A 288,358-nucleotide genomic window follows, 5' to 3' on the forward strand; every position below is an offset into this window, starting at 1 on the left:
TCATGAAAGATTTGGGTGTCTGGTAGGTCTTCCCTGGGTGCACAAGGACTGATGCGTTGCACACATCCGTCTGTTTGGAATACATAGAAGACTAGTTACCATGATAAGACACAAGTAACAAACAAAATAACATCTACAGAAAATCCAAGGGAGAAGTCACAGTAGTGGACAGTGGACACACATTTGATTTGATTGACAGTGTGTGGAAGTTCTCTTTGGGGAGTGCAGTACAGAAACACCACCACTTCAATGTGAATAATCCTTGGAGTGAATCTTGGAGTGTACATTGACAATAAACTAGACTGGGCTAAGAACTCTGATGCACTCTACAAGAAGGGGCAAAGCCGTCTCAACTTTCTGAGACGGCTGAGGTCCTTCAACGTCTGCCGGACCATGCTGAGGATGTTCTATGAGTCGGTGGTGGCCAGTGCCTTCCTGTATGCTATTGTGTGCTGGGGCAGCAGGCTGAAGGCAGCGGATGCCAACAGACTCAACAAAGTGATCCGTAAGGCCAGGGACATTGTGGGGCTGGATCTGGGCTCTCTGACTGCGGTGTCAGAGAAGAGAACGTTGTCCAGGCTACGCTCCATCATGAGCAATGACTCGCACCCACTCCACGGCGTGCTAGTCAAACATAGGAGTACGTTCAGTGAGAGACTGATTCCACCTAGATGCAATACGGAGAGGCACAGGAAATCATTCCTGCCTGTGGCCATTGGTCTATTTAATGCCTCTCTTAAAAGAGCACCTCGGAGACGCTCAGTCTCCCTGAGACTGAGCCAGCCGATAGGCTAACTGTGCCTGGCTGAGCCACGTGTAACGTATAGGGCAAGCCGACTTAATATAAGTCCAGGGTGCAATAATGATAATTGGCACGGAATGTATACTTACTCTACGTATTTTGCTTACTTAGACATATTCTACTTATTTTTGCTTCTATCGCATTTACTACTGTTATTCTATGCTATGTTGTGTTCTTATTCTGCTTATTTTGCTTAATATCGCATTTACTACTGTTTATTTTATGCTATGTGTGTTCTGTGAGCGAGTCTTTCTGATTCTGATTCTGAATCCTGCTTGAGCATCAGTGTGTCCCAACCACACCGAGGATCAAAGAACAATCCTTCCAAAATACAAGATCTCCACTTTGGAGGAGGGTGGTGGGTTAGGGATGGCTCTGGCCTGGCCATACAAGACAATGTGTGCCCAGGTCCCAAGGTGGTGGAGCCACTGTGAGAGTCTGACTCAGGCACAGTTCATTAATAACACAATAAACATCTGTGAAGGGAAGTACTCACATAGCATTAGCGGGTACTATCTCTGCGTAGGGCTAAAGGCACAAGCGTTTTCCTGTTCCGACCTTTTTTTAACCTTCTCCAAAAGGCCTGTCTCTTTATATTTCCAGTGCTTCTTGCGTTGCCTTTTTGTTCCCAGCATCCATATTGTCACAGCTCCTTTCATTTCTACATATTTATTTATTTATGGAGGCCGGCAGGTGGATTTTCCTTCATCTTTTATCCCTCCGTCTGTTTGCGGTTATGGCACTGACAGTGCCCTCGGGCTGTGCTTCCTCTTTCTGTTCCATACAAGCTGTTTACATATCGATCGGCTTGCTTGGATATACCCAGAAGTTTGCATGCATTCCCTGTGACCTTTTCGTGACCTTTTGAACTAATAATCTGCATGTTTTGTATGCTGTTCGTCTTTTATTTATTGTATTGACTTTTTTTTTCTATTTGTCAAAAGGAGAGCTGAATTTGCATTTTTCCATATTCTGTTTGATTCTCTTTGAAGAAAGACGGATGAAAACAGAGGATGGGGAGGGGGAGGGGGTGATTAGCAGTCTTCACAAAGCCACTGCAGGCATTATGGATTGGAGCCTGGCAACGTCTCTCTGTACACATATAATGTCTTGGTCTATTTTCAATAATGAAGACTACTTAACAGCCAACGCCCAGTTCAGGTCATATCACAGTGCACGCCCCCTTTCTTTGAGGTTGTATAACCCATTCATTGTTAGGCTCGCCCCCTTTCTCTGATGCCGTCTCCTCACCCATTCACAGTTTACCACACATGTGGCAATAACCAATCAGCCCAAGCTATTCCTTTCCAGCTGATCCCAATCAGCGTAGTATATCAGGGTCCATGTTTTACTCTGTTTGCTATGTGCTGTGTATGTGCAATGTGTCATTCTCAGTTGCTGATCATCATCGCTGAAGCAGTTGTTTTCGCCCCACCTCCTCCCCTGACCACCACCATCGGTGATGACTCCTGATTGAATAATTCCCTATGGGGGATTTCCTATCCTATTCTTCACTGATGACGCCCTCTCATTATCTCAGGAGAGCGTCGTCATATCATGGAGTCATACGCCAAAATTAATTTGTTGTATCATTAAAGCTTGTTAAACTTTCTACTAGTCTCTCATGATTGAAATGTAGTTAGGTCACATCTACATCTGATCATTTGTGTGTAAAAGACACTTAAATGTATGACGGCCATGACGTTAAGTGAAAACAATCACCAGCATCATCAACAATCACCAGCATGCTCACCTAATCCATTGACACATTTTAAGTGTAGCTGCCTTCATTTGTGACAGGAAATAAGGCATCCAAGTGTTGCCATTAATCCTGCAATCTGATGTGATTATGGCAGATCTCAAATGTGTCAACATTGCACACCATGATTGGTTCATATGGCAGTTAAGCATGCATGCACACTAAAATGCTTAGAAGAAAAGGGCACATTATTTCACTGTTTGGGAGTGCTCAAAGGTGCAGTCATTTTTGGGAAGATATTATGCAGAACATCTCCCAGATGGTGGGTAAGGAGGTTGTTATGTATTTTGGGTATACATCCATTGCAATTACCGTATAATTCTAAGCAGTCAATGCTGGTAGATTTGGGACTTCTTCAGGCCAGGAGAATGATCGCTCTCTTTTGGAGGAATATGCAAGTGCCCTCTGAGCTTGTGCTTGAAGGAGATTGCAACCTGTCTTGCTTTAGAGAGACTGACGTTTATTGTGAGAGGAAAGGGAAAACAAATCATCAACATATGGAAACCTTTCTTAGAATTCTTAGAAAATGAGAATATCCAACTACCATGAATGTCATGATTGGCTTCTGCTGCCTTTTGTCATTTGTTTATTTGTGTTTCCTTTCTTTTCATGTTATGTGGCCTTCACTGTCTACTTGTTTGATTATCTTTTCGATGTGTGAAAAATTCCAATAAAATATTGTAAAGAAGAAGAAGAAAAAAAGCATGCGTGCACAGAAATGTATGAGCGGTGCTAATATGTGTGACTTGACTTTGCACACTGCGTGGAGGCAGAAGCTAATTGGAGGCAGAGCCGACGATGCTCCTGGTTGTAATTGAATTTAGGTTTGGATCAATGCAACTAGGCCTTGTGTCATCAAGTGAACTCAATTCACAAACTCAGAGTTACTCTAGTTTGTTGCTACGTAATGAAATTTTGATGGTGACCGTGGCACTGGGCGCCCGCGGTGTGGAATCGCTGAGTAACACTGCTGCAGCCGATGACTCCAGCCTTGTCTTGGGGCTGAGCTCCACCATCCGGCCTTGAAACCCACAGAATTGGAATGGGAAATAATTCATGATAGAGCATGTAAAGTCAGCTCATAAATCCAACAGCGAAACACAGTGATGTACAACATAGGCTTAAGGGAACAAACCAGTGATTGAAAGGGTTTTATTGCACTCAAAAAACTCTGTTGCCTGCAGGTGTGCACTGGAAGAGAGGGGGGGGGGGGGGGCGGCGGGTGCATGTGGCTAAATTGTCAGTCCCACTGTCCAGATTAAAACCCATCCCATAACTTGTCCAACCAGGGTTATGAACCATAAACTATGTTATGTACCATAAACTATGCGCAGTAGGCTGGCACAGACTGTCCTTCAACCATAGGACCCGCGTATGTCTGCAAAGCATCCGGCCTGCTCAATTGCCCTTAAACAAGAAGCTGAGCATCTCTGAGGGTGCTGATCTGGATCTGACCCTGAAGTGTGACTTCGGTGGAAGAGAAGCCAAACAGGAAGTTTAATTGTAAAAGATCAATAACGCATCATCACTGATAATAGTATACCACTAGTAAGTTGTAGGTTAATAGCAGTTGGAGCGATCTAAAATAACTACATTTAATAGCTTGCGAGAACAATCCATTGCACTTTGAAAATCAGGCCATATTCAGTCTCCGGTATTTACGTAATGAGGAGGAGGAGGAGAAAACAATGAGACAGCATCCAAGTTAAAGTGAGCCTAGTTGACAGCGTGGCCTCCTGTTCCCAGTGAGGACAGCAGCCGGATTGATTCATCTGACTTGAGAGTCTGGCCATTTATCTCGGTCAGTCATATCTGATCTATGGCTGTCAAGTGGAGACGGGCTCCTCAGACAAATAAACTGCTCAGAGAGCGAGAGACGCCTCTACTGGGTTTCTACTACGCCAGAGCATTTCCCTATCTAGCCCAGCATGTGTGTCTACAGAAATGGCCAGTTTTCTAACAATATGATGCAATGAAAAAAATAAGACTGCTGTGTCTGTGTCTTTCATCCGCAAGACATCAGCAATTATGCACACTTTGCTTGTCCCCTGCCTTGCTGCTTGCTATACTGCTGCTGTCTTGACACAAAAGCAAGCATGCATCTTTGTCTGACTTGTCTCTGTCTTGAATGATAGAGTGCTGGATGCAAATCTGTAGAGTGATGCACATGGTCTGTTCATGATGTACTGTAAGGTCCTGAACCATATCTGTCAACGTGCACAGGGTTACTATCTTAGCTGGCGTCTTTCTTTACCAATGCCCCTGAGAAGTCTTGTGTGGTTGCAGACCGAATTTCAGCCCACGAAGACCGACCTCCATACTCCATATTCTCATATCTGATCAGCCCGTGACGTCAGTTATGATGTATGACGTCAGTTATGACGTCAGCCATCATCACCAGTTTCATCCTAGTATATATAGTAGTTGCCATGCTATTTGTTGAATAAAGCCGCTGGCTAAATCTTACCAACTGGTCTCTTGTGATTGAAATAAGGCACATACTACAATCTTAATGTTACGCTTTGCAGTGTTCAAAGTCAACACTAAGATTTGTGCTTGATTGTGCTCGACCAATCTGGGGATATTCCATTGGTTTTGCACAATGCTAAACATTTGTGCACCTATGGCCATTTGCAGCCACCAACTCTCCAAACATGTAAAGCATAACAATTTGTAGTCGTCGTAAAACAATTTCAGCAGTTCAGTTGTACAAATTAAGTACAAATAGTAAGACAATAGTGGATGAAAAAAAAAACTGCTCCATATTATACAGCTGGAGCAGAATGCTGTTGGTCCAATCATTATATTCTCCATGGAAAAACAAAACTAAAACTAAAATTATATATTGGGAAAAAAAGGAATAGTTCACTAAAAAAAGGGGGAAACAGAAAAAAAAGTGTTCTTCCCTTGGCACAGGCACTCAACACTGTCGCTCCAATTTAGAAAGCTGTGAGTTGATCCTTTTGACCGTGTCTTTGGCTACCTGGGCCATTTCTAAGCCACTGATGAGAATCCTCGAGGGGCCCTCATTAAGCCGTTGCTCCAATTAAGCTGCGCTCATCTTCCCGCAGCACAATCCCTCTGTACCACAGCACACACATCCTCCAACAGTGGATTACTCTCGTCAGTGGATTACTCTCATCAGTGGGTGGGTGGAAAACAACGTCGTTGGTAAGTCAGAGGAAGAGGTTAGCATTAATTGTGTTAGCTGTCGGCAGCCACTCCTCAATTGTCTGCTAGTGATGATGATGGATGCATTTGAGTTGAAAGGAGAAGATTTTAAACAATACTAAAGTTGTAGTCGGCACAAATGTGTTAATCTCTAAGGGTGATCACACAAATATTAGGGATCAGTCCAGTACAAATCTATGGCTTAGCAACCGGAAACCAATACTAAACTTTGATGTAGTGAGATAAATACAACTGGCTTAAAAAAAAATCCTGACATACATTCTTCGCTCCTCTGTCACAGTTGAATCATTTGTGATGAATCAAATTGCAGTAAGAATGGGCATGGCTGTATGATGTGTTGTCTTCACATCTCATTCACTTGAACTGAATTCAGGCAGGTAATATCCTTCCCTTGGTTCCCTAAACTCTACATTCTACACACTGCATTTAAAATGATACATTCAGGTAAGCCCATTGGCAACACAACAGCAATTTCAAAGGGTTTTTAAGGCGAGGTTTTCACTCTGACAAGAATCATTATAATAAAATAAAATAATTGTGATCCTGCAGAACAAAGGGGTATTCTTAGAAAGGTTCCCCAGTATAAATTTCAGTGGAACTAACTCATCTTTGATCGATGCTGAGCACCGCAGTTTAAAGAAGGCAAGGACCTGAATCTCTGAGGCTCTGAGGGAAGCGTCCTGGCCTAAAAATGACAGCACCCTTCAGCAATAAACTCGGCAATATGAATTCATAATTCCTGTTCATATGTTTTGTCAGGTATTTTATATTTCGTATAATTCCAAACTCTGCCACTCATGAATGGCTTTTATTGGTAAACCTGCTAAACAGTATGTTACAGTTATGTATGTCGGAACTGACATATGCATGCGTGTAAATATATACAGTATATACATAATTAGACCCCTGCCACAAAAAATAAATGTTTTTCTTCTTGTTCCTTCAGTTGAATGTTTGTTTGTTTATTTATTTATTTGCCTTTATTTATACACGGAAATGCCCTTGAGAGTGAACTCTCATTTTGAGCTTCATTGTGCAGAATGAGTCTGTGCAGAGTTTGATACGAGAAAGCTGTTTTCACATTCATCTGCTCAAAGTGGAAAGTTTCTCTGTGCTCACTGAAAAGGCCATTTCCTAAAAGCATTTGGAGCCAATCCCTGTCCAGTATTCAGCAGTTAAATTTTAATAATCAACAATATTGCATACTTATAGATTCTGGGATTTCTAATGAGGGAGAAGGAGTGGCGCAGTCGGTAGCGCTGTCGCCTCACAGTCAGAAGGTCCTGAGTTCGATTCTCGCCTGGGACACTGTGGGCGCTGTGGTTGTGTTCCGCCCCCATATCTTCAGTGCCTACTGCCCAGGTGGGTTATCTCGTTGTAAGGGCCTTTCTCTCTGTGTGGAGTTTGCATGTTCTCCCCGTGCTCCCCCAGGGGCTTCCTCCGTATATAACCCCCCACTAAAAAAAACATGCAGAAGATCAGATCGTCATCGTCATCCGACCAGTGACGACAACATCCGAAGTTGGTCCCCGGGCGCTGTACGAGAAAGCGACCACTGCTCCTGGCCTGCCCCCCGGAGGAAAGGACATGCCTGGATGGGTTAAATGCAGAGGACACTTTTCACCGGCCACCGTCAGCATGAGTGTGTTGTGGCCGCATGCATGTATTGTGGTGTTCGTGTGACAATAAAAGACGGGCTTGTCCGTTACGAGAGTTACGAGAGGTGGAGGCATTTCAAGGATTTTTAACAAGATCATTTAACTTTTTTGTTGAAAAACCATAATCAGACACACATTATTTAATACACATCTTAAAACATGACTTCATGGGGTCTTTAACTCATTGAGTGCCAGCCACTTTTGGAGAACGGACGCTCCCAGTGCCAGAGTTTCAGAGCGTTTTCAGTGATTTCTCGAGGCCCACAGAATATTGTGTGATATTACTATGTAAACACCGAACACGCACAAAGAACGAGGAGACTCTCTTCTATCATCTGCAAAAAAAAGTTTATTGATCCCATTTTCCGTTCTTTAGTTATGAGCCGGAGAAGATAGCTTGATTTAACCAAAAACAGCAATTTTTTTCTAGAAGCTGAGATAATGAGCCTTTTGTGAAATTAAACATTTCAAGCACATCATTGACTCTGAAGCTAATATTTTCTGATATAATGACACCTCAAAAATAATTTCCTTCAATAAAAGAGTGAAAACAAAGGAATTTTGTTTGGCCAAATAATATTTTTTAGCTGCAACCAGCAGCGCTGGCCCCTGCGTGCGCAGACCCTACACCTTCTTGCTGGTCTTGATTTACTGCTGGTGGGCATCAGATAGCCTATTCTAGCTTGTTTGCTCTCTATGCATCGAGCCTGCTGCTGCCTGGGTCTGTGTGTACTGTCAATGGTTGTATGCTGTAGTGCCCTGCGTGCCCCACCCCCCTCCTCCTCCTCCTCCGTGGTGGGAGGAGTGTCTCTGCTGCGGTTTGCTCTGAGTTTGATCTGCACTGAAAAGTCCGCTGCATCCCCCCGCTTTTTTACAGCGTGTCCCCGGCTCCCAGCTGAGAATAATGTAACTTTTCAGAAAGACGCTGGTGTCGCCGTGTCGGCAACTAAATCATATGGATGGGCTATCGCAGCGGACACGGATGGGGCTCAATTGTGGCAGCAGATGACTGCTGTTCACAGGCACAGCTAACGTTATGCTTCAAGCATATCGATGCGATTTCCGTTTCCTCATGACTTCTTCTCTCTTTTCTCCTGGCCTTTGTCTAATCTGGAGAGCACTGTCGCCACCTAAGGGTTCTGTAAAATAGGTTAGACACATTCAATAGCTCCCATATTGTAAGAGGCGATGTAAGAGGCTTAGATCGACATCCCCCCGTCAAAAAACGCAATTGACGAACATGTTCGTCCTTGGCACTCTACGTTACTAAACGAAATGACGAACATGTTCGTCCATGGCAAAGCACTATACAGTACATCCATTTTGGAAAATTATGCTACAATATTTTAAAATGCAAGCAATTTAATCACACATTTAAGTTACTCATAACCTACATACTCATACATACATATTCCTACATACTCATAACCTTGAAGGCATACCTGCTCTTTATGCTGATGTAATTCTGTCAGAATTTACATTCACCCAGCGAGCATTTTTCGGTTGAAAAGACGTTTAAAAAACGTTTAGGGTCAACGTTGAAAAAACGTGCAAGGAAGGTTTGAAAGTGAAAGTTTTTTCACCCACTATTTGCAGACGTTTATTGAACGTTCAGATTTAGACCATATTTCACCAGGATCTTAAATATAAAATTAATCAGCGCACACGGGATTCGAACCCCGCTTTCCCACATTCAAGCCAGTCCACTCTACGCGCTGAGCTATAGACTTTCTTATACTCTATAGAGAGCTGGGCACATATATACGCTATCTCGCACACAACTTGTAGACTACATGATTGTCGACGATCGGGAGGCAAGTTATTTTATGTGATGTGTACGAGACTATTATATTAATGTAACAGACTAAAATTATGTTGTGTGTGTGTGTTGTCTATAGGCTGTAGCCTATGGCTTCAGAGGTTAACTTCATTTAACACCAGAGACTGAGGAGGTACACAGAGCCTCGTATACAGTCTGTTACAATAACATACTAGCGTGCCCAGAGCACCTCGTTCCGCACTTGGTGCAGACCGGTGCAGACTTGCTTTGGTCTAGTCTAGTCAGTCACATGCGCGTTGCTGCAGGAACTGAATTCATTATTTTATAGTATTGCGCTAAACTAGGCTATTACCCATAGTTGTGTCCTGGAAGCTTTTTGCTGGCACCACATAGCCTATATAGTCCCATATTTATGATATTTCATGTGACATAAAATGCGTTGAAATGTAGTTTTCGTATAGACCAGATTTCAACTCTCAGTTACACAATAAAATGGACAAATGCCAATTCACACACTATCAATATTGCCTCTATTCCAAGCTACAACAAATGTTTTAACAATATGATGAACCAAATTGTGTTTTCTTACACGTTGACGTTGTAACCGCATTTTAGCCGGTTGAAAAGAGGGTGAAATTAGGTCTTAGACGTTCAAACCCAATATCACCCAGATTTAAACTAAAAATCAACGTTGAAAAAACGTTTTGTGCTCGCTGGGCATGTTTTGGTTTAGCTTTTACAATTTTGGAATGAAATGCTTCATATGTAGATATGTGTGGCAAGTAAGTGTACCACCAAGCAATTTCCCTTTCTATTATATCACAACATTTTATACTCATTTAAGTTCATTTCCCATGGCTGTCCTTGGAGCAGGTTGGTGCACATATGCATGGGCTTAGCTGCAAAACACTTCCAATCATGGGAGTTGGAAAGCCTCATTAGTGTTTTGCTTGCACCTGTGTTTACCCTGCCTTTTCGACACAAAATGAAATGAATGAAAAGGGTCTATTGAACCAGCAATCTTTCAATTTCCAGGCAGCCTTCCTAACAACCTACTGATTGCTCAATGAAAGACATGCAGTGGATTTCAATTATGGCCAAGAGTTAGATCTCAAGATATACCCTTTGCCAGGAAAACGAGTTAAGCATAGTTCAAGTTGAGTGGCTTCGCTCTTGTTAAGTACTTTTCACGGCTTATTGTTTGCTGTGCCGTTGTGCTCACTATCCGGAAACAACAACAAAACCAAATACACATCAGAAGCAACTTGCATGCTGATGAAATATTTGCATATTATGCCTGCTCCTCCAGCACTTTGTCAACACAGATGTGTAAATAAAATACAATAAGTAAAAAAAAAGGGGGGGGGGGGGATGAACGTGTAAGCTCTTCAATTGCTAGCCTGTTATCTTCCACTGCTGAGCGAAATGACGAGTTAATGAGCCATTCTCTGGCAACCGTTTAGGCAGAAAAATGATCAAGTTGGCCAGGCAGTGAAGGGAGGGACTGCAGTGAAGGGAGGGACTGTGCAGTGAAGGGAGGGACTGTGCAGTGAAGGGAGGGACTGTGCAGTGAAATGAGGGACTGTGCAGTGAAGGGAGGGACTGTGCAGTGAAATGAGGGACTGTGCAGTGAAGGGAGGGACTGTGCAGTGAAGGGAGGGACTGTGCAGTGAAGGGAGGGGCTGTGCAGTGAAGGGAGGGGACTGTGCAGTGAAGGGAGGGACTGTGAAGGGAGAGACTGTGCAGTGAAGGGAGGGGACTGTGCAGTGAAGGGAGGGGCTGTGCAGTGAAGGGAGGGACTGTGCAGTGTGCATTATGTCTGACGGGTCTTTTCTGCGGTGCCTATGTTCTTCCTTGGACTGACATTTCTTTAAGGAGGTTTATCTTGGATGTGACTCTACATGTCTGCTCACTTGTGTTTCTCTTGTTTTCTTTCAGACCCTGGAGGAAGTGACCTGTGAATAGAGTCATACTGGGGATTTTGTAAAGGACCTCCTTGCTTCAATACCAGTGTGGACGTGTGATATTGGGAAGCCCAGCAGGTATGTAAACTCAATACTCATTCATATCTGCTTGTTATTGTTGGTGCTGCATGTTATTTTATTTTTTCTGTTTTTTACAGCGTTCTCGGGCAAAAGAAAATAAGAATACACATAAATGGCCAACCATTATTAAAGTCACAATACATAACGGATACATCATGAACCCAACACACACACACACACACACACACACACACACACACACACACACACACACACACACACACACACACACACACACACGGAGTGGGGAGTATGAAGTGCATCTATCATTTATCAATAATAATAATTTTAAAAAGTTTCCAGCATTGATGCTCCAAATTCTGATTAATAGGAGGAAAAATGAAATGAAACAGCCCTTCATGTCAAAATGAAGAACGATTTCTCAACTTTGAGGTTTCCAAGGGGCAGTTATCTGACATCAACATGATGACATACAAGTTATATAACAGCATTTCAATCATAAGAGACCAGTGGGTAAAATTTGAAAAGCGAGCTTTATTCACAAATGGCATGGCAACTAATTCTTTGTCATGGCAACTAATTATTTGGCGTAATGACTCCATGGTAAGATGCCTCTCTTCTTGTGGTGAGAGAGGAGGGCATCTGCTCAGACTAGGATAGAGAATCCCTCCCCGTAGGGAATTCTTCAGGAGTCAAGACGTTGGTGGTGGACTGGGGAGGTGGCTGGTGCGAAACACAGCTTCAGAGGATACGATCAGCCCAGGTACAGCGACCACTGAGGTGAATGATCAGGGAGGGAGAGGATGATGACGCGCTGACCATGGTTATATACAGTATATACTGCCACGTCATAGGCTCAGCAGTGACGTCATTACCGACGTCATATTGACATATTGACAGGGGCTGATTGGCTATTGAGGATGGGGTGATGAGTCAGGAGACACACGTCATAACGGACGTCACACTTGCCTTACACTTGACTTATGCTGAGAGCTGATGCCTATATTGTGATATGAGGTAACATGACTGGTCCTCATCTTGAAACGAGGTCGAGACCAACATTTACTTACTTTTAACATGTTCACAATCCTCAGAATAGACTAAAGTTAGGTTTTCAGGATTGCATAACCTTAAATGTATCAACGTGTGGTAAATTGTAAAAGTCCATGGAAACCAAGAATAATTAAATGTCGTCAAGTATATATAAAGTGATGTTTCGAAATCATAAGTAAGCAGCATTCTCTGCTCTAATCTCCATTGAGACTGTGGGGGCGTTTCATGCAGAAATACTGCATGCCAGTAAAACCAGACTCCGGAGTCTGCATGCCAGTAAAACCAGGCTCCGGAGTCTGCATGCCAGTAAAACCAGGCTCCGGAGTCTGCATGCCAGTAAAACCAGGCTCCGGAGTCTGCATGCCAGTAAAACCAGACTCCGGACCTGCATGCCAGTAAAACCAGGCTCCGGAGTCTGCATGCCAGTAAAACCAGGCTCCGGAGTCAATAAACTTCATCAGATTCATCAGAGAGAGAGAGTTAGCTGGATTGCACTGTTTGCATCTAGATTGTTTTCGTGTAAATCAGTGGTTATCAACCTTTTTACACCAAGTACCACCTCAGAAAGTACCAGGATATGAAAGTATGAGAGCGATGGAGACCTGCGTACCACCATTGATACCCGTACCACAGGTTGAGAACCACTGGCGTAAATGTTATACTGTCGTCGTGTGTTTGTAGTATTTGGTAAGTTAGTGATTTTTAGAGCGTTTAGATTCACGATATGACCGGAGGAAGCTCTCTCCATGGTTGGTTATCTGTGTTGTCTTCCCCAGTCCAGCAGCAGTCAGCCTGTGAGGGCTTGTGACTTTCCCCCACATTCAAAGCACTTCATACTCTAAAATGCTTGCGTTTACTTCAGGGTCCCGTGAGCTGCAATCCTCCTGGCGTACAGAAACCTAACGTTATAATGCTACTAGGCCTGCCTGTGCAAAATTGCTTGACAGTAAAGAAAATCCCATGCTGGAATTAAACAGACACATGTTTTCAGAACTTACCACTCAGTCAGCCCAACATCCTCGCTAACTTTTTTACAAGCCACGGGCTTGGCAAAGCCACCAGGAGCCACACGACCTGCTGCAGGGCAGATAGCTAACGTTAGTACTGTAAGCTCCATGGCAGGCAGCCCCTGAGCTCGCCCAATGACAGCACATGTGCGAGCATGGTCTCAGGCTGGGGAGGGAGGAGGTGTCGGTTGAGCTGGCTTCAAAGAAATCTTTTCTCTCAGCTCTCAAGCTCTGCTTTTAAATAGAGATAGGGCAGTGCATTGTGACATCACTGACGAATGACGATGCCATCAGTGATGAGGGCACAGAGGTTTTGTAACAACAAACAACTGAGAGCTTCTTTATGGTTGATTAATCCATATATGTGATCAGATTTGAACATAATAAGCCCTAAGCACCGCCCACTCCAACCACACCCTCAGAAAACAGTAAAAACAGCAAAATGGCAATATTGAGGATTTGGATTGAAGCTAATATACAACTTTTAGATGCTTACAATTAAGAGGAAGAAAGCTTCTGTCACTCTGAGATCCATGCAAGTTTCTTTTTACCGAAGTGCCAATAGGCTTTCGTTCCCAAGACCTTCATCAGGGCAAAGATGCTTACAATTCGTTTTTTGTGAATGTTGGTCGCCAGGGTCTTTAAATAATAGAAATTTTAAGTTGACTGTTTATGCTCGTGTTAACGCTACCTAATATCTGCAAATACAGTATCATCGAGACAACATTACTAGCTGTTGCATGGGAAAGATTATTTTATGTTTTGGCAAAGAAAGCCTCACAGGCATCCATGTTTCTTCGTTGCTCCAGGCTGGTCCTCCGGAAGGCACTGGGACTGTAATTACAACCTGCCAGCTGGGAATTTCCCTCGTGGCATGACATCACTATTCAGACATGGTGCATGCTTCTATAGAGCGAGGACTGGACTATAATACACTGCAATAAGTGTGAAATAATAGATGATACATGACAGATTCCTCTCACCTGTCAGACCGCATCACCAGGCCATCTTTACCGAATCACAGGAAGTGGGAAAGGAGGAAAAGCCTTTGGTGGTGCTGATCTTTGGGAGTTTTCTCTTCCTGGAAATCACAAACATCAGCCTTCAGCCTTTACATATATTTATGTCAAAATAGCCTTACTGGTCACAGTGTGGAAGCTTACTGAATTGTAATTCAAAGAAAAGCCACGTTACATAAAGACATTATTCCGTCATAAATATTTATGAACCAATGTAGACATCTGCTGCAAGTATGGAACATAACTAGCTATAAGCTATAAGTCATAACAGGGTGTTTTATGGTAATTATGTAGATTTGTATGATTTAAGACAGGAGTTGGAATTAATTGGATTCATTTGATTGGCATAATGAGTGATGGGTTGGCACAAACAAAGGGTGAACCCGGTGAACTTGGGAATCCAACCTTACAAATAGCATTTTGTTTACAGCAGGACTTTGTGCTGCCCTTGGTGGTTTTGCCGAGATATGCTTAGGCAAGTAGCTTTGAACAATTGCCTTCAACAAACAGGTTCGTCATGACGTGCTTTACAAACAACATACCGTAAATACAGATAAAACAGGTTCGTCATGACGTGCTTTACAAACAACATAAATACAGATAAAACAGGTTTGTCATGACGTGCTTTTACAAACAACAGAATAAATACAGATAAAGGCAACCGATCAAAACAATAGCGAATAAGCACATCTCAAATTTGGAGATACGGCCTGCTTTATGGCCTGTCTTGTCTGCGGGGGAGGGTTTATCTTGGCAATCATATTTTGTGAAGAGAAAACCATTTACTTTACTTTACTGCATTCTCTGTCCTCGCCATCCCTCCCCGCTGCTTTGAGGCATCGTGGTGGCATTTTCCTCCCAAAGGGCAGCGATGACACAGAATGCCTCACAGGGTGTCAGAGACGCATCCCGCCAAAGGCCACAGCGCTGCGTGTTGTTTGCATGTTCCTGACCGAGCCTAATGGGCCGGGTTAACTTCTCCCACTATTTGCCTTTCTTGTCACGTTTTCAATATATGCAACCCGGGGAGGATGCGGCGGGAAAAGACCGGGACCGGTTTGGAAATTAATGTGATCGCGTCGGGGAAGGGACCGACGCCGAACGACGTGGAAAGAAAATGTGTGTGTCTCCGAAGCCCCCTTGCTGCCGTGAGGCATAACACAATTAGACTTTAGATTGTTTTTTCGTCTCCCTCTGCCCATCTGATTTCTGCTCTTGCCGGGCTATTCTCTTTCATCTGCTTTATTCCTGCGTATTGTCATAATGTAGCAGACCCTGAGTGCTCTCACAGATCACTGCTGCAGCTTATCAGTGAAGTGGTGCCGCTTCAAATTGGGTCCCTTAATTTAGTCTCACTACATTCATTCTCAGGGAAAAAAGGCGGTGGTGGTGGAAAGGAAAGATAAACATACTTTAGGTAGAAACAATCTGGCTGTATAAGGACATGGAAGTCTAATGCACACTCTTTCCTGTGGGGGAAGAAAGTGTTTGCCGGACCTGATTGTTGAAGGTGGCCGTTAGCCTTGGTATTTTGGTAGACTGATAAACAGAGGGCAAGTGGGCATAGGTTAAAAGCAGAGCCATGTACTTGAATTTTTTTTTTTTTTTTTTTTATCAAATACATATTCATTAATACAATTACATATTTGTACATTATCAGCTTGCATTCAAAAGTAGCGCGAGACCCCTTCCTGGCTGTTCATTGGCTAATGAGTCACGCATTTTGGTCCTCCGCTGACGCCACTCTCTCTCTAAAGGACACTAGTTAAAAGTACGGCCCGAAGATATTGGATTTTTGGGGGTGATGTCGATACTGATATTAAGGAGTAAAAAATAATCTGGAAAACTCAGTCGGACCCATCTTAATGCGGTCTTTTTCTAGTCTTGACTGTTACGGAAAAATCAAACATGTTTATGATCTCCAGTCTTTAGACGGCTCAACAAAGCCATTTATAATGTTACACTGTCAACTGCCAAAAGCAGGTGCTGACATGGGCACCTGTAGTGACAGGTGACAAGGAGGCACTACAGACAGAGCAGTAAACGCAACGATGCCGGCGAGGAAGTGCAAGTCCCGTTTCCACTGGACCGTTTAACCGGAGGAGGAACTGGTGGAGCGGTGGTGAGAATGAGAGTTGTCTCTCTCTTTCTCTTTCTCTCTCTCTCTCTCTCTCTCTCTCTCTCTCTCTCTCTCTCTCTCTCTGATGTGTTGTGTATGTGTGGTTTGCTTTATGTCGATGCTGGAGGAGGGGGATGTTTTAGATTCATTCACACTCACCATCATCATAGTCTATTATCAGTGTTTGTGAGCCTGTATAATCCTTCACATGCGCTACTACTACGAAATCTGTGAAAATCCCTGCTGAGTTATCTTTTGTATGTGTGACGCGCCATGATTCAGACGCACAATCTCAAAATGTGAACAGCCCAAGGACTAAAAACTCATGACTCGAGACAAATTGTTGAGAGTGCATGAAATCGAATGTCCTCTAATGGCAGGCATTAGTTGCCTAAACTTAGTTGAGCTGAAATCAAATCAAATCGTCCACACGCCATGTCCCGCCTCTCGACCGTGTTCCAGTCGAAGCAATGCTTGTTTCCACTGGTCGGATACGTCATCACACAGACCCCCAGATGTCATTTCATGATACGTCATCATCACAGACCCCCAGATGTCATTTCATGATACGTCATCACACAGACCCCCAGATGTCATTTCATGATACGTCATCACACAGACCCCCAGATGTCATTTCATGATACGTCATCACACAGACCCCCAGATGTCATTTCATGATACGTCATCACACAGACCCCCAGATGTCATTTCATGATACGTCATCACACAGACCCCCAGATGTCATTTCATGCCGTCTTTAACTTCCTCATGTGACGGCTGCGTCAAGATGGCATGTCCAATTCTACTTTTGTCATATAAGCCTTTGATGGTGGAGAACCATCATATTTAGATTATTTTGTGTCCATAACACAAACGTTGTGTGCTCATTTCACAAATGTTTTTGAAACGGTGTTGTACCAATGGGAAGGCACACAGAATCAGAATCAGAATGACTTTATTGCCAAAATGTATGAAGTCTTGTTGACATTGGTGCATGCAGAGACTCGGGGCAAGAAGGTATTGTTTTGTAACTGTTTATTACTGGACCAAGGTGAATTAGAGGATTATGTTTACCTGCAGTCTGGTCTTTCACTTTAGGACAGGTTCCATTTTCTGACCTGTTGTGATTAGATGCTAATGTCTCGTGGACAAACCCAGAGCAGCTGTCTGCAAATTTGCATATCAAATTGTTTTTGGGCATTACTCACGGCCGTGAGATTTGAACAGTATTCAGCTGTGGCCGCACTTTATTGGAACCCGCATAAAGGCATGATTAAGCCATTAAGGCCACATCTGCCATCTTAATTCCTTTTTAATTTGCCAAGAACTCTGCTGTACATCATGTGACATTTTCATTAAGCGAGGCCTGTGAAAATGATGAGCACGAGCGTGCAGAGGGCCACTCCTCACATCACGATGGAGAATAGCAACCAGAGGTCCACATTGCCGACGCCAAACCGACGACACACCCCAGAAATCACACTGACCTCCCTCATATCTATTATTTATATTATTATTATTATTATTATCTTTATTATAATCTGTGTCACCCCTTGCACAGGGAAAGAGGCAGTGACTAGTTCAATTCATTTACAGTAACCGACCCTCTGTCCAAGTTGACTATCGTGTTGTGACACCTCTGAAATCTTGCACTATTTTATGGAATACTTTGACTTTACAGCTCTGATCTTATGACATCAATGTATTTAAATCTATTTAAAAGTGTTGTTGTTTTTTGGTCCTACTGTACTGTAAATCCCTCTTGAGATTTTCCTTTTTTTATGCTGCCTTTGGCATAAACACCGGGACTGGAAATAGAACTCAGTGACTCTCAGATAGACAGAGAATGCCAACTTGAAACACAGGAGCACAGACAGAAACTACTGTATAGATGCTACTGGTAAATATGTACGCTTTAGTACTACTGAGCTGAATGACTTTTGGCTTGCATGGCTATTTCCTGAGCTTATCTTATACATTGCAATGGCAGGTATCTTTATTTACTGTACAGAGATGATGGATACAAGAGAGGAACTAAATCTATAATGATTTCAACTGAACATCTGTAGGGTTTAATGCCGTAGACATCGGAATATCAGCATGTCATTGTTTTCCTTTTCAAATTAAGATTAAAGGGAAACACCGTGAATATTAATTTAACATACGGCAGCAGGTGTTTAATGGCAAAATGAGCTAGCCACTATAAAATACAAAAGAAAAAAATCAGCAAATCCGGCATGAGAGTCACATTCACATCGAGAATGTTAACTATTACGCTAACTATAAGTATGTAAAGATTTAAATCATTCAGTCTGTCAGTCTGCATTCCCACTATAACTAAAAAGATACAGAACAATAACTATATTCTTTGTAACATCTCAGAGCCATTTGTTGGACATATAGACAACATAAAAAGCACATCAAGAGTTACTATTAAGTAAATTGTTCAGCGGAAGTTCTTTTAAGACATTTTACTTTGCAAAGAGCTCCTTCTTAGTCACAGCTCAAAATAGCAACGTGAAAATTGACCACATTAGTCTTCACTGGACAGTTGCTGGTTTGAATCACCACGATTGCTGGTAAATGTGTGCACAGGCAAAGGGAATGAATACCACTCTCCCCTTCCTTCAACCTCCTCTCTCCAGGTCCCACAGCGCCCCGGTGTCTGCAGTGGAGCTGTTTAATGATTGTACTGCAGCTCCCCCAGTACATACTGTATGGATGTGCGTGACTGAATGACTGTAAGGCAGGCATATACCAGGCATACATTTTCTCTACATAAATAATGTTTGAAAAACATCTACATATAGGAGGACTGGTTTCAGTACTCTTATTTTAACATTGTAAAGATTATGGGCCAGATATACAGCTATGCTATTTACCATTTGAAGTTGAAATATTTGCCCCCGCCGCCCCACCCCCCATAGTGTTCATAAGTGTGTATGTACTGTATGTGCACATTGTGCAGCTGAGCAACTGCACAGTGTCTTTGCACGCCCAGTATTGCCTTAGCACATGATTGTCCCCGTGTTGTCAGTGACATTCAACTCAATCCTGTCAAATTGTCTGATAAAATGGTCCATTTTCTGCAACTCGAATGATGGAAATATCAAAGCGATTAAACATGTCAAATGTTGCAAAGCGTTCTGCACACGTCCTTGTCAAAGCACAGCTTTAAGGGCATAGCGAGTGGGTCGTGGCAGACAAGCAAAAGAGGGTAAGGAGTGTTTGTGGTGATGTGCCAGTGGAGCTGTCTGCTCTGTCTAATGTTGCAAAGCCAAGGCAGAGAGCAGCAGGCAGGGCTGCTCTCTGCGTGGTGCTGAGTTCTCCTCAGGACACGACCATGGACAGCTCCCCAGGAAACCCACCTTAGTTAGCTCATGTATTCATACGGTTGTATTCTGTTAACTCTACAGTAGTAGTAGTAGTAGTAACTCTACATCTTGGTAGGAAAATTACAGATGATTGTAATAGTGATTATAATCATGACAGCAAATAAGCTGTGGTAAAGCACCATATTGATAGGAAAAGCAAGTGACCCTCCCCCCATGGGGATATTATCAATATTTGCATTTTGTGAAGACCTGTATCTTCTTCATCTTGCATGTAGCTATGTCAGATTATGAGAATTCCAAGTGACATGTATTGTTGTTGCTGTTCTTCCTCATCTCCCCTTTCCTCTTGGCTTGAGGTTATTTTTAGAAGAAGAGCTTTCTGAGTGGCAGCTTAAGGAATCACACTACTGTACATTTTCCCCACAACAGCTTCACATGTTTTTGCTTCAGTTGTCTGCACATCAACGTGGTCATCCTTCTTCACACAGCTAGAACCTCACTGCATTACATGGATTTTTATCACCACAATGCTCTTGGACATATATATATATATATATAATTAGTTTTATTTTTTTTCACTACAGATTAATAATAATCTGTAGTGAACATTGTTGGGTAGATTTTGTTTATCAAAGATGCTAACACAGTTGGCTACCTAAAATAACCACGGCAGCAACGTCAGATACAGTAGGTCAGACCACCGGGTTTAACTGGTGCGTTTTAGCCTTTGCGAGTACTTTGTGAGTACTTTTTGTCTTATTTGCACAGGTTTAGCGTCTGCAAAAGACACGCAATCCTCTCGTGAATTCACCCCATAGAGTGCTACAACAATGATACAGTGCATCAAAACGTTTCAAAAAAAGTTTTGCTTTGGGGTGATTCCTGAATGAAACAGAAGTCCAAGACAAAGAAAAGGCTCATCTAGCCACAGAGGGTTTGTCGCTCAGCTGTCTGCAAGTCAACATGATCCTTGCTTTTCATTTAGCCAGAACCTCATGATAGACTTACTGTACTGTGTGATGCTGTCTAGTGTAGAGGGGATTTTAATGGAGCTTCTAGGCATTACATGACATGCTCTGTCAAAATGCTCTTAGACAACCATTCAAAAAGCCTTGTCTCTGGGTTCCAGGATAGTTTTTGGGGGGTGAAAGCTGTTTAAATTATTTAGATAGGATACACTTTAGTTGCACTGAACATTTTCTTGCACACACAGTATCTGAGTGGGCCAGTACCATCCTCACATAAAGATGTTCTTCTTAATAGGTCACAAAATATTCTTCGTATCAGGTCACAACACATTTCTGAAATACAGCTTGTAAATCCCTTTTCTTTCAAGGAATGGGAGTAGGATACTTTCTTTTTAAGATTATTTGTTTTGCGGCATTTTACCTTTATTGATAGGACAGTAGATAGACAGGGAGGGTGGGGAGAGAGTGAGGGGATGGCATGCAGCACAGAACCACGGGTCGGATTCGAACCCAGGTCGGCCACGCGAGGGAGTAAGCCTTAGTGGTACGCGTTCTACCAGGTCAGCCGGAGTAGGCTGACCTGGTAGGAGACTTGAGGAAGAGCCTCCAAACAAAACATTTGATCCTTTATAACATTTAGAACCCAAACTCACACATACATGTTCATGTTCATCATGTTTGCAAGCTGCATGACATCATTTGTACGTTATAGATTGAGCATATTTGGTAATATCACTTTAACACGTCACTCCATAGATATTAACAATCCCCAAAAAAGAACTTTGTCAAATAATCCACAACAATGCAGGTATATACAAAACCACAATCAAAATCACATAAATGTTAATGCAAAGTCAAAACTTGCTACATATTAAATCAGAACACAGTAGTTTGTTAGCAGACCAGCATGATCTGATGCCAAGCTACCGTAAGTCTATCTTCCTTTTGAAACTGCATCATGTTAAACCCCCAATGGGCAGTCAGAGCCAAAGAAAAATGTTTTGGACTAGGCTTCAAAATAGCATCTTTCTCCTCCCTTACCTCTTGCATTTTTCATCCAACTTCAGGCTAACATTACTTAGCCTCAATAGCCTGAACAACTGTGGTTTGTTTAGTAGCTCATTTTGGTATTAGGAGGACCTCATGTGAAACATTCATCTGAGTTCTGTGGAGTTCCCAGTTCACATGTGGACCTAATGCTCTTCTGCAGGCTTCTTGTTGATTCATGTTGAGACCATTTAGTGAATAAACTATTTAGCGCCTATAATGATGTTCGCACATTATCAGCCCACACATAAAACAGTGAAGTGGGAGCTTACATTCATGTCAAATAGAAATATGTGACGATTACTCCTCGCTGTGCGTTCATGTTTGTGAATGCAGAAAATGGTGGATGTGAGTTTCCATCATGCCTTGACTCTTACTGTAACACCTCAAGGCATAGCCCTCGCATCAGCACCAGCCCATCCCATCCTCTTCATTTTCACTCCAGAGGGTTGTTCTCACACCTGCCAAGCATTTTGATAAATGTGATTCATAACACGCAATATATTTCTTTCCCCCTCTCTCTGCCCATGTTGCGTGTACCAGTGGTTTCCCTGTGCTCTTCACCTGCCCTTATTTCTATTACAGGGAACAGAGTGCATTATGGCCGCTATTACCTGGTACTCAGAGTGTCCAGTGTACCATGTACAAGAGACCTTTTGTGACCTGTCTGTTAATTTAAAAATATAGGTTGCCTCTCTCCGTAAATACTTTACTGAGCATGAGTTCCTTGTTCGAAGTATTCTGCCATGGTTTCCTGGGTGAAAATGGCATTGCAGCTGGTGATTGCACTTAAACGAGTGCTAGTGATCACCAAGCGGCACTAATAGCTCAGCATAGTTCATGTTAGAGCAGCAGATGGTCTGTCCAAGCCATAATATCTGCTTTTATAAGGCTATTGTCTGTCACGTCTCTAGACTAACTAATTAAATCTCCACTAATTCAAGTATGGGAATTTATTGGTAGCAAGAAAGAAAAAAAGTGCACAGTTAAAATAGAATTATATTGTGTAGAATAGATTTATGAATACCACATTATGGGTGAGTGCCAGTTCTTTTTCCACAGCTAATATATAATACTATAACTATATACTATAATATAGTATTCGGCAGACAAATCAGAATTCATTCCACTGCCAAGTTGAATAAATGTACAGGAATGTGTCTTTCTGACATTGGTGGAGAGACACATTGGCTGGCGTTTCACAGTACATAGCAACACACCGAAGGTGCAGTACAAGCTCAAAAGGACCTCATATTCAGTGCAAAGGGACAGTGTAAAGGCACTGACAGGGTTGTTATATATGTTTTTTGACATTAACTCATGGCTTATGATAATCAGCAACCAGTGCATTTACCTTCTGGAACACTATGATCAAGTGGCAGCTTTACCAGTGTAGTGCATGAGCCTCCACCCCCTGCTGTGCCCTTTTAACCAGGGGTTCATGGGAGCACTGTGGTAGACACATACAGAGGATGAGACAGCCCCCCCCCTCATAAAGAGACACATGCAGAGGATGAGACAGCCCCCCCTCATAAAGACACACCATGCAGAGGATGAGACAGCCCCCCTCATAAAGACACACCATGCAGAGGATGAGACAGCCCCCCCTCATAAAGACACACCATGCAGAGGATGAGACAGCCCCCCCTCATAAAGACACACCATGCAGAGGATGAGACAGCCCCCCTCATAAAGACACACCATGCAGAGGATGAGACAGCCCCCCTCATAAAGACACACCATGCAGAGGATGAGACAGCCCCCCTCATAAAGACACACCATGCAGAGGATGAGACAGCCCCCCTCATAAAGAGACACCATGCAGAGGATGAGACAGCCCCCCTCATAAAGACACACCATGCAGAGGATGAGACACCCCCCCTCATAAAGAGACACATGCAGAGGATGAGACAGCCCCCCTCATAAAGACACACCATGCAGAGGATGAGACAGCCCCCCCTCATAAAGAGACACATGCAGAGGATGAGACAGCCCCCCTCATAAAGAGACACATGCAGAGGATGAGAGAGCCCCCCCTCATAAAGACACACCATACAGAGGATGAGAGAGCCCCCCCTCATAAAGACACACCATACAGAGGATGAGACAGCCCCCCTCATAAAGACACACCATACAGAGGATGAGACAGCCCCCCCTCATAAAGACACACCATGCAGAGGATGAGACAGCCCCCCTCATAAACACAGACCATGCAGAGGATGAGACAGCCCCCCTCATAAAGACACACCATTCAATCTCTTCGTATTGGGGCTCTTCTGAGCGTCCCTTTAGCGAGAGCTTATATCTTAAACTGTCCGCTCAATAACTCAATTCTACTCTTATCTCGGCCACAAGGAAGAGATTTAGAGTGAGGTGGGAGAGTAGCTTTCTCCCGTTCGCTGTGAGATATATCCCACAGGCCGAACTGTAAAGAAATATGGAGGACCCCTATCAATGATTTCTTTGAGAGATTACAATAGAGACGGGTGTTAATAACATGGCACAGCATGCGACAATGGATGGTTTATTGATAGGTGCTTCAGAGGCATTGGAAACACAAGGTGGTGTGGTGACAAATTATTGCACAGATAGGACTACACGGAGAGCTTATAAATGGAAGAGATGGGTCTATTTGCTGCATTGATTTTTTTGTATACTTTAGCCATAAATACAAGCCTGCCCTAGTTCCACCAATTGCAGGAATAAATGGAGGTAGGTAGGGGACTATCCACCTTATTTCTAGCTGCCATGATGCCTGATGTGAAATATGGGCGCTTCTTCCGGTGTCATCCTCCCAGGCCCCTCCCACCGTTACGTTGTTGACACGGACACAACATCTGCCCGTCTGTAAACCATGTTTCAAAGCTGCAGGCAGGCGAACCACGAACGGAGCAAATCACATCCAGCTTGGCCAAAAATCTTGCCGATAAATATCCCGAGTTGTTCAAAGAGCAACAGAAATAGCGGATGTGATAGATAACATTATTACATTCCCTCAAATGAGTCGTCAAACGAGTGTTGTGACAAGCAACTTTTTTTCCAGCATCTGAGTTTTGAGGAAATGCGCCAGCTGCAACAATCAGTCACGTTCTAGATCGGACCTTGCACCCATAATTATTTTACAGCGGGGCATTAAAAAATAAGGTGAATACATCGCTGCTATAGCTAAATATTGTGATTTTTCTACACAACGCAGTGCTACATGTAGCCCAATTCAGACATAAAAAAGATGCACTACGAGATGCGATGAGATATACACACACACACATATATATATAGTTTATATTGTTGTTATAATTGTTATTATTATTAATAATAATAATTTATTTATTTATTTGGGGGAAGTAAATCACTGGTCAGCCAAACCAAATATCACGTTTCTCTTTCCTTTTTTCCTTTTTGGTATACATGTAGACGGTAAAGCCAAAACAACTACAACGAATAAATAAATTAATTGTGTGATAGTCCAATGTTGACTTATTAGGCGCTTATGAGGCAGAATAAAAAAAAACATAATCAATCATCATATACAAATTCTATAAAAAACACATATTTCAATTCTGTATAAAGAAATATCTTCTTCGTACTTCGATCATTTCAAATCAAGAGAATCCTCCTCATATGAGGACACAAAGCAGCACCTCAGCAACGGGGCTCCTCTTGTTTAGGTTTTCCTGGGAAAAAAGAACTTGTTTACACTAATCCATGCCGACACCAGATATACAGTACTGTGCTCCGGTTTTCCTCAGTTCTTTTTTCATTTGAAGTTTTTCTCTGTCCTGTCCTGCTTCTCAATTTATTCCCGCCAGATATTTATTTATTTCCTCATTTGCTTTGTATTTATATGTCTAGGACTTGTATGAGACACATTATTTGCATTAATGGCTGCGCGGAATACAAATTGAAGTCCATTTTCTGGCTGGTTTGTTTGGTTTGGTTTGTTTATTTGTTCACTGCCCTTTATTTCTCATGACATCTTTTGACACCCTATTTGACATTATTTGGCCAACTTGTTTGTTGTCAGACCGAGTTTGTTCGACTCTATTTTTGTCTGCCTTTGTATTTGTCTTCTTGTTTACACAGACCAAACATGTATTTTAGGGGTGGGGGAAAAAAATCGATTCACCTAAGTATCGCGATTTTTAATGTCACGATTTTTTGGATCGATCTTTTATTCCAGAATCGATAAAAAAAAAAAAGAATTGGGTGCTTGCAGTCAGGCCACTCACTGAACAGCAGGCCAGGCGCCGCCTACTGGTTTACTAGTGGTTTTATTACTTTATTAGTTAGTGTGAAGTAATAATTACACTTCAGGGTTAAAGTGGGTGCATCTCATTGTAAAATTGGACTTCAAACGGCCCAAATCTGGCTTCAAACGGCCCAAATTGGGCTTCAAACGGCCCAAATTTCATGCGCGTCGGCCCATGGCCCTGGCCTGCTTGGTATCTAATGCCCGGCCTGAATTATGATCCCAGTCCGCCCCTGTTTTTAACTATATCGCCCAGCCCTACTCATGATATATAATATACAGTCTCTAGTGTATGATTCAACTTTTCCCATGTTCTAATCTAGTGTAAAAAAGCAAACAAACTGAAAAAAGAAAAGAAAAAAATAAACAAAAATCGCAATAAATTGTAATATCGAATCGCAATAATCGTAGAATCGCAATACTTAAGAATTGCAATATAAATCGAATCGGCACCCAAGAATCGTGATAGTATCGAATCGGGAGATAAGTGAATCGCCACAGCCCTAATGTATTTGTTCTCTCTTGTTTGCTTTTGGTCTCTAGTGTGAGGAGGTAGTGCTGCTGTTCCTGAAAAGACCACACCAGAAACACGAGCTGTGTGCATCACGCACGTGTTCACCGGGTAGTCGTTTCTATACAACTCCAATGAGAGGCAGAGATTTCATGATGGAATAGACTCATAGCTCATGTACTGTTCTAGTTAGATTTTACATTATATCTGCAGCCATCTGGTGATTCATTATTGTGTCTTTTGTATTTATTTAGATTGAAACAAAACTTGGTTCTCTAGAGTTGACTTAAGGGAATTTCTTTTTTATCTTTTGGATGATTTGGACTGTTCGCTACACTTTAAGGAGTAAAGTATTGCAGCTCTAAAACGATTATCTTCTCTTCTTCATGATGGTTCTATCCAAGATATATCATTACTGCGCATGTGAAACAGTCTAAATATGCATTAATGTCATTTCACCAGCTGAGATATTCTCCCCAACTGGGGATACATTATGTTGTCACTAACGATATGAAAAAACAAAATTATTTGTATGTAGAAAATAACTAGTGCTCACAGTGGGTCCTCAGGCACCCTGAGGACCTATAACGGATGGCGACTTGCCTTGGCAGTAAAAACAGAGATGCCTCGTCGTCCTCTTGTGAACCAACCAAGGGGTCGTGTCTGTATACATCACCTCCTCATGGGGGACGGGGGATCCATTGCCATCACATGAAGGCAGAAATGCCAGGCCTCTTTAGTAATAACAGCAAGCACTGAGGACACAGCACCTGTCCACTTGTTTGTGGTGAGCGTTGGGGTAATGTTGTGGCACACAGGACCTGTCCACTTGTTTGTGGTGAGCGTTGGGGTAATGTTGTGGCACACAGGACCTGTCCACTTGTTTGTGGTGAGCGTTGTGATAATGTTGTGGTCTATGGTTGTGGCACACAGGACCTGTCCACTTGTTTGTGGTGAGCAGTTGCAGAGGACATGGCTGTTGGGTGTTTTGAGATGTACAGTAATGATCCCTGCCATCGCCTCTCACCCTCCTCTGGTCGGTTAAGGGGACATTTTATTTTATTTTATTATAATCCCCATTAGCTGATGCAGAAACATCAGCTACTCCTCATGGGCTCCACAAGAGAAGGGGCCAAGTCCAATCTAGCATATTGGATGACCAGTGCTGGGAAGCGCTAATCTAATGGTGGCAGACAGAAGCTTGTGACTCGAGGGTTGCTGGTTCAAATACCATCTGGGAGAATGCTGGAAGGGAAGTAGACTGGCTCTGCACTCCCTCAACATACTGTCGTTGCAGAGTTGTGTGACACACTGAAGCGGGAGTTATCCCCCAGTTGTTCCAGTGGAGCTGCTCTGTGGTCAACTGTGAAAGACTGTGGTTGTACTGCATGCCACTCCCAGGTGTGACTGTGTCTGGCAGTGGAAAAGTGCATGCATGCATGCTCAGCAAATCGTTCCTCTGTAATTAAAGGAAAGAATCCTCAAGGTCACAGACGTGTTAGACTGAATAGCACAAAGGGACATTTGATACAGCTCTGTCCAGCCATTGCCTTAGCCTGACTGATTCACAGAAAGCAAGCTAGCCAACACATTCTCACTCCCAACACGTCAAAACTGATGTTTGGTCAGGACAGGACAACTTTGCCGTCACTTTATAGCGGGTGGGGGTACCTCTTTCCCACCCAGACCGGCGTGAACACCGAATCGGCCTGGTAGCAAGTGTGGCTGCCGGACCGGTTTGGTCCGGTGCCGTGTCGCGGGAGCCATGGCTCGACTCACCAGGTAAGTTTAGGCAACAACAACAACTTGGTTGGGGTTATGGTTGGGGTTATGGTTGGAACCAGCTCTCTTGTGATGAGAAATGTACAAGTCAGGAACGCTACAGGTCTGCCAATCTCATCCCCTCTCACCTAGTGCGACTTTGAGCTAGCCTACTAAAACCTCAGATTGTCGCATAATGTTCAAGACACCACCGCCGCCGGTGCCATGGCACGAGTCCGATACCTCACGAGTCCGACACCTCACGAGTCCGAAAAAAGAGGCTAACTTCCCCCAGACCCTAACCCAAAACCTAACCTCTCCCACCCCCACGTCTAAACCTAACCTCCCCCAGACCCTAACCCAAAACCTAACCTCTCCCACCCCCACGCCTAAACCTAACCTCCCCCAGATCCTAACCCAAAACCATGAGGTGTCGGACTCGTGAGGTATCGGACTCGTGAGGTATCGGACTAGGGGGCAGTCCCCCCGCCGGCACCTCGCCCGCAACATCGATGTCTTGAGAAGATAGGGTACTGTCATCACATGACTAACGGTCACGTGACTCATGAATAGTGACTAGCCATCGCCTCGCCCACACTGTTTATTTCTGACAGGAGGGGGGTACCTTTCTCTTCGGCAAGTGGCAGCAAGGGTTCCTGACCGAACGGCAGTATTTGATGGGTTGGGAGTGAGAAGAACAGGTTGAGCTAGCAAAGCAACATGTCCGGGCTAACTGTCCAGGTACGTTTTAGCTAGCTGTAGTAATCTAGCTGTAGCTGTAGGCTAGCTGTAGAAGAAATGGCACAACTTACAAGAGATGGCTGGATCGTGTGTGGTCAAGGATTCTGCAATCCCTCAGTCACTTGTAGTTACCTATAGCCTATAGCTAATATCTATATTGATCCAAGTTGCATTTGGCCTTCTCTGCCATTATGTAGATATCATCTGTTCAAGCTACAGTATACAGTAGCTGATAGGCATATATACAGTGAAGGGTGGAGATATATATGCAGTGAAGGTGGGGGTGTAGATATGCAGTGATGGAGGTATAAATATGCAGTGAAGATGGAAGTATAGATACAGTATGCATGCAGTGAAGGTGGAGGTATATTTAAGATTCTAGCTGGCTGTTCTCAACACAGCCCTGCAACTCAACATGACCTTTGAACCTGAAAAACCTTTGAAAATCCACTAATTGGAACCGAAACACCAGAGAAACCAATATGAATATGAATTGAATGTTTGTATATTGTTCGTTGTAAATATTCAAACTGTCCAATGATGATTTTAACACCAACAGGCAGCAGGTAACCAACAGACAGAGAGACAGAGAGAGAGACAGAGAGAAAAAGAGGATAATTAGCATGTGGAAGGCCTGTGGAAGGTAAGCCGAACGTAGGTAGAGCTGAAGCTTGAAAGCAGGCACAAGCTGAACTGACGCCTAACCGTTCACACAAGAAGCCTTCTGTTTTCCTCTCAGCGCCTCCTTGGCATGCCTTGAACTCGCCCACAACTCCCATTGACTTCATGCCTGGCTTGACATACAGGGCCCGCAATTAGAGCCCGCCACCCGCCAATGGCGGACAGATTTTAGGTTTGGCGAGTTAGAGTGAGAGGTCTGTCACACCAACAATACACCAACAATATCAAATAGGAAAAAGAAGAGATAAAGAAAAAAGAAAAGAACAGAACACAATTTAACTTGCTCTAGGTTTCATATTTATTTGATAAGGATTAAAAAGCTGTCAGTTATGATTCAGCCGCCTCTGTGGTGCCACAAGGTAGGTTGATGCTTACTGGCCTCGGCATTCAGAGGAAGCGAAGTAGTGAGTCCAATTTCACAAATTTCACAGATACTATATATATTAAGCTTTTCAAAAATAATTTGCATTTGATGGAACAGAGACTGCCCACAAAACATCAAGTAGGCCTGACTTTGCTTTGGTTCTGACTGGGAAGTTCTGAAGAACCTTCAAGATGAGGACTACAGTCATTGCAACATGATGGAGAACAAGGCTTTGCGGATTGAGCTGACATTGCGGTCGTCTCCGGAGAACACAGCAGACCTACATATTTCAATCAAAATCTGTCCAAACGGAAACTCTAATAGGAGACAAACTGACAGTAATTAAAATGTACATCAGAACTTCTTGTTGAAAAATACACCACAGGCTTCTCTTCCATCTGTTAATTACACTAGGAGTGGCTGGTTAAGTGAGTGCCTTGGCAATATGCTCAATTCAAATACATTAAGCGCTTCCATGATGAGATTTAGATTTGTGTTCGTCAAGCCACATTTTATCCAATTTTGTTTAAGTAGGGTATCCTAGGCTCCTAAACCCTAGGCTCGCCCGCTGCGCGGCCTCGCCTCACCTGCCGACTGATGTGATTCATAGTAGATGGGGTGACTGATGACATCATTGTCACTGATGATCATCAGTGCCTATGACATCATCACTGATGTCATAAGATGATTTTTGGTCAATAATGATGTCACTGGTGACATCGGGGACAAAAATTTTAACAGATATTGCCCACTGAAACAGAGCCCACTTGTTCCATTTTATATAATAAGGACGCATTGCCCTATTGACAATTCCATAAATGGCTTTTCTATAGGCTTACTGTATTAGTTAAAACATATTTCTGTGATTATTGGTAATTAGTTTTATTGTTGTATTATTTTCTGCGTATATGTGTGTGCATGTACATTTATATTGACCAGCAAAGGGGTAATATTTAAGAAATACAAAACTAACCTTTTGTTCTTTGTTCTTAAACTTGTCTTCAACAAGCATTATGTTCTTCTGCCCAGTTTTGTTTTCCCCCTTTGTCTTGGTCTACTCTACATGGTAATATAGTACAAAAAAAAGTGGTTAACTTCCCCCAGAGGACAACACAGTTTGTGAATAATTTGTTGAAGCACAAAGCAGTTGGAATAATGACTGCTGACGATGAAAAGAAGTTAATTGTGGTAACATTTTATTTTTCCTTTGCTGTTTTTCCAAAATGCACTGACAAAACATCATAGGTGTTTTTGCACTCGGTTATCTTGTGACAAAGCCCCCAATGGATATGAAATGTTCTGTTGCCTTCCTAAAAGAAAAAGAAAAAAGTTAAACCAAAACTACATACCATTTTCTCCATATTTGGGGCAGCAGCACCCCCGAGGCGAGAGAAGCAGGCTCATGATCGGGAGGGAGGTGCGTTTATTCCACAGAGCGGTATGGATAATTTGCATTAGGGGTGAAATTGGTGTGCGGAGAGTTTCTAACTTTGCTCTTCTTATAAGTGCCGTTAAAGTGCCCTTGAGCAAGAGCCTCTTCCCTGCTGCTGCTCTAGTGAGGCTGACAGTACAAGATGTGAGTGAGGTGATGTGACAGATCAGCTAGAGAGAGATGGTGTAGGCAGGGAGGTGTGTGTGTGTGTGTGTGTGTGTGTGTGTGTGTGTGTGTGTGTGTGTGTGTGTGTGTGTGTGTGTGTGTGTGTGTGTGTGTGTGTGTGTGTGTGTGTGTGTGTGCGTGCGTGCGTGCGTGCGTGCGCGCGCGTCACACATGCAAACTTCTCTGTCCCCCTACAGGCCAATTCTACAAAATGCATATTTCTCAGTCAACTTTGCCTGGTTTAACTGGGTGTAAGAAGATGTTTTATATCTCCAATGTCAAAACATGCCATCAATAATAATGTGATCCCATTATTCTCATAGATAAAATGTGCCCCGTAAAAAATAAAATAATGTGGCAATATCCTGCTCCACAGGAACAACATCTTCAGTCTGGATTTATGATCTGATGTATTTTATATTAATTACCTCATCTTGACAACTCATTTGTGAGCATGAAGATGGATATTTAAAAGTCGCCTTCATCATAGTGCCAGTGCTGAGTCAAAGCTTCTAGTACAACTTGTCATTACAGTTTTTATGATGATTACTTCCCAATTGCTAAAATCTGAAATGACATAGCCATGGCAGTTTATGGTTTATTACAAAAAAGTAAAAGCAAAGTAAAAAGTAAAGCAATCAGATTGCATTGCTGCGTTGAAGCAATCCAGACGATTGTGTTTCTGATGCAGTTGGAATTGCATTTTAAAAGTAGTCTTCCCAATCCTTTTGCTAATTACTTAACACTTCGATTGTATGTCATCATATTTGGTGAAATCACTCAATCATACATTATATAGAATACGCAACAAAGCTTAATTTAAGAAGAGTGGAAACGAGGCTATCAGATTCACATACACCAAAGAATCAAGAGGTTAGAGAAGCGTGCTTGTGACCAGAAGATCACCAGTTTGAATCCTGAACTTTGACTGGGACAATCTGGGAAAGGTAAGCGAAAATGAAGTTTTCTCCCCTATCTCAACTTCAACAACAAGGCACTTACTGCAACCACCAACGTTTGTTGTCCTGCTGTGAATGTGAATGTAACAGGACATTGCAGAATGAAAGTAAAAAAAAAAATATATATATATATATATATATATATATATATATATATATATATATATATATATATATATATATATATATATATCAGCAGAGGGGAAGGGTGGAATCTAATTCTAAAAAGCCCATTTCTAATCTAATCTAATCTAATTTCTTGAGAACTGTTCGTCCGATCTACTTCACACTTGGCGGGTGTATTGCTGCTGGGGTCCCAAGGATGTGCACTGTCGGATTTGGTACAATTTGGATGCGCAACTACACTTAGAGCAGCGGGGCAGACAGCGCCCCATGCAGCAGTGGGACGAACGTGTACTGCACTACTTTATCTCAATCTAGAAATATCATAAAGCAGCTTCTTTTCTCGACTATCTTCTCTTTCCCATACCTGTTGTGTTGGTTGTGTTAGTTTGAATAACAAACCTTGAAGGAACGCGCCTTTGAATTGCAAAGTGTTCGGTTGTGGTAATTAAGGTCAGAACACCGTGGAGTGCTCTGTCTCGGTGTCTGCAAATCAATTCAGATGAATCTGCTCAGCTTACACAAGCATTCATTATCAGCTTTAGGCTGAAGCCACTGGTCCTTTTTCCCCACGAAGAATACAATGACTTTTGATTGCAGTGATTCACTCTGAAAATTAGTGGTGTCTCTCTTCATGCGAGGGACTTGCTTCCACCAACAAAAGCATGTTGGTGCACTTTCATCTGGCCGTCCCCTCTGCTAAGTGGCATCGCCCACACACTACCATATTCAGCGAGAAAGGATTTGATCACTGTTGCCAAGCAGTCAAGTCAACACACAAGTGTGGAAATGTACTGCAAGGAGTGGGAGAGCTCTGTGAGCTCGTTAAGTCTGATTCTGATGTCTGGATCAGGCCTACGGTATCCAAACAGAACCAGTGTCACATTCTGATGTCTGCATCAGGCCTACAGTATGCAAACAGAACCAGAACCTTCTGCTGTCTGCATCAGGCCTACAGCATGCAAACAGAACCAGAACCTTCTGATGTCTGCATCAGGCCTACAGCATGCAAACAGAACCAGTGTCACATTCTGATGTCTGCATCAGGCCTACAGTATGCAAACAGAACCAGAACCTTCTGATGTCTACATCAGGCCTACAGCATGCAAACAGAACCAGTGTCACATTCTGATGTCTACATCAGGCCTACAGTACGCAAACAGAACCAGTGTCACATTCTGATGTCTACATCAGGCCTACAGTATGCAAACAGAACCAGAACCTTCTGATGTTTGCATCAGGCATACAGTATGCAAACAGAACCAGAACCTTCTGATGTCTGCATCAGGCCTACAGCATGCAAACAGAACCAGTGTCACATTCTGATGTCTACATCAGGCCTACAGTATGCAAACAGAACCAGAACCTTCTGATGTCTGCATCAGGCCTACATTATGCAAACAGAACCAGAACCTTCTGATGTTTGCATCAGGCCTACAGTATGCAAACAGAACCAGTGTCACATTCTGATGTCTGCACCAGGCCTACAGTATGCAAACAGAACCAGTGTCACATTCTGATGTCTACATCAGGCCTACAGTATGCAAACAGAACCAGTGTCACATTCTGATGTCTACATCAGGCCTACAGTATGCAAACAGAACCAGAACCTTCTGATGTTTGCATCAGGCATACAGTATGCAAACAGAACCAGAACCTTCTGATGTCTGCATCAGGCCTACAGTATGCAAACAGAACCAGAACCTTCTGATGTTTGCATCAGGCCTACAGTATGCAAACATAACCAGTGTCACATTCTGATGTCTACATCAGGCCTACAGTATGCAAACAGAACCAGAACCTTCTGATGTCTGCATCAGGCCTACAGTATGCAAACAGAACCAGAACCTTCTGATGTCTGCATCAGGCCTACAGTATGCAAACAGAACCAGAACCTTCTGATGTCTGCATCAGGCCTACAGTATGCAAACAGAACCAGAACCTTCTGATGTCTGCATCAGGCCTACAGTATGCAAACAGAACCAGTGTACACTTGTATCATTTTATATGTTTCAACGTGTTCATTAATTATGCTTTGTCCCTCCCAAATAAACGAATAAAGTAAAGTAAAGTAAAGTCACATTCTAGCTAAAGGCCGTTTCACACTGGTGCGGATCTCCGTGCGAATAATCGGCACAGACATTCGCAAAAAAATGTTTTAATTAGTTGTAATTGAAGCTTGCACACCGCGGCCGAACATTCGTGCGGCATTTTATTTTTCCGGATAGACATTGACGGCCGCGGATTTCCGCCTGCGGAAAATACGTTTGACCAATGAAATCCTTTGTTTACAGCTGATGTCATACCTCCACTACTCTTGCCGAACCTCATCAATTTGGTTTCTCAACATCCAATTTTATACAAACACCATGACGATCAACACCGAAATTAAGGACAATAGATCTTCAGATCGCCCAGCAGCTGGGATTCACTGAAGATGGTAATGTTGCTGAAACAAATTCCTACTTGCTAACATTGTAAACCACTGTTGTAAATGGATGGAGCTAATGTTAGCCACTTGTATCCAAGTGCTAACTAGCAGTTTAGCATCAAATTTGGAGTCCGCTGCTCCTGCCTCCATTTCACTGAAATGGACGGCAATTTCACTGCCTCCAGTTGCTTTTCGTGGCTCGTCTCGCTGCTGTGTCTGTCTGTCTGTGTCTGACGTTAGCCGACTGGTAACTAGCTTGCGCAAGTAGGCGGTGCCGTCCTACTAGACTGGTTACACTGAACACTGTTTTTCCGCTGTGGAAAATGAATGTGGGACTGCGAATAATTCGCACCGGACCTGTGTGTATAGGTTGCAATGCGGAAAATTCGCACAGAATTTCGTACCACATTCCGCCTCTGCATTCGCACCGCATCTGTGTGAAACGGCCTTAAGAGGGAAATGCAGTGAGCCAGTGTGATGATGCAATACGAGGATCTTGAGCTCTCCCCAACAAATGCCTTGGCATGTCTCGCTATCTAATTTGCATAAATACAATAGATAGGTCATGCCTATTGTTCATGCTCAGAAATCTTATTCCCCCCCCTATCAAGAATCTATCAGATCAATCAGTGAGGGGTGAGAGGCTTCACTGCTTTATACCCGTGTGCCATCCATCTTTGTCAAGCTTACAGCAATAATTGTTCATGTAAAACATAAATGTTAAAGAAAGTAAAAGCTCTTTTTTTGTCTGTACCTTTTTGTCTGGGGCCCCAAGGTATCAGGCCGTCCACTAGACGGGGCTCACCTGACAGGAAGCGGCTTCATTCATGTTTGCATGGCTTCCCTTGGGAGGCTTCTTCTAGAAGACAGTATAGGCTTGTGGAGAGGAACTCACATACCACCCCAACTCTCTGCTGAGAGGAACTGCAGCCAAAAACCAAATGACTAGAGACCACTTAGATGCAATTTCATGTCCAGAAAGAAGAAATCCAAAGTTGGCCTGACTGGTGTGCCACAGTCATTTATGTGCATCCTAATACAAACAGATCCACCAATGCCAGAATCCTCCTGCTGCATCACCAGCGCTGTGAAGCCACCTGCACAGGAATCGCTTACATTTCACTTTGCATTCGTACACTGTGACTTCAACTGCAGTGGGCAAGATGTTCACATTAAAAATAAAAAAAATAAAATCCATCTTATTAGCCTAAATCACAAAGTGGGACTAAAGTGCTTCCCCCCTAATTGAGACCCTGTAGATTTGCCTTACTTGCTCAAATGAAATTCTGGTGGTATGTACAGTACAGTACAGTACAGTACAGTACAGTACTGTGCACTGGTGGGAAATCTTCTCTGCCCACAGGAAGTATCAAATCGAAGCTAGAGGGCGAAATAGAAGAAAAGAAGAATGAGCGAGCACTCCATCCAAAGAAAGATGGATCTATCAACACTTTTGCTTCTCTCACCGCATTGATATTGTCATGGTGGGCTTTAGCTTGATTTACTTTTAGCCCATATTAACAGAATTATTCTCACTCAGTTCAATCTAGGGTTTTGACTATTTTTCTATATTCCACTTTTGAATGAATGAATGAGTTATTGTTAGCATTTGAATGGCCACCAGCATAGCCCCCCACCTGTTCTCACTGTGCTCTGGTGCGGCGTCTCTGCGGTGGGTGTGCCGCCTGGCACTGCTGTCACCCCGCTGTCGTAGCGCGCCCCTCGCTTGGCAGGCTCTGTCGTCTCCCTGCGCGCTGCTCACTCGGCACGTCCGATCACAGGGATAGCCCGCGCTGTGGCTGCGCCCAAGCTCTTCTCCGGCGTGCAGAGCCCCATGAAGACAGGAGCATGACGAACAAGCCATGTTTGTACACTAATAAACAGTCACTGGGTTGCGGTTAGTCCCGGTCAGAAACAGCCTCTTTCCTTCTGAGATTTCAATCCAAACTTGTCCCAAAAACATGCCCATTCTGGCTTAAGGATGTTCAGGGTCCATGCTGCTTTCTCTGGCAGCTCCACATGGCTCTCAGCTCGTCTCAAAAGCTCTTTCAATGCTCTGTGCCTCCTAGGCTTGCGAACACCTGAACAGCGTTCGTCTTGAGATTGGTGATTAGGCCCGCCCACCTAACCAGTCAACCAAGACATTTATTCACATTGCATTCAAATCCCGGGCTGGTTTGACAGCTAAAATAACCCAATGAGAGCTCATACACTGGCATTTCATCTACTCACGGATGATGGATCGCAGGAGAATTCCGTTTTTTTACAACCTGGACCTACTTTAATTATGATTTGTAACTCACCCGGATGTGCTTTCAACTTGCCCTGTTCAGAGACACATCCTGTCCAGAGACACATCCTGTTCAGAGACACATCCTGTTCAGAGACACATCCTGTTCAGAGACACATCCTGTCCAGAGACACATCCTGTCCAGAGACACATCCTGTTCAGAGACACATCCGGGGACTTGCAGGGCGACTTGAGCGCTCAATATGTAGCTGTAGTTTGTAATCCATATGACGTTATTCCCAGCTCAAATAAATAGTTGGAAACCCTCATTAGTGTTTTGCTTGCACCTGTGTTTACCCTGCCTTTTCGACACAAAATGGCCCCCGTGATATGGGTCGTGATGTCATCAGTGAGTGATGTCATCAGTGATGTGAAGTTTCCTTCGTCCTGGACCCCGCCCTCTCATTTGATCCCCATGTCGTATTTAAAGCTGGAACTAAGGTCCAGGTCGTAAAAAAACTGAATTCTCCTTTAACAATATCCTTTTCAAGCAACCAGTAATAAAGAGTGCAAGGATCAAAACAATGTGCCCAGGTCATAACACATAACACATAACACATAATCAATTAGAATGGTCATGCATGCATGGCAGAAGCTCTAGGTCTAGGAAGTTCAAAGAAACAGGAGTCAAGAAGGAATATATATTCTGTATAAGGAATATACATGTTCTTCTACTGCAGACATGAAAGTTCTGTTCTGTCACATGCATGAGTCGCTCAGGGAATTGATAAAGTATCTGTCTGCCTGTCTGTCTGTCTGTCTGTCTATCGATCTGTAGATATTCTCTCTCTCTCTCTCTCTCTCTCTCTCTCTCTCTCTCTCTCATACAATATGTACACAAACTTCAACCATACAGTGCATGCAAGGTCTCAGTGGTTTAAATAAATTAGATAGAAAGCAGTTGCAGGTAGACAGATTTAATCTGTTGGCTGCTGGAGATTAATGGCAGTCAGTGCAATTAACCAGCCCTAATTGGCATTTAGTTAATTGCAATTGGAATCAGCAACAAGGGGCTTTAATGCTGCTGAAAGCACCCTCCATCAGCTGAGCTATGACTCGGTTGTCTTGAATTGTATGGCAGGGTACGGCAATGTAGAGTGTGACTTGAAACTAAATATAAGGATGTCGAACATCGATGTTAATGCACTGCGGTCTGCCCACCACATGAAAAGCATTTGACTGCTGTGTTGGTGGGGGGTGGGGGGGGACTTAACTGCAGTTTTTGGTGCTTTTCATGAGCTAGGCTTGGGCCGATTTTCGACAAAATCGGATATCGCAATATTTGTCGAATATCGCGATATCCGAATATTTGTACTCGGTGTGTGTGTCTTTTTGTCCGGAGTTGCAAGGCACACTGGCATGTGTCATGTGTGGGGGAAAAACTGGTATATTTTACACCTTCACACTCACATAGAGTGACATCACTGACACAAGAAATGGTCTCAAGCCAGGGAAACTCTGATTGAGCGTGCAAAGCAAAAGGCATTAGTTGGCATGGGTTTGGTCACACCCCCAAAAAAGTGCACCAATGGTGCAGGATGCTCAAACGAGCGCGCACATTTTTAGTAATAATAATTTCAAAAAAGAAAAAGAAAGACCCACCCCCCCCCACCCCACACACACACACACACACACACACACACTATCGTGTATCGCGATATTTGGGTGAGACTATATCGCAATATTACAATTTTGGCTATCACCCAAGCTTACCATGAGCCACCCGCCGGAACATTGTGAATAGCGATATGATATGTCATGGCGCATCGTCTCCAGAGTCTCCTCTCTAGAAATAAGCACATGAAACACGCAAAATTTAATTCTACTAAAATGGCATTATAGTCCTCTCATTTAACAACACTTGGTGCAACAGAGAAAGTAGAGTCCCTACTCAAAATGTAATTCACTCCAACGTTCATGTAATTATCTAGACAAAACTGATCTTCTATTAAAGAGAGAATACGTGTGACTGAAATGGATTTAATAGCTTTAAAGTGACTTCATCTGCTCAGTCTGTTTCATACGAGCGCCCCGGCACTGTAGGTGTCCTCCAGTAACTCCAGATATTTTAGAAGGAGTATCGAGCTGATGCTCAGGGATCAATTAGCCAAATCAACTTGCCACAGCCTTGATGGAAAAGGATTAGTCATTTGCTTTTGGCATTGTTATTTTGGGATTATTATCTCTTTTTTTGGTGCACGGTAATATGTAGTGTAGCTTATATCACACTTCATCAACTGGATCAATAGGAGGAGACCCGTGGGAGGCCTATTAAGCCATTTCTTGACACGGTTGTACAGCAGTGACAAGTGTTCACCTCCAGTGTCAGCAACAACAAATTGCAACGTTCAGTTGACAGACAGGTCTAACAGTGATGATAGATGGCCGAGCAAATTATTCCACTCTGATGTTAAATCTTCGGATGATTGGTGATTCTCTTATCTTACAGAAACAATTTAAAATGGTAGTCTAGGAGGAGTTGGGAGGCTGCATTAATAATAATATCTTTTTTTTTAAAGCGAGCACAGGCAAGAGGATTTGAAGTCTGGGGTCTTGTGCGGGGCCGGAAGGTCGTATGCGGTTCGTCTGATGTGCTTTCTTAATTACCCTTATTGAATTCATTATTTATTTGCTCTGGTGAACCTGCTTAACCTGGCTGGCCTTCAGCAAAAAAAAAAAAAAAGATTTAGGAGGCAACTGGGGAGTCGGCAGGGAGGACGTACAAGTTCACCTCACCTCTTTGAAAAGTCATCAAGTAGAATTAATCAAATGTCGAGATGGGACTTGGAGATATAAAACAATTCTTATCAACGTGATTAAAATGCTAAACAATTTTTGAGAGCTTGCTCAGATAGATTCACAATTACAATAATTGCTGAAAGCGATATTCAAATTAATTAATATTACATAATGAATATGTAAAGGTATTGTATTCCCAGTTCATTTTTTTTTTACTGATGTGATATGAGTATCCAATCACCTCTCTCCTCTCTCTGACATGGATGACACCAAATCAATGTACCAGCTATGTCAGTAGATATGTGCTCATTGAGCTGCTGTCTTGACATTTCTGTCATGCAGCAAGTTGGAACATGCCAAAATAGCTCATCACACAATGATGCAATCATTCATGGAAGAGAAATTATCTTGTTTTGGCAAAATCAATTTATTTGTTTATTAATATTTATTATTCCCAATCTCTTATATTTGTATCCATTTCAATGGGTGGAAATGCTTTTCCAACTCATACTAAAATAATGGGTAACACTTTATAATGAGGTTGTCCTAATTAATGTCAAATTTCTAAACATGCAGAACTTCAAGAAAAGTGAAACAATCTTTCTGTTTGAGCAAAATGTGATATATTTACCAAACAAATTAAAAGATGAAGGCTAACATGCTTTGCCATGAACACATAATTACAGAAAATATAGAACATGCTTTGCCATGAACACATAATTACAGAAAATATAGAACTGCACTTACCAGTCTGGTAAACAATAATGTAATGATTAAAGCAGCTACTACGAGCAAGATTTTCGCTTGTTATTAAACAGTATAATTACAATATTGATGCATCACATCTTACCTATAATAGTAGACGAGACCAACGCAGAGTAGTCTCGCTTGAACCCCGAGTGAATCGGCCAGTGTTAGTCTGTCTGTGGCCAGGGCAGATCAGGAAGTGAAATTAAATGGTTTGCAGCAGCCACTTGGGCCATAACCACAAAATAACTTCCAAAAAACGCGTTAGAATATAACGAGAGCTGTTCGCGAGAGTAGCAAGCCCCTGCATGGCGTTCTCCTTGTTTATGGTCTGTTGCTAGGCAGAGCGAAACGGCGGAAGGCATGCAGCTGCCGTGAACTGTTTCGTTTCACTTCCGGGTTTATCCGGTCCGCCGGTACACAGATAGAGAGAGAGAGCCCCCTGGTGACGCGAGGTTAGACAGTCACAGACTCTCTAGCTGTTTTCCCACATGCGCCTTTTACCGCTAAATGACCGGAACGCGGTCTAATGCCTTCATGTGTGAAAGTTGTTGTTCCGGTATAAGCGCGACCCCGTCGTCGCGGACATTTCACCAGTTTTGAGCCAGTCAGAAGAGCGGTATGCGCGATAAGGCACACAAGTGTAGAACGGGTCCAGTCATTTGCCGCGACACCGGTCCTTGGGCGAGGTGTACACACGTTGCTTAACGTTCACTTCCAGCGTGCATCATCTAATCATTCGCGCACATCAAAGTAAACTACTTCCATATTTCGCTTCGTGCATTTGCTTTCTCTACATACATACAAGCGTTGGGCAGCTTGCAAGCCTCTGCCATTCTCGCTGTGTCTGTCCTGTGTGGCTGCTGCGAAGTGCGGAGGACTGAGTGAAGGACTGGCCTCTCTCGAGCAGAGAGGGGAGGGGGTAAATCGGCTGTGTTTATTACGCTGGCTTGACGCTGCTCTTAAGTCAAACGAGTCAGCAATATTATCAAAAGAGTGGACGCCGGCTCCATGTTTGTTTTTGTTTTTTTCTGACTGGCCTCAGTGGCCTGCAGCACAGTTTATACGTCATGACCCCAGGCCACTCTCCTCCGCCCCCCGCCCGCTCCGCCCCACCCTCCCCCCAACATACCGGCTATTTGACGATTAGATTCCCACATGCGAGCGCTCAGGTGTGAAGGGAAATTCCGGGAAATGTCCGATATTGACTTACAGGTAATTTTCCGGTACGCATGTGGAAAAACGGCTTATAAGCATCAAGAGAGCAATCTCCGATTCACACGGCTTTGGTCTCAGCTACTATTATAGGTAAGATGTGATGCATCAATATTGTAATTATACTGTTTAATAACAATCGAAAATCTTGCTCGTAGCTGCTTTAAAGCCTTATTAAAAGTATTTTTACTGCCCCATAGCATAAAATGTGTTGACCATAATATATCTGCAGATTTCTGGCTTTAAAAACTCATGTTCTCTATCCATACTCTATTGTGTAACAAAAACAAAAAAATAAATACTAAAACTTTATGCATACACTTTGGAGAAAAATGACCACTAAATGGCGATGTTATAGTAGGATATTACAGAGAGAAAAAAATGCTTTCAAAATGAGTTAAACCCTGAACATGGAGCACCATGTCAGCTCCACTCTATTGGGCAGATGTCTGTTTACTGGAAGTCCTTGAAGGGCTGTACCTTTGAGTTTGCTATAGCTACTGGAACACGTCTCATGGTCACATTTGCCTTCCGTTGCCATGGTGTTGCAGGCAGAACTCACTAGATAGTGACGATCATTACTGCACACCTTTAGCACCAAGCTACAGTATCTCCTGGCAAAATACATGGAGGCAGAGTGAGTGAAACAGCACACACCAACTGCTGTGTCTGTCTCAAAGATTGATGGAGCCAAGCGTTTTCTGGCCTTTGTGAAAAAAGCAAAAAGAGAGAAAAATATATATATAATTGATTGGATTTATATGGTGCTTTTCAAGGCACCCAGAGTGCTTTACATATCTGTGTGTGTGTGTGTGTGGGGGGGGGGGGGGGGGGGGGTATCAACCCATCCACCACCAGTGTTGGGCAAGTTACTCAGGAAGTGTAATTAGTTACTTATTACTGATTACTCATTTAAAAAGTAATACAATTACTTTACTTATTACTTGGTTTCAAAAGTAATTTGTTACATTACTCGTTACTTTACTATATTACTTTCGCTATGCCAGTTCAGAAAAAATGACATACAACCTGGTTAACCGCTCCTTTTACGACTGAATCCACTTTATTGGAACAATACTTAACTTTACAGCAGGAGTCAACATTCAGTCAAACTGCATACTTTTTTATTTATTTGCCTACCTAGTACAAAAAAAAGTATTTCCTTCTGGCAACGCAGAAGCCTCACATAGCCAGACCTTTATATCTCCAGCGCTGTGCCAGTGCTGGAGAATGTAATGCAGTAACTTGAAGTTACTTGGATGGATTAGTAACTGTAATATAATTACTTTTTGAAAATTGTAGTCCCTTACTAGTTACTGGTAAAAGTAATAAATTACAGTAACTAAGTTACTGCCCAACACTGTCCACCACTGACATGTAGCACCCATCTGGGTGATGCACAGCACCCAGTTTGCGGCAGAACGCTCACCACACATCAGCTATCACAGTGGAGAGTTGAGGACTGAGCCAAGGATGAATATGTGGTCATGATGGAGGGAAGGCCTGTGTGGTGATTTAGCCAGGGCAAGAGTAGGGTTACACCCCTACTCTTGTGACGAGTGCCTGGGGCATTGGGGATGTGGATATTCTTCATGAGACTGTGTGTGTGTGAGAGGGAAGAGCACCTCCTACTGGTCCTCCAACATGTAACGCAGGAGCCGCGGTGCCGGTAAAAAAGAAAAAAAAAGCTATATCCTATATCCAAATGCCTTAAAGTGGCTTATTGAGATTATTTATTTATTGTGTTGGTCCTGCTCCTTCATATGCTTTGTGAATGATTCATGAGTTACTTCACACAGTGAAAATGAGTGAAACAGTGCACCATGCCTCGGCAGCTTAACCAAATATTGCATAACCCCTTTTCCTAACCTTTACAAGTCATGTTTGCTCATAAAAGATTTATGAAGCATCCTGAACAGAACATAAGATTCTAAAGTTTGTTGAACATTGTCATCTAATTTATAGGAAATACTTTTGATCTGTGTACATCATTCATTTAAAGACAAATTGAAAAATAGGGCAGGGGAAAAAACATCCTTTATATTGTGTGGTAAGGACTTTTCAGTCCATTTCACATGACTGACTATGATTCTGTGGCAAATCAAAGGAGTTTCCCGTGAAATTCAGGGAAATGCATTCAGATCAAACTGAATTATGAAGCAGCCGCATCACATTGGGGTCAGTGATGGATCCCTTTGATTTTTTTCTTCTCCTCCTCCATTCTTCCTAGCAGCTGTGTGTCCAAATACAGTAAGTGAGGACTGATTTGAAATCCAAATTCAGTTAAAGGAGTGCAGAAAAATCATGGTAATTTGATCCAGGCTGTTATGTTATGATTACAGAGGAAATCTGTGTGTGTGTGTGTGTGTGTGTGTGTGTGTGTGTGTGTGTGTGTGTGTGTGTGTGTGTGTGTGTGTGTGTGTGTGTGTGTGTGTGTGTGTGTGTGTGTGTGTGCGCGCGTACTCACTGCATCATGAGTGCATCATGATAAATTAGATGATGATGATGGAAGATGGTAAAAGGTGATAAAAGATGGTAAAAGGGAGCAAAAATAATACTGCGGCGCGCACACATGTACAGTACCTACGCGCCGCGTGACGTACGTCATAACAACAACAACACATCGTTGTCTCTCAACAGGGCTTGCTTCTCCTTCGGTACGTACAGTACTGCCTCGCTCGTCTCATCTGCAGAATGAAATGTTCAACAGTTTGCTGCCTCATCTGCTGCTCATACTGGGCACATTCTTGTAAAATATTTATCTGATAGTAACACCAAAGTAAAGCCAGAAATCCCAATATCGCAGGTGGTGTTGCTCCATAGTTTGTGTTTTACGGATTCACTTGTTCAGTCAGCCCTCAGTCAGGCAAGAATCCTGCTGAAGAGGAGAGATTTCCCTTCTATATTCTCTGTCCAAGAGACAAGTGACTGTTTCGACCACGTGACATTGTTTAGAAAGTTTGGTGCACTTGACAAATTGCTGTGTGAAAGTGAACCGGACCAAGTGAAAAATGCAACAATGTTGCAACTTCACCCCCCCGAATTGCACCGAGTCCACCAGCTTATATGTGAACGCGACCTCAGATTTTGGATATCGTAATATTCTGATATGGCATAAGTGTTGTATTTCCTGGTTTTAAAGGCTGCAGTACAGTAAAGTGATGTAATCTTCTGAACTTACCAGACTGTTCTAGCTGTTCTATTAGTTGCATTTACCCACTAAAGTTGCGTTCAGTTGAGCATATCCAGGGAGCATAGCCAGGGAGAAAAATCAATGGGCATCAAAGCGACAGAGCGATAGGGCGAAAATTTGCTCGTCGCCCGAGATTAAATATCCCAACTCGAGCGAAATTTTGCTGGCAACTGTCGCTTGCTGCTCAACTGTGATTGGCTGCCGTAACCCCATAGTATTTATTCATTCTTGCATCGGGGGAAAATGTAGTTGTGTTGTTTGCGTTTTCATCCTATCTAACGTTAGAGCTGTGTGCTGTCTGTTGTCTGTCTGTGTGCTCTCTCGTTTCTCAAGCTCGCTGCACCCCGCCCACATCTATCAGCGGGCCATCAACATCCGGACCGACACAGGTGCTGCCAATTGTGCACAAATAGTCTCTCCCTCTCTCCGAACTCTGAGTATGAACACCTCGGCCTGAGCGCGGAGTGCGCTCCTGTTTTGCGGAGCTCCGCCTTGCGCTGCCTTCCTGGAGAATGTCGCTTCCCGACCGACCTCGGAATTGTGCCTGTTGACGAGCGATTTAAACACAGCGACAGAGCGATTCCAAAGGGTTGAATCGAGCGACAGGGAGAAAAATAAATATCTCGTTGTGAACAAAGCTTTAGTCATTATAGCGGCCACATTACTGATGATTATGTCTCAGAAATCTCATTGTGTAAATACTGTATTTTGTGAAAGCACCAATAGTCATCCCTATACAATACAATATTGTCACAATATTGATAGAGGTATTTGGTCAAGTACAGTCTTGTTTGTGCTTGTGACATCTCGCATGTGGCTTTGACTTACAACTGAACATTTAGTCCACTTTGTAGAAAATACAGAGATATACAGAGATATCGCCATTCAGCCAAAAAATACCGCTGTGATTATTTTTGTCCGTATCGCCCAGCCCTAGCAAGTGTACTGCCAGTCCAAACAAACATCTTCACAAACAAATCTCACCACTAGGCAGAGGATGCTGCTTAGCTTTAGAAATACTGTTCAAGGGGGCATGGTGGCTCAGTGGTAGAGCTGTCGCCTCACAGCTAGAAGGTCCTGGGTTCGATTCTCACCTGGGACGCTGTGAGCGCTGAAGGAATGCGTGGAGTTTGCATGTTCTCCCCATGCCCCCTGGGGGTTTCCTTCATATAGGAACCCCTCACCAAAACATGCAATATCCTGGTTGCTAATGTGGTGCCTCCTCTGGTCGTTAGGGGCGCCTGTTTGGAGGGAGGGGAACTGGTTGGAATAGCGTGAACCTCCCACGTGCTATGTCCTACCGGTGAAGCTTCCCCTGTCAGGTGAAAAGAAGCGGCTGGCTAACTGCCCATGTCTCGGAGGAAGCATGGAGCCAGTTGTAGCTCTCCCCAGATCGGCAGAGGGTGGAGCAGCAACCAGGATAAATAAATTAAATTAGCACTAAGGGGGATAAAAATGGGATTAAAAAAATTGTGAAAAAAATATTTAAAAAATAAATACTGTTCATCTGAAAATGCAAATTACACACGGCGCTTTGTCTTTTATGTGGCAATGACACAAGATGAAAGGGGAAACACGAAAGGCTCATTTCACAGATTAAATATACCATAACCCGCTACGAGATTTACTGTACACTTATTAAAAGTAGCGCATAACTCCACGGGTGTTACTCAGGCAAGCATGTAGGTCATCTCCTGCTATGTGTATTGGAGGAGGTTCAACACTATCACTGCAACAGCCAGAAACATTTAGATGAATGTGTGATAGGATAGTTCACCAATCAGTCACTATGCCTCTCTTAGTGGATGTAGAATATGATTTTTCTTATAGTATCTGTTTATATTAAAGTTGGAGATGTTTTAAGAACACATGTAACGCCACAAAGGCTCTTAGGAACCTCGAGCCAAGCGTTTACTACCAATAATTACATGCATGTCAAGACCAGGGTGGACATTTCGTCATTTTAGGGGCAAGGCCATCTGGCCTTCGGTATCGCAATATTTTTTAGGGCATGCCAGGGCACAGAGGCCATTGCTCTATTGACATCATGAAGAGTGATTTTCCTGAAATGTGTGTTAAAATGAGCCAAAGACACATCCTTAGGCTACATTAAACTGAGACCACTGATGCTTTTAACACAACTGACAGTAGCAGGCTGCTAGCAGGGCACTGCCAAGGTGGCCTTAAGGCCCAATTATACTCTAGGTTAAAGATGGAGACGGACAGAGCCTTCTGTCCGTACTCTGCGTTCATTTCGTGCGTTTTCTGTCCGCCATCTGAAAGCTTACGGATACGCATGAAACGGAGCAAAACCACACACACACTCATACATTTGACTATCTACTGCCCACTGGTGGATGTATTGCTTAACATGATACCAACGTGAAAGACGCATGGAAGGATGTGTGGGCAGTGACGATAATAACATTTGAAACGGACGCATCTATTTACGTATGAAAATGCAGTATAAATGAGCCATTAGGGCTCTCAGGGCATCACGGCCAGAGGGAGGGGCAACAGAGGTTGCTGTGTAATTCCCACCCTGGCCGAGAAGCTTCTGATATCCAAAACATTCACCAAAATGCGCTGCTCTCATGATAATTCATTGGAAATGTTAGGTATTTATAAATGCCATTTGAAAACAGTATTTATATCAGTTGATAGTTAGATCTCGATGCTGGGTTTGTGTATGATTAAAATGGTTTTCAAATGTTAAAATGGTAGGGGGGGGGGACTATAATCATTCCTCTACCACTCCCATTGTCCACAGATAATTATGGCTCTTTATAATTGCAATCAAAATAAAAACAGCACAGTTGTAGGGAAGGCATGTTGTGCTTGGTCTTTTTCCCTCCTAGCGTTCAGCAAAAGGGAGCTCCTGCTGCGCCTGGCAGGAGGTCTGGAACAATCAGGGCTTGTGACCTGACCTGTACTAGAAGAAACAACCCGAGAGCACATCCATAACAACTCTTTTGGCATTTGAGGATGCGGAACAACAGCGTTACTCGAACACCAGTCACCAATCAAATCGACCTATTTTTCAAATAATCAGGAAAGTGTGGCTTTAAAACATACAGTATAAGCTCAGCTTTCCACACTGTTTGCCTAGAACTCAGTGTGAAAGCCATTAAAAGGGGGGGGGGGCGGGGGATAGGTACTTCTACGTTCAATTAGCTGAGAGGCACTGTGTCACTATTCATTTGTTATGATGATGATGTATATTTGCATGAGTAATGAGAGAGAAGTACAACAGGTGAGGCACTCCCTCCCTGCTGCGGATGAGAGAGAAGTACAACAGGTGAGGCACTCCCTCTCTGCTGCGGATGAGAGAGAAGTACAACAGGTGAGGCACTCCCTCTCTGCTGCGGATGATAAAGTTGCAGCTCGACATTTCTGATTACAAACCATTAAATGCCAATGGAGGCAATCCACAGTCAATTGCATCCATTATTACATTAGAGCATGAATTGGTGCTGCACTCAAACAGGCCTGCAGAAGTAGAATTGCCTTAGCCCGAGGGCATTAACACTAGGCTACACATATAAAGCATATCAACATATACAACGTTGATCATTTGAACTCATCCATACCCAGGGATGTGAACAATGGCAGAAATGCTAATAAACAGCTTAAATGGGGGGGGGGGGGGAGGTCAGATTGATTGACCAATTGGGGAGGTGTGATGTGTGTGTTGGACTTTTATTGTGAAGTGTGTGTTGGAATTCTATTGTGAAGGGCTGTGTGAAGCGTGTGTTGGACTTTTATTGTGAAGTGTGTGTTGGAATTCTATTGTGAAGGGCTGTGTGAAGCGTGTGTTGGACTTGTATTGTGTGTGTTGGACTTTTATTGTGAAGGGCTGTGTGAAGTGTGTGTTGGAATTTTTATCTGAAGGGCTGTGTGAAGTGTGTGTGTTGGAATTTGATTGTGTGTGTTGGACTTTTATTGTGAAGGGCTGTGTGAAGTGTGGGTTGGATTTTTATTGTGTGTTGGGCTTTTATTGTGAACGGCTGTGTGAAGTGTGTTGGACTTTTATTGTGAAGTGTGTGTTGGGCTTTTTTTCTGAATAATGATGAGTGATGTCATCAGTGATGATGTCATCAGTAATGATGTCATCAGAAATGCTGGAAAAATACTCATGCCTAAATATGGGAAGATGGAAACCTGGCTTTGTCACTTCCTGTCTATTCCAACTAGAAATTGAGCGTGCCTCGCGTGCTCCCTGTAGCATCCCTCGCTGGCTCAGCAGCTGAACTGGCAGGGCTCATTTGTACCGTACCTAGTTGTTTCCCTTGAGGTCTCGCCCGCTTCACGGGCTTGCAGACGCCGTACTATTATAATAAGTAGGATGCTAATGCTCATGTGCAGTCGATCGACCAATCGGTTCTGGAGCTAAATGGATTCGGACAGAAGGATGGACACAGTTTCCTTCATTCTATAGTTGGACTAGAAGTGAGCAATAGGCTACAGTTGTATAAGTTAATGCAGCATTCTGAGATAGCACTGCTCTGTTGCGGCTGCCAGGCATGTGTTTACGTGTTACATCTATGCAATCTTCCTCTTTGTTACTTTGTACATGTTGCATCATTGTTTCCTTTAGAACCCCATTGTGGGGGAATTTAATAAGGGATGTTATTTGAACTCTGGAGAAAGCCTCAAGGCAGAAAGATGAGCCAAGTAGGGAGATTAATTAACGGGAGAAGGCGCAGTTATTTTCCAGTATTTTTTCCCTTTGTTTTTTCGTTAAAATGTTTGTGATGCTCACACTACAAAAAAGAAAACACGTTACCGATCATTATTACTCATCAAGGTAATAGCTTGGCTCTGCAAGACAATAGAACAATAGAACAATGGAAACAGCAACAGAAAAGAGTACAATCATGCACACATTGAACTCCAATCATGCATCTGTTATTGAATTGACATTTTGATTCAGTGTCGCTATAGTCTGCTTAGTGTTACAGTATTTTTGGGTTTGACCGAGCTGTGACAAATGCAACATGCTAAGTCCTGTAACATTATTTTAGTTTACTCATAAGAAATTCAATCAATCATTCAAAATGTGTCAAAATGTCAAATGGCTTCAGAAAATGGATAAAAAACAGCAACACAATTTTGGCCTCAAAGGGTGCCTGAAAGGAGCAGCAAGTGTGGGACATTACAATGCGTGTTTATATCAATATGATTCAAATGCCTTGCACAGTGGCATCAATTGTAAAACCCTTGTATTGTAGCACAATACAAAAGTGTCCCTTAATCAACTGGCTGTAAGATTGTTCCTCCCTCAGATGCTGAAAAGAGATCACATTTAGAATTCTCCAAACAATTTCTATATTGCCAGTGGAGCAATGGCACAACAATCATCCACTGTTGCATGCAATGCAATGTATGAAGGTGCAAAAATGAGCTATCTACAATACAAAGTGTGAACATTCTACAAGAAATGTAATTTATGGCCATTTTACCCTGCATACAAAATATTGCCAAGGTCAGCAGCAGACTGCTTTGGTGAATGGTGAATATTATGTATTATCCTCATATGTTATATTAGAAGTGCCTTGAATGCATAAATTTTTCAAATAAATGAGTTGACCTCGAGTGAGAACCTTATTATTGAACCCCTAACCCAGCACCAGTAGTGTTAGTAGTGTTAGTAGCATGCTCGCTCTACAATGGGCCAGTTAAGTGCCAGGCATTAACCCTGTTGCAAGCAATTGAGGTACAAATTGTGGATAGAGGTCAAGGTTCATTTCCTACATGGGGTCAACCATGCTAAGAATGTTAATGTAGCCACTTGTGCTGCTGTAAGGTCCTCTGAATGGAAGCATTCATTAAACGGCATATGTTGCTCCTCACAGTCTCAGAGCGCTGTAGCACTTTCCCAGCCAACATGCAGAACATTGTTGCCACCTTATGCTTTACCAACCGCTAAACGGATCACTTTCTGTTAAATCAGGTGAAAACATTTAACGATAGTTATCCAATTTAAACAGGAGTGTGTCCAGATGTTAGCACCCAGATGCACTGGCATATCCTTTTAGCAGCAGGCTAAAAGGCATACGCATAGCAGCCACATTAGCAAGAGAGATGGCGACATCTTTGCTTCTTACAATAATAAAAACTATGAAATATTGACCAAATATACGAGGGATCAGCCGAGCAGCATTTTGGTAAACAAACCGCGTCACTGGGTGGCAACGGCAATGGAACCCTATGGAGCCCAAGTGGCGCGAGGCGTGAGTGTCTGACTCTAGCCAGTTAACTCTGTTTACATTATAAAAACTGCGACAGTTCACACAACTTTAACACGACATGCATATATTATACATCAAACTCTTGAGCTACTTCTGCTCTCACTCAGAATGTCAAAATATAAGCGATGTGATGTATAGTTTTTGAGATATTAACGTTTGTTTGGCACAACTCATACTATTAACTGCCGCGGGGTTCCGCATTTCTGGGTGGCAAGTGACGTCACGCTGATTCGTCCTATTAGGCATTGGACAACAACAAATTTTGATATGTTGCAAATTGTGCAAAAATGTGACAATACATGTAGTGGCGCATTTTTGTTTTTTGTTTTTGTTGACACATTTCATTCTGCTGTAGTGATCACAAATACACTCAATCACTCAATCACTTGCACATCACAATTTCATAAACTCCATCCAAATTATATTATTTGCTCTTTATAATGGCATTTTCAAATGGTTTACATTCTAGCAAACCAGCACCATTGATAGAAACATTTGTGGCTCAGAAATAAACATAAATTATGCAGTCGGACTTTGTCGTTGTCATTGAACGTTTATCTATTGCATCGTGTCGTGGTTGTATTGACTCGTGAACCACAAATTGTGTATCGAACATCGAATCGCATCTCTACAAAGAATATTATGTAATCCCAAATACAAACACTATACAGTCTCTCCATCTCTACAATTACATGTAATCCCAAATACAAACACTATACAGTCTCTCCATCTCTACAATTACATGTAATCCCAAATAACAAACACTATACAGTCTCTCCATCTCTACAATTACATGTAATCCCAAATACAAACACTATACAGTCTCTCCATCTCTACAATTACATGTAATCCCAAATATACAAACACTATACAGTCTCTCCATCTCTACAATTACAGTACATGTAATCCCAAATACAAACACTATACAGTCTCTCCATCTCTACAATTACATGTAATCCCAAATACAAACACTATACTGTCTCTCCATCTCTACAATTACATGTAATCCCAAATACAAACACTATACAGTCTCTCCATCTCTACAATTACATGTAATCCCAAATACAAACACTATACTGTCTCTCCATCTCTACAATTACATGTAATCCCAAATACAAACACTATACAGTCTCTCCATCTCTACAATTACATGTAATCCCAAATACAAACACTATACAGTCTCTCCATCTCTACAATTACATGTAATCCCAAATACAAACACTATACAGTCTCTCCATCTCTACAATTACATGTAATCCCAAATACAAACACTATACAGTCTCTCCATCTCTACAATTACATGTAATCCCAAATAAAAACACTATACTGTACAGTCTCTCCATCTCTACAATTACATGTAATCCCAAATAACAAACACTATACAGTCTCTCCATCTCTACAATTACATGTAATCCCAAATAACAAACACTATACAGTCTCTCCATCTCTACAATTACATGTAATCCCAAATAACAAACACTATACAGTCTCTCCATCTCTACAATTACATGTAATCCCAAATACAAACACTATACAGTCTCTCTATCTCTACAATTTTTTTTTTTTTTTTTTTTTACAGTCTCTCCATCTCTACAATTACATGTAATCCCAAATACAAACACTATACAGTCTCTCCATCTCTACAATTACATGTAATCCCAAATACAAACACTATACAGTCTCTCCATCTCTACAATTACATGTAATCCCAAATAACAAACACTATACAGTCTCTCCATCTCTACAATTACATGTAATCCCAAATAACAAACACTATACAGTCTCTCCATCTCTACAATTACATGTAATCCCAAATAACAAACACTATACAGTCTCTCCATCTCTACAATTACATGTAATCCCAAATAACAAACACTATACAGTCTCTCCATCTCTACAATTACATGTAATCCCAAATAACAAACACTATACAGTCTCTCCATCTCTACAATTACATGTAATCCCAAATAACAAACACTATACAGTATCTCCATCTCTACAATTACATGTAATCCCAAATACAAACACTATACTATACAGTCTCTCCATCTCTACAATTACATGTAATCCCAAATAACAAACACTATACTGTACAGTCTCTCCATCTCTACAATTACATGTAATCCCAAATAACAAACACTATACAGTCTCTCCATCTCTACAATTACATGTAATCCCAAATAACAAACACTATACAGTCTCTCCATCTCTACAATTACATGTAATCCCAAATAACAAACACTATACAGTCTCTCCATCTCTACAATTACATGTAATCCCAAATAACAAACACTATACAGTCTCTCCATCTCTACAATTACATGTAATCCCAAATAACAAACACTATACAGTCTCTCCATCTCTACAATTACATGTAATCCCAAATAACAAACACTATACAGTCTCTCCATCTCTACAATTACATGTAATCCCAAATACAAACACTATACTATACAGTCTCTCCATCTCTACAATTACATGTAATCCCAAATACAAACACTATACAGTCTCTGCCCTCGAGGACTTGGAAACTTGCTCCACTTACTGGAACTGCAGGAGAGATAATGGAATAAGCTGTAGGTGTCAAATATTTGTGATTAATCTCGCTGGGGCAGCAGGTAAGCCTCGGGGGTTAGCAGAATGGGCCCATAATTGGAAGGTTACAGGTTCGATCCCTAATATAGCCGATGTGTCCGTCCCTGCTGTAAAAATGTCCTTGAGCGAACGACTGAACCCCCCCCCCCCCCCCCCTCCACTGTCTCCACGGTAGAGAGCTGCGCGGGCCTGAAATCTCGGCCCGAGCCCTCCCCGGCCCGTGACATGCAGGCCCGTGCCCGACCCGGCCCGGATGAGTCATGAAATTAATTGGCCCGAGCCCGTTGCGAGGCCCGACATCAATATCACGATATGACGACACATCTCTCTCTCCCTCTCTGTGCATGCTGCCGCGCTGCTGAACTCGTTGGTACAAAACGTTGCTAGACTGTGTTGCCTATGAAGACAAACACTGCAGCTTTCTCTCTGTCTCTCTCTCCCCCTCTCACACACGCTACCGTGGCCTATCAACATCCACACATGTCTCGAGAAAGAGAACGTTAGATCGTTTAATTGCCAACAGCAACAATGCCCACAAACTGAAACATTATGTCACTCAAGCATATCGAAATTAAAACAGCAGACTTACCGTTTATAGCTGCATTGAATAACGTCACATTAGTGTCCTCACAATGTATGGTAGATGGGTTCATTTTGAACAGGTTGAAATGAGCTTTCCCTACTGCAGTGGGGACTGTTTAACTCTCCCCTCGCAAACTTTGTTTTATGTCCATCGATCTTATTTCTCTCTCACGACACGGACACGGACACACGCGGCTTGTTTTGTTGTTGTTTTTTACGCTGACGGAGTGGCAGACTACGTCACGGTGAGGGTGTGTGTGTGTGTGTGGCTGTGGCTAGGCGAGTGTCTGTGCAGTGTGCGCTCCTCCTCTTTGTGTGACTGCTCTGCTGTGTAAAATCAAGCGAGTAATACAACGTTATTTTATTTAATTATTGAAAAACGGCCCGACCCCGGCCCGGCCCGGACCTATTAATTAAAAAAAAAGAAAAAACGAGCCCGGCCTTGGCCCGTATTGGCAGGCCCGAGGGGCCCGCGAGGGTACCCTCGGGTTTGCAGCACTCTACTCCACGGGTACTGCTGCTGTCAGACTGCACGCTCTGAACGCATACATTTGTGTCTTGGAGGGAAGAAACACATTTTAATTACACTGCGTCTAGCGCGGTGATTGAAGCTCTCTGAATTGAAGCCACACAAAAAACACAACCACAACAACAACAGCTACACCTTTTCTATGCATTCCCAAACACGCTATGCTACAATAAAGACAAGAGGGAGGAGAATGGCTCCATGCCTTCGGACAAAATGGTCTTAAATTGGCTTTATGTGCAGTAACACACGGTTATGGCCATTCTCGTAGACTCCAGAGTGGATGAATGAATGAACAAGCAGACACAGTTGTTTAGGTGAAACGGGAGAATGGGAGTGTAGGATTTTAAAATGGACGAGCGACGCAGCCATTGTTTCAAGGTCAAACGCTATTTTCGCAGGCTGAATAGTCAATGTATTCCGTGCATTCACAGCTATATTCTGTATGCATATGTTGTGAATGTGGGTACAGTGGTGGCAATAATACGATAACCATATCCCATTCTCATCGCCTTGCGCTTCCTGTTGAAGTCAAGGCTTCTATTTGTCAAATGCCTCTCCCGGTTGACACGGTAATAACACATTTGACGACATTGCACTTCTTGTTGATGTGTTCTTTGATTGTCTTTCTGTGCTCACATTTGAATATCAGCAATTTCCTCTGAAAGCAGAAACAATCTATTTGTAGTTTGCGATGACCCCCCCTTCCCCCCCCACTGGCCACACACTGCGCAATCTTTCTTAAACACACGCACACACGCACACACACACACACACACACACACACACACACACACACACACACACACACACACACACACGTTTTTCATTGTTGATTCCATTTTACGTTTTTGTTTTTCTTCCCAACTCCTCAGATTCCCAGGGTTCCCTTGAAAAAGAGGTTTCGATTTCAACGGGACTCAGCTGGTTAAATAAAGGATAAATACAATAAACTAAAGAAAGATTCCTTGCCAGCTTTATCTTGTCAAATCTCTAGCGCTCAGTCTGCAGGGAATCCAAGTGATCACAGGTCGAGTCGCTGTCTCACATCCCACGACATGACGCAGAGATGCAGGCGCTGTGGAAATGAGGATTTAAATAATGTTGAAATAGAATTATACTTGAAACCTCTTTGATGCTCTACTGGGACAGAAAATGTACAGTGTGGGTACTGTAGAACGTGTCAGAAAACAAATCATGGCTTCATCAGCCTTTTTTCTGCACAGTGGTTTGGTTCATATGCATTCATTAATTATTATACAATGAAAATATAGGCCTTCATCCATACATTCTGTGATGATTAATTCATGCCACCATTCTCTGAAATATGTGACTTCCCATGTGTGAAAGTTTTCATCCTGCCAAATGCAAAGGCGCTGTTAGCAGAACATGTTTCATACAAAAGTATGTACAGAAGTATTGTTCCAAAATTAGATATGACACAAAAATAAATATGACGTCTAGTCTTCAAAATGATTGATGGCTAAAAAATGAGAGCAAATGGTGGTACTTCTCTGGTGTCTGAAGATATTTTGGTGATTTTAGCCCTTTGGCTCTGAGCACTTTGCAGGCTGGCTCGTGTGTATTTTTAGAGACGCTGGCTGATAAACTTCATTACAATGTCAGCATTTTAAGTACGCTCTCATCAGAGACAAATTAAGTCATGTTTTGCCCATTAACATTGGAGTGAGCCTGATGGATTGATGAGTGTGCCAGCATGTACCCTATGTAAAAAAAAAAAAGTCTGCCTCCAACCTGCCATCTGGCGGGAAAATGAAATGAGAGCCAAAAGACGTTTGAAGTGTGAGGCCATTTATACTGCGCGGAAAGGGTGGGGGGTTGTGGGGTGGGGGATGTGGGCGTGTTTGAGGCTTCACAAAAGAATCCTCAGAACTGCATGTGGCGTGGAGAGAGAGAGAGAGAGAGAGAGAGAGAGAGATCAGAACTGCATGTGGCAGGGAGAGAGAGAGGGGGGTGTTGGTGGTGGTGATGGGGGGCAGATAGAAAGACAAAACAGGGGGAGCTGCGGGGGAGGGCATTTTCATTCCGGCAAACAAATGTCGGCTGTGAACTTGGACGAGAACGATTCATTTGAATCATAAATGAGGAGCGGGAACTCTCTCAGGGGAGCGGGTTTATTCCGAGGATTCCGCTCAGCTCTTGAACGAGGTTGAAGGAGCGCAAGAACGAGGAGATGACTGATCTCCAAGAGTCGACAACGTCCTTATTGAGACATTGCGTTTTTCACGGAGAGGGATGGATGAGTGAGAGACTGAGTGCAGCACAAGCTCTGGAGTCAAACTCTCTTCTCTGGTGCCCTTGCCCCCCCCCCCCCCCCCCCCGGAGCTCTATCCAGAGGTAGAAGTGTGCAGCTGGAGAGGCTGCTGATCTGAAGCATGCAGACTTCCATTACACAGAGAGAGAGAGAGAGGGGGATCTGATGGCAAAATAGCATACAAATAAAGGGAGAGGAGACAGAGGGCATGAGGTAGGGGCCTCTCTTGTGGTCAATGGGAGGTGAGAAAGTTGGGGTTGAACACTGGGTTGGAGGTTGTTTTTAAAAATGAATACAGTGCACCAATAATTGATAATAACATATTTTGGGGGGTTTGTGAATCTATAGCATTCTAGGTTGCCTACAGCGGCAACCTAGAAATTGTACCGTAGAATCTTTGCCTAGAATGTGATGTGGGGAAACTCGAAGTGAATGCTAATATCACTGATGCACTGAGGCAACTTCCTATCACATGGGTTGACATGGAAATAACGTATTGAATATTGATGTCACCACCAGTTAATTCTTGTGACGCAACAAAGTACAATAAGAGCAAATCTAATTCATGTTTGGATGCATTTGAGATTATTTTTCACTATTGTTTATTATTATTATGCACAATGCTACACTGGACTACTACCATTCATATTCACACTATACTTAGTGCTCATTACTAATAACACCTGGGCTGTTCAGTTTGCGTGAAAACAAGAAAATATAGTTATAATCCAGAGTTGTTCTTATTTATTTATTTCTCTCATTTCGAAAGGCAAATGTGTTTGCAATGTGTTCTGAATGTTAATGCCATGATTCAGCCCCTCAATAAAATATGTATAAGGCGATCATGCATATTGTGCATACTGTGGATAATCTGCTGCTGCTTTGGACAATGCAGTGTGTCAACAAATGCAGTCTCAATATGGTGTTTTGAATACACATTTATTAAATATGCAAAGTAAACATCGTGTACGTGACTCAGTGCCGATGTCAGGGAAACACAATCTGCCATTTTTCATTTTGTTTTATTTATTTTTTCATTTTAGACATTTAGCCGATGCTCTGTTGTTTGAGTTGATTGAGTGCAACAAAGAATGCTTCCCAGATCACCAACATTACAAACGGCCAACAGTTGGAAGTTTACCGTAAGGGTAAAAGTATCAGGGTCATGTAACATGGAAAACGTTAGGGTTGTGCTACAACCCAGGTTTTACGAGTGAGAACGAGAGCTCTCACTAGTGCCTTAAACGCTGCAACGCAGCCCTATGGAAGACTGTTATTTTGCTCCAAAATTACTTTTCATTAAAACCTGACCACCCACCCGTAGGTGGCGTGGTACCCCCTGGGACTGACACGGATCCACGTGACTACGTCACGTCCTGCCAGTCCAGGGAAATCACTCTAATTTCTTCCAGCCCGCTGAGATCCGACGCACCCCGTGACGCATCGACACAGCAAGGCTGGGTAGTGAGAGCTCTCGTTCTCACTCGTAAAACCTGGGTTGTAGCACAACCCTAACGTTTTACTTCGTTTCGAACTCAAGCTCTCACTAGTGCCTCCATTCAACCGACCTTGCTGCCGGGGAGCACCCCACAGGGCGACCCGAACGGCACCGGTGAACCACGGCCATATGGCAACGTTTATGCCTAACCGTCTGACATTAGAGTGGCAACGATACTACTTTCTTGCCACCGACAGCACCGCGTGCGCGAACTGCGCACCGGACACGTCGAGACTGTAGTACCTGACAAAAGTGTGATGAGAGGACCATGAGGCCGCGGCACACATGTCCTCCACCGACACACCGCGCAACAACGCAGAGGATGTCGCAACACCTTGCGTAGAAAGCGCCTTGATACCCTCCTGGGGAACCTTGCCCACGGCAGAGTATGCCAACGCGATCGCCTCCACTATCCAGTGTGATAAGCGATCCTTGGAAAGGGGCCCGCCCTGGGCCCTTTGCCCAAAGCAAACCAACAGCTGATCTGTAATGCGTAAAGAACGCGTCCTGGCCACATAGGCCGAGAGCGCCCTTACGGGGCACAGCATGAGCAAACGTCTCTCCTCGCCCGTCTCTAACTGAACGGCGGGGGACAGAATGCTGATAAGTCTATGACCATAGACCTAAAGCTGACATCAATAATCTTAGGTTGGTAAGCCGGGTTAGGTCGCAACGTAACCCTGCGCCCATCATTACCACACAGGCCTGCTGCCCCGAGAGGGCAATCAGGTCACCAACTCTCTTTCCTGACGACAAGGCCAGCAGCAGCGCGGTCTCTAAAGACAGAACCCTTAAATCGGCGGAGTCCAAGGGCTCAAACGGATGACCCGTTAGCCCGTCCAGCACCGTAACCAGGTCCGATTTGGGGGGGAAAACGCACCGCGACGGCGGGCGCAGTTTACGCGCCCCCTTCATGAGGTGCAAGACCAAAGGGTACGCCCCCACGGGGCTCCCTTCAATTCCCCTATGGCAAGCAGAATCGCGGCTACGTACACCTTAAACGACTGCGGGGACTGACCCGCGTCAAGCAGGCTCTGAAGGAGACGGAGAACTGGTCGCACACTGCAGTTCACTGGATCCACGCCCTTACTTGCTGCATAGTGCATCCCACATTATCAGGCAAACCCTGGGCTAGCAACTGGTCCGGTTCAGGAGCCAGACCGCTAGCTTCCACCTGCCTGGGGAGGGGTGGAACACCTCCCCCTCCGCCTGGGATAGGAGATCGGCCTGTACCGGCAATGCCCAGGGCGGATCTTGCGCCAGGGAGACCAGGTCCACAAACCCTGTCTGCCTGTGCCAAACAGACTAAAACGAGCCGGAGGCGCTGTTCCCTCACCCTGTCCAACACATGACGGATCAGGGGGGGTCGGGGGAAACGCATAGAGCCCCTCCCTCGGCCACGCGTGCGCTTTTAGCGCGTCATGACCTAACGGGGGCTGTCCTCCTGGATCGAGAACCACAGTGGGCAGTGTGTCGCGCGCCGCGATGCGAGAGATCGACGCAGGCGCGACCAACCCTGGCCCAAACCTGTTCCATCACCCGAGGGTGGAGGCACCACTCCGTATAACGGGGATTGCCTCGAGACAGCAGGCCGGTCGTAACTCCGCCGTCCCGGCAGATAGAACGCTGACACTGAAAGGAGACGGGGATACACCCACAGGTGAATCCCCGCTATGGTTCAGCGCCCCCGACCGCACACCGCCCTGTTTGTTCAGGTGGGCGATCGCTGCCCTATTGTCCGAGCGAATCAGCACATGGTGCCCATGTGTGAGCCGCTGGAAGTGTTACCTCCGCATGCCGGGGGGACTGCGGAGGCAACGTTCTCTTTCGAGTCTGGCCGCACGCGGACTTGTCCGGCAGTGCGGTTTGTACCGAAGTAACCCCTCCCCCCCCCCCTGCCGTGCGCCTTTCGCAGGCTGGGGGGACTGCGGAGGTAACGTTCTCTCTCGAGACGCACGTGGACTTGTCCGACAGTGCGGCCCCCAGGCGAGCTCCCGACCAGCAATGAGCTGTTGGCGCCATTGATGGTGGGCTGTCCTAGGAGCCTCTAGCCGAGGCCAGGCCGTAGCCATGGACCAAGGCGAGCCTTGATGCTGGGTATGAGACCCTGGGCGAGCTCCCGACCGAACTCGGGCCATGGGCACCGAGGACGGTGGGTCCAAAGCTACAAGCCGCAGGCTGGACCTAAGCCCAGCCTTGGTGAGCCAACCGGTGGGCTTGCCTGCTGCCAACCGAGGCCAGGCCGTGGCCATGGACCAAGGTGCGCTGTGCCCCCAGCCAGGCTCCCTGCACTTGCAGGGGGCGCCCCAACAAGGGAGTGCGACCCATGGAGAGCTCCCAACCACCCCGGGCCTTGGGCACCAAGGGCGGTGGGCTTGTCCTTAGAGCTACAAGCCAAAGGCTGGCAATGAGCCCAGACCTTGGCGAGCTGTACGCCCTGCTGGACGCGTAGCGCCAGCAAGGAGCAGTATGTCTATTGTAGCGGAGGTATCTCGCGCCCAATGTACTTAGCACACAGGTACTAACTGCACGGGTGCACGCCAGTTATCTGCAAAATGCTATCGTTCTGTGCTAAACAGTACTAATATTGCTATCTGCACCTATGCAAGGCACGCTAGCTTTAACACTTCTTTGAGAGCGGACCTTGGTCAGCTCTAAAGAGCTTAGCTGCGGACAAAACCGAAGGTTCAAGGCGCCTGTGCAGCGTGCTCGTGCCCAAGGCCGAACACGCACTTAACGTGCCGATTCATACTCGGCCAAGTAGTTTTACACACGGCCCATCCCCTCCCTGACCTTCCCTGCTCAGTAGCAAGAGGAAGCAGAAAGCTAACCACTAATAGCAAGCTCCCGCAGGGCGCACCCTATTAGCGGGAGTACTGCTTAAGCAAGCTAGCGAGAAGCACAGGCTAGACAGTAAGCAACCCGGAGGCTAGCGAACGTGCGCGTGCAATGGTAACGTAAGCGGCAATAGCCCATCCCGAAGGGGGGGCACCAATACCCACAACCTGTTAACCCGAGAGAACAGACGTGGAAGCCACTAGCTAAGCTAGCATAAGCACTGAAACAAGCGTGCGCTAACACAAGCCTGCGTACAGGCCGGTGTAGCGCGTCTCTACCCTGAGTAACACGGGGAAGCAAGCGTGACCGCAAGCAAAGGCCAGCGGCCCGTGAAGCTAGTCAATCAGAAGAAACTCCTCAAAGGGAGTTGCAATCTAGTAGATGCTAATTGCACGAGGCAAGCAACACTTAGCAGGCAAGCAAGCTGGCTAAAGGCCCAATTATACTCAACGTTAAAGACGGAGACGGACAGTGTCCGTACTCTGCGTTCATTTCGTCCGTTTTCTGTCCGTCATCTGAAAGCTTACAGATACGCATGAAACGGAGGAAATCACACACAAACTCATGCATTTGACTCTCTACTGTGGTGGATGTATTACTTAACATGATACCAACGTGAAAGACGCATGGAAGCATGTGGACAGTGACGATTACACCGTTTGAAACGGACGCTCTTAGTTACGGATGAAAAAGGAGCTACACTACATTTATGTAGGTCACAGCTGCATGCACACATCAAATTAATTGTGCTGGTCGTAACCGGCCAGCGTAGCCTCACAGCTAATACAGCACCTAGCTGTTTACAAGGTAGTCCAGGCTAGCTGCACTGAGCAAACTAGCTAACTATCTAACGCGCGCGCTTTAAAGCCGGCGCCTAAAGTACCTAGCACACGAAAACTACCCGCACGGGTGCCAAGGTAGCTATCTGCAACAACTGGGCTACTTAGCCTCTTTGTTCCTGTGCTACGTGGTACAAGCTATTTGCACGTATGCAAAGCTTAACAGTTTGAGCGCGGACCTAAATCGGCCCTCAAACGAAAACGCTGCCCCAGCCAGGGGAGCGAAGCAAAGTTACACCGCGGCAGCAATAACCACTATACGGCGATAGCAGTAGAGCTACACGGCGATAGCAATAAACAGTTAACTAAGGAAGATACTCTTAGCTTTAGATGACTTGTTCCGACGCCGCAGGGTGAAGGGTACAGGGTCGGTCTCCGAAGCCTGCTTTATCCCGTCCACGCGACCCTCTTGAGGTGGGCAAGTAAGCCGGGACGAGCCTAGTATCTAAAGCTATATAATATAACTCCTTGTTAACCGTCGGAGCTTTCACAACACGTCTTCTACAGCGGGTGGAAGAAAGCGGAAGTGATTTCCCTGGACTGGCAGGACGTGACGTAGTCACGTGGATCCGTGTCAGTCCCAGGGGGTACCACGCCACCTACGGGTGGGTGGTCAGGTTTTAATGAAAAGTAATTTTGGAGCAAAATAACAGTCTTCCATAGGGCTGCGTTGCAGCGTTTAAGGCACTAGTGAGAGCTTGAGTTCGAAACGAAGTAAAACAACATTCCTGTATTCCAACAATAACCTTGTATGATAGCGCTTGACAAAGAACTAAAAGCCACGAGGAAAATATATTTGTATTTTAATAGACAAGACCGACAGGTTTCCATAGTGATCAGTGGAAGAGGAAGAAATGAGAGAAGGCAATGTGAATGTGGCGTAAAAAGGGAGAGATGAGATGAGTTTCTAGGTTGCGGCAGAAGAGAGAGTGGGGGCTTTTCTATTTGACTTCCACAAAACTGAGTGAGTTGAAACCGAACTGACATCTTGGTGTGAAATGGTTGGCAATCCATATGTTCCAGAGTCCTTAACAGCACACACACCACAACCCTATGGAAGCAGCGCTTTCACCAGGAGAACAGTTTGTCACTCCCTCACCACAGTCAAGTATGAACTATAATGCTGTTATAGCCATACTATCTAATTGTACCCGCTGCAAACCAATTTCATAGATGGACTATCCACGACGAGCGGTGGAATGCTCCCTGTTGTGTTCCAGTTACTCAAGTTGCATTATGAGCCACCCAACCCCATGGATCACCGGCCGTTTACGCCGCGGTGCGAGCGTGAGCGCTGGGTGACGTGATCGATGGCGAATAGTAGCATAATAACGAGGCGGAGGCGACACGGACACGGCGTTCTGGTGAACGAATATAAGCCCCTTAAGAGATGCATCTCTGCTCAAGCAGAAGTGCACTAGGCTTAATTGGTTCAGTTCATCATGGCCGAAAAGCTTTAATTGAGTGACACGTTGAAAGATGGATGGCTCCGTTTGCCCTGAAAAGAATGACGTGGTGGTGTCTGTGGTGAATGGTGATTGTGTGTGTGTGTGTGTGTGTGTGTGTGTGTGTGTGTGTAGGTGGATATTTGCACATCAAATTGAGAGAGAGTGGGGGATAAAGACCTCGCAAGAGAGAAAGATTATGGTAATGTAGCCCATGAGAGCAACAAAGGAAATGTTAGCGTGCCTATACGGTAGCTGTAGTACGCATGCAAACTGTCTGCCTTTGAAAAGCTATATACCAGAGACATGAAAATAAGAGAATATGGCTGCCGGAGACGTTATGTGGGTGTTAAGCATCCAGAAAGATAGTGTTAATGTGAAGCGCTGCATCCCACACATACTGCAGTGGTGGCGGGATGAGCAGCGAGCTAGCTAATGTAAGTGGTTCTCTCTTGTGTAATAAGCCCTAAGTGTATCGTGATTTCCATCTGCCACAAAGTTCCTCATATCAGCATTTAGCATTGAAATCATCATCCGATCATTTAGTCACACTATCAAAACATCACCTTTGCATTCATCCCAATGTTAAATAAGGAGGCAGTGCTGTATTTAGAAGGCTTACTGTAGTTGTAACTGTGTTTCATCAGAGAGCGGTGGAAATAACACACGTCACTCAGTGTTGCTATTTAAGTCTATGGAAAACAAACCGCTCACCTTTGATCATACTCTCTTTTTTGTTCCAGCTCGTTTAGTTTTCAGAATTGAAATGGCAAATAATTGTGGTATTTAAAATGGCTTCTTTAATCATTTCAATTAATTTGTTTTGGTGATAGTAAAGGGATAATTATGTTTTGCCACTTCATACGTGAGACCCATATCAGGGCGAATGTTGAGCAGAAAGGTTAGCTTCTATCCATTTACCAGCTATTACTCTAATGATGATATGTCTTCCCGCATGACACAGCTTTGTGTCTTTCTATCTATTTGCAGTCAAATGCCTAATTTAGAAGGCTCAAAGAGACGAGAAGCTTTGGCAGCTGGCTTAAGTGGACTTTCGACAATTTCATGAATGACAAAGCGGAACAAAAATCATCATATATATCGTCCGGATTGCAAAGAGATAACAATTTGTTTGTTTGGTGCATAACTTTGTCTCTTCTTTTATGCTGCTACATGTATAGTTACTGACAGTAACCGAATGCTTTCGATCTGAACAGCATCGTTTTGAACGGCAAGTCATTCATCCTATAGCTGCCTGCTGTCTTTGAGTCACGCTTGCCAGATGCTACCAATGAAGGTAGATGACCAGTTACCAGGGACAGGTACAAGCCAAATTACATTCATTATATATTGTCTGGATTGCAAAAAACAAAGAATTTGTTTTGGTTGGTGCACAACTGTGTCTCTTCTTCTACGTGTCTGCCGCTATATAGTTACTGGCAGCAACCAAATTAATTACAAGACAACTATTAGACTACAACAGTATGTACGACTGACTGAGTCTTATGTGAGTGTTTGTCCTGCGGCACCATTCCTAGAGTACAAAGCGAGTCAGGTTTACATGTCGAGGTCAGTGTTGCTCAGTGGCCAGCAGGAGAACACTAGAGGCAGAACATAGACGGCAGCCATGGCAATAAATACCTTTGAACCTTTGTAGAGAAGTAAAGCACCTTTGCGTTCGTCTCCTTTCAAACAGGCTCTTGACTCCAGTGGCACCTCTTATGTCAGCACATTTAAAATGACTTCCTGAAGTGTAAAATAACGACACTATCCGTTTCCCCACTCTGCTTCTCCAAAAGAAGAATGTGGTGCCGTGCCCGTATGTGTCACAAACAAATCAAAATCAATAAAGTCAAGGGCCATGTGTGCATATTAACACTGCAGTGCTACAGTAAGTGAATACATTTGAATTTCAAGTGATTCATGCTTAAACAATAATAACATATAGGGCAACAACAACGCAATGGTAAAAAAAAAGTTTGCTGCAGATTTACAAATCCCTTCATTTCAGGTTCATGATTTCATTGGTGACATTGGTGCCGTCAGGGAATTGGTCCCTGATGAGAGAGTAGTCTGGCTGGCAGCACTGCAAGGACAATCATACAAATAAATAATACATATTATTCATTTGATCCTCTATCCAGTTGTAAAACTCTCATTAAACCAGGCGAAACACCTGCAAATGGATTGATGGAGGTCCAGTACATTTCACTTGCTGTATTTAACAAATCCTGACAGAAGGTCACTCCATGTTTCAAGATCATGTCACTTGATGTAATCAAATCACACGTCTTGGTTGCCTGACATCACACCACTTGGTTGCCTGACATCACACGTCTTGGTTGCTGGACATCACTGGCTTTCCCAGCGAGCTCCACTTATAGCCCGCGGCATGAGATGATAGATGTGAATGTGACCCGCGAGGTGAGAGGAGCAGACAAGGGACCAGACAAGGCTCTGACACTGAGCACAAACTGACCCCTATGGCAGAAGCTCTGTACACTAGCCTAACACTGCAGACATACCACAGCTACAGTATGTTTCAAAAAGCCCAGATGGGAACTTCTGAAGGAGCTGAAGATCCGCATCGCCAGACACATTGTGTAGTGTCTCAACTCAGCGTGCAGCTAGCAACTTGTTTGTTTTTACAGTGATACAAATAAAACGATCATAGGATGTGGGTGGGTACAAAGCAAGTGCAGTGGTTTGGTTTCCTCTTATAGCATGTTTGTTGTATGTTTCACATGCATGCAATGCATTTGATGCTAGAATTAACATGGCGTATGTAATTACAGTACATGATACAGACAGTATCAAACAGACACCTGCTCTGCTCAGCTCGGCAGAACAAACGCCCAGGTGCTCTCTCTCCCTCACTCTATCTCTTGCACTCTCTCTCACCCCCTTTCTGTTGTGTGCGTGTGCACGCGCGCGCGTGTGTGTGTGTGTGAGAGAGAGAGAGAGAGAGCGAGAGAGAAACAGTGTGCGTGTGCATGTCTGTGTGCTAGAGCTGTCCCAGCGGTGCCTTGCACCGGTTTTGCCTACAAGCTAGCGACCTATTTTCCTCTCTGTTGAACGAAGTAGACATTTGAACAAAGGGAGAGAGAGAGAGAGAGAGAGGCAGAGAGCGATGGGGAAGGAGGGGCGGCGCAGATCAGTTCCTCTGCTTTATTCAGACCTGTGGATTAATTACCCCAGTACCTAAACCTGATCCCGTGCTGTGAGCGAGACACTTCGGCATCACCCTGATCAATAATGCATTTTTCTGTCTCTCCATTTAATTTGCTCGCGGGCCCCACACGCTGGCATCGCCATCTCCCTGCAAGAGTGCAGGGGACACCTGATACCCAGAGTGCAACACTCCCCCCCCCCCCCCCCCCCCATGCCATGCTCCATGACACACCCCCTCCCCTCTCTGCTGCCGGGCTGACAAATTGACGCACTCTTAATGTGGCGAATGGAGAAAAAAAATCTCCTCAACCCTCCAGAGTAGCGTAATAAGATCCATGACATGTTGGATTAGCTCACAGGTTTGTAACACATTTGTTCCTGTTTTTGGTGCAAGTTGCGACGCTCGCTCTCTGCGCTCCTCGCGGGACGTGCGCTCGGGACGGCAGTTTAGGGACAGGTTAGGGTTAAGGAGAAGGAAGGATGTAATGTGGCAGCTGCTACACTGGAGAGTGGTACCTGCTACACTGGAGAGTGGTACCTGCTACACTGGAGAGTGGTACCTGCTACACTGGAGAGTGGTACCGTAGCATCGTTAGCATCGTGCACCGCCGGTGAACAACATAGAAGGTCAAAGTAACGGGGGCGAGAGAGGTAGGTCATCTGATCGTGTGTGATTTATCTGCTGTGTGTTTGTGTGTGTTTGCTGTTGCATTGAAAGGAGAGCCGTGGCGTCGGGGACCTTATACTCTGGCTTTGTAGAGTCTGTGGTTTTCGAGAGTGGCCTAATTGAGTAGCAACTCTCTCATGTTGACCAGTCTGGACTTAGTGACCTCTGGACTTAGTGACCTGCGCTGCCAGGCACTCTTGCACTTCCAATATGCTCTCTTGAGTCTGGCAGCATATTAGAAGCTTTAACTCTATTTAACAGTAACACTGAAGCCTGAATGGTACAGCATGGAGGAGATACAACTAGAATAGTTCTGCTATTTTTTCTCACTGTGAATTCATTGTCATTTTCAAAATTAAATAAGTGTTAAAATCCTGGCTTAAAATGTTCAGCATGTCACCATGTCATAGAGACGGCGTCACACTAAGTTGCCCAGAAAATCATGTAAGAGTTTAAAAATAATCATTTGAACGTCCAGCATTTTGATCGAGCCAGGATCCAAAAAGTGACAACAAGTCTCGATGCACACAAATTGGATTTAGCTCACATTGCGATCAGATCTTAAAAGAAGGTATGGAAGCGGTCACACTCACATTGTCAACTGAGTTCTTCATAGTCTGGATGCAATGCAGGCACAATGGGCGTACAAGCAAAGTAAGAAGACGGAGAGCAGGAAAAGGTAATGTACTGTAGGCACAACTTTAAATACATAGCCGTAGAAGATTCATAACAGTCATTTTCATGCAGTGATATGACCCCAAATACTTTGATATTCAGAATCAGATCACAAAAACCACAGACAAGTGTAACCAAAGACTTTGCTTTGTAGCCAAGATCTACGTATATAAGCTTTGGCGCTCTACTGGCTTGCTATTGGGTTACTGCTTTTTGATTCGTTATAGATGTGTGTGTAGTGTGTGAAAGATTTTAACATGGAACTGTATTATGTAATTTAAATTCTCTTCAAATATAATATTATATAGAATAAAATGAATAAAAAATTACATGAAATTAAATTAAATTAGAATCACAAATGGCCATGATACAACGTGCCAAGGAGGCACAGTGGGAGACATACAGTAGAGTACTGTATACCAAATGATGTGTGGTAATGGATTCAGTGTGAGCCTCTCCGTCGTATGACAGGTATCAGTATAGTGACGGGGGCGAGCCGACTGAAGCAGTTGGTACCTTACTTGGAGTCGGTTGTGGGGAATCGGTGATGGGTGGGTGAGCTGTTCATGACATGCACTGTTAGAATCTCCTCTCGACTATAGATAATGAATGAGACTTCAGCTGTCAGTGCACTGTTCAGCAAAAAAAAACTGGCTGGTTTGCAGCATTAACAAATGGCGAAACAATGTATAATCCATGAGCATGTCATGATGGTTGTGGTAATCCCCAAATAGTTGGCCCGAACACCATTTGACAGTGAACTACTATGCTGTAGTCCAGCTGTAGCTAGAGTCATGTATGTTTGCAGTGTCCCTTGGCACTGTGAGGCCTATTGTCCTTGTGCCATGTGTGCCAGTATACAATTAGGGGAGACCAGGGAATGTTGTGACACTTTTTACTCATTGGCGTATTCAGCAGTGCCTTAACCTGAGATATTCTGCTAGCTAGATTAAGGTCTTCTCCTAGCCTGATATTCAGACTGAATTCCCATTTTGTTTCCACTTATTCAGCCAGAGATTGCCTCCTTTCCCCCCTAAAATAACATAATCACAAAGATAGTATGTTGGTTACTGTATGCTAATCTTCTCTGAAAAATGTTGTTTTTACATTTTGAATAATTTACTGGAAGTAAATGAAAAACCACTTGACAACTTGTGACGCGAAGATTTTCATTCTTTAATCTCAGGTTTGTTATAGTGTGTTTTGACTCAGTCTCAGCAAAGAGTAACCTTTTGTGTAATGGGACTTTTGGCTCTAAAATATTTAATTTCAGAACTAGAGCCACAGAGACGACTTACAACAATTACAATTTGTCATCTGACACTTTTATCCAAAGAGAGGCACATATGAGATTTAATACAACACAAGGTGCCACAAAGCTCCATTTTGATCCAACAGGACATGGTTACTACAAGGCAATGCAAAGAGGCAATGCATAGAGTGCATAGAATCAACAGGGTGCATATAGGCAGATATAGAGATGATGATTTATTAAATTATTTCTTTATTTGAGGGGGTCACACAGTCCATTAGGTGAGAAGATATGCGCTAAAGAGCTGGGTCTTTAGCCTTTTCTTAAAGATTGAGGGGGACTCTGCAGGTCGAATGGGTAACTCGTTCCACCACCGAGAAACCACAGAAGAGAGGAATCTGACTAAAGACTAGTAGGGCCTTGTTGTGGCGGCAGCACCAGGTGCTGCTCCTTGCCGGAGCGTAGGGGGCAGTAGGGAGCGTAGACCTGAATGAAGGAGTTCAGGTAGGTTGGAGTCGTTTTGGCTGCTGCTTTGTAAGCGAGCATCAAGGACTTGAACTTGATGCGGTCAGCACATGGGAGCCAGTGGAGGGATAGGAAACAGGAGAGTGACATGTTGGTTGAACACCAGATGCACCGTCACATTCTGGATCATCTGCAGCAGAGGTTTGAGCCTACATGCCAGTCAGGAGTTGCAGTAGTCAAGGTGTGATATTACAATCACCTGTAGGAGTTGTGCTGCATGTTCAGACAGGTATAGGGTCTGGCCTTCCTTATGTTGTACAGAGCAAATCGGCATGACCGAGAAACAGAAGCCACAAAGCTCCTTATAGGAAGGCTTTGCCGATTTTCAACCCGCTTTGTATCATTATAATCTCGGTAATATATGGACACTGCTTACCTTCTCTAGATGTTTTCAGCACAGAGAAATATCCGTTTGTCCGCCTGCAGACACTCCGCCCCAGCCAGCTGCTATCGGTCATTCGCGCTCGCTAAGGCTCTCGATGCGATTCTCCGTGGATGTGCAACATCTGTTCACTTGCACGTCCAGAATGGCGCGTAACGTAACGTAACGTAACGCGTCATTCTGACACAGAAGTGCCTGGAATAAAGTGCAGAGCTCTCGGTGCAGGAAAACATGAAGACAAGGTAAAGGCTTCCTTTAAAGGTTAGCTGGTCATCAGTCATGACACCCAAGTTCCTGCAGACATTGCAGGAATGAGCTGAGTGGAATGGAGCTGGATACTGATCTGTTGCTGTACAGAGGGACTGGCTGGGATGACAGGTTAAGCAGAAGGTCTAGCGTTCCTTCATCCATGCTGTATGCCATGTCGTGCGCATGTGACAACTTGCCTCGATCCCCGACGACGTGAGTTGTAAATTATGTCTCTGCACCGCTGCTACTACGACACGCTCATTGTGCTGCACGTTTATTGCCCTTTTTATGTGAATCTGATTTGCCAGTGCTCACATGTGCCTCTATAGAGATCCAGACTGACATCATTTAGTGCACACTCAGGAGAATGCAGAGCCAATTAATCAGCTTCTGGCAATGTGGTGAACGAAATCAACTCCTCTCTACACTTTACCTAGACTCACTTTGATATCCCATCTCACTTAAGTTCAACGGAATTTGATTTTAATCTTTTATTATGTTTCACTCTGCTATCCTAAGACAGCAGCTTAAAATTAATTGCTTATTACATGAACATTAACCTTATGACACCATTTGCTGTTGAATAATACCAGAGTGGGCGAGAAGGGAAATTAAATGGAAGCAAGTGTTTATGCTTCCACTCTCTGCATCCTGGCTTATTGTTAATGCACAGCCTGCAAACTCACTCTCTCCATCCGGTCTTATTGTTAATGCACAGCCTGCAAACTCACTCTCTGCATCATATTGTTAGTGCTGCACAACCTCCCTTTAAACCTACAAACGGGTTTAAAGTGTGTATTATTACTCTAGCCCACATTGGTGTGATTGTGTGTGTTATTCACTCAGTGTAGTGGTCTTCAACTGGGGCTCCGTGACCCCTAGGGGGTCCGCAGAGGTACTGCTTGGTAATGCCTGTTGATCAGTTAAAATGTTCCACATACAGAATGTACTGTGTTTTAAATGCAGAGATTGGATTAGCAGCATCACAGTGAGTTGAGGTATCTATAATGTTATAGCTATGTATTGCTATTTTGTGTGGTTCACAAATATGTCACTTTGTACTCAGGTTGCAGTAAATTCAAGACAAGGTGGTTAAGCCTCATCAGTTATTGCCAGTTTGCCAATTACAGACGCACCCTGTATGTTTGGGTAAGGTTGCCCTTGTGGTTAGTGGTCTTGGCTTGTTATCTGTAATATTCATTGCAACCTCTTTTCACTTCTTATCTTGGATAGAAAGTGAAGTTATTACAACAAAGAGCTGTGTTTTTCTTGTGTAGACGAACAGTAATGAACTGATTGGATTGTGAGATTGAGGCAACAAGGGGCATGTTTCTGTACTGGGTAGAACATTACAGTATTGTCTTCTGGAATCAACTTAGTGGACTCTCAAAAATAAAAAGAGGTAGTTGTCTACATAATGCTGTATAATGTGGGAAAATCGTAAAAAAATCTAATATTGAATCTGAAGACACTGGGGCATATGCCCAAGTGCAAATCTTTGCTAGTTTCTAGCTCTCAAACTCTCCCTTTTTTGTTATTTTAATGACCACTGGGTCACTGAAACACATTTTGATGTACTGACCCAGTGGTCATTAAAAGGAAAAGAAAGGCAGATTTTGAGTGCTAGAAACTAGCAAAGATTGGCCCTTGCACTTGCACTTGGGCATAAGATATGGCCCAGTGTTTAGGCCTCAATATTGTCCAAAGGTTCCCATGTAGTGTAGTGACATGATAGCACAATACAGGATGTAGAGTACTCACTGATATAAATGTACATGACAGTATAGTACAGTTTGCAGGCATAGTAATATCATAGTACTTACTGTTAGGACTGTGCATGGTTTGGACAGTGTTGTCTTAAATTCTGGGAATGACCCCTTTTTATTTCCAGTGTTGAGAATAGAATTTTATGGTGACAGAAAACAAGCAAATTAGCAAAGATTCACTAAGCATCAATAATATCCAAACTTCTGAGGCTTTGATGTAATTGACCATCATTGCATGGCGGTGATGTGTATCCAATTAGCAGAAATGCCTATTGGTGATCCATCCAATCTGTGGCTAATCCCCTTGGCCAACATGTGGCAATGGGCTTATCAGCCTGGATACATATTGTGACTGGTGATTAGGCCCTGGAAGTGACACAAATGTGTCAATAGAGTTCACATTCAGGGAATTGTCTAATCAGATTATCTATCACTTGTCAAGCCCAGTTCATACATGGAAGATACGGCCTTGAAATCATACAGTAGATGTCTGATATGAGCTATTCAAACAGTGTAACTCCACAAATAGGTCTTTACAAGTATTTGCAGTTGTGGATTGGAATGCAAATTAAAAAGGTTACATTAGTTTAGCTAAATGGAAATGTACAAACATACCTCAAAAACTATTGTCAGAGGAGAAGAAGAAGCATTATCTTTTGGAGCTCACAAAATACTGTGTGCTTATGTATGCCCCTCTACTGATCCCGTTGCACTAATTGAATATCTGTACAATTTCCATATTGCTCAGTGAGTTGAAGAGGAGGTCACTCAACATGACGTTTTGGCATGAATAATTAGGGTTAATAAAAAAAAAGGGGCAATGATCTAATGAGTGGCTTGTAAGTAAAATGGCACCAACAACTGATGGTAAAGATCATTGCACATATTGATATAACATACTGACATAACATAACAGCCATAAGTGCTGGTGTAAATAAAGCCAATACAGTTTTATTGGCCACACATAAACACCACACATGCTGCATCATGTAAAAAACTAGCGGGTGTATCACAGAGTAGATATTTGCAAAAATGACAGAGAGAGAGAGAGAGGAGGACACTGTGCCAACTCCTCTAATGCTTTGTGGCACATTTTGTTTTCACAACAGTCTGAATGATCTGGCTTCTTACACTGTTCATACTTGGAATGTTATCGTATTTTACGTGCACTAATTGTAGGTCGCTCTGGATAAGAGTAAGACTGCAAATTACCACTATTACTGTGATTACCACTGCTGACCACTAGAGTTACCACTATTACTGTGATTACCACGACTGTTGTTACCAGAGTTACCACTTAACTGGTCAGCACTAGGGGTGTCAAAAATAATCGATTATAAGATGCATCGCGATGTGGACGTGCACGATTCTGCATCGATTCACAAATGTCAAAAATCGATTGTTACATTTTTTTTATTTTTTTTTAAATAATCGAATAAAATATAATGGAAGTACATGCAGTTGTTTATTTGGATCATAATACAATGCAATTCCAAATGCACTTCATTTTAAAAGTAGCCACACAGTGAGAAAAAAGAAAGTGAGAAAAAATAAATCATGTATTGGGGAAAAAAGTGATGCATTACATTACATTACATTACGTCATTTGGCAGACGCTTTTATCCAAAGCGACTTACAATAACACATTTTTTGTCAGCAATAGAGCAATCAACTATGGAGCACAGTCTATGACAACTACAACTTCTGAAGGAACAGTGGTACAAGTTTAGGTTAGTGGTACAAGGTTGGTTAGTGTTTTTTTTTTTTTTTTTTTAAGAAAGAGAGAGAACGAAGTTAGATCAAGAAGGGCCCAGATGGAGCCTGAAAAGGTGTGTCTTTAGTCTTTTCCGAAAGATCGGCAGTGATTCAGCTGTCCTGACCGAAGGTGGAAGCTCGTTCCACCATTGAGGTGCCAGGGACGAGAAGAGTCGAGATCGGGATGAGCGACTTTTGAGCCCCCGTAGCGAAGGAGGGGCGAGGCGACCTGCACTGGTGGAGGAGCGAAGGGAGCGCTGAGAGGTTTGGAACCTGACCATGGATTGCAGGTACCGGGGAGCTGACTGGTGTACTGCCCTGTAGGCCAGTACCAGTGTCTTGAATTTGATGCGGGCCGGGATGGGAAGCCAGTGGAGCTCCTGGAAGAGGGGAGTGACGTGAGAGAATTTGGGTTGGTTGAATATCAGACGGGCTGCAGCATTCTGAATGAGCTGAAGCGGTCGGATGTCGGTGGCAGGTAGGCCGGCCAGGAGCACGTTGCAGTAGTCCAGGCGGGAGGAGACAAGAGACTGGACCAGGAGTTGAGTCGCTTCTCTTGTGAGAAAGGGACGGATGCATCGATTGAAGATGCATCAATGCATCGATAATCGTAATCAAATCGAATCGTAGCCCTCTGAATCGTAATCGAATCGTGAGGCCAGTGAAGATTCACAGCCCTAGTCAGCACCATGGACAGCAACGGCGTCAGACAGCCTGATCTCTAAATCCAACTTCCCTTGTGTAATGTGACGACATGCCCAGTAAGATAATGCAACACAAACAGTACAAATCAATCTTTCTAGCACTTGGCCTGCTGCCCACTATTCTATGGAAATCACAAATAATACATCTCATAAGACGTATATAGGCCTACAGATGCAACCACCCGATCTGACTGTTGTCACCCCATTCAATCGGCGTTATCAGCGTCTTATTACCCCATTCATATCGGCCAGTAGGGCCCTACTTACCTGCTAGTAGGCGCAGAAGGTCGTTATCAGCCTTCAGCCATAGGTTTACGTTTTACGTTTTAACGCTTTTTGTTGCTTAATTCTAACCCTTACCCTAACCCTAAGTTGTTTTATTTGCCTAAATATAAAGCTTTTGATAACAGCCATTGAAACCTACAAGCAGGTTTATCGAACCTACTGAATCTATGGGTGACAACAGTCCGATTAATGCAACAGACTCCAGTAGGCTAAATATCACTGCAAGTCTTCATTGAATACTCAATTCTGATTTGCCAGTGAACCCCCTGAGGTCTGTTATTTCTGAATCATATTCTGTTGTTTCACATCTAATCATACCGCAGTCAAAAGCCACAGGCGATTTCTAATCAAATGAAATGCCAAAAAGACACGACTCCTTGGTTACTGCAGACAAACACTCGGCTGAGGTTAGAAACTTTGAAAGATTTTTCGAATACTTCTTTTTCAATATGACTTTGTATATTTACTTTTTATTTGGAGCACACAAAACTTTAGATGTATGCATGGTCAGAGGCTCAATTGTAATCTTACCGAATTTGTGAACACTGCAGTGGTTAAAGTCGTATAGACCCCATGGATGCGACAGATGTTTGCAGTGCTGCTGGACTTTTGGTTGTTTGTTAGAAGCTTGTAAATAACTTTACATGTAGCTTCCAAATGAAATCATCAAATCAATATTCCGTGTAAAAATAACAATGTCTCTTGTAAGCAGCCTCAGCTTCACATAAGGCTCCTAATTCACCCTGTCGTGGATAATACACAATGTTCCCTCACTACATCTGTTTCCACATGTGCTTTCTCCACTGCACTAGTGTGGCGTACTGTATCCATACTAATAGATTACAGTATGTATTTCCATTATGTTTGTTCACTATGGGGAAAACGTGCTGATACATTATGTATCTAATACCAAGCAATGCACAGGGTCAACGGTTACAACCCCCATTTTTAAATATCCAGCTGGCTTAAACAAATGGAACGGAAGTGGAATCTCTCTCTAGTGTTGTTTTCAATGAAGCTGTCATAAAATACACCATCTAGCTTATGTCAAACAGGAACATAAAATACACCATGTAGCTGATGTTAAACAGGAATAATGCTGTTAACCTTGGTTAACGTATGCATACCCATTTCCTTCGCGTCTCCCCTATAGTCTCCTCCAGTTCCTCAGAAAAAGACCTATAAATATTGCTGTTCCTGCTGCAGCTTGTGCTGTGGGCTGCTGTGCTTTGACATACTATTGTTTCAAAGGGAAGGTAGAAACCCAGGAAAGAGATGAAGTACAACAGTGCACTCAGTAGACTGCGACGGGAAGCGCGACGGGAAACACCAGCTAATGGGAGAACAGAGTTGGACACAACACCGGTTAACATCGACTTCCCTCAAAGGCAAAACATGCGTTTACGCTCGTCTTTCAGGTTGTTTTGTTGCCACTTTCACGCAGATGTGCACATCAAGGTATAAGACAAGTGTGACTTCTAGGGATTCGAGCAAACATTACAGCAGTTGTCGTTTCAAACTTGCAATAATGTCAGCCAGCCTAAGAAATGCCTTTGTTAAAGGGAAACGCCACTATTAGGTACATTCCGAACCACATAGACAACACACGGGCGAGGATAAACTCCAGGCATAGTTGATGACGTAAGTGCACTATGTTCTGTTTCCGAGCGCGGAAGAAATGTTGTAATGTGAAAGCTGACCAGCAGGGGAGGGGGGGGGGGGCAATCGTTCCCGGGTGCGGAACGGAACGAAAGCAATCGTTCCCAGTGAGAAAGCACCCTTAGAAGTATCTCTTAATTTGTGTGTTTATGTGATATCATTATCAAAATATATTTACAGCCGTTGATCAAAGTTAGCACCATTGTTTTTGTTGTTGTGTCTCGCCCATCTGGCTCCAAGCCTTCACCATGCACAAGGGTTAAATAATATTCAGAATAACTTAAGTAATAATGGTGGATGCTTGACATGTGACCTTTGTATCAAACTGCACTGCTGTGCACATACTGTACTGTAGATTTTTTTTGCAGAGTATACAATATAGTTTACAGCCATTGAGGTGTTGTGAATAAGGAGGTAGCTATCTGAAGTTTGACACTTAATGAAGCAGACTACTGGGGCATTGCTTTGAATGCAGAAGGAGGCGTTGGTGTCCTGGGCTGTTGATAGTTACACGCCCACACTGTCATCAAATTTCCTTGGCTGGAAGTGTGTGCTGTAGAAAGCGTTATTTGTGTTGCCTGAAAAGCCCGTACTTTGGTAAAAGGGTCATCTAAAGCTAATCTATTTGCTATTAGGTTGATGAAGCATTGAGGAGCAATCGGAACACATCCATGTGCACAAGTGGATTTTAGTTTTCTGTCATCCAGCTCAAACGGTTGATTGAAATGCTGTCCCACTTTGCTTTTGGTGTATGAGCTTATAACTGTTACAGCAACACAGGCTGGGACCATACGTCTCTATAAACACACATAGATTGAGGCGATGTCTCGTCATAGATGCTGGGTTAGGTGGCTCAGCCTGGCTGGGGGCGTGGTCAGGGTGGGGTAAATCCCCCGTTCTATCCATTCAGCAAAGTTAGAATTTAGCTGTTAGCCCAGCCCAGGCAGACACGATCGGGGATTTAACCACTGCAGTAAATGCACATCTGAGCAGACGTCTTGTGTTCTGCTCTAGAATCCCCAAACCTGTAGTTTAGAGCCACAGCACCGTCCTTTGGTGAGTCAGCCCAGATATATGGGCGGTTTTACCCCACTCGCGCGCCAGCCGTATAACATTTTGTGGGCGTTGCCACACATCCCGACTGTCTCTATACGGGTCACCCACGTACTTGCCTTGCAGTGCACGGCTAACTGGCTAGTGTTGCAGCCAGACTCTCTTTATGTTAGTTCCCATTACAGGGTTATCGTCTCTCCCACCCCCCCCCCTCCCCATTCCCAGCCAGTCTGTTGACAGCGGAGACAGGCAAGTATGTAAAAGTGGCCGACATCATGCAGGCTTATAAAACCTCAAGTCGATTTAGTTTTAGCTTCAGATGGGAATCTACAAGCATGAGATGAGATGAGTGCAGTCTGCGCCTGCCTCTGCCAGTGTTTTTCAATGACACTCACAACTAGCCTGTAAAATACCAACAGTCGTATATTTATACCATATTCTTCTGCTATTTTTATGTGTGATGCTGTGTGCTGTGGTCTCGCAGACAAAGCGAACTGCTTCCGTGCTTGCTTTATAACCAGAAGCTGTTCTCAGCCAGATGTGGGGACATAAACCCAGGGGCCAGGGCCGCTCTGGGAGACAGTAATGTACTCTTGTGATTCAATATCTAAACAGAGCACGTTGAATAGAGAAGTGTGGCTTCTTTGGATCTTGCCGCATTCTCTCGTTCCTCTTTTGTGACCTTCCCTTCCGCTTAGGGACTGCACTGATCCCGGATCAGGCATTATGAGCAAGATGAATACAGGAAAGAGATAGTGGTGTAATGTGTTGCTGCCATTTACGGCCACTGCATCGCATTGGAGGTGGCTGTAGATGGTATAGCACTCAGTAGTTTATACCACAGTGCCGTATTGGCAAACTGACAGAGTCAGGTCTTTGTGGTGTCAACTTTATGATATTTCAAACTATAGCAGCACAAAGAAATGCTGGTTAAAGGTTAGCAGTGAATATTTCAGTGAACACTATTTTCTTTTCTTCAAGCAAGATAATAATGCTTAAATGACAAGGAGCCAGACTCAGCTTAAAGGTCAGGGATTGATTAGTCTTGCCTTCCCAAAAATTCCATGCATCTTTTCTGTTGTATTTAATGGTTAAAACATGAACCAATCTAACATTCTGGCCTCGGTGAAATGACTGTACTTGTGTTCAGGCAGATTTAACCACATTTAAGCAATGCATCGATCATTGTAGAAAGTAATTTGACAGATCAATGTGTTATGTACAGTAACCTAGTAGCTAATAAATATTGCATGCTTAGAATCAGTTAGGACATAAATAGGTTATAACGTAAATACCATGAGCTTTAGTTTTTTTTTGTATCAGGACTCAAATGTCGATTTAGATGTGTGAGCTGGCCCACCCTAAGTAGATGCATTACATGCCTAGTACCATACACTATGAGGGACTGCAGTGCTGATTGTATTGATGAGAACAGGAAAGCTAGCACTTGAAAAGCACAGAGCGGGTCAGTCCCCCCTCGCATGGGGTTTATTGGTGGAGACATATTCTACGACTTATTCCGTGCCTTAACAAGCCTGACAGTCAAGAGATTGATCTCTGCAAGGCATGTAATGTGTGGTTTGATTAGGCTACTTCTCACACATTGGTGCTGAAATAATCTCCATATGTATGGTGGATACCGTGCACACTGCACACTGGATACCGTGCACACTGCGCGCTGGATACCGTGCACACTGCGCACTGGATACCCTGCACACTGCGCACTGATGGATACCCTGCACACTGCGCACTGATGGATACCGTGCACACTGCGCGCTGGATACCGTGCACACTGCGCGCTGGAGACCGTGCACACTGTGCGCTGGAGACCGTGCACACTGTGCGCTGGATACCGTGCACACTGCGCGCTGGATACCGTGCACACTGCGCGCTGGATACCGTGCACACTGCGCGCTGGATACCGTGCACACTGCGCGCTGGATACCGTGCACACTGTGCACACTGCGTGCTGGATACTGTGCACACTGCGCGCTGGATACCGTGCACACTGCGCGCTGGATACCGTGCACACTGCGCGCTGGATACCGTGCACACTGTGCGCTGGATACCGTGCACACTGCGCGCTGGATACCGTGCACACTGTGCGCTGGATACCGTGCACACCGTGCACACTGCACGCTGGATACTGTGCACACTGTGTGCTGGATACCGTGCACACCGTGCACACTGCGCGCTGGATACCGTGCCCACTGTGCGCTGATGGATACCGTGCACACCGTGCACACTGCGCGCTGGATACCGTGCCCGCCTTGCGCTGATGGATACCGTGCACACTGCGCGCTGGATATCGTGCACACCGTGCACACTGCGCGCTGGATACCGTGCACACTGTGTGCTGATGGATACCGTGCACACTGTGTGCTGATGGATACCGTGCACACTGCGCGCTAGATACCGTGCCCACTGTGCGCTGATGGATACCGTGCACACTGCGCGCTGATGGATACCGTGCACACTGCGCGCTGGATACCGTGCACACTGTGCGCTGATGGATACCGTGCACACTGCGCGCTGGATACCGTGCACACTGCGCACTGATGGATACCGTGCACACTGCGCGCTGGATACCGTGCACACTGCGCGCTAGATACCGTGCCCACTGTGCGCTGATGGATACCGTGCACACCGTGCACACTGTGCGCTGATGGATACCGTGCACACCGTGCACACCGTGCACACTGCGCGCTAGATACCGTGCCCACTGTGCGCTGATGGATACCGTGCACACTGCACACTGGATATCGTGCACACCATGCACACTGCGCACTGTGTACCGTGCACACTGTGCACTGATGGATACCGTGCACACTGCGCGCTGATGGATACCGTGCACACTGCGCGCTGGATACTGTACACACTAGGGATGTTCATCAATTATCGAAAATCGATAATCGATCGTTAAGGATTGGAATCGATCCTGTGGCATTTGGATCGATTTTTTAATTATTAAAAAAAAAAAAAAAAAAAAAAAAAAAAAAAAATTGACTAGGTTTGGGTGGAATTCGTTCCTCCTCGCCGCGTGATTTCTAACCCCACATAGGATAAGCAATAACCACGCCCTGTGGCCCCGGGATTGGCCAGGAGCATTGAAGCTTGGGACTAAAGCACCTGGGGGTTTTCATCTTTTAAAATAAAGATGTTTAAAAAACTATTGTTACATTTTCAGTGCTGTACCTTTTCTCTGGTTAAGAATTGAGCTTGAAATTAACGATATGATACATTATAATATATGAGCTATGAACGTGAACACAACACCGTTTATATTATTGCATGTTTTTGTAGATTGTGTACATTGTGTAGATTACAATTATTATGCTTATTATTATTATTACTATGCTAAGGAAGGTAGGTGACCATAATTAATTTCAATGTCCGCTCTTGAAATCGCTGTCCTTCTCAAGAGCTATTCAGTTGGTTCATGAAATCGCTGGGCTGCGTGCCCTCCAGTGTTGCTCCTGGCCAATCCCGGCGCCACAGGGCGTGGTTATTGCTTATCCTATGTGGGGTTAGAAATCACGCCTCCTCGCCCCACTCCATTGCACAGCCGACTAACGTGAGGTGGAGCTTCATATAGTCTCTAGTTTTCTGGCTGGGCATGGGCCTTTGTGCCAACAAAACTGTTTTAAACATGAGAAATTCACACCGGCATGCGCCGGGGACAGCAGTGTTGAAGAGGAGACACATTGAAATAAAGAGTTCATTGAGGAGAACACGTTGTCTTTCGTATTTTCTGCCATAGGCATTCATTTTGTTAAAAAAAAAAAAAAAAAAAAAAAAAAAAAAAAAAAAATGACAATATTGAAAATTTTCTAAGTATTAATAAAATCGATAATCGATAATTGATCGTTAATTCTCACCGATTATCGATTTTGGAAAATTTTCAAAATGAACATCCCTAGTACACACTGTGTACCGTGCACTGCGTACCATGCACACTGTGCGCTGTTTTCAGAAACCTGCCACCATCAACTTCCCACTTGACAATGACCAAGGGCAGCGTGGGTTGCACACAGAATCTCTCTCTCTCTCTCTCTCTCTCTCTCTCTCTGTCTCTCTGTTTCTCTCTCTCTCTCTCTCTCTCTCTCTCTCTGTCTCTGTTTCTCTCTCTCTCTCTCTCTCTCTCTCTCACACACACACACAAGCGCACACCAAAAAAGTGTCTATTAATTTGGTCATTAATATTAGACACGGCTGTACCTTTGTGAATGTTCTGTGCAAGGACAGATGTCTCTGCAAATGAGCGCCCGGTAGAATGCTAATAGCAATTGGTGTTACAGGACAGATTTAATCATGAGTATCATCATTAAGCAAAAAATCCTCTGTCTTTACATTTGGAGAATTAATTGCTTACTCAGTCTCTTGCCCGATCCTCCCCTGTTTCTGTGAGTGAAATAGGAAGAGCAGTGAGTGTGTGTTTGTTTCCATGTGGTCAGATATCCCCGCCATGCAGACGTGATGATGATGATGGACTCCATCATTGATGGAGTGACAGTCGGGGAGCAAGTTTTTTTATTTTTATTTTAGATGTGGTGTGACATTGTCTGGCATTGACAAGAACTCGACTTTGCGGTTGTTTTGTTTCTTGCTGGTGGAAGAACACATGGCGGGGGAACAGCTGTCACTGCCATGTTTGTCTTTTGACTGGACAGTTAGTCCGTGCGTCGCTAACGATGTGTTCCTCATGACACAATTAAAGACTGGGAGAGCTCGGAGCTGTACAAATATGAAATGTTTTAAATGTGACTTTTAATCCTGACTGCTAAATGCTTCTAAATGTGAGCAATTGTTGAATTTCCCATGCGATATAAATAGCGTATGCACATGGTACATGCTGCCAGTCACATCAGATTGATGGCTGCTTTGTAACAGTTTCCAACGAGCTTCAATAACAAGCCTGAAGAGATGGCATTTTGTGGGTGGAAATGAGCTAAAATGATAATAATGGCACTGGGGGGGGAGGGGAGTGTCCGGAGGTAAACATAAACCAAATGAAGCATCTCTATTGATTGTCACTTCCTTGGTTTCAGCTATATGGGAACGAGGGGGGAAGGGGGGGGGGCTGACACGGCTCATTGTTCACCATGAGCTAATAAAGAGCTTTACTGGCGCCATTATGCATTCTCTGCGGCTAGTGACAGACCCACAACACGCCTTAAAGATGGAGGCCATTTCCCATGCAAACAATAACGGATGGAGGACACTCGCTCGCTGAATTGCCTCAGCGAGACATAAACCTGTATGTGATATTATTTCAAATAGCTGGGATGCCATTACATACTGTATCTCTGGATTCAATAGTGCTGCTAACAGGACCTGGCTGCCACCGGTGCATATTTATGCCTTGATAGGGAGCATACTTATTGAGGCTGAAGAGCATTGCAAATTCTGTATAAAAGCGCTTTTGAAGAAAAATATTGTTGACGCTTCCCCCCCGCAATATTTTATTTTCAATTCTTTTTTAACAATACAGAACAGGCTCAGATACCGGAAAAGAAAAGAAACAACAATAAAAACAAAACAATGGATACATATATATTAGACATCCGATATTACAACCTGGTGCTACTAACCAGTAACCACACAAAGTGTTTATGTGCTTGTAAGGAACATGTATGCATTGGAATCCCACGCAATGGGCCCACGAGATACCAGCCAGGCGAGTCATATTGTTGACGCTTTTGAAGCAAAGAAATGGGTTTAAAACAAAATATGGCATCTTAAATGCTAACATAACAGATTGAAACCAACTCTCAAGTTCTAAATGTGTAGAATACAGTATGAATCTATAGATCTATTATTATACTTCTTAAAGGATAGGCTCTTTTGACTTGTTTGAACTAGGCCTCCTTTGTACATCAGTGTGCTTGCTGCCAGCTTTTATGATCTCCATCTGAACTCGGGGTCAGAAGCGAGCACGGTCTCCGAGGGGCACAGAGCTGGGGTTTGATGTGTTGAGCTAAGCGTGAGGAGGTCAGTGGGCGAGCACAATAGCTGCCCTGTCCTTCCTGGTTTACTGAGTCATCAAAAGCCCCTCTTCCTCTCAAGGCCTCGCAGTTCACTCTGCACCTCCCTGGCTCTCTCCCAGAGCAGAGGATGACCCCTACAGGTAAACCCTTGACCTTTCTGTTCCTGCCCTGTGTAGATAATTACCACTTTGCTGCCTCTCAATCATAACGTCTGGGCCTGGACAAATGATAGCCTTGCGCATTGGCATGAAATGAAGGAGTATGCAGAAGGAAGATGCTTCTGTCGGGCGCTGACAGTGTCAGGCGCTGACAGGGTGAGTCCTGTGGCCGAAAAGCCACAGGTTCCATCTCCACCACAGCCAATGTGTCCCCCAATTGTACTTGGCTTGACCTAGCACTTCTGGTTTCCTCCTCTAAAAGTCAACGGGATTTTTGCATAGGGATTTGGTTTATATGCCTGAAATAAGGTGATTTTTTAAAGCGTGAATGTAATTTTTTTTTAATGGTGATTTTCAGAAAAAGCTTCAGATAAGAGTGGCCCTCATTTGTGAAGATTATCTTGCCGAACACGAAGTTCACCATTTCATAAACTTCTGTTCACTACAGACCTTATTTCAGGCATTTAAACAAAATCCCCATACAAAAATCCCATTGACTTTTAGCTGAAGGAACCAGGAAGTGCAGGGACTTCTGGGTTGGCCTACAAAAATACGTCATCCATGCGGTACTCTATTCCATGCTAGGGTGCCCCGGTCGTCGCTCCAGCCCCTCTGCCGATCTGAGGAGAGTTGTTGACGATCACCTGCCTCCTCCCATACGTGCAGTCGCCAGGTGCTTCTTTCCACCAGACAGCGAGGAGGAAAGGCTCCTTGCTGGCTACCGGCAAGAGCGTGTGGAAGGATCACACGATTGCCCCCCAGTTCCCCTCCCTGCTGAACAGGTGCCCGACTGACCAGAGGAGGCACTAGTGCGCCGACTAGCACACATGCCCTTAAACCGGCTTCCCACCTGCAGACATGGAAAATTGTGCCTGCATGGACGCCCAACTAAGCCGGAGGTAACGGGGGACTTGAACCTGCGACCCTCGTGTCGGTATAAGCAGGGAATCTACCGCTGCCCCATGCCAAAGTGCCCTTGAGGAAGACGGTGAACCCTTACCTGCTCACCCGCTGCAAGACTCTGGGAATAAGTGAACGGTCTGAAATGTAAATTTGTAGCTCACTTCTGGTTGTTTCTGAGAGCAGAAAGTGACCCTTGCAGATAAAACCTTGACCTCTCTCCGCTCCGTCCCCTCTGTACATAATTACCCCTTCGCTTCCTCTCAATCATAAAGTCTTATTAGCGTGGAGGAAGGGAAAAAATGAGCTTGACCGTTGCCACAGAATCAAGGATTTCATGCCCTCTACTTCGTCATTGCCACGTCCATATATCCTCACTTTACCAAGTGATCCTCAACAGCGGGGTTTGGATCGTTAGCTTGAGGATGAAGGATTAATTACAGGATTGTCTTATAGCCATTTCGAGCCCTATTAGGAGAGGAGGCTGCCCACTAGTTCTCTCCTTTGTTGCTAGTGGGTTTTTCCAAGCGGTTTCTTGTCACCAAACACATGAGAGACGTTGCTTTACATGATTGCAGTGAGTAAAACATGGCTAAAGCACGAGGAGAGGCAAGGCAACACACTTCCCTACGTACGCCGCATTCACACACAGCACTGTTCAGTCCTGGAAACGATCCCTTATTGGCTAGCAGCCCGATACACCTGCTAGAGATAACACTGTTTCCCCAGCTTCACTCCTCACTTTTCTGCCTCCGTCAGCAGCATGGTCTGGCTAGCTCCTGCATTAGCAGCGTTGGAGATAGTGTCAAAACCCTCCCAGTGTAGCAGCAGACCTCTTTAAAAACCCATGAGAGAAAACAAGACTACACTGTAGTGGATTGTTTGACGAAATGACACATGTAAAAGATCCCTTTGTTCGCTATTAGCGGGGAAATTAACGGGTTGCATCATCAAACAGAAAACATCAATTAGACCAATTAAGAGGAGAAAAACAAACATGGCAGAAAAAAGATCTGTTGGTTCCCGCCTTCCATGAGTTGATCTATTTGATTTACGATGAGCTTATTGTTGTTGTTTCTCCAGAAACCGTTTGAGAAGTATTCTCTCTAGTCTTTGATGCCGGACGGGGGAGATGGAAAGAGAGACATAACGTTATAGCTCTTTTTTTCCCCCTCCTCTCCACCCCACGCACAATTTCAGAACGCTTAAGCGATTCTCAATCGCAGCATGCCGCCGCGGCCTGCCACCGCATGCCGCGGCCTGCCACCGCCATGACAGATGCTCCAAAATTGAATATAGATTTCAGTGAGCGAGGCAGGTGTGCCCTGATGAATCTCAATTTGCCGCTGTCCATATTTCAGAGCCGCCACTATGGATAGCTCAAGGGGAAGGCAGTGAGAGCACTACGGCTACACCTGCCAAACTGTCAGTTGGCCGGTGTCGGATGATGATCTCCACTTCATAAAGGCCTGTATTTATCCTGCCCGCCCTACATCGTTCTCTAGCCAAAATGTGCATTACTCAGGGGCAGCAAGAAATCAACATTGAAGAGACACGCTTCACATCACAGCAAGAAGAAGAAGAAGAAGCTCATATAATGACAATTGCTCAGCAGTGGAAGACGGTATAAATAGTGTTAGCTTGAGGGTGGAAGAATGTAGAGAGCTTCCCAGAGGGGGGGTGGAGGTGCCGTGACTACTGTGTACCTGCAGCTTTATTTATAGCCAGGTTTCAAGTACTTATATAAAATGACAGGAGGTGCCATTGTTTTGCAAAGAGAGTCCTCCTCCTCCTGTGGACTGTTACGAAGAAGTTCTGCCTTTCAAAATGATGACCAACTGAGCGTTTACATGGAGTGCGTGTGCTAGAAGCTTGACTAGCCTGCGGTGATGAGCTGCAGTGATGTTAAAGCTCGGTGTGAATATTAGAGACAGCTGTTTATTGTTTCACAACAGCAGCAATAATAATGATATGTGAAAATGGTACAGCGCAGGTGCAGCACTAACTCTTAAAGAGTGATTTTGCACCAGATTGAGGGTTTTAATTCGGATATATAAAATGTAAGCTGTTTAGAATGGATCTGCTTTTGAATGAATGAATTTCAAGTAGTTTATTTTATTTCATGTTCCATGTTTGTTTTTTGTTTTTTGAAGGAGAAGGTTGTATGTTCAATTTGCACAAAGTCAATCACAGACAGACTATTGCCAACATTTCACTCAGGCAGAGCTCCATGCATCACGACGACTATTCAGCTCAAAGGAGGGAAAACAAGTGAATCATGTGTACATTCAGATTATAGCGAATGTATATTGTGCAGTAATTCCAAGCCTCGGGGGAAACATTATCCAAGCAAATTCATTATGTTTCATAATTATCTGAGCGGCACACACTGTACTGTCTCTCTCTCTCTCTCTCTCTAGATTGTACATGGTCTGGACTAGTGCCATGCCCCCATGGCATCCTGGCAACTTGCCCTTCAGATCTGCATGTGTGGAGGAAAGTGCCTCCATCCACGTTTTGAGAAACACAACGAAAGAGAGAAAGAGACACATTGTAGCGTTCCTCCTCCGCTCTGTACTGTACCACTTCTCTATCTTACATTATCATTCGAGAAACACTGGGATATTTGTTGCAACTAATATCTGAGCACGATGGCTTTGAACAGAGTTGTCCTCACGACCCGCTTGTAATGTTGATGATGTAGGAATTGAAGCTAGTCTCTCATTATGAGAGGCACTTTCATCAAATGTAAATGTAATAGACAGAGCCAGAGAGAGAGAGATAGAGAGAGAGAGAGATAGAGCCACAGAGAGAGAGTTATGCAGCAGAAAACTAAATATAATATCTATAGTGTAGCACAAAAAGAGCACCACTGTTCTTTTTTGCTGATAGCAGCGTGCCTTCTCTTTTATATCTGGAATTGTACATGGCAGTCTCACCCATTAAGATTATTTTTTTTATACCTTTTTGCAAACGCTTTGGAGTAAATTACATGATGCCACCAGGGGGTAGCGTGGAGACAGCAGTGCTTTCTCATATCATTAGGGCAGACATGGTACATGTGTCTGTGTGTGCTGCTGCTGCTCATTAAGGCGAGGTATGGGCCAGTGAGCCGGCTAAGGGGAAAAGATAGGTAGCGTGTGCGGTGCAGCTTCCTGCACCGCAAACGCACAGCCCCTCGCTCTCCTCGCTCTCTCCCTCTCAGGAGTTATGCCGATCGGCCCCTCGCTCGCCCCTCGCTCTCTCCCTCTCAGGAGTTATGCCGATCGGCCCCTCGCTCGCCCCTCGCTCTCCCCCTCTCAGGAGTTATGCCGACGCCCTCGCAGCCAAGGCCAGTCAAAATGGCTCCGCTTTGACGAGAAGGCCCTTAAGGAGCCGACTCTCAAAAACAAGCGCACATAGACGCAAATACAGCATTCATGTTTGTGTCTGTGTGTATGTGTGTGTGTGTGTGTGTGTGTGTGTGCGTGTGTGTGTATGTATGTGCATATCACATATCACACACAGACACGCACACGCACACACACACACACACACACACGTGCACACACATTCAACATCTTTATTACAGCAAATTGTAATTCTATGAAGAAAAATGAAGTATGTTTCTATAATGAATACTGAAATTGCCAATAACTGCGCATACATACATGAACACTCATACAGTACATACATACATGCACGCGCACACACATACTGTATATACACACACACACACACACACACACACACACACACACACACACAGCATCGTGATTACCAGCAATTGTATTTCTGTGGATGAAGATGAACAGCAACATTCTGATAATTGCATTCTCAGATGTGTTGATGAATTTGTCATAAAAATGACATTAAGATGACAGATCGGCGAAGACAGATAATGTGTTTGACGTTTAAGTGTTTCTTAACATCACACGTGTATTATATTATTTCATCTTACAGTGGAGCCTATACGACAGCCTACGCTTTTCTTTATTGTCCAAGAAGTACTTTCTCAAGCTAATTGTTGATTTAAACTGAGATTAATACAAAAAGTCATTATAATAACGATCAAATGTCTGTTGGCACTGGCTGTTAGTACAGGAAGTATGGCCCATGCCCCACCTTAATTGCATATTAGCAAATGAAAGGCTACGCAAAGATAGAGCAGTGGACTTGGCTTGATGAATCTTCCTCTATAAAATAGATCATAATATAAAAGGCACTTCAGTGGCAGCAGCATGTGAAGCCTTTGTGGGAGAGGGAGTGATAGATGTCATTTCATGGCTCATATTAACTTCTGTTTCACACCCTCAGTTCCCCTCCCCTGGCTTTTTTCTACCTTCACTGGAGCAAACCAACTTCTTAACGGGCATAATCATGTGATTAATTGGTTACTTGTCATTGGGCTTGCTGAGTTTTACACTGTATTTAAAAGCAATCAAATGCTAAAGGAACATGTAAAAGATGACCAGCTGTGCAAACTAATTGGTTCTACTTTATTAGCTGGCTATCATTAGTTGAAAGCATAGGCATGCAGAGAGGGGAGTTATTTTAGTCTTTTTTTTTTTTACTCATTTTTGTGCTAAACGGTGAACTGAAATCAAACTATTTTACAGCATGCAATAATAACATAATTGTTTTCTGTAGGACTGTTTTGTTTCCTGTTATTGTTTCATTCTATGGAACCTAATTTCTAGTTTTAATTTGTGGTGAAATTCTTTATGACACTGAAGTGGGAACAAAGCGTCAGGGAGTCTCAGTTCCCTAGTGCTTTCCAAATAGATATAGTCCAATGAAACATTCAAATAAATTCAATTCAATTCATTCACAGTGTCAAGTTCATTCAGAGATATGGGTTTTGGATCTCACTGGAAGTGGCTCACTATGTAGATTTCTTAATATTAAAAACGGAGTATCATTCTGATGATGACTTCACTCTCGAATATCACCATAAAGGGACATGATCACATTTCAAATTTAATGGGATTTAAAAGCTGTACTATTGATGAAGAAAATTACACATTACAAAGGACCTAATAACAGTATCAAAACCCCGTCAAATGGAACGTTTCACTGTGGACCTTAAGAGACGCTCGTGACCCTTTGATATGATCATCTGTCCTCGTTTGTACTTCCAGCCTTCCAACCAAGAGTTCATTCTTCGCTCCCCAAGGAGGAATGCCGCTGCTGAAGGAAACTTTTAATCGCTTCTAGCTTTCAGCTGATGCTTGATCAGTGGAATGAAACATCTCCCCCTACCCACCACCACCACCACCACCACCCCTCTCCTCCCATCCATCCCCACCATTCTCCACAGCACACAATAAAGTACCAATTATCTGTGTTTGGGCCTTGGCAGTTAGGAAACAAATGCTGATGAAGCTCTGATGTCTATAACAGCATCCAGATGCTCTTGTGTATTACGACACTTTATGGGCACATAATTAAGCGCAGACACTATTGTCTTGATTGGGATGCGTCTTGATTCCAGGTGGCAAATAGTGTGCTAATGCATCCATACGAATCAAGGCCAAGCTAGCTGCAGACAAGGGAGTCTGGAGCCACTTTGCAGAAAAAATAACAGATTCTCAATAAAACGGTACAGAATGTCGTATGCAAGAATGTACTTGTTGTAGAATGGAAGTTCACCACTCCTCATCCGCTATATAATAATTATAACAGCTTATATAAACCAAATTGAATGAAAACCAAGAGTCCAGGAAGTGTCTTATAAAAGTATATTTAAAGCCATAACATTCTCCACATCAGTACTCTATTGCAGTCAGAATCAGAATAATTGTATTTGTACAATAAATGTGCATTTGTCTTGGTTTGTGCAGAGACAGGAAACACTGTCATCCGGGTACACTGCACATAGAGTACAGTACTGTAAAGGCAGAGGACAGAGAGTAGCAGACAGGGGCACGGTGGCTCTGGTTAGCACTGATGCCTCACGGCAAGAAGGTCCCGGGTTCGAACCCCGGTCGGCCCGTCCAAGGTGGAGTGGAGTTTGCATGTTTCTGCCGGGTGATCCGGTTTCCTCCCGCCGTCAAAGACATGTAACGGGTTAACACTCTTGAGTTAAAATGGCGGCGCGCACGGATGCAGCAGCATTGGCTCTCCCTGGAGTGACCATTTTGTGGTACAACTGTTCAATGACAATAAAGGCATTCTTCTTCTTCCATAATGTCATATTATCAAAGAAGGAGCACATTTTGCTGTGTCCCTTTGGTATCTGATGTTTCCATAATGAGGAATACAGTATTAGGAAAGCTAGATCATTATTCATTTGTTTAATCTGGAAGGAGTATGACCCGGGCGTTTGGCTCATCAAGGGCAGACCAGAAAGGGGATTATGAATTCAGCAAAATCACCCTTTCGCAGCCCATCAATATTCCGAGGCCATTGTGGAAAACCTGAGTTCAGGCTTAACGAGGGGATCCAACGGATAAAGGATCAAAAAACAGGACAGCTATTGTCCTTGAACTCTTAATGGCGTACTAATAGCCCAGAGTGTCAGGAGTGATTTGAACAAGATTGGCCTGAACCAAACTTTTTTTTCTTTCTTTAATGTCTCTGTCTTTGGACTTGGAGGAGATAACTCTCCCTCTTCCCTCCCCCTCTCTCTCTCTCTCTCTCTCTCACTCACTCTCATCACCGCATTAACAACTCAGGCACGCCTTTCGCATAATCACCATCCTCTGTGTTTCCCCCTGCAGTCTGGATGAGGGGACTCATTATAGCAGAGAGGAGCAGACAGGGGCCAGTGTGCATTACTGAGGTCACACTGTTTGCTAGGGACAGCAAAAGGATCAGAAACTTTTGATAAAGATTTTTTTTTTTTTTTTTTTACCATGGACTCAGGACTCTACTGAGACTGCAGGCGTTGCTTACTGTAGGTGTAAAAATAGAAGCGGTGGATAGCATTGTTACATATGGTTTGAATATAGTTGAGTTTTTTTGGTGATGTGCTGTCACAGTTGCTTCTATCGATTCCTTGTCTCTCCCATCTAAGAGTCTGAATTATTTTGGAGCATTGTGTGTTTTCAAGATGTGTTTGAAAATGGTGGTCTTTGTGTATTGATTCCCATTGTGGTTTATAAGCTTAACTGTGATTTCTCCCTCTTCCTTCTCTTCCCTTCTCTTCTCTTCTCTTCCTCTCCTTCTCTCCAAGCAGATAAAAGGCTGAGAAGGGGGGACAACCACAGACGAAGAAAAGACCAGGCCATGGCTGAGGGGATGATTGCTTCTCAAAGTGGTAAGGAGCAGAACTGTCTCTTATCTGTTTTGTTCTCAACACTGCTGTTGTTCATTTTGGATTATTTCACTCCCTGCGCGTCACTCCATGGTGTCTTGAGGGTTTATTTATGGCAGGGAGAAATGGACAGCTAACACGACCACAGAAAATCCTCCCATGTGGTCTCTGTTGGGTCAGGCAGACACGACTCACACAACCATGTGAGCCTTTTTATATCTCTCTCTCTCTCTCTCTCTCTCCCTCTCCCTCTCTCTCTCTCTCTGCAGCGTGATCGCTGCAGATGGTGAAATACATGGTTAAAAAAAACCTAATTATATGTTCACTTAATTGGCCAGACTCTTCCTAATCGAGGGCACTTATTAAACTGATTAATAGTTATCACTTTATCGCTTAAGCTGATGGAATTGGCTTTAAAGGGTTTTGTTATCTGTATTACCCAGAGGCCTGCGTTTTGGCTCTGTATGACACCGGACGGGTTCAGCATGCAGAGTTGACCAGCTGTAGGCTGTGCTCCTCATTATTGGCTTGTTGCAGAACCTCGTCTGACCACTGACACACAAATCATTGTTGGTGAGTGATGCCTCGCCCTCTCCTCGTATCAATGCAGGCCAGGAATAGCAGGAGGTGTCATCTCAATATCCACATTGTTATCCTGTATTGTCTCTGTAGCACAAAGAGCATCGACTGGGATCTACGATGCCCTCATGAAGCCTTCGCAACCTCTACACGAAGCACATATGATTCACGAATTATTTATGAATATATGCATTGCAAAGTGCAGCAAGTTAAGTACTGTGTATGTGTATGTATTTTCATTACGTTCAGTTGCAGAGAGAGAGTTGGGAGTTGTAGTCACATAATTATTATTTAATAAGTTGTGTTTGACCACAGCTATGCCATTTTACGTGCAATCGCGCTGAATCTTTCAGGAGCACCAACCCTGCGGGTGACCTAACTCAGCCACATTTTTTAATTGGGTAATTAGGGCCGACTAATGGCCCATTTCCACCGCTGGTATCAACGCGGCCCCGCCCAGCTCGTCTCGCTTTTTTGTCTCATTCCACCGATCAAAAACGGGGACAGTCCGGGTTGAGTTGGGGTTGAGTCGTGCTACTTTTCGTACCTGCCTCGTCGGGGTTCTATTCTGTGGACCCGGTACCATACGGTGACGTGAAAACATTGTAGACGACTGATTGGTCAGGCAGAATCGTGTTTACTCTGTCTATCCTACTGACTGTCAATGCAATGCTGCATACCAGTTTAGTGGAGCTTACCTTCTCTTCTGTTATGCTTTTCCATCAGTATTTTGTGTTGCTGCCTTCGCCTCTGGTGAAATAAAATCGTGGCGGTGGTTTCAATTGTCCAAAAGTCCGCTGCTCAGAAAGCGCTTGTAGTTGAGTGCTGCGTCGGCTCCGCTAGGCCGCAGGCGGGGCTCTGGTGAAGCCGCGGTCTTGCCTGGTGAGAGGCTGCCGGGGTAGAGGCTTCACTCTAGCGCAACCCCCGTCCCTCGCGCAGCGCATGTGAGTTTTGACTAACAACAAAGTGATATCCATTCTCCTGGCCGATTGTCACATTCGCCCATGTACACTGTAGGTCATTTAGAGGCACCAGTATTTCATAAACAGTTTAAAAGTTCTGTGTATGGATTTAATTGTAACGTTATATGTTATAGCCTACTTCGGAATATGGGCGGAGGGCAGATATGCGGTCGCTATGATGACCAGGGGTGGGCGGGGGCAGATGACCAGCGGTGGAAGCAAAACGTCCATCGGGTTGAAACAAGTAGAGCCGAGTGGTGACAGGGCTGTAAAATGTGGTGGAAATGAGCCATAAATGGGCAAAATGGCTAATGGCCAAAATGACTCAGCACAGGTTCAGCACCATGGAGAGCTCCAGAGTGAAGGAGCACAGAGGACTATGAATACCCTATATATAGAGAGAGCCAAAGTGAACGTCACTTCCTGCTTTTCTCCCTGTACCAGCGTGTTGGTTTGTGATGCTGCGCAGGCCGATACCCTGCATGGGTATTCCACTAGTGTGGTTAAGCTTTACATTTGACTTTTTGTTGTTTGTGTTTATGTTTATTACAGATTGCAAATTCTTAATCTGACATTCAGATTAGCAATCATTTGACTTTTTGTGCCCTAAGTAAGTTATATCACCTGTCAATGATATACCGCACAGTTTTGATTTCTGCTTTTTATTTAATATTCATCAAGCCCCTTTTGGACCCGGTGACTCATCAGGTATGAATATTGAGAGACCAAGAGAGCTGACTTATAGCACTGTTATATCAGTGCAGTGCACTGATGGCTTTGACTTATAGCACTGCTATATCAGTGCAGTGCACTGATGGCTTTGACTTATAGCACTGTTATATCAGTGCAGTGCACTGATGGCTTTGGGACTGCATGAAACCACCCACTTGTTGGTTCCCTGAAACAGCCTGACCAGGTGAATCTGGGTGAAAGCTCCGAACACTTTCAACTCTTAACTCCTCTTCAAACATGAACGCTACGAAGAGGAGAAGACATTAAGGATGGATTTTGAGCAGTGTTGGGCAAGTTACTTTCAAAATGTAATATACTACAAACAGTATTACTAGTTACTTTCATTTGAATGTAATAAGTTACTTTACAATATTAGTGTCTGTGTAGAGTAACTCATTACTTATTACACTACTTTTGCATTACTTTCACCAAAATAACTGCAGTAGCAAAATGACATCACCGCCCCAGAACCATCCGGAAAAGTTATTTAAACTGTCTTGAAGTCAGTGTAAACGATCCAAAATTCTAAATCTTATCATTTTCCTTTGTTATTGTCATCTATAGTGGTTATTTGCATAAAAACACACAATTTGATTAGAACATGATTGTATCTTTATTTAAATATGTGCTTTGATAAAATAAAATAAATTTGTAACTTGTGTTACTTGACAAAGTAACTGGTACAATATTACTGAAATCCTATTGGTAATAAGTTATATTACTGAGTTACTGCTAAAAGTAATATATTACATGTAATATGTTACTTTTGTAATGAGTTACCCCCAACACTGATTTTGAGACATTGATATCAATGAGACAGATTGTGCAAAGGGGAGTGCAGCGTGAGGTTGCTCTTAATATTTTGTGCGCTCAGTGTGTGATGTAAATGAATAACTGTGCTGATGACAGCACTATATTAAACATATAGCATCGTAGAAGTCCCACTTTTTCCTACAGGCCTGCAAATTACACTTCAAAAGTAGACAAATGGAGTCTTCACACTAGATATAGCTGCCATGAACTTGTCTGAAGAAGCACCTGTGCAGAAAACGTTACACGTGGTGGTATAGCTATTAGCTACCAATAACTACAGAGAGAGCACGCACAAGAGCACGCACAAATCGCTTGAGGGACAGTTTCTTCTCACAGGCCACGAGACTCCTTAACATATACAAATAGTGTAGTAGCCGTACTGTACCGCACTGCAGCTGCTACCATCACGTACGACTAATGTTCAATAGTATGTTAATTAGGTATATGCTATTTGCACCTAACAGAATGTTATTATGTTTAATTATGTTTAAAGTATGTTCATGCCATTTGCACATATGTGCAGTGAATACGCCACTGTCTGTGGCGTGTCTTACTGCTTTATTGCTTGTTGCCTCTTGTTTTTATTTATTTATTTTTTAATTTTTTGCACTATGTTGTAACGGAGTCTACAGCACAAGAATTTCACACGTGATACTTGTACTACGGAGTGACAATAAAAATCTTGAATCTTGAATCTTGAAATGTTCATGGGAGCTATAGTGTGAGGACTTCTACTTTGGACTTGTCCCTCTGCCCAGCACCTAGTAGGCTATTCATCATTTTGGATGTGCGTGCTTTTCTCTATTTTGCTGTAAATTACATTTCTCCACATCAGAAGCCATTTATGTGCCATAAAATACTGACTAGATTCCACAATGCAACATTCAAGACACATACATTATGTTACGTTCAAGACATACGTTATAACCCGGAGAAAAGATGCTGCATACAGTAGATGCATGAAGGACTAATATGTCACATGTAATCTGATTATAACTCCAGCGGTGACGTCTGTACTGTGCATCATCCTCCTGTTACGTTAAACAAGACGGAGCGATCCAGACGCTTCAGGCGTGTTTGTTCAGCACAGAGCCATCGTCTCCTCCTCAGCCAACACAAGTTTTCATGCAACAAAGGATCATCCTGACAAGAGTTTTCATTTACAAGTCAAACTCCAGTTGACTTCACCTGCAAGTAATCAACCTTTCGTGAGTATGTGTCTGTGAGTGTGTGTGCTGTGTGTGTGTGTGTGTGTGTGTGCGTGTGCGTGTGCGTGTGTGTGTGTGTGTGTGTGTGTGTGTGTGTGTGTGTGCGTGTGCGTGTGTGCGTGTACACGTGCGCTTGCGCGTGCGTGTGTGTGTGTGTCTGCATCTGTGTGCCGCCAGAGAGAAAGAGATAGAAAAGCAACAGAGGTGATGTTGTGTGACTGTGAAGAGACGGGAGGCTGCAGACAGATAGTGTCGTTCCCTCGGTATCGTCGTTAAAATCTTAATCTCCTGGCCCCTCATGGGAGGAGCCAGCCGAGCGTGGGGCTGTGTTTTGCATCTAAATCAACACGTCGTGCAGCTTCTCCAGAGAAGACTTTATTGAGACAAAGTTTGCTGTGTCTGTTCATTTCACACCTGTGCCTACTACCGGATGCACAGGCTCCTCATCCTGCTGCTGTTGTTTATACAAGTCACGTTCAATTCAATTGCCCCATAAACTCTTAACATCTCTCATAATAATGATAATAATAAAAAAGCTATATCCCTGCCTACCAACACGAGGTCGCAAGTTTGAGCGCCCGTGTTGCCTCCGGCTTGCTCCGGCATCCATATACAGGCACAATTGGTCTGTGGGTGGGTTTAAGCTATGTTTCCTAGTCGCTGCAATAGTGCCTCCTCTGGACGCTCGGGGTGCCTGTTCAGGGGGGAGTGGAACTGGGGGGAATAGGAAGCACGTGCTAGTCTATAATTCTCCCCAGATCAGCAGAGGGGGTGGATTAACGACGGGGACAGCAGGGGGAAATGGCCAAGTACAACTGGGGAGGTTTGAGTGGGTTGCGTTATGAAAAACAAAGGGGTTTGTCAGTGCAAACGATGATCAATATGTTCTATTCTTATAGTCAATCACTGACAAAGTGGCGTAATTGTTGATGAGTGACTGCTGCTCTGCACGCAACTGTAAATGAAGTTGATATTGATCGCTGGACTAACATTGCAATAGGGCAATCATTTCTTGCTCGATACTTCTGTTCATCATGTATTCAAAATGTGTGGTAAGAAAAAAAAAGCCCTCCGTTAAATCAATATGTCTCACAGCAACACTCTCATGACCAGTAGCTGTTATTTGGCAAGAGGGAATTCTGCTGGGTATTTGGCAGTATACTGGTGAGGATGGTAGAAAATCAACTGTTGTTTGTATTACTGGAGTGATGAGACTCTACTTTTGCTGTATAGGGAACTATCAGATAGCGCTTTGTCCACACCCTGAAAACAAGATTGGCATTTTCTCGGTTCTCTGTGATCCATGTTGAAAAGAGTACACACCATTGATTGATTGATTGGGCAAAGTGTGAAAGTGTTAAACAAAGTGTTAAACAGATCATGGTTATTAGGGCTCTGAGGTACTTTGCTCTCACAATTCACACAGAAATATAAATGTGAGGACTGAGTGCATAATGGTTCTTAAAGAACTGTGGTTCCTTTTGTTTCTTTGTGGAACCAGAAATTCTATGGCATCACTCCAATGATTTTCAGTTCCAGTTCGCACCTATATTTTTCTGTGTGTAGTCAGAGGCATCGTGCTAAAATACTCTGATCGCCACTCAGTGATTGCTGTAGGAGAACAAACGCCAATACAAACAAACAGTTGTATAGTTGTTAACTCTATTGCAGTGCATCAGTCTGATAGGATAGTATAATGTACTATGAATGGATAGAAGTAGTATTTTGTTATCTTGAAGGCTGGGAGACATGGTGCCCCTGACTAAGGTTGTACTGGCCAACTCCCAGGTCTGTCTGTAACCCTCTCACCCCTCTGCTACTACCTCAGGCAGATTCTATAAATGAGAACGTGTTTAGACAAACTTACCTGCTTCAATAAGGGGTTGAAAGGGATATTTGCTGTTAAATGTTTGCAGCTGGTGGATATGGTTATGATTTTTTTTCCCCTGTTGGAATTGCAAGGCATCCAAGGTCACATGGTCAAAAACGATCATAATACCAATCTGCTGTGTATTCTTTCAGAAACCGGGGAAGGGGGAAAAAAACGCCAGAATGGCTGCGTTCACACATAGCATTTTTTGATGTGGAAAAACGCTGCCTGGAGCGCTTTTTAGAAGCCGATCACGGCAATGTCACACACAAAAAACACGCCGGCTGCAGCGCTTTTCGGGGGCGAGCGCCTTTTGTGCGCCTCGCGGCCGCTTCCCGTTTCTTTTGATGAGCAGAGGCCGCTGGCGGTTGTGAACGCAGCCTAACAACCCACAGACAGGAAAAGAGGCTTCTAGTAAGCATATGGCGCAGTGACATCTAGTGATTGTGATTGGGATTAATTAACATTATACATCAGCTGAGGTGGTTTCTCAGCACGCTTTCAGGCAATTAGCTAAATGTTGTTTTCACTCGAGCATTCCCAATGTTCCACCTTCTTCTTGCGTCATTCCCTCGGGCCCGTACAGTAATGTCTGTATTTGTCAATTGCACCAAATGTTCAGTATTCTCTCAGCGCACAGAGAGAGAGAGAGAGAGAGAGAGAGAGAGAGAGAGATCAGGGTTGGAGTGGAGAAACCACCTGGGCTTTGGTGCAATTAGGTGCGCTGTCTCTCCCTCCTCTCTCAGCGGGGAACGCCGTCTGCTTCCACGCCGCTTCCCCATCACCTCCCCTCTCAGTCGGGGGGCCTGAGTAGCAGGCGAGGCGCGTTGCATCTACCCAGGGGTACCCCAGGGGTGTGAGCCCCTCAGACCTCTCACCTGTCACACTCCATTCCGCATAAAGAGGCACAAAAATGTGACGGAGCTTTTAATTACAGTAAAGGCGTGGATGGATTTATCGCGGGAGACTTCCGGGTGCTGACACTTGCGGATAGCCGGAGAGGCGACAGCGTTTTGTTCTCACCTTAAATAGTATGTCTATACTAGGTCTATGGTTCCCTAAACATGTCTATTTTATGATATTATCTGGCTGCACACTTTTCTCAAGGGAAAAATAATCTCCCTAAAAGGCTCTGACAGTAGAGGGAGCCGTAGTGGGAAACGCAGTAGGCTCACAGACTGGAGAGCAAGGCTTGCTCAGTGCATATAGAAGACAGTAGGCTCACAGACTAGAGAGCAAGGCTTGCTCAGTGCATAATATAGAAGATTGGGATAAACCAGCGCGGCTGCTCAATTCATTGCAGCTGAAGTTATGATGCACTATGGACATTAAATATGAGGTTTTCTGTTCGCTATTCTTTTGAATGCAGTCCCTTTCCTGCAGCTCGAATCTCTGAGTGCTACAATCAGTGTAATTCAGTGAAGGTTGCCGGGGAGATAATGTGGGGGTGCACAGTGTGAAGTCGACAGAGGAGGGAATAAACATGTGTTATGTCCAGGAACTTGCCAGACTTCTTTGATGTCAGAGCGATCGCAGTAGAAATGTCGGAAATTGTTTGGTGCTCTCTGAGGAGATACTGTATCTAACAGATAAAATGTATCTAACCGATAAAATGTATTTCATCCTGAGGTGGACAGTATACAGTAATAGACGACTCAAGTGCACTTTATTTTTTAATGTTTCCATTGTCAATAGCTACAACACTGTTTATGGACTAGAAAACACTCACATCTGTCATATTATAGCACATATTGTTTCTGCTCTACCCTATCAGTCATTATTCTTGTAATAGACTCACATCTCCAAGTCTATTGATTCATCATCATCATTCTCTCAACCCTTCCTCTCCCAAACGTAGCATATGAAGTCTCGCAATTGCCCCGGCAAATGACACCGCAAACAATTCAGGCGATTGATAATAGCATAGTTGTTGTTAACCATTCGATGATGGTCTATTGATGGATTTCAAATGCAAATGTCATTGATGACTTACCGCTATTTTCAACAGTAATAGGCGGTGCTTTGACAAAATGTAAGATGTGTGTACATTTCCCCTCAGCAGTAAAAAGAACAAGAAAAACACAGTTGAAAAGAAGCAAATTACATACAGAGCATGATAATATAATATCCAAAGAATTATAATACACCCACACCTCCAGAATGTGTCTACAAATCTGTTAATCTATTCTGAATGAAGATAGATTTTGAACAGCATCAGTGGTGTTTGCTCATGTAGCCTACTAGTTAATATTTTGTCTGCTGTGTGTGATTACTTGTAATAATATTAATGTTGTATTAATGTAATATTAATTAATGTGGTTACATGTTGCAATATTACTACCGTAAATTCCGGACTATAAGCCGCACCTTTTTTCCCGTTTTTTGGGCTTTTTTGGCCCCTGCGGCTTATATAACGGTGCGGCTTATCTATGGATTAAAAAAAAAAAAAAAAATCTCTCTTTTTTAGCACTCTTTCTAACTATAAATCCACTTCTGTTTTAATTTCCTCTCTTGCCCTCTTTTCACCACACTGTATGACACTGTATGACACTGTGTGCACTGTAAAAAACAACACAGGTGGTGTTGTGTTATGTTGTTTTGTTGAAATGTTAATAAATGGGAGCTTCCTCAAACAGCCATCTCTTTCCCGACAATCCCCTCTGTGCATGAACCCTTACATATGGTAATTAAACATTAAAACACAATAAAAAAAATAAAAAAAAATACCATTAAAACACCCGCGGCTTATAGTCCGGTGCGGCTTATATAAGAAAAAAATAGTCAACTTTGCAGGTGCGGCTTATACACCGGTGCGGCTTATAGTCCGGAATTTACGGTACTTAAGACAGCTGCTGCAAAGGCAGAACATACTTTTTCAGGTATACCCTATCAGAATAATGTTACTTAGTAAAATAGTGTGCAGAAATGTATTATAACATTTGGTGCCAAGCCATATTGATTCATTTAACAATACATATTGATACATCGTGCTAAGGACAACAGGTCCTCACAAACAGTGCAAAGGGACAGCATGACATAGACCATACATTGCATATCACGTCTTCGATTTTAATGCACTGTATTATTTACCAATTCTAGCACATACTAGTCAGAATATTGATTAGGTACAGGATGGACAAACCCCATCTTTATTTGTCACAATGCGCCAAAGCATGCACATCTGCATTTTTTACACACACACACACACACACACACACACACACACACACACACACACACACACACACACACACACACACACACACACACACACACTTTAGAGGCACCGTGAAATTTGTCCTCTGCATTTTTCCCTCGTCCACCTCCATGGTCAGGCCAGGAGCTCTGGGCATCTGCAGTGAAGCGCCCGGGGACCAACTTCTTCCAAGCGCTGCTGGTCAGATGACGATCTTCTTGCATATTTTTAGTGGGGGTCCATATTGATGTTATATATTCAAGAAACCCCAGGGGAGCCTGGGGAGATCATGCAAACTCCACACAGAAAGACCATTTTCACAAGATAGCCCACCTGAGCACCAGGGACCGAGGGAGACATAGTACCCCCAGTGCCAACAGCGTCCCAGGTGAGAATCGAACCCAGCACCTTCTTTCTGTGAGGCAAGAGTGCAAGGCAAGAACGTTACCACTGCACCCCCATGCCGCCACCTTTTACATCCACTTTATAAAAATAAATAAATATATAAATAAATAACATACCGTAAATTTCGGACTATAAGCCGCGGCTTTTTCCCCGTTTTTTGGCCCTGCGGCTTATATAACGGTACGGCTTATCTATGGATTTTTTCGGGGGGGGAAAAAAAAAACTGAATTCTCTCTTTTTTAGCACTCTTTCTAACTATAAATCCACTTCCGTTTTAATTTCCTCTCTTGCCCTCTTTTCACCACACCGCGGACACTGTGTGCACTGTAAAAAAAAACACAGGTGGTGTTGTGTTATGTTGTTTTGTTGAAATGTTAATAAATGGGAGCTTCCTCAAACAGCCATCTCTTTCCCGACAATCCCCTCTGTGCATGAACCCTTACATATGGTAATTAAACATTAAAACACAAAAAAAAAAAAAAAAAACATTAAAACACCTGCGGCTTATAGTCCGGTGCGGCTTATATATGTAACAAACAGGCAATTTTGCTGCTGCGGCTTATACTCCGGTGCGGCTTATAGTGCGGAAATTACGGTACATACATACATACATAACACATACATACATACTGTACATTCCCTGCGTCTCATCAATAAATGTCTCTGAAACATAGATAATCCAGTCTTTACATGTATTAATAATTTGTCAACCAAAATTAAAACTAAAGTATCCTCAGAAACGATGTAATTTTCATATAAAACTCTTAATTTATTATTGTTTGGTATGCCTGACCTTCCATTATCCACTGACGCTGTCCTCAAAACACTATTATGGGCTGATTATGGAAACGCCAGCAGTGATCAGAATTTTTGTCCGTGATTAGAAAATATTCACCCCTTTTGTTACTGTCAAGAATGATCAAGAAGAGAAGGTTGGCTAAGTGAGTGAACGTGTCTGGGAGGGAGTGCCATCATCGTCACCTCTGTAACACAGCAACCCCCTCGTCTCCAGGAGGACGTATTAACGTGCCGGCGTGCTGTCATCCCCGGTGCCCTATAGAGCAGATGGGCCCTGTTCAGGTTTGTTACAGAAACAGATGCGTGAGGGGATTTTAAATGTCAGCCTCACTATCACTAATTCCATAATTAAGAATGAGCTAACAGAACGACATTTACTGTAGTAAGGGCTGCTGATTGGAGAGAGACTGTCCCCTATCAAGACGGTCACAGGTTAAATCCCCACAACTTATGGGTGTACCTTTCCCATCTCTGTTTATATTCCTAAAACTACAGATGGAGGGTCAATCGACTATTATGCACACACAGTGTCGACGAGTGGTTTTGGTCGTCGACTAGTGAGTCGACTAGTCTGTGAAACCAGCTGTCTACCGTAAATGTGTTCATCATTACATTCTGTTCAGTTGAAGCGAATGTCGAAATTCATATTCATGTGAAATTCAACTGCTTGTTGAGCGGTTGAGGTGAGGTCAGAGGTATTGTTCGGTGGCCTTAGTTCAGATTTCACCAATATAAAAAAAAGTTTGTGGCAACATGTCACATCAATAGTTAATTCTCCCAGCGCTGAGAACCAGACCCTTTTTACAAATGTGAAAAAATAAATGGTCTGTTATAAAGGTTAAAGAAGTGCATGGTTGCATATATGGACAGTGTCGGTGCAGGGACATGGGAGCTCTCGCCCCTTAACGGACTCCTCACCTCGACAATTGTGGAAACCTAATCAGTGGCATTGTGCCAGGAGAAGCGTGTGACGCTGGCACGGCATCAGAGGAAGATGGTGACGCAGGTGGCCTCGCCTAAATGAGCCGTTTGTGTTTTTGGAGAGAGTGAACGTAAACCACACTATTCACATTTCACACATTTGGCGTGACTCGTGTAAGATCAGTGACCGAAACGTCACAAATAAATCCTCTTTATTGCAAGTTGGCAGTGTGCGGGACTCTTTTCACTATTTTAGTGACTCTTTTCTGACACAGGCTATCAAGACAGTTGGTGTGACGGGTGGTGACGAGGACCCGCATCTCCAGCGTGACCCGTGTGCCACGAAAGCAGTAGAGCACATCATTATTATCACCAGCATCACAACAAGCCCTTTTATCAACCTTGTGACATTCAGTCCAATTGCTTAACACCTTGAGTTTGTAGCTATTCATTGGGCCACACAACTTATGAGCCCATAATTAAAGTGCATTGCAAATATGGAGAAGCTTTTTTGGCAAACTACAGTAGGCGACTTTGATACTAAAGCAACAGATACATGATTAAGGCCTGGATGTTCCTTTGGGGTGTGATTATTAGATTATTCGATTATTATCTGTGACATCTGTGGATTGATATGTAATTTTCAATATGTGGCTTCCGTAGAGGTGCGCACATTCTCATGTCTCATATCAGGTTTTTATTGTCTGGAAAGTGCTGTACACCTGCCTGTTGCCTGGTATCCAGCCCCATATGAATCACAGTTATCAACCAATCACAGTTGTCAACACTCATTGGGACTGGTTGCCATGCTACTGTAGGGGTACACATCTTTCAAGCCACATGTATGCCTGTGCAGTGTTTACAAAATGAGGCTTAGAACAATATTAGCTCAGGCTAATGACAAGGAGGTTTGACTGTGCAGTCATCTAAATGTGAAAAAAATCAGACTATTCATTTTTACTCGTCTTATAACATCACTGAATTGACTTCCATCCACGCCACGGCATCATTTCATTGGACCCTTGTTTCTCGTTCCTCGTTATTTATATATTTAAACATTATTTTTGCACATTAATTCTCCGCCAGTGGACCTTTATGGCCGAGGTTGCCGGGAGATCTGTGATGTAAGAGCAAACTGATATACATGAAGGGAGGTTGATAAGGATCTGGCACGGAGCACTAACCTTTGAAGATAACAGAGAGGTGAGCGAGCAAACGAGGGCAGGTGTTTATTAGATGTTCCTGTTCAAAGCGTCGTCCCCTCACATACAATTATCGCAGACTGTAATAACAGAGTGCATTGTGGGAAATCAAAGGGTACACGCCTTGTGGCTTTCTTCCCCTTGTGTTTGTTTGTTGTTTTCAGTATAGGACATGCAAGGCTTCTAATTAAGGCTTGGAAAAGGGAAGGCAAGGGGGGGGCATCTTAGCCGGCCAACTGTGAATGGCTATCACAAACTCCTCTACCATGTTTAATTTATATGCACTCTATTATTTATGGATGCCGTGATCTGTGTGTGTGTGTATGGAGCTCTGTGCATACTTCGGGTCTGCGCAGTGTTTCGGGACGGAGAAAGAAAGGAGAGAGATAGAGTGAGAAGCAGAGTGTTGAGTGCAGAGAGGCAGCTGAAACGAAAGAGGGTCAATCTATGTGGTCTGGATCTATGTGGTCCGACTGGCAGCTATCTCGCTCTCCGTTTCCTCTTCTGTCTTCATTGTACTCACTCACACACATACAGTACTGCGCAGATGCCGGCTATCTCTTACAGAAAGACGCGCACGCACGCACGCATGCACGCACGCACGCGCGCACACGCACACACACGCACGCACACGCACGCACACACACACACACACACACACACACACACACTCTTATTCACACGGACATTGTATTACTATGATGTAGGGCTGCAACTAACGATTATTTTCATTAGATTAGTTGTTTGGCCTATAAAATGTAAGATGACGCCCTCAAAAATCTTGTTTTGTCTACAACAAAGATAATATCAGTTTACTGTCATACAGGAGTAAAGAAATGAGAAAATATTCACATTTAAGAAGCTGGAATCAAAGATTTTTTACCTTTTCTCTTCAAATTGTACTCAAAATGATTAATCGATTATCAAAATAGTTGTCGATTAATTTTCTGTCGATCGACTAATCGATTAATCGTTGCAACTCTACATACATACTGTAGGTCAGAGGTTTTCCAAGTGGGAGGCAGGCCCAACATTGTACCCCAACATTTTATTACTATGATGATGATGATGATTATTATTATTACTGAAGAATGTGCAGAGTTTTTTCTTCGATTATTATTACTAGAAGTCTCACAAATTGTGCAATGTTAGTTGTTGTGTCATGGTTCAAACAATGCTGCTGCTATCATTCCATTCTTAATCGCATAGTCATCGACTGTGGTAACGCAGTGAAGACTTTTTTGTTGTTGCTCAGGTTGGACTACAGTATGCCACTTGGGTTGGAAGGGGCTGGTAGCAATCCAAATGCAACTATGGAAATGCAAACAGGGCTGATAGTTTTGCTTTAATTAAATATTGGCTTGAAAAGATTGAGAGAAGATCACATATTAGATTTTTACTAAATGTTGACTTTTACAAGGGGTGAAAAGTGAAGGTTCAAAAAGACAATTTTGCCCCTCCTCATTTCCAAGTGGAGGTGCATCTGCTGAATTTGCCTAATGACGTAGGTGCCAGTGCAGTGCATACAGTAGGTAGATCCACACAGACACACAACCAGTTACTCTCTATTTCCCTCTCACTGTTTCTCTCCATAAACACTCATGCTGGATACTACAACCACCAAGAGTGCATCCCAGACGCAGTGCACTATATATATCAGCAACAGCAGATGACGATGAGGGCTGAGAAGGTGGAGAGCGAGCGGTAATAATACCCGTGACACCACTGTCGACCATGGCAGACGACCGTGCTTATGTTCCCTTCACTGCAACCTTTAATGTGTAGCCATGCGGCTCTAACCCGCTGAATATCATGCACTCAGCCACGCAGCCAACTGGAGGCTAAATCCACACCCCAAAAAAAAAGGCTTGGATCAGCAGGTGTGACTGGGAAGGATAGCTCAGATTTGAAGAGGGAGGAATGCAGGGCAAATAAATATTTCATGGAATATCTTAGTGCAGCACAGTTGAAAAGGTGTGGGGATATCAGCTCAATAGTATAAGGGCTCTGGCTATATACAGGTAGGGTTATGGTGAGAAGGTCACACAAGGTCAAACTGCAAGGGCACTTGCTACTGATGTGGATCGGGTGTGGAGGGAATACATGTTGAAATGACCAGGGTGTTGGCTTAGAGTACATTCCGTCTCTGGCTTTAGTCTAAGAAGAGGAGGGAATAGACGTTTACAGTAGATGGCAAGGATACTGCTATATACTGGGAAGTCCCAGGAGGGAATAGTTGAAATGGCAGGGCTACTGGCTATTGGGGATGTCAGAAACAGTATTTATTTTATTCACTAATATACCGTGCTGGTAGGGTATAGGCCGGAAGGGAACACAATATCAAATTGAAAAGGTATATGCTTTTATGGTCGAGAGGGGGAGGGAATGCACAACAGTAAGGGTAGTGCAAGCTATAGGGTCTGTATTAATACTATTCCCATGATGTCACATGTGTGTCATTTGATTGTAATTACCTGTTAATTTGTTACAATCACCTGTTATCTTCCTGCCAAGATGGCCGTGTGGTGATGGAACAGAATACTAGAGTATGAATAGTGGAGTAAGGTAGGGCTTTATGTCATACTCATTTCTACTACAGTGGCAGCCGGAAGTCCTTTTGTTGTTGTTGTGATGTCACGCTGATTCATCTATTGGGTGGGTCCAATATAGTCTGGAAAGCGAGCTACCTAGCTAAATGGCTGTGTCTAATGGAGCGTTATTATGGATAGCACCACATTTCTTGGCAAAACCCAACCTACTCTGCCTGTGATTAGCTTAGCCTGATATTCTTACACTAACCTTAACCAGTCATCACTCGTCATGCCCAAACCCAATCAAAGTCAGAGTATAGACCAAATCAGCGGGGATGTTTACATTTACTTCCGGGTACCCCTGGGTCCACACATTATAATGGCGGTGAACGGCACAAACTGACGTGTTGAAGACAAAAACAGACAAAGAAGACAAAAATGGTTCGTCCGTGTTGTGTTGTTGTTTAATATCATTCATAACAACACTTTCACTAACGTTAGTGGAGACCAGACTAGCTTATTTACCTGTTGGACCAGACCAGAGTAGACTTGACGCTAAATTAAATTAACGTGGCGTCGGTAGTTCTGTCTGTAACGTTAACGAGTCTGCTCTCGCCGAGAAGAGCCTGGTGACGCGAGGTTACGAGTCTGCAAAAAAACAGTGAGTTTGACAGTCAAACAAACGTTATTAGCTAGCTAACACTACATAAAACAAACACAGAAGAAAGGCTAGATACGTCGGACAAGCATGTTTACCAACCGTTTAACCATTTAAATTGAAAGTAGTCGGCCGAAAACAACGAGAGGGTTTGACAGCATTTATTTGACAACACGCACATTTAAACCTGCCGCCTTCCCCAAGTGGTACCCGGAAGTAAATTTGTTTACATGGTGACGTCACGGTGATTTGGTCTATATGGGGCTCTTCTTGTCAAGAAATGTGGTGCTATCCATAATAACACTCCAAGTAGATGCTGCCATTTAGCTAGCTAGCTCGCTAGCATAATTTCCGAGATTGACACAAATCAATGATGCTAAACAAACCGAGAATTTGTTCTAATATCTTACATCCATCAAACGACACACAAGCAACGATATAGCTTTTGATAGAGTGAGGCAACGCAAAGTGAGGCAGCTGCTTGCTCCGGATATACAGTGAGGCAGCTGACAGCGTCAATTTCTACACTGACAACACCATGACAAGCATTAGTCTCGGCCCCCAGACAATTGGAGATCTCCGCCTACCAACGGTCTGGGACCTTCTCGTCAAAAATAGTAGTTTTAACGGCGCGAGGACCCGCGAGAACAGGCGCTAACAGACTGGCGCCTCTTTGTCGTTACCGGAAATAACGCTCTTCCCCATTATCCTCCGCAGTGAAACAAACTGGAGGAGATACAGCAAATCACTTTGTAACACTTAGAGCCTTTTAAAACATTGAACATGGATGTCCCGAGCAACGTTACATTATTTTATTCCGTTTTATTCGTTTACAAGCACAAGACTTGTGCATGTCTCCGCCCCTTCTGCATAAAAGGGCCACCCTAAAGATCTGGATTGGTTCTGCAATGTTTGTTTTGTTTAATACTCTCAAGTTATTTCCACCTCGTTTTAACACCGAAAGCTGTGTGAAAGTTCTGAGTCTGAGAACCGAGTGTAGAAAAACATGAACATTGTAGCTCTGAATGGTCGTCTATACGAATGATATCACATGACGGTGGCGTCAGCTGCCTTTGTAGACCCACCTGCAGGAGAGACATTCATGCTACAATGAGCCAGTGTTGGTGAATAAAACATTGGCTGGCTGGAAATACTGATAGGCAACTGGCCAATGTGGTAACCTTAGGAAATGAAACAAACAAGCCTTTGTGATGGAGGAAATTAAAGTGATAGGAGCAGTACAGTATCTACAAGCTTACAGCACTGGAACAAGCTGATTGAGAGGAAGGCAGTTTCCTCACCAGGGTACTGGACCATGACATTCGGACTTCCATATTCTGTGGGCACTGTCCAAATCTCTCTCTCTCTCTCACACACACACATGCACGCACGCACGCGCGCGCACACACGCACGCACGCACACACACACACACACACACACACACACACACACACACACACACACACACACACACACACACACACACACACACGGTGGGAGAAAGCACTTAAGTGTCTTTGCTCCAGTGGAGCTGCTCGCTAGCCAACAAGAAGACAGTGGTTGTACTGGACAGCTCCAGTACTAGGTGAGGATGTGTGTCACTGTGTGCGTCTTGTTTAAAAAAAAAACACATTCTTTTTTTTTGATTGATTGATTGATTGATTGATTAAGCACCCAGTCACAAGGAATTGGTCTCTGACATTCGGAGACATGTTCGCTTTTCACCAGAGTACATGGTCAGAGAGAAGTGGTACCTCTGGGTCAGGGGTTCAGCACTGTGCTCAAGGACACTGATAAAGATGGACAAATTGGCAATTGCAGGGATCAAACGTGTGACCTTCCAGCTGAAGAGCAAACCACTAAGCTATCCTTCTCTCTCTCTCTCTCGGTAAAGAGCGGTACATTGTACTATTGCATCCTTACCGAAGGAGGTGTAACCTCTCTCTCTCTTCAAGCAGCCTATTTTACTTTGTGTTGGATCCTCTTTTTCTTGAGACGGCAGTTAGTCCCCGGCCACTTACAGGGAAATATACGACGCAGGTAGCTCATAAGCCGACATTTTATGTGCGCAATTGGGAGTCGGAACGGCCAAGAGTGATGGGGCTCGGTGAGGGAGTGGACTTCATTTTAACGGCTGACTGAAGGTGAACCTGAGCCGCCGTGCGGGCCGGACGGGCACAGCGCCGCTGCAGCATAAGAACACACAGCAAGTTCAGCAGCTCCGAGGGGGTCATTACCCTTAGGAGATGGAATACCAACGCTGCCAGGCCCAGGCTATTATCAGTTGTTGGTACAGGTGATTATAGTTTACTCTGCCATAAAAATCATATAGTGCACTCATCCTGAATGACATTTAGTGCCTGTGCTGTATTTACAGATAGCATGTTTATTTTGAAGAGGCATTTCCCATGTATATTTAATCAGATGTATCATCTAAACCCTAATTGGAATGTTTCGGCGGGGAAATGAACTCATCTTGAACTCATGGACTCAATCTTTTGACGTTCATCTCCTGCGAAAATCGCTGCGCAACTCTACAGCAACATCTGCTTACATAATGAACAACTTCATTTTAAAAGGAAAGAAAGTGCATTTTAATGTCAGTTTCCTCAAAATGTCTAAACTGTTATCCTTATGCTTCTCCTAAATATATCAATGGAAATATTTTCTCTCCGTAGCCTGAGTTTTGAGAGAAACATCTGCTATACAGAGATTTTCTTCGAATTTGGGCACTTGAGAGCAAACAAAAAAGCGTACAGTATGCATGTGGTTCCTTGTCCTTTAGAGACAGACCACAGTGTGTTGTCAGCAGGAATGCAGAGTGGTAGTTTCCCGGGTTTATAAATGGACATTGACTATTGTCAGGCTGTGTGTAAACTGTTTGACCCAGCTGACAAAATACTGCTGAACACCTTTGTGTCTGTTTGCCTTTGTCTTGAAGCCTGCTGTTGAATGCCATGTGATGGATGAACAAAATCCCCTTTATCCCCTTCAATACCTGCAGCTCTGTCTTCCAAATCACTTTGTATTCCGAGGGACACACCTGAAAAGCCCAAATAAGAGGAAGAAAGAAATAATACAGCTTCTCAGATCACAGAGGCAGACCATCCTGATGAATGTCAAAGGGAGTGACTTACTGGTTACACTTGAAATTGGAACCCTGGGCCGTAAAGAGCCTATATTGCGGTTCATATCTCCCCTCCAAAGCAAATGAAGAAGTATGCAGCTGGTCCAACGCAGCCAGAGGGAGCGTTTTGATCAGAACGTCAGTCAAGGATATTCAAGCTAGTGAGCACTCCAAAATAAACAATAACTCCAAAATAAACAATAACTCTTGTCGCCTTGAGACAAGCGTTGTTTTCCATCTCCTCTATACTGTAGGTTTTGTTGGGGCTGAGGCGAGGGAAGCGTCCCCATCTTGTGTCATATAATAGAATTGGCTTACAGTATGAACGGCTTATTAGTTACAATTATATCAATCTTCAGACGTGAACCAAGCTGATGAGGCCGCAAAACAAACAAAAAAAACACATCACTTAATTAACGGATTGGCCGAAAACCCAGGAAAGGATATTGTCAGTAGAGAGTGGGTGTTGCAATACACAACCAGCTGTAGTTCCACATAATGAACAAAAATAAATCTGATAGGCCTATCATGATCAAAACTATTGGGCTTGATACTCTAGGCTACCGTGGTTCTCAAACTTTTTCTCAAACATTTGTATTGTAGAATTATGTATTTTTTTCCCTGTCCCATAAATCATCCTGCGACCCCCCAAAAATATTTTGTGACCTTGGGGGGAGAGGGGGTAGTGGGGGGGGTGTGGTCCTGACCCCCAGTTTGAGAACCACTGGGCTATGGGACGATGGCACCACACAATCAATCACACGTAAAGTGAATTCCATTGCAAGGGATTTTGACAGTGACAGTCCCCCGAGACACACTCCATCCATCTTGCCTTCTGGGCTCAATCACATGTCTCTGGCCTTATGAAGCCAATACAGATCAGATGAGTACAGTTTGCCAGCACAGTGGGACTTTCCCTTTAGTGCACAATGTAGTGACGGACATTTCGAAAAATGTCAATTACTCTCAAAATATCCTCAAAATAATAGACAGACAGACAGACAGACAGACAGACAGACACAGATGGATGGATAGATAGATAGATAGATAGATAGATAGATAGATAGATAGATAGATAGATAGATAGATAGATAGAGAGAGAGAGTTCATTTTACTTGTATGAAGACAAAGCCTGAGTATTGGATGTTGTGCTTTCTTCAGATGGGCACACTGCATGCATGCATCACAGCCATACTTGAGCTGGAGCCAGATGGATGTATGTACCTGTAGGTCCATTCGTTCCCTGTAGAGGGGGTGTAATCAGGAGTGAAATCCATATGAACAATACTTTCCAGCTGGCAACCTACAAAGAAAAAAGGAAAAGGACGCTGCCCTGGGAGTAAACAGGAACAAATGTGGCATTTGGAAAATAGGCATTAAATAAGAAAAGGCAAACCATGCTGGGATGCAGAGGGGTGTGAAGAAATTGGCCATTTGTCAGTTTGGATAAGGTCACTGTGTAACTTGCAAACGGCATGTTAATTGGACTTGAGTTGGGATGTTATATAGCTAAAAAGAGAAGCCGTGGAACTTCTAATGATGATCCACGCTTATTATCTCATTTCTAAGCTAATGAATATCATCGCCAGACACCCGCATCATAATTAAGACAGTGAGCACTGCAGACGGCAGGTGTCAAAGGGCAAATAGCCTCCCCCAGATTACCGCTTTGAGAATTGTCCCTTGTTTAAATAAATAATGTTGATTTTTGGTGAGGTGGACATGAGTTAATCACAGTGTTATATTACCGAAGGTGGTTTCATGCACTAAGTCAGTGTGCATGGGCGAGCACTGTGTTTATGGTCTACTCTATGGCTGAAATGCCAATGTTGTGGCATCTTCAGGATCCCACGGCTCACCAGACATGCGCTAGGCATGGCTGTATCTTTCATAATTAAGTTTGCAATGCTTGGATGAATGCATTTGAGATAGACTCTAATTGTTTTCACACACACTGATTTCATTCATACTGAGGAAGAAATGTGGTGATTACTTGACAGCAAGAGGGGGGGGGGGGGATCTTAGAAATTAGTTACAATTCAATTCATGCATACCACATTACGGATTCAAGGCAGTTCAGAGAAAGTGACCACAGTGCTCATTGCCTCATCCATATCTTGTGTATGACACAATATTGTCATAATTACTTTCACATTCATGTAGGAGTGTCATAATGAGATGTGTCAGAGAAAGCAGAATAGACTTTTCTTTTTTTGGGGGGGGGGGGGGGGATCAAACATCCCCCCAGCTGCACAATGACGAGGACTAATTATGACTGTGGAGGAATGCTTACCTGCTGTGCGTGACCCTCCTGGCAAGCTACAGTATGCATGAAAGACTCTTACATTGCTTGGAACTATCTTGGAGTCTCAGCAAAAACAGACTCATTTAAAAGAATCCTTGAGACTTTGTCTGCTGAATTATTGCCAACTAGTGTAGAAAATGTCCAAATCTCCTTTTCAACAACACACCATCCGCTAATATATATATATATATATATATATATATATATATATATATATATATATATATATATATATATATATATATATATATATATATATATATATATACTAGGGGTGCACAGATCAATCGGCACGCAATCTGTATATATGTATGTAAATATGTATATAGTGTATATATATATATATATATATATTTTTTTTTTATCGATCTCTGGACATATGAATCGATATCAAAGGATTAAAATAAAAATCGATTAAAAATCGGAGAATCGATTTTTTTAAGCCAGCCCTATCACTAATCAGGCTTTCCAACGATATAAAATACAATACCAATTGGTATTATTAAAGGGGAGAAATAATCGACCGAAATAAAGTTTCCAAACTTTTTTTGAGGAGTTTATATATCGGTGATCGGTGATCGGTCGATGATCGGTTGGGCAGATATTTCCCATAGGCGATCGGTGATCGGTGGCAAAAAAACGTGATCGGTGCACCCCTAATATATACAGTATATATGTAGTGGGGAGAACCTATCAAATGACTTTGTTCCTTTACTTCCGCACTGCAGCAGCACTCTGATAGACGGTGAACACAGATCAAGTGGTGATGAAGAGCACTCTTTATTAGTACGACACATTGTGATTGTGACAGCACAGATCATTAGATCACTCACTGTGACAGCACAGATCATTAGATCACTCACTGCCGTAACCTTGTGCCAAGGGTCAGCGGAAATAAAACCTGACCTGCAGTGAGCGTGTGTGTGTGCATCACATAGTGGTGTGTTGAGCTGTAGGCATACTACTGATACTTACTTACAGTACTTACTTACTTACTTATACTACTACTGATAAGATAGTATAATTAAAGATGGCACTAGTTGCGGTTGAGCCATATTCTTTTAATTCTGAATGAAATCATTATGATCGAAGATTCCCTCGCAAGTGTTTATTCTGATTTAGGTTCTGACGCATTCTTATTCTGATTGGGGTACTATTCTGATTATTAGTGGAATAAAAGTGGTCAATTGAAGCTAGTGACTAAGCTCAGAATGAGAATTGAAATCAAAAACTTTAACAGTTGGTTGCTGGGAATTTGTCTTGGTGTTACATAAACAGCAACAACAGCTACAGCAACCACGACAAAGTAGGACAAACTAGAGAGAGACCATCCTGCGATGGGATGACACCAGCCGCCATGCCCGCGACTGCAAATTAATGTGTGGCAGGGGCGTAAAGGCACGCGCGCGCGTGTGTGTGTGTGTGCGTACATGCACGCACGTGGGTGTGTGTATAAAAATGTGAACCTAACCTCTCTCAGATCCACCTGTATACTGTACCTGTCATTAACATGCATGAGTGAATCTGGAGTGTATCCAGGTGTAGCTTATTTTTATAAAACACGCTGTCCAGATCACTATTCATACAGTACATGGCCGTGATGAATGAACAGCATCTACAACACCCATTTCACATTCTGCTTTGTGCAGCACTTTTTGACGGTCCCTTGCTTACTCATGTACTGTATCATTAGAGCGGGAAACACACGGGTCTTAACAACATATCTTAAAGGGATACTCCACTTTTTCGGGAGTTTAGCTCATTTGCCACATCCCCCCGCCCCCCACATAACCAAGATACACCATGCATTACCGGCACTGTCCACTCAGTTTACAGTGAGCTACAGTCTTAAAGTTAGTTACTATCGCCATAGAATGGAGGGTAATGGTACAGCTGTTAAAAATCTGCCAAAACACACATATCACGGTGCCAAAATACATGTTGTGCTTCGGGTATTCACCACACGATGAAATGTTTATCCAAAATGCACATAATCAGTCTTTTTGGAAGGAAAAGAGGTAGCTGGCACTACTTTCCAAACATGGCCGCCGACCTCTTTTCCTTCCAAAAAGACTGATTATGTGCATTTTGGATTAATATTTCATCGTGTGGTGAGTACCCGAAGCACAACATGTGTATTTTGACACCGTGAGATGTGTTTTGGCAGATTTTTTAACAGCTGTACCATTACCAAACTCCCGAAAAGTATCCCTTTAACAACATATCAATGACACGCACACCACTCTACTGTATGGGCGGAGACACGCTTATAAAGGTGGGGTATAAAAAGGAGCCGCCACATCTTTAACATTCATTTTGGAGCCGCTTGACTCATCAGGCATAAATAAGGAAAAAGAAAATGGTGTGCCTGGGACAAAGTGATGACTGCAGTGCTTTTCACTGAGATCCGGTTCAGGAGGGAAAGAAGGAGCTGCTATTCTACAGCACATCTGCCTCGTCCACCCACCTTACTACATTCACCAGCAGCACCGTGCACACTCAAGTAGCTGCATTCAGCAAACCAGGGTGTAGTGCAGTCACGGTGAGCACAAGTCAAGCAAAACTAAAAGGGGATATATACATTGATCAAACCACAGCAGTGTGAACGGCGCCAGACAGACGGCTACCTTCAGTGACTTTTTCTGTCAGAACATTTTCTTCCTGCTTATGAACGAGTTGTGTTTACTTCCATTCCATTTCAGGCAATCGTTGTCATTTTTCACCGCTGTTATCTTGTCACGGCGCCTCAGAAACAGATTTTGGAGGACAGGTGCCGTCTGCATAGTCAAGTTGTGTCTGTCTGTGACTTGTGCTATCCTCGATTTCCAAAACCTAAAAAAGGCAAAAGTAGGTTCCTATCAGTCACATAACGCGCCGTCACGTCAACGGATTTATTGCGCTCTCTCACTCACATCTCATTGACACATATATATCTCCCAGGGTCGTTTGTAGCTATGACACCAAATCATAAGAGCAATAAAAAATAAAGACACGCAGTCTCGATGTCTTCTCTATCTATGAGACAACACGGACGCAGAACATGCTGGTGTTGAGGGGAAGATCACCTGGCCGGTCACGTGTCGGGGGAAGATCACGTCGTGGACACGCACGACGTTACTCGTCCATTTCACCAAACCCAAAAATGATGAATTGTCCCCGCTTCTTTTCATGACTCGGCCAGTCTCCCTCTTCTTATTATTAATTCACTCGTCAATCTCCTGAAGTCTGCAGCTGTCAAACCCCAGCGTCTATTTCACACTGTCACTTTGGTGCAGCATTCCTGGCCGCACCCATGTAGCCCTCAGGGACTTAAGAACTAGTGACAGTCACTACAGAGGGGGAGCAATAGCGGCGGTGCCAGGCAGCATCCTCCCCATGGCACCCTTATCTTTCAACTTGTCTTTTCCCACTTCTTCTTTTAATTAGATCGGAAATCCTGTGTGCCGTCGGGAAAGGAGTCGCAGGCCTCGGCCAGTGTCTCGCGTGCCCTTTGTGCAGACCTCTTACTTTGACGCTCAGAGGCTGCCAGCTTCCTGACAACACGCCCCCTCATTCCCCTGCTGGGGGCGCTTGACTTGATCCTACTGTTTTCAGGTCAGCGTCATGCAAACGTGTTGGCACAGACACTGTTTGGAGGTGACTGCATGTTGGCACAGACACTGTTTGGAGGTGACTGCATGGCTAAAATGGCTTTATGAAGTAACATGTGACTGCATGGCTAAAATGGCTAACCTTTGGTTGACTTAGCTAACAAAGGTTATGATTCACATCATGTCAACCCCCACCAAAAAAGACGATGACCTAACCTTGTCAGCTTTTCTGTGTCGGATGACACAGGGAAATTGTAAGCTAGCGATTGATGATGGTTCATTTCTCTTGTTCTACAAATGAGTTTTCCCCTTTTCTTGCCCGCCTACTCAGCGATAAACACTCTGATTAAGCGCGGACATTAAGACTCATTAGAGAGCGTGAGTAAGTTGAAACTCGGGGATCTCCGTGAGCGAGCGAAGCACTTAGGACACATCACTTTGGGCATGGAAGTGGCTGTCATGAAGGATCCTGTCCAGATCAGTGGCTTTTCTCCCTGCTGAAGGTTTAACAGATGGCAGATGTACTCAGAGCTTCTCGGGGCATTAAGGCTGTACCATAAAGGAGCCTCACAGACTGTGAACTCAGCAGCATCTCGAGCTTCCTTATGGCTTGTTCTTCAAGTGTCTAAGTTTGGATGCAGTTGCACCAGGTTTTTAGGTAAAAAACATTCACATTTGCATGCAATGAATCGAGCTTCAGCGCGAAGAAATAAACAATGCGGTGTCGTACCCTGAATAAATCATTTTGATTTATGAGGACTCTCGAGCGTTTGGTTCTTAAAACACAGTAGAAGCGATGTTCAAACTGTGGTTTTCTACACTAATCAATCTTCAAGTGATCACCCTGACTCTTATCCCTTTACCAAGCAGTTGTCCATCATGCATGGAAATTGTACAGAAACAGGAACATTTGGTACATCTATGGTTGCTTTGACCCTCGCTTGCAGTTTGTGGTCATGTCGCCGCTCAAGGAATTCATTTGTATTCTACAGTTGCACTTGTAAATCATTCTAGATAAGAGCCTTGGAGGGATGTCAAAAAGGTCAATATAAAATGATTGTTAAAGGAACACTCCGCCCATTTTCAACCAGCTTTGTATCATTAGAAGATCAGTAGTATATCAGAAAACTGTAAACGGTTTTGAAGTCTGTCATTTAATTTGACAGTTATTGAGTGTTAAAGTGTGGACCAGTGACATCACTGGTCCACACTAACTCAAATTAATAACTCATTAACTCAAATCAACTCTCAAACTGTAAATGGTTTTGAAGTCATTCATCTAGTTTGACAGTTATTGAGAGTTGATTTGAGTTAATGAGTTATTCATTTGAGTTAGTGTGGACCAGTGATGTCACTGGTCCACACTTTCACACTCAATAACTGTCAAATTAAATGACAGACTTCAAAACAGTTTACAGTTTTCTGATATACTACTGATGTTCTAATGATACAAAGCTGGTTGAAAATGGGCAGAGTGTTCCTTTAAGGACTCACTCACGTGGCGAATGATTGTCCTACAGTAGGCTATGTGAGCGTGGTTCATCACTATGCAGATGAACCCAGCTTTAGTTAAACGAACAACACACCATGAACTTCCTATCAAAAGAGCAGGCCAGCGATAACACCATCTACAACAGCCAAACATGTCATTGTATTTGTTCTACATCTCTCGCTGGATCACAAATGGTAAATGGTAAATGGCCTGCATTTATATAGCGCTTTTATCCAAAGCGCTTTACAATCAGTAGGTAGTCTACATTCACCCATTCATACACCGATGGCGGCAGGCTGCCACGCAGGGTGCCTACACACCATCGGGAGCAATGAGGGTTAAGTGTCTTGCCCAAGGACACAACGACAGCAGCTGGGAGGGAGCAGGGATCGAACCGCCAACCCTTGCGTCATTGGCCGACCCGCTCTACCTCCTGAGCTAAAGCCGCCCCACAAACTCATAGGATTATCTAGAGCCAGCGGTTCCCAACCTTTTCCGACTCATTACTCACTTGAAAATCTCAAAAATTCTCTGCGGCCCACATCAGAGTGTAAACACATCAGAGCGTAAACACATCCGAGCGTAAACACATCCGAGCGTAAACACATCCGAGCGTAAACACATCCGAGCGTAAACACATCCGAGCGTAAACACATCCGAGCGTAAACACATTCGAGCGTAAACACATCCGAGCGTAAACACATCCGAGCGTAAACACATCCGAGCGTAAACACATCCGAGCGTAAACACATCCGAGCGTAAACACATCCGAGCGTAAACACATCCGAGCGCAAACACATCCGAGCGTAAACACATCCGAGCGTAAACACATCCGAGCGTAAACACATCCGAGCGTAAACACATTTGAGTGTAAACACATCCGAGCGTAAACACATCCGAGCGTAAACACATCCGAGCGTAAACACATCTGAGCGTAAACACATCCGAGCGTAAACACATCCGAGCGTAAACACATCCGAGCGTAAACAGTACGGAGGCCAAATAATGTGTTCTCAGAGCACTTTTTATGTTAACAATAAAAGGAGCTGTCCACATAACTAGGCTTAACACATAATTGATTACAAATTAAATAACAGTATCATTCCAGAATGGAGGAATGGATTATCATAGATAATAATAATTACATCGCAATGGTTTGCAAAGGATTTTGCGGCCCACTTGCAATACCTTCTTGGCCCACTAGTGGGGGCTGGCCCACAGGTTGGGAATGGCTAGACATTCTTTGGTTAGAAGGCAATTTGATGCTGTGTAAAACCGAAATTAAAAGCAGCATTTCACCACATCTAGTCAAACTCAGCTTCTCTTCCTTCTCTCTGTGTTTAATAAGAAGAGGAAGATAAATAATAATGACACCGCACTTTTAAGACACCTTGACCCACCCCTGTTCCCTTTAACATTACGCTAGCTCTGATCACATCAGATTGGGATCTTATAATAACTAGATGCACCTTTTTTTCATCTTGTAAATTTGATCGTGTCGGCCTGAAATCTAAAAACCAAAATGACCTTTCATTTGATGAGAGAATTCAATCGGACATTTTTGCCCAATGAAGCCGCAGTGTTTATCTGCTTTTACATCGTAATGACGGATCATGTTGGCGACACGCCAAAGCACCTTTGCTGGAATTTCATTTCGTTTGAATACATTCGGGGCCGTTCACGCTCAGAAGCAATTAGGCCCCCGCGTGAAAAGCAATAACAAATAGAAAGAGGCTTTTAAGATAAGTGGCCGGACAGCCTGGGAAATTCTAACCGCGCCGCGGTGCTGAATGGCAATGGAGGAGCGCCATACTTCCACGTCTAAGCGATGATTAATATCTTGATAATGCAGCCCTACCTGCTCTGCGCGCCCAGATATTCTGCTGACAGCGGGGGAAGACGCGTGTGCCAGTTAAAGTACTTTGAACGAAGCCGGTGACAAAGCAATATTTTATTTTATTTATCTTACTTCTCCCCGCTATTCATTGCTGCTATTCATTACTCCGGTGACAGCCGGAGCCATGCTGTACAGTGATATGTGGGAAAATGAGTTGTGAAGTGCACGGGAATGTTCCCCCGCCGGGCTCTTTCCATTCATCGTCAGGAGAAAATCCCATCACACTGGAAGTTAGAAAAAGGAAGAGTATAAAAAAATATGTTTCATGGCCCGAGCTGTATTGATTTGTGGACGGGACTACTGTAAACTCTAATTAAGATGATGAACGATACAACGGTAATTATTTGTGCACCGACCGTTTTCCCTTGTCTTGGCAAGCCACTCGGTTGACAAATGACATTTCAAGTGCATTAAGCATTTCAGCAAACAAATAAATTCTGCAGGGATCCACCATATCGTACGTAGTGGGTAGGTTGCTTTATTCAATCAGCATTAATTTTCATAGAGAGACAAGCTCACGGAAAAGCAAATAGCAGATAATTGTACAACATAGTTGCATCAACGCCTGCGTGTTCTGAGCACAACTGATGACCTTGTCTTTGCCGAAATCACGCTTAATGTCAGTTGTTACCACGGGTCACAAATGGCATCCTGAGTGTTAGCTGTATTTGTGTTGTTGCAAATAAGGAAAGACTATATCACTGGAGCTGAACATGGAGGCAGTAATGAGCGAAAATCAAGTCTGGATTTAAATGACTTGCCATGGCGTATAGCTGAAGCAAGCACATTTGCTAAAAAGCCGGATAGCAAACAGCTTGAGATAAATTAACTTGTTCTGTTGTTTTGAAGGAAACATCCATTTCTCCCGGCTGCTGTTTGTTTTGTTATGCTGTGCAGTTGATTAAATTCTGACCTTCATCACTCTGTCATTAAATACTGATTTTAGTGGGAAAATACTCAAAGTTTCAGCGTTAATAGACAATCTCTTTCTTGTCAGTCGGATGAGGAAACATCACAAACTCGCCTGCCCCGATAACTCTAAATACATTTGCATAAATTTCTGAAACGGCCTTATTTCCTCGCTGTGAATGATTGACCTGTGAGTGAAACCCGACCTCTGTCAGAGATGAAACAATGTTCCACAGATGTGGCTCTTTGCTCCTCGTGACAAAGAGGACACGATAATGAGTTCTGGGGGAGAGAGGCTTTTTTTTTTTGGCACATTGTCGACTGAAATCCCTTCCTGTGAAAATGAGGTCTTCTTGGCAGCACATGTCAGCTGTTTCCGACTGGATCTACCGAGGAAGGAGGAAAACGAGAACGCAAATGAGGAGCGAAGCCGAGCTCGACTTGACCTCGTGCTGTGTCATTGCGGCCCGCTCGTTGTTTATCTTTGTGTATTGGACAGGATTGAGCGCATTGTTTACAGGATTATCATGGCATCCGCACGGACTAGCTATGAATGCAAACTGTGATAATGTTTCTGTCCAGCCAAAATGGACGTGTAAAACCCCCGAACAGATTACCACTGACTGCCTTTGACGAGGGCTGCTGGCCCACACACCACGCTGGGAAGACAAGAGGCACAAAGCTAGCAACACAGCGAGCAAAGACGGGCGTCCCCGCCATGATTATTTTATTATAAAAAATACTTTCAATTAGTCTTAGAAATATGGAGGCGAGCATTGCAGCTGCTGTAGCCACATCAGACAGCCAGCCAGTCTCGTCTTTACACAACATGCTGTGAGAAAAACATACATGTCACAAACGATTGACAGACCCATTATATTCAGTAGTGTACATGGAATAGTTTCTGCTCTATTTTACAAAATAGTGACTGGTTAGAAATAATTGTGTGGCTGGATGAGAGATAGTCCGTTAGGGAAGGAGGAATGCTGCCAGATGTCACGCGCAGATCATAAAGTGAGAAAGAGAAAGCATGGTTAGTCTGCTGCAGCATGTGTGTTTGTGACATGTATCAGTGGAACGGTTGCCAGCGGTTGTGTTGTGCGGTGAGTAAACCTCACTCCAAGGCTCCTTGCTAGTGTCTGCCTCCTATGCCAGAGGTTCCCGGTTCGATCCCCATCTGCGGCGGGGAGGCCTACACAACGCAGTGTGTAGGCCTCCCCGCCTACACAGGCCTCAGGGCCTACACAACGCAGTGTCACACAGTATGTGTGTGTCTATGGTTTCAAACGTGAGCGTGCTTTAGAGCGAGCACAGACAAGAGAGAGAGAGAGAGAGAGAGAGAGAAATGGTGTTTTGCTGAGGACAAAGACAGAGACCTTCCTCACACGGCTTGTTGAAGCTGCAGAAGATGAGTCAGAGAGCAGCCGCCTAACAGAGCCCTTGTTGTTCAGAGTCCAGTCCAGTTTCATCCTGCCAGCCTCGCTCAGGGCAAGAGAGGGGGTGGAAGTGCTGTGCCGGAAGTCCTCTCCATGTCTTCCTCTTGACATTTTCCTCTCCATTGAGTCAGCTGAAGGTTCCACAAGGATGATTTCCAATCTCAAGATGAAATGAAACCATCAGTTTTAACTGAATTATCACCTTAATGATGATTGGGGGGGGGGGGGTCCATTTGATGTATTTGACAAATTGTGCTGCTACAGGGTTTCTTCTCTCAATAATAAATCCACACAATAGCCATTAGATTATTAGAAGCCACACTGATACTGAGTGCATACAAGGATCATCATCTTGGCTTAAATACACAAGTATAGGACAGCAGTTATTGCAATAAGGGACATGGAGGAGTCAAACATGGATCCCTAGTGAAGATGTCGATACTGGGCTAAGTAATGCTTGGATAACAACAGCATCATCTGTTTAGCCTCGAGCTTAAGCTGTTATTGAAGCGTGAACAGCGTCAGCGAAGCAGGAGGGGAATGTAATTGAGTATTTCTACTCAAGTACTAATACAGCATTCACTTTGGGAAACGTTATGCTTTTCCTCCAGTACATTTCAATCCAAATATCAAAATGTTTTCCAGCACATAAAAAATGTGCACCATTGCGCCAGCGGCATAAAGAGTAATCATTCAGGCCAGTGCAGAGCTGACCGAGTTGTGCTCTCAACTCCAACCGAGACTTGAAGAACAGCCAAAGTGTATACCAACCCATCACCCCTGCACACACCACAGGCACATTCTCAAACAGAAAATACCAACCCATCACCGCTGTACACACCACATGCACATTCTCAAACAGAAAGCCCCCCCAAATATTCAGAGTCAGATGCAGCCACACGGTAGCCTGGTAAACCGCCCGTCACGTGAACTCACATTTCATTTGGTTCTCCGTGACGGTCTGGACCCGCACAGGCAGTTAAGATGATTGGTCGAGCCATGCCGGCCCGACGCATCAGCGGCAGCCGTAGGCGGGCTCAGGCTCGTCTGGGCAAGTAGTGGGTACATGGTCTTTGTAGTTATTTTCACTCGTCAACATGGCTGCCGCCGCGGAAGTAACAGGCAGTCTGAATGAAATTGAATGTAACGTTCCCAATTCTATGTATTAAATTCTAAAAAACGACCCTCAACATTTGGGAAGGCTAAGCCACACAACTAGTTCGTTATAATCTAACTAAATGCTTCGAAGGTGACTTTACGACCGTGAGGACTCAATCAATGAATACCACGGAGATCATCCACAGGCACCTTCGGCGATCTGATTGGTTGAAGTTAACACCCACCAGCGGTGATAGACAGATGGGTCATCCAATCACCTGCCAAGTAGCTTGGAAAAAGTGCCCGCCTCCGTCAGCGGGTCTGGTTACTTCATTCCCAGATCGACTGGTTTAGTGGTGGAGATGTGGAGCTATACCGTCCATCTGGCAGCGTCAGGTTAGCCACATGGCACTTTCCACCACAATTCATGCCCTGGTCCAGCGTGCCCCTCCACACAGTGTCAAATCCTTCTCTCTGATTGATTGATTTCATTTGTTACCTGTGCTGCCCGTGAAATACTACAGTACAACGTCAGACACAGACAGCTGCATAGAAACATCTGCACCATTCAAACTGGCCAGTATTTTACCAATAAAAGTGATTGGTTTAAATGAACTGTGTTTATTGATGGAATTCAATTCATAACTTCTGGGCTCCTTGTGAATAAATCCTAGCAGTAGCAGTGAATCTGATTTAAAGTGCTTGTTTTGAAGACCTCGTGAAATGGTTACTTACTGGCTTTGATACATTTTACGATGAAGCATAACATTGGGGCAGGACATAAGTGAGGCATCATTCAAAAGTCTACAGATCATCTACAGCAGTGTGCTGGGACTCGGGCCCAGTATTGTGTTGTGTCTGTAAGGTATCGTTATCCGTATTGATATGCTGAGATATACATGTACTGAAACACTTAGGAGAGATGAGAGCAAGTGACTGAAGCTCTCCGATGCGTTCTATAGTCTATAGTTCTATAGTTTATATATATCTTTTTATGAGCAACAGCAAAATCAAAGTTGAGCGATGATGGAATGTTGGTGACTTTCATAAACTGTTGTACTATAGGGTAGGGTAGAGCCACTGCTCCTTTGGAAGGAGCCAGTTGAGGTGGTTCGGGCATCTGGTAAGGATGCCACCTGGTCGCCTCCCTATTGAGGTGTTCCAGGCATGTCCAGCTGGGAGGAGACCACGGGGAAGACCGAGGGCTATAGGTGGAGAGAATATCTCCACCTAAAAGCTGAAAAGCAATTGAAGATGGATGGAGGGAGGGAGGGAGGGAGGGAGGGATGGATGGATGAATAAATACAGTGCACACACACATACACACACCTAATATGCTTATTATATAGAGTTGGATGTCTATACATTCGTATGGCTACCACATGTAGAGTGACTGTGAGGTACAGTAGGAGCAAGGCTTCTCAGTGCCAGTGTGTGTCACAGATTGGAGGCAGTTAATATTTCAGTGAGCTGCGTTTGGCGACAGACCAGGAGTCGGGTCAGGTTAACAGCGCCGTTGCGTGCCAGTGCCCAAGAGTCTTCAATATTTGATTGTCTTTTTCTACTTCTGCTTCCTCCTCTTTTGCTGCACTTGCATGACTCCTTATGTCCGTACTTAAAACACTTCCCTATGGGAAACAGCGTTAGTCTTATATGTTGATGTTGTTCACTCTTGCTTTTAGATATATTGTGCTGGAAATGTTACGTTATCACAGAGGGCACAGCATCCACGAAGGCCATTGTAACCCTTATCACTAATTTAACTACAAGAAAAAACTTGAACATGAAATGAATAAGTCATATTATGACCTACATTGTGTGACGTTATTACCGTACTTGTGTTATTCCACGGGCCTTATGCGATTGTTTTAAAAGTTGCACTAGGCTAATTCACACATTGTCCGCTTCAAATGGCGCTGAGAATTAACTGTTTGGAAAATGTAAACTTCAAGACCCAGACGTCATGTAACATGATGTCAGTAGTGCTCATGTTTACCAACCTGGGGCCATATCTTATGCCCAGTGCAAGTGCAAGGGAAAGGGCAAGCGTTATCTTTGCTAGTTTCTAGCACTCAAAATCATTTTTTTTTCTTTTAATGACCACTGGGTCAGTACATCAAAGACCACTGGGTCAGTACATCAAAGACCACTGGGTCAGTACATCAAAGACCACTGGGTCAGTACATCAAAGACCACCAGTGACCCAGTGGTCATTAAAAGGCGGGAAAAGGGAGATTTTGAGTGCTAGAAACTAGCAAAGATAATGATTTATCTTGCCCTTGCACTGCTGTGGACAGTAAGAATGCCAAAGGGGCAAGAGAGGTGCTAAGAGAGGTGAGCCCAGCTGTCTCTGGACAGAGCACTCACTCTGCTGTTTAGGAGACCGCTGGAATTTTGCTCATACATTTCGATTTATCGCTTTCTGTGGGATAAGTTGTGTACTCGACATGGGGAGAAAAAAAGACGAGTAATAACGACCTGGCTTCAACAAGGAGGGAAGAGACATCGTGGGTGGCAATTCTCCTGGGATGAGTGTTGTGTGGCAAGCCAATTGCATATTAATTTGAATCTACATTCAACTAAGATATATAATATATTGCCAGGCAGCTGCAGCTGCCGGCCTGAATCTGGCTCTGTCTGAAGCTGACTGACTGGCTCACAACCCTGAGGACAAATTACATCATCCGTGATGTCATCGGTAACACACATGCTGCTTGGCATATACTAGGTTTCGCCTAGTCTTTTTTTTTTTTTGCATGGTTATTTTTGCAGATATTAATGTTTCTGGTGGGCAAAAAATCATGTGTGCCTCCTTTGACTTCATGCCTCCTTTGACATGCATCGGTCATGTAACGCCATGTGCATAGCAGTACCCTGTTCTACACGGCTCGGTCTGTAGTCTCTTAGAACAGACGAGTTGGCTTCCGCAATTTTCAAATGCTTCCGCCATACCGTCTGTACTTCGTGGGGGAGAATCATGCACTAACCGGAATGGGAAGTAGAAAGGCGGGTTTTCCGCTCATTAGTCCAATCAGAATGGCAGAAAGGCGGGTCTTCCGCTCATTAGTCCAATCAGAATCCAATATGCCGCATTTTTCGTGGACACACGTGTCGTGATTGGTCGGATTCCGTCGAACTTCTTTCCTGTCTGAAGGTTTTTTTCCCAACTTCCTTGTGCATGTTCTGGGGGTGTAACGTACAGACTGTGTATAGCTGCATTCGCCGGATGTAGATGAGACAGTCTGTTTTAAGAGACTACTCGGTCTGTGGCCACGCCGTAAAAATCCACGGGATCTCAATTAAGCGTGATTTAAGTGCAACTGGGTGCTTCATTATAAGTGCAACTCTGTAAGATGCTTTTCAAGAAAGGTATAATTGACTATAAATTATACTTTGAAACCATTAACTTATACATCAAAAGTGTAATGGAATTATCCATCACAGTAATTATAATTATAGTCTAGTGTTCATCATGATATTATTTGGTCCCAGTATAGAGTGTAGTTACAAATAACAGGTTTAACTTAGATTTTATACAGATCCTCATTGGCCGCCACCAAAGTTACAGCTGTTCTTCCCGGGGCACACATAAACACAGTATAATCACTATTCAAACGCAACATACTGTATTACCCTATGAATCCAAATGAAATTAACAATAATTACAACATGATGGCACTATGAAAAGAGACACAGATTAAAAGGAAATAAATAATAGTGCCAAGTGCCCTTTTTTTGTCAAAGAGAAGCAATATGAAACATGAAATCAAGTAGTTGTGTATAGCTTAGGTTAGTTTGTTACACACTTGATGCCCTTATGAGTGAATAAATAATATACAGTACACAAATAGGTAAGGACTGTTTAAAGTCTCAAGAACCGTGTTCTGTCAAGCACGGATGGTACTTTCTGTCATTCTCTCCACCCTGTAACATTAGCAGGAGATCAGCTGAAGTGGTACTAACCCATAGTGACTCTCCACCCTGTAACATTAGCAGGAGATCAGCAGAAGTGGTAATAACCCATAGTGACTCTCCACCCTGTAACATTAGCAGGAGATCAGCAGAAGTGGTAATAACCCATAGTGACTCTCCACCCTGTAACATTAGCAGGAGATCAGCAGAAGTGGTAATAACCCATAGTGACTCTCCACCCTGTAACATTAGCAGGAGATCAGCAGAAGTGGTAATAACCCATAGTGAATCTCCACCCTGTAACATTAGCAGGAGATCAGCTGAAGTGGTACTAACCCATAGTGACTCTCCACCCTGTAACATTAGCAGGAGATCAGCTGAAGTGGTACTAACCCATAGTGACTCTCTACCCTGTAACATTAGCAGCAGATCAGCTGAAGTGGTAATAACCCATAGTGACTCTCCACCCTGTAACATTAGCAGGAGATCAGCTGAAGTGGTACTAACCCATAGTGACTCTCCACCCTGTAACATTAGCAGCAGATCAGCTGAAGTGGTAATAACCCATAGTGACTCTCCACCCTGTAACATTAGCAGCAGATCAGCTGAAGTGGTAATAACCCATAGTGACTCTCCACCCTGTAACATTAGCAGGAGATCAGCTGAAGTGGTAATAACCCATAGTGACTCTCCACCCTGTAACATTAGCAGCAGATCAGCTGAAGTGGTAATAACCCCTCTCCACCCTGTAACAGCAGCGGATCAGCTGAAGTGGTAATAACCCATAGTGACAGTTTAGATCATTTGGCTGACCTTTACAGCCGTGCAGACAGAGCGCTAAATGTGGAGACAAATAACGCTCGTTTTCCAAAGGCTAGCTCTCAATTAGCTCCCAGCAGCCCCTGCAGGCCTGCACAGGATGCTGGAACCACCATTTCATAGCATTTGTATAGTCTGTGGAGAATGAAGCCCCAGGGCCACAGGCTAAAACAAAGATTTAGGTTCTAGAATTCTGACATTTTAACATATTAATGACAGAACAGAAACTGAATTGCTTCGATTTCACGGTGCAAGCCCTGAATCCCTGAGCTGCTATTCCCACATGTTCAGGTGGTCTACTTTATGTCACAGGTATATTATATGCTTTAACCCCAACTAGCAGTCTTCCATACTAAATGAAATTAATGAATCCGTGCGTGCCTACTGGGAATTTATTAAACACTGCTGATTTAATGGCATGTCCACTAATGGCAATAATAGGCTTCTGTTGACTCCCATTTGTCAAGAGCTGCCATAAGGTTAGCCATCACAGGGGGCATGATGGGTTTCATTGAAAATCTATCAAAAACAGCAGCAAATATCACATTTCATCATAGGCAGCATCATAGAGCTAGCCTACTGCACTTGCTTGCTTGTGGCATACCTTTCCTTGGTGTTGTTATGATGCCATGCAATCACTAATAAATAGATATGACCTGTTCTGTTTGTTTCTACAGTGCAGCCATCATCGCTACTTCGGAAGGCATTCTGCTCTGTCGTTGCCATTTTACTGGCATTTTGGGTCGAGTTCAGTGAGCTGATCTACCAATCTGCAATTACGTAATACGGTACTATACTAGTGTCAAGCCTGTAGTCAGCTCTGCAAATAAGAAGTAATGCATGAATGTCAGAGCATAGATATTATATTACTATAGAGGGGTCACTGCAGACTCCGCCAATTCTAATGGTAGCAGCAAGTCTCCTAAATGGGCATGGTCAACCATTGACTCAGACCTGCCTCAAGTCTCCTAAGTGGGCGTGTCCGTGGAAAACCATGGGCAAAACCCACGTGACAAAAAAGACAGGAAGTGAGTTGAAGTTGGGCCGTCTTGCTTGAATCCCATCGTCTTTGGTCAGAGTTAAATCCCGGCTCTGCTGTCCTGGTCTAAAATGGCGGCATGGCAGTGATTTATGTGGTGCTGCCTGACTTTGAACCACTAGATCATTTAACACTTTTGGTGCGTCTAAGATGTCCAACAAGCCAGTAATTGATGAAGGGAAGTACAGTAATAACTACGATTTATCTTGCATGATTTTGAAAAATCTCACACTGGTTTGAGTGGCTCTAGTTAGGAATAGTCATAGAGGAACATTTTTAAAACTGCAATATTTCAGTTCCAAAGTACAAAACCGCTTTCAATTGGCTCCACTTTGGCCTTTCTTTGTTAACCGAGACAGAAATCGGTATTAGATTTGTAATATTGTGGATATTGTGGGTCTGGTCACGACTGCAACATTTCAATAGATCAGATGAAACTTTAAAGGAACACGGCAACATTTTGGGAGATTCGCCTATTTTCCATATTCCCGATAGTATGACGAGAAGATGGATACCCTTCTCTTCTCTGTGCGTGCATTAGAAAGCACGATGTGCCCCTCCTGCTAGTTAGCTTAGCATAATGACTGGTTGTCAAGGGAATGTTAGCCTACTCCTGTTAAGTCACCAAAAATACACATTCCAACAGCGCCAAAATGCTCTGTACTCTTATGTACATGTTACTCTTGCATTAACCACGTTATGAAATAATAATGTCAAATTATGAGACATTGTAATTTATGAAGAAAAATACATAGCCGGAGCTTCCGCTTTTCTTCAGGAAAGTACTTCTGGTATCTGGTATGTATTTGCTTTGTAAATTACAGCTCATAACGTGGTGAATGCACGAGTCACAACATGTACAGAGTACATGAAAGCGATTTGGCGCTGTTGGAATGTGTATTTTATTTTTGGTGACTTAAAGGGGTAGGCTAACATTCCCTTGACTACCAGTCATTATGCTAAGCTAACTAGCAGGATTGGTGTGCCACACACTTAATGCACGCACAGCGAAGGACATCTATCTTCTTGTCTCTGGGGAATATGGCAAATCTGGCGAATCTCCCAAAATGTTGCCGTGCTCCTTTAATGATCCCAATGGGAAAAGTGGATAATTTCCCATTTATAAAACTTAGCTTCAAAGAATGACGCTGTCATTTCAGAGGCTATCCATTAACTATCTCCACTGCTGCTGGTGATGATATTTTGAGAAGTAGGATATTTCATTGTTGCTATGGGTATCTCCACTTTAAGATACATGGGTACTGTATCTCCACTAACGTGTAAGACAGAAAGACAACATGGCATCCTTAAGCCTAGTGGCATGGAACATGTTTATCAGTGGGCTGTCTGATCAAACTCCCATCAATTCTCTCCAAAGAGCCATTTATGCCGGGCCTTCTTTGTTGTCCTATCAGAGCGATGTCACACAGTAAATTGTTTGTCTCCCAGGACGCAGTCATGGTGGCAGGAGATGAAGAAGAAGAAGAAGAAGAAAGTGACAAGAGTGTTGCCCTAAATTGCTATCGACCCGGTTTGTTTGAGGCGTGTTCTCCCGGAGGTTAAGAGTTTAGAAGGAGCCAGGGCTGAAGTTCAAAGGAAGGAACTGTCACCCCATCTTCATTCAAAGCGTTGTCAGTCAAACCCCTTGTCCCTGCCCAATTATCCAGTTAGTGGGGATTGATAACATCCTAAGGATTCTGGGTAAATTGTTGAACAGCTGTCAAATCAGTGTCACCCAGTGTAGGAAATGTAAAAACTATTTTTGGGGCAACTTTTGCCCACTGCCCACTATAAAAAAAATGGGGGCATTTACAAAAGTTTAGGGGCACTTAAAAAAAAGTAATCTGTGCATAAAGTTGCTAAAGTATAGTGTGAACAACAGTGCTGTTTGTGTGAGTGTGCTCTTCATCGTCGTCGTTGTCTTCTTCTTTTGTTTTGATTGGCGGTTGGCAACTGAAATTGAATGAAAATAAAGTGATTCCAATCTTGGGGGCAATTTTTGCCCCTCCATAAAAAGTTTTCTGGGGGCATTCTGAGATTTCTTGGGACCCCCGCCCCTCTTACAGTTTAATTTCTCCTTCTGGGCTCATTTCCTCGATTACACTTCTATTTATTGTTCTGATTTGGACCCTTGAAATGAAAGCTCACTTAACTGATAAAAACAGTCAGTACCAGCTCAAAACTAGATTTGAAACCATGATCAACTGTTCCACTAATGTAAGCAATTTGGTTTGGAATAAAAGTTTACAACTATTGATTCTCAAACAACCTACAGTAGATCCCCCTTCTGTAAACATTGATACAAAATCACCTGTCGTAAAAAGTTATTGACTGGAGGAAGGAGTGAGCTAACTGCTCCCTGCACTAAATGGACAGTGCCAAATAGCATATGATGAATTATGGCTTCTGATCGATGAGGATGTCTGATATTTTCAAACTAAATGGGATCAGTGGGACAGTGGAAGGCAATGCCACTTTGATTTATATACCGTATTATTTCATAACATTCCCTGAACAGCCGTTTCTGTCGGTCTGAAGTGGTGGGGAAGTTATTCAAATCAGCAAAGAATTCAATAGTACCAGAATTTTTGCTTTAAAATGAAGCCAATATTGATGTAATAAACTGTGAGGGAGTGCGTGTGTTGAGTTTGCCGGCTTTACCTCTTTGGGTCAGGAATCCTTCTGCATCGTGAAAGATTGCATGAAGGAGGTACAGTACAGTAAGCTACATCTCCTCTCTTCTGTACTACTGACTAGGCATTACTGTAGTTCAACATACAGTATAACTGCTACATCTCCTCTCTTCTGTACTACTGACCAGGCATTACTGTAGTTCAACATACAGTATAACTGCTACATCTCCTCTCTTCTGTACTACTGACCAGGCATGACTGTAGTTCAACATACAGTATAAGTGCTACATCTCCTCTCTTCTGTACTACTGACTAGGCATTACTGTAGTTCAACATACAGTATAACTGCTACATCTCCTCTCTTCTGTACTACTGACCAGGCATTACTGTAGTTCAACATACAGTATAACTGCTACATCTCCTCTCTTCTGTACTACTGACCAGGCATGACTGTAGTTCAACATACAGTATAACTGCTACATCTCCTCTCTTCTGTACTACTGACTAGGCATTACTGTAGTTCAACATACAGTATAACTGCTACATCTCCTCTCTTCTGTACTACTGACTAGGCATTACTGTAGTTCAACATACAGTATAACTGCTACATCTCCTCTCTTCTGTACTACTGACCAGGCATGACTGTAGTTCAACATACAGTATAACTGCTACATCTCCTCTCTTCTGTACTACTGACCAGGCATGACTGTAGTTCAACATACAGTATAACTGCTACATCTCCTCTCTTCTGTACTACTGACCAGGCATGACTGTAGTTCAACATACAGTATAACTGCTACATCTCCTCTCTTCTGTACTACTGACCAGGCATGACTGTAGTTCAACATACAGTATAACTGCTACATCTCCTCTCTTCTGTACTACTGACCAGGCATTACTGTAGTTCAACATACAGTATAACTGCTACATCTCCTCTCTTCTGTACTACTGACCAGGCATTACTGTAGTTCAACATACAGTATAACTGCTACATCTCCTCTCTTCTGTACTACTGACCAGGCATTACTGTAGTTCAACATACAGTATAACTGCTACATCTCCTCTCTTCTGTACTGACTAGGCATGACTGTAGTTCAACATACAGTATAACTGCTACATCTCCTCTCTTCTGTACTGACCAGGCATGACTGTAGTTCAACATACAGTATAACTGCTACATCTCCTCTTCTGTACTACTGACCAGGCATTACTGTAGTTCAACATACAGTATAACTGCTACATCTCCTCTCTCCTGTACTACTGACTAGGCATTACTGTAGTTCAACATACAGTTTAACTGCTACATCTCCTCTCTCCTGTACTACTGACCAGGCATTACTGTAGTTCAACATACAGTTTAACTGCTACATCTCCTCTCTTCTGTACTACTGACCAGGCATTACTGTAGTTCAACATACAGTATAACTGCTACATCTCCTCTCTTCTGTACTGACTAGGCATGACTGTAGTTCAACATACAGTATAACTGCTACATCTCCTCTCTCCTGTACTACTGACCAGGCATTAATGTAGTTCAACATACAGTATAACTGCTACATCTCCTCTCTTCTGTACTGACTAGGCATGACTGTAGTTCAACATACAGTATAACTGCTACATCTCCTCTCTTCTGTACTACTGACCAGGCATGACTGTAGTTCAACATACAGTTTAACTGCTACATCTCCTCTCTCCTGTACTACTGACCAGGCATTACTGTAGTTCAACATACAGTTTAACTGCTACATCTCCTCTCTCCTGTACTGACTAGGCATGACTGTAGTTCAACATACAGTATAACTGCTACATCTCCTCTCTTCTGTACTGACTAGGCATGACTGTAGTTCAACATACAGTTTAACTGCTACATCTCCTCTCTCCTGTACTGACTAGGCATGACTGTAGTTCAACATACAGTATAACTGCTACATCTCCTCTCTCCTGTACTACTGGCCAGGCATGACTGTAGTTCAACATACAGTATAACTGCTACATCTCCTCTCTTCTGTACTGACTAGGCATGACTGTAGTTCAACATACAGTATAACTGCTACATCTCCTCTCTTCTGTACTACTGACTAGGCATGACTGTAGTTCAACATACAGTATAACTTAGAGGTCGACCGATTAATCGGCCGGCCGATTAATTGGGGCCGATTATTGGCATTTTTAATTAATCGGCATCGGCCTGCAAATTTTTTTTTTTTTTTTTTTTTTTTTTTTTTTTGGCAGGCCAGGCCACCGGGCATTTGCCCGACGTGCCCGATTATGCAGTCCGCCACTGAATGCGAGTCTTCTCATGAGCCTACTGTAACGTTACGTTTCCTCAGTCACCACCATCTTCTGCAAACACACTTCTCCCATCAAATGACAGCAAATCTAAACAGTTACATTATTATTATTATTATTATTGTTAATGTATAGAACAGTGCATGAATGAGTTCTCTGACATACTGCTCTCTCGCTATAAGCCTACCAGTCACTACTGAAATCTATACCGCATAACCCAATGTATTTTTCTATTTAATAAAAAGAATAATCAGAAACATGTTACTGTAATGGCTAAGATAACATCTTATATTAGATGTAGGCCTACAGTATAATGTTATATTCGATTTTCAATGTGCATGAATGGATAATGGAAATCTAGGCTACTAGATTTCTTTAAAAAAAAATACCAACAGAAGAATATTGCACATTTTTTGGGGGCGCTACCCACACGTTTAGCTGTGTGTTTCTCATTCCACGAATGCACAATCCTTACAAGTTGTACCCCGTTGTAAAGGTGACTAATCAGGCTTTCCAACTATATAAAATACAATACCAATTAGTATTATTAAAGGGGAGAAATAATCGAGCAAAATAACGTTTCCAAACTTTTTTTGAGGAGTTTATTTTAATCGTATTTTATCGAATGAAAAAAATAATAATAATCGGCATTATATATCGGCCATCGGCCGCCCTGCTCTCTAAAGATCGGCATCGGCATCGGCCATTGAAAAAGCAATATCGGTCGACCTCTAACTGCTACATCTCCTCTCTTCTGTACTACTGACCAGGCATGACTGTAGTTCAACATACAGTATAACTGCTACATCTCCTCTCTTCTGTACTACTGACCAGGCATGACTGTAGTTCAACATACAGTATAACTGCTACATCTCCTCTCTTCTGTACTAGTGACCAGGCATGACTGTAGTTCAACATACAGTTTAACTGCTACATCTCCTCTCTTCTGTACTGACTAGGCATTACTGTAGTTCAACATACAGTATAACTGCTACATCTCCTCTCTTCTGTACTGACTAGGCATTACTGTAGTTCAACATACAGTATAACTGCTACATCTCCTCTCTTCTGTACTACTGACCAGGCATGACTGTAGTTCAACATACAGTATAACTGCTACATCTCCTCTCTTCTGTACTGACCAGGCATGACTGTAGTTCAACATACAGTATAACTGCTACATCTCCTCTCTTCTGTACTACTGACCAGGCATGACTGTAGTTCAACAACTGCTACATCTCCTCTCTTCTGTACTACTGACCAGGCATGACTGTAGTTCATCATACAGTTTAACTGCTACATCTTCTGTACTGACTAGGCATGACTGTAGTTCAACATACAGTATAACTGCTACATCTCCTCTCTTCTGTACTGACTAGACATTACTGTAGTTCTACATCTCCTCTCTTCTGTACTGACTAGACATTACTGTAGTTCAACATACAGTATAACTGCAAAAATGTATTTTTTTTACTTGGGAGGAACAGAAGTTGATTGATCCCACGGGGCCTTCACTCACCTCTTTATATTTTTGACTTCAATTTTGATGTATGTTTCATGTATTCATGTATGTTTGACTTCAAAATGAAAACAACAAAATACAAAATGTTATGACCCACAATGGCACGTAAAAATCCATGTTTAGTTGGCAATATAATATCACTTTCTAAGAGGTCACAACATAAATGTGCAAAGAGATAAAGAAAAGTTTAAAAAGACATCAGAATGGTCACCTGCATGAATGGGATGAGCTCATTTTAAAATGAGCTCAACAGACATGGCAGTGCACGTCTTCCATCAGAACAGCGGGAGAGAAAGCCAGGAACAGCTGCTGTCATATTCTGGAAGGCAAACTTTATACTCCCTCTCCTTTCACTCTGTCATCTTCTCTCTATCCCCCTTCATCTGTCTGTCTGTCTGTCTGTCTGTCTGTCTGTCTGTCTGTGTCTCTGTCTGTCTGTCTGTCTCTATCTCTCTCTACCCCCCTTCATCTGTCTGTATCTCTCTCTGTCTCTATCTCTCTCTATCCCCCTTCATCTGTCTGTCTGTATCTCTCTCTCTCTCTCTGTCTCTATCTCTTTCTACCCCCTTCATCTGTCTGTCTCTATCTCTCTCTATCCCCCTTCATCTGTCTGTCTGTATCTCTCTCTATCCCCCTTCATCTGTCTGTCTGTATCTCTCTCTATCCCCCTTCATCTGTCTGTCTGTATCTCTCTCTATCCCCCTTCATCTGTCTGTCTCTATCTCTCTCTATCCCCCTTCATCTGTCTGTCTGTCTGTCTGTATCTCTCTCTCTCTGTCTCTATCTCTCTCTACCCCCCTTCATCTGTCTGTCTGTATCTCTCTATCTGTCTCTATCTCTCTCTACCCCCCTTCATCTGTATGTCTGTCTGTCTGTCTGTCTGTCTGTCTGTCTGTCTGTCTGTCTGTCTGTCTGTATATCTCTCCCTGTCTCTATCTCTCTCTATCCCCCTTCATCTGTCTATCTGTCTGTATCTCTCTCTGTCTGTCTGTCTGTATCTCTCTCTATCTCCCTTCATCTGTCTGTCTGTCTGTCTGTCTGTCTGTCTGTCTGTCTGTCTGTATATCTCTCTATCCCCCTTCATCTGTCTATCTGTCTGCCTGTCTCTCTCTCTCACACACTCTCTATCTGTCTCTATCTCTGTCTATTTGTCTGCCTGTCTGTCTGTCTGTCTCTCTCTCTCTCTCTCTCTCTCTCTCTCTCTCACACACACACACACACACACACACACACACACACTCTCTCTCTGTCTCTCTCTCTGTCTTCCACTGCATCAATAACGTTTGAAGAATCACAAATATTGTATTGCCACGCCTGTGAATGGATTCCATCAACCTGAGGAGATTTGCATGTCTTAAACTAGGCGAGCAGAATGCATTATGCAACATTGCCAATGCATTCTGCATAAGTACAGCATTTGAGGACAAACTCAAGAATCTAACATTTCACGGCTTCCCATGGGCATTCGCCTCCAAACAGAGGCAACCTGCTGTTCCATGTTGACATTTTAGACTTGAAGCTGAAAATGATTGGCATTATTTTCAAGCTACTTCTTATTAATGGTGTATGTAATCACATGAGGTTTTGAAAGATGACACATTGCAAGTTATCGCTCACAAAACCATTATACCCTCTCAGTCACTCGCCAGGAAATCAGACTCGCTTTGCCAAAAACGTTGCGTGCAGCGATAACAGGGCAGACTTGTTTTGGTTGCTATGGCAGCGGGGCTCCGTCTCCACCTGGTGGCTCTAGCTAAGCTCTCGGAGCCCCATTATGTGGGAGCCGGCGTGCTGTGTTGTGCGGAGGAGTCAGACTGCTCATTGGAGAATACTGATCAGGTTGTGCACTCTTGTCAGGGCCAGTAAGTGCTAACCTAACCTCACTCGTCACAGAGGAGAAAGTGCTCAGAGGATAGGCTTTTTTAGTGGTAACCTGAAGTGCCTGCCCGGTTAAATGTAGCACGGTGCTGCTCTTACTATCCGTCCTGGTAGCGTTTTGAATTGAAGGAGCTGATGTGGGAGGTAATTTCCTGTGCGAATTGTGAAACAGCTGCTTCTGATTAGTGTTCAGCATGAGTTTATTTGAAGGAAATTGTATATTCTGCAAGGAGAAACACTTGAAGAGAGAGAAAAGAAAAAAAACAACAATATGGTTAGGATGTGAAAATAAAAAAAATAAACTTCAGGGCATTTTCAGATTTTGTCTGCTCAGCTATTGGATGGATATGTACTGTATGGGTCACAAGATGCCAAGACACAAAGATGCATATTTGAAGAGCAAAGTGAATATAGCCCATCATAAATCACAGGCTTTGCTGGTGCACTATAAGAGAAGGCAGATTAATAGCCGTATAATGAATAAGGGCTTTCGTATGAATACAAAGAGACATATCCAAACACCGGCAGGACCCAGCAGATAAATCACCTCAGGCACTGACTCTATCAGACACCCATGAAATTGATTTAATTGCAACTGGTGTTAATGACAAAAAGCCAGTGCTTGCCACCTTCCATCGCCATGCGTCTTCATCACTCGTGCTCTGGTCAGATCAAAAGACTGGGTCATTACAGAGTCCCAGGGCCTGGACATTACAGAGTCCCAGGGCCTGGTCATTACAGAGTCCCAGGGCCTGGTCATTACAGAGTCCCAGGGCCTGGTCATTACAGAGTCCCAGGGCCTGGTCATTACAGAGTCCCAGGGCCTGGTCATTACAGAGTCCCAGGGCCTGGTCATTACAGAGTCCCCAGGGCCTGGTCATTACAGAGTCCCAGGGCCTGGTCATTACAGAGTCCCAGGGCCTGGTCATTACAGAGTCTCAGGGCCTGGTCATTACAGAGTCCCAGGGCCTGGTCATTACAGAGTCTCAGGGCCTGGACATTACAGAATCCCCAGGGCCTGGACATTACAGAGTCCCAGGGCCTGGTCATTACAGAGTCCCAGGGCCTGGTCATTACAGAGTCCCAGGGCCTGGTCATTACAGAGTCCCAGGGCCTGGTCATTACAGAGTCCCAGGGCCTGGTCATTACAGAGTCTCAGGGCCTGGTCATTACAGAGTCCCAGGGCCTGGTCATTACAGAGTCCCAGGGCCTGGTCATTACAGAGTCCCAGGGCCTGGTCATTACAGAGTCCCAGGGCCTGGACATTACAGAGTCCCCAGGGCCTGGTCATTACAGAATCCCAGGGCCTGGGCATTACAGAATCCCCAGGGCCTGGACATTACAGAATCCCCAGGGCCTGGACATTACAGAGTCCCAGGGCCTGGTCATTACAGAGTCCCAGGGCCTGGTCATTACAGAGTCCCAGGGCCTGGTCATTACAGAGTCCCAGGGCCTGGACATTACAGAGTCCCAGGGCCTGGTCATTACAGAGTCCCAGGGCCTGGACATTACAGAGTCCCAGGGCCTGGTGGTCATTACAGAGTCCCAGGGCCTGGACATTACAGAGTCCCAGGGCCTGGTCATTACAGAGTCCCAGGGCCTGGTCATTACAGAGTCCCAGGGCCTGGACATTACAGAGTCCCAGGGCCTGGTCATTACAGAGTCCCCAGGGCCTGGTCATTACAGAGTCCCAGGGCCTGGTAATTACAGAGTCCCAGGGCCTGGACATTACAGAGTCCCAGGGCCTGGTCATTACAGAGTCCCAGGGCCTGGTCATTACAGAGTCCCAGGGCCTGGACATTACAGAGTCCCAGGGCCTGGACATTACAGAGTCCCAGGGCCTGGACACTTCTTTAATCACCAGTCCTGGAGCCTCTTATGGGCCAGCAGGCTGTCTCTCCATGTCCCCCGCTGGGACGTGACACTCTGCATCAGCAGCAGGCAGGGCAACTTTTGAACCATCTCGAGTCGACTGACCACCTTACGAGAAATCCGTTCACTCGTTCCCAAAAGCGCAGGACAATTATTGGTGCGACTGCGAGCAGTACGACTCTCATTCATTCACTTCCTGTCTTTCCCTCGGTCTCTCTCTCTCTCACTCCTGTTTCCTCCATTAATAACCTGTTCTCTCGCCCGCCTCCTCCTTCCCTGGTTCTCTACTCCCTCTCTCTTTCACCCCACCATCTCTCTCTATCTCTCCCTCTCTGTTGCTCCCATCCCAAACTGCCAACCTTCTACACTTAAGTAAATAGCACAGAATGCCTTTCTCCTCCTTGACTTGATGAAACAGCATATGCTTTGTAATGACACTGATTTGTTGATGCCATTATCATTTTGTGTCTTCTTTTTATTTGGTAGCACAGCACTTTGAGTTTACTGCAGGCTACAGTGTATCAAGGACGGACATTCGTGTGTGTGTGAGGACACAGCCGGAAAGTGAGTCTCATGCAAACAGAATGTTCTGCTCTCAACAAGTCACATTGTAACATTGTAACATTGTATTGGGAATCCTTCATAAGAATGTGAAGTGTGTCTGTGTGTGTCTTTTAACTGGGTCATTAGGGCTGATTAATTGCCCTAATTACCTAATGATGTGATATCACTCGAGCAATGATGACATATTCTGGTGACATCATCACTGATGACATCATCATTGAGTACCATATCAGTGATTTATGATGAATTTGGGAGAAACACCAGGCTAGGGAAACAGTGGATGGATAAATCCAGAGGGAGGCAGTAATGCAACATAAATGATACCAACTGCCATAAAACACCACAGAAGAAGAAGAAGAATGATGAATTTGGGTGTGTCCACACCAGGAGGGTCTAACTCCTGGGGGTGGGGTGGGGGTGTTTAACTCCCACGGGTCCACTAGTAATATAAGACCTCAGAGAAGTGGAGGGGGTGGGGGGGGGAGCATATCGTTTGTGGTTTCCGCCAAATGGCTGACAATCTCGTGATGACGTCAAACGCCATCTGACATATTGTGGAAACAATGATCTATAACCCATTTCTCCTGGATATGGAGCCAAAGTGTTGAGACAGAAACAACAGCAATTCATCAAAAGAGCTTCAGAAGGCATTCAGTCGCAGAATTGGCTACTTCAAATGATTTTAAACAAACACGATTTGCAAATACTTTATGAGCCACGTCTGTGCATGTGACATGGATCCAGACAGCATGCATAGATAAAGAGTATTGACTGGGTGTGTGGAGCGGCCATCTATATTGTGTGTCAGCTAGCACTGATAACCTGCAACATGAGAACTTGCACCATGCGTGTTATATGTACTGTGAACCTCTATGGTTTGCAGTGTCTCTTCACCAATGTCACTAAGACTGCATCTTCTCTTTTGCGGTGAATGAAGCCATTTTGTTTGATTAGACACATGCAGTGTATATATTTACACTGTGGCACCTGAGCCCAGAACGATTTCCCAGCAGAAATACTGTTTTTAACCTCAGTTCTTAATTGACCTTGACTTGGAAGTTCTATAGAACAGATAAGTGGTTCATATACATGTAGTTCTGGTGTCACTCGTGCTTTTATTAAAGATGCATCAATTTGTTTCACTTTGAGACTTTTAAGAGCAGTTTCTTCACCTATTGTTTGCTTAATTGGCTCTATCATGCTCAAAATAGCATTCATATTTCATAGTAGATATGACCCAGTCTAGGGGTTTGGACCATAACATAAACTTAGACAAAGACAACAATGAAAAGGCACGTGTGATTTATTGGTCACACATAAAAGGCGACAAAAGGTGATGCTGGCTCACTATACTATACAGCTAAAGCTGTGTTCACACCAAGATATTTATTTTTTGCTCTGTCGCTTGATTCAACCCTTTGGAATCGCTCTGTTTAAATCGCTCATCAACAGGCACACGATTTGACGGACATGTGGGGGCTATAACGTTACGCAATGTCATGATATTTGTCCACTACGAGCCACCGTCATTGTTTACAAGCTAAAGCCTATCAGCGTGCTCCTAATGCGAGCTCCATACCGGTAGGACAGACTTCACTTCATGTCAGCTGTCAGCCTGTCAATGAGCTGTCAATGCGGTTTGTTGCCACACAATAAACCAGAGGTTTGTTCCAAGCCGGTGTGATCCTTGACTCGCTCTCACACGGCAGCCAATCAGCGTTGAACAGCGAGCGACTGATGCCAGCGTATTTTCGCTCGAGTTGGGATATTTCATCTCGAGCGACGAGCTAATTTTCTCCCTATCGCTCTGTCTCTGCCGCTCGGACGCCCAGCGATTTTTCTCCCAGGCGAATATACGCTCAATCGCTCGTTTGCATTGACTTTCTATGTAAACTCGACGCCAGTGAAAAACTTTAATAGGTCGGTGTGAACGCACCTTAACAGTAACAAGCTAATCTAGAGCCTGGGTAGGCCGAAGCCAAGGCTGGAGCAGGCACTGTCATAAAATCTAATGCATTAAGTAGAGCCCAGCAACACAACAACCAACACAAAAACAAAGAGCATTATCACCAAAACGGTTTGCTAACAAAAAAGTCTTTAGGAGTGCAATATGGGAGGATGAGAGGAGCAGCAGCATGGATCAGCCACTGGCTGCCTCTGATTTCCCGACTTCAGTCTGCAGCATATGAAGAAGACCGTGCCAATCAGCAACAGCCACAGCAGTTCTCAATCTCCAATCTTCTCGCCAAGCCAACCAATCCAGACAGGAGATGCCTCTGTAGGAAGACAGTCAAAGAGAAACTACAAAGACCACAGTTCCCCCACAGTTCCCACACTGGACTACAATTTCCAAAAATGGCGACGATTAGCAAAACTCTACAACACAATAAAAGAAACGCCGCCAGCCGTAACAGTAGAATATTCAGAATAATGATGAAAACAGCACAGTATGCGTATGTGTGCGCAGTGTGACAGCCTCTCGCATTTATAATTCAGATTTTGTGGGATTATAGAAGGGCAAGGGGGAGAAAAAAACTTTGAGAACTTTATTTTTAATTATTCATGTGGATGAAATTATTCCTTTCATAATATTGTCACTCTCTGGAGAAACGTCATCCAAATTTAATAGCGGAGCGAGAGATAACCATTTGGTTTAATTCCATAACTGACTAAGCGTTTAGAATCCAAGATGTGCTCTTCTCAGGTATCCCCCTGTGTTTGCATTGGCCATGAGGGCTCATTTCTATTTTGTTTTCATGCATTTTTCCTGTGTTTTTCATCTTGTTATTATTGTTGTTATTTGGGGGGGTGCAGTGGTAAGCGCTGTCGTCTCACAGCTCGAAGGTCCTGGGTTCGATTCCCACCTGGGACGCTGTGAACGCTGAAGGAATGCGTGCCCGTCCGCATGTCCTCGAGTGCCCACCGCCCGAGTGGGGTCGTCAAAAGGGCCTTTCTGTGTGGAGTTTGCATGTTTCTTCCCGTGCCTCCTGGGGGTTTCCTTCATATAGGAACCCCTTCACCAAAACATGCAATATCCTGGTTGCCGATGTGGTGCCTCCTCTGGTCGTGAAGGGCGCCTGTTCGGAGGGAGGGGAACTCGTTGGAATAGCGTGATCCTCCCACGTGCTATGTCCTACCGGTGAAGCTTCCCCTGTCAGGTGAAAAGAAGCGGCTGGCCATGTCTCGGAGGAAGCATGGAGCCAGTTTTCGGCTCTCCCCAGATTGGCAGAGGGTGGAGCAGCAACCAGGATAAATATAAATTAGCACTAATGGGGGATAAAAATGGGATAAAAAAATCAGGGGGGGGGATTATTGTTGTTATTTTCAGTAGTATTCAGTTGAATTTCAGTATATTGGTTTAATGTGTGGTAACCTAATGTTAGGTCGGTATCACCTGTACCGTTTTTTTGATTACATTTTCTTTTTATTCCTGTTTTGCACTTCAGTACTTCAAGTGTTTTATCAATATACTAATAAAAATAAACGAATAAAAATAAAAGCAGTAAGAAAAATAACAACAATAACAATAACATTAATAATAATGTATTGGTATTAATTTGATGATATTAAAGCCCCAATCAGTAAGATTTTTGACATTTTTTACTGTAATATAACTGATTTTTAGTCACAGGACATGGTAGATTGACTTTTAATAGGGAGACCCTCGTCTTTATTTATCCCACACCGCCCTCCATTGGCCAGCACTGGGACTAAGCAGTTTGTCTGTCACGTCCCGTAGCAAGAAAAAAGAAAAAAAGAAAAGCATGCGCGCATGCGCTGTACAGCGGAAGCGCTGTGTTCATGAAAACGAGGAAGTAACTCGATTCGGATTTGTTACGTGGTGAGTACCCGATGTCACAACATGTACATAGAGCTTCTGGCGCTGTGTTTTGTTGACTTTGAACGGCGATATCGTTATCGATACTAATGCACGCAGAGGGCGCAGTGGAAAACTTACTGAATGGGGCTTTAAGATGATAGTATTGAATTATTATCACTAGTCATCATTATCATTATCTTAGATATCTTAGGCCTCTCAGCGTGTGTAAACAATGGTAGGAAAAGAGCCTTGATATATTCTTCCTTTTTTTTTTTTTCTAAATTTTTCCCCGATTTTTTTTATCCCATTTTATCCCCCATTAGTGCTCACTTGATTTCCCAATCCTGGTTGCTACTCCATCCTCTGCCGATCTGGGGAGAGCCGAGACTGGCTCCAGATATATTCTTCCTTGACAGGTAACTTGACAGCAGACTTTCACGGTAATCAGGGGCTGAATCTGCTTACTCATCTTCCTCAGCAGACACCTATTGTCTCTCTTTGAAAGATGAATCTGCTTACTCATCTTCCTCAGCAGACACCTATTGTCTCTCTTTGAAAGATGGCCACTGCTCAGATCAAAAAAAAGTCTCACACTTTAGATTGCTTTCTACTCTCCCCTATCTTCAGCTGAGCCCAAAAAGAGGCCGGAATGAGACTTCGGAAATGAACTCTTTGGATGAAGTATTATGCGTCCTATGATTAAGATCACTCTACACACCGTTGCTATTTCATTTCATAATAAGATATGGAACTTTATTTCACTAGACTATTATAGATCAAAACAGATATTCATCACCTGTTTTGCCCTTATCCGATATGGATTCCTTCATAGACTTTGTAGCTTCCAGTAAGAAGTGATTAAATTGGAGAAGAAATACATTCACCACGCCTCGTTAGGCAGTTCATCACAACATTTCTTTGATGTGTTGCTAAAGTTTCACCTTCCTCTGATGAAAAACAACACCTGCGATAAAAACACATGCACGTCTATATGTGGTGGAGGAAGGGTACAAACTTGTGATACCCCCCTGCCCCGCCCCCTATGTTGCCTCATAGCAAGAATGTCCTGAGTTTGATTCCCCCCTGGTACGCTGTGCTGCTGGGGGGCGTGGTCCCCCTATGTCCTCAAGTACCTATGTTGCCCAGGTGGGTTATCTGGTGAAAGTGTGGCATTTCCCCTTGGTTTCCTCCCCATGTATGAACCCCCACTAAAAACACTGCAGTGCTGCCTGACCAGTGACGATGACAGAAGATGGTCCCACAGTACGCTGTAGCTGCCCACTGCTCCTGGCTGCCCCCTGGAGGAAGGGCATGCCATCTCTGGGTCAAAATGAACAGAGACTGTTTCACTGGCCACCGTCGGCATGAGTGTGTGTGTGTGTGTGTTTGTGTGACCGCATGTGTGTGTTGTAACGGGTGTCGTGTGACAAATAAAGACGGGTTTGTCCGTCCGGTTCAAAATTCCAAACAGCATGCTTAGACTGAGGAATTAAAACAACAACAACAACAACAATATTCATAATATTAATATTATTAATATTATTAATATTAATATTAATAATGAATGAGCTTTGTATCATTCAGTACTGATGGAGGATAGATAGAGCACATCATATTTGCCATGGCAATAAATATAGTTTTGTTTTACTTTGTTTTGCTCTGTGAATAATACATTGGCCTTCCTTGTTATTGTGCGTTCAGACTCCAGCAGACAGCAGCCACTGGTCTGGTGTATAAAGCAGGGATACTCAACTTGCTTTGCCCGGGGGCCACTTTCGTGAAATGATAGAAGGCCAGGGGCCAGTTAATAAACAAACAATATAAATCTTTCTGTGGCGGATTGTAGGTTTTTGGGGTGTCAGCCGGAGTTTAGTCTGACAATGTTGTGCACACCGGATAGTTAGTTAGGTTAAGTTAGTTAGGTTAAGTACATACATAAGTGCCTGGGTAGCAAGCAGACGGCGGTATTTGACAATTTAGCAGCTAAATCATAGATTATTGAAAGATATTCCATATTCCAGGCTGAAATGCTATAACAGAAGTGGAGTATTGGCCAGAATGACATGAACATTTGGACACTTATTCAGCGGGTATGTTGCATGTTGCTTTCAGGTGCACTGTAAAAAAAAAAAAAAAAAAATCAATTCCATCGCGGGCCACACAGGGGGCGCCCGCAAGTTGAGTATCACTGGTCTAAAGGGAGACATGCCTTTCTCCCCTGTATCCTTCTTAGGAACAAAAGAGATTTTTTTCCCTCTCCCCCAGGGCCACGGCATGCTCCCCAGCCCCGCCTCCCCCTCCCCTGCCAATCAACGCTCAGTGATTGAATTAGTGCCAGGGCCGCTTGCTGGGCTTCCGCTGGACGACAGACAGATCCAGAGTAGAGATTACGCGAAGTGTGAAGTTCACCCTCCTTCACGACTCCTCACATGCCTCGCTTTCTCCCCCCGGCTCTCAAAGGCACCTCAGAGGAAGAGAGAGTCGTTGCCTGACAGGCCCCTGAATCGTCCGGCCTGTGCAGAATGCAAACGAGGCGGATGTCCATCTCTTCTTCCCCGCGCGCTCTCCGGCAGAGAGAAGATGCAGAGACGCTGCATTCAGAGAGTGGGTATATCAATGTGCAGCCTGCAATTTCCAAAGAGATACTAGGGCTATAATGGGAGATTGCAAGATGACACTGCAGACAGGATGTGGCCTATAGCACAAACTGTTATGGTGTGGAATTCAAGAGTCCATTAGTTTAGGCCTTTGAATGATCCCTGACTGCATTATGTCCCACCCAAACAGTCTGTTTCAATAAGTGCATCAAATCCAGGAAGTAGATGCCCTTTCACTGGCTCGTTCAATTCATAATCCATATTGTCGCATTGGTCTTGTGTCTGTCAGTGTTCAGCGGGGGGAAAGCCTTCATCCGCTTAGTCTCCACGAGGTTTTGCAGATAATAATAATCTTTATTTATTTTAATTATTTGATGTTCAGGAAGTGGCGACGTGATGCAGCCAAGTGTGGAGGATCTCACGCTGGGGGAGCACACTAGAGAAATGCTTTCGAGAACAAGCCAGCAAACTCCCTCCGGCTTTGACAAACAATTTAGGAGGCATGGCTTCAGTAAGCGCACCGTGCTCGTCCTGTTCAACGCCATTGCTCAAAACAAAAACAGCCTCTGTCTTAAATGTCCAATGGTTCGCCGATGATTTAAGACGAGGCCTTGTGTAAGACGTTCAGGAAATTAAATCAGAGGTGCTTTATCTGACTTGGTTCGGGCAGTTTTATTGTAGCTCACAGTCTTGCTCTGATAGGGTAACACTATTTGGATATAGTCTGCCTACTAAGAGTCTACAGAGTATTTGTAACATTTTGACAGCTTATTAGTTGACATTTCGCAATTCAACCGTTTCGAATTTTGTGTGTAGATGTTTAACAGATGATGTATAGAGTATACTGGTATGTGACAATTCATGATCATACCTTCATACTATAGTCAGAATAATTTAGTAGCTCCAGGTGATCAGAATGTGGAACAGGAAGCAAACAAACATCTACAGACAAACATCTAGATGACTCTATAGTATACAGTAGGCGGACTATCCAAATAGTGTTACTCCCCAGATCGTCCTATTGGAAAAGTCCTATTACGGTATGTCAAACTACAAAATACGTAAATGAGAAGTCAAATTTTCCGCTCCTACAGTGTAAGCATTGTTAAAAATGTGGAGTTGTTTTCTTTGAAGCATGCTGAATGAAAAGGGAACAGCCGTACATTTAGATTTCAGTTTGAGAAAGCTGACAGGCTTAATAAATAGAACGTGCTACAAGTACTGTGAACTTGTCAAAATAGCACATCTGCTCGAGTCATGTGAGGCAGCGTTTTACCTGTGGGGGTGAGATGCATTAAACTGGTGTCTGAGTGGAGCAGTGATGCATGTGATGTATCTGTTGGATGTGAAGTTTTAATTGGATTTTATGATATATTTCTTCCCTACTAATAGACAAAGGTGGTGTTAAGAGTCGTCATTCAGCTGTGTTTTAAGAACGCCGGCGAGTTCAAATTAATAATGACTCTCCAGGTCTCGAACACCTTATATTGTCTCTTGGATGCAATGGAGGAGAAAAACTGCTGTTGCCAGATGAAAATCGCCTAACTGCAAATGTAATTCATGTATGGAGAGTTTTCTGACCCTCGGGCCCTTGAAAAGTGTTAGAAACCCATTAAAAAATACAAAGGTGTCAACAAGAAAAGCGGCATTTGGTTTATTCCTGAAAAACCTTGTGCAGATGCACATAACAGTTCTTTGGCTGGCAGCAGTGATGTGTGTTCCCCCTGTCCCAAACACTGGGCTGTCCAATCGTTTATTGCATCCATTAGGAGGTTTGATGAAGTCCAGTCCACTGCAGCAGGGAAGACCTTCGATTCATTCAATCTTTATAGGTGAACTGCAGTCACACAGATATATATATATACAGTATATTTACACTAGCGGTCAAAAGTCTGGACACGCCACATTCTCCTTCCTTTCTACTATTTGCTACATTGTAGAATAATGGTAAAGACATCAAAACTAAGTCAACATCCAAGCCATTATCTGTGATGAAGAACATGTAGGTCGCACCCCATGCCTGACCCTCTGACAGCACTAAGCATCTGTTACAGTGACAGGCTGCTTCACCCACTGTGTGTGAAGGAGGGAAACCACAGGTCTGCTGCTGCCACACTTTATAACCACACAATGACATGTGCAATCATCTGAACCACTGAGTCCACTGTTGAATAATGCCACCAATGTGAATGCTACTATTATTTTTTACTGTTCACTTATTTATATCTTGCTTTTTTTTTTTTACTGATGTCTTTGACCTGTTTTTGCACTATGCCCATTTGCTGCTGTGACACTGCAAATTTCCCCATTGTGGGATTACCGGTAATAAATAATTATTTTATTTTATCTTAAATGGAATTATGTACAGTAATGACCAAACTAGTATTAAACAAATCTGTGGAAAGAAATTCAAACATAGGCTGATCAACTTAATTCTTTATATTTGTCTAAGAAACAAATGTCAAACATTTAAGCATAAGCTTAAGGTGTGTCCAAACTTTTTTCTGGTAGTGTATACAGTACAGGTATACTCCTCTCTGTCCTCTGGTCTTGTTCCGCCTGCTCTAAAGACTGCAAGAGTCAAGCGTCTGCTTAAGAAACCCTCCCTTGACCCTACTGCTATTCAAAACTCACTAAACGTCCATGACTGACTGACTGACTGACTTTTCCATATATGACCCCGGCAGGACTACTGGTCCAGCGCCACGGTAAAAATATGTTCTTACAGTATACTCATATGGAGTCTCATGCTTTCATGTAGGCATTCATGTTTTCTAGCCAGTAAAACGTGCTGCTTTGTATTTGGCAAACGGCACTTTTGGAGAGCAGTTTTGGCTTTTCAAATCTAGTGCCGTGTGAAATGCTGCACACTGTCTGGAATGCTTCTCATAAGTAAGTGTGTGGTTTATTCTGCCCAAGTGCCACCAGCAGGAGTCTGACAAATTCAATGTGCGAGACAATTTCAAAGTTCTTAAAAATGCAGAAGGATGATAAGCCCATCCAAAGTGATGCTAAACACGCTCCATTACGAGCCATAACGGAGCCAGCTGCACTGTAGCAAACGGTGGCAAATGATAATCACATTTTATGCCATCAACTGTGGGGCAATGTGATACTGGCCTGAATGCCATTACCATCATGGTGGTTGTCATCGATCCTATGCACTGCTGTGTCAGCACTACTACTACAGTACCAAGCCAGGCCCAATGATTGCCTGAGCATTGTCCTCCAACTGTGCCGTTTACTGTGTTACCCTAAGTCTGGGGATCTTAGAGTATTATCGGTACACTGTCAAATATTTCAGAGCAGCACAAATCTCCAAGACACATGAAGACAGGAAGGAGAGCTTGTGTGTTTGTGTAAGAAAGACAGACGCCATTTTTTTAAGTACTGTAACATGACTCACATGCACCATTTTATTTGAAGAGGTGAGGAAACAGAAGCAGTGCAAACAATGCCTGCAAAGGAATTTTACGTTTTTCAGCCAAACACAGTGACGAGAAAGATCAACAATACATCTTACTATACTGCAGGCAGTGCAGGGATACTCAACGTGGCTTTGCCCGGGGGCCACTTTTGCAAAATGACAGGAGGCTAGGGGCCAGTTAATAAACAAACACTAATATTATTTTTTCTGTAGCGGACTGTAAGTTTTTGGGGTGTCAGCCCGAGTTTAGTCTGACAATTTTGTGCTTCGGTTAAGTTAAGTTAGTTAGGTTAAGTTATGTTGGTTAAGTACATATAAGTGCCTGGGTGGTGAGCAGGTGGTGATATTTACAATTGACTGGAGCTCAGTCAAACTTTATTTCACATTAGTTTTCATTGTGAATTAGAAAATGGTCGCGGGGGCCACTCTGCACCCTATCGCGGGCCGCATCTGGCCCCCGGGCCGCAAGTTGAGTATCACTGCTATACTGTGTGTTACATCTTATTGCAGTGCTTATTTCTTTCAGAATGTTACACAATGCAACAAATTCCCATGGTTTGGCCTTGCATTTCTGACATGAAAGCTAACGAAGTACGCTGTTAGATGTGCTGGCATTGAACATGACGTTTAGCAACTGAAAGAGCATGGTATTGGATTTTCTTTTTAAAATCTGAACGGGAATACCCTTTTTCTTATACTAATGCTTCGTGGAATGAATCTATTGAAAGTCATTGTGGGATAGGACTGTAGCAATAGTAATTGGAAGAGATGTTCATTAACACTAAATCTCTAACGACCTTCAATCATTTCAGTGCAGAATGAAGCTTTGAACGTTTCGTGTGAGATCTGTCTCCAGCTGACGTGGGTGCCTGCAATGATGGGGGGGACTTGCTCAGAGGAGGCAAATAATCTGCTGAACTAATCCGCTTCTACCTGATATGAGCAAGTTGTATTCATTGAGGGACTCTGAACTCCCTCAGCACCCCTCTCCCTCTCCCCCCTCCCCCCTCACCCTAACTTTACGTCTGTTGGTCTTGTATCCTGTATTTATGTATTTATTGTTGGAAGTGGGAAAGGTGTAACTGGTTAATTGTCTAAATGTATCAATGTCCTGTTTCCATGTTTTGCCAGAGCTATATCATCATGTACTGAAACTAAATACCACCAACCTGGTTGCGTGGCAATAAAAGTATCTGTATCTGTATCTGTATCTGTATCACAGAGCTCAACTTCTGTGTAATATGAGCAGATATGACAGCGGCTGGGGTTCTGCCTCGCTCCAGAAAATACACATAGGCCTACTGGGTGGTCCATCTTTGGTTCTGGCAATAGACACTACAGGCACAGTGGGGCAGTGGCAGTGCCACCATGTTCTCGCGTCACACTTTCGCCTCACAGCAAGAAGGTCCTGGGTTCAATTCCTTCCTGGGATGCTGTTGACACTGGGCGTATGTCTCCCCATGCCTTCAGTGCAAGGTGTCCAGGTGGCATGAGAAAAGACCTTTCTGTGTGGAGGTTGCATGTTCTCCACATGCTCCCCTGGGGTTTCCTCCATAATATAACCCCGCACTAAAAACATGACGGAGATCGTCATTGGGACTTTCTTGACATGCAAAGTTATGTTTTAAATTGACTAAATTAACGTTGGCACCCTGTGGCACAATTCAAACGGGATCAAAAAAGTAACGTTATTCTCCGTTCACCACCATTCATATTTTTTCAGCGGCTGGTACAGGGAGAAAAGCAGGAAGGGACATTCACTTTGCCTCGCTATAGTCTTGGTACTGCACAATCTCACAACATTTTCATATACCATAATACACATAATAAAACTTCCACTGATGTCCACGCATGTTTTGCTGTTTTCAATGTGACAAACTGGTAACTCATGCCAACTCTATTGTGTGTGGGAATAACATAGACTTACTGCGTTCCCAATGATGAACTAATACTAAAACCATCAACAACAACAACAAAAATCCATTCTCCGGCAGAGTTGCTTGGACTGCTTTGAGCGCACAAAGAACCACTTTGATACCAGGCTTGATACGTACCTTTGGATGTGTGCACAATTCTCTCCCTATCTTCTGACAATCAGTTTGTTGGAGTGGTGGATGCACTTGAGCGATGGGCGTGCAGAAGTAGTGACATGCAGCCATCATGGAAAGATTGCCTCAGAGAAATTGCTATATCTTCAAATGTCTTTGAGAATATCTCCCCTGTCTGCTTTTCCTCCTGCTGCTCGCCAACACCTTAGAAGACTTTCCTTTTGACTTATGTTATCAATGTTATCAGTTTTGTGGTTCACAGCTATTTGGTCGTGCAGGATGGCACCCATAGTGGAAATTCCATTACCTTCTGCCAAGATCCTAACCTTAGATTTAGTTACCATCTTAGAACCCAACAACACAAACGCAACTGTTTTTGTTTGTTTGCTTTGTTTCCCCCCTGCAGTTGTGAAGAATGTTGACATGTGGGTACTTGGGTACATGTGGGACTCAATTTGCCCACTAATGAGATGTCTAAAGTGGCTAAATTAGAACAGAGACTTGCATAAACACGATCCCTCTTAAAACAACCAAACTGGGTTCTTCCCCAACTGGTAAATGCCAGGACAGAGGCAAGTTCTCTTGACAGTGAACTCCTTTCCTCTTTAGGAGCTCTGAGGGGTTCTAGCGTTTTTTCATACAACATCTAGCAAAGCAGTGTGAGAGTGCCCTCCATCAAAGGACAAGGCACAGAGGATTCATTCCCCAGGAATAATGGTTTCTAAACTGCCTTCCGTCATGTGAGGGACAGTAATTAGCAACAGAGACAGAGACCAGCTCACAGAAAGAACTGAAGTCCTTGAGATCACTTTAGAGGTTGGCAAAGCCGGAGGATTTAAATCGGAACCTTATTAGTATTTCATTAACACGTGTCTTACCTTGTTCTCGTGTTGCCTGGCTAATTAACGCACTGTCGCATTCCCCTCTCCGACCACAGGAGGCTCTTTACGGAGGGCTATTCCTCAGTTGAGTCAGTGCCATAGCTTGGACTCGCTGCAGCCTGTGCCTATAGTGATTCTCCGGTCACATAACCGTTCCATGATGAATCATTTGCTTTGACTCTCGACAACTTTACATGCAGATTTCTGTGTTTTTGGCAAAGCTAGTTTACAAATGGAAACAGAAGGCAATTAAAGCAGCCACTTGCATTTCATTATCACCCCTTCCCTCATAGTACCACAATGAATTGTGTATTGCCTCTCAGAGTTGCACGCTGTTATTAGTCTTTTAATGGAGTGGACCTATAAATTCGACTATATCAGGAGGAAACTAATGGTTATTGACATTATGAAATAGACACATACATTTATTCAGACAGACATTCAGGGAGAATATTTTAAAATGATGATCATAGATTGAAGTCTCAAGGGGGTGAGGGAAGCTGGAAGTAAATAATTTCATTTAAATTCAGGAAAAATATGCAAAACAACCCAGGGCGGAGTTGAGGTGAATGGGGTAGATAAACTCAAAGATAAAAGCTAGCACCTCGGGACTGTTAGTTTTTCACTAACCCATTTCTATTATTTGTTTGTTATGTGGATGTCTGCTCAATTAGCTCCAGTACTATTCACCCTCGTTAAGACGCAGAACCTGCACACAATTTACGACTGCTGCCACATCACACACATACAAAATAACTGATGATTAATTGTTGCTATTGTTATATTATTGTCTGTGTGATATATTATTATAATGAAAACTAGAAATCTCACGTGCTGCGCGCACTCGATTTCTAGGATGGGGACTCTGGAGATGATGCGCCATGGGCGCAGTTATGGAAACGTTTGTATGATGAGTACAGGATTACAGCAGCTCCATATAGACTATGTTGTCTGTTATTCCTCCCTCATCACCTTCAATAAGCACTTTCATGCTGCTGGCTCGCTTTAGCCTGGAGAAGGCTGTGTAGAGCTGGCCATGAGCAAACACTGGAGAAGGCTGTGTAGAGCTGGCCATGAGCAAACACTGGAGAAGGCTGTGTAGAGCTGGCCATGAGCAAACACAGGCTGAGGTAGGCAGATGTCAACTCGGTCATTCTCTTGCCCTTGACGTTTGTTGATGGTGAATGAGAAAGCCAATCTGATTGGGACCTGCTTGTCTGACAAAGGTGAAGGGAAGCTCATCATTTCTGTCATGGTGAGGAATTCTTTCACCTTGTTTGTCCATCACATTCAACCACCCTGTCCATCATTGGCCCCACCACCATCATTGAGAGTACCTCAGGACCTGCTTGTAGGTTCCTAAGCAGCTCAGGGGCACGGTCGAGCAGTGGTAGCGCTGTCGCCTCACAGCTAGAAGGTCCTGGGTTTGATTCCCGCCTGGTACGCTGTGGGTGCTGAAGGTGTGTCCCCCCATGTCTTCAGTGCCTACTGCTCAGATGCAGTATTTCGTCAAAAGGGCCTATCTGTGGGGGGGTGCATGTTCTCCCTGTGCTCCCCTGGGGTTCCTCCATACATCGGTATGGACCACCACTAAAAACATGCAGAAGATTATGATCTGACGATGATGTTTGAAGATGGTCCCCGGGCAGTGTACACAAGAAAGTTGCACATTGCTTCTGGCCTGCCCACCAGTGCAAGATTAAGAAAGATATTAAGATTATAGGCTCATAGGGTGATGTCACTCCTTGTGATGTCATCAGTGAGTGATGTCATGATGTTATCAGTGATGATGTCATTAGTGATGTCACTCGAGTGACATCATCAATCACATCATCGGGGCACAATGGCTCTGTGAGTGTGAAGGGCTGTGCCCCCCCGTGACCGGATGTTTTTTACTTTTATTTTTTGCATCAGATTCATTCCAGACCCCTGAAAAGTGTTTTGGCAAATTTTGGAGGCAAATCGGAGCAACGGTGCACCAACAGACAGACAACTCTCCAATTATAGTCGTAAGATTAGATATACCCTGCATTTGATTGAATGTACTTACTGAGTCACATACAAGGTGCTAATCTCTCATCATGACTTATCTTTTTGACCTTTGAAGGTATTGTGATGCTGTACTGCTGCCTGCCTCAGACTAATGGAGAAAATAGCTAAGGAAATTCAATAGTGTCATTAATGAATAGTAATCAGGTCCTATCCTGGAAGAATGGATGTTAGCACAGTGGCAACATGCAAGCCCCACAGTGCAGGGCTTCACCATTCCCCAACACACACACACACACACACACACACACACACACGCATGCATGCATACATACACACACACACACACACACACACACACACACACGGCACCTTCACCGAATGTCTCCATTCCCTCTTTTCACACTCCATCTGAAAATTGCCCTCTGAATGATGTATGGGCCAGAGCAGGTATGCAGCTGTCATTTTTCAGCCTCTTCCTCCACTCTGCCCGCTGGATGCTGGCTGTCTGGCGTGGCTGCCTGGGCCTGGGAACATATCATGCTGTAAAATGTGATCCCCAGCTTCTATATCTTTAATGGTGGGGAGTAAATCCACCTGATTTATCGGCCCCCTGCTGGCCAGAGCTTTTTGGAGAGAAAACCACTGATCCGCCACTGTCACTCAACAGGGGGCCTTTAAATCACTGGATTAGTTCTTTGACGGCGTTGACTTCAGAGCTAGTGTTTTGTTGTGGTATTGCTCTGGGAACTAGTGTTTTGTTGTGGTATTGCTCTGGGAACTAGTGTTTTGTTGTGGTATTGCTCTGGGAACTAGTGTTTTGTTGGGGTATGCTCTGGGAACTTCAGACTTTGAACCTAAACAAAGTCTTTGCTTTCCATTCCCAAAAAGACATGGTCTATCAACAATACATCAACAAAGTCCAATCAACAATAAACCATAAAAACAGCTAAAGAACATGTTCAACCATACTGTAAGTGCAGCTGTGAACTATGCTGAAAGTGACATACTGACACAACCTTGATGCTCGTTAAGACGTCAGTCCCCCCCCCCCCCCCCACTATTCTGAGAGATATTAATAATTCACCACAGATCATAGCTTGCGTAAGTATGAGGACACCATGCAGTATGTGTGTCAGCACTTGTATCTAGACCACAAATAACCACTTGATGTCTTCTGTGTACAACAGAAGAAGTGTGAGATTGATTTGACCTGTCACATGACACAGTTGTCCTTGGGTTGTTAACAGCCTGTTTCTAGAAGACAAGTATTTCTTTGCTCTTGCCTGTGGTCATTTCACATAGATATGTGATGCATTCCCCCGCATGGTGCTATAGCACAGGTTAACACGTATGATGAGCACTGACAGTGTTGACTGCAAGTCACTCTGACATTTTGCTTAAATGTGACTGGTTGTGATTTCTATTGTTTGCCCACAGGCCTAAATATTACTCTCTCTCTTTTTCCTTCCATGCTGCTGTCCTCCATGCAGGTAAGTTTTCCTATTATTTATGCTACTCTATGGGCCTATCTATTATCATGTACTCATCCACTCCATTTCACTCAAATTGCCCTGGGCAAAACTGAAACACTTGTGCACACCACAAAACTGTGTGCATGACTTCGGGAAGGGGATTCAAAAAGAGAATAATAATAATAATAATAATAATAATAATAATAATAATAATAATAATAATAATAATAATAATAATGAGAAAGAATTACTCCTTGAGTACAAAAAGGAAATAATAATAATAATAATAATAATAATAATAATAATAATAATAATAATAATGATAAAAAGTAATAATGAGAAAGGAATTACTCATTGAGTTTTTTCCCCTATTGGAAACGTCCTGTCACTTGTAACTTCCCATGCAGGACAATCAAAACAACAGAAATTATGTAAATCCTAATTGCAGAATTATAGAGTCAAACAAGGTCTTAAGAGAAGTTAAATTCATTTGTTTCCACAATACATTGTTATGCATGTCTTTGGTCATGATGGCAGCTCCAAAATCTGTTAAGAAGCATGCAGGTGACATAATGAGCCTCTTTTACATTGCTGCTGTATTAGAGAAACTCTTTAAAGTTTCAAGTGTGCTATTTTGTCATTTTTAGGATATTTCATATTTTTCTGAGTCATGTGACAATGTTGATTAGCCACACGGTTCATCAAATATTTTTTTTACCAAATGACTTATTTTGTGCTCAAGTTCAGACATTTACTGTAAGTTATACGATTACTAGTTGGAACTAATAGTCATACGTAATAATGACAATTCCATTCTGAGGACGAGTTGGCATGTTAACTAGCTAGCTAGCTGTTAGCTATATTATCTAAGCTCACTGCCTGCTGCTGTAACAACCTTCACCAGGCTCAACAACACTAGCTCATTTTACGACTCATGCTGATTCCAATGAGCCATCAGTTTTGAAACCGGTTGCCCAGTTGTTGAGATCTCAGCAATAATGCAGCTACAGTATTCCTTTCAGCCAAGCTATGGAGGGAATACTGTTTCGGGTGTAACTTGTGCTGTTTTTCCGGCCGTATCTCCTTGGTGTGTACAGGACAGGTGTATCTTATGCAAATAGCGTAGCACAGAATCAGATGACATGTGCCTTTACAGCAGGTGTAGGTACAGGATCTACTCTGCTTACACATTCTGTTCACCCTACCAGAAGTGCTCGGCTCGGGGTCCACAACGGGGTCTAACCCATGGGTCTAACCCTAAGCTTAACCCTGATTCATATTTTTAATGTCTGATAACATCAGTAGCTTAGCTTTAGCTTGTTAGCTTATCTAAAGCTGTCAGCCATTTTGCCCACGTTAATCCCACCACGTGCCCGACCTGCAGCCAATCAAATGCCTACCCGAGCTGAAATTCGAGCCAAGCAGAAATTGCACCGACACAGGCACTCATAGAACAACACCAACTGTTAAACAGTAGGGGTGGGAATCACCAGATGCCCACGATACCGTACGATACTTGAGTCACGTCTGATAGTATTGCGATATTGCGATATGCTAGTATTGCGATATATTGAATATTGCGATATTTCGATATATTGTCTAACTCCTTTTCCTAACTTTTCCTTGACCTCACCGGACGTAAAACATGCAGTGTTTTTTTTCTTTTGTTTTGTTTTTGCCCCACACGTAGGCTACATTATTAAGCTTCTCTGGACTCAATACGCCACTGCAGGCGCGGACTGCACCATCGGGGGCTTCGGGCAGATGCCCGGTGGCATTTTGCATGGCCTGCAATTTTTTTTTTTTTTTTTTTTTTATATAATTAAATATCGATACTTGGCATCCAATATCGATACAATATCGTCAGGCAAAATATCGCGATACTATGGTGTATCGATTTCCCCCCCACCCCCCCACCCCCCCACCCCTATTAAACAGGTAGAAAGACTAACTGGAGGTGGGCTTACCACACATAGTCGACAAGTCTTTCATTCAAGTACCAGCCTCAATCGTTCTGTTCTATTCACCAATCCAGTATGAGTTCCATGTAAGCATGCAGAGTCAGCAGTAGGCATATGTGTGCTACAGCATATGAAATAAGTGGTACTGCTGTAGGTGTCAGGCAAGATACTGCACTACCGTGACTGTGTCATTATGGGCGCAGGGTGTACGTGTGTTAAATGTCAATTGCATCGCAGTTACTTCACCATTAAGGAAAATAACTTCATCCTTCATGCTTCATCTCTGGTTCAGCCCTGATTGGCAGGCTAGAAAGATCGACTAGGTCTTCTGTTGCCATGGAGACTGTTGTATGTGTACCAAGTGCAGCCACAGTCAATGTTTAGGTCCCTAGCATCTCTGATACTCTTCTGTGTCCTCTGTGTAGACTAGATTGATTAAAGTTATACATGATGGGCAGGAAAGGAACAATCTAAGAGAAAATAGACAAAAAATAACTTTCTAAATGTGATTTTACAATGAACTACTGCTGCTCCCATAGAGGATGATGAATGACGCAAAACTAGTATTCTAGTATCCTTGTCGATTTCCACAGAAATTCCAGCATGCACATACACACGCACGCACACGCGCGCGCGCACGCACGCACACACGGTTTCAAGTGATGAGAATCAGTTTAATGATGTGGAAAGACACTTGATTCGTGGAGGTTGAGCATACTGAGGAAGCTGCAGTCCGAGGAGAGCACTGACTCACTGGTAACTGAGTGCTGGAGCAGTGTTTCAGTGGGAACCAGACTCGCACAGCTCAGAGAGGTCATTAGGATTCAGGAAGGTTTTGATCCGGGAGGCTGCGGCTTGTTCCAGTGGAGCCAGAAAGGAGGATGTTGGACTTGGTTCTGTAGTTGTTGTAGAAGCCGGGGTTAAGACCAGGCTTTTCCAGGATGGATGACAATACTTTTATACCCTTTTATCTCTCCCTGGCTCATATATATATATATATATATATATATATATATATATATACAATATAAATAATTGTATATAAATATGCCTTTATATACAATATAAAGGCAGAAATCCCATTGACTGGGTTATCTTTCTCTAATCAAGAGAAGATGAGATGATTCAGATCATCATAAAGGCGTTTACATTCTGGCACAGTATATATATATATATATATATAATATATATATATTTATCTGGCAGTTTTCTCTTATATACAATACAGTATGTCCTTGCTAGGCGTCACAGGGATATTTGCTACATCTATTGATTGCTTGTAATTAAATCTTCTTCAATCATGACACTGAACTGCATGAAATGTAAATGCAACGCATGTCTTTGAAAATGTGGCACATTCTAAGCTCAAGTGAAACGAGAGGAGGAAATTGAGTTTACAAATGGGGCATCGGTGCTCTCACCGGCGGCCAGCTTAATAACAGCAGAAAACAAGTTAATTTGTTATGCTGTAATGAATTCAGACCCTTGCCCCCATCGCTACCCATCTAGGCCAAGAAACTGCTACAAGGACTTATTTGTGATACCCTGAGTTTCTGTGGCTTTATCCAAAGCAATGTCTCCCCAAAGCAGGCGTAATCTTGGAGGCTGACCCATACTGCCCCAGGCTAGATCAAACTCTGGGCTCAAGCTCACGGCTCTCCCACAGTCCCAGCTATGCCACCCTTTGATAGTGGAAGGCCCAAATCCTTTAAATGTCGGGCCGACTTTTGAGAGACACTACAGCTCAGGAAGGGAAGCTGCCACTTGCTGGGAGCTTACATTCTCTGGGGGGATCGGCAATGTCCCACTTTCAGGAAAAGGGGAGAGTACCTTCACATCACATTTCGCCACTTCCAGGCCGTGGCAGCAGGTATGAGGACATCCAAAGTCCCAAATGGGTTTCTGGTTGCGCAGAAGTGGCCTCCGTCTTTATTGCCTCCCATCTCATGCATCACACTTAGGAAGTGATGGAGGCGAGGGGGTTGGATCCGGAGGGATTTCCGTTCCTCCGTGGTGCAAGGTGCCGGCCGACACTCGCCAGTTACTCTTATGACAGCGATGGACATTAGGAGCAACAAAGCCACACAGATTTTATATTGATTCTGACTCAGCAAGGCTGTCCCCAACTCAGAATTCTGTCAGTCGAATCGGATTTGGCTCTTCAATACGAATATTCGACAATTCTTTTCTTTTTCTTTTCTTTTAATAAGACCGCAAGATAAGATAAGATCTGGCAATCAGAAAAATCCATTGGCATTGAGCTGGTTTGATTTATTTGTTTAATTGGGACTTTGTTTTACGATACTATTAATAGGCTGATACTTATACCAAAATAGGCTATATATCACAATCTAACGGGAGAAACCAAGCAGTTCTATGTAAAATCAGACATTCAGCACCCCCATCTTGCAGGAATGAATTGACCCTTGATTCATAACCACATTTTGCAACTATTTGACTATGAGATTGGCGGTCGAATCATGGCTCCTTCAAACGAATCGCCGACCGTTTGGGGTCACGCCTAATTCTAAACTTGTGTTTTATTTGGTTTCGCTTCAATTTGGATTTTTCTGCTGCTTTTTGTAATTGTTTCTGTAATGTAAACCATGACTCTAAATGTGATGGGCTAAATGTGAAGCTTAGTACAGCAATATTTACTTCATAACTGTAATCTGACACCTGCAGTTGAAACACCACTGTTGCCTTTGTTCACATAGCGATTTATTGGATCCAATGCTTGTGTTATGTTTGCCAACATGGGGAAGACATAAGCCAGATGTGAATGTTGAAAGGCTCATTATCCATCTGCAAGTTCACATCCCAAACAACATTTGGGACCGTTTTTACAAGATTTGGTTGCATATAATTCAATGTGTAGATCACAGTACTAACATAGTTAGGGGTTTGATTCCTCATGGCACCACCCATCATTCGTGTTTTCAAATTAGGAACAAGATTTTCTTCATTCTTATGTGTCTCCTCCTCACCATTTAGGGGACACTTGAAAAAAGTAAGTTTACAAGAATCTTATACTTGGAAAGGTCTGAACAGAACCTCTTGTCATGGATCATTCCACACCACATAGAGATTCTCAGAAAATGCTGAGTGGCATTATACTCAGATCTCCAAATCTGCTGCATCTTAATTACATTCTTGAGATGCAGATCAATTCATCAATTCATCTCTCTCTCTCTCTCTCTCTCTCTCTCTCTCTCTCTCTCTCTCTCTCTCTCTCTCTCTCTCTCTCTCTCTCTCTCTCTCTCAGTATGTAGAGCCTGTTCAGAAGCCTGTGAAGGACAAAATAGGGGGACCTCAGGGGAAGACGTCCCAGGAGCAGATGAATGTTTGCCATTGGGCAATGGGGAAAAAATCGATTTCTTGGGTGTCAAAGTGGAAGAAAAGGCTCTGGATGGGGCTATGAGATGAGGTGAAAGAGAGGAGATGATGTATTACATACAAACAGTGAAAACTGGAAGAAGTACTGGGAGAATGATGCGAAGATGGAGGGAGGCGCAAACGCAGAAATGAGCTGAAGTATGAAAAATTAAAGGGAGAAAGGTTGGGAAGGTGGGGATTATAGCATGAGAGACAGGGCATATTGTGAAAAAGGGAGATGAATGGAAATGAAAATGATAAATGAGCACATGAACACTTGAGGGTATATTAGAGACAGAGAAAGAGATGAAGAACAAAGTTGCCTCTCGCTCGGAGCCTAGAGGATGCCTTCTGTATCTGCGTCACGGAGGTTTCCTCTGCGTCATCCATGTCGCAGGTGGTGTTAAAGGTACACTGCAAATGTCAGCACGCTCAATTCCTCTGACAACAGATTGATTGATTTGATGATGATGATGATGATGGGGGAGGGGGGCGTACTCCCTTATGTTTTCAGAGCATGAATTGAGGTCAGCCTAATAGCAGATAGACGTCAGTATGCAACATGCTCAGTAGGGTTGCAAAGGGGCGGAACATTTCCGGAAAGTTTTTTAAAATTTCCCATGGGAAGTTAAGCTCGCTAATTTTGGAATTGATGACACACACACAACACGGGTGTTGCGTGGGGAACTGATTGCAGAAGAGTGTTGCCAGATACAGCTGATGGTTTCCAGCCCAAAAACTGTTCAAAACCTAAACAAGCGACTCTCAAAACCCGCCCAAGCCCATTTCCCCTGCTCAGTCCAATCCAAAACTGACCAATCTGGCAGCATGGCGCGGCACCTCAAAAAATGGCAGAGCTCTTGGAATAGCGATTAGCTAGTTAGCTTTTGCTAGCTAAACAAAATAGCACCGGCTTGTCCAACCTGACTGCAAATGCTCTGTTATTCTTTGTTTTTATAATCTGACTGGGAGGTAACAATGTGCTACCCACCCTGAAGCACATACTCAAATTGAGGATGTTAATTTGTTTGTTCATTGTTGTTGTTGTTTTATGATGACGTCACGGCAGACATTAGAAGCTTCATTCGAAAACATCAATAGAAGCTTTGAATGTGAAAAAATTACATCCGGTAGGCTACAGCCCTAAATCTGAATAGTTATGTCTGTATACAGTATATAACAAGTTAAATACAGTTAGTGTTGTAGAATGGAATTTATATCAATAACGTTCTTCTCCCAGATGTAATTTGGTGCAGCTAACTTGGTCTGTTACAATGTGGCTAACTTGGTCCTGCTACTTGTTCCTGTTACATTGTGGCTAACTTGTTCCTGTTACAATGTGGCTAACTTGTTCCTGTTACAATGTGGCTAACTTGTTCCTGTTACAATGTGGCTAACTTGTTCCTGTTACAATGTGGCTAACTTGGTCCTGCTACTTGTTCCTGTTACAATGTGGCTAACTTGTTCCTGTTACAATGTGGCTAACTTGTTCCTGTTACAATGTGGCTAACTTGGTCCTGCTACTTGTTCCTGTTACAATGTGGCTAACTTGTTCCTGTTACAATGTGGCTAACTTGTTCCTGTTACAATGTGGCTAACTTGGTCCTGCTACTTGTTCCTGTTACAATGTGGCTAACTTGTTCCTGTTACAATGTGGCTAACTTGTTCCTGTTACAATGTGGCTAACTTGGTCCTGCTACTTGTTCCTGTTACAATGTGGCTAACTTGTTCCTGTTACAATGTGGCTAACTTGTTCCTGTTACAATGTGGCTAACTTGGTCCTGCTACTTGTTCCTGTTACATTGTGGCTAACGTGTTCCTGTTACAATGTGGCTAACTTGGTCCTGTTATAATGTGGCTAACTTGGTCCTGCTACTTGTTCCTGTTACAATGTGGCTAACTTGGTCCTGTTACAATGTGGCTAACTTGGTCCTGCTACTTGTTCCTGTTACAATGTGGCTAACTTGTTCCTGTTACAATGTGGCTAACTTGGTCCTGCTACTTGTTCCTGTTACATTGTGGCTAACTTGTTCCTGTTACAATGTGGCTAACTTGTTCCTGTTACAATGTGGCTAACTTGTTCCTGTTACAATGTGGCTAACTTGGTCCTGCTACTTGTTCCTGTTACATTGTGGCTAACGTGTTCCTGTTACAATGTGGCTAACTTGGTCCTGTTACAATGTGGCTAACTTGGTCCTGCTACTTGTTCCTGTTACAATGTGGCTAACTTGGTCCTGTTACAATGTGGCTAACTTGGTCCTGCTACAATGTGGCTAACTTGTTCCTGTTACAATGTGGCTAACTTGGTCCTGCTACTTGTTCCTGTTACATTGTGGCTAACGTGTTCCTGTTACAATGTGGCTAACTTGTTCCTGTTACAATGTGGCTAACTTGGTCCTGCTACTTGTTCCTGTTACAATGTGGCTAACTTGGTCCTGCTACTTGTTCCTGTTACAATGTGGCTAACTTGGTCCTGCGACAAAAGCAATTTGTTGAAAAGATCCACATTGGGGCATACAGTACGTGCCTCTCTGTTATTCTGGCCCTGAGCGGGGCACAGTGACAGGCCACCATCACTCTGACACACACAGCTGCTGCAGCCTTGGGTGATCTTCCTCTGGCCTCCAGCTGCCCCCTCCCCTCTGCTCCTAGTCAAAACATGATGATGTGTGCTCTCACTAGAAGATGTTTGAACAACTGTTCCATCCTTACTGTACTCATGATCCCTGCAACTATGCTCATTTTGCCTTGAGATGCTTTCTGGTTATGGGGGAGAAGAATGTTATTGATATCAATTCCATTCTACAACAACGGTCCTGCTACAAAAGCAATTTGTTTAAAAGATCCACGTTGGGGCATACGTCCCCTCGTCTTGAGAAACCCACCACAGAAGCAGTAACTACTTCAGGTTCTTTTAATATCAGTTAGTATAAATGACCCCAAAATCTCCATTTAATTCCCATATATTCCCGTTAATTCCCATGGAAAGTTTCCAACTTGGAATATTCCCAGCATTTTGCAGCCCTAATGCTCGGCAGTTGGGAACATGCTAACTTTCTTTTCTTTCAAAAAGAGTCCACTCGGTCCACTTGGTGTCTTTCTTTATTTAGATACTAGGTAAACTGAGAGACATAGTAGGCTAGGGGAGACACAGGAGAGGACGTTTTGGCAGTATGCTGTGCAATCTTTGGCCACCACCTACAGGCACAGTTCTCCGTTTGGATCTGCATTCCCGACACCTCGGGGAACCCGGAAGCAGGACTGAACAGAGGAGCCCGGCGGTTCCCTCTCGTCTCCTCTCCTCACTATCTCCCTGCCTCCTCCGAGAGGAAGTCTGAAGTAGGTTAGCACTCAGCACTTACACAAGGGAGGAAATTGAAATGCTGAAATAAGGAGCAGCCTGGGAGAAGATGGACGAGCTATAACCGGGACAAAATTGCCCCGCCATGATGAGAAGCAGAGACATATCAGCTGGGACACAGGGGAGTTCCACCGCTGGCCAATCACCGAGGCATTCCCAACCCTTATTCTTCATTCCAATCTGGGTTTAGTGTCAACACCGGTCCTATGAATACTTCTCCTTCCTTCTTCCTCTCTTGTATCCACATCCCCTCCAAAATTGCATTGCCAGACTCGGCTGTGCTGGTTTGCGAGTGTAGGGATTTAATACACTTCACAATGAAATGGACAAGCTGCTGCCTGTCCCCCTGCTCTGTTCTTATGAGACATTACTCCAGGGACTCTGAGCGAGCAGCGAGGATGCCCGCTACATCTGCGGTGTGGCCAGGCAGGGCCCCGTAAACAGCACCGCACATGCGGCAAGTGTACACACGCACGCACGCACGTACGCACACTCATACACACACACACACACACACACACACACACCTCACTGCAGTATGTTCAGTCAGAACCATATTCTCCTCCTCTCCTCAACGGTTCTTTTATTATAGTGCTCCCTTGTGGCATATCTAGCACATTTGTTTTGTCACACTGCATCACTTTTCAGCCTACTCTCCTTCAAACGCTCTGTGTGTGTGTGTGTGTGTGTGTGTGTGTGTGTGTGTGTGTGTGTGTGTGTGTGTGTGTGTGTGTGTGTGCGTGCGTGTGCGTGTGCGTGCGTGCGTGCGTGCGTGCAATATGAGTTTTTCTTCTCCTAGTGACATTGATAATTCCGACTTGATGCCGAGCTCTATTAAACCCACCAGCCCTCAGATTGGATAACAGAAACGACGTTCACTTCCTGGGGACTCCACATCTCAGAAGCCATCTGATCAGTGTTTGAGAGACACATGCTGCGATGTGTTGACAACCATGTTTACGCTCCGGTTGCGGAGCAAATAGCTTGTTGTTTTATGAGAAAGTGAAAGAGACATGGGGAGAGTGACACAGACAGTCCCAATGCAATAAGCTGTAGCCTGTGGCAAGCACGACTCTCACTGTACAGATAGTGTTTTTAAAGTCACTTCAATGAATTGTTGACGCACAGCCGGGCGACTCTACTGTAAAGTATTCGCTTCAGCTGTGCAGTAAAAAGTACAGTCTCCATTTCTCTTGTGTCAGTAGTTCTGTATTATGCGCAAACATTTGGTTGTACAGGGAAAATCCCAATATTGAGATTTGAACCCCCGTAAAAGCCCTCACACACCAAGCCGTTTGTCGGGCCGTGGGTAATGTCTGGGCCGTGGGTAATGTCTGGGCCGTGGGTAATGTCTGGGCTGTGGGTAATGTCTGGGCCGTGGGTAATGTCTGGGCCATGGGTAACGTCTGGGTCGTGGGTAATGTCTGGGCGGTGGGTAATGTCTGGGCTGTGGCTAATGTCTGGGCTGTGGCTAATGTCTGGGTCGTGGGTAACGTCTGGGCCGTCGTGGGTAACGTCTGGGCGGTGGGTAATGTCTGGGCTGTGGGTAATGTCTGGGTCGTGGTTAACGTCTGGGCTGTGGGTAACGTCTGGGCCGTGGGTAATGTCTGGGCTGTGGCTAATGTCTGGGTCGTGGGTAACGTCTGGGCCGTCGTGGGTAACGTCTGGGTCGTGGGTAACGTCTGGGCCGTGGGTAACGTCTGGGCCGTTGGTGAGCGTCTTGCCCTCGTATATTTGTGGTGTGTCCTGCACCATTGGCTCAAGTCTGCTGCTTTTTCAGCCGATTCTACATGTTGAATCGGCGTTGAGAGAGAGAAATCACTCTGATTGGCTGCTCAGCCTGTTAATGCGAATCAGTGCACGAGAAGAGAGGGCACGCACAAAACGTTCTTCTCATTTTTCATTCGACTTTATCTCATCTGATAATTCCGATACACAAATTATTTTCACACGACGTGGCCTTCAGGAAAGCCCCTTGACTTGAGCCTGTCGCTGCAGGATATCACCCATAGTGCGCTTTCTTCCTTTCTTCTTCCACAAATAAAAGAGCAGCCAAGGGCTGACGAGACAACGCCATCGCCATCTGTCACTTTTTATCACACATATTCTCCATTAGATTATGAAACATTTAAAGGATGGCTTTACTGATTATCAACCCACTTTGTGTTAGTATAATATTGGTAATATAAGCACATGGGCAGTGTTTATCTTCTCTCTCTGTTTTCCTCATGGAGAGCTAGCTCCCATTTCCTCCTCTGGCAAAATGCTCCATTGTGACGCGTTTTACGTCACAACGGAACTGCGGAAGTTCTGCTCGAGACGCGGAATCTGCTCCGAGGGCGGCTGTTATATTGTTTATTTTTTAAGTATGCGCACCTCCATGGACAATCAAGAGCCTTAACGAGCCCTAATGACTTGCAGCTGGCAGGGGCAGAGTTTCTGCAGGCAGAGAAAGGGAGGATTTTTCTAGTCCGTTGGTGTGTTCTAGCCTTGAGGCTTGATTCAATTTCAAATTCGGTTCAAATCTTCTTGCTTTTGTATTGTATCAATGAACCAATTTTGGAGAAGGAAGGCTCTGTTATTACCTGGACTTTTGCTTTCAATTTATATTTGTAATGGAGTGAATTTGTCCAGGAGGAATTTGTCCGGCCGAGGTAGATCAATTTTTGTGTGACACGTACTGTCTGGCGGAGGTGGTGGAAGGGACAGTGAAAGTTCAGCCGTGTGGACGGGCAGTGTTTGGGATTGGACCTGACAGTTTATGGAACCCTCTCGGCATGTCCTCCATCATCATTATGTGATCCAACCTCAGTCCTCCTTGTGGGCCCAAGCCTCTGTTGTTTTTTACTGGGCCTCCCTTTCACCGTGGGTGGATGAAATATACCTATGTCCAGGAGCCCATTTCACTTTACAAGAGGCCCATTTTACAAGCAGCTCCATCAAAACGGACATTTTTTATTCAATACTGACTAATTAAAAATATATAATTTATTGGACCCTATTATGTAATATACCATTTTATATCTCTGATTGCAATGACCAATAATTTATAAATAACACAAACACTACTCCCATGATGTGCCTGTTTTCCATGTTGGGACACAAAACTGTTTTTCAGGAATTATTTATTTCTCATCAACACGTATACTGTATGCACGTACAAAATATGAATCTCCCTGATGTTGAGCTGCAGGCCATTTGCACAATCCACATCTCAATTGTCTCAAAGCTTTTTTAGACTTTTCTTATTGAAATGTATAATATAAGGGATAATGGATTTTACATGGATTCACTGCACTGTGTTGCTGTACTTCCTGTAAAGAGTAAATGATGTCCCTAACAGTATGTCCCTAACAGTTTGTGCATTTAGTGCACAAACTAGGCATCTCGCACGCTCGATGCCTAGGCTCGGCCGCTGCGTGCCTCGCCTGCCCTATTGCCTATTGGCGCGCGGGTGTGTATGTGTTGCTCACTAAACTAATTATTGCATCAGTGATGTCACAATGCCTCCTTGTGTGTGTGTGTGTGCCCCATTATGATATCACTGTTGACATCATCAGTGTGTGTGTGTGTGTGTGTGTGTGTGTGTGTGTGTGTGTGTGTGCCCCCCATGACACCACTAATCAGGCTTGTCACAATGCCTCCTTGTGTGTGTGTGTGTGTGTGTGTGACATCACTGATAAGTCTTGTCACAATGCCTCCTTGTGTGTGTGTGCGCGCCGTTATGCCATCACTTTTGACATCATCGCTGATGACATCATCACTGATGACATCACATCATTCGCTAATTACCCTAATTAAAAAATCCATCACGTCACCCGCACAGGTGCCATTTACACACCCTGAAGGTTTCAGCCCGATCGCAAGTAAAACAGCATAGCTGTGGCCTATGACTGGTTTCAAGACCTGAAGGCTGTTGGAACTACACATGAATAACCCAAGAAACGTTCAATTCAAGCACAAAAAAGAACATCACAATTGCCGTTATGTGTGTTTTTCATGACAGCAGTTACCTGGATCCAGACCTTTGAATCCGCCTACTCCACTGAAAGAAGGAAAAGGAGTGAAGTCAGTGTGATATCAGGCTATGACAGCAGAGCTGTCTTTGCCTTTCAATGAGCTGTGAACCTGGGAGGGTGTACATCAAAATATGATCACCTGCTAAGTCAAAGATTTAGAGCCAGGCGCGTTGGATGTTGAGAGTGTTCACTGTGAGGAGATCACATGACGGCCTGATCTGTCAGCTTTGATCGACATTAGACACTTCGGTTTTTCCATCAACAAACAATTTCCTGAAATATGTGCGATATAACACTGACTGACTACTAGCGCTGCCACAGTGTCGATGCTTAAACCTGTATTTGAGCTCGTATTGTAAGAATTGAGAGAGCGGGTGAGAAATAAAATAAAAAAGGGAGAGAGAGACAGGCAGGCAGACATTATCTGACGTTATCCCTTTGATAATCCCAGAGGGGAAATTAGGGACATTTCTTTGTTGTTTGAGATTACAAGTTGCCCAAGAGCAATGTGCAGGTGGGGGATGATGCAGTAATAAAAGAGATGAGAATTTGAAGTAGGGCTGGATGATTAATCACATTTTATTTTAGCCTCCCATGATTATGAAAACAAGAAAATCAGGATAACACTGTTTTTGTTCCACATTCCGTTGAGCAATGTTGCTCTCGTTTTGTGTTGTAAATCCTGCACGCGCACCCACTTCCTCGACGGTGCACTCCGCTACGCCCCTCCGAAGCCCAGACATGCTGTGGTTTGTGTAGTTTCGGCTCGAGTCGGTAACAGAGAGCTGGCACATCTGTTTGTTTTTAAACCTTCTTTGGTAGAAGATGACAGAAAGAGACCGTTGGTCGACAGGAAAGCAAAAAAAGTAAAAAGTACACTGTACAGATCAGCAACACTGGAGAGGAACTATAGGCCACCATGACTGATTAGACTTCAGTCCCCCACTGTTTTCTAGCTCAGTAGCCTACACACACACACACACACACACACACACACACGCACACGCGCACACACGCACATGTATGAATACACTACCAGTCAAAAGTGTGGACACTTATCTTATTACACTATTAGACATAAAGGCTTATCCATACAGTAAATGCTTGAAACATGTAAATAGTGCAGTTGGTGCCTATGTATGAATTTCTCTCCAAAGCCTTTGCTTTCCATCAAGGTCAAGTTTAAAGAATCTAAAATATAAGATGTTAACACTTTTTTTTTGGTCACCGTGTAATTCCATGTGTGTTATACTGTACAGTATCTCCTTATGTCTGTCTGTCTGTGTGTCTGTCTGTGTGTCTGTCTGTGTGTGTGTGTGTCTGTCTGTGTGTGTGTGTGTGTCTGTCTGTGTGTGTGTGTGTCTGTCTGTCTGTCTGTCTGTCTGTCTGTCTCTGTGTCTGTCTGTCTGTCTGTCTGTCTGTCTGTGTGTCTGTCTGTCTGTCTGTCTGTCTGTCTGTCTGTCTGTCTGTCTGTCTGTCTGTGTGTGTGTGTCTGTCTGTCTGTCTGTGTGTCTCTCTGTGTGTGTGTGTGTGTGTGTGTGTGTGTGTGTGTGTGTCTGTCTGTCTGTCTGTCTGTCTGTCTGTCTGTCTGTCTGTCTGTCTGTCTGTCTGTGTGTGTGTGTGTGTGTCTGTCTGTCTGTGTGTCTGTCTGTGTGTGTGTGTCTGTCTGTGTGTCTCTGTGTGTGTTACAGGCCCGGCGCCACGAGGGGGCCTAAGGGGGCTTAGCCCCCTCAGTTCAATTTTCGGCCCCCTCACTTGAAAAAAAAAAAAAAAAGAAATTAAAGAATAGTTAATCTATAAAGGCCAGTTAGGCAATGTTTGTACCTGACATGTTTAGGCTGCTGTTTCTGCAGTCTTCATCAAATTTGATCAGTTTAAGTTGATGTAGGCTACCCCCTGTAAACATAGCTCTGTTGTTTCAGAATTGGCAGGGAAGCGCTATTTTCTGTGCTTTGGTTGTCACAAAGTGTCAGAGATGTAGCTATTTATTCAATTTGAACCTATGCTGCTTATGTAAACATTACAACAACAACAATCTGAAATAACAGATTGTTGTTGTTGTAATGTTTACATAAACAGGAAATAAAGCTCTCAAAAATATATTTCCTTGTCATCCATATAAGAGCCAGAATGATTTTGGAATGATTACCTGATCAAAATGTGGCAATAAACTTATAAATTTCAGCAAAGCCAACAAAAAATAAAGGCATAATTCTAACACAAAAAGCATTAACATTTCAGCATCTAAATGGACACGCCTTGTTTGGGCATGAGCTCATTGAGTAAATAGACAAAAAAAAAAAAATAATAATAATATTAACTGATAGACCGACAGCAATAACCGAACAACGACGTTAGCGACGGTTAATCGATTAACGGTTAACCGTTGACATCCCTAGTGTGTGTGTGTGTGTGTGTGTGTGTCTGTCTGTCTGTCTGTCTGTCTGTCTGTCTGTCTGTCTGTCTGTCTGTCTGTGTGTGTGTGTGTGTGTGTGTGTGTGTGTGTCTGTCTGTCTGTCTGTCTGCGTGTCTGTCTGTCTGTCTTGAACTAGCCTGTTCCATACCCAGGACTAGCCTTAAATGGCCCATTAGAAAGGACGGAGAGTGGTTTAGTGGAGCCCTGCACAAGATGACTGTGCGAGGAGATGAATGGTCTATCTGGGAGAAGGCTCAGTGTCTTTCCCTGCAGGGAACGCTTTAAACAACTCACATTCCCAGGATCCATTACTCTGTTGAACAATATGTAAAGGCCACTGACCAATCATCTCACTCTAGACCTTCAGCGGTGTTGTCTGTTCATCATTTCATTTCCTAACATGTGTCTCTTGAACACACGTGTGTAGTGTTGTCATCATGCTGTGTATTTTTATGATTGATTGCATTGTGTGATTTTACGCACTGCAAAAGCAATTTCCCCCACGGGGCATAATGAAGATTTCCACTTCTATTTGGTGATGCACATTTAGAGACGCGTGTTCCAGCCACTCAAGTCACGGGAGCATAATCACATGCGAGGAGTCGATGAAAAATGTTGCACGAATTTGTTTATCATCTATCAATTCACCTCTATATACTATTACATTTGTATACTAAAGGGAGTGATATTGTTAGATGTGATCTTTTGAAGAAGAGTTCTGTCAGCAGAGATAAAAGCATGAAAATAAGCTAGTATATATGGACCACATACTGTATACATTGTTCAATAGCTAGTATGGTAACAGATGCAGCACAAACACGGCAGATATTCACTGTGAACTTCATGACCCAACTGAACTGATCAAGGTCCGTTTTCTTTTGATTCATTTCACTTTCAAGTGTTTTAGGCCTAAAAGAAAAGCATTGAAAATGTGACAGTTAAGTCAGAAACCATTTCCAGTATGTGTGGTAAATTACCACACATACTACTGTGGTAATGCAGCCATACTCATACTGTCAGAATACATGTCAGAATTTACAACATCTTACCGGTGTAGAGTGGGCACAAGTTGGCAGATTTGATCATGTATGTTGTTTGGACTTGAATTGTAGTCATTTCTTAGGGTCGGGCAAACTGTACTGTATGCAGAGCTGCTCGTTTCTTAGGGTTGGGCAAACTGTACTGTATGCAGAGCTGCTCGTTTCTTAGGGTCGGGCAAACTGTACTGTATGCAGAGCTGCTCGTTTCTTAGGGTTGGGCAAACTGTACTGTATGCAGAGCTGCTCCGGAGGCACAAATGATCGTATTGGTTTGGTTAAGTCTCGATGGAGAACCACAAAATGAGGCAAACAGCAGGGAAATATAAACAGAACTAACCCGCTCTGTTGAGACGGATAGCAGTCTCTTTATTATTGCACAGTGGAAGTGAACTAGAGGAGGATGACATGTCATAAATTAATTGGACATTGTTCAGGTCTCTCCTAGTACGGTCTGTAATGTTTTATGAAACATAAACGGCAGCTGGTTGAGTTCATGAATACAAGGCAGTGTTGACCTCTTCTCACAGTCAGGCATGACTAGCTGATCCTCAGATACAAACTCAAACTGCTACACACATCCTCTCACACACTGTAATAATCATTATTATAATTGATTGGATTTATATAGCGCTTTCAAGGCACCCAAAGCGCTTCTTATATTGGTGTGTGTGCGTGTGTGGAGGGGCTCTACTCGTCCACTAACGATGTCTAGCAATCAACACACACACACACACACACACACACACACACACACACACACACACACACACACACACACACACACACACACAGATATCTATATTACACACAATTTGCAGCTCTTTATGACATGTGAGAGAGTGATTGGGATCAAGTCGATAGACGCCTAGCAGCCATCTTCTCCGCTCTCCCTGGCAATCCACTCTTCCTTCATTATTTGGGGGGTGTGGCTTGAGACCTGCTTTAATTTGCCACTGTACAGTGTGCAATTAATCAATGGCCGAGCTAACTGACAGCCTTAATGGAGGCGCTAAGCGCCTCTGTGATTGTCTGTTCCTTCAGCGCGTAGCCGGAGAACTCAGACAAGCAGATCCTTCAGGAGTGGCTCCACATACGAGGACACTCGCACCCAATTAAATGGTGGGCGGGAGTGCTGAATGAGTACATTCATCTATCCACACACACACACCCACCCCTCAGTCGTACCGTGGTAATAACTGTGTTCCAAATCTCAGCCTTTCATTTTGCAACGCTGAAAGGCACATATCCAACTGGAGTGTTTGTGACACTCGATTCCGATCGAGTTAAAACAATTGCCTGCCTCAGTGGGCTTTCCCGTTTGTTTGTTTTTCATGTGAGGAGGATATAGGTTTTATGATCATAGACAAGTAAAGGAAGGAAGCAACACGGATACAAAGGCAAAGACGGCTGCTGGTTTTCCCCAAAGCGTTTTGTCCTATATGGCCCTGAAGGCTTCCTCTGCACACTCAGATGGAGAGAAGGCTGTTGCCTGAGGTGGACTGCTATGACAGAAATGTGGCTGCATTTATACCCGGAAAACTTTTCTGAGAAAGTCTGAACTCCCCAGTCTGGACCACCTCTACGAGGATGTGATGGAGTGTTGTATAACGGCGGGTTCACACACACGCCTAGAGCGACGCTTTAAGCAACGCCTAAGCAACGCATAAAATTTAGGCGTCCTTGTTAACAGATGAGAGCGTTCACACAGACCGCTGCCACGCTGCGCTGAAGCCACGCTCGCGCTGCGCCTACGCTGCGCTGCATTTATCGTTTAGGCGTCTGTTCTATTTTTCAGCGTCTAGGCGCGCTGAACTGTCAAGCTGGCTGTTGTTTCTGACGGACTTGGGCCATATTTTCTACCGAGTTTGCCCAAAAGGGAGGGTGGGGCGCGAATTAACGAGTGCATAGTAGGAGAGCTGTCCTTCATGTGTTCCTCTATTAATGTCTTTTCTGTCAGATGTATATATACCCCCCCTGTCTCAATGCATGTATCACTCATGGTGTTGATGACTCATAGTCACATGATTACCCGAGGGAAAATAACAATTACAGCCGGCCAGGAAATAGACAGACATCGTCACTTGCACATTACAATAAAAAAGAGGACTCACCCATGCTATAAATCAGATCTGAAAAGTGTAAAAAACCACTGCTCATGTGATCAGCGTAGCACAGAGTGGGGCTTCAGTGTGGCGTCCTGTGTGAACGCAAATAGGCGCCTAGCGTGCATGAAGCGATGCCTATATGCGTAGGCGTAGCTTAAAGCGTAGCTTTAAGCGTCGCTCAAGGCGTATGTGTAAACCCGCCGTAATGCTTTAGCTCCAGTCTGGACCACCTCTACGAGGATGTGATGTAGTGTTGTATAATGCTTTAGCTCCAGTCTGGACCACCTCTACGAGGATGTGATGGACTGTTCTATTATGCTTTAGCTCCAATCTGGACGACCTCTAGTCTACGAGGATGTGATGGACTGTTCCATTATGCTTTAGCTCCAGTCTGGACCACCTCTACGAGGATGTGATGGACTGTTCTATTATGCTTTAGCTCCAATCTGGACGACCTCTAGTCTACGAGGATGTGATGGACTGTTCCATTATGCTTTAGCTCCAGTCTGGACCACCTCTACGAGGATGTGATGGACTGTTCTATTATGCTTTAGCTCCAATCTGGACGACCTCTAGTCTACGAGGATGTGATGGACTGTTCTATTATGCTTTAGCTCCAGTCTGGACCACCTTTACGAGGATGTGATGGACTGTTCTCTAATGCTTTAGCTCCAGTCTGGACCACCTCTACGAGGATGTGATGGACTGTTCTATAATGCTTTAGCTCCAGTCTGGACCACCTCTACGAGGATGTGATGGACTGTTCTATAATGCTATAGCTCCAGTCTGGACCACCTCTACGAGGATGTGATGGACTGTTCTATAATGCTATAGCTCCAAAGTTTAAGGGACAATTTAAGTGCATTACCCCCCCCCCCCCCCCCCCTCACACACACACACACACACACACACTCACACACACAAGCATTTGATGATGTGTCTCAGGTCAGACTGTTTGGAACTATATGGCTTATAATGGCATTTTAGAATCCAAATGACTTTAACTGACAAGTACAATAATTGCACAGTAATTTGTCTTGGTCATATTGGTGCAGAGACACACTGACACCTTACAGAGTTTCACAGTACATGCTGACATGCTGACACCCGTGGGACTTCATATACAATACAGTGCAAATGATGTGACACAAGTTAGAAAGAGGACTATACAAATTGCTTACTCGTTGCTGTCAGGTGACAACCTTGTATCTCCAAGGTGTAAAGTTTTCAGGAGCTGAGATAATTATTTTGGATTTAGATGGATGACTTTTTTTTTCTTTTTTTTTACATTATTCATTATGCAGTTTGAAAGGGTTGCATGAGTCCAAGTGGTTGTAGAATCTTCTCAACCCACAAAGAGGCATGAGATCCTTCCATTCAAAGGAAAACATACCGCAAATTAAAAGTTTTTTTGTACTCCCGAGTAAAACAAGGAAGCCGTTGAGAAGAAAAATGTGGATCTAGCTGTCAAGAAAGTAAGTTGAAGTGTCCGTATATATGATCTTTGTGTGCAACACGTGACATAGGAGAACGCCAGGATTGGGGGGGAAGTTTCAGGAAGCAGAAAGTCAGCAGACAAATGTTGTGATCAGCTCACGTCTCGTTCGCAGTTCAAATAAATTAAGTAAACCTACACAAAGTCTCATTATTTGACACTAGCCAATTCCTCCTAGATATCTGTAAAACTATCTGTATCTGACGAGAGTTCCTCTGTTCGCCCGGTTAGCCGCGGTTTGTTTTGCTAGAAGTTGGCGCGGTAGTGCTTCGTTTGCGCTTTCCCTCGTGTTGGGCGTGGTTTCTGAATGATGACGCGCTCCGCAGTGTCTCTATACATTTCCTTAATGAAACGTTCAGTAGCTAGACAGTCAAACTGTAGTAGTGTATCTTCAGCCACACAAGATGAGTCTTATGTTGACGCACAGTTCTAGTCAGAACCTCTTTAAGGAAGAATATCGTTTTATGTGCCTCAATGCGCAGCGCTGTGGACCAAGACAGAATCCCATCCCATCCATTGTCTATTTCCATCGTTGCTCTTTCATGCATGGCCCCATAAGCGGCCACGCATGGCAAATGACTGAGAGCACATGAAGATGAGTGGTTATAATGAAAGCACAAACAGCACTGCCAAAGATGAAAGACGGGTGGAGACAGAGCTGCCAACTTCACGGGGCACTGCACCGCAGCGCTGGCTCAAAGGACGACCACATTCCCAAAAGCGCCACCGCTGATGTTGTTGCTTCTGACAGGAGTGCTGAGGTGTGCATTTTGCAATGGAAGTGATTTACATGGAAAAGTTTACCACCGAATGACAGGGTGCCAAACCAAGTCCTCCAAGTATTCTACCAATCTCTTTCTCTCTAGCAGTCAAGAAATGTGGCAGGGTAAGTGGAGTGGTTGACAGATGAATAGCACGGTTTAACTGATGACTTTGGTCAAAGAATTTATACATTGATAAGAACCAGCGCCTAATAGGTGGTTACATTGCAACATCAGCACACAGCAAATCTGCCATTTTGGCCTGAAGGAGACTACCTCTGTTTGGCTGGCATGTTTCTGTGCTATCCCATTGGTGAAAGGATTTCTCCCCCCCCAACCCAACCCCCCCCCCCCCCCCCCCCCCCCAGGCCAAAATGGCGACAGCTTCAATACTCTTTGCTTTGGTTGTAGAAAGCAGATACAGTATGTTTAAATAATTCGTTATGAAAATCTGCATCAACTAGACTGACAACGGTGGGGAGATCAATGTATTAGTCCATGCACACATGATTAGGCCTATGGTTTTATCAAATTAATTCGCTGATAATCCACAGTCCATATGAAATAAAACTCAACATTTAATCGTGTTTTGCCATAAGCAGCTCTTTTCCTCTGTGTTGAATAGACATCAATGGATAGTAATTGTGTGAGAATTGTTCTTCAGGCTATTTAAATATCCAGCGACTGTGTCATACTGCTATTGTTGCTCCATGTATGAATAGATCGCTTTCTGGCTATGAAAGCACAATGAGCCTTTGAGCCTTATGTGTGTACTGCAGTGCTTGACCCTGTAGAAAAGATGGTTGCATGCCTATGGAATTTCTGCTCTAGCCTCAAGGCTGTTCCTGTTTACTGTAGCAACTCACGCACATGCTGTTTGAGTCCATGTGCCGTCTTCTGTAGAATATTGCATCGTTGCTGTATACCTCTATAAATATAGTTCAATGTGTGTCTGTATATACAGTAAATATATATAAATATACCCTCTTATTATCAATCAATCAATCAATCAATCAATCAATCAATCAGTTTAACACATTGACTGCCAGACGTTTTTCTTTGCTGTAGTTAGCTTCTGCCAAGCCGTTTTTTGAGGATTATGGCTCATTTTATAAGAGCCGAGGATTCGTTTCAGCTTGGAGTTTGTGAACATACAATATCTCAAAAGTACTAATAGAATGTGTACTTTCTCTGTCTAAAAGAGTTAGTTTGTAGAGTTAGTAGTTATGTAAGCATTAGCAGTTGAATACAGCATGGTTTTAGCGTGAAAAATAATATTCAGAGATAAACGGCTTTTTGTGAAATTGGATGGAAGGGTCACTTTAACCATTCATTTTTGGCTCTCTCTCTCTCTCTCTCCCTCCCCCTCTCGCTCTCTCTCTCTCTCTCCCTCCCTCTCGCTCTCCCTCCCTCTCTCTCTCTCTCTCTCTCTCTCTCTCTCTCTCCCTCCCTCTCGAGTTGCTTCAACTCCGCCCTCCGTGGGCGGACAAGCTTGTCACCAGTCAGTGCTTTGCTGTGCCTGCATGTCTGGGCCGCTGTTTGAGGAAGTCGGGAGGGACTCGCTCGTTTGGAGTTTTGGTTGAGAGAAGCTTTTGCGATTCTGGTCATATTTATGCTGCGTGTTTCAAAGTGTGTTCCTGCACCTGTAATCTATCACCCGATCATAGTAGATCGGCTGAATCTATTATGTAAATTTGCAATCCCGCATCGCCAGCAATCAGCGCGAAAAGGAGAATGGCTGGGCTGAGAATGGCTTGACAAGTTAAAAAAATGCTTTCCTTCCTCTAGCAAGGAGAGCACTGTTGCCACTTAGTGGGTCGGTGGAATGGGTTGTAAACGTTCGGTGGCTCCAATAATTATATAAGAGATGTAAAAGGCTTAGATGCACAACCCACCGTCAAAAAAAAAAAATCGATGCCAAAAACGTGTAAACACGTTGTTGGCAGGGAACAGCTGGATTCTGAAAACGTGTTCATACGTTGTTGGCAGTGAATGAGTTAATACATGTCCCAGAAGGGCACTTTGGTTCACATCAGGCAGTAGTGGATATTACAACATCATTACTAGTTTGAGAGTAGTAATTATGTATAGCATATTAACTATACTATTAACTACTGCTAATTATGTGCTCAGTATATTGATTCACTTACCATTAAATTACATCAAAGAACATGCAAGTCTCATGCCACAACTGAAATGAACAGCAATGAAGTCATTATAGAAGTCAGATTGGAATCTAAATTAAGTTGAAATATAATGCAAAAAGTGCATAACGGGCCAGCCATGCTGAAAATGTACCCACTCGTGTTACTGTACTCCACACCACTCTGGATGAACGCACTGAGCAGATGGCATATGCTGTAGAATCCAAGTGTGACAGCATTGCTTCAGATACGAGTGACTACAAAATGGCAGCGAGCAGCACTCCCGACAATGAGCAGCACTCCCGACAATGAGCAGCACTCCCGACAATGTGTGCCTGGACCTCTGTGCTCTCTCGCCCAGATGGAGTGTGTGGAAAAGCCCTGGGGTTATGCTGATATGGACGGCCAAGGACTGCCCTCTGACTCCGCAGCACTCTGCCCCCGACTGTGAATAAATTATACTAAAGGGTCTCATCCCAGAGGATTAATGTGCTCAGCGGGGATCCAAGCTGCTCGCAGACAGTAGACGGAGTGAGAAATGTGACCACAGCGACGTACAGTGAGACAGTAACAACGTATAGTGATACAGTAATGTACAGTGATGCAGTAACGACGTACAGTGGTAACGAGTGATACAGTAACAACGTACAGTGATGCAGTAACGACATGGTAATGAGTGATACAGTACAACGTACAGTGATGCAGTAACAACATGGTAACGAGTGATACAGTACAACGTACAGTGATGCAGTAACGACATGGTAATGAGTGATACAGTAACAACGTACAGTGATGCAGTAACAACATGGTAACGAGTGATACAGTACAACGTACAGTGATGCAGTAACAACATGGTAATGAGTGATACAGTAACAACGTACAGTGATGCAGTAACGACATGGTAATGAGTGATACAGTAACAACGTACAGTGATGCAGTAACGACATGGTAATGAGTGATACAGTAACAACGTACAGTGATGCAGTAACAACATGGTAACGAGTGATACAGTACAACGTACAGTGATGCAGTAACGACATGGTACCGAGTGATACAGTACAACGTACAGTGATGCAGTAACGACATGGTAATGAGTGATACAGTAACAACGTACAGTGATGCAGTAACGACATGGTAATGAGTGATACAGTAACAACGTACAGTGATGCAGTAACAACATGGTAATGAGTGATACAGTAACAACGTACAGTGATGCAGTAACAACATGGTAACGAGTGATACAGTACAATGTACAGTGATGCAGTAACGACATGGTACCGAGTGATACAGTACAACGTACAGTGATGCAGTAACGACATGGTAATGAGTGATACAGTACAACGTACAGTGATGCAAGTGATGCAGTAACGACATGGTAATGAGTGATACAGTAACAACGTACAGTGATGCAGTAACAACATGGTAACGAGTGATGCAGTAACGACGTACAGTGATACAGTAATGACATACAGTACATGTACACTGGTAACGACGTACAGTGATGACGTACATGTTCACAATAGAGATGAATGAACTTGATATTAGAGCAGAGTCCCAAAAGAAACTTATGGTGAATATATCGCAATGTAAAATACTCACTGAAAAATAGTAATAGTACAGCATGGTACAGTGTGTGTGCATGCGTCAATGTCAGCTTGCGCTGTACTCGTAATTCTTTCAGCAAACTTACTGCAGTAAAATAAGACTCAAATATGACTCAAGGAAGAGAGCGTACACACTTGCAAATACAAAGAGTGAAAAGCACTGTAGCACTACTTTAAACTCTGCCAAAGTGCATTAATTACAGTCTTACAATAGCTTATATCTGCAGCATGGCACAGTTGATTGATGAGTTTGAGTTTTTGAGTTGATTACACTATGAAAGACTATACTGAGTTTGAGTGTATTATCTCTGGCCACAGATGTCTATTCTAAAGGCAAAAGCAAACTGCAATTGTTCCTTTGAATCTGAAATGTGCTAGAAGGACACAAAATAATTTTTGTTTGAAATTACTATTTTCTATTTCCGTCTCATCCGCCCGATGCCTGCCTGTTATTGTCAGACTTGATACAAAACAAAATGGATGTAGTTGATATGCTTTCATTCTCGGATACATTTTCCAGCAGGATGATAAACAGTCCAGATATGTTTGTGCTGGTACAAGCATTTTGCAGGGCGAGCGCATTTGTCAAGCAGCGCTGACACTGTTGTGGAGCCGTCCTCATGGATCACTTGGTATACAGGAAGAACACGGGTCAGAACCGACTGGTATACAGGAAGAACACGGGCCAGAACCGACTGGTATACAGGAAGAACACGGGTCAGAACCGACTGGTATACAGGAAGAACACGGGTCAGAACCGACTGGTATACAGGAAGAACACGGGCCAGAACCGACTGGTATACAGGAAGAACACGGGCCAGAACCGACTGGTATACAGGAAGAACACGGGTCAGAACCAACTGGTATACAGGAAGAACACGGACCAGAACCGACTGACTTTAAATGCAGATGCCATTCTCACATGCCTTGAAATAGAGCGTCAGACCACCCTGCTACTGTATGTCCAACCACATAGAACGTATTATATGTTATCACTCTGTGTGCGTGTGCGTGCGTGTGTGTGTGTGTGTGTGTGTGTGTGTGTGTGTGTGTGTGTGTGTCTCTTAGCTGGCTTCCACCCACCAGGGGAGCCACAGAGCTGCCGGTAAATGATGGTGTGTCAGCATAGTTATTTTCTCATAGTTTTATACTAGTGAATTTGAATTCTCTCTCTCTTACTTTCTCTTAATGTCGGTAAACTACAACCCTTGAAAGCTGAGAGCACTGTTTAACTGTAGGGCCTAATTAAGCACAGGAGTGAAAAATCGCAGGGGGAGTGAGGAAGAGGGAGGTTAGGGATGAGGTCGACCAGTCAAACTCCCATGAGAGTTCTTACGCTGATACACTATGTTACTGCATGTTGCAGATCTCTCTCTGGCTCGGTGACACTCCTCTCAGCAAACGGGTCTCGGAAGTGACCCGTTCACTTGGCCAGTGATTGGCGAGTGGTGGATTCACCCTTCACCAATCAGTAACGACTTTGCGATCAGTGACGGCACGGGAGGCGCAGCCCGTTTTTAGAACCACTCTCTCATTGGTGCGACGCCCTGTCACTCATTCTATTTCAACCCCCCCTAGACCCGCCCTCAAACACCAGCTGTGGCTGTGAAGCGGCACAGACTCATTTATGTAGTATGCGGAGCGCAGCGATTCAACGAAATATTTGACTCTGGGGAGAGACTACTAGCGACGGTATCACGATCACCACTTTGCGAGCCTGTGTTCTGTCAGCTTGAAGTCCTTCAAGTTAGAACACATCTGCAGCTTGATCAGAAGCTCCCTTTGGGCAGTCCCTCCGCGGCCGTCATGCCAGAGAGTAAGGCTGGCCGGAGTTACACTAATTAAATCTGAGGGAAGAAGTGAAGCAGCAGATTTTGGCAGGAGGTAATGGTCACCCATCTCAGCTACTACACACACACACACACACACACACACACACACACACACACACACACACACACACACACACACACGTACGTAATGCTCATTACTAATCACTGTTGAAACGAATTTTGGTGTTCGAATATTATTCGATTTGCATAAATATTAATAAACCTAGAATATATATTTTTTTTTTAACGAATATTATTATTATTATTTTATTTTTTTATACAGTGAATCTTGTCCATCTCGCCTTGGCTAACCAGCGTGTGAATCATGTTGTCACAAGTGATGAACTTTCTGTGAGCTTTCTGAGTCTGGAATCACAATTTCATGAGCACGCAGTGCATTAATGTTGCACTAGGCTTGGTTGCCTGACTATCTCCCTCCACCGGGAGCATTCAAGTAGCCCAATACAGCCTTGTGGCACAATTGAATTGCATTGGTATTCAACAAACATCATAACAAGTTGCTAATCTGCGTTAAGTGCCGCTATTAACGCCGTGCATAATTAATCACTCTGCATCAACTCACATGCATTTGTTGGAACCAGGTTGGAACCCGTCAATATATTGTAACGTCCGTCGTCACAATATCCAATGAAAAAGTGAGGCAGAGACAAAAGCAGTCAAATAGCTCGTCATTCTTCATAAAATAGATATTTCTGATACCAAGGCACATGTGAATAATACAGGGACGAGTGTAAGACTCAATTACATCAACAGCATGCAAAAAGTTTGATGATTGTCAAATCAGCCAGAATAGAAAGGAAAACTCCCGTTACAACTTTCAAAATAAAAGTACCATTGCAACGTTTTTTTGTGTGTGTGATCCGAAATAACACAAGAGGAAATAAAGAAAATATTTGCGTAGAAACCTGTTTTAAATTAACATAATGTTGTGCCTTCAAAAAGTCAATTTTAACCCGCAGTGAGTCATGCATTACATTAGCGCTTTTATTTTGAAAATAAAATAATCTAGCTTCCGTTTGCTGGGTTGAGTTGGGCTCAGTAACATCAGAAAAATGATCAGTGAAGCCTTGACCACAAATTGATGTGACACGAGTTGAATCTTCTCATGTAATCTATCTCATTCAGTGGTCAATGTTACAGGTTACAATGGGACATTTGAGTGGTTGGACTGCCCTCTAGTGGACAGAATGGTACATAACAACAACATGCTGATTCAGCTTTATAGAAGTCTATAAGTAAAATTAAAAAATAATTAAAAATCGAATATTAAAATAATAAAAGCACTGAAAATCAAATTGGATTATTGAGGAAGATTGACATGCCTAATGCTCATTCATCTCAGCTGGGACTGGCGAGAGTCGTGTCCAATGAGAAGTGATGCACAGGCTTGGAGGTGCAGGCAGAGGGGGGCAACATGGCGTTCAATTGAATGGGGAAGATGTTTAAGCCAGGGTGGTTAGCATCACTGTGTAGCTCAAAGTGTACTAATCACATCAATCTCACTCATGCTCCTGGCATCTGAACATCAGCTGCAATCAACTGTTTCTAATGTCTTATCTGTGCTTTGTTTGCAATATGTTGTGGTTTTGGTTTGTTATCACAATCAGTCACAGAGGTTAGTCATCAAATAGGCTTTCTGATTTTCTGACAAGGTAAAACTGTATTTGCTGCTGCATGTGTGTTGCTATGTCTTGAGGCTACTGCCCGTGTTCATGTGGGTTTTCTTCCGGGTGCTCCGGTTTCCTCCCACCATCAAAGACATGTATGTTAGGGTTAATACTCCTGTCAGTGCTCCTGACCAAGGCACTGGCAAAAGAACTGGAGTTGGTCCCCGGGCGTTGCACTATGGCTGCCCACTGCTCCTAGTTCTAGGAAGGTTCCTAGTAGAGGATGAATTCTCCCCATGGGGATAAATAAAGGATAACTTAACTTAACTTAAATTTGCCAAAACACTTTGGGAACCAGTGATTTAGCTTCACCCTTATAACGACTTACAATGAGTAATATTGATCCAACTCTGGGGGGAAATCAGGCCATGAATGTGACGGAATAAAGACAGCCAACAATCTGTAGCTGCCTTTAGTGCCTGTGTGTGCATTAGGGATGCCACCGGTTAATACACTCGTGACAACACCGGTGTTACCGGTGACAGTTTACAGTGCATGCTGTGTTTCCCTGCGAGTGGTAACACCGACTACCGTGGCAAGCCTAGTGTGCATGCTGTGTTTCCCTATGAGTGGCCCCATATTCCCACCGTCACATCAATGGATTGCTAGGCTGCAGATGCAAATGTCTACCATCCTCTATATAGGAGTGATCATCCACCCAAGCCTATATGGGCTATCCGATGAGGCAGTGCAAATGCACTAACTGAAAAGCAAGATCAATGAATTTACTGAGTCTTTATGCATTTCACATAAATGTGGGAAAACACACTACCTCACTTTACTGTAAAAAAAATAAAAATCTCTTTATTCTCTTAATTATTCTGAAATGAGAAAGTTTAGGGGGTCCTTAACATTCCAAGTTTTTTTTTTTCAGCGCCTCTCATGTCGCAGTGACATATTGAGAAGGGTCGCGCCTGGATGAGTACATCTTTCAGCTTGGGCCTAATCTCATCTCTAGGAGTGAATCTGGCACAATGTTCCCTGCCACAGCTGATGGGATCACTTTCAGCTGGGCCACTAAGACAGGCAAAGTGAGGCCCATTTCATCTGGGCTTATATTACAATATGTTATGATCCCAAAGCTGTCAGGAGAGAAGAGAATGGCCACCCCATGACTCAAAGTTTACAGCGCTGGAAAGTCTTTTAAAGTGCACGGTCTGGGTACACTCTAAATAAAGAGTGAGGAGAAGTGTATGCGTGCGTGTGTGCGTATGCGTGTGTGTGTGTGTGCGTGCGTGCGTGCCCATGCAGAGCTGACTCTATGCATAGACCCCTGCATGCAGTCCCTACTGGAGGGGGGGGGGGGGGGGGGGGGGTTATCTCTCTCCCGAACAACTGATGGAGTGACAGAATCAATTTCACATGCATGTATTTACGGTAGTATCATTGGAAATATGCACTTCTCATCTCTCATTTTAAATTCCTTACATGCATGCAGTTAGTGGAGCTCTTCAAATTAACTCAACTATTGTACAGTTACAGTACCTCCTCTGTTTTTTGCCAAATTGAACTGAATCAAATTGTAAAGGGGTGTTTATTCTGGAATCTTGCCTCACCCAATACCAAAACTTGTGCGTGCGTGTGTGTTAGGGTTAGGGCTAGACTGACACCAAATAGACCCAGGCCAAATCAAAATGCGGATATAGCAGTGCACCCGCCAAATGCGGGTAGAATTCGGCAGCGTGTAACACAGTCATTCTTTATATATATATATATATATATATATATATATATATATATATATATATATATATATATATATATGTGTGTGTTTTTTTGTTTTTTCAATTTTTAGAGAACAATATACAATCAATATCAGCCGCATAAGGTGCTTACAAGAAAATGCATGGGATCCCATGCAAAGGGTCCATAAGATACCAGCCGGGCGAGCCATCCGTCACCCTTAACCTCAGTTACTGGTCATTCTTAACCTTGACAAAGTAGGCCAAAAAATGGGTCCCAGATAGTTGAGAACCTTCCAAGCGTGTTGGTTCTCAGGGACCTGAGTCTCTCCATCTGTATAACACAGTCATTCTTACCAGCCACTTTGCCAGGTGGCAAAATATCCCTCATGTCTGTGTGTGTGTGTGTATGGAGGAGAACAGAGCAGTGAGCGAGCAAGGGAGCGACAGAGAGTGAGAGTGAGAGTGACGCCTCCGTCTAGTTATCTCCGCCAGGTGAATGCCTGAAGGGGATCATGTGTTCGGTCGTGTGTGTGTGTGTGAGTGTGCGTGTGTGTGTGTGTGCGTGTGTGCGTGTGTGCGTGTGTGTGTGTGTGTGTGTGTGTGTGTGTGTGTGTGTGCGTGCGTGTGTGCGTGTGTGCGCGTGTGCGCGTGTGCGTGCGTGCGTGCGTGCGTGTGTAACCACCTGACTCCTGACTCCTCCCCTTGGTTGCAGTGTTGCCAGATTGGCCGGCTTTCCGCCCAAAATTGGGCTGTCTTGGATTGTGGGGGGAATTGGGTTTGGGCAGGGCAGGTTATGAGAGTTGACCAGTTTACCTGGAAACACTGACAACTGCTTCAGGTCGTTTGTTTGGAATTAGCTTTGCATGTGAAGAGTCTCTTTCTTTTACTGACATGTTTGGACAAATAAAGGCCGGTCTCCATTAGAAGCTTATTGCCATTTTCGGCTTTCATCCTTTCCAAGGTAGGCTAACAAAACAACCTGCAACATAACCGTTTTGCCTTTAAGGGAAGTCACTGTTAACCAGTGTTGTGTCCATCTCTGTTTTCCCATTAGCTGAGCCCTGTACTACGAAACTAGTTTAACAGATCCGCGATAAGTCCCTTTGATCTGGTTTGACTGAACAGGATCAAAGCTATCTAGTTAACTGATACTACGACGCTGGTTTTTTACTAGGTAAGTGGACCTGGGATCTGCCTGTGCACGCGCACGTTTTTCGCTCGTGCACAGGCGCGCGTCCACGCGAAAGAGGTGCGCTAGCCAATCACCTTATGAACAGCTGAGTTGATCCACGCCCACACCCATTTCCACACCCATTTCCTCGTTCCATGAAAGCGCAGTGCATGATCAGAGTTTTAGCGGATATTTAATGTATCCGCGATTTAATGTCAGAATGAAAATCCGCGTTGGATAGTCTGCTGAAGGGCTGTCTAAAGCAGCAGCTTGTATTCACATCAGTCATTTGATTTACTGTGATCAGCGATTTCTGTCTGATACAGCTGCATTGATACAGCAGCAACAAATGTAATGTGTAATCTCAGTCTATACATTTCCACAATCTGTAAGCCTATTTAGACCATAGATTTAGAAACGCATGCTCAATGAATAATGATCTCTATCACTTTCACAGTTCCAGCTGAAAGATGCAAGAATAGCCTGCATATTTAGTATTGGGGCTATCCATATTATCCCATATCTATATTATATGTAGGCCTATAGGCTTTTCTGGCATGTAGGAGAATATCACCCTCACTCCATTTGAGGGTCCATTCATGATATGCGCCGCGGTGATTAATAGGGATCATATTTCTCCACGCATCGTTGAGCTGTTAAGACATAAAGTGGTAAGTAGGCTTAATTTAATTATGTAGCCTACAGAGCCACAAATGTTTTTCTTGTTATATTCTCAGTTGACTGCAATCTATTTTTCATATGGCGATCTTATATGAACGGTGAGTGACTCCAGAGAGCCGATTATATGAGTCTGTCATGGATTTTGATCTTATCCTCTGAAGCTAACCTGGTCGCGACCAGGTTAGCTTTGCAGCGTCAGTTGCCATGGTGATTGAAAGTTAACTTGCTTTGTAGTACGGCTAAACCAGGTTTAAACTCAAACTTACTCGGATAAGGCATTAAACTAGCTTCGTAGTACAGGCTACTGGTGGTTCCTATAGCGGTCCTCCTTGCAGGTGGGTTTCGGTTTGGCCATTTTCTATAGTTTTAAATGCAATACATTGTAGGATGATGATGATCTCTCCGCTTTGAATTAGGCTATCACTTGCCCTTTGAAAATTGCGTCTATTATTGAATGACTGTACCATAAACAGGTTAGTTTAGGTTTGTTTATTTATAGGCTACATAGAGAGAGAGAGAGAGGGGTGGGGGGGGGGGGGTATCTGGGTCTCTATTATTATTATTGCCTGATCACAAGTCATGACTCTTGCTGAGAAAAGAAATAAACATGACAGCTTTGTTATGAGTGTAAAGTTCATCTCTGATGTGGTGCAGTACAACCAGCTGTCAGCAGTGTTTCTACAAGGACAGACTTGACCAAGCCGCCCAAGTCAAGTCTATTCACCTTATCATTTGCCCATATCAGGAGGTTTCTGCATACTGTACGTCATTTTGTAATCGTTATTCTGTTTTAGACCCAGAAGTAGATTACTCCTAACTTTGTCATTTTTGAACTTGCCAAAAAGCTGTTTTCAAGCAAAAACAAACAAACCGTTATAAAGTTTTAATATTTTTTCGGATGAGAACCTAACATTCCAAATATGTAACCAGTTTATCAGAATAACGCCTATTTGGAATAACGAGCGCCGAGGACTGAGAGCGCTGGCTGTGTGACGGGTCGGACTAGCTAGTATCTTACTGTCAACCCCTACTGTACTGGCAGTGAGAAAACACTGTCGACGTGCTTTTGTAACTAACGTTAAATGCCGACCAGGTACAGCCATCGGCTCCTCGCAGCAGTAACGCTATGAACATGTCTGAAGTTGGCCACACTCACCGCAGTGTAGCTGCTGAATGTTGCCAAACTTCATTCATAGTTTACAGTTTATTGATGGTTACAATGCAACCGGCTGGCTAACGCTGAACCAGAAGAAGAAATACAATTGCGTCTGACAAGGAAGAGAAAAAGTAGGCAGGGCAACATAAGGTGAATAGCCTGTGTGGGAAACACTGATGCCCACACAGGATAGTCAACCTTCATCAAATAAAACATCATTTGCAACAGCTAATGATAGCACGCATCTGAGTCACAGAAACACCTAAACTCCAAATGATCATTTGTCATGTTGTAATCATAGCACACTGGCAAGAGCAGAACCAGAATGGGTAACACACTGACACAACGTAGCGTAACACACTGACACAACGTAGCGTAACACACTGACACAATGTAGCGTAACACACTGACACAATGTAGCGTAACACACTGACACAATGTAGCGTAACACACTGACACAATGTAGCGTAACACACTGACACAATGTAGCGTAACACACTGACACAATGTAGCGTAACACACTGACACAATGTAGCGTAACACACTGACACAATGTAGCGTCTGGAGCACTGACCTCAATAATATGGATGAAGCCATCCACTATTTTTTGGACTCACGTTTTGCAGCAAAGTGTTGTATGTCGCCATCTTGGCGTCCTTGCACAGCTCACGTGAGATGGGGTTTTCCCAGAGCCACAGCTCTGCCTGCTATTGGTCCATGATCGGCAAACTGCACGATCACTGTCAATCACCCCCTTTTCTATCGTCTATTTTACTCCAAACGGGCGAGTTATATAAAAAATGCCCCCCCCCCCCCCCACAGTTGTTATGAAAAGGTGAAATTAGCTATATAGACCAAAACCGTGTTTTGCCCCATACTGGAAACATGTTAAATACTGCAACCAGCCCCAAGTGGCCATTCAAGGAACTACAGCTTTCAGCAACACTTGCTGGATTTAAGGTAGGAAGGTCTAAGCTTGCCCACTGCTATGGGGTCTGACAACAGTTGTTTTATATGGAACACCTTATTGTTTTGATTTTGTTATCTGTCTGCATGTATTTGTATTCCCGACATGGAGTGTGTGTAAACAGCTACATCATAATGCCAATGTTTTACTTGAGAGACAGTGAATAAATTGGTGAAAGGAAGAACCATGAGAGAGGCATTTTGTGTCCCGTGGTTGAACCTTGTTTCATAGTGGAATCCGTGTTCCCTCGGCGCCCCATCCTTCACCTCCCTCCACCAATCGCTGAAGGCCTCGAGGACCCAGGTGCTCTCGCTCGCCATCTGAGCTCCATCATTTATCATTCAAGAGCCTCATATCACAGAATAGCCCTTTAATTATTTATTTTCTCTCCGTGTCTTGGATAATTTGGGGCCGAGACCTTGTGGTGATTTACAAGGAGGCCTCGACGGATGATAAATGTTCTGCCTCGACGATATGATTGGAACCTTCACATTCTTTCTCCGTCTGCCTGGTTCTTTTTTCGTTTGCCCGCTGATATTTTCATCTGACTCATTTGGTAAAAATGACTGAAGGATAGAATGTGAGTCAACTCGCCCCAAGTTCATCCCATTCATTTTGCATTTCACTTTTGCCAGGGAGAGAACACTGTCTGTAAAGCCTTTTTCAAATGAATGGCCCTTTAGAAGTCGCAATGAATGGGTGAGTCATGAGCTGAGCTGATAAATGCCGACTTGTTCAACGAGCAACAGGTTAGCGGATGTGATAGCTAACATCATTAGGCTACATTCCCAAAATGAGTGTTATTTTGTGACGAGCAAACTTTTAACGTCGGAGTTCGACAAGGAAATGCGATGCGAGGAGGCACGTGCTGCAGTCATGGGCTGCAGTGCAGAGTAGTATCCAGGCAGCGTCAAGCCAGCGTAAACACAGCTGCTCACGTTCTAGACCGGATATTGCTCCCAGAATTATTTTACAGCTGGAGCCTCACAAAAATAAGGTGGATACAAAAATTCCAACCAATGATAACGTGAGAATTCGGAAGCAATCCTCCATCATATAAAACTGCCTTTTTCTCCCTATGGATACCGCAAGCCCATTGGTTTACACCACTGGCTATAATCCATGTTATAGAGACACTGCATGTAATAGGCCACGCCCATCACGGGGGAAAAGCTCCGTTCATTTCCACACACCAGCGTCATTTTCCTTGAATTAAACATAGCTAAAAGCTGTTGTGTGGTGGGCTGCGCAGAAAACAAATGTAAAAAATCGCCAGTTAAAGTTTTTTTGTACTCCTGAGCAAAACAAGGAAGCCATTGAGAATTGGCGAGAAGAGAAATGTGGATCTAGCTGTCAAGAAGTAAGTTGGAGTGTTCATCTTCCGTATATACGATCTTTTGGTGCAACACGCAACCATGCACGTGTCCAGGATTGGACAGGAGTTTGTGTTTTCCCCCGTCTTGGGCGTGGTTTCTGAATGATGACGCGTTACGCAGTGTCTCTATACCCCGCCCCAGCATGTTTCAACCAGAAATACAACAAATTACCAAAGCAAAATGTTCTAAAAAAATACCATTTCTTTCTTACTTTAAAGACTTTCTTCTTTCCTGAACAATCGAGCTGCCTAATGGACATGATAAAATTTTGGAAAGCCAGGTGCTTGATGTGAACATTCATTACTTTCACAGCTTTTTGGACGAAATATCTGCCAAGAGACGGCTTATTTCCTCATTGACATTCATGTAATTTTCAAATTATACAAAATGCTTTTGAACAGGTTTCAATGGTCCAATGGTCATAAAATTCTCTACACGCAACGCTGTCATTTCAAGCCACAGAAAAAAACAAACACAGTTATGTGTTTTTTCAGCAACAGCAGCGATATATGCAAGCTCATCACGTGAACTATACGCTCATAATGTGTGTGAAATCAGACGGCGATGGAGATCCATAACAACAGATTGCTAATGAACACATTATCGGTGTTGACTGACGAAAAATAGATCAGCGAAATCGCTGCGCTGCTAACTCCATTCTCTAATTGATTCCGTCTTATGTCCGCAGTTCAAGACCAAACTAACTTATCATAAGCCAGTATCATTCCCTATGATAGACTGTCGTTCCTCCCCATCATTTGGCAAAAAGAGTCTCCACCAGAGACTCAAAATGTCGTGGAGGAGCTGCGATAAAAGGCCATGGGGAAGGCGAGGTGTGAGTCTGCGGTAATCAACGCCTGCAAGTCCACGGACAGTCTGTGCTTTCTTCTCCCCTTTCTTCTCCCCTTCCCGTTGTGCAGAGGTACCATCATGTGTGCACTGGGCTTTGATTAAGAGCTCCCCCGGGTTTGGCAGTAGGGAAGAGAATGTGTTTACTACAACACTTTTAGGCCATATACTGTGTTCACTTCATGCTCTTGATTGAGCCCAGTAGGCCCATCGAGATCACAGCCTCCGCGCTCCCCCAACCTCCAGGGGTTAATTAAGCAGACTATAGGTAACTAGCTAGCAGCCTCCGATTGTATTAGCAGACAAAACAGACCTATTGAATCTCCTTTGTCCGTGTCCCAGACTCATCGGCTATTGTTCCTCACAAATTACAACGATTTTTGCCTTGAAACCGCGAGGAAACGAAAGGCGGTTTTGTTGCCTCCGTGCGTGAAGAATGTCCAGCCAGTAGTTAGTGCAGTAGCTTCCGACAGCTGTGATGCTCTGGAGAGATGTCTTGTCTGTGGGCGGAGACCAATACGGAGGACGGAGCCGTGGATTCTGCCATCTCTGGGACCACTTTGTGGCTTTGCTTGCTTTTCCCACAACGTGAAGTATGATTGTCTGTGGTAAGACACCCTTCCTTCAGATGTCTATGAGGAATTAATTGACATCCTTTGATGTCTCTCTAGCACTGTATTCTCCGTTTTCTGCTGGGTTCCTTTGTTGGATACCCGTTTTTCTGTTGATCGACAGGATAACTAGATAATAGAATAGATAATATAACTGATAATTTACTACTGGAGGGCAGTAAGCAGACACAGATATATCTGCATTCATTTCTGTGGAATCCTCTTTAAAATGTGTTGACATCAAATAAGTCTTTGAAGATGGCTACTCTGCATCCAAACATTTGCTAGAAATGTGGAGGTTCCTCTAATTTCTGCCACTGTATGTCTGGTGCCATGGCACGAGTCCGATACCTCACGAGTCCGACACCTCACGAGTCCGAAAAAAGAGGCTAACTTCCCCCAGACCCTAACCCAAAACCTAACCTCTCCCACCCCCACGCCTAAACCTAACCTCCCCCAGACCCTAACCCAAAACCTAACCTCTCCCACCCCCACGCCTAAACCTAACCTCCCCCAGACCCTAACCCAAAACCATGAGGTGTCGGACTCGTGAGGTATCGGACTCGTGAGGTATCGGACTAGGGGGCAGTCCCCGTATGTCTATCATAAAACATGTAATATAACTAATATAACATAATCTAAAGGGGATTGGGTTAAGTTATGCATGCCGAAGTGAAATCAAGTCTGTCTTCAGACAAAAGATTAAGCTCTGAGCTTAATCTTCTGTCATCCCATAAAACCAGTGCCATTAGTCGGGTTTCCATCCACCTGTTTTTATGCAAAATTTAAATTTGCGCATAAAAAAAACTACAAAAAAGTGGAAACACTGCCTAATTCGCAAAAGCCTCAAAATTTAGCAAACAAGTTTTCACGCTTGAGGGAGGCGGAAAAGTCGGGTGTATCGATAAAAGGAAAATGCGAAACGTGCTGTGGAAACAGATGAAGCGATATTTCGTTGTCTCTCCATTCAAAAACCAGGTAGTTTGCCTTGATCACTGCAAAACATGACATGCCGCACAATAGGGCTCCACACGGTAAATATGCAGCACAATACCCGCCGTGATATTGTAACAGAAGAAGACTGGGATATTAACTTTAAGGCGACTCACTTCTAAAATTGAATAAAATTGCATTAATTTACTATCTGCATGCTCTGTGGATTATAACGTTATGCTTGTCGAGTCGCACCTGGTAATCCAGAAATTATGTTATGGTACCTTTGTCTACTTGTAGATCATCAAGAAACTTTAAATGAATAACGTTAGATGTGTTTTTAATAGAGCTGTATATCGGGTCTAGCAGCTGATCAGCAGCTCAGACAGCCTCAAACACGAGGTGATTGACAGCTCTATAATTCACAAAATAGCAGTGGATGGAAACGCGCATTATTTTGCATTTTCTTTTGCCGACTTTCTGAAAATTCGATTAAAAGTTGCGATACATTTGGATGGAAACCCAGCTATTGTCACCAAATGTTACTGAAACACCACTATGTCAGCTTCCCTCTGTCTGACACTGAAAACAGCTCGCAAGTCTTTGAATGTGCCAGACTGACTACAGCAGCATCCATCTTACATCAGAACTTTTGTGCACAGATAGGTGGTGCGCTCCACATGGGCGGATGAGTAACACGATGTTGCAGCAGGGGGAGGATGGTGCAGTGAGTGATGAATCTATCCTTTGTGCATGAATCCCCAATTATAACGTGAACGCGCGCCTGAACGTACCCCCGTCCTCCTCTTACTATCATGTGTCAGAGCGAAACCTATTACCATTTCACTCTCAGGCACAATGTGACAAAGACGATATGAGTAATTCTTCTCCACCTCTACCTGTAGGTGCGACGTGCCGTTTGAAAGGAAAAATGTGTCGCAGCTCAAAGAGAACGAGAGAGAGGGGGGGGGGAGAAAGCCCTGCTGGGGCATCTTCTTCCCATGCTTCCAGAGGAACTCCATTTTCCTCCCACCAAAGTGGGCTGGAAATCGGAGCCATTATTGTGTTCGGCGGTAAGTTGTGCTTAATGAGCAGACAATGCTATAGTGTGAGGCCTGGGCAAAGTGCTGAGGCTCAGGGAACAGAGGAACATGATTCATCTTGTTTGTAAGGCGAGCCTTTATTAGAGATGGAGTGAGGAAAAGGCCTTGGCTGGCTCTTCTCTGTAATTGCTTTCGGCTGCACCTTGAGAATTTGATGAGTCGAGTCGAGACTTTTGTTTGAGTGACTGAGCAAAAAGAAAAAGGAGCTCTGGCTGTGCGAGTGAATGATCACAGCATCTCCGTGGAGATAGTCAAGTCAGGGCCATGCTGCATTAGACATGAGGTGAGGACCCCCACGTTTTGCTCACATAATTGCTTTCATCTCCACTAACACAAAAGATTGCGTGGACCTGCAGTTAGTTCACAGTGGAGTTCTAACAGCAGTACACACACACCCAGTGCACATTCAACAACGTGTGTGTAGCATTGCACCATGCGTCTCAAGCCACAGGTTACAATACTGTAGCACTGTTGTGTTTGTACATGTAGGCTCCCCCCCCCCCCCCCCCCCCAATATTTTATTTTTAAATTTTCAGAACAAAAGCGAAACAAACTCAGATACACACACACAAAAAACAAAAAAACAACAACACATACCAACATTACAACATGGTGCTACCAGCCGTATAAGGTGCTTAAGTGTGTGTAAAAAATACTGTACATAAAATCCCATGTAAGGAGTCCATTAGAGAATAGCTGGGCAAGTTACTCATTTCGAACCTCGTCAAAGTAGGCGAGGAACCGGTCCCAAATAGTTGAGAACTTCCCAAGTGAGTTCGTCTAATACATGTAGATTTAATAGAGTATGCACAATACTGTACATCGCCTGAGAATGCGAGACTAGATGTTTATCATCATAAATGGTGAGTTGTTTGGAAGGCTATACGGAAATAGAACCTAGGAATAATTTAAATTGTGATTTCTAGCTACAGTAACTAAATAGTTTGAAAGAGCGATGGCCAATCAGCAGTGAATGCTGTCGTGTTGTGGCATCCACTGTAGTTGCAGTGAATTAACACAACAGATGTCAAATGGTTATTGAACACATTTAATGTGTACGTGGCAATACAATGCATGTTTTTTTGTTACGAAAATTGAATCATTTCTACAAACCCCAAATGTCCTGTGCGCCAATCGCACTACAAACGATAGGAGACATTACTTTGCAATTATCTGTGTTCCTGACGAGTCATTAGCGTATTTCCACCACGCCCCCTTTGCACAGAACGGAGCACATCAAAGCGTGTCGAGCTCACGACAGGACAGTCAAAGCCCCTTTATGTTCCAGCTTTGTTACGTCCACAGATGGTCGCCTCACATTATCTACGTACTTCTGACTCGCTGATCACACGAGCTCCGTCATTACGCCCGCTTGTGCTTTTTTGGGCTCACAAAGTGCTTCTTCTTCTCCTTAATTACAACTCATTTCCATAACCCCCCCACCACCCCTCCCCTCCCCGCACCCTCCTCAAAAGTACAGTACACCTCCACTCCCTCTCCAACTTTTAGGCATGCTGCTAAAAATAGAGCACTGTATAAAATGAGCCCTTTCCTCCTATTAAAGCAGCATGAAGAGGAGAGATGTTTGAAGTGTCTTCACAAGACCCCTTGGCTATCCTGGGTCTTATAATGGGGCCCATGGGCTTTGTCATACATGACTGTGATATATATATATATCAAATTAATTGTCACATGGAAGAAATGGCGGTCATATTTTAGGAAAAGGAAGTTGTCTGACTTTATCTGAAGTGAACGATAAAAGTTCCGGCTGTCTGACCAGTGAGCCGTCTGTCGGGAAAGTGGAGCGGGTATTTTTCCGTCCTCTTTAAGAGCCCACCTTGTCCTTCCAAATCGCATGGCAGAAATGTACAGGGCGATCCCCCCCTCTCTGGACCCCGGACATCTCATTAAAACCTCCCCTGGTTACCACTTCATTTTCTCAGCTCAAACGCTTCAATCCCCCTTCACCTGCTGAAAGGTGAAACGCAATCAGTTAGCCATGTTTGAGGCCTTGGCGCAAGGGTATTCTCCATCTGGCACAGTTTTGTCAAGACTAAAGGAGTTGATCCAGCTAGAAAACAGGGCTGAGATGAAAGGTAGAGAGACATGGCTGGCTGTGGAAGTGGTAGAAGGTTGAGAAATGCCAGGGAAATTCCCTTGTGAGAGAACGCGGTTTCAAAACAAAAAATCAATTCCGATAGAGGCAGTAAAGCTGGCCTTTTTAAAATGGTGAACATGAAGCAATACCTGACGTATATAAGCAACAAACAGTCCCGAGGGACGCTAGATCTCATGTAAAAATCATGTTTGGGCCAATCATTCATGGACAAAGTCACTTTTAACAACCCAAGACATGATAGCGTCCGCTCGCCTTTTATTCTAAAGAGAAGTTGGCCGTGTGTTGCGCATGACTTTATTCAGTAATTAATTGTTGGAGTTCCTACCTTTTCCAGACCATCTGGACTATAATTAGGCCACAGTAGTACCCGCTGGCTTGGGAGTTATCCTGGGTTTTTTTCTTCCACCAGATTGGAAGCAATAACCTTTTCCTCTCAACTCTTCTATCGCCATGACACAGCGTCCTTAGAAGCACCTCAAGGGGGACCTTGAACCTAGCCGAGCATGACAGTGTTCTTTGTGGGCCATCTTTTTTGTGGCCAATCTCACTGCAACCCTCGTGAAAACTGGTGGAAAAGAGGGGATCATCAAAGAACCCAAATACCTTTCAGAACAATTTACTGGCCACCTCGAAGGCAGGGACTGTGCTGCGGAGCTCTCTAAATCCCGCGTCGGAAGCATTCACCCTACAAAAAGTGTATTGTGTGATGGGTTGGAATGAAGGATGCTGGTGGTTCTGTATAGTACTGTACTGTTTCTTGGCATCGAATCTAACTAGGGACTTCCTAATCAAGACTGCCATCATTCTATTCTGAGCGGTTGCTTTTATCTCTTCAGACGAGGTTAGACGAGCGTCATGCAATTGGAAGTGTGCTTTGTTGTGGTTTGACACAGAATGCATTATCATACATTATATTCCATGAAAGCATATTATTATGCAGTAATTAATAGTAATACATAGCAGCTTTTAGTATCAGTGTCAAAGAGTTCGTTTCCAGCCCAGCCCAGTCGCCGGATTAAAATGTTGGCATTGTACATTTCTAGAATCCACAGAAATGTAAAATATGAACATTTCTGTACGAAAATACTTAGTATTTCATGTTTCTCTGTGAATAATGAACGTTATACACGTCATGACATTTGGAGGTTTAAAGGAACTTGCCGAGAAACAATGCTCACACACATCTCATTTGTGCATGAATGACATCACTGCCATCTACTTTAACTCAAATCAACTCTCAATAACTGTCAAACTAAATGAATGCCTGCTAAACCGTTGACAGTTTTTGGATATGTGTGAGATCATGTACAAAATAAATCAGCATTGTTTTTCGGTGAAGTTCTCCTTTAAAAACTCGCCCGTTCTCTGGTTTGAATCCCGACCCAAAGCATAACCTTAACCAACCAAGTTGTTTTGTTTGCCAAACTTAACCAGCGATGCACGCCGTGGCTCCCGCGTCACGCTACGGGGCCGAGTCAGTGGTCATGGTAACCAGGAAGTAGCGGTGACTCCTCCAAGACGGTGGCAAGGGAGGCGGTGGCCATGTGACCAAGGCGAGCTAGTGTGTCTTTGCTGGATGCCCCAAATGATCCTATTTTACATTACATGTGTAACGAAATTCTCATATATGACGAGAGAGATGCAGACATTGTATTCTGGCGATTGGTTTGCAACAACGGTCGTTTTTTGTAAAAAAAAGATACCTCAAAGTTGGCAAAGTTGGTCAAAAATGTGCTGTCTCTAAAATATCCAGTCTGTTCAAGTTACATTTTGCCAACAGAGGAGCTTTAAACTACCCGCTATCCTTTAGAAAGTAGCATAATTTCTTCATTTAGGGAACATAAAGCACTGGAAAAACATTTTGAGAGCACCTCATATTTTGCTATAATGAATCAGGGTTTCTATGCCAACAAAAGATTACTAAACACTTCCTAAGCGAAGACATTATGATTTATGCAGTATACTGTAAACATGTTTAGTTTGCATTTTTCAATTTTATGAGATTGTGTGTTTTTGGGATTTTGAGCAGTTTTCATTTCATCATTTCATTTAACCATTTTCTGCAAATAAAGTTTCTGAATGAATATAGTGTTTGAAATTACAATCAAATGTGGTCAATAGTTTATAAAAGAAACAGACATATGTATAAACTGTGAAAGTTTTTTTTTAATGTGGCCTCTCCATCACATTGCAAGGAAAAGCCAAATTGACCAACATTTATGATCAACGACTCCTTAGATGTTTGGAGGTTCTCTGGATTTGTTCGGAGGTCAATGTTGCTGGTAATGCCAAGTTGAGTGTATAGGTAGGAATTGGTAGAACATCTCAAAAGGAAAAGTGAAGGGGGGGGGGGAGGCACATCACGTCGCAGACTGATGATGTCAGCAGACACCGTGGATGTTGTACTGTGAGAGTTGGCCAGACGGAGGCTCTACCTGCAACACAGCTTCCTTTATACAACAGCTGCCATGCAAGATAAGCTCAACACTCACCAGTCCATGACTTTCCCCATTTCAGCAGCAGATTACTTGAACAATGGGTCCCCTTCTATCTTTTTGAATGCATGGAAGTGATTGTACATAATTGTAGTACATTTGACTCATATAGTCTTTGAAATAATATTAATAATAGACAAATTATAAAGAGCTCAACATGGATCAGAAATTTCAGGAAATGGTGATGGTTTTGCTTTGAGTGGCAATGCTGGTAGGAAAATGTGAACAGCAACTTGCATAAAGCAAGCAACTTGCATAAGGTATCAAGCTAATAGTGTTGTGACGAGAATATAATACGATTTTTTTTTAACGGAGCAGTCTATAGGGCAAGTTATTAATTCAAAGATTAATTTAATCTGTTTTCATAATTTAAAAAAGTATTAGTGGTCCCCTCTTTCAGACGTTACCTCTCGGCCCTCTTAAAAGATTACACACTTCCCAGCACTCTCCTGGAAGCAGTTGAGAGAGTCGATAAGTTAAGTAGACACAGTCAATGGGAAGACGCTGAAAACGAAGGGAGAAATCAGTAAAGTGCCATGAGAAATGGCGGCGTTAATGATTCTTTGCAAAGGGGTCTGTCTGCCGTGGACTTTCGTTTGGCGCTTATCTCCAGCAAACAGACGCGTGATGCAACTCACCCTGGGTCTCCAGGTGCCAAGCAACTATTTATGTGAGGAAACGGCTGATGTCTACAGTGCTGTCGAGGCCGGTGTCTCCTCCAAAATAAGATATGGGTGTTTCCCTTAGAAAACATCGGCAAGCTAATTATCTTTACTCCTCTGTGGTTTGACACGTACAAAATGGTTCCCATTTGTTACAGCACATTTGGTTTCTAGAACTTTCTAGACCGTAAAATGAACAAGTAGTTCACGTAATGATTGAGGGCTGTTTTGGTAAACCAATCAGTAACACGTTGCTCGGCAATAATTGACATCAGTCACCCCTCTCTGTCATATTGATTGGCTGCTGCAGTAGGGAGTTACTAGAAAACACAAGTGCTCAAACCTGAAGACTGGAGCATTATAGATTAGCTGGAACCTCAACATTCAAAACGATCAATGAGAAAATACCCCACTGGCATTTGAATCCAGTGGGAACGATCTCTTATGTGTCCCTCTGCTGTGCCACTGTCTAGAATAAAAGATACCAACATGAGTGGACTGTCCACTCACTCTTATCAGAAATCAAATAAATATAAAGCTATCCAAACTTAACTTGTAAAATCACTATGGGTGTAAGGTCCGGTCTAGAACATGACTGATTGTTGCAGCTGGTGCATTTCCTCAAAACTCCGACGCTGGGGAAAAAAGTTGCTTGTCACAACACTCGTTTGACGACTCATTTGAGGGAATGTAATAATGTTATCTATCACATCCGCTATTTCTGTTGCTCTTTGAACAACTCTGGATATTTATCGGCGAGATTTTTGGCCAAGCTGGATGTGATTTGCTCCGTTCGCGGTTCGCCTGCCTGCAGCTTTGAAACATGGTTTACAGACGGGCTATGTTATGTCCGTGTCAACAACGTAACGGTGGGAGGGGCCTGGGAGGATGACACCGGAAGAAGCACCCATATTTCACATCAGGCATCATGGCAGCTAGAAATAAGGTGGATGCTGCTGCTGAAAGTGTTGTCGCTTAGCCCTTGTGCTGGGCTGGTGACCTGAGAGCTCCAGTCATATCAGAGAGTGGACTATAGCAGAGTGGACTAGAATTGGCCTTGGCAGAGGTCTGTGCTCTCCGAGTGCACTTTTACTTAGCCTATGTTTTGAGTTCTGGAGTCAACGGTGTTACATCCTATCATAAAATTGCCTAAGCGGGCAGGCGGTGTGAGTCACATTTTGCGTCACGTAAGTGACATCGGGCCAAAGGCGCCACCCCCCCACACACACAGACACGACCCCAGAGACACCCCCACCCCCCCCCACACACAGACACGACCCCAGAGACACCCCCACCCCCCCACATACGCAGACACCCCCCACGCGCACACAGACACCCCCACCCACCTGCACACACACAGACACCCAAACACACAGAGACTCCACACACACACACACACACACACACACACACACACACACACACCCCCACCCACCTGCACACACACGTTATGCAGTCCAAGTGTACAGCATATTAACTTCTTGGATTTAAATATTTTTCAAGTTTCTTTAACTGTGTGTGGCAATCTTATTCCAGTGTTTGGACTGGGGGCGATCTGCAATGGAGAAAACAATTTAATTAAACTGGAACATGGATTTTGATTAAATTCTAGCAACATTGTTTTGTATTGTTTCTCACAAGTCAACATTAAGTCGTGACATTACCTGAGTGTCCACAGGCGATGCAAAATCAGTGTCGCTCACGTACGTTTGATTGAACGCAGCCCGTAGCTATACAGCCTTGACAAGCAGCTCTGGTCAGCTCAAAGTTGACAAGCAGCTCTGGTCAGGTCAAAGATTATTATTTTTCTATGCCTCCGCCGGCGATATCTGAGGAACGCCTTGACGGAATTTCATCAAATTTGTCTCAAACATCGACTTGGACTCAAGGATGAACTGATTAGATTTTGGTGGTCAAAGGTCAAAGGCCAAGGTCACAGTGACCTCTCAAACGCCATTTTCAAGCTTGTTAACACAATATCTCAGGGAATACCTTGACGGAGTTTAATCAAAGTTGCCTCAAACATCGACTTGGACTCGAGGATGAACTGATTAGATTTTGATGGTTAAAGGTCAAAGTTCAAGGTCACTGTGACCTCACACACCCAATTTCCAAGGTCTGTAACACAACATCTCAGGAGCGCCTTGACGGAATTTCTTCCAATTTGCCTCAAATGGCGATTTGGACTCAAGAATTACTGTAACTAATGGCGGAGGCATAAATCTGCGGTGCGGTCGTTCTAGTTTAGCTTGGTTTTATTTCACTTTACTCACACAGCACGTGCCTTTAATTCCCCGTATTGTCCCAAATGAGAGGTGTGTGTGAGGGATAGAGTCGGGAGAACAACCAGGGTTTCTCCTCATGAATAATTCAGAATTAGATGGAAGAAGAGTATCATGGTAGGATAATTAATCATGCAACTAAATATAGATGAAGGGTATGTTTTGTTGCACAAGTTCGACTTGCTCCTTGCAGGCAAAACATGAAAGTTACAACAGAGTGGGAAGGCAGAAACTATGTCACTGATTAGTTAGGAAGTGTTAAAATGGCTTAATATGTGCAAGAAGTATGTATGTCACGTAAGTGTGTCACTTCACAACTGCGTTTTTTATCGATGCATCCTACATCCATGGCAACTGGAAAGCAGAGCATGCTAGCATCTCATGAATCATAATGGGGTTGAACTTTGCCAGTTACTGTTCTAATTAGGTTATATCAGAGTTGCTGCAGTTACTTATTACTCAAAGAAGGAGTAGTTACTTGCTTTGAGCCACATGCAGTAATGTAATGTAATATGTAATGTAATGTAATGTAATAGAATGATTTCCAAAGGCCTTTTTTTTTATGAATGCACGTCCACATTTTATTTCGTGTGGTTTCAGGATAGATGCATTGGCTTTAGCAGGAATCAACGGTTGAAAAAGGCCCCGTCATCATATTCCATAATGAATCTATTCATTAGGATGTAAAGATATGTAGTCGTCATACAGTACATATGCTGCATTACTGTGCATAATTATTATGTTACTAACAAATCATGTACTGAAAATATTAAATTATCACTGTAAAGACTTGACAGACCGAGGAAAGCTTAAAGGCAAATCTCATCTTTCTTTCTTTTTTTTGTACACTTCTTTAGCACTGCACAAATGGTTAGATTAGATTGGAATAGATTAGAAAAGAAAGGCCCTCATAAGCAACAATGAATTGTACTGATATTCTAAGCATTAACGGGGCTTTGAGAGTCCCTCCCCACAGTGTTTCAAATGAAAGTGAACAGCATGTACATTATAACACCATGAATGCAATATTGATTGAGGTATTGCAGATAAGAATCAGTAGGACGGTCATTTCAGACATTTTATCTTTTCCCACCCGCCATATGTTTTGTTGTTGTTGTTGCTGTTGTTCTTGGGCCAAAGCATGTGACCTGATCAATAGCCAATAAGGCTTTGTGATCCTTGTATGGAGCGTAATCCCTAGGGAAACCATATTGGCCGGCTGATAACAGCCAGCTATAAAAAACAGCAAGATCGCTCAAATGCCTGCTTTGATTTGCCCCTGGAGAGTTCATTAACCCGTTGATTGTCAATTGCTCTCTTCAGCTATAACTCTAGTCAGGTGGAATTAGCTGTGCTGTGTGAAATCCCCTGGGTCCTGTTCATTTAGAGATGTTTCTAGGCAATGCCACCTACCTTTGTTTATGTGCAGTGCAGTGCAGTACTGTAAGTCAGTGGCAGACAGGAGAACAACATGTGATGAGTTCATTTCCAAAAGGCTATGTCCATTTAGGGAAAATGTGGGGTGGGGGTGGGCGGGGCGGGGATCACCTTCAGAAAATGACTAGACACATACTTGCCTATAAAATGTATTATCATTTATTTCAACTGCAAGTTATCAGTCATTTTGCAAGAGTAAATGGCTCTATTCACCTTTTTTTCCTGGACTTTTCCCATGATTCTCAGCGGTAGCCGGTTGTCGACTTCCTGTTTACATTCTATTTCACTGCAAGGAGGTGCACGCCGCTGTCAAAGAGTGGGAACGTATGGTTTATCCGAAATGGCTAAAAATAGTAACGTGTGCTTGCATAGCGGCGATATTTTACAAAAATGAGGTGAATGTCAATCACTGGTACTGTATGGGCTTTTTAGCCGAAATTGCTAAAAATAATATGTGGTTGCATAGTGGTCGCTTTTATTTTGAAGGCTAAACATCCAAACCGGAACTCTTATTATTTGGTCATTGAACGGAGCTTTAGCGGTCTCTCTCTTTCAAGATTCAAGATATTGTCACTCCGTTGTACAATTATGCACGTGTGAAATGATTGTGCTGGGGGGCTCCATTACAACACATAGTTAGTTACAAAGTCACAACAATTATTATGATTATTTTCAGTCTCTTTCGCTATGAACGGTCCTGGGCGGAAACAGGCAACCGGCAGCTGGAAACAGGGAGGGAGGGTGTCATGGAAGCGCCCACAGTCTCACCAGGAAACTCGTGAATACTGTGTACAGTGGCAAAATATACTGTAAGTACGAGTCCCTTCTCAAGATTTGAATCCAACTCGAGCTGCAGTGAAATTCATTTGATGGTAACATTTGATATGCATGGACCATCAATATTTCAAAGCTGCGTGATCTCCCAAACCTTCGCCCATAACCAATTTGATTTGGATGCGGAGTGTGAACAATGGATGCATTTTGAGACGATCAATATGCCATTACCTATCCGCGGTGTTCCCCCAGACTGCGATTGAAACAGCAATGTAAAGCTGGATCATTCTAGATGTACTTGTAAGGCTTCAGACAAGCGAGGGGGTCTTTTTATTAGATAATTGAGACAATATCGAGCAAAATATACCAGCAGATATTAAATATACCAGCAGATATTAAATATACCAGCAGACATTAAGGGCTGCTTCAGGCTATTTTGTCTGACTCCACTTCTTTCCCGAGAAGCTCCAAGCTGCAGAGTTGAATGGATTTTAATGGCATTGAGCAGTGAGGTCAGAGGTCAGATCTCTTGATTGGGTGTAGAGAGAGAGGAAAGAAAGAGAAAGGTGTAGAGAGACACACAGAGGAGCAAGCATCACACATCGCACCGAAGATACAGTAAGAGCATAAGATGTAAAAAAAGAAGAAGCTGTGCAACCATTTGCTATTTAGAGGGAGAGATGGAGAGATGTCTTGCAGATATTTGTACACGATTTCCTGCCAAGTATACCGAAACTCTGCTGGGACATCCTGGAGATGCATGGGTATGTTAGCACTGCATGTGTTCCTTTCAGCTAAAATCATCAATAATTTCTGGCCGTGATGAAAATGATAAAAATGCTATCTCTGAATTTGTTTGTATATTGTTTTGGGCGTAAAATACCGTTTTGCCAAATGTTCTCCCTTGCTGCTGTGCTGAAGGTGGAGCCTGGAGGTTGCTGCTTAAAGAGATGAATGCACTAGTTGCTACATTCTTGAAGTTTGTGCAAAAGTTGTCAGTTGTTAACAGGAAGACTGTGTGAAGCATCTAAAGTGTGTCATTGTAACACTAACTTCAGTGTGAAGTTGCTACACTTGTGGCTAGTATGGGAACATTAATACGATGCAGATATGATTTTTGTGTATGCATTGTACATGTTATAGTATATTATATTATATCATAGTATAATATATTACACGTTATTATATTGTTTGTTGGTTTCTGATCGTTGCTATGGGTGCACATCATGAGGAATGGTTCTTAAGTGTTTTTTAAAAGGCTGTATGGTTTCACAAAGAAAAAGAAATCACCTTAGGAACCATTTTATTTCGTGAATAGTCCGTTGTGTTCCTCATAATGCTTCATTGTGATATTTAAAGGTTCTTAATTCTTCGTTATTGGATGGTGGGGTGGTGGCATACATGTGGAAAATAACCCAAACTCATTAGTATATATTGAAACACTAAGTAAATGAGTGCAGAAATGGTTCTTTGTGGAACCAGAATGGATTCTTGGATGGCATCATTACCACACTGCAGCACTGCCCTGACAAAAACAAATTTAGCCATCATTAATTATATCGGTTAACATGAGCAGACATGTGGTGTTATTTAGTTGTGTCCAGTCCAGGAACTCTGGCTGAGTCATAGTGCAGATGTCTGAGCGACTCAGGCCAGATGTAGATTGTCCAGACTGGGAAGGCTAAGGAGCTAATCATTAGCCCACACAGTGTGCGAACGACTGCTGCACATGCATTTTAATCACTCCACACACCATTTATCTCAGGAAGCTTTGTGGTTCAGAGGAGGAAGGAATTCTCTGGAGGTTCTGCTCACCCTTTTTAAAGATGCTCTTTTAGACATGAGCTGAATTTAAAAAAAGTCTAGGTCAGTGAAAGTATAGGAGGCTGGCGAGGAAGATGTGAGGCAGTCTGCTGGTTATGGAGGCTGGCGAGGAAGATGTGAGGCACTCTGCTGGTTATGGAGGCTGGTGAGGAAGATGTGAGGCAGTCTTCTCTCTCTGTGTCTCTCTCTGCTGCTTATGCAGCTTTATGATTAAGTCATTTAGGAAAAGAAGATTAGGGAAGGAGAGCAAAGGACAAGGAAAAAAATCTCCATTATGGCTGATCTTTCGTCGGCCGTTTCTTGACCTGCTGCTGGCAGCAGTCTGCTGTCATTTAGGAGCTCTAGCCTTCACCCAGAGGACCTGGGCTCAAGCCCTTATCTGACCTGCTGAAGTGCCCTTGAGCCAAACACAGGATCCCTATAGCAGCTACAGGGGTCTGGAAAAACAAATTCCCTCTGGGCATCATTGTCAAACGTGGATTACACTTTCTATTCATTGTTATAATTATCATATGACATAATTAGTTTTGTTATTAAGTCCCACAGTCATCTGTGATTTGTGACTTAGCAATAATATATTTTTGAACACCCATTATATATGCCTGCATTATACTTGTATGGCAGAGATTATGGCCTTTAATGCAGTTATTGATTATTTTTTCACAGTTGGCCAGTGGAGCCTAGCTAACATGGAATTGAATAGAACTGAACAGAATTGAATAGAATTAAACAGAACTCTATTGTCCCACCAAGGCAGCAAAATAGTCATGGGTCTCACCAATTAAAACACAATAGTGTATAGTGTGTGTCATGTTAGCTGATGAAGACTGTGATGTGCACAGTTGGTTTCATTACTGTTGACAAAATGTACTTATTGTATATCGGCGCTTTGGACAAAAGTGTCTGCTAAACGACGTTATGTAATGTTATAGTATATTTAGTATACATGACTGAATCTACAGTGTCATTCAAAGTGGTGCTTGAGGTGCACATGGTGAGAGATGTGTATGCATTGTATAAACATATTGAGCTAGTCACCATGAATAACCAGTATGGGGCATTGCTGTCCTACCTGAATATTAATATCTGGCTTTATAAAAACTACATATTGTGTTACTGGTAGTAGGCCAAGGTGTAAAGATGGATGCAAGGTCTTTACAGTCTAATCTGTTTTCTCTAATTATAATAGTAAATGATAAGATTGGACATGTGTTTAGTTTACCATGCCGTTAAGTGTTCCCATGATGCGTTTCCCTCCACAACTAAACCATGTTATGTTGAGCAAATCAGATATCCAAGAGATAAAAGAATATAAAACCGCCTCACATGGGATCAGTTAAACGTCTGTATAATATCCATGTCAGGGCTGTTGTTGCTCCCATCTGAAATGTAGAAATATGTTATTGGATTTATTCTCTAAGTGTTTGGGCCTAGATTGGTTTTATTCATTCCCTGCAAAAGAACCAGCCCAGTGTTCTGCAGCTGCTAGAATGACAAATCTGTAATATATCCTTCAGGCAATTTGCACCTTTTAGACGATTTGCCCCTATTAATGTGAGATTAAGTAGCTGTCCTGGATGTCCTAGTCACGGTGAAGAAACACAGACTCTTCCCTGGAGAGCCGTGTGACCTGCTTAAGTGGTACAATAAACCACAATGACATCACCTCCGTATCAATATGAACGTGTCTTAATGTTGATATTGTATGAGCCTGATGGGAGCAGAGAGTGGGGAGTGGGGACTCATTTTAAGTGAGAAAAATCTACCCATCTAAAACACCCTCCACTTAACACATTACTCTCTATTGAACTGGCATCGTTAGATTTCTATTTTAATTTTGTTGTTGTCACATTGCAGATATGGTGAATGCACAGCTTGTTCCCCAGTTCGTATTCAATCTGTTCACAGTGTCACTGTTATATTTTTATCCTCAGTAATTTAATTACCAAATTCTCATCTCTTTTTTTTCCCAGCCGCCTCCTTGTATCCAAAGTTCAGACTTATTAAACGTGGGATTAGCCGTCTTCTCTGCGGAGCTTTTCCAGCGGGATGAATTGAGATCTGATGGTTTGATGGGGCCCTTTGGACTCCTTCCCGAGCTGAGGGTTATCAGCATTTTAGAAAAGAGCAGCTGACTCAATCTATCAAGTTTATCTCTAATTAACACAGATTAATTGAGTTTTGACTTCGCTTCGCAAACCAAGCAGAAGGCCAATTTGTGCATGGAAGCCTATTATTGCCCTGGGGCTGTTGATCCTTACTGTTAAAGGCTTCTAGGGCCCAAAATACTCTCGTCTGTCATGTGACTGTGATCCTGTTGCTCTCACAGTGTTTAATTGTGTTAACGACGTAATCAGTTTAAAATACGTTGCATCCAGTTTATGGAAATGCCTGAGAAAATGGAGCAATTTCTAGACAGGGTTTTGAGATTTGTCTCTGCCTTCGATGTGCTTGGGGAATCATCTAGGTTGTTGTTGCTGCTGCTGCTGCTGTTCCTGACCTTGTTTTTTTGTCCCTGTTGTTTTTGTTCTTACTATACTACTTACTGTATAGGCTACTATTAGTGCTACTATTATTAGGGGTTCAATCCCTATAGAGAGGCAAAGTGAACGTCACTTCCTGCTTCCGCACTGTACCAGAGATTTTCATCTGCCATTTATTTTCCCATAGACATTCCGTAAAATGCTTATAAAAATAGTTTTACTTGGTCAAACCAAACGGTTCAGCTATATTTAGAATCGGGAGAGACCATAGAACCTTTCACTTGGACCAAAACTTAAAAAAACAACATTGAAAAAATAGTTTCTTTAAATCTCCGATTTCGTTATGTTTTGGTCTGAGTGAAATGTTATGTGGTGTCTCTCCTGTTTCTAAATATATCTGAACCGTTTGGTTTGACCAAGTAAAACTATTTTTTTTTGATATTTTGAAAGTTTTGAAAAACAGTAATTGTGAAATCTGCTTTTTAGATTTTGAAGTCAACACCAAATTTGACATGCATGGGAGACTGCGATACACATTTCTATTATTCTTTTTATTATCATTTCTATGATAGATCGATCAAAAAACATTTCCACCATCAACTAAAATATATTCACAAAGTGGTGTCTCTCCTGTGTCTCTCCTGCAAATAGCAAATATTACCCATACAGTATCTTCATGACTGATGATCTAATCATCACAAAACTTTGTGAACATGTTCAGATATCATCAGTGATCATGTGTACCAAATTTTGTGCAAGTTCGACCAAAAGGGAGTGGTGCAATTGGCAAAAATGGGCGTGGTTTAACACAATAACGGCCGTAACTTTGCACACGTTTGTTCAATGATCGTGAAATATAACAAGGGATCTCTTTGGACCGTCTTCAGAACCACTGACACCGATGTCAGTACCATTCAGTAAAGGCTCGAATCCCTTTCATTGCCACTTTTTTTTTTTTTACTATTATTATTATTTGGAAAAATCTATTGATTGGTGACTAATTGTTGCATCTTATCTAGGTCACAATGAATAGGTCTATTGTTGCATGAGAAGTCAGAGCAACAATAGCTTATAATAGGAGGAGTACAGTGTCATTTTGCATGTTGGCCGGCAACCATTACAGCCTTGCTGCTCTTTACAAAGATCCATTCAATAATGGCTAAAGCAAAGAAGTGTGCAGCCTCTTCCCTCTCATTATGATCCCATTTGATTCGTCGCTGAAGCTCTTTAGGAAAGGTGTGTTAATTGCACACTCTGGCTGTGAACTAACCTGCAAGTTAATAACATCCTTCCTTCTGGGTACCGTCATTAGAAGATATAAGGCTCATTAAAATAAAATGATGATTTAATAACTTTCCCTTCCAGTGACCCTGGTGAGGATCTACTGTTATTTCCTAGGAGTTATCGGGGAAATTAAGACATCAAACACCAATGCTTTTCAAGTGTGCTGTATGCAGCAAGCATGTTAACCCTCTCATGACCACAAGAGCTTTGATTGCCCAGTGAGAGTAGCTGATCCTCCATCCTGCTGACAGCAGCCTTCTAAAGGGAAGAGTATGCACATGTAAATGGTGGTGATGATGTTTTATTTCAGACTTACAGTAGATGCATTCAAAGGTCAGTGTGTGTATCCGTGTTATTTTTTGTGACACAGAATATATATATATATATATATATATATATATATATAACTTTATTTTTGTAGGCCAACGTATTTTTTTTTATAGATTATGGAATTGCAGATTGTAAGCTTTCAAATGATGTCATACATTGAAATCTGAAAAAGCAACATTTTGAGAAAATGACCCTGAAAGTTGGTGAACAAGCTTGGCTTGCCCTGAACAAGCAAGTGGGACACAGGGAAGGGATGCCGATAATGTCACAATGGCTCTGTGAGTGTTGTGTGTATATATATATATATATATATATATATATATATATATATATATATATATATATATATATATATATATATATATAGTGAATTGTAAGAGAGTCATCTTTCGTATTCAGTCCTCATTATAACCACTTACACTGCCATGAATTGGAGCCACTGACGTGAGGGCAGCCATGTCAGGTGGTAATGTACAAGGGAGCTAGCTTTATAACTGCTGCACCCAGTATCTAGCACATTTTTCTCTCTGCATGATTACGTATAATGTTGCTTTGATTATCGCTTTATTCCTCACACAACTCCGTCCCTCTGTGGCTTTGCTGTTGCTCTCTGAGAGTTATTTTGTTCTCCTTTCTCTGTCAGTGGATGTAGCTCTTCCTCTGGAGCAGTCTTCCGAGTCAAAATATCAAAATTTGACACTTTGATTATGCTTTTTGATAATTGCTGGGCAAAGAAAGCAACTGCCTCCCACCATCCAGTGAAAATGCTCAGGGAGGCTTTTCTGTGTGGAGAGGACACATTATAAGTGCGATGAAACCTTTCCAGAGGAGATAGAGGCAGGGCAATTTCACAAGTGGCTCTTTATTGCTTGATTGCACAGAGGCCAAGTTGTTATCTAAATCCTCAAACTACTTGGGGAAAATAAGAAGTGCCTTTTGAGTGTGCAGGGTGTGAAAACTTCTCCTAGATGATGGCTGGAGCAAAATGTTTACGCCCAGTCGCTTTCTAGGATTATAGTTGGAGAGGCTATGTGTAAACAGAATGTGCTGTGCACAAAGCCGGCTTGCCAGTCACACACTGCCACTGCTGTTGCGGAAAATCCCTTCGTGCCCCCCTCAACACATTCAAAACACGCTCGCATTTATTCGAAAATAAGGTTCGTTCAAAAGTTAACTTTTTGAAGATATACATTTTCTACAGACAGCAGCATGCTTCTGTTATAGGTTACATTCACACAGCGTCCCATCCTGTGAAGGCAGATTTCAACCCCTCTATTTGACAGGATCCTCTTGTCATTTCTACCATGGAGTGATTTCATTTATCATTTTGTCTAATCACATTCACTCCATATTGGAGCAGTGGGACTAATTGGTTAGTAAATAATTTGAAATCAAAACGAGAGTAGTGGGTGTCCACTCGCCGCAGCAGTGGGAGCGACACTGATGAGCAAACTGACCCATGATTGCTTCATTCAATTTGCTACAATTAGAAGGAAATCAATTTCCATATTACTGTTGGCTGTATCAAAGGAGCTTTTTGTAAAGAGTCTGCTTATGCCCAAGGCTGTATACTTTGTATGCATGCGGCTTATCTAAAAAATAAAACTAACACACACACTAACACACACACACACACACACACACACACACACACACACACACACACACACACACACACACACACACACACACACACACACACACACACACACACACACACACGTTGATATCTCAGCAATAATGCGGCTAACGTTATTCTTGCAGCTAAGCTAGGAGTAATATGGAGGGAGCACTGTTTCCTGTGTAACTTGCGCTGTTTTTCCAGGCGTATCTGATGACGTGCAAACGTTGAACTGACTGGAGGAAGCGGGGCATGAACGACTACCAGGGCCGTAACCAGGGTTCCGAAATAGGGGAGGTCCAGCAAGGGGAGGCGGATTCGGTGGCGCCCGCAAGGGCGCCGCCGGAAAAAATTTGAGGGTTTTTTCCCCCCTTTTTTAGCCATATTTAGAGTAATATATCATTTTAAATCAACATTAGGATTATACTGTTGTGATGTCATTATTCAGTATATTCTCTTTCATGTCACCACCTGCTCAGCTCTCCTGTCAACATAATTGTAACTAACAAACACAAACTGTTTTAGCCAAATTCATATCAAAATGACACCTACAAACACAGGTACACAACCCAAGCCGTACACAACACACAAAGTCATCATCGATAATAAAAAAAACATACAGAGGGACATTTATTTATTCCTGATAGGAACGATTGAAAAATAAAATAAAATATATTATGTTGTTTTTAACTTTACACCACCTCTTTTTGTTACTTATTGGGTCATGAAACTGAAACCATGCATATAGCCACCTGCATACCTGACTTCGGGAGCTTGGCAATTGGCATCATGCATGATTAGCCAGTAGCATCCCAACGTGTCACACAGGTAACATTACTTAAGAGACAGACTAGACACTTACTTTCTTGGTTGTTGCTAAAAAATCTGTCAGTGTCACTCACTGTCTGTCGTTCACTCGCTCACTGTCTCGCAGCTCGCTCACCTTCAATTATCTCGCCAGGCAGACAGACAGTCATCACTCACCACCATGCTGCTGCTCTCTCGGAATCAAGTTACCGCGGACGCGGCGTCAGATGACTTCCTGCCTGATCTGCCTTTCGTTTCAAAATAAAAGCGATCCCGTGTTTTTCATGCTTTTCCATGCAGATTGTTTTATAAAAAAAAAAAAAAAAAAAAAAAAAAAAAAATCCCTCTGAAATATTAGGGGAGGTCCGGACCTCCCCGTCCTCATAGCTAGTTACGGCCATGACGACTACATTGCTTGTTGGAAGAACGATTATTTGTTGTCAATATTGCATGTTTTTGTTGCTCAAACCTAGTCTATTATGTAGTAACCGTCTTCTAACCGTGTTCTAAAATCACTTTATAAAACGGCTCTCTCAAATCAAGCAATCTGATTGGTTCACAGCCATTGTATAATTCCAGTAACCGAGTTCAATAACCCATGGCCATGGGTTATTGGTTGCCATGGCAACTCTCTTACTAAGAGAGTAATAATAAGGCTTACCTCAAATGACAACGTAGAAAAAAAAATGGCGGAGACAGCTGTCAGATCCTTGTGAATCGATCTTCGCTTATAACTTTACTAATACTTCGCAGAAAATGATGTTTTGTACAAGAATAGATGCGGGCTAATGTCTTCTTTGCAAAAGAAAGGCTGTTAACCCCGCATTTAACCCCGCATTTAACCCCGTAACGTTAGTTGGTGTCGGCTTTGCAGAAAGCATTCAGCTTCTCAGCAAGCGCTGAGAATGCAGCGCTGCGGCGCGAGCTGCCTGTCGGGGATTCCAGAAAGCTCTCAGCTACTCAGCAAGCGCCAGGATTGGCCAATGTCAACTTCAGTCTCCAGAACGATCCAATCAAATCACCCGCATGTTCTTGCGGTCCCGCCTTACAGTAGTGTTTCAACTGACTCTATCAGAATGACATGCCAGTCGGAGTCGGACTTATAGTATTATTATTATTATTATATTATCATACTTGGAAACCGTTTTATAAAAGCAATATAGCACTCGAGCTGCGTGTGTTGTGGAATATATCCCCCTGCTCAGCAGTTATCCCACTCGGCCTGCGGCCTCGTGGGATAACAGCTGATCAGGGGGATATATTCTTCACAACACACTGGCTCTCATGCTATATTGCTTAAGTAACCCACGGCCTCTCTGGCTTATTGCTTAATTATTGTACATCGCTTTAGACAAAAGTGTCTGCTAAATGGTGGAATGTGATATAATGTAATGTAGAGTCGAAAAGAGAGATATAGAGACCCAAAGTGGAACGTCACTTCCAGCTTCAGCACTGTACCAGAGATTTTCATCCTCCATTTATTTTCACATAGACATTTTGTAACATGCTTATAAAAATTGTTTTACTTGTTCAAACCAAACAAAAACAGATATATTTAGAAACAGGAGAGATCGCATAACATTTCACTGTGACCAAAATGTAAAACAAAAATGACGGTTTAAAGAAAATATTTTTTCAACGTTGTCGTTTTGTTTCTTTGGTCCGAGTGAAATGTCCTATGGTCTCTCCCGATTCTAAATATAGCTGAACCATTTGGTCAAGTAAAACTATTTTCATAAGCATTTTACAAAATGTCGATGGGAAAATAAATGACGCAAGAAAATCTCTGGTACAGTGCTGAAGCAGGAAGTGACGTTCACTTTGCCTCTCTATAACACAAGAGGAAAGAGAGGGGGAGAGAGAGAGAGAGAGAGAGAGAGCAATTGGCGATGACCTAGGGAAGATATCGGTCGACTGCCTGGGGAGCGATTGTAATCTCATATAGCTACACTCTCACCTCTAGATTTCTGTCTGATAACATCTCACACACCCAGACACCCAGTGAGGGTGTGTGTATGTTTGGGGTGGGGGTGAGGTGGGGAGCGGAGCAGAGCAGGGGGGGGGGGGTGTATCAGGTATGATAGAAAACTGCTACGTAGGTAAAGACGTAAGCAACCAGGTGGGAAAAAATAGAACATTTATTTATGTATTTACTTATTTATGTGTATATGTGTATATGTGTATGTACAACATAGACATCCTCCCCACTCATCCTCTTACTCGCAGGCCCCTGGGCTGTGTTCAAAAGTAAAGAGCAGCATCATGGGATGTTGAGGCCCCGCGTGTCGTCAGTGATTGGTATGGAAATCAGCTCGGGGTAGCGATGGTAAACAGTACGCACATCAGAAACGTGCTGCACAGTCTCACAACCAGGCAAATACTCTCTCCCATATGTCATAGTGTAGGACTAGATCATAATTGAATGCTATAGGAAGCTATTATTACACAAACAGAGTTTTCCATTTGGAGCCGGATGTCTGTACTGTACATGCTACTGTATGTGGGGGATGATGGGCTTGTGCAGGCGACCTTAACACCTTTGTAGAATGGCTGTTCACCAATTTATGCTGAATCAGACACCATTAACTGTTATCATCGCCCTCTCAGGATCCAACCCGCCACTGCGGCAGGGTCAAGGGCCACATTATAGAAACACCATCGCTGTGCAGTCTCCTCTCACAATGCATTGTGGGATTTCTGCCATCGCAGAAGCACTATTCATAAATACCGTTTTCGGTTTTCCCAAAGATAATGAGAGGATATCTAACCTCGGTCTGAAAAACGTTCCCTTTGCCTGCCTTGTCGTTTAGTGATTTCCTTCATTTTCCCAGAAATAACTTTGGACAAATCAACCCACAATGAATCAGTCATGGGCAAATGGATGTTCTTATTTGTAAAGAGGATTCCCCACGCACAGCCAGTAGAATGATCAGGTGCTGGTTGGCTGCAGGAACATCATGAATAAAAATAGATATTAACCACCGCACGCTGCAATTACTTTACTGAGATTCATCAGCTAACCAATACATCACTAATAAATCTCGGTAAAGTCATTCCAGTGTGCGCTGGTTCATTTCCATTTTTGTTCTTACAGTATTTGTAGCTTTTGATACCAACAGAGAACCATTTACAGCAGTGGTTCTCAAAGTGGGGTCTGGGGACCCCCAGGGGTCCTTGAGGGGGTTCTAGCGGCTTCCCAGAAGAAAGGCAAATCATTTTATGTTCACTATAATCCCATCCATAAGTAACACATTGACAGAATGTATGACTATGTTTGGTCATGGGTTTCATACACTTTCTGTAAGAAAACATCTAAAAGCAAAAATCTTATCAGATGAGGGACCCTGGAACAAAATCTCATGCAATGGGGGGGGGGGGTCCGTGGTCTAATTTGTGTCAGTTTAGGGGTCCTGAGAACCACTGATTTACAGTATACAGTATAATACCATATTGTTAAGTGCACATCAGTGGACACATTCATACCCAGCATTGGACAACATAAAATCCAGGATGAGCTTAGTTGTTGCTCCAGGGCAACTATAGTAATATGCTGCACACCTCCCCAGCACAATACACACTCTTTCTGGTTGTACTGATGATGTACTGTACTAACATACTGTAGTTTACCCAGATGAAGGGGCAGCAGTGTGGGTGTGCCCTTATTCTGATGATACACTGCTAATAAGGGACCTCTAATCATCATTACACTGATTACACACCCTCTCCCAGTAATACAGCCAATGATATGCTGTTCAGTGTGTGTGTGTGTGTGTGTGTGTGTGTGTGTGTGTGTGTGTGTGTGTGTGTGTGTGTGTGTGTGTGAGTGTGTTTGTGGGGGGGGGGGGTATTCTGGGGGAAGAATCTGCAGAAGTCCAAGCGCACATACAGTATGGGGAACTGAGACAGACAGACACACACACACACACACACACACACACACACACACACACACACACACACACACACACACACACACACACACACACACACGTCATATGAATAAAGAGTAGAAGTATCCCCAGCAGGGTGGCGGCCTGCCAGCACTGGGGTTTGAACCCAGATTGCTTTTGACAGAGCACTCACACCACACAGCTTCCCACTGCCCATAATAGTGCTTTATTGATGTCTTGTGTATCGCCTGGGCTGGAATAAATGCAGTTATCCCTTACAGGGCTTGTCCTCAAACAACAACATCAAAAAACATCTGATTGATCACCTTCATCTCACATTGCAATTCTTCCCTGAAAGAAATGGAGAAGCTGGGAAAAAAGCAGCTACTCACTCATAGATTTCCATCTAAACCATCTAAACCATGTAATGTTAAATCGTCAGTGAAGCAAAATCACTTTTTCCCCACATCTTCATGGTCAACAGATTAGAAAATGTAAGAATATAGAATTATTTTAATGCAAAAATGAATGAATCTGATCCTTGCCTCTATGAAAACAACTTGTCACCACCTATTACTGTGGTTTGATCAGCAGGATAGCAGGTTATCCATACAAGAACAAATGCCTTTAACTCATTATGCTCATTCAACTTCACAGGACACTAGAGATATTCGTGATGCGCAATTTTGCGATACAAAAAATGTTACGATAGTGGAGTTGTTTGTGATTTCAGATTAGATCTAATAAGAAATGATGTTCAGATTGGTATTTTCTCTTTTAATTTATTGATCCTCACTATAGTCTTTATACATCTTAAAACATGTTTGGAGGGGATATTTTACATTTAATAGTCCTGGAATCATATTAACACATTCACTGCCAGCCATTTTTTTTTTACTGTAGGTAGCTTCTGCCAAGCCGTTTTTTGAGGATTCTGGCTCATTTTACAAGAGCCGAGGATAATTTTCTGCTTGGACTTTGTGAACACGAAGTTCACAAAAGTACTAATAGAATGTGTGCTTTCTCTGTCTAAAAGAGTTAGTTTGTAGAGTTAGTAGTTATGTAGATATTAGCCGTTGAGTACAGCATGGTTTGAGCGTCTGAGACAGGAAGCTGAGATAATCGCAGTTTTGTGAAATTCAATCAAACAGGCAGAACAGTCACTTTAACCATTTATTTTTGGCATCAGTGAGAGATCAGACATCTGAACAATATAGTTCTGAACACCCTCTCCTTTAAACTCCTCCCTCCGTGGGCGTGTCTGGTGGCGTTTGTCACAAGCCAGTTTCTCCTGCCTGTCTGAGCAGTGAGCAGCCTCCCTCTCTGGCGGCCCCTCGTCGGCGAGTGTGGACTGTGGATGGGACTCAATCGTTTCTTGGATTTTCGGTTGAGAGCTTTGATGAAGCTTTGTGCGATTCTAGGCTTTATGCTGCCCACCCAGCCTATTTTTGGAACCCCCCACCGTTGTGCGCCGGTGTGCAGCAGCGTGAAAGCGTTTTCGCCTACAGTATGAGAATGAGGCTCGTTCGTTTCTGGGTTTTCGGAATGCGTGCGATTCTGGCCTTTCTGCGGGTGTTTCAAAGTGTGTTTCACCCATAATCTATTATGCAAATTTTTACTTTGATACATTATTACATTTCAGAGCCTGTACTTTTTTTTTTACTTTTACTTATCTCGTTATGGCCTCTGAACATTGGCCTGCTCGGCCACCACACACCCATGATCCATCCACTCCCTGACTTGAGGAAAACTGTTCCGTGGCCTCACACAGATCAATAAGCATCCAGATCTACCGGATTACAGACAATTTAGTGCCTGGCAAGATCTGGTCCAGGCAACATATCAAAGGCTGTGGCTGTGGTGCAGAAGGTTGTTGGTTCAATCCCTGCATCAGACTCTGGGGCTTCAGAAACATTCACAGGCTGCTGACTGTAACATAGCAGCAGTGATGCTTCTCTGTCATCAGTAGTTTGAACACTGATAGAAACAAGCTGATGCAGGAACCTGGACAGGCAGTGAGTCTAGCTCAGTCAGATAAACAGCAGCTTGTTATGTAGCTGTTCGCTGGTTCAAATCCCACCTGTCTCACTCTTTCTGCTTGTTATTGTCAGTGTGAAAACAGGGTGTAGCTGAAGTCAAGTCCAAGCAGAGAGGCAGCTCAGCAGGATCAGCAGCTGTGTCTCTCACTCTAGCTGACAGTCTGAGCATGGCTTTGATGCCCAATGTAGGAGACATGTCTTTAACATGACTGAAACACACCGGCACACAGAGCAGCGCAGCGCCTCCTACAGGCAGAAACACTTAAACACACAGTGTGGACAGACTTCAAAGAGATCCAGAGCATGCTGTCAGGACTGGAATCTGTACTGGCTGTCATATAGACTGGTCCCATACAGAGTGTGGAAGTGTTTCGATCGTTTTTTCCTTTTGTCTCATGCCTAACACTTTGACAATGTCACAGTTTGCACACAAAAATAGAAAAATGTCTGTTAAATGTCAGCTGTCTCTCATAACCACCTGCTCATATCTCTGCGGAGTTTATTTATTACCTTCCTTTACCCTCATGTTCTTTTCAACTCTTATCTTCATACATAGACAGACAGACAGACAGACAGACAGACATACAGATAGATCACTACGAGTACGATGACTTTTAGCTTGGAGCCAGCCCTATAGCCGATACCCAATGAAAACAAGTAAGCACTATACTTACAATACAAAAACAAACAAAACTAATTTGGATTGGATCAAATATACTGTATGTCAAGCCTTTTAAGGTAGTCAGATATAATCCCAGGGGATTAAATAATAGACAAGCCTAGGAACACGGAAGTAAATTCTCCAATACTGTTACTGTACATCATCACAGATCCCTTGCATAATGATTATGACATTAAAATTGCAGCTAAGCTGTTAAAGTTACATTTTTACAATAATAAAATTGTTATCAATTTCACACCGCTCAATGAAGAACAGAGTTGATTTTTACCACATCACCGTGAGGAGATTTCATAGCATTCACATAGGTGTCTCACTCTTATAACCTGCATAGACAGCATTGCTGTGGTACAGAACACGTTTTTCCAGGACTGCACTCGTGACATAGAGAAGGTGTGGACTCAAAGGTGTGCAGGATCTGGAAGGTGGACTATATATAGTAGAGTAATGGGACAACATTGCACTACATAACTTGTTGCGTTGTTACAGTTCAGCACTTGGGCAGATTGCTTGCTGTTGTTTGTGTATTTGTCCAGCTGTTGTTGAAATGGCTGAGTGCATGCCGGCTAGGGAACTTTATGTATGGAACACAAACACTTCAAAGCCTCTGTTTAGTTCAGTAAGTACCGCTGTAAAATGCAAAAGTTGAATTGGGACACCCTAAGCCCCTGTGTGCCACACAATGGGGACACACACATTAAGGCCACAAGACTGCAAGTGTGCAGAATGGGACAGATCTTCAGTTAGGGAAGTCCCTCTGGTGGTGTTCAGACATGTAAATGTATGTTTACTGTAGGCTACATCTTGCAATGTGTGATGTCCTGTCGTGTATGTATTGTGACAAATACCTACTGTATGTATAGAGAGGCAAAGTGACCGCCTACTTCCTGCTTCAGCACTGTATCAGAGATTTTCATCCGCCATTTATTTTCCCATAGACATTTCGTAAAATGCTTATAAAAATAGTTTTACTGGTTCAAACCAAACGGTTCAGATATATTTAGAAACAGGAGAGACAACATTTAACTCGGACCAAAACGTTTTAAAAAATTGCGGATTTAAATAAAATATTTCTTCAATGTAGGTTTTTTTTTAACTATTTTTATAAGCATTTTACGAAATGTCTATGGGAAAATAAATGGCGGATAAAAAATATCTGGTACAGTGCTGAAGCAGGAAGTAGGCGGTCACTTTGCCTCTCTATAACAAATAGGCTAGCAAAGTATTTATTGTAGGCTACTTGGTACTTGGAGATCAAATGGCTTCTGATTTTCTATCATTTTTGCCATGCCATTCATTGTTTTGGTTCATATATGCTATGCTTCCCTTTTTAGATAGCATTTAGTTGAAATATGCCATCATATAATCTTCGTACCATATTTTGTTGGCATATTAAGTGCCTGGGGAGAATTCCGATTTTTCTTATCACCGTTTAAATTTAGCACAGCCAAATGAGATAGGGATGGTAAGCACCCTTTGGAACCTGTCACCCAGTGTGTTTGTGGCAAGCTGTGCATAAAGTTCAAATATCTGCCCATCATTACATGCTTATGGTAGAATACACATGATTAGGCCGATGTATTTAAAAATAGATACGTTAATAGTTTTGAGATTGACCTGGTTATGTAATTACGAAAGGTTTCCTTTAGTGTATATCAGTATGCCAAGAATGCAACATTTGTGTTAGAGAAGTAACTCGTGAAGGCACGTGTACGTTTTGTCAATAGCAGTCTGATGCTTGCCATATTTTTATAATCCTAGAGAAAAAGATATCTTATATGTGCCTTTGACAATTGACACACCTCTGAGAAAGATTCATACATTTTTTGCTCAAGGTTTACAACTCACCATAAGCCTGGATCAGAGAAATACCATTTCTCATGGATTTACATTTCAGTTTCTATCACTGCTAGATCCAGCCATTCTTTCATTTCCTCTAACCTCTTTCTTTCTCTTTGTGTTCTCTGTCCCTCTCTCCTGCAGAACCGTGACAGAATGGTCGACTGTATGAACAAAGTCATGCTGCACACGGTCGTCTCATGCTGGCAACCATTCCTGGGCCTGGCCCTCGTGGCCATCTTTGTGGGATCCACCCTGGGATGTCCCTCGCGCTGCGAGTGTTCAGCCCAGAGCAAGGCCGTCGTCTGTCACCGCAAGCGCATGCCCAGCATCCCTGACGGCATTCCCATCGAGACCAGGCTGCTCGACCTGAGTAAGAACAAGCTGACAATGATCAACCCTGATGACTTTGCTGCCTTTCCCGGCTTAGAAGAACTTGACCTCAGTGGAAATATTATCAGTTATGTTGAGCCTGGAGCGTTCAACGCCCTGTTTACCATGCACTCGCTCAGTCTCAAGAGCAACCGAATCAAGCTCATTCCTCTGGGCGTCTTCACAGGTCTAGCAAATCTCACCCGGCTGGATGTAAGTGACAACAAGATTGTCATCCTTCTGGATTATATGTTCCAGGACTTGCACAATCTAAAATTCTTGGAAGTGGGCGACAATGACCTGGTTTACATTTCTCACCGTGCATTCAGTGGACTTTTGAGCCTGGAGATACTCAGCCTAGAAAGGTGCAACCTAACAATTGTGCCAACTGAGGCCCTGTCCCACCTGCACAATTTGGTCAGCCTCCATCTAAGATACCTCAGCATCAGCACTTTGCACCCTTACTCCTTCAAAAAGCTGTTCCGGCTGCGGCACTTAGAGATGGATAATTGGCCCTCCCTCGACCTCGTGCCGGCCAATACACTGCACGGCCTCAACCTGACCACCCTGTTCATAACCAACACCAACTTGTCCACCTTCCCCTACCAAGCCCTAAAGCATCTGCCCTACCTGACACACCTCAACCTGTCTTACAACCGCATCAGGCATATCGACGGAGGGATGCTGATGGAACTGGTTCGACTGCGAGAGCTCCATCTGGTTGGAGCTCAGCTATCCACCATTGAGGCATACGCCTTCCAAGGTCTACGGTGGCTGAAGGTCCTCAATGTCTCTCACAACCGACTGGACACACTGGAGAAGGGTGTGTTTCAAGCTCCCGAGGCTCTGGAGGTTCTTCTGATCGACGACAACCCCCTAGTGTGCGACTGCCGTCTCATGTGGATCCTACAGAAAAGGCACTCCATCTTCTTTGGGGAGTCGCAGCCAGAGTGCAGCACGCCCGAAGGCATCCGCGGCAGGCCTTTTAAGGAGTTCAAGGAGACACTGCTGTCCTACTACGTGACATGCACCAAGCCAAAAATCCGCGAGAACAAAACGCAGACTGTCACTGTGGACGAGGGCCAGCAAGCCATGTTGCGCTGCAGCGCCGAGGGGACGCCAAGGCCCACTGTGTCCTGGTTGTCCCCGCGCCGGCGAGCTCTAACCACTAGGAGCCACGGGAGAGTTACCGTCCACAACAACGGCACGCTAGAGATCAAGTCGGCCGAGGTGCAAGACAGCGGTGTGTACCTTTGCATTGCGTCCAACACTGCTGGGAATGACAGCCTGATGACGTCGTTGGCGGTGAAAAGCCTAGGATCGCTGTACGCAAACAGGACCCAGTACTACACAGATCCCAGCAATACCACTGCCAATGGGACAACCAACGTGACCTACGGTTTGGACCTAAAGACTATTTTAGTGTCAACAGCCATGGGTTGTTTCACGTTCCTCGGGGTGGTCTTGTTCTGTTTCCTGCTCCTTTTCGTTTGGAGCAGAGGTAAAGGGAAACATAAAAACAACATCGATATCGAATACGTGCCTCGGTCCAAGTCTAACGGCACCAATGTTGACTCGGCAGAGGTCCAGGCTGGTCCTCGTCGTTTCAACATGAAAATGATGTGACTTATTTTATAGATCCAACAATCCAGTTGGTGGAAATGTTCAAAGGATCATGTATTTTTATTGCAAATAGGACTACTGAACTTTCCCACTGCTGCGGGGAGCGCGGTAGTGGAAATGGGAATATACTATGGGAATAGTACTGTGGGCATTGTAAGAAGATGGACAATACCTAAATCATTGGATCTTGTCTGACATAATGTTTGGATACTGTGTTTCAAATCCTGGAAAGCATAAAGTAGGACATCCATTCTTACATTGTTGCCAGTGGGGCAACTTCTTCAACTGGGATGAACAGTGAATGTTACCACCAAGGGGACTTGAAGGGAATATGGTGTCAGTACAGTACCGGTAATCATAATTTTGAAATTTATATGCCCAAAAAGCACCCTTCAGTTTTGGGTTGGATCTACAGACTCAGCAGAACCATGTACAGTACAAATTTGTATCTAAGCTATTACTCTACTTTGTTTAGTCTTGCGCCATGCTTATTCACTGAACAAATCAATGAAACGGACCATAATTCCCTATGTTCAATATTTTGCATATGTGTACCTAATGCTTAATTATGTACATGTATGTACATATTCATTCAAAATAACTACTCATCATAGCAATATTCATGGGATGCATTAGCCAAAATCAATATGACCCCATATGTTCAGCAAGAACATTCTTCTGACTTTTCAAGTTTCCATGGGTTCAGGAAGGGCTTATATGGGAGATTATCTATCCCTGTTCCCCTAATTGAGTCCTAGATATTAAATATATATTATTTATCAACAAAAAATAGAAGAAAAAATATTTTATTTATCATGTTGAGGGTTTTTACAAAAGTGAGTACTCCAACACTATTCAGGATCTAACGTAACACTTTTGGATCATCTTACAGGTGACTTGGTACTGATAGTAGCTAATTACATGAACCACCGTTTTGTCCGATTCTTGTCTCTTTTGATTCTTTTAACTGTACCTTTGCTGGTTGGCAAACCACATGTGTCAATTTTACTACAGTGACATTTGCATCATTTTTCCCCAGTAAGAAATTTGGAATTTGTTGTGGTAGTTCCTCATTTTGTTGTTGAATCATTTAGATTGTGAAAACTTCAAAAGTAAAAAAAAAATGTAAACTAAAAAAAAGTATGTGAAATAAATGAAGATGTATTTGTACCAATGAGTCTGACTAAATTGGTTAGTAAAAGATGATAATAACTGTTTATTGCTGACATCACAAATGAATACTTGTACAATACATTAGATACATCAGAATTATTGTCTTCTTTTTTTATACCCAAAATCTATTGTGCTGTTCATCGTTTGTGTAGTCTCATTACGAATGAGGAGACACAGGTTTCTTTGGTTTCTAACCCTCGGTTCACACCAGGCGCTATTCGGAAGCAGCGCTTAACAGAAGCTGAGTGTCACGCTAAACTGGTCACACCAGAAGCACTCTTTTCCTCAGCGCCTCGCTCGGCTCGCCCTCCACACCCCCCGCTCACAACTTGCATTGACTTCATTTGTGTGTGTGTGTGTGTGTGTGTGTGTGTGTGTGTGTGTGTGTGTGTGTGTGTGTGTGTGTGTGTCACTGATGACCTCATCAGTGATCTCACAATGCCTATGTATGACATCACTGATGACATCATCACTGAACTATAGCCTCGTGTGTGTGGGTGAAATATTTTCCTAGCACCTATTCAGGATACCAGGTATTCTTTTTGAGGTGTGAGATGTCATGATGTATGATAAGGAGAGGTGTAGAAGAAGAAGAAGTTTGATTTTGCAGTTTGAAGAAGTTATGCGACCATCCATGGTGATATTAAGAATATTCATTTTGTGTTGTGCACAATCAACTGCATTTTGATTGAACTGGTGTATTTGGATTGCATCTGAAAAGCTGTTAGTGTTGTGTGGCTGTTTATTCCCCTCTTATTGGTTATTGACAGATTTGACCACTCTTATTTTAGGACTAATTAGTGAGGATAATTTTACTAAACAGATGGGAGGCTCTCAGCCCAAAATTACTAATGTGGATTCTATTAAAATAGATCAGCACTTGGCTCATAATATAGCAGACAGATTAAAAAGACTGACACTGGACAATAACTGTTCCCAATCAATCAAATAGATCATTTACCTCAGCTATTAAAATGATGATTTAAATACAGTTCATTAGCTGCACCCCAAGGATGCAACATACAGAACAAAAGGACATTTCTCTGGAAGGTCGTTACAAAACTAATCAGCCATTGTTACTGAATGAAAGACAGAATATACAGTACAAGCTAACCACAGGTGACACTGGAGAAACAGGCATAGATGCAAGGTTAGTGTTTTTGAAGAATTAAGACAATTATCCAGATTCAGACTAATTTATCCCAGAAGGGCAATTCCGTTTTACAGCCTATAGCTACACACAAAAAGAATGCCGTGGGCCTGGGGGCATTACAGTGAACTCACTGGACAGAACGTGGTCAGATTGGCTAATAATCCTTTTTGGTTTCTGGGCCACACGTTTCAGCACAAATCACTTTGCTGGACTCTGATTGTCTTGGAGCAGAACCTTAACGATACCATTTATAGACTATTCTTGTCCTTCACACACAACCCATGAAACCAGCAGATAAATGGGAAGGTTAAAAGACTTTCAATAAATGATTGGTAAAAATGACAAAGAACGGGTTCACAGCTTTCACATTAAGTGAATTATTTGCCTCCCCATTTACAGTATTATCATTTTAACAGGCTTCAAATGCCGTGAACGTCCCCGATTGAAAGGCCAACATGACCGTGTCAACTTGCAAATCAAGTATCCAATGTGAATCAGAAAAACATTTAAAAAAAAATGCAGATACGTGTTATTTCCACAACAGCAGCAATAGTGAACATTGAGAGAAGTATCTCCCGATTCCTCCAAACAATCCAATGAGACACAAGAGAAGAACAAAACAACCACAGGCCTCCTGCTATGAGATTCCTCCTGTGAACACGGCAGCTGGGCTGAATGAATGAATGAATAAGCTATTGTTATAGAAACAGTACAGACTGTATGGGTGAGCAAAGATGACGCTTATCCCTGTTGTCCGTGAAACGTCTGCTACAGTAAATGCAAGATTTTCAGGAAGAAAGAGGAGAATGCTGATTTTGCTCATTGAGATCGATGTACCTTTGAAAATCACACAATAGGTTCTTAACAGATGTCAAGGAGCCAAACTCCGCCGAGCCCATGCAACACTAAGGGACCGTGGTACATCTGCGATTCAAGGAAGGAAAAGAAAAGCAGGAGAAGCGGAGTTACGTGGTTGTACCTCGACAGCAGCGATGGTACAGCAGTTGTAGAAGTCTGCGGGGGGCAGATGTGAAGCCGGCAGGTTTTGGCTCTGTGTGCTTTTCATTAGGTTTAGCTTTCATACGCTCCCTGGTGACAGCTAGGCGAGTCTGCCAAATGAGCTCCCATATGAGCCGACTCCAGTTCCAAGCCTCCGTCCAGAAATGCTGTCTGGCTGCAGAAGAGGAAGACATGCATGTGTGCTGCTATGTCTGCTTCTTCTACACCCATTCAAGCATTCCAAACATCCAATATGCATGTCAGAGAAAACACAATGCTCAAATCCTTTGGCGTGCTGCATCAAGAGGCGTCCAGGCAGACATGACCATCAACACACACACAAACAAACAAATAAACAAACACACACATACTGTACACTCTTTTGCATTGCCTCACAAAATAAAGGTAGATTTACGGGAATGACAAACAGAGTTATTCCATTCTTTTTTCAATACCCTGCAAGGCAGCTGGGTGAAAAACAATTCTCCAGGATAATGGAGGGGGAAATATTATTAGCAACAAAAACCCCTTCACAATTCACATGCAATGTTCTCCCCTAAGCTAAGAGTCAATATTTCTTTGTTAGCGTGTTTCTGCATTCTGTAATTATGTCTTTGCCCTTTCTGGAAAATATGGTCACGAACGAAGAAATGAGAGCAGGGAGATTGAATTCTTTGCCTATATAATTGTTTAATGATGAATGGACCCATGAATTGGAGCTAAGAGACAGAACAGAGAAAGTTTCACATTCTTTACTTCCAGAAGAGCAAGCAATATTTCAACTCAGTACAATAAAGGACATTATTTTGTTCCTGCTTATTCTGTTGAAGGGGCACCACGGTGTACAAATATGACTTTTATCCAACGCATTTTATTACCAGCGGTATATGCTGATGGTTCATTAACACCATGTGGAAATCACCTCCATCACCTAAGTCGTAGCTGAGATCCAAAGCAGATCCAGGGAGATCATATGTATCTGTGTTGGTGGCACATGTCTTTCATGCATCTTGAACGTAGGTTTGATTTGAACTCCACTGTTGCTGATCCCTCCAAGCATCCGCAGTCGCAGAACACATCAGGCAAAGGAAATAAACAACAACTGACAGCCTCAAACATCCTCATCAATGCTTAAATGCAGTGTTCATATCAATGGGGATTTCAGAGGATGTTAGTACATACTTGGGCTTGTTAGTTTCTATGGTACAAGCTATCTCATCACATCTGAAGTGTAACAAACCAGCAACCTTCGATTTTGTTCGACCTTCTATGTGATCTCCTTTTGATAACAAATGTATTCTTTTTTATTGTTTGTATTATTCCCTGAAACAGTTTGGAGCCCCTCTGGGGAGGCCTGCCTCCCACTTTGAAAAGCTCTATTGTAGAGAGATTGGGGTACGTTACTTGTTCACTTCTGCCTTGTTTTGGGGAAGCAAAGCCTCCAGTCACAAGCTTGTGTCTAACCTTGAGACCCCAACCATCACGCTCTAACTGCGGAATCATTTTCAACATCATGTTCTTTTCATCACACAGAAAACTGCATCAGGTTTTCTTCAAAATAATATCAACTGAACAACCTTTGACATGAAAAGTTTATTTCATCTGTCCTACTGTGTTGACGAATGAGGGAACGGCCCAACTTCGACAAAATAAGCTCGAGTTTCTTCTGACATTGTCTGGACTGCAAATACGTGGACCCACGCATTAGCAGCCATTCAGAATTGCCCCTCCCAACCGGATCCCAGCTGGATGCAAGCCGGCTGCTATAAGAACTGAACTTTGCCATGAGGGGCATTGCTTTAGAGGAAGTATAAGGACATCTTAAGGTTATTAATATAACCCCGGTTTTATGAATAATATGAGTGAGAGGACTCACTATGGGGCCAGCTCCTCTCTGGGCTTGATGACACTGGACACTTTCCAACGGCGGTGACTGGCTTGCTACCGTCGCTGGGTAACTCGGACTGAAGTTGAGTGACGAAAAGTGGCTTCTTTTTCGTCGAGGATACTTTCTTCTAAGGTGACTAGATTTCTCAAATGAAAATCGGGGACATTTCCAGTCCGGCAATCAATATATAATTAAAATATCCAATGTTATTACCTATGAAATAGAAAAGGGGGATGATTCCGGTTTAATTTATTAATACATTAATAAACAGTGTGCCCCCCCCCCCCCCCCCCCCCCCCCACACACACACACACACACACACTTCATTCACTGTGCCCCTTTGCAAAATGTCAAAGTGTTCTCCAGCAGCATGAGGCCTGGCCGTCCGAACCTACACCGCCGAATGTTTTATGAACAGTCTCAGATCTCAAAAAGTATTTTCAGTGTTACAGTCCTGAGTGCTTTTTCAATGTTCAAGATTTCCTGGAACAGCAGGAAGCAGCATGTAAGCACTTGTTGGATGTCTGGATCAACGGGCTACATAGACATGTGATGCTGTGATATGCTTTTAATCCGCCCGTAAGCCTCCCGCAACCTTTTTGCTTGAGTGGTTGGCCAATGGACACGTCTGTAAAGGTGGGACTCATGGGTACTCATAGAATCCATTCTCATTCAGATATCTTGAGAGAGATGAGAGAGATCAGGGGTCCCCTTTGAAATTGACCATGCTGGTTTTTCAAAATTCATTATTTTTCCCGACAAGGTAGCATGGCATTGTTGGTCCAAATGGATGCTGTATAGTCTTACAGTTTCATAGCCTATAAGTATCTTCACTCTAGATTTAAGAATGAGCCCACTAGAGCTAGAGTAGTATCGTCTGCAGACGGCAGTAGAAAATCGGGGACATTTTCGGGGACAGCTCCAGCCGGGGACAGGTCACCAAAAACGGGGACTGTCCCCGAAAATCGGGGACATCTGGTCACCTAATGTTAAGAGAGGTGTGGGCTCTGTCACTATAACTAACTCAGCATGGTGCTAAACCACTGTGAACAGTTAAGCTAGCTAGCAACAGGGCTGATGTGCTCCTTCATGGGCGAGAAGAATGCTGAGAATGACGTTATCTCGCTCTGCCACCCCTACTGCTCCTAGCGGCAGAGGGAGGGAAAAAAAATACTCCTCTGACCCCAAATATGGATATTTGGTGTATAAATAATAAATGTGCTTCTGTCTAGGGCCCAGCGAGGATCTGGTCCCATAGTGAGTCATCTCACGATTATTAGAAATAAAACTACAGGTGTATGGTTAATTAAAGGGATACGCCACTTTTTCGGGAGTTTAGCTCATTTGCTATATCCCCCCCACATAACCAAGGTACAGCATGCCTTCACAGTCCGAGCAAGTTAACAGTGACCTACAGTCGTGAAGTTAGTAAGTATCACCATGTAATGGATGCCAATGGTACACCCGTTGATCCATGGATTCTAGGTGGCTGCTGCATGGGGTGATAAGGTGTCGAATCCACATTGGGTTTCAGTTGGCCGTGCAGTGTGCACAGCTATTTATCATTTATAATGAATCCAACATCCGGGAAGAATAATGTATCTCATCTGGTGTTTTAATCTCCTTCCTTTTTAAAAACAGACAACTGTTGGTTGACTTCAAGAGCACCTTATGATGAAGTTCTTTATCTTCTCATCTCTCATCTCATCTCATCTCGAGGGCCACCTGAGTTCAGGAAGGCTAGAAATGGGAATGTGACAACTCTGGGCCAAGAGGAGAGAAGATCAAACCCGCACCTGTGGGCTTTGTGACATAATTGAGTTAACTTGTCCCCAGCTCTCGATGCATCTATCTCCCCCTCTCTCTCCTTTCGGCAGAGAGCAAATTAAGTTTGACTTGTGTCATCATACGCAATCCGTCTTCATTTGTGAACGCGTCAAGGCCAGTTGTTCCTGCATTGCGCACTGAAACCAAGCAACACAAATTGCTCGGCGGCTCGTCACGCTGCCTTGGCCGTCACTTAAACTCTTCAAGGTCTCTGACGACGTCACCTCCTCTGAGCATTGAAGCCGTCAGAGGCGGAGGAGAGGAAAGCAAAGCAGAAGTGAAGGTGCGCATCGTGTACGCGTGTACAATTTGCTGTGGGCGGTGCGTCAAGTGTGTCCAACTCCTTTAGGCTCTTTAGGGATTTTGGACTTTAGGGTCGGATTATTTCATTAATCAATACACTTCTTCGATTGGTTTAGCTCAGGGGCCCAAACTTTTTGGGGCCAGGGACCCCTTACAGGGGAATTTTGTTTTAAACACTGGATAATCTGAATCAGCTTTATTGGCCAAGTTAGACATTGAAGGAATTTGACTCCGGTACAAGGTAAAACGAACCAACAAGGACAGCGAAATACGTCGTTTGATGTACTGACCCAGTGGTAATTAAAAGAAGAAGAAAAAATTGATTTTGAGTGCTAGAAACTAGGAAAGATTTGCCCTCGTAGTAAAACTGTAAAAACGTACTAAAGACCTGTTTCATAGTCATAAACAGAAATGTTAATGCCATACTTTTAAAGAAGAGGGTCATTTTATTCTAATTGCATTTGGAACCAACTTGACAGCATTTATAGTCTACTCTCCGAGTAATTGATCTTAAAAGCAAAATTAACAGTAGCAAGACTGGCACAGTCCTAATAAAATGACCAGTCTGAAGTCGCAGTAAGTGCTTCAACTTTAAAATAATGAACTTATTGCTCCTTATTCAAATCATTGTCAGAAAGCTCTGAACAAATCATAACTAGTTGTCACGGTCTTATAGTAGCCTAATTAGGCCTGACATTCAAAATGACTGCATGGGATTAGCATAAAGTGGGCATGTCTGTAATGGGAGACTTGTGGGTACCGATATAACCCATTCTCACAGAGCACCGCAGGAAGGATTCTGGAAGACCTGGATGTTACAGTAGCACTTCGCTCTTGTACTTACAACTTTATGGGATTTTTGTACGGGGATTTTGGTTAAATGCTTGAAATAAGGTCTGTGGTTAACAAATGTTGAAGAAACTAGTGAAGTTTGTCTTCAGCAAGATAATATTCACAAATGAGGACCACTTTTATGATTTTCGAAGCATAAATGTGTTTTTTTGTTGAAAATATAGAATGGTACAGTCGTTTGTTTCCACAGGTTTCAAGGGCCCACAGGTCATAAAAATGTGAGACATGAAAGACCGTGTAAACGTACAAATCAGTTTGCAGTTATGTCCCCCCCATTCTTTATAGACGGTTTTCACGGAATTGTCAGTGCTGCAAACACTGCAACAGGAAGTGAGCTGGGGTTCAATTTGGAATGTTTTTGTTGTCAAGTTAAAACAGTCTATACTATCATGCATCATTATATTTGATATCAGACTGCTTTCAGGAAGTACCTATAACTTTCTTAAAGGTTTAAGAGGTGATGGTGTCCTTTTCCAAGTTGTGGGTCTCTGCAGACTCAAAGTGTGTGCATGCAGCATGGTGAGTATCACAGCACAGGTTTTGTAGTAAATAACATAACTTTAATGAGCTGCTAGCTCTTATTGATAAGGAGTTAAAGTTGTTTTTAAAATACCTGGCTGGGGTCAAACAGTCCAGCAACAAAATAATTTTAATTGGCAAGCAAATGCTGAGGAAATTGTCCAGGGGCCACTGGTGCCGAGACAGACTTTCACAGTTCACTGTATAGGGCAACTGGCACACATGGTACAAGGACACAGACATCATACATATACAGTACTGTATCACTCTGCATACAATAGATAGACAGACAAGACAGACAAGACAGACAGACAAGACAGACAGACAGACAGACAGACAGACAGACAGACAGACAGACAGACAGGACAAGACAGACAGACAGACAGACAGATAGATAGATAGATAGATAGATAGATAGATAGATAGATAGATAGACAGACAGACAGACAGACAGACAGACAGACAGACAGATAGATAGATAGATAGATAGATAGCTTTATTTGTCCCATAGGAAATTTGTTTTCAGTCGGTACATTTAAATAGTTGGATCGTATTTTCAAATACTAATTCTTTGGCCTGTGCATTTATGGGAAATAGCACAAATTGGAGAGCTGTTCATCACATTCAGGGACTCCAGATGGAAAGTAGCCTATGGCTAAATCTGTTGCAAAGCATCTCTTCCCTTATGGGGTTTAATGTTTTTTGTATATGTCCCTGCCAAATAAACTAATAAAAAATAAATGAGGCTGCCTAGCTGTTAAGTTCAGGTACGTACAGTAGCTGCAGTTAAGGTTAAGGTCATCTATAGGTTTAAGCAAGTAAAATGTTGGTTAAAGTCAGGCAACTGAAGCATTAAGGCAAGATAAGGTTTTGCTATTGGCTAAATAAGAAAACCTTTGGAAATAAAAACGTTCACTCATTTAAAACCTTCGAGTTGGGAATTGAACCCAGTTGTCAGTGGGTTAAGTCGGCTATAGGTTAAGGTTAATACATAAACACACATTCGCCACCCTATTAAAGTCAAACTGCTGGCTGTTTCTAATTGTCTCTCTTCCATCTCATCTTTTGTTGTGTAGAACTGTATTTCTCTCACTTTTCAAACATGCAGCACATTATTTGCAGTTTAAGACATGGTGATTTTATTTCCCAACACTGGGCATTACACAGAATGATGCCTCAATGCTGCAGTCTGTGGTCAACATCATGTGCATCCAAGCTAATTGTGTCACTGTTCATATCACTATTCTGAAATCATGCATTATTCAAGTGATGAATTCCATTGTTTGTCCTGATTTTGAAACAAGGCTTGGCCTAGATGACAGCTCATATCCTCTGAGCTGATGAATTACACATGTGCACACAGAGAAGCATGGATTGATAGCAAAGATTAAGCTATCAGCCATCTATCCCAGAACAGTAGAGCGAAAGCAGTTCCGGATAAATAGCCTTGACTCTGAATAATCAAGAAACTGAAAGAGACTTGGAACATAATTGGATTGGTGTAGATTCAGAATATGATGAATGCTGAATGCATCAGTCATGGTGGTTTTAACTAGTATTTATTCAGCTGCATTGACAAACAAAGTTCACGGCAACATGGTGAAGTCGTTGCAGGAGGGAGGGAGAGTTACACACATTCAAACACTCATTCCTCAGCACGACTATCTTCTAGCATGCTTGGTCTGGGGATTTGAACCTCCAACCTTACACTTATAAGAGAGCTGCCTGAAGAATCACGACAATGGGTTCTGCCAGACCTTTCTCCTTCTCTGCATGGCACAGTGCTCTGGAGAGACGTCTGGCCAAGTGCAACTGACTGCATATCTTCATTGTGGAATTCTACATTATTTTTACAATATGAAAATAATATGTAAATGAGTACCCTAAATCAAGCACTGTAATGAGTGGTCGACACCTATAGTAGGCCTATGATGTAAAGGTTGATGCATGTTGGTTTAATGAGAGGTTGAATTTGTTTAAGTTGTGTTGTGTTGTGTTGTGTTGTGTTGTGTTGTGTTGTCTTGTGTTATATCAAGTAAAATTAAGTTTAAGTACGTGTTATCTTTGTTTAATCTGCCATGGATCTGATTCAGGTTCCTGAGGACCAACTCACTTAAAAGATTTTTTAACTATCTGCAACCCGTTTCTGGCCTGCCTTGACGAGGTTAGGGGCGATGGGTGACTTGCCTGGTTGGTTTCTCATGGAGCCCTTGCGCGGGATCCCATGCACAACATCTCTTACAAGCACATAAGCACCTTATGCGGCTGGTAGCACCACGCTGTCATATTAAATGTCGATAATGTATTTTTTTTCTTTTCCTGTGTCTGAGTCTGTTCTTTTGTGTGTGTATTTGTGAAGGGTCGGTTCTCAACAATAGAATCAGGCTCGTGTCTAAAATGAACCAGACCCGTCACAACAACGACAGAACCAGCCAAACAAATAGGTTGTCACCTAGGAAGGTATCAAAAGGGGAAAGTGGACTCACCCAGCGCCGCTCGGCCACAAACAGCAGGTCGAGCTGTGCAGATCAACGTCACTTGGCCAGCTCAGGCTGAGGTCTAGAGGCGAGTCAGGGTTTGCCTCCGTCCATTGGTTTTGATGCTTAACGAAAATTGTCTCCAAAAACACAGGGGTGTTAAGAGAAAGGGGGAAACAGGTCCGACAGAGAGAATATGGCTTCCGTCATCACACTGGTAGTCGAAAAATGGCAAGATGATCCGCTACTTCCTGCTACGTTATATCCTGCTCGAATCCACTCCCACTTCCTAAGTGACAACCCTACGTCATACCAATCAATCAGGGATCCACATTAAATGACCTGTAACAGTATTGTTCTAAGAAAAGTTGTAAAATAGAATATTGAAAACATTTGATGGCCCTGTCAGGATCAGCCGCCAATTTAAGGTGGCTGCATCTGTACTCAGATGAAGGTGTAGCATTTGAATATAGAAATATTGGGTTTTTAAGGAAGGTTTGAGCTGTGTTTTGAAGAGTACAGTTACAGAAATAAAGGCTTTCGATTAAAAGTTTGCTGTCACAGTGATTTCAGAATACATGTGATATTGAAATATGCTGTGCAAATATGCTGTATAAATTGAAACTTGTATAGTGGAGTCTGTGTAAATGTTAAGTCATTTTATTATTTTTTTCCTTTTGATTCCTTGGTTTGATCAATGTCATACAGCAAAGGGACTTGTAACATTGTTAATTTAAAAAACAAACCTCGCTACAAATAATTTGTTTCTTTGATGGGGGGGGGGGGGGGGGGGGGGGGGGTTGGGGTTATTTAAATGTTGTCCCTGTATTTCAATTAATTCCCAGGTGCATTAACTTCAACCACCATGGCTGAACAGGCAAATAAGAGTGCGCCACCTACAGGAACTCAAAGCACATCAACAGAAAATCCAAGAAAGACGACATCATTTGGACACACTGGATCTCTGGGAAGTGCATTGAGACACGACAGCAATTAGTGCTGAGCACCAAAGATATTGTATGACATAATAACAAACAAAAATAATAATCATGTGGATTACTACTTTAAATGTGTGAAGAAGTAAAAGAGTATAGGCTATGTGAAATTCCCCTTGATAAACGTAAAATTGTGTGTATTTGGTTTGACTGTAGAGAACGTGATATGAAATATTCTGCTGGCAAAAAGCCACAGCAATGCTGTAATGGCATAATGTGTGAACATGCCATTACAAATCCTTCTGAAAATTACACTTCTAAAATATATTAAGTGTTGCACAAAGCTTAAGAATCCTAATACATAGGACCTCGGGGGACTTAATCTACACAGAGACTTTAGTGTTCTGTTAGTTAATTGAGTTTATTTCAAGAAGCTATGATGGATATTTAGATGTGCCCTCCACTCCGTTGAATGCAAATTCACCATTTTGTTTTGGCCTTGATTTTTTTAATAGGACAGCTGTGCATGGCTCCAAGCCCCAGAAGCATTCAGAATTCAGGCAGAGCTCTCCATGGTCATTTCCAGCAAGATGTGTGCATAGTGAACTGATTTATGAAGAGCAGTTAAACTTATATATCCTTGTCAAGTTTATCTGCTTTTTTTTCTTCTGCAGGGCAGCATTAACGGGGATGACTGATCAGATCCCTTTAAAGTGCCACTTTGCCCACACTTATCCCTACAGTCACCCACATCATCAACTCCTCACTTACAACGGCTGTGTTACCCATTGCTTTTAACTAAGCCCGGGTTACCTTCTGCTAAAGAAACCTACACTCAACCCATCTCAGGTTGAAAATTACAGGCCGGTTTCACTCCTCACCTTCCTTTGCAAGACACTTGAGCGCACAGTCTTTAATCAAGTGTCAGAATTCCTTTCTTAGAACAACCATATGAGCCGACCAGTCTAGCTTCAAGCACGGACACCCTACCGAGACTGCGCTCTTGTCTGTAGTGGAAACACTGATCGGCTAGAGCGGCCGGTTAGCCTCTCTTCTAATGTTGCTTGACCTATCATCTACAAGTTAACCACCAAATCCTCCTCTCCACGCTCACTGAGCTTGGCTCTCCGCTGGTTTGATACCTCTCAGGAGATACTTTAGAGTTTCTCGGAGAGAGAAAGTGTCTAAATCCCACTGCTTGTCCACAGGGGTGCCTCAAGGGCAAGTGCTTGGACCCCTCCTCTTTTCAGTACACCATGCCGTGCAGTCATCTGCTCACATGGCTTCTCATCGAATTCTACCTAATTCCTCCTCCATGTCCTCCAGACGACCCCACAGCCCCGGCACGGATATCGGTATGCCGATATCGCAGCATGGATGAAGGAACGAACGCCACCTTCTGCTTAACCTGCCAAAGACTGAGTTCCTTGTCACCCCAGCCAGTCCCTCTGTACAACAACAGATCAGTATCCAGCTCAATTTCACTCAGATCATTCTGTGCAACCTGTGCCAGAAACTTGGGTGTCATGATTGATGACCAACTAACCTTTAAGGAGCATGTGGCTTCTGTTGCCCTGTAGGCCTATTACAACATCAGGAAGGTTAGACCTTACCTGTCTGAACATGGAGCACAACTCCTAGTACAGACACCTGCGATATCACACCTTGAATACTGCAACTCCTTACTGGCAGGGCTCCTGACTCAAACCTCTGCAGATGATCCAGAATGCAGCGGCACGTCTGGTCTTCAACCAGCCCAAAAGAGCATGTCATTCAGGTCTATGCTCCCTACCGCCCACTACACTCTGCCAAGGAATGGCATCTGGTGCTGCCACCACAACGACACCCTACATTTCTAAGGCTAAACACCCAGCTGTTTTGCGAATGCCTTCTCACCTGATGGACTGTGTTGCACACCATGCCTTGTAGCACCTATGTCTCATTGGACCAGAACTAAGCTTTATGGCATGCACTCTCGTTGTTCTCTCCTGACTAGAACCTTGCTTGTGTTGATAACATCTCATGTGGAAATAAAATGGGAAATTGTTAAATTGTTGTAATTGTCAATTGTAATGTGAGTGAGTTCAAATCACTGCTGTGAAGTAAAAACCACACTACAGACGGTTTTTCAGGAACGGAGAAACAAATGATTACTTTCTCATTGAGGGCAATGTGTCTTTGAAATTATATATTGGGTTTTTCAGTGACTAAAGCATTATACATAAATGACAGAAACTTTTTAATTCAAGTAAGGTACATAAAAAGCCCGACTGCATTGACATTCAAGAAATTGTTTAAAGACTTAGAATTGTGCAGAACGCTACCTAAACAAACTTCTATGAACTTCTAATTAACTTCTTCTTCTTTGTGTTGACATTATTGCAAAAGTCTTTTATGGGATTCAGCTGTATTTTTCTGTAACCACGCATGATTTCTATTGCTATATGTCCCTCATTTCCTTCGCTGGGTTTATTTACTGGTATTATGAGACATTTCAAGGCTGCTTTCTTCATCTTTATTATGATATGCTACTTCCAAGGATGGCCACTATTTTTCTACCAATCAATAAAGCACACAGAACAAAACAAGCTTGTGTGAGCTTCATGAAATAGAGTGAAAGTGATTTTATGCATCTTTATGGGTATTTGAAAGGTTTCTTCAACTGTCACACAGATACGTTGTTTACTTTTTCAATAGCAGATGTACTGGGAAATCTACAGTTATTGACATGCATTCATGTCCATGCATCTGAAAAACAAAAAAAATATTGATATTTTTTACAATGATCAAGACCTTATATAAGTCATTATAAAATGCTTTACAATGTGTGATGATTATAGCTATAAATCATTGTGAATATTTATGAGTGCTTATAGCTATAGTTATGCAGCGCTATAAGCAGATTACTGTATGAAGCATTATAAGCATGCTTATAATGCATTAGAGACATGCTTCATAGAAAGTGTTACTGGAAAGTCACTTCAGATCTGATCTCCACTAACACAGCGGCCGCTCGAGGGACAGTCTCATCACCTTCCTTGTTTACTTTGATGACAAATGACTTTAATCACACAACACAATCAGGATTGAAGCCATATGCAGAAATTCTTGGATGACATGACACGTGACAGCTTACAATTTTAGGTGGTGACACACAGGGGAGTAATTTTTTGCTTTCATTTTTAATTTTAATCTTTTGTCAGATTTAATTAATTTATGTGGGGGGCAATGCACATTAATGAACATTACTGTAAAGGCCTAATTCTCTTATCCTCAATGAAAGAATGAAGAAAACAAAAGAGCGAGTAGCCTAGATGATGAGCCATTGTTTTTTGCAATTTTTGTGCTTTGTTTTGTTTCCTTGTGTTTAATTTTGTTTGCAATTATGCCCTCCTGGTGGACACTTTTGTATCACTGGAAACAATATGTATTTATGAGTATGCATAATTGTCTGTTATTGTGTCTCCCCAGCACAGCCTTGATGTAATTTCTGGTGGCTAAAGTGTGATTCCAAAACTAAACAAGCAAACAAGTTGGCACTCATGAATGATGCAGGAAGCCCTCGGTCCAGTCAGCAACATGATCCATAGCCTACCCCCTCCTTCCCCCCAAGTTTAATAAAAATCCGACCAGTGGTGAAGTGGTTAATTCTGGTCTTTCTAAGTTTGAAATTTTTACCTTTTACTTATAGTGCACACGGCAATCAGTCCATGTATTTTTGTGTCTTTATTTTGTAAGCCAGCACACACATTACCAAAATAGACATGACTTTTTCTGATTTCCCCCCATTTTCTCCCCAATTTACTTGGCCAATTCCCCCTGCTGCCCCTGCCCCTGTCGCTGCCCCCAACCCCTCTGCCTCTGATCTGGGGAGAGCCGTAGACACGCACATGCTTCCTCCGATACATGTGCAGTTGCCAACCACTTTTTTTTTCACCCGACAGCGGGGATCTTCACCGGCAGGACGTAGCACATGGGAGGATCACACTATTCCCACCAGTTTCCACCCCGAACAGGCGCCCCGATCGGCCAGAGGAGGCGCTAGTCACTCATGGTCAATTTACTAAATTCCATGGCCTTTAACTTATGTATCAAAGGGAACTTCTATAGGAGACATGCTGCGTGGAATGTTGCTAACTTCTCAATGTTCTTTTATATAATATTGTTCACTACTCTATGACATGCTGCACTCTCTCTTCTGAACTGTTTTTTTTATACTGAATTTAAGGACAAAAAGTGCCATTGTGTTGTAGCAGTGTGAGCAGAAACCTAACAGGCTGACTGCAGAGAGAGGTATCTTGTGCATCCACATCAGAGCTTTTCGGCATCCCGCCAGGACAGCTGCACCCGTTTGGAAGACTTGCAGCCAAAGCCATGAGGCTCAAAGGAAGACCCTGATGCATGGATATACCCCCCCCCCCTCCCTGAGATGGATCAGGAAGAGAGACAGATGGGCACAGAGAGAGGAGACATACAGTGCTGTGGCAAACAATAGCCACCACACCTTCGTCAAAAAACAACTTTTTTTTTGTGTGTGCCTACAGCAGCTGGTAAATCCCATAATTCACCAGTGATTTAAATAGCTAGGCATCTTGCGCGCTAAATTCCTGCAGCAAAGGACTGGTAATCAAACTTCATTATACCAACATTTATATTTTTCATATTCAAATTTAGTAATTCTTCCATCAGATGACACCAGAAACGTTGCTCTAGCTTTAAAACACCCCGTTACAGCAATTTGATGGGGTATATCACCCAAATATGTCATATTAATCAAATTAGTAATGTTGCATGTGCAATGTGCATCTTGGATAGTTTGTTACAATAGCTAAATGCTAACGTTAAACAGTATGTGGAATTTAGTGGCGTGTCTAGGGAGTGGCCCGGGGTGGCGCGGGCCACCCCTAGAATCTGATTGGCCACCCCAAGTGCCACCCCATATGATTGGCTCTCTGCCCAGTCAGTAAACCAAGCTTCCGTGTATAGGCGCAATCCAGTCTTAACCCTGAGAGGCAGTAATGAGCCATAGTAGTGTCTAGCCTGCCGAAAGCCCCAGAGAAGAAGAGCTTGATTTGTAGATTTGACAGCAGCTGAGCAGCAGTCAACTAATGCTAAACCAATGTCGTCTTGTCTTGTGAAGAAGATTGAAGTGAAGCGTCCTCTGTCTGATTCCTGGCGGCTACATGGACCAGGTGTCTCCTATAATGCTATTTATTTATTGTGACATGCTTGAGTAGACTGTTTGATACACATGACATAGCCACTGTGCCAGTGGTTTAAAGAAAGACAACATACCTGCCAACAAACACGGAGATTTTCAATTTGAAATTAAGCACCCTCGCTAAAAAAATATATCATTACATGTTGCGGTAGGCTTGAAACTTCTCCCTGTCTTTAAAACTAAGCCTGCTACTAACAGGGTAAACGGACAATAAACCTGTGTGCTAGGCTACGTGATAATGTGGTGCAGGTGTGTTTTCACTTTTCATCTCATAGTTGCTAACATGAACAAACCTGTCGTCAGTCATTGTTTGGTTGTCAATGCTAATGCTAGCTATGTAAATCTGTCTTGTGTAACTTTGTAGGCCTGATGTGAGCATGTCAAATGTATCCATGCATGCACAAGGAAATCTATTGTGCAAGAGATATAAAGTGACATACAGTATGACTTAATGTGACTTTTACAGTATGAAAAGAAATCAGAACATTGAGGATTTCTTCTCCATCAAAACAAAGAAATTAAAAACTGCACAGCAGGACAGAGCAGCCAGCAGCACTGCTACCAGTCAGTCACAGTCAGTCTTAAATTATGCTTTAAACACAGGAACGTAAGACACTGTAGCCTAATGTTACTAATTAAAGTAGATATATGTAGTCTAGTTGGGACGAACATGGTAAATTAACGCTATTCTGATGTGTGCGTGCACAGTGCGAGCAAGTCTTTTTTGGCTAAAAGTCCAAAAAACGTGAAATTTTCTTCGGCGCCGCCCGCCACCCCTTCATAAGTCTGTGCCCTACTTGTGCCACCCTGGTAAAAAAAAGTCTGGACACGCCACAGAACAATGCTAACACCATTAGCGCCATGTTCTGGTATGTAGGCTACAGTAAAATAAAAACACAGATTTGGGTGGTGTATTCTAACCTAACCAAAAACGTCCGCCTTGTAAAAAAAAAAAAAAAATTGACCTAGGGGCCACAGAGGTCGGGGGCATGCGGCCTGGGAGCCGCCAGTTGCCCACCCCTGGCAGGCCCGGCGTTGGGGGTGGGCCAGACCGGGCCAGGCACGCCCATTTCCTGTCTTTGCCTGGCCAGATAATGTGTGTGTAAAAAAAGACACTTGCACAGAAATCTTTAGAGAGATTTACATGCAACGTCAAAACATAAATATACTGTAACTGAATCAAATACATGCCATATAGGCTATTAATGATTGACATAGTGGGCAGACTGAGCTTGAATTCAGTAATCAGCCTAGATAACTGACACCTGCTGCTCAGGGAGGGAGGAACCTAGCTGCTGAATGTTTTGCAACTCATTCCTGATTGAGGGGGTGTGTTCCGGTGGGAAAGTGACCTCTGTGCATACCCTCTCTACTGCCCCGTGCCCCTTCCACGTTGTGTGCCACATCATTTGTTTGTTTAAACAAAATGGACATCAGAAAGTTTTTAGTAAAAGTCCAGGAGAAAACATGAAGCCAGCAAGGCCAGCGTCGTCAAGAAAGTGCTGCAGTTGGGGACCGTGTAGAACCTACAGACGATACTGCAACAGCTTGCGGGGGTGAGTAGACTATTTTCATGTTACTGTATTTATCTTTGTGCGCCGCTGTGCGCTTTTACGCAATGCTGTGATTATGCTGTTGTTGTTGTTGTTTTGGGCATATTTACACACGTGTGCGCCGCTGTGTGCTTTAATGCTGTGGTGTTGATTTGGTCATATTTACACACGTGTGCGCGGCTGTGTGCTTTAATGCTGTGGTGTTGATTTGGTCATATTTACACACGTGTGCGCCGCTGTGTGCTTTAATGCTGTGGTGTTGATTTGGTCATATTTACACACGTGTGCGCGGCTGTGTGCTTTAATGCTGTGGTGTTGATTTGGTCATATTTACACACGTGTGCGCCGCTGTGTGCTTTAATGCTGTGGTGTTGATTTGGTCATATTTACACACGTGTGCGCGGCTGTACGCTTTTGCTGTGAACATGCTGTGTTGTTGATTTGGGCATATTTGCGCACGTGTGCGCCGCTTTTACGCAATGCTGTGATTATGCTGTGGTGTTGATTTGGTCATATTTACACACTGGTTTAAAGTGACAAAGACCTAGCCTACATGCCTACTATAATAGTAAATTAACTTTTGATGTCATTACCACAATAGTGTCAGCAGAGTTGGCTTCTGCTGAAAACAAACTGCTTGGATTTTGAATTAGATATAGTTATATATATATATATATATATATATATATATATATATATATATATATATATATATATATAAATAGTCCTCTTGTGCAGCCGTGATATGATGTATGTACACAAGCACAGATGCCAGATTGGAGCTTTAACAGTAAGCTCAAGGGAAGAGCTGGAGTCATCTCAAATGAATGGCTTTAGTTTAGAGTTTGGTGGACAGCAAATGATAAACTGTGGTTACTTCCCCTCCTTCTTTAAGTTCTTCACGGAAGGAAGCTAGTTGTGGTTTAATTGGCAAATATTTTATGCTTTGAAATGCTTCACAGCAAGAAATTAGGTTGCTCATTTAAATTAGGCTAGAGCCACAAATTCCATGAGTTTCACTGTGTTTTCCTTAAACGTCCAAGATTAGACAAAAACCCCTGGGCAAAATGTGACTTATTCATAAGCACAGGAATTTGCCACCTCCAGTAGTATTTAAATGAAATGAGGATCAGATAGATGAATACTTAATGGGGGAAGTCAACAGCAGCGTCCCATGAAATTTTGACTCAGAACAGGACCTAAATATTGTGATTATGGACACCTGATTTTGAATGAAGATTCGCATCATCCACCCACCCATCCATACCATGAACGCCACTGACATCAAGGAAACTGAGGACTGGACTTCAAATACCTCTATGTTGTCAGCAGCAGAAAGGACTTTCTGACAAGAAAAAGACAGGCCTGGAGTGCTAGTAATAAACTACATCTAATATGGCCGTCAGATGTCTCAAGAGCTACCTACCAAGATCAACTTTTTCAAAGCCTGTGTGGAAAGCATCCTTCTTTACGGTGCCGAAACATGGACAATGAATAAAGAGCTGCAGTCTTGACAGTACATCCAGAAGACTTCTCATGCTTCTCCAGAACATTTCATGGAAGAACATCACACAAAATCTCACATTTATGGTGGCATCCCTCTCATCTCAGTTGTTGTGGCACAAAGAAGAGACCGCTTTGCTGGGCATTGCTACAGAGCAAAAGACCAGATCATCTCAGATATTCTGCTCTGGAGACGTCCCTGCCCATCAAGAGGAAGCAGACCACTCAACCACTTTCCATATGTTCTAGCTATAGGACTGACTATGAATTAACTTGTCTTGGAGGGGCAATGAACAACAGAATCCAGTGGCAACAGCGTGTGTCTCAGATCTCGAGGGCACTCGAAGGAGGATGATGATGTGAACTACTGTAATGGTTTACAAATATATATAGCATACTGTAAGTTATGAACAAGAAGACAAAAGCAACATCACACAAATGTTTCCTTCTTTCTTTAGTTAATCCAGTTATTTGCTAGCGATAGAGGAATTTCAAGCTGAGCTCCAGGTATGCTCAGAAGACAAAAATATATATTGAACAGTAAAATCCCCATAGGTTAGGTAACTCTAGAATTTTCTAAATAATGTGGTGCAGCTGGAAGAAAGAAAATGAGAAACTGTATAATTTATATAAATGGTCCAATACATCATCAGTGGTAAAGCCACAGCAAATAACTGTGACTCATAAATAACCTCAGAACAACACAATTTTCTTTCTAAGCACATTAAAACATCAAGATACATACCATATACATAATGTACCTCAATGATATTTCCCTGCATGATCCCTCAGTAACAGGTCACATTGTCTTGATACCAACCCTCATCTGAAAATGATGATATTGCGTTATCAGCGTGGATAACCAGTTCACTGTGATATATAGCAATATTTTATCTTCACAAGGCCTGATCGTTTGATTCAAGAAAAGATGAGGAAATTGGCGTCTGCAGTGATTCTACTCTCGCCAACTGGCTAATTAATTGTCTTTCTTGACAGGAGCACTGACATTTTCGTGTGTCCTCCTTTCTCTGAGTGTCATTAGGACAGTCACTAAGCCAGCGGGCACAGTGGACACTGGGCAGACTTCCGGCGGCTGGCGGTTTTTTGTCACAGGGTTGGGTTGTTATAGTTAGTCTGGGGACTCTAATGACTTCAGCAATCCAGAAGCTTATTCCTGTAATAAGCCTGAGTATGCCAAAACTCCCAACTTTGGCACTTCCTCATCTTGTTCCCCTGTCTGTTGCCAAGTGTTTGCTTCAAGTCCATCATATTGTGCATTATATTTCATCATATTTCATTAAAAGAAGAAGCTTTGCTTGGCAGACAGATGTTTTTTTTTTGCATTGTTACCGCTGTCAGTGGGTGCTCTCCACGGTGCTGAAATGACAGTTGGTTGCAGCACCGATCTGTCTCCATGGTGATGTATATATGCTATTGGCCTAACTTCCATGGTAATTTACACCAGTAGTATGGAGAACTTCTGCACACTCCGATACAAGATACAAGATGTTTATTGTCCCTCGATGTACAAGTTGGACGTGTGAAATTCTTGAGCTGTGTTGTGTTCCATTACATACTGTAGTTATGGTCGTCATCATCATCATGTTGAGTTGGATGTTTTGAATGAAGTGTATGCGTACACTAGGCATGGGTCGATTTCCGGTTTTACCGGTTCGGTTCGGTATACGAGCCCAAACCGGTTTGATCACGTGCAAACCGAAAAAACCTAAAAAAAAAAAAAAAAAAAAAAAAAAATTTTTTTTTTTAAATTTTTTTTTTTTTTTTTTTTTTGCCAGTCCATTCTGATTGCACTATTGTTCGTATTAGCCTCTTCTCAAGTTGCACTAGTAGGCAAAAGTCTTATTTTGTTTATTATGTTGATGTTTGAAGAAAAGTTAAGCTGAATAGTTATGAGAAATAAAAACTGTGTTGTTACAGTTAAAAGGTTCTGCTTATTTGTATTCAGTGTTCGTGCTGGTTGGCAGCATACCAGCTTAGAGGTGCATTATCGCCACCAACTGCAGCCGCTTTGATACGTTTTTTGGGGGAATATCGAACCGGTTTCAAAATGTTCAAACCGACCCATGCCTAGGCCCTATATTGTGTGAATTTGTGAGTTTTGAAGTTTATAAGGCAGCTCAGCTGTAAGCCAATCCATTCTGATTGCACTGCTTGTGTTTTTATTAGCCTTTTTCTCAAGTTGCACTATAGGCAGAAGTCTTATTTCATTTATTATTTTGATGTTTAGAAGAAAAGTTGAGCTGAATAGTTATGAGAAATAAATACAGGGTGTTTGTTACACAGGTGTCCTGCTTCTTTTTATTCAGTATCATTGCTGGTTGACAATACCAGCTTAGAGGTGTATTATCGCTATCAGGTGGACTGAAGTTGCACTACAGACAGTTATGGGCCACACTCGGGAGCCCTGCTTGGAAAAAAAAAAAAAAAAAAAAAAAAAAATAATAATAATAATAATAATAATAATTACAAAGAAAATCGGTATACCGGTTCGATCCGGTTTAGACCGCAATATCGAACCGGTTTTAAAATTTTCAAACCGACCCAGCCCTAGCGTACACAGTAAGTGGCATTACAGTAAAAGCCGGTAGTCTGATTTACGGTAAATTACTGTGCTTTTTCCCAGAAGCGACATGGTGGGGATACTGCTTTAAACACAGCCATTGCTTTGAGCAAGGCGATAACAGTGAAATTCCTTCATGTGTCACGTGACACTAACGCCAGAGTGCCCCCTCCCACTCTCCACTCTATAATGTGTCTGTGTTACATGGACCAGCGGTGCTCAGAAGGGTTGATATATAGATCAAATTATCACAGCGAGATTAAATAAATCTGTTCTCTTACACTTTATGGGCATTTCTGTCAGCGAGATGATGAAGCTCAGTAATCCTTTGTCAAACATGTGGGGTTTATTCTGCAGAGATGGGTGACCAGTGTGGATTGGAAAGAAATAAAACTGGGGGCATCTATTGATTTTTACCTCATTCTGTCAAGGTCATTGAAATGACTGTGTAATTGAAGTTCTTTAATGGATCCGTTGAAATATGGTCAGTCAAATGAGAGAGGGTCCACACAGATGCTGGCGGGGAGAGATAGCCCCTATTGTTGTCCACGTGTAGATGTATGGTTTATGGATGAGCAGATCACAAAAGCAAATTAAACATAAATTTGATTTGACAAAATGCTGATTCAGCCTCATACACAAATGATTGCACTTCCATGATTAAGCATTTTCCATTCTGTACACAAACGAAAAACAAAGTAACAATTGTGTTTTTTATGTTTATAGAAACAGCTTATTTACCGCCTCCCCCTTTTTTTTCTTTTTTTTTACAGTTTCTTTGCAATGTCTCTTTGCTTCCAGTCCATTCATTCAAATATTTCCATATGGCCGAGCTCAGTAGGGTCTAGGACTAGAAGATTTGGTCAAATCGTTCAAAGACTGATTGGAGTTTGAAGTGTTCATCAGACATTTATTTCATGGAGGATCCGATGCCTGTAATCGTCAGGTTGTCTAAACTTTTCAGCAGAACAGTCGGTTAATTTTAATTTGTTCATCACTTAAGCTCTCTCTTTTTTGTTTCACTTTTTCATAGGTTGCAAATGTAAATAATGTCTTTCTTCACTTACCTGCCTGCTTAAATTAAGTTCAAATCAAATAAAAGTGCAGAGAATGAATGCATTGACCCTATGCGTCTGGTTTGATTCACAGTAACACAACAGCGATCATGTCCTCAATTGGGGTTTCATTTGCACCATGTGGACTTTGATTTAGCATTTGAATGTTACGTGGATAATGTCCTCATTCACTCAGGGCACATTACATGTTCTCCACATGTGCCACAACTCCCTTTCCCTCATCTATCCTCTCTACTAACATGTGACGCGTGTTTTCATCTGGATTCTTTGCACAGGCTCTGTGTCCTCTGGCAGTAAGTAGCTCATTGTTGTGGAGAGAATGGTCTCTCTGGGGAGCCATAGCCAGTCGAGAGTGGATTGCTTCAGTCAGTGAGATGCATTTTTACTTTGTCTATCAGTTGTGATGGGGGATAAGAAACACTGTTCTTTTGACCTCAATCAAATGTGGGATGCAGGGTAGGAAATTAGCGGGGGCTCGGCCGGGCAAAATGCCCCTAAAAAAATCGTAGAATTGCCCTCGGAATTGAGGCGATGGGGGCTTTTAAATTAACTTTTAGAAATAAAACCTGCTTGGATAAGAGTCATTGATTGGTCTGTCATACTACATAGGTACTATGGTACTACTAAGGTATTTCGCAACATTTGATCAAATTGCCCTGGAAATGATCCAAAATGCCCCCGAAATATATTTCACAGGGGCAAAAATAGCCCTAGTTAAAAAAAAAAAAAAATCCCACCCTGGTGGGAAGTGTGAACTGCCTGATAAAAACACGCTGGAGCATTTTGTTTTTAAACATAAGGTTGTTAAGGGCAGAGTTAAAGAAAGATAAAGTTATGCAAACCCAAGGTACCATATGACCTTGCTGAATGCGTATATCCTGAGTATGTATACCCTGTTTATCATACGCTGTCACCTTGCACTGAATATGAGGTACTGTTGTCCTAACGTGTGTACTGGTGTGTGCTTTGTTACCATCTTAGCTGCTGACAGATCACTGCACCAATGTCACAAAGAGAAATCCCTGTGCATTCATCACACTCGGCAAAGAAAGCAATCTGAATCTGACCTTTAGTTAGAGTCTCATCAAACTGCTCTCTCTCTAATATAAGGGTGGAACATAATGAACAGGGGTGTTCTGCATAGGCTATACAGTAGTTTAATGTATGAGGATTTGTAGCAAGCACAGTTTCTGTCACTATCACAGCCATCAGTTGGCAGGCATTGCAATCAGCCATCGAGGGAATTGGAATCAATGGAAGCTGCCCCACTGCCTGCACTGTGTTTGCCTTACATTGTGCTGAGCCTGATGGCCACATCCAAGCTCAAGAATAGCCAAGCTTCAAATTATTCTGAATCAATAAAATAAAGCGAAATAGTGTCGATATTGGAGGTTTTGTGGTGTTTTTTTGCTCACCAATTAAATTATAAAACGACTGACTATGACGTTATGTTGCAGGCACAATTTTTCAAAGTGATTTTAAAAGTGAGAAATAAGACAACGAAACAGATAATTATAACTTACAGGACTCATGCAATTACAAGAGCACGCTCCACTATTAACACTTCATTAACACAGCTATTATAGGCCTAGCCATATGGTGCACCGAAGTTAACACGATTGCAACACAACAGAGTTCAGTCTTTAAACTTGTCATTCAAGCCTCGTCCTTTGTTGACTCTGGAGGACACTTGTTTGTCGAAATGTCACTATGTCAGTCTGTTTGCACCTAATTAAATTGCTCAAATCAACCGTGTGCTCTATTTGAGATTGATCACTCAGTGCATTTTCTGAGAAGGTTGGTCAGCTGAAGCACAGAAGCACAGTTCACTTAGCTCTGCTATGGCTTTTCAAGCAGCATCTCTTTATACTCATAAAACGTGTGTCTTGAGGTCCTGTTGTTGGTTCAGATTATGTTCTCGCTCTTCAGGCACCATGACTTTCAGGTTATTTGAGGCAACCAGAGTTCGAATGGGATTTTTCTCAGCTGCCAAAACAAACTGAAGGAGTAAACGCTGCACAGATCAAATAAACCACTTCAAACATGGCTGGCGTGAGCGTGCCCTTAGTCTCACACTCTGCCAGCGCTGCTGCGAAAATATATCAGACAACTGGGCCAGTGTCTCCTTGTTGTTGCTCTTTAATCTCCAGTCAAGGAAATGGCGACTTTTATCGAGTGATCGGTTTCCCTTCTCTCAGTGTGGATAACCAGTTCACAGTGATCTGTTTCCCCTCTCTCAGCATGGATAACCAGGTCACAGTGATCTGTTTCCCTTCTCTCAGTGTGGATAACCAGTTCACAGTGATCTGTTTCCCTTCTCTCAGTGTGGATAACCAGTTCACAGTGATCTGTTTCTCTTCTCTCAGCATGGATAACCAGGTCACAGTGATCTGTTTCCCTTCTCTCAGTGTGGATAACCAGTTCACAGTGATCTGTTTCCCTTCTCTCAGCATGGATAACCAGTTCACAGTGATCTGTTTCTCTTCTCTCAGCATGGATAACCAGTTCACAGTGATCTGTTTCTCTTCTCTCAGTGTGGATAACCAGTTCACAGTGATCTGTTTCCCTTCTCTCAGCATGGATAACCAGTTCACAGTGATCTGTTTCCCTTCTCTCAGTGTGGATAACCAGTTCACAGTGATCTGTTTCTCTTCTCTCAGCATGGATAACCAGGTCACAGTGATCTGTTTCTCTTCTCTCAGTGTGGATAACTAGTTCACAGTGATCTGTTTCCCTTCTCTCAGTGTGGATAACCAGTTCACAGTGATCTGTTTCTCTTCTCTCAGTGTGGATAACCAGGTCACAGTGATCTGTTTCTCTTCTCTCAGTGTGGATAACTAGTTCACAGTGATCTGTTTCCCTTCTCTCAGCATGGATAACCAGTTCACAGTGATCTGTTTCCCTTCTCTCAGTGTGGATAACCAGTTCACAGTGATCTGTTTCTCTTCTCTCAGTGTGGATAACCAGTTCACAGTGATCTGTTTCCCTTCTCTCAGTGTGGATAACCAGTTCACAGTGATCTGTTTCTCTTCTCTCAGTGTGGATAACCAGTTCACAGTGATCTGTTTCCCTTCTCTCAGTGTGGATAACCAGGTCACAGTGATCCGTTTCTCTTCTCTCAGCATGGATAACCAGTTCACAGTGATCTGTTTCCCTTCTCTGTGTGGATAACCAGTTCACAGTGATCTGTTTCTCTTCTCTCAGTGTGGATAACCAGTTTACAGATTTGTCTTTGCTCAGTAAGGATCTTGCCTCTTCTTGTTTGCAATAGATTGCTAAATGCACACATTAATACGATGCATGTGAAATAATATGCTATTAGTCTCTGGAATTCTTTTATATCCCATTTTGATTTGAATGGGAGTTAATGAGCCTGAGAGATATGACAAAACTGATTTAAACATATCTTTGATCATAGTGCATGCATGCAAAAAAAGGAAACCTGAAAAAAGTAACACACCAAACAACTTAATAATATAATAATAATAATAATAATAATATCCGTTTGATATAGCTTTTCTGAGTTTCAAAGGAGCCTTTGAAAGTCCCTGAGTGCTGAAGAAACTGGAAAGATGGGGTCACCGAGTGGCTAATTCTGCATGCTGCAGAGCTGTAGGAGCCCACCAGCAACTCCCACTTCCTATGATCTTTAACCAATCCCTCTGCCCAGCAGCAATTCCCTTCCCTCAGCAGCCAGCAGGGGCCGCGTGACCCCGGAGGGCTGGCCAGCCAATGAACTCGTCATGAAGGATCCTAACACAAAGAGGGTATAGGGATGGTTTCAGCTGAAGAAGAAGAGTTGCTTTATCTGCTACAGGAGACTAATCACTTCATGGGCACTCTGAAGAAGGTGTCAGACTAGACGCCATGGAGCTCAAAACCATCTGGAGGGAGCAGAAATCAATGCAATACTCGCATCCTCTGCTTATGATGCTTGCTTTTGAAGCATTGTTCTGTTTTGAAATGACGAAATAGCTTATCTCGACCTTTGCTAACTTTCATGTCATATCATGTTGGGAGCAGTGGGTATGTGATTGTGAGTATATTAATCCAGTCCTTCTCAAAGTGGGGTCCTTGAGGGGGTTCCAGGGCCCCCCCCAAATGAGAATCATTATTTTCACTATTAATAATTCCATCCATAAGTAACACAATGACAGAATGTATGACTATTTTGTCATGGGTTTCATACTTTCTGTAATAAAACATCTACTCTAAAAGCAAAAATCTTATCAGATGGGGGACCCTGGGACAAAACCCTATCAAATGGGGGTATGTGGTCTAATTTGCATCAGTTTAGGGGTCCTTGACATGAAAAAGTTTGAGAATCACTGCATCAATCAATTGAACAAAATAGTTGGTTGGTGGGTCCTGAGTATTCTGTAAAGTACAAAACATCAAGAGGAACAAACTTTTACTGGCAATATGCAGTCTTTAACAGCACAGGAGCGAAAACAAAGCTGATGACAGCCAACAACAATGATATGATCTCTGCTCAGAAATGGCTTCTCATAGCTCAACATGCGCTTTAAATATACAAGTATTTAAATATACAAATATACAAAAGTTTTAAATCAATTCTGCTGGAAATAACAAGTTTCTGCCATGGCCAAATTATTTAAGGAAGTCCCGCTCAAACCCCAACACCCAGGGATCAAATCAGCATACATCTTCCACAGAAACAGATCAAATCAGCATACATCTTCCACAGAAACAGATCAAATCAGCATACATCTTCCACAGAAACAGGATTAATTAACAATAAACAATAAAAAAACAGCACCTCCAGCTGACTAATGACTACCCATGATCCTCTTCTCCTTCCCCCACATATTATCCCATTGGAGAGGGGGAGAGTGATGTGGGGAGGGGGGAGAGTGATGTGGGGAGGGGGAGAGTGACATGCGGGAGGGGGAGAGTGATGCGGGGGGTGGGAGGGGCAGAGTGATGCGGGGGAGGGGCAGAGTGATGCGGGGGAGGGGGAGAGTGATGCGGGGGTGGGGAGGGGGAGAGTGAGAGTGATGCGGGGGGAGAGTGAGAGTGATGCGGGGGGTGGGGGTGGGAGGGGCAGAGTGATGCAGGGGAGGGGCAGAGTGATGTGGGGGAGGGGGAGAGTGATGCGGGGGGTGGGGAGGGGGAGAGTGAGAGTGAGAGTGATGCGGGGGGTGGGGAGGGTGAGGGAGTGATGCAGGGGGTGGGGAGGGGGAGAGTGATGTGGGGAGGGGGAGAGTGATGTGGGGGTGGGGAGAGGGAGAGTGATGTGGGGGGTGGGGAGAGTGAGAGTGAGAGTGATGCGGGGGGTGGGGAGGGTGAGAGGGAGTGATGCAGGGGGTGGGGAGGGGGAGAGTGATGTGGGGAGGGGGAGAGTGATGCGGGGGTGGGGAGGGGGAGAGTGATGTGGGGGGTGGGGAGATGGAGGGAGAGTGATGCGGGGGGTGGGGAGAGAGAGGGAGAGTGATGCGGGGGTGGGGAGATGGAGAGTGATGCGGGGGGGAGGGGAGGGGGAGAGTGATGTGGGGGGTGGGGAGGGGGAGAGTGATGTGGGGGGTGGGGAGATGGAGAGTGATGCAGGGGGTGGGGAGATGGAGAGTGATGCGGGGGGTGGGGAGATGGAGAGTGATGCGGGGGGTGGGGAGAGAGAGGGAGAGTGATGCGGGGGTGGGGAGAGGGAGAGTGATGCGGGGGGTGGGGAGGCGGAGAGTGATGCGGGGGGTGGGGAGGGGGAGAGTGATGCGGGGGGTGGGGAGGCGGAGAGTGAGAGTGATGCGGGGGTTGGGGAGGGGGGAGAGTGATGTGGGGGGTGTGCGCCTGAAGTTTTCTGCTTACCCTTATTGCTTCTGCTGCCGAAGACAATATTATTATCTGCAGCTGCAGGCCTCAAAGCACACGACTTGTAAATAATAAACCGAGCTGGACAGAAGCCTGTGAGGCCGCTGCTAATCCTGCTATTATTCCACTTTTATTGTTGCTCTTCGCTCATTATTTCTCATCTCCTCTGGCTGAAGACAGCAGCTAAATTATTATTTAAATTATTATTTCTCACCTCCTCTGGCTGAAGACAGCAGCTAAATTATTTTCACCCCATTGTTCTTCTTCTGCCACAAAGGCCAAATTAGCATTGAGGAACAAGCAACATTTAAGAAATACATTTTACCCCCCCCCCCCTTGCTTTTGACCACTTTAGCACCCACAAGGCATTGCAAACTGCCACCGCAGGTGTTTGGTGATAGTCTAAATTCCGAGCATAATTAAGAATAATGATTTTTATTACATTTTAATTTCTATTCATTTAGCGCGAACCAGGAAAACGGTAGTCATCGCCAGACTCATAACCCCAGTTGGGGGCCTTTTGTAACTTGTGCAAGGATGTGGTCCACACAAAGCTAAACCAGATTGATGTTTTGCTCAAAATTCAATTTAAGTAGATATAGTCAACTAAAGGGGCACAGTGGTGCAGTGGTAGCGCTGTCGCCTCACAGCAAGAAGGTCCTGGGTTCGATTCCCGCCTTGGACGCTGTGGGTGCTGAGTGCGTGTCCCCATTCCCATGTCCTCAGTGCCTACGGCCCAGGTGGGGTCGTCAAAAAGGGCCTTTCTGTGTGGAGTTGTGCATGTTCTCCCCGTGCTCCCCTGGGGTTTCCTCCAGATAGCAACATGCAAAAAAAGGAAGAAAAAAGAGATATAGGGAACTATCAATGGGTGGTGTATGAGCCTCTGCACAGCTATAAAACTGTATTTCTGCTCAGCATAGTAGCCACATTTTAATTCCAACAAGATTTGCCTATGCCGTTTTTTGAATGGAGGTTGCGAATCATCTGACTAATCTTGGCTGCAGGCAAAGCAAGTTGTCCGCTCTCAGGTATTTACTGGCTTTGAGAATATAAAGACATGCAAGTAATGTAATGGGCTACAAAGTTGAATGAATCATTATTCTTGCTCTAAACAGCACTTGTGCACAGGGCATCTGCACACTCTAATGCATCTAACCTGACCGACCCCAAACACAACAATTACAACATCTACTGAGCGGTTTAGTTTAGTTTATTAGGACCCTCATTAGCTGCAGCAAATGCCACAGCTATTCTTACTGTGACGGTACCAGTGCATTCAAGAAATCATGTCATGACATGCATCTTGCTCAACAATCAAAAGTCATATACATGTATTAAGAGATTTACAAGCTAAAAGTGGTTTCCAAGTGGTTTGCTCAAAACACGTGACTTGGGGGAAAAGACGGTGAAATACTTGGTGGTCTCAGGTTCTGAGTCATGATGGCTGAACTGCTATGATGACAGGCTTCATGATTCTGCACTTCATTCAATTAGGAAAGGAAGGAGCAGAAGCTTTTTTTATTTTTATTTTTATTTTTTACTTTTTCAGAACAAAGGAAACAAAACAAGAACAGGAAAAAAGAAAAGAGAAAACATATATACATACATTCAACATTACAATGTTACAAAATTGTGCTACCAGTCATAGAAAATGTGCTTACAAAACGATAAAAAAAGAAACTCAATTACCGCTTTTAGCCTGATCGAAATAGGTCAGGGTCCCAAATAACTAAAAAAAATTCCTTCAAGAATTTGTCCTCTGGAACCTGAGTCTCTCCATACGTATAACTGAGATCATGTCTGTCAGCCACAGCTGAAAAGAAGGTGGAGATGAGGACTTCCATTCCTTCAAAATTAGTTTCTTGGCAACTGTCATTCCCTGTGTCAGATTGCTGTACGGCCGTTGAGAGGAGCAAAGAGGACTCCGAGCAGCCGAAGATGGCGAGTTCCGCCTCCAGCTGGAGGGCTACCCTGTAGGCCTTAGAGTACCAGTCAAATATTTTGGCCCAGAATCCTGATAGTGAAAGGCAAAACCAAAAAGCATGGGACAGTGCGACACCTATCACATAGTGGTGAGACCGAAGGATATATCTTGTGTAACCTACAGTATGCTTGGATTAATGAAGAGGGTGAGCAACCTTAAATTGGATAAGTTGATGTCTGCTATTAACTGAGCAGAGCTGGACCACAGACAAACTCCTGTCCCATATGATTTCAGACAGATCCAAACAAAGTTCCTCCTGCCACGCCTCTCTGATCCTCTCAGTGGGGGCCTTAATGCAATCGTCGAACAAACACACAAACCTAGAAATAAGATGCCTGGAGTTGGGAGGGCTTAACAAAACCTAAAAAAAAACATGTTCATCTGGGAGAACTTCACAATTGCGAATCTTGGATCGGACATAATGTCTAGCTTGTATATATCTATAAAGATGCGTTTGGGGCAACTCAAATGCTCTCTTGAGAAGATCAAAGGATGCAAATCAATATACAGGTCACTGATGGAGACCAGCCCCTTTTCACTCCAGGCATGGCAAATTCTATCTGACCATGAGGGCAAAAAAGAACGATTAAAACAGATTGGTGTGTGGACAAGAAGAACTCTCTTTTAACGGTGACGAATAACCCTTAGGACAAATGTTAAGGAGAGGATTTTCTACAGAACATTGCACTTACTTTCAAGCATAAAATGGTCGGTTGTTATAGAAGCTTTGATAACCTTTTTGCTTTATAGTGATCAATAGGACAGGTTTCTAAAAAGTAATTATGCGATACAACTTGTGTTTCACTAGTTGTCCCTGTGCAGTCTTTGAAGAGGAAATGCTTTAAGATGGCCTTTCAGCTCCCAATGGACAGACACAGTGGCAAACAGGAGGGAAAACAGCGGCAGAGGTACACACACTCAAATCTATATGCAGAAATCGACAGTTTTGACACGCTCTCCTGCGCTCAGGAAGAGAATTCAGATAAGAAAGTGAGCATTGATTTCCCCGTGTTAAGCGTGGCAGTGGAGCGCACCCGAGGATTTGGGTGTTTCAGTCGTATACTCCGGCTTCGCGCGGTAATAACTGTATGAATCGAAGCAGAGATTTTCTGAGAAAGAGCAAAACACATTCCCCAGATAGCTAAAAGACAGAAAAATAAAATCCATTTGGTAGTATTCAAGTGTGTGCAGCAGACATCATCAGAGTGAAAGAGAGTGGATAGACTGCTTTAGTCAAGTAGGTTGCTGGCTTGTATTTTTGTCGGGCACCAGAGGGGGGGGGCACTCTGGGTGCTTGGACACCTGCCCCTTTCCTCTTAAAGCCCCCATCCAGTCAGTTTTTCTACCTGCTTAACGGTTGGTGTTCCAAAAGTTCTCAACGTTCCATGAGCGCCTGCTGTATAGACACACGTCATCTGATTCTGTGCTATACACCAAGGAGATACGCCAGGAAAAAAGATGCCAGTTACACCGGAAACAGTATTCCTCTTAACAGCGTAGCTGCAAGGAATAGCTGCATCATTGCTGAGATCTCAACAACCGGGCAACGGATTTCAAAACTGATGCCCCCCAGTGGAAAGAGTGTGACTTGAAGTTGTGAACGAGCCAGTGTGTTTTGGTCACTCAGCGGTGTTTTGAGCCCGACGAACGTCAACAGCCAGCAGGCAGCTGGCTTAGCTAACGTAGCTAACAGCTAGCTAGATAATTAACATGCCAGCTCATCCTCACTCAGAATCGAATTGTCATACGACTATAGCATTCCATTGAGTTGTACGCCATCTTCCCATTTTAGCAACTAACATAACTTTTTGAACTTATGAGCACAAAATTAAGTTATTTGTCAACAAATATTTGGTGAACAGTGTGGCTACACTGTCAGGACATTACTCAGAAACGTAATGAAATACCGGTATCTTAAAACAAACAAAATGCCCCCTTCCAGTATAATTGTTTTATTTAATTGTAGGCATTTTCTGAATAGTTATGAATTAATAGTTGTTAAATGCACAAATGATGAGTTCGTCTAATAGTGTATTGCCCCTTCTTTCTGTTCTTCTCACATGTGGCTGTTTACCCCCTCCCCCCCGGCCCAGCCTGCCCCCGCCTGTGTGTTTTAGTACTGCAGACTGCGCTGAGCTATCAATAGATTCACAGAGCAGGAGGATAACGAGCCAGGGAGACTGTACTGTGATAGCTGTTTGCTTGAGCACAGTCTAACTTAAATTCCATTTTGGTGAGGAGCTTCACGGCTGCCTTGTCGATAAGACGTCGTCCCAGGGCACTAGAGTAGACCACCATTTCTAAATCTCTTTCCAACTCAGTTCAATAATGTTCAGTCGTAATGATGATGATGATGGTATATTTATATTGTACTTGCCAGTTACAGCGATTCTGATGCCTCATGGGAGCGAGGCATCTTACAGAAATCAATGCAGTCAACACAGACACATTCAACACTTTCAAACTTGCACAAATCAAAGTATGATAAATAAAATGTCGTTCCGACACGTATTTCACTCCATGAGGCACGGCGGGGAAATCGTCAGAAGCGAAGCATGGGGACTTGGAAGTCTTTTTCCCTTTGGCAGACTATCTTTGCCACATGCTGATGTCTTTTTGAGCTCTTAATGGTCCAATTATCATAGCTCTGGAGCAGATCAATGGAGACCTGCCAGCCGCTCCGTGCACAATGGGGGGGCAAAGGTGGGAAAAGATGCACGACCCTTTGATGACGGTGCAGGTGCAGCCCACCCATCTGCCAGAAGGCTGCGTTTCTCCCACGCTACGCCTGTGACATGACGTCGTCTGGAACATGGCAGCACTCCTCCTTTGTACATGAGACACAATGGCTCCATTACATGTGCGATACATTTCCTATCCCAGTGTTGTATGGCATGTGTATTTCTGTTTGTTAGTGGGGTACTGTCATTCTGAAGAGATTTACAACATTCAAATCAAGTGGCAAGTTATTAACTTGGGCTGCTTCACTTTGCAGCATGAAAAAATATTTCAACTCATATCTTGTTAATCACAAAAAAAGAGAAATACTTGTCTCAAGGTCAGCAATAGCATGCATGTTCATTGCATGACTATTAAAAAAAACTAGCACTCGATTTCTAGGGCGGAGACTCTGGAGATCTAAACTCATGTCAACTCATGCCACGTCATCCACATCATCAGTGGGTATGACATCACTTGACGATTGTGGGGCATGACATGACATCATGAGGATTGACAGAATGTAGGGAAACAGTGGCTGGATAAATCTAAGAAGTACTGTAAGCAGTAATGCAACATAAAGGATACCAACTGCAATAAAACACCACAGAAGAAGAAGACATAGCATCATCAGTGCTTATGACATCATCCTTAACGTCGCTCAGTGTTTTCCAGTTGACCCTTGCTCCGCTGCCCGCTGACCTCGTCTCTCAGGGATTGGCTGTATAGAGCGTCCTCCTGGTCAAACCAGGCCCTCAGACGAAAGGCCTCAGGTATGTCTGTGTTGAGCATGACTGTTACTGTACTTTGTGTCCATGGAAAGCCATGGGCAAAACCCACGTGACAAAATGACAGGAAGTGAGTTGAAGTTGGGCCGTCTTGCTCGAATCCCATCATCTTTGGAGCTACTTCCTGGTATGTTCATGTCCAACACACATCATCTAGACCTGTATTTCCCTCATGCAGGGCTCTTGAGGGTCTGTCTGTGCCACCTAACAGTACAAACTGTAATTCCCCTAAGCAGCGCACATTGCAAAAAGCAATACGCTCAAAGGAATGAACCAACGAACCCACAGAACCGGGCTCTAATAGAGGTCCCCCTGTGCACCGAATAACAGCGTATGTTCTGCCGTTATGTGCCTGCCCCGGTTATTAACATAGATTAGATTGGACCCTTTCACTCTGACATTTTGATGCTAATTTGACACACTGGATGGTGCCAGAGCCTTCAGCATCCCCGTCCACTCAATACATTTCTGTACAAGATGTGTTTTCCCAAACTACTAGACACATTGGTGCGGTGAAAACGTGTTGGATTTATCAGGACTGCCTGTGGAGCAGTTGTCCGAAATGAGAGCGCTGCTGGGACTAATCCTGAGGGAGGAACATCTGTAGTGATGCTATCACTTTCAGGCTGAAGGTCTGGACAATTGCCGTACAGTATCTCTCCCCTGAAATAAATGTTGTTTCCCACAGAAAAAGCTCCAGCTCAAGCTCCAAATGGAGGTCAGTGTCCAGGTGGTTTTCCTGTGGTGTAAGGGACAACAATGCTAGTGACTTACTCCCTACAGCGATCATATGTTTTAATTGCTCCAGTGTTACTTGTGATGGTGAGGTTGCTTTGGGAATGTACATGTTTCATCAGTATTTTTTGGTAGTTGGTTGTGACCTACTTCATAGAAAGCACTCCAATTCTCCAACTTGCCGTTACACCACACAATGCAATCATTGCAATCACTTCAATTTTAAAGTGAAATTGATTTCTTGACCATGTAAACATTCCCTTAGCAACTGAATTGGTGTCTATTATGTTAGTTTCATAGTTACGGCCAAAGAATTTGATAATAGTCTAATGGTGGAAATCCTAGCTTCCAATCGCCATCAAACTCAATCAATTCAGTCCCAAGGCCTATCTGTCTACCAAATGTAATGGAAATCCATTTATGAGTTTTTTAAAATCTGAGACAGACAAACTAACTAAAAACATCCCACAATGAGATATCCACCATTGACACCAACAATGGCACCTGTGCTCTTACAGAAGAATCAATAATGATAGTACTCCTCAAAGCATAGTAGGTTACTGTTGGAAATAAAACAAATAAATATATATGTATATGAGAGAGAGAGAGAGAGAGAGAGAGAGAGAGCTTTGGAAATAAACTCTTGAAATGTATTTTTAAAAGGGGGGAAAGAGACAGATCTATTCCAGATACGATTCCAGTCTTCATGCATGCCATACTAGCTCTATACCCTAATAAGATTTACATACATTACATTTTAAGTTTCGACAACTCTAAAGCCGGGATCATGACTCTCATGAAAATTCGTTCAATGGGGTAAATGTGTATAAACATAGTGAAAAGCGCTACAGTGGAAACTGGTGTGGCTGAAAGAGCTCTAATGCCCTAAATGCCCCTAATCAGAATACACACAACTCATCAGTTATAAGTTGTGGGACTTAAAAGAAATGTATGTGTAGGTCAGTCCCAATATATTCAATTTATGCTCTCCATCCAATTCATTTCAATCCAATTCATAAAGATCTACTGAAGCTCAACAACTAAAAGCTGCAATGAATAAAACATGCAAATCCAACATCCCACCAGATCCTCTCTCCATGGCATATTTCTCCATAAAGTAATTATCTGTCTTTTCATGGTGTCTGGAAAGGATATTTATATGCTTGGCCTTACCCTGTCTTTAGTGCCAATGTAATTGAGGGATAGGCTTTTATTGGAGAGGTCCGATCACTAGAGTGGAGAGACCTGGCAGGCGTTGGTGTGCAGGGAGGCCGCAAGGCCGAGCCATATGCACTGCCAGCCAGTTCACATCATCACTATGCCTCAGCTCAGGAAGACAGGACAGGAAGTATGCATGGAAATAATTAGCTAACAAAGAACTTTGTGACACACAAAATCTGACCATTTTGACTTGTGAGTGTTTGTGTGAGAGTGCCCACCTGCTTCTCTCAACACTCTATTTTGTTATACTTTTCTTTTCCCCCCTCCACCTTACCTCCTCTGTCCCTCTGTTAATTAGAAAGACTCTTTCTGATCGTTGAGCAACAACTTCTTCGACTTCCAGCACTGCGCCTCATCATCGCTTCCGTTTGCCTTTTCCTTGGAAAGTTTACACATGAATCAAACTGCTCTCTGAGATAAAAATAGAAGATTCCTCAGCAGCTGTTCCAGTTCTCGCTAATCTATTATGTGCATTTGTGTCGCTGGAATCAGCCGTCAAGGGCAGTCAAGCAAGCTGTCTGTAAAAGAATGTTAGAGCGGTGTAGAATGTTGTTTTCAGGGAGGAAGCGGATTTATGCACGGTGTCAAGACAATCTGGATAACAAGTGGGTTTGACAAGTTATTTGTCCAAACTGAAATCTATCCATCCATTTTGGAAATCGTTAACGTAGGCTCATTCATAGTAGTCCATACCCTGGGGATGCACGCACCACAACACCATGCTGACTTGCCAAAAATAAAGTTGGGGAAATGGAAAAATCTGCTTTTGTCCCTGCCTATGCCAATGCTCAATGCCCATGTGCAGTTTCAGATAAATGAATTCGGACAAACAGAGAATTCTCCTCATTCTATAGCAGGATAGTAGTAGGAGTAAATATCACTCTTCTGGCCAGGTTAGAATCTTTGTCAACCAAGCTACTATTCTTTAAAAAGTACCTTGATTTGTTTTGACTTTTGCGATCATCAATAATTTTCTAAGGATAGGTGACTTTCTTGAACAGATAATGTCATTGAGGACTGAAACCATCTCTTCACCTGACTCTCCTCTTTAGCAGCTTTTTACCATTTTGACTTAATGTGGGTGCACAGGTGTTTTCAACATCCTTGATCTCCATGAGCTTATTGGCTGACTCAGCATGCTGCATGGTTACGGTGCCAGAACCTATCAGGCTCATCCAAGCTGTTGGCCAGCTTGTTCAAAAAGAGGATTTGACCAACAGCTTGGATGGTCAAATCCATTTTTTGGCTGCATTAACACCCCAACAGAAATTGTTATTATATCACTCTTTGTGGTACACAGATTTGACCTTCTTATGCCCGTCTAAGCATGGAGAAACCAAATGGAATCAGATTGTTCCCTGTTCAGACAGCCGTGAAAAGAGCTGGTATTTGCTCTAAAAAGGAAAAGAAGGGTTGCTTTATGGCTGTGTAAAGGCAGCCATACAATTAAATAACTTGATTTATTTTTCATCAGAAGGCACTAAAAAAAAAACCCACAGTGAACATTAGACAAACTGTCACACACATTCAGTGGGAAAAGAGAGACATGTACAGTAGACTATATAGATGAATTGATATTATCCCCAAAAATCTGAGTGAATCCATCTACCGCCACCCCCAAAGAGTATATTCATCTCTCAAAATGCTAAATCCAAGGTGAACCATCCTCACATCATCAGAGTTGGCAAAGTGTGGCGCGTCGACACAGCTTTTGATTAAGTGAGTCAATTGGCCCGGGGAGGACTCTTCTCTCCTGTTGACCCTGCCGATGTGTCAGAAGCCATCATCTCAGAGAGCGTTTGATACGAAGCTCCGCTTTCATCGAGCAAAGGCACCGATCTCGACTCCCTGACACCCTCATCTCCCGCGCTTCAGGAGAATTGCCAGATGAATTTAAATGAGGGCCAGCTGATGCTCTACAGTAAGTGTTGATGAACCACGCTTGCTAGTTGATGTCATTCAGTTGAACGCTATCAGATGTTGAGCAAAAGGCCATAGGGGAGCTTCCTGAAAGCCTGATTTGTGCAATTGTAAATCAGCATTGACGGTGTCTTTTATAGACACTAATGTAGCATTAAGGCCAAATTATACTCAACGTTAAATACAGATACGGATTCGGATGAAGCCTTCTGTCCGTACTGTGCGTTAATTTCGTGCGTAATTCTGCACGTTTTGTGAAAGCTTACGGATACAGAGGAAACGGAGCGGTACCGCACACACACACACTCACTTTTGACTCTCTATGGCCCACTTGTGGATGAATTGCTATATCAACATGAAACAACAGTAGTATAAATAAACATATTGAGAGGTCTTACTGATTATGTACTGATTGATAAGGTGCTAATGTGTTAAGATTCTATTCATGTTTTCATTTTTTAAACGGTGCAGCCGCTTCTCTAAGTGACACGTGTCCATCCATTTGCACTGAGATGTGAGCACGAGCTGTGCACACAAGATTGAGCATATATGGCCCTCCCCCCCAGCCTCATATCAGACTGAATTGTCAACTCCTTACACTCATTCTACCTTCTAGTCTGAGATTGCCCTCTGTTTAACCCATTTCAGCCTATTTTCGCCTAAAAAATAGCCTCTAAAACCTAAGTCCGATTTGATAATAGACCCCCAAATCCTGAACTTTTCATAGAAATGTCAACGCCTACTAAAATAGTGATATCTCAGCCTCTGTAGAAGATAAAAACACACTTTAAAAGGCATTTGAGAGCTGACACATGTGGCTTTCCTTGTAAAAGGTGTTTATTGGTATGACAATTCAATAGCATTGTCAAATATTGCTGTAAACACAGAAAATTTTTAAAAAACTAAAAAACGTATGAAAAAACAAGCAACAAATCACTCCAAACCACTCAAATAAAATCAAAAATGTGCTCCACACTGCCCCCTTGTGTCCCCTTGCAACCATAAAAAAAAATGCAGTCCATTTACCATCAAAGGGGCAAGTGTCTAAAGTGTCAGCTAGTGTTTAGCAAACACTTACAAAAAATGTCTGTAGTGTTTTCCAAAACACTCAATGTGGACAGGCAGGTCACACTGTATGCAGCCATACACAGTTAGCCCACTGCCTACTACATCTTTTTTGTCCAGCAACAACTGGCACTCCCTGCAGAGCTTCCGCTTCTCAAACACCTTCCCGAAGTCGTGCATTGGGGGACCTGTGGCTTCTCCTGACGTGCTGGGTGCTGGGGAGGCTGCCCTGCTCGATGTGCTTGGTGCTGGGGAGGCTCCCCTGCTCTCTGGAGTGGAAGGAGAGCCAAATGGAGAGGCTGGTCTGGAAGCTGGGGACAGAGGAGGAGGAGGAGAAGGAGGAGGGATCACAGGAGGGGCCCTCCTTGTCACCGGTGTGATGAGCTCCTCCAGCAAGGTCTCCAGCCAGTCCTTGTAATGTTTGTGCCTTCCTCCAACAGACCTGGCTGCAACGTAGGCGTTGTAGCACGACACAGACAGGCCCCAGAAGAAAACACGCCGCCACCATTTCTTCGACCGATGATCGAAACCATAGTATCCAATCATCTGGTCGAGGAGATCCACACCTGGAACACACATGGAACTCTGTTTACATACATACATTTTCACTCAAATGACCTCAGTGAATATAAGCTTACAGTATTTTAATTTTTGTTTATAAAACATAAATCTGTAAAACAAACCTTTCATGTGGCTCTGGTAGTCCGCCAGGCAAGCGGGCACTACCACATCAGCCCGGTGGGTCTCATCTCTCCTCCGCCTTACAGTCCCTGTTGCGCTGGGGTCATGGTGATTGGACAAGACCATCACCGTCTTTGTGTCTTGCCACACGCAGAAGGTGAGGTCATCCTGCTGTGCCACCCGGAACTCGTGCTTCCCCAGCGCAGCCCTCTTTGTCAGGCTGTGGTCCTTCGGCAGCCCCTTCCTATTGGCCCGAAGGGTGCCACAGCCGTACAGGAAAAGGCCGTTCATCTCCTGGAGGAGTTCTACACTGGTGTAGAAGTTGTCCATATAAATGGACAGGAAGGTGCCATTGTATGGCTTGGCGAGGTCCAGCACCACGCGCTGTGCCAGGCCCGTCTGCGGCGCCGCTTCACGTCCTGTGTACACCTGGGGAGTTTGCAAGAAGAAACACAAGTCTGAGGAAGGGCCTTGGGTGCTTGAAAGGTCACTCAAATAACAACACATTACAGAATACATATTTGCATATTCTTGGTGTGCTGATTTTTTTCCTTACTTTGAAGTGCGGAACGTAGCCTGTTGAGCTCTCCGCCATCACCCAAACCTTCACGCCCCATTTGGTTGGCTGGAATGAATGAATGAATGAATGTTTATTTCACACATTACCAAAAGATGCAGGTTACATAGGCAAAATAGAGGTGAGACAATTTGATCAATCAATCAGCAGTACCTTCATTGGCAGGTATTGCCGGAAGCCAAGCCTGCCTTTGAACTTGATCATTGATTCGTCAATGCTGACTGTGCCGTTGACCTCATAGAGGTCCTGGAAGCGCTGGTTCAGGAAGTCCAGGTACCAGCGCAGTTTCCAGAGCTTATCAGCTGGGTCGCCTCGTGCGTTGTTATCTTGGAGGTGAAGGTATCTGAAGAGGTGAGAGAGGGGAGGATGGAAGAGGGGGGGTAGGGGAGGGGGGGTAATTAGACACATATTACAATATATTATAAACAATATAATGTCTTGTATATTGTATACAATATTGTATATTGTATTGTATATTATATACAAGTAGACACATCTTGGATGAAATGAAAAATTGTAGGCTATATCATTATATAGGTTAGTTACACTTGAGGGTTACAGGGTCTGTCTAAGTGCAGTGTCTGTCTTGGTGCAAAGAGTGAAGCGCATTCTCTCCACATTCCTGACAATTGAATAACAATAGGCCTACTAGGTGTTTGCCCACACACAATAGGTGTAGCAGCCGAGCCCAGCAGGGGTTTCTTACCCCAGTGTATAAGCTCGCTACAATGGCAATACTCCCACTACACTTCTAATACATTTGCAATATATTTCATTTCCCTTAGGGCATCATAACAATGGTACTAATGTTACATTTTATCTATCAAACTACTATTATTTATATAGCGCATCCTATTCAATGGGGCGCATCTATATCACGCAATGGTTATAATAACAAGGATAATATTATTGTTCTTAGCCTACCTCCAAATGGCGTCAAATCGGCCCCGGGACATATTCTGGCCGAAGTTGGTTTTGAAGATGTTTTTGGATAGGCGCCAGTACTCTCTTCGGACGGGAAGTTTCATTATCCCCATGGCGAGACACAGCCCAATGAATGTTTTCATTTCTTTCACTGTTACCGGGGTCCACTTGGCTGCTTTTTTGGCTGGGGGAATTGTGCGTCTCTGGTCGGCATATCGGTTCGTCTCCGTGACAAGACGGTCCCACATTTCCTCCGTGTAAATTTTCTCGAAAGAAAATAGAGGTGTGGAATCGGCTTGTAAGCCAACACCGCTTTTCACCCCGGGCACCCTTTTGAACGCTTTGACCGGCACAGGACGGTAACAGCGCTGCTCCGTTACCCAGTTTCCATGGAAGCCTTGGAATTGGTCATCTTCGTCAGACTCATCCTCATCGTCATCCTGAAACATAGTTCTGACCCACTGATCTCTGTCCAAGGGCTGCCAATCTGGGTCTGTAACTGGGTCATCATTTAACTCTTCATCAACGGTGGAATGTTCGGAATATTCCGCGTCTTCAAAATCGCTTCCTTCGCTAATATTATTTTCTTCCTCCATCGCTACAGGTCCGCTTCAAAGTGAAGAAAGAAAAACTTTTCCTCCCCAGAATGCATTGCGAGACCCCACGTGTGTTTTCTGAATGATTTCATTTGCCTAGAGACCGGAAATAGGCGAAAAACTACAGCTAAACTACAAATTGACGTATACGTCATCCCGTCTTCAAAGGTATATTGACGCGAACGGCATCCCGTCTTTAAAGGGAGAATGACGCGAACGTCATCCCGTCTGAAATGGGTTAACACATTTCTACGAGGGGAATCCCCCCAGGTGAATTCCATTTTCCCTAACCAATCACTAGAGACCAACATATCGTCTGAATCTTACGTTAGTTACTCCAGTCGGGAGACTGTAAAAAAAAATCTCCCATTTGAATAAATGCCTTCCAACCAGATCTCAAAGTAATTGGTACTTTTAATACATTTAAAACCTCAAACCTTAAGCCTCAATAGCAGGCGGCAGCTGCAGCCATTACTAGCATTACTCTTCAGCACACTTCCTATGGGTGTAGCCTACTTGACAACCGCTTGACAACGGCTTAGTCTCGTCTGATTGGCCAGTCGTTAGCACCATTGGCGCTGATTGGGGAATCGCGGGTAAGACCGGAGAAAAGGCATAATATGACAATGCCAGACCAGAAGCAGCCAAACTGAACCCGGCACACACGCACACACAGTGCCCAAGAGAGGGCGCTGGGGGAGGACGGTCCGACCTGGGCAAACCTGCACTCCTTACTTCAACACCTGGGTGTGATTTTTTTTTTTATCTGCCCAAAATGAAATATTATCGTTTCAAAAACCATGTTTCTCCTTAGCCTCACTAACAAGCAGGCAATACTGATCTCCCAGCTAGGTCAACTGAGCATATTTTCAAAGTTGTCACAGAGACAGTTTAATTCATAATTGCTGCAGTGTTTATGTGGATGTTGTCATATTGACAAACAGTGCTCAGATGCCATTTAGCATATTTATTCGTTCATGTGACGTTTACTGTTGAGGGAGCAGATGGTCTGAGTCTTGGTTACAAGTTTCTGACACCCCAAGGATTTGCTGCATCGATTACACCAATATGTTTGGCAGAGCTCATGCGCCTACTCCTTTTCCATCAATGCGATATGAACACCATTAAAGCTGAATGACTCTTTAACAAGGGTATGTGCACGTACGTACAGTGATTGCTTTAACACTAGACTAGAGAGACCACAGCGGCCATTTTGACCTTTTTGAAATTTGTTGGGGGAAAAATACAATGCTGCTGGTACCTGACTTTTCCTAAAAGTGTCTGCATTGTCATTTAAAATAGTTTTTACATGAATTACACAAAATACAAAGGAAATATTATAATTTTTACCTAGAAAGACCATACTGAATTTCCCAGCGTTCTAGATCTACTTTTTAGTCTATATTTTCACATTTTGGTGTCGTTTTGTCTTTTTAAAATATTCCTTAACACAATAAACGCATTCATCTCTCAATTGGGTATTTATCATGAGAGGTTATAGAGTTTGGAATCTAGTGGTCAAAATGACCACGTACGGCCACTCTACTCTAGTAGTTATGGATTTCTGGCACTTCTTTCAACTTTATATAGTTGAAAGAAGACTTTATTATAGAGTTTGGAATCTTGTGGTCAAAACTTACTCACTTATACAGTCGTTCTAGTAGTTATGGAATTCTGGTCCTTCTAGTGTTAACCTGCTTGAAGCCCCAGATGTGTGGGTTCACAGCATCTAAAGAATTCACAATTCAGTCACAGAATCAACTTTCAAATACTTTCCTGAAATTGCCCAAACAATATGTACTGTATTCACATCATCAGATTCATCACACACCTCCCCCAAGATGGGCTAAAACAAATCTTTAAAAAAGTATTTGCAAATGCTATTTGAAGAGGAAGAGCTATTTTTTGAAGAGCTATTTGGAGATGGGGACGACCAAAAATGAAGTCAAAAACTGCAGTTCCTCGAATGGCCACTTGAGGCTGGCTGCAAAAGCGAGTCCATCCCCATATGTTAACGCAATGCCCACCAGGGTTTAAAAAAGTTGCCAGCCACTGCCAGCATATTTGATCAATTTCACAAATCTTTCAAAACCCACAGAATATTTTGTTCTATGAATATGTCAATGAGAAAAGGCCAGCACTCACGAATGTCCTTTGAGCATTAAGGTTTAGTACACACAGCAACAACGTACTCGTTTCAGCAGGTATCAGTAGGCTCATCATGAAGGTTACCTGCTGAAACGCGTACGTTGTTGCTGTGTGTACTAAACTTGATTAAATGCTCAAAGGACATTTTCAAATTTCTACCTTGGCCCTGCACCTTGAATCACTTTATTTTGGAGTGTGCTCGTTATTGCTGCTTCTATGAATATGTAAACACTGAATATCAGAAAAGATAGAAGAGAGCCTCAGCCTCTACTTTCATATAAACAGCTATAAATAGTGTGACAAATATGTCGATATCTAACTTCTCAAATAAACTCGTGTCTAGGGGTATAATATTACCATCGACCATTTCAAACATGCATTGCCAAAGATTACATGAAGAGTAGGCCAATTGACTGTTGAGCTAGCTGAATTACCTTTCCCTTGGTGCAGGCTGTCTGGGACCATCCGAAGTCAGCTGCTTCACCGGGCCGGCTGTAGCTCGAACCCTTTCTTGGCCAGCTGTGTCGTTGTTGAGGTGTGAGAGCCATCCAGGCCTCACACGGTCAGTTGCGCCCCACCAAAAGGCAGGACTAAAACATAAATGGTACAATGTCCAAGTGGCTCCTAACTAATCCATCCTCTCTGTGAATCTGTCCTCCATGTGAGATCGTCCTTCCTGTGAGATTCACTGTCCCTGGGTAAGCGCCACACCTGCCCACACACCTTCTTCTTCTTCTTCTACTATTGTTTTATGGCGGTTGGCAAACAACTTTTTGTGCATTACCGCCACCTACTGGAGTTTGATGTCTTCTTTATAGTGGAATCTATTTACAGTGTTCATCATGTATCATCACCCATAGTGCTCCCATTCACGATATATATGTCCATTCTACGACTCAGTCGGCGGGAACTCATCCCTCAGCGCCTTCTCGATTTCCTCTCCAGAAATGTCAACAACATTCAAGAATCTTCTAGCTGCATCCATCATCATCTTAATCTTTTCCTTTTTTCCTTTGACCTGCTCCGCACAATTAATTACCATGGCCATGAAACCCACACACCTTTCCTCTCCAAACTTGGAACACTACTTCAGGAGACAACAGGCCTCTTAAAGAGACAGTCCACACATGTCTCTCAAAGAATTCAGCATCAATCAACAAACAAATCGATCATAGAAATATGATGTATTTGAAATACATAGGTAATTATTATCATATTTTCATTAGCAATGAGTTGAGGGGATTACTGCCTACTGATCGTAATAGCTTCATCCGTTCTTTAGTTATCAACACTTGAATGTAGGTGTGTGGCCACACGGCTATTTACACCCGGGTGTAAATAGCATCTGACTTAAATAAATACATCTATAATAAAGACTGATATACTGTTTAATCAAGCATTCTGTAGTCCAATTGATTAATTTAAATCCAAAATATAATGTGCCAGATAACTACCATATTTCAGCAGTCGTCGCCCGGGCCCCATTCATGTAACTGGTAAGGAAGGGAGGAGAGGGTTAACAATGGCAAAGGAGCAGGGGCAACAGTCAGGACCTGTAGTAATAAGCATGTGTGATGTGATGAATCCAGACCCAGCCTGCATGGGCTTCCTGCGTCACAGTGGTACAGTCAAGATGCAGGACATTAAAGAGTTGTAATGATGTTTTCCTGCGGGGCTGCTGCAGTGAAGCCAGATACATCAAAGAACACTGCAGCAGGTGTACCTACCACTGATTCGTCATCAGCACTCCCTTCGTCACCATTTCCTCTCTTTTCCTTCATCGAGCTGTTTGACTTTCACAATATTGATCATCATTCCCTTTAAAGCATCAAGCATGCACCGGCTGCTGTGGTTGGGTTGGGGGTATAGCCGTCCATACTGCACACTGCAGCCCAGCTCGGAGACATATTGAGCTATCCCAGCTAGCAGATGCCTACAAAATCTAATTCAGGAGCCTTGCCACTTGCCAGTATGGAAAACAGTCTCGTCTCTGCCCCAGTTTTCCTCACTGCTCTGAATTCATTGATGAGGAAATCCAACTCATGCTGGCTGTAGCCAGAAGCGGCTAACGCTAATGCTAATGCTGCAGGCAACAGAGCATGCCTGACCCTTCAATCACACTTAATGCACCAAATGTGTTGCTCTCTAATGGAAGTTCATTCATTTCAAATGAGATCATTCATCCCTACATTAGTCTGATGTATTGCGTGACAATTCAGGTATTGCATGCTGGGATTTACTCTATTTACACATAGATTATGCATGCATAAATTAAACATGGCATGTGTAAATGTTTGACCCCCCCATTTTGCATCTCTCTGATGTTTTCCTGATGAAAACATTTCCATGGTGAAAGTTACAATTTTTAAAAGACATTCTATATACAGTATAGCCTTCAATCCTGCAATCAGAATAACCACATCTAATTCCCCCCCAAACACATTTGGGAGCCTTGCATTAGTTTGCAGCAACATTAATGCATTATAGATTCAGTCACGACAGGAGGGTGATTTATGTTGTTTTTTGAAAGGTACACTAGGATAGGCAAGGATGGCAATCGTCTGCTATAAAATACCAATTCTGGATTTAATGGAAGGATGCTATCTTTTTACAAGAAACTAAGCTCAATCAGGAGAGACTATGAAGGTTCAAAATAACATTTATTGACACAACAACCAAGATTAAAGTTTGGCGTATGTCTCCATGATGACACTCCTGAGATGGAGAGGAGGATAGAATAGAAATCCCCCGCACGGGGGAATCCCCCTGGAGCCATGATGTTGGTGGTGTCAGGGGCCGGGGTGGAACAACCGCTACACAGGAATAACAGCAACTGCAGAGCGACATGTGATCATAGCATAACAACATAACAACAGTAAAAGACGTGAACTGAAATACTCTCAACCCCTTAGATGGTTCAGCTGCAAATCAATGGAAGGAGGTGGCTTGCACTGATTGACTATTGATAGCGTAGCAAAGTAACTGTATAACTGTGATTGGATGGAGAGAAGTTGAAACTGGGCCTGAGCCATGTAGTCTTCCTGGTTGCAATTCCATCAAGGACTTCACTTAGTTAGACTGCATGCTGACAGGATTGCTAAGGATGATGGCTGCACCCTGCATCTGGGGGGGGGGGCCCAAAAAAGGGCCCAAGGCGCCAGCCTGTCTGGAAATACCAAAGGAGTGACTTTTAACTGTTGACGAAAAGCACAGTTCAAACTGAAGTGACCGTCCTGTCCGGTTGGCGGAGATTTAGTTCAGAGGTCACACAAAGCTGACTTTACAAGCTTATTTATATTTCCTGTCATCACTCTTGAGGTGAACGAGATAAATTAGAAAATATATAAGTAGATAGTTAAGAGACATTGCTCTGAAATTTCCTCAGATGTGGTAAATATACATTGTGTTGCGTAAATGTTTCATGCAACCAACATCTGCTGGGCTGTTCCTGTTGTTTTTGTTTGTTTGTTTTTAGCAATGAGGAAATCATGAGTTATAAGTTATAAGTTAAGTTATCCTTTATTTTATCCCCATGGGGAAATTCATCCTCTGCATTTGACCCATCCTCTACTAGGAACCTTCCTAGAACTAGGAGCAGTGGGCATCCGCAGTGCAGCGCCCGGGGACCAATTCCAGTTCTTTTGCCATTGCCTTGGTCAGGAGCACTGACAGGAGTCTTAACCCTAACATACATGTCTTTGATGGTGGGAGGAAACCGGAGCACCCGGAGAAAACTCACACAAACACGGGGAGAACATGCAAACTCCACACAGAAAGGACCTGGGACGGACCGGGGTTCGAACCCTGGACCTTCTTGCTGTGAGGCAACAGCGCTACCCACTGAGCCACCGTGCCATCCTTGTACGTTACCTTGTGTAATCACAGCCACATGAACAGTGATTAGATATCTTTTGATGGCGTTTATGATAGTCGCTGAACACATTTCCTTTCTCAAACTCCCATTACAGTTAGTTTGTTTCCTGGGTATTAAGCCAAATTGTCCTCATTAGAGGAGGCGCTGGCACAGTAAGACACCTTACATTGAGCTACACCCTGATGTCCACAGACAACACACTAATGCTGCTTTCCAAGTGAATACTCTACACCAAGCCTGCAGCAGTGTGCATTCTGTCGCCTTGTGTTGGCACTGAGCACTGGATACTTTTTGCGATTCCCCAAAAATTATCCCTTTGCCTTCAACCATGAAAGTATTCACATTACAGAAGAATTAGACTCCATTGTCCCAAGAAGCCATTATCCAGCAGCTCCCACCCACTCTGATCCTCATCTTGCAGTGAGCTTGCAAAGTCATTAGCAAAACAGTTCAATTTGATACTGATCCATTCGTCAATGGCTGAACACCGGGTGGAGACAAATTAAGGAAACGGCTGCTTTGGCAAGCAAGACAGGTTTCAATCAGCAAACTGCAGGTGTGTATGAGGGGCATGCTGCAAAGAGAGGCCAGAATAATCTCCACACACTGATTAACAGCATGTTATTTTTATTTATTTATTGTGCACTATGACATTATAAAAAAGAATGGGACAAGTGGACAGAGTTAGAACATACAGACATTAAGACGATTGAACTGATAGGTTGAAGTAGTGTTTGTGAAATGACTGAGGCATGATTGTAACAGGGATTGACAAAACAAAGAGGTAAAAGATGTAACAGTAATGATGATGTAATGCCTAGTTCCTCATTGCGTGGCTCGTGAGACGATGGCGGCTCTCGAAGCTTTAGTTGGCGGCTCTAAGAAATTGCAAAACAAAAACATTTTTTTTTCTTCTTTTTTTTAAGATTTTTTTTTAAAGATCCCCCCCCCCTGCTCTCCCCAAAATCTCAATAAACCTTTATGGCATATTATTACAATACAACAATACTGGTGTTGAGAGTAATAGAAGGTGCCAAATCATTCAAAACAATAAGCATTTTGCTTTTAGGAGTATTGTGCCTGCGTGCAGCGCTGTTCCAAAACGTGTCAACGTGTGTCGTTACCTGGGAAACGCACATCCCATAATACAACTGTTCGCATCGCATCCCATAATAGTATGATGATACTTGGGATGCCATTGCGAACATAGATGTGAACAGGTTAGCTAAAAATTCAGCGTCGCCAGCGACGGCCCCCACCGTTGCGGTCGGGGTACGTTTCGAAATCCCTCCAGGCCCTAGAAAATCTTTCAGGCCTGGAGGGATTTCGAAACGTACCCCAAGGTACCCTAGGGGAAACTGGTATGTGTGTGTGTGTGTGTGGAAAACAATAAAACAAAAAAATGGTAGGCAGATGTGCTTGGTTGGGGTGGCTTTTGGTGTTTTGCGGTAAAAGTGGCTCTCCTATTGACATTGTCCTGCCAGTGCGGCTCTCATCGAAGAAATAGTGAGGATCACTGATGTAATGTAATGTAATGAGTTTTAGACTAGTGGGGTTGTAAGTTGACATTGCAAGGCCCTTGGCCAGCATGCCCATTGCCCAGGAGGGGGTGGGAGGTCCCGCCTAACAGATGCCAGGCCCAAATCATGTTATTTTAAGATTGGAAATGTTTTATTTGAAATGTAGTACAGGACAGCAGAGAAGTTATGAAACAACAGCGGAGCAATTATGTCCACTTACTGAGTGTTTGACATATTCAGTGTTTCAATGCGTGCTCTACCATTTGACTGTATGCGGTGAAGTGTGCATGCTCTACCATTTGACTGTATGCAGTGCCTGTGGCCTTGTTAGATTGACAGCATGAAGACTTGCCCAGGCAGGCAAACCATCTTGGCATTGAGAACACACATGTCAGTGTGAATCATACAGGACTCTTACAGCATATGTTTATCTTCTACCTATAACTTATGTATGGCATACTGTATGGGGAACATGTCTTCTTCCTTGTGCAGTGTCCTTCACAGGTCTCTGCTGTGGCGTCCCTGGTGGCAGACTTGTGCAGTGTACTGTATGCTCAGACGCACCTATAGCGCTTTAGCTCTTCTCATTATGATGTTGGAGCAATGAAATAGGAAACATCTACAGGGACATAAATGGTTTGGCTAAATATTACAATGCAAAGGATAAAAATGAGAAAATATTCAGAAATGATGAACTAAAATAAATAAAAGAATGGATTCAAGCTGTGATTTGGAGGCTAAATACAATAATACATTATTGTCCCTCAAAGGGTGCCCTGAAGCTAGGCGCGCTGCCTCTGCTCAACAGTGAAAGTCTTGCTTATAGCTGCTCCCTGTAGGTGTGAATGTGTGAGAATGTGTAAGTGTGGAGCAGGGCAGCGCTGGAAATGCCCTGGACGGATAAAGTAAAAAAGAAAAAAGCTAATAAAAATAGAACAGCATCCTATGGTATACGCAACGGCTTATGTAACCGCTTTAGCCTTGGAGCTTTCGCACTATTCTTCAGCACTGATGAACACAACAATGGTCCATATATCATCGCAGGGCATACAGTATTCATTCTTTCTCTCTTTCTTTTTCTTCAAAGAGTAGATGAGCTACTTAGGCCGTCCCAAAGCACAGGAACCATCCTTTGTTACCAGGATGACGCCTATAGCTGCACCTTGCAATGGGACTTGCCAGGCTCTGTCAATGTGATACAATTGATTCCCAGCAGCCAATAGTCTGCCAATACACACAGTGAGTGAATTGACGACCCCCTTTTAATCACGAAATGCACCTTTAAATTAAGGCACAATGTATTCGCATATTTATTGATTTATTTGTGTATTTTTTTACGTCCGAATGGCACTTCAAGGATCAGAGTGTAGTTGTTAGTGGCATCTATAGGTGAGGTTGGAAATTGCAACCAACTGAATACCCCTGCATGTAGTAGAATCTACAGTGGCTGGAAAACTCATTCTGGGCTACTGTAGAAACATGGCAGTGCAACATCCCATGCTACATCCTGTCCACATGCCGTGCTACATCCTGTCCACATGCCGTGCTACATCCTGTCCACATGTCGTGCTACATCCTGTCCACATGCCGTGCTACATCCTGTCCACATGCCGTGCTACATCCTGTCCACATGCCGTGCTACATCCTGTCCACATGCCGTGCTACATCCTGTCCACATGCCGTGCTACATCCCGTCCACATGCCGTGCTACATCCCGTCCACATCCCGTCCACATGCCGTGCTACATCCTGTCCACATGCCGTGCTACATCCTGTCCACATCCCATGCTACATCCTGTCCACATGCCGTGCTACATCCTGTCCACATCCCGTGCTACATCCTGTCCACATGCCGTGCTACATCCTGTCCACATGCCGTGCTACATCCTGTCCACATGCCGTGCTACATCCTGTCCACATGCCGTGCTACATCCTGTCCACATGCCGTGCTACATCCTGTCCACATGCCGTGCTACATCCTGTCCACATCCCGTGCTACATCCTGTCCACATGCCGTGCTACATCCTGTCCACATGCCGTGCTACATCCTGTCCACATCCCGTGCTACATCCCGTCCACATGCCGTGCTACATCCTGTCCACATCCCGTGCTACATCCTGTCCACATGCCGTGCTACATCCTGTCCACATGCCATGCTACATCCTGTCCACATCCCGTGCTACATCCTGTCCACATGCCGTGCTACATCCTGTCCACATGCCATGCTACATCCTGTCCACATCCCGTGCTACATCCTGTCCACATGCCGTGCTACATCCTGTCCACATGCCGTGCTACATCCTGTCCACATGCCGTGCTACATCCCGTCCACATCCCGTGCTACATCCTGTCCACATGCCGTGCTACATCCTGTCCACATGCCGTGCTACATCCTGTCCACATGCCGTGCTACATCCTGTCCACATGCCATGCTACATCCTGTCCACATGCCGTGCTACATCCTGTCCACATCCCGTGCTACATCCTGTCCACATCCCGTGCTACATCCTGTCCACATGCCGTGCTACATCCCGTCCACATGCCGTGCTACATCCTGTCCACATGCCGTGCTACATCCTGTCCACATGCCGTGCTACATCCTGTCCACATCCCGTGCTACATCCTGTCCACATCCCGTGCTACATCCCGTCCACATGCCGTGCTACATCCTGTCCACATGCCGTGCTACATCCTGTCCACATGCCGTGCTACATCCTGTCCACATGCCGTGCTACATCCCGTCCACATCCCGTGCTACATCCTGTCCACATCCTGTGCCAGAACAGATGGACACCCGTAACTTATAGAAGCGGCTGCACCCTTACAAACTATAGCCACAGTTTCATGCTTTTACAAGGTGAAAGACACATTTTGCACGACTGTGTTTTTGAAGATAGAAGCAACATGTAAGACTTCCGCTAGCTCCTTTGATGTCAAACAACCAACGAAGCCTCTATCACAGTGCTCAATGTGCTATGAGTCATGTATCCCCTTTTAAACCAGTATTTTCCTGTATTGTCTCATCTGATCTCGGCCAGTGGAAAGGATTTCTCTTTGTTGACAAAACTTCTTCCAATCAGTGTTTCTCTCTCTGTATTGTGTGTGTGCTCTACAGCCAATTGCTTGCTTTTTTGTTGCAGAGACCCTTAGCTTTGATAAGACTTTAAATTGGATCACAGTAGGTCTATGATCCGACTCCTTTGACAAAATTACATTTTCATATTCCTACGAGCGCCTCTGAGAGCAGTGAAAGAATCTTCTGACAAATTATGTTTTGGGGAGGTTACTAAAATTGTGGAAAATGTTCAAATAGACAAAGAAAAATATGATGAAGGGCTTACTGAAGGTCCCCTTCTCCCTGAGGAGAAAACTGTGAATGCATGTTAGATAGTCGAGGCAGCTGTAGGATCTGCGGCCGTTGGAGAAAATGCTTAGCCTTGGTTCACACCGGGCGCTATTCATAAGGAGAGCTGAAGCTGCGCTGAACAGAAGCCGAGTGTCACGTTAAACCGGTCACACAAGAAGCACTCTCTTTTCCTCAGCACCTCGCTCGGCGCTGCCTTCCCCTCGCCCACAACTTGCATTGACTTCCTGCCTGGCAGCTCGGGTTCAGCGCTCTGCACGCTTGGAAAATAAACTATCGCTTCAGCGTGGCTTCAGCGTGGCGTGCTGCTCGTGTGAACGGTTTCGCCTGTTAACAAGCATGCCGAAATGAAACTGCGTGGCTTCAGCGTGGCTTTAGCGTGGCTTTGACGTATGGTGTGAATGAGGGCTTAGGCTATGGGATGCTCCAGGAGTCATCATCCATTCCCAGCAGTCAGTCAGCACTTATTTTTGCACTAGTCGATACCTGTCGACATGGAGACTCTCACAGGGAGGATGTGCAAACACAAGAAAAGAAGGAAATTAACCAAAAAGCAAGCAGGGACGTTCTCTAACCTATGCAGGAAACACTGAGGTCTTTTCATGTTTTCCACCCAGTACATCCGTCATCTTCAATCCAAAACACAAATTTGCCAAATTATTTTGCCGTTTGAAAAAGTTTTGTTAAAGATGATGATCAATTTCAATTTCAACTCTTACATAGGCTACCTACCTGTGACAGGTGAAACAACAGAAAAACAATCTCCAGATGTGATTGGCTGGGGACTGCCTCATCATGGCGGCACTGTGTACAATTACTGTGCCCATATTGCGTGGCTAATTGACTAGGTGCTGCCAAAGGGGGGGAGGGGGAAGCACAAGGATATGAAAAAAGAAAGGACATCAGAGTGATAGCGCTTCTGGGAAATTCTGCTATATTGTTACATTATTGTTACATTGTTACATATGTTGTGGAAACCTCTGATGTTTGACTGAACAAGGTGCATCTCAAGTGGAGTGGCTGTGTTTTTATGCCACGGTTATTTGTTAGTTTTCTTCCATGGTGAAAGGACTGCCTTGCCTGTGTGTGGTCTTGCTTTCTAGCCCCCAACATCTCTAAAATGGGCTGGAAATACTGTAGAGTATCAGAGTATCAGTATCAGAAACGCTGACCTCAATAATATGGACAAACCCATCCACTATTTTTTGGACTCACGTTTTGCAGCAAAGTGTTGTATGTCGCCATCTTGGCGTCCTTGAGTAGCTCACGTGAGATGGGGTTTTCCCAGAGCCACAACTCCGCCTGCTATTGGTCCATGATCGGCAAACTGCACGACCACTGTCTGGAGAGTGGCGACCTGTCAATCACCTCATGTAATATCGTCTATTTGACTCAAAACGGGCGAGTTATAAGATATGACACCCCTACAGTTGTTATGAAAAGGTGCAGCTAGCTATATAGACCAAAACCATGTTTCGGTCCAGGCTGTAAAGATGCTTACACCGTGCTTACACAAAGTGGGGCATTTTAACATGGGGGTGAATGGGAATGGCGGGACTTCTGAGTCCTGCCTCAAGTGGCCATTCGAGGAACTACAGCTTACAGGATTACATGCACGTCCTCATGGGAAAACCTCAGAGCTTGCCCACTGATCAGAAAGCATACCAACACTTGTGTACCTCTACTATCTAAGCTTTGCCTTTCAACTTGAATTGGACATGAATCCGACACGTGAGCATAAGAAATGGGTTAACTCCCCTATCCCTGGTCAAACCCCATTCAGAAGGGATTTTGGTTCCAGGCAAAGTACAGACTTGTGTGTGTGTGTGTGTGTGTGTGTGTGTGTGTGTGTGTATATCTGAGAATGTGTGAATGAGAGAGAGAAAGAGTGGCATGAGAGGGAGAGAGACTAACTTTTTTCCTCCACTTTAGCCCTCGATTGGTTCTGCTGCTTGTTGCCTAGTAACCGCAATCTCCTTTGAAAGACATTCTTTCTTGCCCAAAATCTCGCTAAAGATACATTCACATTCTGGCTACCAGACGCTCTGTTGACAATGGGACAATAACATCCATTTTGGTAAAACAATGCATGCCAGATTTTCTTTTCTTTTCTATTCCGGAAGATGTTGCTTCTTTGCCAGTTGTTAGGCTAAGCTCGCCGATTGGCCCGGCTGCATAATGGATGATAATGACTGCTTTCTGGTTGAAAAATGGTAGTTTGATGGTATATTGAGTATAATTGCTACAGCAGGTGACACAATTGTCATCAGGAGGCAGTTTAGAATTTTTATATAACTCACTTTAAGTGGTATGGTATGGTGAGTATGCTAATCAGCTGATTACTGTCAAATCAACCATTCCACACATGCATATAAGTGTAAATGCAATGTGTCCTCTCAATCTGGATACAGCAACTTTATGCGGATTGAGAGGACACCCATTTCTGCAATCTGATTGCAATCAGATTGCAGAAAACGCATGTTAACGCCAGGTGTAAATGGAATCAGGCTGAAGTGATAAATACAATCTGATTGCAATCTGATGGCAGAAAACGCATGTTAGCGCCAGGTGTAAATGGCCTCAGTATGTGTGTGAGTTCTCAGTATCAGCGAGAAAATGCATTGATTAATCAGCATGTTTGTAAACAAACAGATTGGCTATACTTCCGGGTGCAAAGTTGCCGTTCATTTTAAACAGCAGTTCATGGTGAAACTACCGTATTTGAAGTCTATACTCCTTCAGTTCATACTATAAACTCGACACTCATTCACACTTTAAACGAGTCACCACTTTTAGGACTCTTTCTCCTTAATTCAGCTTTAATTTATCCTTTGCACTTTTTTTGTATAGTTGCCTAACAGACAGCCACCTGTCCATTTTCAATCAGAGACAGAAAGGTAAAAACATAACACTGACTGACTACTACTGACTAGAGCTGGGTATTGGTTCAAATTTCAAGAATCGATTCGATTCCGATTCACAAGGTTGCGAATCGATTAATTCCGATTCGATTCGATTCGATTCCGATTCGATCAATTTTCAATATTGATTTGGTTAGTGATACCAAAACGTGGTTTTTGAGCTGTACCCTGAATTACATGACTGTCCAGTTATGTAACACAGGGGTTTCCAACCAGCCAAGTAGATACATGGGGAAAAAAAGTTGCAGACCTGTTGTCAATTTTAATGGTTTTAGTTACACATATATTTACTCACCACGTGGTGACAAAGGGTAAATAACAGCCTTTTCATCTGTCAATAAAGACACTTTCACAATTATGCACAGTGATTTGATTTCAGCCTATATAATTTCTAAAAGTAGATATTAATAATGATCAAACATTTCCATTCATGTAGCCTACAGTATTTATGTTTTTGTTTCAACTACAAACATAATTAAACGTCAACTTGAAACTATGTTTCAACTACCACACACAGCACAATATTTTATCCTGTTTAGTAAAAAAAAAAAAAAAAAAAAATCTTTTTTCTTTTTTTAATAAAAAAAAATCGATCTCTGGACATATGAATCGATAATCGAGGATTAAAATGAAAATCGATTAAAAATCGGAGAATCGATTTTTTGAACCCAGCCCTACTACTGACTAGTTAATACAAGTTAGCAGGGGCGTCATGCAAGCCAACAATCTGAGGGGGCGAACTCTGGCGCCGCCCTTTGGGCGGCAAAAAATTTGGGGGGTTGGAAGCCAGATTTAGAGGAATATCTCATTTTAAATTAACAGACTGAGCAGGTGTAACCATAAGGCTATTTTCCAAACTGCTCAGCCTCCTGGAAAGATCCATAATCACCAGACTAAGTACATTGCCACTGCCCAGGCTCAATGGACTTGGCAAAAAAGGGAGACCACATGTTTCAAAGCAATGTAACACAATGTTTACTTTGGCTGGTATTGCCTTTTCAGAAGGTAGAAATCTTTCCTCTAGAGTAGGGGTTCCCAACCTTTTTTGTGCCAAGGACTGGTAGATACATGGGAAAAAAAGTCGCGGACCGGTTGTCAATTCTAATGGTTTTAGTTATATATATTTACTCACCAGGTGGCGACAAAGGGTAAATAACAGCCTTTTGTGTTGTACTGTATGTAGCCCATACAGTATTTATGTTTTTGTTTTAACTACAAACATACATAAACATAAACTTGAAACTATGTTTCAACTACCATACACAGCCTATAATATTATAGCCTATGTTTATTAAAATTTTTTTTTTTTTTTTTTTTTTTTTTTTTTTACCTCTCAAAAATCTGAGGGGGCAATTGCCCCCTCAGTTACAATGGGCATGACGCTTCTGCAAGTTAGGTTTGTGGCTATCTCTCTTGGAATTAATACATTTGGATGAGTGCATTACATGCATGTTATAATGTTGTCATTTGGCACATATGGTTCATTTTATTATTATCCTTCTGCCTCATTAAGCAGTTTCATTAGATGTGTACAGCTGCTGTGTTTGTACGAGTCTCTCCTTGGCTAAAGCTCTCTGCACAGCCAGGGAGAAAAGTCATATCTTTATCAATGCAAGTAGATCTATGCACATTACAAAATATACTTATCTGTATGTTTGAAGAGTTTTACTGCAAAACAATAAAAAAAAATACCTACAAAATCATCAAAAGCACTATGTAGCCTAATATTTTTAAAGCATTGAGGTGAATGGTTGATACAGACACAATTATAGTTCAACAGGTGTACAGACTATATCCTCGTCATTTGAAATATATTGGATAATGAGCATCAGAAAAGAGAGAAAAAACACACCATAAGAATATAATTTGTGTGGCTTCCAGGGGATCTCCAGCAAAATGAGGGAATTTCACTGTTGTTTCATTCCCTACAAGTGAACACAAAGAGAAAACGTAAAAGGAAGAATGTTTCTGACTGTCCCCAGTGCAATCCTGCCCACCACCAGTGTAGATGCTTATATCATTCTGTACCAAAATACCTTTTCTTTGGGTCACAGTTTTACCAGATGGGTGTATCTGGTTGGGCGGGCTTGATATGAAAAATTTTGGGAATCCCTCATTTAGACAATTCTATTGAGGGATTTATATAATTATGTACAAAAATCTAACAACAAAAGATCTTTTCTTTGGGACGCAATCTTACCAGATGGGTTTCTGTGTACTAATGTGCATCTAACTGGGCGGCCTTGATATGAAAAAGTTTGGGAATCCTTCAGTTAGGCAATTCTATGGAGGGATATTACAGCTAAAGTAGAAACGCTCTGCTGTGCTGGTGACCATGTGGCAATTTTCTACCGGAAAGATGGCAGACAACTTGGGCTTTTCTCAGCATTTCTGATGGAACCAGCCATTGGCAGGCAGGTTGGCTGGCAATAACCAGTTGGCTATGTGTAACAAATTCAATCCACTAACCTGTCAGGAGGAATAAATTGGCGAACGAAATGGCGTGAGTGTCGACAGAGGTCCAGAGTGTGAGCAGATAAGACATCGATGTGATTGGGAACTTGATGAAAAGCAACAGAAATCCAGCGTTGAGAGGACGGGTCGCTCGTTCGCATTGCTTTGGGGTTGAATTTCAGGCAAGGCGATTTCCTTCTTGGTTTACCCATGGGGGTTGAAAGATTCAAAGCCAAATGTAAAGTCCTGTTAGTGTATTCGGAATCTCTGAGAGAAAGACAGAAAACGAGTCAAGACAATTTATTTTTCAGTTAATAAATCTATACACACCATGGAGAGCAAAAAGAGGGAGTTATTTTTGTGCAGCGACTCATTAAAACATGCTTGAGGCTATATGTGATTGTATCACATGTTTTTTGAGAGGAGGAGTGTGTTGCATGCTCAGAAATAGGCCATCCAAACCAATTTGGAGTTACTGGATGAAGTTGTGAAACACTTTTACCAATTGTGAAGATAGTTTCATCTTCACACAGTTAATAATTAAGATGCAAAATGGTTCTGCTGATGTTGACTGGCTGTAATGTTACTGTTACTGCCTTACCAAAGCAAAACCAAACGCATCTCATGTAACAAAACCATGAGAAGATGACTTGTGTACTGAGGGGTGTACTGTATGTATCACTGATTTGTTGGGGCAGTATCGGCACACCAGTTGCTATGGTTGTGGGGGGGGGGGGGCGGGGGTGCGGCGCGTGTTTACCAAATATCAAGCGTTGTTTTGAAAAAACAAATTTTAATTTTTCGAAATGTCTATGGAGAAAATGAATGGGGAACTCTCTTCCGGGGGTGGAAAGTCACGTGACTGTTGAGCTCTATACTGCACTCAAATGTGGGCATCTTTGCAGGAGGATATCATGAGCTGAACATCATGTTCCTCTGCTTCCTCCATTCTGCAAAAAGTGATAAGAACAGACGTGATTTCACGTTGATTACTGCATAAAAGTTACTGTACAGTCTTCAAAAGGAAGTGACTCAATACTGTAACAGTCCTGTCTTCAAAAGGATGTGACTCAATACTATGCAGTCCTGTCTGCAAAAGGTCGTGACTCAATACAAACTAGTTGGTGCTTTTGCTCTTGGGAGGAGCAGAGGGGGGTGGGGGGGTGGGAGGAGGTTTCAGCAGGTGCGATGTATGTTATGACAGTCCAAGGTTCGTCATATCTTGACAAATGGAGTTGTTTACATCACACACAGCAGACAGAAGACATGGTGTACATCAAGATAGATGGCATTCATTTCTCCATGCGTTGCCTCTCATCTCCCTAATAGAACGGGCGCAGGCTGTCAAGGAGCGATGTCAGCAAGGCTTTCATTTACATCCTGGATAAGGATCAATAACACCTCTATTCGAGAATCAATCATCCGTTGTCAGCGAGACTAAGCTGTCTGATTGTTTGAGGCATGCTTCAATTGATAGCAGTGTTTTTGTGTGTGTGTTTTTTTTTAAAGCGGTGCAGCCGCTTCTATACGTGACATGTGTGTCCATTTGTAGCATGAGGTGTCCCGTTTGTAGCATGATTTCCATTGGTAGCGTGAGAGGATAGACCAATCAGGAGTAGCCTAAGGAGAGGGAGGCGGGGGAGAAGGGGAAGATTTAGATAAGAAGATTTTGACTTATTTTGTACTTTTATTTCAATGAATAGGTGTACGTTTTGTCAATTTATATTTTGGGGAAAATCTATTGGCAAAAAATATGTGTCTTTTCTTGCACTTTTGCAAGAACAAAATCAGCACATGGATGGGAAAATCTCCAGAACAGATAAACCTGCTGTGAGGATGAAGCTGCTTTCATCCTCTGGTAGATGCTGTCCTGTGACAGAGGGACTGGGACCTGGTGTGTGATATCTTGGTCACTGTGGATTTGAAGTGAAGGTTCCTGAGACAAACAGGACGGTGTCCCATCATCACCTCATCTGTCAGGGGTCACACAATGCATCCTGGGAATTAGAAGGAGCTGACATCTCGTCAAATCATCGTGGTCCAGGCTGCCTGTTAAAGCAGCAGAGATCTCCACCTCGTCGCCGCTGCGTGGTAGGAGGTAGAACGGAGGAGAGAGAAGTGGTGCCGTCGTGCGGCGGTCAGTAGGCGCGAGGAGGAGTAGGTGGATGCTCGATAAACTGGGCTGAGGTCACCATCAATCTCTCACGCGAAGGGAGGGGTGCTTTGGGAGTCCTCTGGCTGAGGATGATGAATGGGATCCAGGGCAGGAGAGGACGCTGGTGTAGTTGTATTTGGCATCGTCTGGGGCGTTGGGTGACTCCACTTTGGGGACAAGTTTCGGTATGCTCCCGAGCCGGCGGGCATAAGCGATGAAATCCTCAGTGTCTGGTCTGCTTACACAGTAGACTGCTGCTTTGTGTTGACAGTCTGCACAGCAACGCCTGTTTATGAGTTTTATTCGGATCCCCTTTAGCAGATGCCACAGGCATCTGCTATTCTACCTGGGGTCCACAGGTTTACAAACTAAAATCATCATCATTCATAAATCAAAACCTCATAATTCATGATCAAAAATCATACCTCATAATTCCTAATTATATAAAACAAAACAAAACAAAACAAAACAACAAATTTAAAACCAACAATTGTGTTCAATTTGTGATTAAAAAGTTCCGACACATCAACATCAGTACTCCTTTGAGTAGTGGATCTTTATTTTCTTCTTAAAGCCCAGTTTTCCCTCAATTTCTATTATATCCGGTGGTAGTTTATTCCATAAGCCCATTGCTCTATACATCAAAGACATGAAGGGCGTGGCCAGGGGTGGAGGCAGGATTCGGTCCCACAATATCCCGCTTGCAAAGTGCACACGCTAACCGCAATGCCAAGAGATCTAGCTCCCTTAGGCAGAGCCGTTGATGGGCCTTTATACTGGGGAGTGAGTTTACAGTCGTCGTTACTCAATTAGTGTGGCCATTTTGCTGCTGTACTGCCACAGCAGTAAAAGTGGGGGCTTTTTCTTATTTCAATGTTTTCTTTGTCCTTTACAAAAAGCCCCCCCTCACTGTTGCCACGGCAACGCAGCAGCACCTTGGAACCGTGGCAGCAAGACGACGGCCAAGTTAGACATCTGTAACAACAACTCGCTACCACTCGGAACTCGCAAGGAGACCGATTCACTCGTTGACAATGAAACAAGGTCAAACTAAATAGACTACATGTGAATTAAGATTAGCTCACATGAGCCAGATCAACTGTAATCTGCATAGCAGAGTGCTGTATAGAGCAGGGTTAGAAAACATCTGTTTCTGCATCAAGGCTTGGGGGGAAGAATCTATAGGATCAGAAAGCGATATTTTCCCTGTACGTTATTCCCTAAACTTATACATACAAGATTTTCTTTTGAATACATTCAAGCTCGGAAAAAAAATCAACCATGCAAAAACGTAAACACTGGATTGGCTGTCACTCAAAAAAAAGAGCCATCTATTAGCAGCTGATGGGAGAGAGGGACGAAGCCCCTCCCCCAGCGTTTTGGAAGGAAGACGTCTTCAGGGGAGGCGCGGCGAGATGGAGAAAAATGACCCTTCATGTTTGACAGCCATGAGAGACAGAGAGCTGACACCTATCCAAACAGCTTTCCGTGCAGATCCCTGGCTCGGAATCAGTCACGCAGGCATGGAGTCCGGTGAACTGGGAGGGCAGTGACCCCTGCCAACCACTGGAGGAGGGGCTGTCGAAGAGACGCTTCACATTCTAAGAGACATCTGACTGCTTCTGAGAGTCAAGTGTCCTCTGCTGCACGCGAGCGTGCAATTTCATTTCTCTCTGATAACTGAAAACCCTCGGCCGCATTGACAATCTGGCTGTGGCTACAGCAGCAGCCACTGGTGCAGAGAAACCCTTTCCCTTGGATTTCAAATAATAAATCATGAGAATGCTTTATGGAAGTTTTATTTGCATTTGGTTAAGGCCACCTACTGAATGAATGAAAGTGCACTATAAATTGTCTGCTTAATTTGCTAGTAAAAGTTGGCACAGTTTTACACTCATCTGCATCAGGAAATATTCAAAATGAGTCAAGTAAAAGAAATAAAGTCATCCCTTTGCGCTTCTGTTTTGTGCATCTAATGCATGACCTTGGATCTGCCTCTCATCCAAATCTAGAGAAAAATATTGCAACAAGTGTGTAACACTTTTGAACACTGGTATTGAATACTATATTTGAGGCAACGCACTGCAATCTCAGATATCGCCACACTTTACAGAATATGAAGCCAAGCTGGCATTTGAGTCAAATTTACAGACTCTAATATTCTTGTATAATCTACAATTTATCCGTTGCCGAGGATTTTCAACAGGATGTCATCAGATGATTGGTTGGCGGAGGCAATCAGCAGCAAAGTGGTTTCTCATCGTATCAGGGAATACCTTTTTCACTCAACAAGTCACGAAGCCCCGGGGAGGGGAGGGAGGGGAGGGCGGAGCGGGGAGGGGAGGGCGGAGCGGGGAGGGCTGTGAGTTTGGCGTTTGTTTAAGTTTTGGCTTTCAGGTCATTACATTTTTGTTTCTTGTTTGATTTTGTCCTATTTATGTTTACTTATGCTGTAAATGTTTTGTTGCTTGAAACAGTTCCTTTGTGTAATTTCATCAATGATTATTTACCTCTAGCTGTACTTTTTTTTTTGGTCCAACAGTGATATATCAGTGAATAACTGGTTGAAGGTGTGTGTGTGTGTGTGTGTGTGTGGGGGGGGTGATGGAGTAGGGATCGTGGTCAGCGGGGGAGGTCAGCTTCCATATGAAGTTAGCTCTGGAAACATGTGGTCCATTTCTGGAACCTGTCCTGAGGGCATTGTCTGGGATAGCAGTTGTTGTCTGGGTGCTAACCATACTCCCATCTGCGTCCTCCTCGCTCTAGTCTAGTGCTACGCGCTGTCATTGTGAGAGAGCCAGCTGGTGGCCATAGACCCAC

General features: G+C 43.4%; 1 protein-coding gene across 1 annotated transcript; it reads left to right on the plus strand.

Moving 5' to 3' along the window:
• Positions 1–92,561: 92,561 nt before the first annotated feature.
• Positions 92,562–224,011, plus strand: lingo2 (leucine rich repeat and Ig domain containing 2; the record flags this gene model as incomplete). The annotated part of the gene is made up of 2 exons (XM_083651945.1): positions 92,562–92,623; positions 222,158–224,011. Exon 2 carries the CDS (start codon positions 222,170–222,172, stop codon positions 224,009–224,011), a length of 1,842 nt encoding a protein of 613 aa, XP_083508071.1. The 5' UTR covers positions 92,562–92,623; positions 222,158–222,169.
• Positions 224,012–288,358: the final 64,347 nt, after the last annotated feature.

Source organism: Poromitra crassiceps, assembly GCF_964638095.1.
Source record: "Poromitra crassiceps genome assembly, chromosome: 15".
Lineage (NCBI taxonomy): Eukaryota > Metazoa > Chordata > Actinopteri > Beryciformes > Melamphaidae > Poromitra > Poromitra crassiceps.